The 224,186-nt window shown below is 38.5% G+C and overlaps 1 protein-coding gene and 1 long non-coding RNA gene across 3 annotated transcripts; one reads left to right on the plus strand and one right to left on the minus strand.

Annotated features, from left to right (window-relative positions):
* The first annotated feature begins 14,180 nt into the window (after window positions 1-14,180).
* Window positions 14,181-186,350, plus strand: SPEF2 (sperm flagellar 2). Its single transcript, XM_047731556.1, is given in 37 exon segments — window positions 14,181-14,304; window positions 32,248-32,350; window positions 37,970-38,222; window positions 41,540-41,707; window positions 44,099-44,239; window positions 45,757-45,821; window positions 50,634-50,820; window positions 59,165-59,353; window positions 65,824-66,011; window positions 68,998-69,166; window positions 89,667-89,886; window positions 91,371-91,525; window positions 93,270-93,345; window positions 94,669-94,730; window positions 98,389-98,492; window positions 99,835-100,091; window positions 104,101-104,209; window positions 105,278-105,435; window positions 108,624-108,764; window positions 112,986-113,036; window positions 117,571-117,719; window positions 122,436-122,563; window positions 122,714-122,852; window positions 126,787-126,924; window positions 129,290-129,441; window positions 133,870-134,050; window positions 140,948-141,095; window positions 143,184-143,312; window positions 144,374-144,512; window positions 147,186-147,415; window positions 159,521-159,627; window positions 160,332-160,514; window positions 166,691-166,783; window positions 173,401-173,580; window positions 179,702-179,938; window positions 180,133-180,255; window positions 186,079-186,350. Coding segments are annotated over 37 exon segments (5,400 nt in total). The 5' UTR covers window positions 14,181-14,246; the 3' UTR covers window positions 186,169-186,350.
* Window positions 76,241-83,595, minus strand: LOC125100970 (uncharacterized). Of its 2 annotated transcripts, XR_007127715.1 has the most exons (4): window positions 83,442-83,595; window positions 80,958-81,085; window positions 80,237-80,379; window positions 76,241-76,491 (listed from the first exon to the last, which is right to left on the minus strand). It is a non-coding gene; the product is annotated as an uncharacterized LOC125100970 (long non-coding RNA). The 2 variants fall into 2 exon arrangements; XR_007127716.1 differs by lacking the exon at window positions 80,237-80,379.
* Window positions 186,351-224,186: the final 37,836 nt, after the last annotated feature.

Here is a 224,186-nt window from a genome sequence, read left to right on the forward strand (position 1 = left end):
TATTGAGAAAAACAAACCAAACAAACAAAACTAAAAGTTCCCTAAAATCCACCATTAATATTTTGGTATTTCTTTACTTATTTTTTTAAATTAATATCCAGTTTTTAAAAATTCAAATTTTTTTTACTTATATTAGTTGAATTTTTACTTTATATCTCATTCACATTCCATATTAAATATTTTCCTATGACTTTTTGGGGGTATTTATAATGCTTCTTTATGCAGGTATTTCATAATTTGTTCAATAAACTTATTTTTTTGAAGTTGCTTCTATTTTTCACTATCTTGTGACACCATAATAAACATTTGTAAATGCTCATTTTTGCACATGCTCTCCATTTTTTCCTAATTAAAAACTTTTGTTTACTAGTTCAAATAGTGAGCATGTTTCTAATGTCCTCTTGTACATTAATGTCAATGTGGAATTGTCTTTCTGAAATGCACAAAACTCAATTCCCTCCAGCTCACTCCCTACCTTACTCTCTGCCAATTTACCATTTGATAAACTGGCAAAGTTACTGTGAAAAATCCACTCTCATGCACCGTTAATGGGAAAGTATATCAGGGTAATATTCCTGGAAAAAAATTTTTAACTGAGTATAAAGAGCCTTGAGAGTGTCCTATCCTTTGACCTATTTCTGAGAATTTAACCTAGAGCAACAACTCAAAATGTGAACAACTGTACACAAGACTTCATCCATTTATATTTTCAATACCAAGATCTTGTAAACATGCTAATTGTCTAAAAATGTAAAGAAAGTATGTAGATTATGGCATATGTATTCAAATTATTAGGCAAGGACTGGAAATATGTGTACGGAGAATATAAAATGTGCAAACAGAAATCCTGGGTGGAAGGAAATATACCCAGATCATTAAGGAGTAGTAACCTGTGTGGTAAAGTTCACATTGCACAACTCAAGGAATGGCTGTTCACATGCTCGCTACAAGCTAAGCGTCTCCCACTACCCCCAACCCCCACCCCAAGCTGTGTAATAATACTGGTGAGATTATTGAAATTTTCATTCTCCTTGACTAGAAAGCACATGTTCCCTTCTGGCTTGCTAATGTGAAGGCTACCCCAAAGGGAATTTTCATGAGGAAGACACAAGAAAACTAATAGCCAAACGAGAGATGTGTCTTGAATGCCCAAAATTAAACAGATGACTATGTGTACTGGAAATGTTCTGTCTGCTTCTGGGAAACAAAATCTGGAATCAGAGTAACAGAGAGACACTGTGGGATAGCTTCCCTGTTTGTTAACATTAACGATAATTAATACTGTAAAATAAAGGAACAAGTTTAATGGTCACCGAGGGAAATCTTAACCTCTATTTAAGATCAAATTTCCACCTGTTAGTGGAAAACCTAGTTTGATCAATTCAGGGTAAGTGGATTTTGTCTCAGTTGTGTCTGACATGAATTCAGTGAAATCAGGGCCTCCTTTGATCCCTCCTGCCCCTTTTCTCCCTGGGAGACCCCTAAGCTCCAGCCCTGCATTGTCCTACCATCCCTGGGGAGACATTTCTGGTGCCAGACCATTGGGATCCATCCCTGCCGGCTTCCTCCACTGGGTCTCAATGCACTTGCAGGCATAGCTGCTGCCCTCACCAGTTTCCAGGCTGAGTAAAGATCTACCTTGTCAGGCAATGCCAAAAACAGTGACTGTCATACAATAAACACCCTGTAAATACTTGTTAAATAAATGAATTAGCACCATTTTGGCAAGGAAGTAGGTGATAAGATAGTTAAGATATAGGAAGGAATGGGAAAGAGGTTCACTCTCTCAGACTTTAACTTCTAAAAGAATAATTAATCAAATATATTGGCTCACTATGTGCAGAGCACTGTGGGAAGCTTCAAATGCATAATCCAGATTGATTTCTAAATGAGCTGTGATCTGGGATCACCAGGCTGTTCCATCCTGCCTGTTTGAAATGGGCTGATTGACACGGAAAGCAGAAGACTTACTATGTTCTCAGAAATCTCTTTTTTCAAAGCATCCTTTAAAAAAAAAATTAACTTTCTCCTCAGGTTTATGTATGCATTAGTAAGCTCTCTATAAACGTTTCCTTTTGAAAGAATCAAGGGGAATGTCTATAACCTTTATAATTCCAGAGACTGCCTGAAAATTTATCTATACAAAATACTTCAGAAGCTCTGCACCTCAGATGTCACATGAAAAGTACAAGTAATAAAGCTTGAAATCAGGCAGTTCCAGTTAATCTCTCAACAAGCTAATACGTTTATTTAACTTTTTCCCATTGTTCTTAAAGAGGAACAGGAGAAAGCAAAGGCACTCGCTATCATGGCACCAGTGTTCCTTTATATAATACCACAGAGAAGAGATATGGTTGGAATTTTCGAAAGGCTATGCTCTCTTACTTTGCTTCCAGAAGAAGAGCACCCATTACAATCATTATCTGTACAATTTTAGCATGACTAGCAAGTTAATCATTCCTCAAAAGTTTACCCCTGAAATTCTAAAGTTATATAGTAAATTTATTATTATTATTATTATTTTATATAGTAAATTTAAAGGTGGTGACTTGATCTCCTATTTGGATGGAAAAGACAATTGGGCACTTAGCATTTAATCATTCCTCCTCCCTCAACTACCTAAAGCTTCACAGAAACAAAGGAATTTCCACTGCAACTCTGAAGTTTAGCTATTGTAACATACTTAATTATAGATTGAATTGTTTCTGACTTGAAAATATTAAACCTATTATTTACTTCAGAATGCACAGTGGTTAAAAATCCTTGTTTAAAATGGATTATACAACCATATGTGCCATAATGTGGATTACACATTTAACATGCACAAGGCCTTGTTTTTGAACAAGATTCATAAACAAATAGTACATTTGATTAATATCTAACTATTATAAAGTACTTAACAAGGGTGCTTTCAAAAGCATTTGGATTCCTTAATGATATTGGAACAGATTGACAGAAATGCCATAGTAAGTAAAATTTCCTTTTTTGCAAATCTAATTAAATTTTCCCTGGGGGGAAAATGTGGTGTGACTTTTTTTTTTTTTTTAATTCTCCACCTTCCTTGAATCTCATATTTCAATTTTAAATACTTTAAAAAATTTTTTTAATTAACATGTAATGTATTATTTAAATACTTTTTTAAGTGCATTAGGGCAGCATTTGGAAAGGAGCCAGCTATGTAAAGTGGCTACACAGTATGTGTGTGGTTTGAATCTACTCCCATCAAGCGATGGTGGTAATTTTTGAGAGCCAAGGGAGTAGATGCTGGGGTTCAGAGGGTTGTGCCTCCAGATCTGAGAAGTCGGCTTTAATGGATAAAGCCTCTGTCAAACCTTCAAGACTTTCAGTCTCCATGAAACAGTTCTCCTGAGGGTTTATCTTGTCCAACCTCCATTGCCCTGCCAGTTTAAAGTCTCTTCTTCTCATTGAGCTTTGATGACTTGATGTAGGGTCTGTTTATGGACTCATTCTAACCACAAAGTCTGGTGTCTGTCTGTTTTTCCTACTCCACTGTAGACACGGGAGAGAATGATCGTGAAAAAGGCAAATAATCTCTTCACGTTACTAGGAAAATAATTTGAAATTTACAGTACCCCCCAGAAGGGTCTCTGACAACATTTTGGGGATTGCTATTTTATAGAGAACAGATAAAGTGAAGAACAGTGGTTTCTCTGGTCCTGTTCCTAGCTATTAGTCATCCTTTTAGAATGTGCTAGAAGGGAAAGATCAAGAGAAAGCGAAGAAAGACTTCCTTGTACTGTGGGAAAAAATGCACCATGACCTTTTTCTCTGAACTCTGAAAAAGAAAGAAGTTTTCTATTTCATTTCTACTTGTAGGAGAAATGAAAGTGCCTGCTTTTATTTTCTTGCAGACCAGAATTTCCTTGAGTAAACGAACATGAGATTGGTTTAACAAGCTAGGAACATTTAGCAGCAGCTCACAACCTCTGTAACATGCCTTAGAAGAGAGTCACAAAATTTCCCAAGAAAAAGGATTCTCAAGAGAGAAAAAGGTTTTGGTTTTCCTGATGGGAATTCAGTCACAAATTAACTGTGACCACCCTGAAAGGAAATAACAGTAGCAAGAGGGTCAACCTTGCCATAAGTTTTGTACTACTAATACTAATCCTACTACTAATAATATTAGTTATGCACAGTTTAGACTTTCATCCTTTCTAGATTCCCATAGAGGTAGTAGTGGTCCATACTGTAAGAAAAGTCTACAAGTGGAATTTTATATAAGGCAAATTGTTGCCTCTACCAGGGTCCTGGAAAAATAGAATCCCAGAGACATAGGACGGGGCATGACTTTTCATCCAGACTTCTCATTTTGCATATTGAGTAATCAAGTTCCAGGGGGTTATGTGACTCATCACAAGTAACACAATATCTAGTCGTTCAAAGAAAAAGAAAAAGGACTAGAAGACAGATCTCCAGACCCTTAGTAGATGGAATGTTTTTATTACATCCCTGCACTTAATTAAATGTAATAATAGCTCACAGTTACAGATCCTTTACTTGATGCCATGTATTGTTCTAATTTGGTCTGCTCCATTTTGAAAAAATAATTAATTTTGATTCTAACACACTATTTTCTTTTTTGTTTGTTAAAACTCTGCTGTTCTTTTTCTAATTTCTTGAGAGAAGAACTTAGCTTACTGATTTTCAAATTTCTTATTTACTGACATGTTCAGTTAAGGCAATACATTTTCTGATTTACATTGTTTTAGTTATATCCCACAAATTTTTATATGTAGTACTCTAATTGTTGCTCAGTTCCAAATATTTTATAATTTCTCCTGTGATTTTGTCTCTGATGCATTGATTATATAGCAGTACGCACGTGTGTGTGTGTGTGTGTGTGTGTGTGTGTGCACATACTCACCTAGGATTAATTTTCAAGAACAGGTTTTATGGGGAAAGGGCTCATTTGTTTTGTTTGTGTTTTTAATTTGTTTTTTTCTCACCTAAAGTCTGTATTTTACATCAGAGTTTACTTTTGGTGTTTTATATTCTATGGGTTTGATAAATGTGTAATGATCTATATCCTCCATTATAGTGTCACCAGAGTATTTTCACTACCCCTCAATCCTCCATGCTTCACCTATTCATCCTTCCCTACCCTATAATGCCTGGCAACCACTGATCTTTTTACTGTCTCTTTGCTAGCACTTAGTGTTGTCCATATTTTGGATTTTGGATGTGTAATCGTACCTCATTGTTTTAAACTACAATTCCCTAATGACATATTTAATATGGACTGAATGTGCATAACCTTACTAACTAGCCTCTATTTACCATTAGTTTCCTGCATATTTGTCTTCTTCAATTTGTCACACCTGGAAACTCCAAGTCCCTTTCTTCTACTTTGTCACTTCCCTTTATATTTATCCTCCTCTGTCAAAATGATTTAAAAGCCTCCAAGCTGGGGCACCTGGGTGGCTCATTCAGTTAAGTGGCCGACTTTTGATTTTGGCTCAGGTCATGATCCTAGGGTCCAGGAACAGAAACCCCACATGGGGCTCTGTGTTCAGTGGGGAGTCTCACTGAGGATTCTTTCTCTCCCTCTCTCTCTTCTGCAGCCCCCCCCAATCCTGCTTATGATTTTGAGCCCTCTCACATAAATAAATAAATAAATAAATAAATAAATAAATAAATAAATAAATGAATGAATTTTTAAAGCCTCCAAGCCTAGCAGTTTCTTTGCAGGATTTCTCTTCCCTCTGTAAATTCCTCTGTGCTATATTAAACTTATAACATCAAATACATTTGTATGCTTCTTCTCTTGTTAATCTGCCCACTGTCCATTTATTTCTCAGAACCACTGAGAACCCAAGAAAATAGAGGAGAATTTTCCTTCCCCACATGGTTTCCCTCAAAAACATTACATTTCAATATAGGTGATTGTAATGTTGGGCAATAGCACAACTGACAAGATTGTGGTAGAGACTCAAGTCCCACTGCTAAGAGCTCTCAAGTATCTATGAGGTGCTGAAACACAAATTCTCCATTACTTTCTAGATCTTTCTATTATCAAGCACAACACTGTCTGCCCTGACTCTCCCCACCTGTGCTGAGTGAGGAGATGTTACAATTTCTATCTTCTCTGCCTTTTCTTGAGATTTGTATTGCTTTTGGTATGATGACCAGTTAGTTCTCTGTTTATCTCCAATAACTTCCTTATAACAATCTTCATGAGACCAAAACATTCTTAAGTAGAATCTTGAAGTCAGTAAAACCTAATGAATTCACAAAGGGATACAGTTGAAAAAGAGCTTTGAAGTCATCCAGACCAACACAGTCCTCATACAGAAAAGGGAACTGAGGTATAGCAAAATGAGGTCAGCAGTAATAAGGACGGTAACATCTTTTGGAACAATGGCCAGGTGAGCAAATATGAACTCTGGGATTAGAGACCAAGTCTATTTTTGTGCAGTTACTGAACTTTTTTTTAATACTCATTAATCCAATCATCTGCATGATCACATTTAACCTGTATCTCTTCAGGATCTGCTTTTCTAGGGAGTCTGTGTCCATCTAGCTTTCAAATGCCTTAACCCTTCATCCAGATTGTACCAAAACCTTCAACGTATTTGGGAGCATGTTATTTCTGCTCTCCTATTCCCCTTGAGCTCAAAAAAGTTGTTCATTTTTCTCTTTTTTCATAGTGTTTCTATCTTCTGTACACTCATTACCAAATGACTCTCAGCCATAAATCTAGGTACTTACTAGTCAATCAAATCATAATTTGGGGGACAATAAAGTAAAGGGAAATTCAGTCACTTGGCATTTTCTATTGATGATGATTATTGACCCATGTTTTAACCAAAGGAAATATCCCATATTAAATTTGCATCTATGGTCTTTTCCCCCACTCGCTCTTTCTGTAATATAAGTAAGGCACCTAAGAAAAACACCAAGTCAACACCACATTGTAATTAGGTGATGTTTTAAAAAATGAACAATTTTCGGGGCGCCAGGGTGGCTCAGTGGGTTAAGCCGCTGCCTTCGGCTCAGGTCATGATCCCAGGTCCTGGGTTCAAGCCCCACATCGGGCTTACTGCTCAGCGGGGAGCCTGCTTCCTCCTCTCTCTCTGCCTGCCTCTCTGCTTACTTGTGATATCTCTCTGTCAAATAAATAAATAAAATCTTTAAAAAAAATGAACAATTTTTTTCTCCACCTGGTTCTTGATTGTTACCTCTCTAGCCATATTTGTTACTCTGTATATGTGGCTATCATGGAGAAAGAGGTATATAATATCACTCATTATTAAGGTTTTTTGTCCATTCCCTTTCAAAAAGTTCTTTGGTTTCCTTTCCACTCCATACCCAATGGAGTCATTCATGGTAATTCAAAATATGTATCAATTCTGCAAGTCCTAATATTATCTTGTTCAGAATTTCTTTGAGTTTTCCCTTATGCAACACCTCTTATCCTCAGATGTCATCCTAAAGGTCATGCTTAACTTTATGTAAATTTTGGAAGAAATAAAAATTTATCCATCTTCTCCCACCTTCCCTTCATTAGTCTGCCTTCCCTTTCCAGAATAGTTATTCATTTTGCTCTGTTCAGCTCATCTATAAGTTCCTGCATTCCATTCCTGCTGATCTCTTTCAAGATATAATAGATGGTTATGGTTTAGAATAAGATGCAAGATGTGATCCATTAAATTTTCAATGGTCTTTCTGTTAATAGAGGACTCCTGCCTTCCAAAAAACTTCATGTTAATAAAGACCTCACAATTTCCAAAAGAAGACTTCTAAAAACAGCTTTCGGAGTTAAATGATATACACTGGGTTCATATTTTAAGGAGTTCCTTATGTAATTGTGACTTATTCTGATTATAAACAACAGTGCTTCCAAATGATCAGACATTTTCAAACTGTAATAGAAGCCCAGTAATCTCCTCTCTTTCCATTTTTTGTGCAATTTTTATACACACACATGTAAATGCATATATATATATATATATACACCTATGTAGTTTTGTATATGCATACATGTATATCAGAGAATGTAGTATATAAATTGATATATAAATATGGCATAAGTATATAAATATAGACCTTTCTTTGTATATAGTTTTCTGATACAGAATATTTCCATTATTTGACTGACAAATTATTTAAATTCATATCCAATAGACTTGTCCTCATGAAACTTTTGTCAAAATAAAAATTCCATTTTGACTGATAAAATAAAGGTACTTGCAAAGCAGTAGAGCTTATTATAATTATTGGTCATCACATCATCACTCTTTTAGTATACATGATAATCATTAATTTCCAGGTAGCTGTTAAACCTGCCTTGTCTTTGGAAATGCCCTAAGTAATTTCAATACGGATTTTTGGTGAGCTTGGCAGGAATTCCATATAGAAATAGATCTACCTGGTAGATATGAAATTAGTAGTACTTGAACACTGAGTTCCACTTTCCAAGAACAAATTAGGCAGAAGAAACCAAATTTCTTAAAAAGTATATGTGCACGTCTATTATATATTTCTTTTTTTTTCTATTATATATTTCATCACAGTTTACCTTTGTCACATTTGAGTGGTTTAGAATAAGTAAAATTTTGAAGGCCTATTATAAGTGAGGTGATATACAGTAGGTAAAACTAAGTAAAGATAAACCATGAGAGACTCTTAGTCATAGGAAAGAAACAGAGTTCCTGGAGGGGAAGTGGGTGGGGCATGGGGTAACTGGGTGATGGACGTTAAGGAGGGTATGTGATGGAATGAGCACTGGGTATTATATAAGACTGGTGAATCATAGGCCTGGCCCTCTGAAACCAATAATATATTATATGTTAACTAATTGAATTTAAATTACAAAATGTTTAAATTTCAAAACAAAAAGAAAGAAAAAGAATAAAAGAAACTGAAGTTGACTTTGTACTCATTGAAGTGTCTGGATCTCTTTTTGGTACAGTTTGATCCAATCTTCTCAAACTTTTTTTTTTTTTAATATTTATTTATTTTTGAGAGAGAAAGAGTGAGCACCCCCAAGTAAGGGGGGTCAGAGGCAGAGGGAGAAGCAGACTCCCCACTGCACAGGAAGGCAGATAGCAGGGCTAGATCCCAGGACCCATGGATCATGACCTGAGCAAAAGGCAGACTTAACTGACTGAGCCAACCAGGTGCCCCACTCTTCTCAAAATTAAAGAATCTGATAATTTAATCATGTGCTTAGATCAGATATATTAAAATGTGGTATGGGAATTGGTATTAGTCAGAGAAAAGAGCAAATATGAGCCTTCCTTTAGATTTGACTTCCTGATAATAATCAAAACTAACATGATTTAAAGCATCCAGGATCCAGTTACAACCTTGAGAATTCAACCATCTCCCAAGGGTCACTTAATCTGAAGGAATTTTTTTTTTTTCTTCTAGGGGATTTGACTTACTAAGAGCAATTCTCCCTATACTGTGTAATGCTAGGGTGAAACCTGTGCATGTGGATTCCAAAGATTCTGTAGAAGAAGACCTTCAAATTCTATTAAAGTTTGTAATCTCCATGGAGGTCTTAAAAATATTTTCTGTCAAATATGACTCTTTATTCTTTCAGAGGTCATAAAAAGATAGGTAATACCCTAAAAAAATGACTTAGGCTGAAAAAAAGACATTCATAGATACTTTACCCTCTACACACACACACACACACACACACACACACACACACACCCCTTCCAGCTTTCTGACATTCCAGTGTGGAAGGGTCGCAAATAACATGGAAACAGGATTCATACTCAAGTGCGCCTGCCTAGGTGTCAGGGTCTGGGACAGAGCTTAGCAAAATAGTTCAACCTATAAGGGACATTCACAGGTCTATTTAGATACTGTGGGCTTTTCATAAACCCTATTCTTCAGTTTAAAATACTATTCTTCATTCTCAAATTTTATGCTTCCTATTTCTTTCACCATAAAATGTTCTTTCTTATATGAAATGATGGCTGGAGAAGATGCAGTATTTGTGTTTATATTCTTCCTTGAAAAAAAAACAAAACAAAACAAAAAAGAAAATTGGCAACCTCACACCGGCTATCAAATTTGCTTTTGGAAAATTACAACCTGGTAGAATGCGAAAGTCTGGAAATCAGTACCCAGCATGAAGTGCACACACTCCCTTCAATTGTTGCTAAACGATGGGGAATTATCATTGTGGGTTTATAAGCCATTCCATAGACAATTTTATGTTATTACTCTGGCCAGAGAGACTCCCTCTCTACCTTCTCTACAAAAATAAGCAAACAATCAAGCAAACAAGAGGGAATGGAACCACAGTATAATTATATCTTATTTCATAGAGTACTTAAATGGTTGAAATTTTACAAAAATAACAAATTTTTTGTCTCTCCCATGTTCTCTATAAAATCAGTGATTTTCCTTGATATAAAAATATGACATAATTATATAAACTTTTTTAGTTATCCTGGAAAATGGTTATAAAATACTAATTTTCAGGTAATATGTTTGAAAATGTACCAATAAAAATTTTACAATGGGAACAGGTAAGCTCAAAAATCAATGAAAGCTTAGCTGAATAGAACGTAATGCATCATGATGACAATACAGATTTGCAGTAAGAAGAAAAATAAAAAGTAACTTTCTTCATAGGATTGTTGAAGGATCCAAAGAGCCAATTTAATTTTCCACAGTATCTCAGCTCCAGTGGTACCACTGCATAGTCAAATAATCAGCTTTCAATGCCTGCTTCCCTTCAAAGTGGGCAGTGCACTTATACTTTGGGTTTTGTTTTTTAAATACCAATTATGCTAATTTGGTTGATACAGTACTTTTTAAGTTTTCTATATCCTTCATGAATATCTTACCTACTTTATCAGCTGAAATAAAGATACTGAGAATGACGTATTAAAATCTCCAATTAAAATTTTAGGTACTTTGAATTTTAATTTTACATAATTTTAATGTTTCTTAATTCTGCCAGTTTTAGGTTCTGTTATTGGGCATATGAAAAATAAACTTAAGATAGTAAAGTAGGACTTGGCTTCTCTGAAAACTTCAGGATGGGAAAATAAGAAATTAAAGCAGAACATAAAGCCAGGGGAAATAAATGTGGCTCAGAGAAGTTTAGCTTTTTTCCAAAGCTGAAGAGCTAGTCAGAACAATACCAGATACCTGGACCCTGGGGTGTCTGATTCTAAAGCTTGTATTTTATTGGTATATTCCAATTATGAAAAATGTTACAATTGTTTTCTGAGAGAATAAGTACACAGTACACAGTACACACTACACGGCATCACTTTTCAAACCAACCAGTGGGCTCAAAACAACTCTTTATAATCTGCCCTTGACTATACAGAGGAGAAATAAAGATTTATAATTAAATGACAGGTAATGCTTTAAAAATAATTTTTATTTAATTTTAAGATTGCTGTGATGCTTACAATTGGATGCAGGAGACAAATATTCTAAAAACTTTAATTAAAAAACAGTGGGGAAGCCATCTCAGGAACAGATGGGAAACCGTTCATGTCTTTAACTATTCCCTCCCCCAACCAATTGCATGTGGGGACAAACATATTATTTACCATATTAACACAAAATACCAACAAGAGAGGTGATAGAAATTTTGCCCTGAGCTTTAATTCCAATGGAAAGGAAAAGATTAAATGTTAAACTTGTACTAATAACCATAGTAGCAATTTCAAGAAAAAAAAAGAATAGTAAAAGGCAAACATTTAAATGAGAGTACAACTTTTCACTAATATTTTAACGTCAGAATGTTTTCAAGTTGGATGTTTTAGGCACTGAGGAAAATATGCTCTTTTTGTGAAACGAAGAATTTCACCTTTTGCTTTGTAAGTGTCTTTATGTATCTAACTCCTGTGCATAAACTTGTTTTCACAAATATCAAAGGGGCAGTTTGTGTTGTGTGGTTCTGGGTTCCACAGACAAACACTATAAGTAACCCTTTGAAGGAAACAAACAACTGAACAGTTCCTACGGACAGGCACAGAGATATTTTGCTCTGATATGGAGATAATTCCCTGTCTGTAGATGGCGTACGGGCTCAGGTATTCTCTTCTGGTGCCGCTGTGGAGTTTGATAAACCATCAAAAGCAATTTTCTCAGCAATCCAGAAGACATTGTTTTCTATCTTTTGGGTCCCACGGACTGAAATTAAACCTTGGAACCTCTTACTAAATGTAGTATTAGTCATCAGTTTAAATGGGACACCCGGGTTGCCCACTCGGTTAAGTGTCTGACTTTTGATTTTAGCTCAGGTCATGGTCTCAGCGTCGTGAGATCGAGCTCTGTTGTTGAGCTCCACGCTGGGCATGGGGTCCGCTTGAGATTCTCTCTTTGTCTCTGCCCGTACTGATACCCTCCCCCTTGTATGTGCTCTCTCTTAAATAAATAAATTTACTACCAAGATGACATAAAACACAAGTGCCTCAGCAGTGATTTCTAGGCACATATGCACCATTAGAAATCTTTTCAGGGATGACATGTTTCCAATGGATAAAGCTTTATTAGATATATTCCCCTTGCTGTAGAGGCTTTTAGAATCATTTGATCTTCCAAATTTGGACAACTCTAAGGTGAGACATATCAAGTGTATCAGGCCCCAGTTTTGTTAGTAATAAATCACCCTCAGAATTTCCATTGTTTCATTGCAGCCATGTCTGCTGTGTTGGGTGTGAGGAAACTCATGGGATGGGAGAATTTAAAGTTAAGTGAAGTGAAATGGTACCCAACTTTTAGCCAATCAGGACATATGGAGCAATTTCAGATTAATCTTAAGAGACATTTATTCTAGTAGGATGTCACTGTTATTGTAAATATAGTTTAAAAGAATCATAATTTGATGTATCCAGGTCTTTGAGGGGAAATTCTTTGTATTTGTGACATACATAAACACACTGTTCCATATTATTTATCATACACAAGTATACATAATACAAATGCATATAATTTTTCCTATAACTCCACCTAACCTTTAAGAAATTGGTAATGGTGAGGGAAATTGGAAGGGGAGGTGAACCATGAGAGACTATGGACTCTGAAAAACGATCTGAGAATTTTGAAGGGGTGAGGGTTGGGAGGTTGGGGGCACCAGGTGGTGGGTATTGTAGAGGGCACGGATTGCATGGAGCACTGGGTGTGGTGCAAAAATAATGAATACTGTTATGCTGAAAAAATAAAAATAATAAAAAAAAAGAAATTGGTAATGGAAAATTTTTCTGACACTTGTTAAAGACAGTAAGGAAGACTTTATTCAAGGGAGCATCGCAAGGGGGGTTGTACACCAGGGGAGTGAGTTGGGGCTCCATTCTGAACACAACAAGGAAAAGTGTAATTTATAGCCAAGGAGCAGGGCTGGGGCCAGTGGATAGAAAATTTCTAAGGCGAAACATCAAGGTCAAGGGGATTTTGGCTAAACTAACTTGAAGAATCCTTACTGAAGGCAGGCCAGGGGAGCGGATATCAAGGGTGAGGGATGTACAATTTGATCGATATGGAAAGGGCTGGGGTTTTTCTTAAGCAGACCCAGCAGAGCAGGATTCTTGCTAAAACTGGACTAGGGGGCTAAGGACACAGCTCAAATTTGAGCCTCCAGGAGAAGATTCAAAGGAGCCTGACTCGGGTTTGCTCAAGGTGAGAATGTTTGCCAAATACGCTGTAAAATAATTACCTGGAAGGAAAAAATGACCAGCAAATAAGCTCATTACATATTCACCTCTCAAAACACCGCAAAGATAGGGATCCCCCTAACTGTTAGTGCCGCCACCACTAACAACAAAAATGATCATATGTTTTCTAGGTGTCAGGCCCTATACCGGGTCCGGGACTAGGTGTTCTCGCCAGGGTAGACACACAATACAGCATTTGGAACTGGCAATTTGTAAATCAGTGACAAGACAGCTGTCATTAGAGACGATTTTCTGTAGATTTCCTTAAAAGACAAAGGGGAAGAAAAAGAATTGCCCTTCAAGCAAGACTCCTGCTTTTCTAGGCGCCTCTTCCAGGTGCTTCCCTCCACCACCACCACCGCGGAGTCCCGGCGCCTGCGTTCCGTCCCGGCTCACCCGCCGGCAGGGGGCAGGCCACGGTTCTCCGTCCTCCGCGACGGGACACTGGCGTCGCTCTTGCCCCAGGCTCAGGCCTGGATACGCTTCCTTAGCAACGGGTTGCCTTTGGCAACAGGAGGACGCGGGGCCCTCGGCTGGCTTTCCCGCGCGTTCTTACACCGGCTTACGGTAGAAGGCGCAGGCCGAACCATGTCCGAGATTCTGTGCCAGTGGCTCAACCAGGAGGTGAAGGTGTCCCAGACCGTGAGTGAGTGACACAGCCCGGGGAGAGCGGGCTAGGGACGAGCAGGGCGCAGAGCTCCGGAGCGCGGCGTGCGGATGGAAGGTGGCAGAAGGCGCGAGCCCCTGTGCAGTTCAGACGCCTGCGGGGCCAGGCAGCGCCCCAGGCCCGTCCGGTGGCCCCAGTCACCTCAGCTTCTCCCATCCCCATCCTGCCGCTCCCGAGTTACCCATCATCACGGTGGGCCCAACTCCGCAGTCTGTCTCATCTGCTGTGCGGTTCTAAGCAATCAGAGGGTTTAGGGAGAGAAGAATTTGCCGGATTCCATAATCTAGCCCTGACATTATTCCCTTCACATCCTTAGAAGCAGGGTAGGCTGGCAAGCCAATGAAATAGGAGGCCTTAAAGCCAGCTAGGCCACTACTAGATGTGTGTGCCCCTGGACAAGTGACAACACCCTCTCTGAGCGTGTTTCCTCCAACTAGAAAATAGATCCGATCACACTCTCCGTTCCTACCGACCTCGCGGGAGTGGGGTGTGTGTGTGTGTAACGGGTTAATGCAGAATACGTTAACATTTCCCAATTGTAACAGTCTTAGCTCAAAATTTACACACATTAGCTATTTCCGACCACTCTTCACTCTTGGCCCAAGCCTTATTCACTAATGTGATTTTATCCCAGCCATGAAGTTGGCGTCCAAAGTTTCCAACTCCCACAACCACAGAGGCAATTGTACATGCTGGCAATTTCTATGGCAGCCGAGTAATTCCAGCAGAGCCCTCTCCTCCAGCTCAGCTCTTTTCTGTTGTTTCTTAAGCACTTCGTTTTCCAGCTGGTATGTTTTTTGCTCAAGGCAAGAGGTTTTCAGCCCAAATCATTTCAGTCTGTTTTCACAGAAACACCCTTGCATAATGCCAAGTTGCTACCAGAGGGGCAATAGTGCCAACCGGACCTTAGGTCAACCGTGGAATTTGCTAGACCAGTAGTGTTTCTGAAGCGGCAAACTATTTCTTATCAGCATTAGGCTCCTTAATGTTGGAGGACCTCCAGTTGCATTTCCTGAGGTATAAACCCTAGCTTTTTCTTTGCCAAACCATACCCCACACACTCCCTGGGAACTGCAATATATTTTTTCACAGGATTCTAGAATCATCCCATTTTGTCACTGTTTCTCACCTAAAATATGATGCTGATCACAGCACAATGTTTAGCACTTTTTAAAATTCCCTTTTTACCATAGGAGCCAAAGTGCAATATAATTCCCTTAAGTTACACTCCTCCAAAGGAAAGCAGTTCTAGATTGCTGAGTTTAATATGGTTCATTTACTTGGTTAGTAAAAACCACACCTTTTGTTCAAGTCCCCAAGACTCTATTGCATATTGAAACACTTTTGAGAAAAGTAAATAAAATTAATAGGAAACATAACAACAGTAGTATGCCACTGTAATTGTATTAGTTGTAATTATGATTGTAATCCATTTTTGGGATTTTGGTTTTGAGAGGAAGAGGAAGCATTACTTCTTTCTGTGGAAATTATTGGACTGGAGACATTTTAAGTAAGAATTTTAACAACATAAACTATGAATGAAAAAATCCTAATGTCTGCTTCTCTGAAGTTGTTAGCAGATATGGCTGCATATTCTGCATCCCATTCATTAGGAATATGTATTTCTTGACCCCAAATGCTAACTAGAGTCAAAAGAGACAGTCCCTGATGTAACCAGATTCTGTATTGTAAAAGGCTTTCAGATTATAGGAAACACTCACATGCGTTTGGAAACGAATAAGATAGAATTTGTGCACCTGAGGAAGCACACTGCTAGTTGATTCTGGTCATTGGATAAGACATTTTATGGTGTACAGTGAAAAGCTCAGAATTGTTTAGAGAAACTATCATGAAAGAACTATATGTGGCAACAGCCTCTGGAGAAAGTAATATAACAATTTTCTCTATAAGAGTTGTGTTAAGAGTGAGGATTTGCAAACCAGACTGCCTGGGTTGAAATCACTTATCCACCACTCGCTTGCTGGTGACCTTGGGCAATTTATTTACCTCAATTTCATGATACTCAAAATACAAGTCATAATAATAGCTCATCAAGTTGTGTCAAGCTTAAATGAGATAATAAATGTAAAGCATTTAGAATGATGCTTGGGACATAATAAACGCTAAATCTCCCTTTTTAGAAGCTATCATATTACAATCAAAACACCAGAATGTCGGGACATTTGAACAAGGATGTTTATTGCTACATGAATTGTAGGGACAAAATAAAAAAATGCAAAACAATCTGAATATCCTTCAATAGAAGCATACTTGGATAAATGATGCTGTATTCATGCTATGGACTGTTACGCAATTATTAGAAAGGATGAGTTAGGGCTATAACTTTTGACCTGTAAGATATTCATGTATTTCTGTCAAGTAAAAAATAAAAGTTTTAGCTTATCGTGATGAGCATAATCCCATTTTTGTACCAATTAGGAAATATAGATACACAGATACACAGACACACAGACACACAGACACACACATATACAGACACACATCTATCTGTTTACATTAGCACAGAGAAATATATAGAGAGTCATATACTAGACTATTGATATATACATGAGTCTTCATATTGTCTGTTTTTGTAAGCATAGAGAAAAGGATGGAAGGATATAAACTAGTGTATTGATAGCAGTTACCTCTGGGAAAGATGATTGCTGGCTTTTCTTTATATATTGGCATTACTTGGCTTGTTGCTTGTATTGCCCTCATATTTTGGGAGGAAAATTCAACATAGCATTATGTTGAAAATCAAAAAAAGACCAAACTTCACATGATCGATTAGAAGAAAAAGATGTTTGCCATCTTTTAATTGAAATTAGTAAGCATCTTCTAATATAGTATTAGGGAGGATTACATAAGAATTGTTTTCTTAAATGAATTTTGTAGATAAAAAATAACAAAAAATAATAAATAAAAAATATTATTAGACACTTAAGCACTTATACCAGACCCTATGCTAAGCCCTTTACATAGGTTTTTGTTTGTTTGTTTGTTTGTTTGTTTTGGTATTCTAAAGGCCCTGAGAGGTGCACTCCTTGCTGTGTGAAGATGGGTGAGGGAGCTGAGATGCTTGATTTTCTGTTCAGGGTCACAAGCCTAGTGGATCCTAGAGCTAGAATCTGAAGGTAGATCTTTGACTTGTGCTCTTAGGCACTGTATTGCATATTGCAATTTACAGTAAGGGAATATATTTTTTAAAACCTCAATTCTCTCAAGTGTGTTCATTTGAGCTCCTTTCTAAGGATTACTGTTCAGTTTGGAGTTATAAGAAGTACACAGATTCAACTACCCAGGCATGTTGTAACTACACACGGTATAACCTAATTCCTAGATGGCTAAATGGCAAAGGTGGATTTATTAGTGTTTAGAAGCGGTTCAGTCTATATGTTGCTTCCTAGGATGGAGAAAACAATGAGAATGCCAAGTGACTGCATTTACATAATCTTGACAAGGCTGGATAAATGGTTCAGTCATTGACAAGGCAACTAACGCTGATTGATTTCTGCATTATTCTGAAGGGTAGAAGTCAATTTGAATAAAGCATACTGTATTGAATTTCCTGTTGCCTGGACTACCCGGAGTATCAGCAGTAAAGAAAATAAATTCCAATGATCCTCAATTGAGGATCGTCTCACTCCACTTAATGAGGTTTCTGGGAGTCACCAGGGACTTGATTACTCTCAGCCTATGAAGATTCAAAGCTTTGTTACCAAAGCTAAGGATCTCCAGTGAGTTTAATTCAACTAGATGTCTTGGAATACAAAAATTTGCTCAACACAAAATTACATCTGAAATCCAAGCAGTTGTTTTCAAGCAGTTGTTTCTATAATGAAAAGACAAGTAACAAAGAGTAATGTTACTAAAAGATTTGCTGCAAAATTCTTTAGGAACTCTCAATTATTTTCAATAATAAACACTGCCTCTCTTTTTCAAAACTCTTATGAATTCACTGTATGAAGAAACTAGCAATGGCATGTCATAAATGAACATTCTCCATAAATGAGGAGAAATATTTGAATTCTATGTACTGTACAGATCAAATCTTTTGTAAACATGAGTATATACAAGACGGTCCATATTATCTTGGATTCTAAGTGTGGTTATACTGAAAATTGTAAATGCCTTATTATGTATGTTTTAATTGTTTCAATACTCTTAAACATTGTTATCAATAGTAGCAGAGGTGTAATAAAGAGAAAATTGGATTTGGGACAATTAAGTTTTTCTAACTATCAATTTTGTAGCATCTGAGATATAAATAATTATCTTTAGGTCCCAATTTTATTCCCCGAGAAGTAAGCATAATAGTGGTTCTAGTTCTAGTTATGGAATGAATGAGTCATGGGAATGAAGGGTACAGCATAGGGAAAATGGTCAATGGTAGTTAACAGTGTTGTGTGGTGACAGATGGTAACTACACTTGGGGTGAGTACAGGATAAGGTAGAGAGTTGTCAGATCATTATGTTGTGGACCTGAAATTAATGTAACATTGTGTGTCAACTGTACTTCAATTGAAAAATGGAAAAAAATTGTCTATATTTGGAAGTATATCAAGTGGGGCTGGAAATGGAATACACCTACCACAGTGCCTAACATCTATACTCGATCTAGATACTCAATGAATATTATTTCAACTTTTCTTTTGTCTCTTACTTTAAGATAATGCCTACTGTCATGCCTGTCCTATAATAGATATTTAGCAACTAATTGTTCATTACATGAGAGTGTACCAGTGAGGCAAAAGTAAAGTATTATTTTAGACTGAACCTTAGGGATTTGTTCATCTTGAGAAGGTCACCCCGGGTACTTTGATCCTCATCTTTGCGATTTCAGAGGCTCTGTTTTATAACTTAAAACAATTTTTTAAGGAATTGTTTCATATTAGCTGAGATTACATCTTGATTTTAGAAATCAGGGTACCCATTTATTCTGAGGGAAAAAAGGCAAAATAACTTATACTGGCAATTGTACATGATGCATCATTTTGATGGGCTGATATGCTCAGAAGAAGATCAAATTTATAACTCTGATTTCTCACTGATATTGAGAAACTAGATGTAACCAAAAGAACCTTCAAATCAACTAATATTTCATATATTTTATTTCTGTGCTCTAGAGATATTTTATCTATGTAGCTGTGATAGGTCCAATTAGATCAGAGTCAGATTCCCTTCTCTTCCTCCTCTTCCATGAGTGCATGGGTAAACCATATTGCTCGATGATATTTTCCAGTGCTGCTACTAATACAAAAATTTCTAAAGTTACAATATGTGTGCATTCTTCTTTTCTTATAGCAAATCTCTATTCTTAATAAGGTTAATTAATATATCCCAAGATTATTGTCTATCTGATGTGGAAAAATTTAAATGGGTAAATTGTGAGCTTTAGGAAATAATCTATACTCCTTTTTAATTTTGTTTTATAAGTGGGTTTCCATTGGTGGCTAATTTTATCCTTTTATATTAAATCTTAGTAGTTTTTTAGAGAGTCAATTTCTATTTGTACCAAATTTTAGGGACATTCTTTATTCGAGCCCCCTTGTGCACTAATTATACTTTGTTGATTAGGTCTTATGTCCAGACCTTTCAAAAGCATCAAATTTTATTTTGAGAAACACAACAGAGATGTTAAAGTATCCTATTGAATATTTGTTTGTAAATAATATTTTATGATGTGTTGTGGTGACCTTTTATTGGCCTGTGACCTTACCATATCCTAGACTCGTAACTTTAGATAGGGAAAAGAATCTTAGACATATAATTTTTCTTTGGCACATGAGGTAATTAAGTCAGATGTGTTTAGGTATGTGTTTAGGGTTTTATAGCTAGGTAGTGGCAAGTTACCAGTAGATTCTGGGTCTGCTCACTTTTACTTCATTCCTTATTTAACCTGGTGTCATTAAACCACACATTTTCCTCCCTCAGAGTCCTTAGGAAATACACTGTTTCTCATAATACAACAGATTTTGGTATTTTCTGGCCAGCTCAACAGCATTTTCCTTGATGAAAATTTGGCTTCCATTGCCTAGAAACTGAGACACCAGATCTGATACTTGAAGGCTATTGTGTAAATCAATGTCAAATTTTTAAGATATGAAGTCCCAAAAAATGAATGCCACCCAATGTTTTAACCATCAAAGAAAATTAGAATGATACAGAGATTTTGTTTCAGATAGTACATCTTAAGAATTATGATAATGTCTTCTAAGGAGAGGGTTGATCAGCCTATTGTTACACTGGAGGAAAATAAATTGTCAGTGTCCTCCAGCCAGAGACTACAGGACAACATATATTGAACAGAATTGGGTTTATTGACTCGTGACCAACAAGAGAAAACCTATATCATGGGAAGTTGTGGGTCATTCAGTAAAGAGGGTGTTAGAAAGGACTTTAAATATCTGGGTTTGGGGCGCCTGGGAGGCTCAGTGGGTTAAAGCCTCGGCCTTCAGCTCAGGTCATGATCTCTGGGTCCTGGGATCGAGCCCCGCATGGGGCTCTCTGCTCAGCGGGGAGCCTGCTTCCCTTCCTCTCTCTCTCTGCCTGCCTCTCTGCCTACTTGTGATCTCTGTCAAATAAATAAATAAAATATTAAAAAAATATCTGGGTTTGTGTTAGGTATTTTTTGAGGAGGGTTCAAGGAAGCAGCACTTTCCTCTGAATTGGACCATGCCCAGAAGCATAGGTAACTCTATGGGTATCTTAATAGGTCTTATCTAGGAATTGGAGAGAATAAAGTAAGACAAAGCCATGATTAGTAAAAAAGCAGCAAACACTCATAACTGGCCACAGTAGGGGCATTTTTGGTCATTTTTGTGTTTGGGACAATACTGTTTTGGTCTGAATACAGATATGATTACAAAGGAATTTTGTTTTTGTCTTGATCTATCAGGGTCACAGCATGGCCTTGTCTGGGGTTGGTATGCTGTGAAATTGATTATATTCAGCATTAGAATGCCAAGGCCTAGTTGTGAGGGCCAGGCCAACTCCTAGGAAACACCAAGGCCTGTTGGGGCCAGGTCAATGCCAAGCTATCAGCAGCTGCTTTTCTCTCTCTCAAATGGAAGTAAATTTGTTTGGCTTTTCAAATGTGGTTGATAATGCAGACTAGATTTCTGCTTTTCTAGTAAAGGAAGAGTGAAGACTGCGAAGCATAGAATGTATAGGTCTATAGGCCCTTATTTACAATTCCAAAATTTAAGAATCTCTTTACTCATTTGGTGGCAAAACTTAACCAGAAATGCTGTCATGCTATGTTTAGTCTTCATTTCTCCCACTGAAATGTTTTGCTGTAGGAATCAACTGTGTTTGATTACACATGCTTCTGGTGGGAATGATATACCTTATCAGGACATAAGGGAGGGGCCTATGTATGACTTTAAAGACAATATCAAATATTTGCCCTCTGAGTATTGAGTTACTTTTTAAATAAGGATGCTTGTACTACAGTCACTGAGCTTAGGGATTGAGTAATTAATATGACATGTTATCTTAAATTGGAAAACACTGATAATAACAATAAAAATGCTAGGAATTATGCTAAGCATTTACATGCAATATCTCCTTAAATTCTCAAACCAACACTTAGGAGGTAGAACGCATCACTTTCTCTCTTTCAAAGACAAGAAACTGAGACTTTTGTAATTGCACCAAATCCAGCAGCTTGTAAATGAACAAGGAGTCAAACCCAGAGAATCTTTCTCCAAAACCTTTGCTTTCCTCCTTACCATTTTGGAATACAAAAGGCTCATCCCCTTTATGAGCTTTCTCCAGCTGGCTCAGGGTCATTTTGGTGGGAAGCACATGGGCCATTTCATTTGTTGTATCCTGCCTCATATAGAGCTTCCAGAAAGGCCCACGTCAAAGATTGCGGCAAAAGAAGACCATCGTGATAGGGATCAGGCGTTCAGTGGGGAAAATTGGAGGCAGGGTTGAGTTGTTGCTGAATGACCTGGTCCTAGATATAAATGACTTCAGAGCTCAGTATAAAGAATATCACTGAGCTCCCACGGTTTGTTTATTTCTCAGATTATTCATTGATCTTGTCCTAGAGTCAAACCTGACTCCTCTTCCCCAGGAAATTCCAGTGGTTAGTGCAAATAACTTACAGAGGTGGCCATTGCAGAATTAGTCATGGTAGCCAGGAACATTTACTGGGAAGAAAAATATAACAAACCAAAGGGCAAAAATAAACTTTCCTTTGCTTTTTTCTTTTTCTCCTTGTTGTTTCTTTCCCATACCCCTCCCCTTTTCTCTTTTTCTTCCCCCCTCTCTCTCTGGCTTCCTTTCTGTCTACTCATACTTTTTAATCTGTATATTCCTAGGTAATATATGTTCTCTTCATCAACTTCTTTCCTGTCTTATTTCCAGCAGGTAGTCATCTTTTCCTCTTCTTTTATTTTTTTTTCTACGTTTTCCCATTTGTTCTCATTCTTCATTCACCATTCTCCTTTCTGCTTATGTAGCACCTGGTAATTCTGAAGTGACCTATGCATACAGAAGTTGCTGTGCTTGTTTATTTGTAGGAAACTATTCTTTTATATATTTTTTTATTTTTTTATAAACATATAATGTATTTTTAGCCCCAGGGGTACAAGTCTGTGAATTGCCAGGTTTACACACTTCACAGCACTCACCATAGCACACCCACCCCTCAATGTCCATAACCCCACCACCTTCTCCAGACTCCACTCCCCCCAGCAACCCTCAGTTTGTTCTGTGAGATTAAGAGTCTCTTATGGTTAGTCTCCCTCCCGATCCCATCTTGTTTCATTTATTCTTTTCATACCCCCCAAACCCCCACGTTGTATCTCCACCTCCTCATATCAGGAAGATCATATGATAGTTGTATTTCTCCAACTGACTTATTTCACTAAGCATAATACCCTCTTGTTCCATCCAGGTCGTGGCAAATGGCAATATTTCATTTCTTTTGATGAATGCATAGTATTCCACTGTATGTATGTATGTATGTGTGTGTGTGTGTGTGTGTGTATCTCACATCTTCTTTATCCATTCATCTGTTGATGGACATCTAGATTCTTTCCATAGTTAGGCTATTGTGGACCTTGCTGCTATAAACATTCGGGTGCACGTGCCCCTTCAGATCACAACATTTGTATCTTTAGGGTAAATACCCAGTAGTGCAATTGCTGGGTCATAGGGTAGCTCTATTTTCAACTTTTTGAGGAACCCCCATGCTGTTTTCCAGAGTGGTTGCACCGGCTTGCATTGCTATCAACAGTGTAGGAGGGTTCCCCTTTCTCTGCCTCCTTTCCAGCATCTGTCATTTCCTGACTTGTTAATTTTAGCCATTCTGACTGGTGTGAGAATGTGGTTTGGATTTGTATTTACCTGATGACAGATGTGGAGCATTTTTTCATGTCTGTTGGCCATCTGGATGTCTTCTTTGCAGAAATGTCTGTGCATATCCTCTGCCCATTTCTTCATTGGATTATTTGTTCTTTGGGCGTTGAGTTTGCTAAGCTCTTTATAGATTTTGGATACTAGCCCTTTATCTGATATGTCATTTGCAAATATCTTCTCCCATTCTGTCAGTTGTCTTTTGGTTTTGTTCACTGTTTCCTTTGCTGTGCAAGAGCTTTTGATCTTAAAGAAATCCCAATAGTTCATTTTTGCCCTTGCTTCTCTTGCCTTTGGCGATGTTCCTAGAATGAAGTTGCTGCGGCTGAGGTTGAAGAGGTTGCTACGTGTGTTCTCCTCAAGGATTTTGATGGATTCCTTTCTCACATTGAGGTCCTTCATCCATTTTGAGTCTATTTTCGTGTGTGGTGTAAGGAAATGGTCCAATTTCATTTTTTTTTGCATGTGGCTGTCCAATTTTCCCAACACCATTTGTTGAAGAGACTGTCTTTTTTCCATTGGACATTCTTTCCTGCTTTGTCAAAAATTAGTTGACCATAGGGTTGAGAGTCTATTTCTGGGCTATCTATTCTGTTCCATTGATCTGTGTGTCTGTTTTTATGCCAGTACCATACTGTCTTGATGATGACAGCTTTGTAATAAGGCTTGAAGTCTGGAATTGTGATGCCACTAACTTTGGCTTTCTTTTTCAATATTCCTTTGGCTATTCAAAATCTTTTCTGGTTCCATATAAATTTTAGGATTATTTGTTCCATTTCTTTGAAAAAATGGATGGGATTTTGATAGGGATTGCATTAAATGTGTAGATTGCTTTAGGTAGCATAGAAATTTTCACAATATTTGTTCTTCCAATCCAGGAGCATGGAACATTTTTCCATTTCTTTGTGTCTTCCTCAGTTTCTTTCATGAGTACTTTATAATTTTCTGAGTATAGTTTCTTTGCCCCTTTGGTTAGGTTTATTCCTAAGTATCTTATGGTTTTGGGTGCAATTGTAAATGGGATGGACTCCTTAATTTCTCTTTCTTCTGTCTTGTTGTTGGTGTATAGAAATGCAACTGATTTCCGTGCATTGATTTTATATCCTGACACTTAACTGAATTCCTGTACAAGTTCTAGCAGTTTCGAGTGGAGTCTTTTGGGTTTTCCACATATAGTATCATATCATCTGCAAAGAGTGATAGTTTGACTTCTTCTTTGCCGATTTGGATGCCTTTAATTTCTTTTTGTTGTCTGCTTGCTGAGGCTAGGACTTCTAGTACTATGTTGAATAGCAGTGGTGATAATGGACATCCCTGCCCTGTTCCTGACCTTAGCGGAAAAGCTTTCAGTTTTCCTCCATTGAGAATGATATTTGCGGTGGGTTTGTCATAGATGGCTTTGATAATATTGAGGTATGTGCCTTCTATCCCTACACTTTGAAGAGTTTTGATCAGGAAGGAATGCTGTACTTTGTCGAATGCTTTTTCAGCATCTACTGAGAATATCATATGGTTCTTGTTCTTTCTTTTATTAATGTATTGTATCACATTGATTGATTTGTGGATGTTGAACCAACCTTGCAGCCCTGGAATAAATCCCACTTGGTCATGGTGAATAATCCTTTCAATGTACTGTTGGATCCTATTGGCTAGTATTTTGGTGAGAATTTTCACATCTGTGTTCATCGAGGATATTGGTCTGTAATTCTCTTTTTTGATGGGATCCTTGTCTGGTTTTGGGATCAAGGTGATACTGGCCTCATAAAATGAGTTTGGAAGTTTTCCTTCCATTTCTATTTTTTGGAACAGTTTCAGGAGAATAGGAATTAATTCTTCTTTAAATGTTTGGTAGAATTCCCCTGGGAAGCCATCTGGCCCTGGGCTTTTGTTTGGAGATTTTTGATGACTGTTTCAATCTCCTTCCTGGTTATGGGTCTGTTCAGGTTTTCTATTTCTTCCTGGTTCAGTTGTGGTAGTTTATATGTCTCTAGGAATGCATCCTTTCTTCCAGATTGTCAAATTTGTTGGCATAGAGTTGCTCATAGTATGGTCTTAAAATTGTTTGTATTTCTTTGGTGTTGGTTGTGATCTCTCCTCTTTCATTCATGATTTTATTTATTTGGGTCCTTTCTCTTTTCTTTTTGAGAAGTCTGGCCAGGGGTTTATCAATCTTATTAATTCTTTCAAAGAACCAGCTCCTAGTTTCATTGATTTGTTCTATTGCTTTTTTGGTTTCTATTTCATTGATTTCTGCTCTGATCTTTATTATTTCTCTTCTCCTGCTGGGTTTAGGCTTTCTCTGTTGTTCTTTCTCCAGCTCCTTTAGGTGTAAAGTTAGGTTGTGTATTTGAGACCTTTCTTATTTCTTGAGAAAGGCTTGTATCGCTATGTATTTTCCTCTCAGGATTGCCTTTGCTGTGTCCCACAGATTTTGAACTGTTTTGTTTTCATTATCATTTGTTCCCATGAATTTTTTTCAATTCTTCTTTAATTTCCTGGTTGACCCATTCATTCTTTAGAAGGATGCTGTTTAGTCTCCATGTATTTGGGTTCTTTCCAAATTTCCTCTTGTGATTGAGTTCTAGCTTCAGAGCACTGTGGTCTGAAAATGTGCAGGGAATGATCCCAATCTTTTGATACCACTTGAGACCTGATTTATGACCCAGGATGTGATCTATTCTGGAGAATGTTCCATGTGCACTAGAGAAGAATGTGTATTCTGTTGCTTTGGGATGAAATGTTCTGAATATATCTGTGTTGTCCATCTGGTCCAGTGTGTCATTTAAGTCCTTTATTTCCCTGTTGATCTTTTGCTTGGATGATCTGTCCATTTCAGTGAGGGGAGTGTTAACGTCCCCTATTATTATTGTATTATTGTTGATATGTTTCTTTGATTTTGTTATTAATTGGTTTATATAGTTGGCTGCTCCCATATTAGGGATATAGATATTTAAAATTGTTAGGTCTTCTTGTTGGACAGATCCTTTGAGTATGATATAGTGTCCTTCCTCATCTCTTATTATAGTCTTTGACTTAAAATCTAATTGATGGGATATAAGGATTGCCACCCCAGCTTTCTTCTGGTGTCCATTAGCATGGTACATTGTTTTTCACCCCCTCACTTTAAATCTGGAGGTGTCTTTGGCTCTAAAATGAGTTTCTTATCGGCAGCATATTGATGTTTTTTTTTTTTTTTTTTTTTTTTTTTTATCCATTCTGATACCCTGTGTCTTGATTGGGGCATGTAGCCCATTTACATTCAGGGTAACTATTTAGAGATACAAATTTAGTGCCATTGTATTGCCTGTATGGTGACTGTTACTGTATATTATCTCTGTTCCTTCCTGATCTACTACTTTTAGGCTCTCTCTTTTGCTTAGAGGACCCCTTTCAATATTTCCTGTAGAGCTGGTTTGGTGTTTGCAAATTCCTTCAGTTTTTGTTTGTCTTGGAAGCTTTTTATCTCTCCTTCTATTTTCAGTGATATCCTAGCTTGTTATAGTATTCTTGGCTGCATGTTTTTCTCATTTAGTGCTCTGACTATATCATGCCAGTTCTTTCTGGCCTGCCAGGTCTCTGTGGATAAGTCTGCTGCCAATCTAATATTTTTACCATTGTATATTACGGACTTCTTTTCCTGAGCTGTTTTCAGGATTTTATCTTTGTCGCTGAGAGTTGTAAATTTTACTGTTAGGTGACGGTGTGTGGACCTATTCTTATTGATTTTGAGGGGGGTTCTCTGTGCCTCCTGGATTTTGATGCTTGTTCCCTTTGCCATATTGGGGAAATTCTCTACAATAATTCTCTCCAATATACCTTCTGCTCCCCTCTCTCTTTCTTCTTCTTCTGGAATTCCAATTATTCTAATGTTGTTTCATCTTATGGTGTCACTTATCTCTCGAATTCTCCCCTTGTGGTCCAGTATTTGTTTGTCTCTCTTTTGCTCAGCTTCTTTATTCTCTGTCATTTGGTCTTCTATATCACTAATACTTTCTTCTGCCTTATTTATCCTAGCAGTAAGAGCCACCATTTTTTATTGCACCTCATTAATAGCTTTTTTTATTTCAACTTGTTTAGATTTTAGTTCTTTTATTTCTCCAGAAAGGGCTTTATTCTCTCTGGAGAGGGTTTCTCTAATATCTTCCATGCCTTTTTCGAGCCCGGTTAGAACCTTGAGAATCGACATTCTGAACTCTATATCTGACATATTACCAATGTCCATATTGATAAGGTCCCTAGCCTTTGGTACTGCCTCTTGTTCTTTTTTTGTGGTGAGTTTTTCCGCCTTGTCATTTTGTCCAGGTAAGAATATATGAAGGAGCAAATAAAATACCAAAAGGGTGGCAAAGACCCCAGGAAAATGCACTTTAACCAAATCAGAAAAGACCCCAAATTGTGGGGGGGGGGGGGGGGAGAAAGGGGTTAAAAAGAAGTTCAGAAAAAAAAATTAGAAAAAGAAAACAAACAAACAAACAACAACAACAATAAAATACACACACACACACACACACACATATATATATATATATTAGACTGGTGGCTAGAAAAGGGTCACCCACTTAATTTTGGCAGTATTTTGGTCTCCTAGAAGAAACTACCTCCCAAAATTTTAAAGAATGAAAAACATATATAATGATAAACACAATGAATGGATGGAATATGCCTATAAAGATGAAAAAAAAATTTTAATTTCTAAAAAAGGAGTTGATAAAGTAAGTTGTTCAGCAAAATAAAGAAAAAGAAAGTGGAGAGAATTTGCTCAGGCTGGAGACTAGAACAAGCCCAGAGCTAGATTTAGGGTATATTTTGATCTATTAGAAGAAGTTGTACCCCACATTTTTTAGAAGAAAAAACCCTATGTGTATACAAAAAATAAAGTTAGTTACAATGAAGGATAAAGTATGACTATAATAATGAAGGTGCAAAAAAGATTATTTTTTTTATGAAAGATATTGTTAAGATAAACTAATTAAAAAACGTTAAAAGAGGAAAGGGTAAAAGTTAAAAAATTTAGCAGATGAAAGAAAATAAAATTAAAAAAATTAATTAACTGCAAGACTAAAGAATCATGGGAAGAAAGCCATGAATTCCATGCTTTGCTTTCTCCTCGTCTGGAATTCCACTGTTCTCCTTGGTAAGTGAACTTGGTCTTGGCTGGATTTCTTGTTGATCTTCTGGGAGAGGGGCCTGTTGTAGTGATTCTCAAGTGTCTTTACCCAAGGCGGAATTGCACCACCCTTACCAGGGGACGGGCTAAGTAATCCGCTCAGGTTCCACTTTCAGGAGCTTTTGTTCCCTGAACACTTTCCGTAGAGTTCCGGAGGACGGGAATCAAAATGGCGGCCTCCTAATCTCTGGCCTGGAGGACCCAAGAGCTCAGGGCCCCACTCCTCAGTCTGCCCTCAGAGAAAAGTGCTCAATCACTCCCGTCTCCCTGGCCGCCAGCTGTGCTCTGAGCTCACCCAGCCTGTGACCACGCATCTCTGTCTCTAGCACACAGCTCCACCTGGAGTCTCAGAACCCCTTAGATCCCTGAGCTCATCCGGGGCAGTCTCCCCAGATATTGTGGGGACCACACTCACAGAGCAGTGGCGTGTGTCACGGGTTTCAGTTCAAGGTAACCCCAAGATGTGAGCTCACTCCTCAGCTCTGTCTCTAGCCAGATTCCCCACTCTAATACCTGCGAGCTCTGCAACACTCAGATACCCCCAATCCCTCTGTGACCCTGTGGGAACTGGGGCCACACTGACCCCGCGTGGGCTTCATCCCAGTTTAGCTTCTGGAGCGGTGTCCCTCAGTGAAACAGACTTTTTTTTTTTAAATATTTTATTTATTTATTTGACAGACAGAGATCACAAGTAGGCAGAAAGGCAGCAGAGAGAGAGGAGGAAGCAGGCTCCCTGCTGAGCAGAGAGCCCGACGCGGGGCTCAACCTGGGGGGGGTTCTGGGACCTTGACCTGAGCTGAAGGCAGAGGCTCTAACCCACTGAGCCACCCAGGCACCCCAACAGACTTTTAAAAGTCCTGATTTTGTGCTCCATTGTTCCGCCGCTTGCCAGGAGCTGGCCCCTCCCACTGCGGTCTATCTTCTCGTCACTTTGGATTCACTTCTTTGCTGGTCCTACCTTTCAGAAAGTGGTCGATTTTCTGTTTCTAGAATTGTTGCTCTTCTTCTCTTCGATCTCCTGTTGGATTTGTAGGTGTTCGGAATGGTTTTATAAGCTATCTAGCTGATCTCCTGCTACCTGATTTCATCTCAGCCTGTTACTTCTCTGCCATCTTGACTCCTCCCCCTCTGTAGGAAACTATTTGACAATGAGATAATAACTGTTTGCTGTTCTTTGACCTTTATAGCCACAAATGCCTCTATTTTACTCATACCAGAATTGCCTTATTAATACATCATGCATTTCAAAGGAAGTGGATTATTATTTTATTTTTCTTTGACCTTTGTGTAGCAAACCATTTACTAAAGGCCCTTTGCCTACTACATGGAGGGTGACAGAATGGGATACTGATATTCCCTTGTTATTCATGGGCTAGACTTCAGGCATTCAAAGGAAGAGCAGACATAGTGCAAAATCCAGAGGGAGGGGGAGGAGGAGTGGACTACATGAAGGTGGCAGACCAACAGCTTCTGAATGCAAAGCAATAGTCTTTAGACTGTGAATAGATACCCATAGTCTGACAATACCCATAGTATGTCAAATGGCTCCTCAGAAAGCTGAGAGGAAAATAAAGGTGGTCTAGAGAAGAGGAAATGGGGAAAAAAACAACCCAGAAAGAAGGAAGCAGTGACAGAAGAAGTACAAGATACAGTGGAGAGCAGCCCAGGTGTCACAGTAAGGACAGTAAAGGCCACCAACACCAGGACAGCACCGGTGGCCAATAGTGTCTGGTCTTTGAGGAAAAGAGGAAGCAACAATGACTCAGGAGGAGGAGCTAGCACACCTCTGCCCTTTGGACATGGAAGGAGCCATTTGGATTTCAGTGGCTTCAGATACTACTACTATCTGATGTCAAGAAACACAGTCAGTAGATTCTGATGCTGAATGGTTCTGGAGTTCATCCTAAGTAGATAGAGTTAATGGTGTAGTTGACATCCTTTTTAATTATTTTATTATGTATTGATTCAACCTGAGAATTGCAGTATTATTAGGAGTATAAAATATTTTGAGAACAAATATTAGGAGAGCTTTGGGCAAAATTGTGGGCTGGTATCAGATATGCAAGAATATTCTTATGAGAATATGTGGAATGCCAAGTAAGGCCTCTGGGCAGTGACCTTGTGGAGTGACTCACCAACACCACTGCCCACCACCCCCCACTGCAGGCAACCACACACCAAGTACCATCTCTACAGATCATAAAGAGACGTTATTTCTTCATAATCAATTAGCCACTTTATTACTGGTAAAATAGATAAAAGTGGATAATCTGGTATAAAAGAGCTTGCAATACCTCAGTGATATATAGTGTTTGGACAGCTATTGCCTAAAGGACCCTGACAGAAACATGTTGAAGGTTTTGGGAGGTTTTAGAATCATTTGAGAGATGATAGCTTTGTCCTATGATAGCATAATTTATTTTTTGTATCAACTTTGCATATAATCCTTGAATAATAAATAACCCAATATCCATCGCTTTTTAAGAAAAATGCAAGTGACCCACCACTAAGGACATTTTTTAAAAAGCAAATTTTATTAACACATTTTTTTCTGCACCTACCATTATGTGCTTGTTCTGTAGCAGGTATGGTACCAAGCAATTCTCATACATTACCTCTAATCTTTAAAATGGCTCCTCAGGAGAGTTAAAGATATGGTTATCTCTGTTGTAGAGATGAAGAGACAGGAACTCAGGGAGGTTACGCAGCTTGCCAGAGGTCGCACAGCTAGTAAGGGGCAGAGTCACGATTCCAACGCAGATGTCCCTGGCTCCAAACTGTTTTCCTCTGGGTTATCTCTGTCATTGCTCGAGACAACTAGATCAGAGTAACCCCTGGAACTACCAAGGGAAAGCCTGATTATGTTCAGTAATTTTTTTTTGTTTGTTTGTTTGAGAGGGTGCAGATAGATGGTTTTTGTAAAATTTCTGTTGTAAAAATGTTAAAATTTAGTCTTAAAGTATACTAAAGTTAGATTGCACCTTATTTGGCTAGAATATGCTATCAACATCCCTAGATTGTACTGATAACTAACATATTAGAGCATATTTTGTAAAATAAATTGAAGGCTTGACTTTAGATCTCAGGTTGTTTAGGATTTTATTGGTTGTATTTTGTTTAATTTGGTCAAAAGTTGTGTTTCTTTCAAAATTTCATATATCTTCAAGTATCGATTTATATATTTAAGAATCTTTAGAACATATTATCTGTTAAACTTCAGTCTTTTTATTTGATTATTAAAAGATGTTTCTAGAAGTATTTTCATGGCATTTTGAGTTCAAGTTAAGTTATGGAGTTTCACTCTATGCATATATAATGAAAATAATTGTGCTTTATATAGAACGCTATAATTTACTTCTTTATCTTTATGTTTCAAAATTTAGGTCCCAAGTCATTTGCAAAGGCTTTTTCCAATGGTTATCTAATTGGAGAAATTCTGTACAAGTTTGAACTTCAGGGTGATTTTTCGGAATTTTCAGAAAGCAGGTTTGTGAGATAAATTCTTTCCTAAAAAGGGTCAATTCCTTTGGCATTTGAATGGGTTTAGCTTCCAAAGTTAAGGGATAGTGAGCTACAATTTTGTTAATTGGTTCTTCTTTCTTTTAAGAGAAATGAAGCAACTTACAGTATCCTGGCAAAAAACAAAACATAACAAGACAAAACCCTGTAATATTTTTGGTTTGTAGCAACTATGTTGAGATCTAATTCACAGATGGTGATTTACCAGTTTAAAGCATATAATTCAGTGGTTTTAAGCATATTTACATATTTAGTGTATTCACAACCATGACCACTAACCACCTGGCCCCTGGTACCCACTTATCTATTTTCTGTCTCTAAGGATTTGCCTACTTTATGCATTTCACATTAGTGGGATCATATAATATGTGTATTTTGTGATTGGCTCCTTCCACTTAGGATACTGTTTTTAAGGTTTATCCATGTTGTAGCTTGTATCAGTACTTCTTAATTCCTATTTATTTGATGAATAATTTCAATTGGATATATCACATTTCATTTATTAATTCATTAATTGGTGGATACGAGTCATCAGTTATTCTGAACAACGCTGTTATGACCATTGCGTTTTCACATGGAAATGTTTTCATTCCTCTTGGGTGTGAAATTCACCTAGGAGTGAAATAGTTGGGTTACATGATCTATGTTTACAATTTTGTAAACCGAATTGCTTTGCAAAGTGCCTGTTATCATTTACAGTTACGCTAGTAACATATGAAGGTTTCGGTTTTTCCACATGTTCATCAATGCTTGTTAGGGTCTTTTTGATTATAGTTGTCTAGTCAGTATTAAGCAGTATCTCTTTGTGATTTTGATTTGCATTTCCCTAATGAGTAATGATGGTGAGCCTCTTTTCATGTGCTTATCAGTCATTTGTTTTGCTTCACTGGTGAAATGTTATACAACCCTTGCCTATTTTCTTTTAAATTTTACTTTTTATTTTTTTAAATATTTTATTTATTTGAGAGAGAGAGAATGAGATAGATTGAGAGCACAAGTAGGCAGAGAGAGAGTGAGCGGGAAAAGTGGGCTCTCTGCTGAGTAGGGAGCCGGATGTGGGACTTGATCCCAGGACCCAGGGATCATGACCTGAGCTGAAGGCAGTCGCTTAACCAACGGAACCACCCAGGCGCCCTTAAATTTTACTTTTTAAAGCAGTTTCAGAGTGATAGAAAAATTGAGAAGAAGGGACAGAGATTCCCTATTAACTCCCTCCTCTGACACATTCATAGCGTCCTTAGTATCCACTCCCCAACCAGAGGGTGAATTTGTTACTGCTGATGAACCTATAATGATACGTGTTCACTCAAAGTAAATAGTTTACTTTTGGGTTCATTCTTGGGGTTGTACATTCTATGGGTTTGGACAAATGTAGAATGACTTGTATCTACCATTATAGTATCCATACGTAGTATTTGCGTTGCCCTAAATCCTCTATGCTCTATCAGTCATTCTCCCTTACCTCAACCCTGGCAACTACTGATTTTTTTTTTTTTTACTATCTTTATAGTTTTGTCTCTTACAGAATGTCACATGGTTGGAACTTATGGCTTCTTTCACTTAGAAATATGCATTTAAATTTCCTCCATATCTTCTCATGGCTTGGTAGCTCATTTCTTTTTAGCACTGAATCGTTTTTCATTGTCTGGATGGGCCACAGTTGATTATCCATTCACCTGCTGAAGGACATCTTGGTTGCTTCCAAGTTTTAGCAATCATAAGTAAAGCTGCTGTAAACATCCATGTGCGGGTTTTATGTGGACATAAAATTTCATCTCCTTTGGGTAAATAAACAGGGGCACAATTACTGGATCAGATGGTAAAAGTATGTTTAGTTTTGGAGGAAACCAATGAACTGTTTCCCAAAGTGGCTATACCCTTTAGCATTCCTCCCAGCAATGAATGAATGAGAGTTCATGTGACTTCACATCCTCACCAACATTTTAGCGTTGTCAGTGTTTTGGATTCTGGCCATTCTGATAGGAGTATAGTGATAGCTCACTGTTGTTTTAAATTACAGTTCTTGAAAGTTGTGGAGTATGTTTCTGTGTGTGTATTCCCTGTGGTTCAAGCATTGTCCCAGCTGCACACAATTATGTTTCTCATTGAAAAAATGAATGATTTTAGAAAGTATACCTGTTTAGAAGACTTAAAAGCACCATTCTGACCAGATGATGTATGTAGTATTTCAGGTAGACTAAACTGATGTCAGTAGGGCCATAGAGGCCCTTTGTGTTAAATGGAAAAAGGGGCCTCATCTGGCTGGACACAACTGTGAAGACACAGGTCTCAGTGAACAGAGAGGCCTTTGTGCTAAGGAGAGGAACCCCTTTTTGTATGAAATAGCCTCACATCAGGGACAAGACATGACAAGCTGAGCACAAGGTAGATTCACACCATTGCCCCACCTTTGGACAGGGGTGTGCCCTGAATAGCATCATGTGTAACAGCCCTGCTTTTCACCCACTGCAAAGAACTAACTTTATGCCACTGAGAATTACTGTATTCCTTAATGTGAGAAGAGGGACCTACTTGTTCTGACAAACAAATTCCATCCATCTTGAATTCTTGGAACAACATACTATTTTTCCCAGGGCACATGGTTTTCTAAAGAAGGATCAGTATATGCATGGATATGACTTTTGTAAAAGTGTACTTTGTGGGGAAAAGGATCCTATTTAGGAATAGGATCCTATTTAGGAATAGGATATTCCTATATATTCCTATATAGGATCCTATATAGGAAAAGGATCCTATTTAGGAATAGGAAAAACCTATTTTTTAGGCAGATATGTAACGCTAGGGCTCATGATATGGGGATTTTGTCAAATATTTTTAGTTTTTTTAGTTTAAAATATAAGTGTTGCTTGTAACTGAAACTATTTGCCTTAGAGATTAATAGGATAAAATAATAAAAAGTAAAGGAGCATGGATATTACTGGGGGAACAGCTTCTACTTACCTTGTAAGATGTGTTCCCTCATCAGGTGACAAGGAGGAGAGAAGATAGATAATTTCTGGGCAAATAAGAACTATAAGTATCAGATACTTAAGACAATTTAAAAAATCCTAAGAATGGGAGCACCTACCTGACTCAGTCAGTTATGCATCTGACTCTTGATTTTGGCTCAGCTTTTGGTCTTATGGTTATGGGATACAGCACTACATTCTCCATTCTTACTGGGTGCTGGGCTCGGTTCTGATAACATCTGGAAATGGATAGTGTTTGCTTTTGGATTTTCCCCCCAGAATTTTGATGCCCCTCATCTCTGTAGCCCTAGATTATGACCCAGGACAAAGCTCTGATGAGTGCCTCTCTGGCCATCTGTCCAAATATGTGTGGTGGACAAGACATGGGACTTTGAGGATAGGGAGGGCGTGGAAGAGTAACTGTGATGGCAGAGTGAGACTGGGTGTCAGGGATCTGTCCAGGGAAGGCAAGCACAAGTCATGGATCTCACTGGCCTTTTAGAGTCATACTTTTCAAACATGGTCTGCTTCACCTGCCTCGTTTTAGGCAGGTGTGTGTTACGTCAAACTTTAAGGTTACTTGAGGAGGAAAAAACTGCAAACCTGGACATAAGAAGACCTAAAAAAATGTTTACTCTTGTTGTGAGATTTCCTGTAGCATTCATTATTTCTTCTCATGACCTCTGTGACTTGCTTCTTTTTTATTAATTTAAAATATTTTATTCAAAGCTTATTGATATAGTTTAATATGCCAGGTACACATTACCAAATATTTCTGTTAAAACAATAATAGTAAACAGAGGAAATAGGACAGTAAATGACACCATATACCTGGAAGAGGAATTTAAGTTGTTGCATCACTGTTTTTGTTGACATTGGCCTTCCCATGATATTGACTCCTCATTTATATTTAGAAATCATTCATAGAGTCCCTCAGGCCCACCTCCTTTTGCACCATGGGTTTTTTAATTTTCAGTGAATGGGCACTTTTAGGCTACATTTTAGGAGGTTCACAAACATCTGAAAAGGCATACACATTTCGTGTCTGTGCCCGAGTATGTGTTTTCTTTCCTGTGGAATAGGTGCCATGGCTCTCATCAGATTATCAGTGATATCTGTAATATAAAACAAAAAACAAAAACAGTAACCTCTGGAGAAACAGGATACTAGCAACAGTATATAAATTTTAAGTGTGAAGCAATCTCTATAAACTTCTAAAAACTTAACTGAGGACATGAAGATCATTGTATCATCCCCAAATAATTTTATAGTCCAAAATGAAGTTACTGAATGACTAACCCTATTATCAGGAATTCTACCCAATATGTGCCCAACCCCTCTTTTCTAAGGTATCGTTTTTTTTTTGTTGTTGTTTTGGTTTTTTTTTTGGAGGGGGAAGGGTAGGACTTTCACTTATATATGAGTATATTCAGTATATTTTTTTCCATGAAAGAATGTGACTGAATGTTAGGAAGTTAAAGTAAGGAGGACATAGGCCAGTGGTTAAAATTGGTATTTGCTTCTAGTTGGAACATGGAAAGGCACAGGAATTGAAAATGCCCCCAATATTATCCTTCTGTCACTGGATTCACGGCTTATTAACAGCCCTAGATTATTTGAGACCTGTATTCTAACACTGACCTCAATTTACCACTTCTTGTTTGCTCATCTGTTTTCCCTGCTGTGAACCCCGCAAGGGCAGGGACTGCACCCTATTCATCTTTGTAAGTTTAATAAACGTATTTAAAGTTCATAGGTGACTCAGCATTAACTTAAAATTAGAAAGTCTTTACTGATTAAAGTAGTAATATAATTTTTTTCATACCAACACCTCATCTTTATTTTTTTATATTTTTTTACATTATTTTTTTTAATTTATTTTCAGCGTAACAGTATTCATTGTTTTTGTACCACACCCAGTGCTCCATGCAATCCGTGCCCTCTCCAATACCCACCACCTGGTTCCCCCAACCTCCCACCCCCCACCCCTTCAAAACCCTCAGATTGTTTTTCAGAGTCCATAGTCTCTCATGGTTCACCTCCCCTTCCAATTTCCCTCAACTCCCTTCTCCTCTCCATCTCCCCTTGTCCTCCATGCTATTTGAGTGAAGATGATATAATTAGTGTGATTGCATAGCTAATATTATTTAGTGAAAGATTTCTGATGGCGCGTAGGAGGATCACTGTTAAAGTCATCAGTGAAACATTTAGGGCTATTTTCAGACTCCTGTAATAATGTCATTTAACAATATGGAAATTTAAATTACAGTTTTTCCCTCTGAGTAAAATATTTTTCAAAACCATAGTTGTTTTTCCGTGTAGAAGAAAGCACTTAGTTATCTGTTTTTGTTTTGACCTCTTGTAAAAATTCTAGCATGCATTTAAGCAGAAAAACGTACAAAATCAGCTTTAGATATATCATTCCAGAGAAATAAATGGGAGGAATTCAGGGAAGTAGAATATCTCAATGTAGTTACATGATTGAGTGGTTTTAGAGAGGAGTGGTATATTGAAAAGAATATGCAATAATTCATATTAGATCATGATGATGCCTCTGATATTTGTTGTCTCTAATTCAGTGCCAGTGTCTAATTGTGGAAACTGTTTTAATGCCTAGAGTTTCAAATGCCAAACTTAATAATTTTTCTCGCTTGGAGCCAACGCTTCACCTTCTGGGTGTGCAGTTTGATCAGAACGTGGCCCACAATATCATCACGGAAAAGCCTGGGGCGGCAACCAAACTTTTGTATCAGTTGTACATTGTTCTTCAGAAAAAGAAGAAAAGTGGGCTGACTAGAGTGGAAATACAATCCATACAACCCCCGACAAACGTCAGACAGCAAAGTATGAAAAGTGAGGCTTTTCGAGACGTAAGTGCACAAAGAAACATAAACGTATCACAATGTAAGACTCGGGAAAGTAAAATGACAATAACATTGGCTGCTCAAAGAAGCACCATTGGGTAGCTATGTCCCTTATGTATGTTCTTGGTCATACTTGGATTTTGATTTATATTAATGTTTTCAATTCATTTATCCATTTTTGATGCCTCCCTCCATCCTATCCACATTACCAACAGTTTATCAAATTCTGTATGTTCCTAATTTGCAGTGTTTTTATGCCTTGCTCCTCTCTTTCCATTTCTGGCCCTGTCTGCTCAGACCCCTGCGTGAACACTGCAGCAACATGTCTAACACATCTCCTGGTCTTCTAGCCTTCCACCAGAGGTCAATCAATGGCTAGATGAATCTTTGCTAAATTCCAGTTGCACTGGGCCCTTTTGCTCAGAAGCCTGCCATTTTACTGGACTGACATTCAAAATCTTTCACTAAATGGTCTCAATCTGTCTTTCTCTGTTTCTTCATAGTCTTCAGCATAAAGTCTTTGTTTTTTCTTTCTTTTTTTTAGAGGATTTTATTTATTTTTTTTTGTCAGAGAGAGAGAGCACAGAAGCGGAGGCAGAAGCAGGCTCCCCGCTGAGCAAGGAGCCCGATCTGGGACTCCATCCCAGGACACTGGGATCATGACCTGAGCTGAAGGCAAACACTTAACCAACTGAGCCACCCAGGCATCCTGAGTCTTAGTTTTTTCTTCACTGATCCCCCACCTGTCCTTAAATAGCTCTTGTACATTTCTGCTTTTCTCTCCCTTTCACCTAAGCTCACACTTTTCATCTCGCTCCTTCCCACAAACTCTTCTCCATCCACTGCTGTGCAGCCTTCCCAACACACATGGATTCTTCCTGTGGAACTCCTAGGGCATGGGTAGTTTCCACTCTCCGGTGATAGCCTCCTGCTGCTCATACTCTGGCTAACTTTCATGATTAATCTGTCATACGGCCTCACAAGATTTTTAGTCCCTCAAATTCAAGGAATATGCCTGATAGAATGCTTTCAACACTGCAAATATTCATTGTGTTTTGATTAGTTGATACAACTTTTTAGTTGACAATTCTCTCCAGTTCCCGTTGCTGTTTCCTGACGGCAAATGAAGTACATTAACTTTCCCAGGCCTCTAGGATAATGGGGAGTGTTGCACTGACCCAATGCATTAAATAGAAATGGAAATAATTAAATGTTTAAATTGAACTTCTGAAGACATAGTGACATAATAGATGTGAGGGCCATCTCCACTTTTATATTTGTCTATTCTTAGCAGACAATCTTATGAGCCCAGTGGCAGAAGGAGCTCAGCACCCAAGAAAGCTGGAAATTAGATTAAGGTTACAACCAAAGAACTTGGTCTTGCCTTCTGCCCCCTTCACTTGCAAAGCTGAGTAACTTTGGGCCAATCCCTGGAATACTCTTAACCTCCATTTTCCCAGCAGCTGAAATAAGATTGAGTATCTCTACCTGCCTCAGAGTTAGGCTTTTTTTTTTTTAATATGTATATAATTTTAAGGAAACAATATATGAGAAAATTCTTTGTGAAGTGTAACACAGTCAACAGGAACAAAAGCTGTAAGAGTTGTGTAGTTGAGGCCAACAAGAAACCATTGTGTTTAATGTTGGCCATGGTGACCTCCCAGAGTCAATCATTCATTCGTTGAACAATATTAATTGGGCTCCTATTTTATGTCAGGCAATTGCACTACAATCAACACAAGAAAAGTCCCCACCCATTTAGAGCTTCCATTCTTGGGAGAGAAAAATATTTCAGTGGAGTAGTGTGGAATGTTGAGAGTTGAAGAGTAAATTGAGATGAGGCAGATGGGAGCATAGACTGTTCATTCAAGGAATGTGGAGGTGAAAGAGAAGAGAAGCGAACAGTGGCTGCAGGAGAGAAGCGCACGAGCAGTGTGCCGTTATTTGTTTCCTTTATGGGCATAGAAAGTGGGACAGCTGGCCAGTTGAGAAAAAGAACCAGGGGCAGGAGATGACTGGTGTAGGAGCCAAGGTCCTCTGGGAAAGAAAGGAGGATGCAGCTGATGGTCCAGGTGGAGGAGGAGGTATCTTAAGAAAGAACTAGACATGCCTTTTTCTCTGAAAGCAGGTAGAAGAAAATGCAGGTGTCTTACATAATTATAGTAATGACTAAAATTTATTGATTGTGCAGAGCAAGATGCAAAGCCTGGTTCCAGGTATATATATATATATATATATATATATATATATATATATATATATTATGTCCTCTGATCTTCACAATAGCCTTATAAGATACCTATCTTTTATTATTCCCACTTTACAGATGATGAAACTAAGGAGCAGAGGAGTTAAGTAACTTGCTCAACTTAATGCAGCAAATAAGTGATAAAGTTGCAACAAAGCTAGGCAGAGTGACTCTAGAGCCACACACTTAACCGTGGGCTATGTTATATCTCAGAGGGTATTTCCTGGGTAAGGGAGGGATAATAAAGATATAAGATAAGATATAGACATATGTTGAAGTAGAGAAGTAGGATGTTCAGGGACTTTACACTTTTGTTGCCTCTGTGGAGATGGAGGCCAGGCCATTTTTAATAATGAAAAAAAGCAGGAAGGTGAGTAAGGGCTTAAAGTCAGCTGAAAGGTCCTTAAGAGATCTTCTGAGTAAGTGCCCATATCTGCTTAGGTGGCTTTAGAAGACAAGGACCAAAAATGGTTTGAGCAACAGTTCCATTTGAAAAAAACTTTAATAAGTCTTCAGCTTTTAAGGAGATTACTTTTGGTTATAAAAGTTTTACTTAATTCCATTAGCCCTATTACTCTGTTCCCCATTTTATAATCATCTTTGAGGTTCATTTTCTTACAATCTTAGACTCTCATTTCCAATGGCCTGGAAGTTTTAATGTTTCTTCACTTTTTACTAGGAAGTAGCTTAAGTTATGGAGAGAATCTGGCTCTCATATTATCTCTTATATGTTGAATTGGTTTTATGAAATTATTTTTATGAAAATGTACTTCTCTAAGAATTCAAATGCCATTCATTAAAAATTAAACTCAGAAAAAAATAAAAATTAAACCCAGAGCAAAAAATATAGAAATATATTTGAAACTATTTTATAAGAAAGAATTCAAACATGTTTTTATTGTTTTCATGTAAATTAAAGATCTGAGTGACTAGTATGGGGCTTGAATTTATTTTAACCATCAACAAGAGTAATTCATAGAAATTTTATTTTGAAGACAAATTTTATGTGTGCTTTTAATGACTATACTTTTTATTTTCTAATAATGAAATCCTTTGAACTGCTTTCTCCATTTAGGGACTTAGAAACCTGTATCAGGTTTCAGATTTCAATCTGATGTGGGTTACACACAGGTTTCAAGAAAAATATAAATGAATGAAAGAAGATCTTGTCCACATGCATTTTGAGAAACTTGAAAAATTTCAAAAGCTCAAGGAAGAACAAAGACCTTTTAATATTGAAAAGGTTTTATAGTATGATTTTTCCAGAAATTCATTAAAGCATAGAGACTGTTTGGAATTTATGCCTATAGTACACATTGCATAAGCATTAATGTAGCATAAGTTGTGTGTTACTTTGACTCATGCTCCACCCTGCTCTCACCTTTCTCTACCTTACTCTCCCCTTTGTTCCATTCCCACTCCTGCCCTCACCTCTCCTTGTGACCAGGAACTAGAACTGCCATTCTCTGGAGTGGCAGGACAACTTGATCTTTTTTTAGGTTGTCCGGTAGAAATTAATGCTTCACATGGGTCAGCGGTAGGGGTTTGCAACTAACCACTCCAGTGAAGGCTTATGATGGTTGCCCCCACTAAGGGATGTAGAGTGGGCATTCCCCCTCTGAGTTCCCTCTTTTGCAATCCCTTGATCTTTCTGTCCTGCCTCATTTCTCTCGTCCTTGTAGTTTGAGGTGATATCCTTCTTTCTTTCTTTTCCAAACCCCTTAAACATCTATTGCCTTCTTTCTGGTACTTCTTGCTTTAACTAACTCCCCACTGCTTCTCAAATTTCTCTGAAAACCTTTAATGATCTCCTATGCCTTTAAGTACATGAGAACATGATGGTGTGAGGAATCATTAAAGATTTTCAAGAGAATTTCAGGTGACTATGTATATGGAATGTGTAAACTATGGGCAAAATAATTATAGTTCTTCTCCTTGCACTACAAATCACTTTTTAAATTCATATATTTAAAATGATAAGAAATGGACACATCCTGAATATAGTCAGCCCCCTGTGGAGAGGGGAGGGAAAGATGAGAGACAAATTCTGGAGGATCTTATGATCTCATTACTTGCCAGAGAGTAGATAAAGCACTGTGCTTCCCCTCTTGCATTGCATGGCAAGGCAACAAGGCACTCCTAAAGCAGTGTTTAAGTAAAGACCAAGTGCTGGGACTCTTAATTTTTAAGGAACCAGCCCATCTGACTTTGATGTGCTAAGTGTAATGCAGAAAGAGTCCAAAGAAAGTTGGGAAAAAGGAAATATGAAACCATTAAATATTAAATAAATTATGTTAAAAATGATAGGAAGCAGGGGAACCTGGGTGTCTTAGTCAAACATCTGACTCTTGATTTCAGCTCAGGTCATGATCTCAGAGTCATGAGCTCAAGCCCCACAGTGGGTTCCGTGCTGGGCCTGCAGTCTACTTAACATTCTCTCCCTCTCTCTCTGTTCCTCTTTCCTTCTCCCCAGCCACCAGCTTTTGTTCTCTCTCTCACATATAACAAAAAAAAAAAAAAAAAAAAAAAAAAAAAAATTGCAGGGAGCAAATAGGGAGAGCCTATGTCTTCCTGGTTTTCTTGAGAAGGAAAGATCAACATATTACAACAATATGAAAAGTTATATTTTGGAAAGTAAAATGAAGAAAAATTTTAAGTTATTTATAATTTTTCACTTTTTAGTGGTTAAAGTTTCTTTGGATATAGGAAAAAACGATCTTATTAACTCTAATATAATACTTAGTAGTAAAATCATGATTAGTTTTACATGTTACTTCATAAATCATCTAATCTTTAAAATATTTTGTCTGATTTTCACGATTTCTTTTTTTGCTTTCATTTATGCTTGTGTTCTACTTAAAATAAATACTCCCAGGTAGAGAAGAGATGATCTAATAATGGTATCACATAATTCAGTATTTAATTCAGTATTTGAAGTAGCCTCTGAGTTCATTTTTTAGCTGTGACTGAGTTTGGGGGAAGTTTGTCATATCTCCTGGATTCCCCAGAAGACCTCCTAAAGACCATCTCCCAGATGGAATTTTCTCTTCAAGTCATCTTTAGAGACAGAATTTTCTCTTTACATTATTGGGTAGGTCAGAAGGTAGAATTGGGAAAGAATGATATTCTTCTTTGTATCTGAGGCACCTTTATTATTCTTTCAGTGCCATCACCTAGAATGAAGATGCACACATCTGATAGGCATAATCTGAGGATTCCAAAATCATGTATGTGTGTGTTTTTTAAAGATGTATTTATTTATTTATTTGACACAAAGAGAGAGAGAGAGCACAAGCTGGGGAGCAGCTGGCAGGCAGATAGGGAGAAGCAGGCTCCCCACTGAGCAGAGTGCCCCACGTGGGGCTCGATCCCAAGATCCTGGGATCATGACCAGAGCTGAAGACAGATGCTTAACAGACTGAGCCACCCAGGTGCCCCCCCCAATTGTGTTTTAATATCATACTTTTCTAAATGAGTCATATTGATACCTGCTTTCTAACATTACATGTTTGTGACACCCACTCCATTGGTAAATTGCTGAGTTCTGAGAAATGTATATATGTGTACCTGTGAGTGTGTAACATAGCCTATTTTTCTGATGAGTGGAATAACTAAACATCTATGGGATATTTAGCAACGCTTGAACAGAAGACGACAAAATGAAATAATGGCCAAAATCCAAGCAGCTATCATACAGATTCCTAAACCTGCATCAAATCGTACTTTGAGAGCACTTGAGGCCCAAAAAATGATGAAAAAGAAAAAAGAGGCAGAGGTAAGTGATAATCCTTTAATTGGGTGTTGTGTTAATCTTAATGAAAGAAAGATCTTTCTCTAAAACATAGAGATTGCCCCCAACTTCTTAGTTCCTTTTCAAATTATTGGTGGCATTGTTCCTTCTCATTCAAAACCCCTTCACTGTGTGCATATCTAATCCATATTATACTGTTATTTGCTCAGAATGAGAGAATGTAGCTGTAGGTCAGGGATAAGAAACTCATGTTAAATGACAGTACCAATCTGGACTCCTGTGTTGAGGATTCTGTGGTCACTACAAAAATATTCTAGAATGGTACTGCTGTGATGGGTCACAATCACCATGGGTACAGAGGTGTCAATCAAGGTACACATACCGTACATATGCCATTCCTACTATATGTTTTACTCAGTTCCTTCTCACCATGCTGCACTATTTTTCTATGAGTACCAGAAATGTTAAGTGGTTTGCTTGCTATCAGTATGTGTAAATTTAAGATACCTACGCTAGTGGTATTTTATTAGACCATACCAGCTGTCAGTCATTCCAGTAGGATACCATCTGCTTCTATTTCATAGTGGAGCAATACTACATTTTGATACTAATTCCTGCAGCCTACATTGCATACTGCTCCAGTCTTTATTTGATGATATTCTCTCCTGGGACCTAAGGAAAAGAATAACAGCTACCATTTATTGAGGATTTGCTATATGTCAGCCTGTGGGTTGGCAAATTTACATTATCTTTCATTTGTAAATAACTCTCTAAGTAGGGTATTACTCCCGCAATTTCTAAATAAGGAAACTGAGACTCAGAAAGCTGCCATGTTTCACTCTAGTACTGAGGATAGTAAAGCAGAGATTGCAGGTCTCTCTGATATCTAAATCCAATACATTTTATGTTAATCCACATTTCTTTATTTGTTAATATTTAAAAAATATCTTGTACTTGTATTCTAAAGAAAATTACTCATAGAGGTTTTTTTTCAGATCCAAATTTTAGAAAAGTATTTAATTCTTATATTTCTCTCAGATGGTTAAAGTTTATTAATAAGGATTTACAGTAGATGAAGGATGAGCTAAACTAATATTCAGAGAGCAAATTAATAGTATAAATAAGGTTGCACAAGAAATGTTTAAGACATGCAAGATAATAATTTTTGAAGAAGTATTTATATCCCCCCCAAAATGCTTATTCTTCTTTAAAAGAATTACAAACAAAAATTCATGGCCTGAGACTCTTTGATAATTTCCATTCTCATTAAATGGCCTTTGTTGCACTCTCAGAGCTAGAACTGTGAGTGGAATGATTCAGAGAAGGCAGCTTTCACACTCTTTTAGGTATATTTAGCCTAATCTAAAAATAATGAACCAGAATTATAAAAGTATTCATTAATGCAGCTTTTTATACCTTACCTCCTAATTAGCCTGAAATAGTAGTGAATACAACCTTGGAAATTTGTAAAGTGAATACAGTAAATGAAGATTTTCAGTGGCTTTTAGAGATGGAAAACTGATAACGAATTTTCTTTAAAGGATGTGGCTAATGAGATTAAGAAGTTTGAAGCCTTAATAAAAAAGGATCTCCAGGCCAAAGAAAGGTGAGATGTGAATTCCTTTAACAATCACAGAACTGCTTTCTGTTCTACCTGTAGCGTTTAAATACTCAAAAATAGTTTATGGGGAATAGCTGCTCCAAAAATCTTTTTACCTTGTAGAAGCTTCATTAAGAGAGTACGTGAAGGGCGCCTGGGTGGCTCAGTGGGTTAAGCCGCTGCCTTCGGCTCAGGTTATTATCTCAGAGTCCTGGGATCGAGTCCCGCATCGGGCTCTCTGCTCAGCAGGGAGCCTGCTTCCTCCTGTCTCTCTGCCTGCCTCTCTGCGTGCTTGTGATCTCTGTCAAATAAATAAATAAAATCTTTAAAAAAAAAAAAAAAGAGTACGTGAAAAAAAAAAAAAGAGAGAGTACGTGAAAGAAAGTAAATGAGCTAAAATTCAGGTTGATTGATCATGAGCAACTTTTGTAAAGACCAGGAGAACTATTATGAGTTGGGAAGTGATTTTATTATGCTATGCTTACTGTCCTAAGTTAACACAATTTTTGAGCATTTATAAAAATTGTTTCAAGTTACCACTAATTTAACCTTGTCATAAAGTCTTTATTAGATGCTCATTGGTTTCTTTCATGTTGCATGCTCAGCATTTAGCATAGGGACCAGCAATAAAAAAAAACTGTAGAATGAGTGCAACTGTCACTGAAATGGTCAGCTCCGTGAGTTTATTTCAAAAAATGCCTGGTTAATGGGCTTCATTTGCCTAAAGATAAAGATCCTCTCCCTTTTCTTTCCTATTAGGGGTCACTGACTCAGAGAAGATAATTGAGTAGGGTCTGCATATGTGGGAGCAACTTGAATTCTTCCACATTTTTAAATGGGAACTTTCCAAATTCTGCTCACTTACATTTTATGGAATGTGAACTAATTTCTGTTAAAGTAGAAAAGCTGACACAAATTATATAAATCAGTTCCATATTAATATTTCTGAGGGAAAGAAACAGAGTCAAATGAGGAGAAATAAGAAAAAGAAGAAGTGGTGAGGAAATCAGGTGTGGAAGGAAAATAAAGGAAAGTGAAGAATACATACATTATATTTTCTTCTACCCTCTGCAAAAACTTTTGATGCCCTATTCTGATTCCCACTGCTATTTACCAGTGCTGCCCCGAGGCTAAAGAAAACACAATCCAAGCCTACCCACCTAGTAGCCACTACCCAAACCCCACTATCCTCATCCCCGCCTGGGCCAGGAAACCACCGGATTTCTTCCAACTCTTCTTCCACTCATCTCACCTGCCATGCACTCTGGAGTAATAAGTAGATGGTATCTACCAGAGCAACCATCTTAAAATATTGAAATACTTTTGTTACTTTAGGTGAATAGTATTCTCTCTTGCTCTGTGGCCTATCCCTTTCCTGGGACCCCTCAATTTCCATGCAATTTAGCAACCAGCATTAACACCAAACATAGCAGTGGCCTGTAATTCCTGCACCAGCACTCATTTTGACTGATTAGTATCTTTGCCATGTCAGTTGTTAAATTTGGTTTGTGTTTTTTTTTTACTTTTTTTTGTTTTTGTTTTTGTTTTGTTTTGTTTTTTAATTTATTTGACAGAGAGAGAGATCACAAGTAGGCAGAGAGTCAGGCAGAGAGAGGGAGAAGCAGGCTCCCCACCAAGCAGAGAGCCTAATGCGGGGCTCGATACCAGGACCCTAAAGCCGAAGTCATTACCTGAAGCCGAAGTCACGATCTGAGCAGAAGGCAAGGTTTAACCCACTGAGCCACCCAGGTGCCCTCAGTTGTTAAATATTTTAAAGATCATCCTGTGCAATACAGCTCAAACTTCACCCTGCTTATGGCTATTGGCTTTGCCAACCCATCTTGAACCTAAGTCTCTCTATCAATTAGCTTTAGAAACCCCAAACAAGAGCAGGTTAAATTAAATAGAGGTTTACTTCTCTCCTGTAATAGAAACCAGATTGTAAGCAGCTCAGGGAATCTGTTGGAGCTCCAAACTCACCAAGGACTGAGGCTTTCCTTTAGCTCCCCTGTTCTGTTGTGGTTTTTGTACCTTCATTCATATTCACAGTACGAGATGGCTCCTGGGGCTCTGTCCATTTGGCCCATGTTTGAGATATAAGGAAGGAAGATAGGGGAAAAGTAGTTATCTAAAATAGCTGAAATAGCTCCTTTTAAGAACCTTCCCACAAGTCCCAGGTTACATTTGTGTTTACATTTTATTGGCCAGAATTTGGTCACATGGCCACACTTAGCAGAATGGGAGGCTGGGAAATGTAGGCTTGGGCTGGGTACACTGTTTTCCTGAATAAACCTGGGGCTCTGTTTTGTGGAAAAGGGGAAGGAAATGGCAGTGTCTATCACAGATCCTTTCTCTGCAGAAGCCTCCACTTGGTTTTGCCAGAGATTTAGCACTGGAGGGCCATGAACTATAGACATCCTCACTTCAATTCTTAGGGCAGTAGGGTAGGGCCTAGGGCAGCCAGACTCCCTGGACCAGTCACCAGGGATTGTGAAGCTTCACCTGGGACTCCAAATCCCTCTCCGAATACTGCACAAAAAGCATTTTCTCTGATAGCCCCAGATAAAGAATGTTGGGAAGCACTGGTCTAAAGCAAACTTTTGAGGAAAATGAAAGTTATGGTATAGTAAGGGCCTTTGTTAAGTCCTTTATCAATCACTGCATTCATTCTGAATTTTTAGCTTAGAATCTAGAATTTAGAATTTAGCTTAGAATCAAGCATCTTCTGGGCTCTTTCAAAAACTTCACACTATTTGATTCCAGAAAGCACAAAAATCTCATAAGTCGACCATAAAGAACAATTTCTGCCCCTGCCCCTTTCACAGGCTGCTCCTGAAACAGTTCCTCAGGGATGTCACCACAAAGTACATCTTTCTTCTTTTGTGGAAGAAGGAAACATTGTCTCAGTGAGAGCAATGCAAGAGCTCCCATGGCTGCTTTTCCCCCACATGTTCTTTGTCTTTATTTTCTAACACAAATAATAAATAAATGCTAGCTGCTACTTTTTTTTTTAAGCTGAGGTTGTTGCCTGCTATAATTTGATACTTGAATCCACAGATTTACTTTAGACCCTTCCTAGCAATTATTTTTTAAATATATACAAATTTGGTCAAAGTTTCAATTACTAGTAATTCAAACACACCCAAATATTAACTCTGTGGAGGCCTGACAAACAGATATAGAGAAAACGTAATTATTGCCCTCAAGAAACCCATATCTAGGAAAACGAATATTTATTCAAGTAAATACCATGTAGCTTTCTTCAGACCTTAATTGGAGTGAGACAGCAGATGGATGGGTGGAGCACAGACTGATAAATAAAGGAGTAACAACATGTTAAGTATATTAAACCACGTTAAGTATATTAAACCATGTACAATCCAAAGTTAATTATTTTAAACAGCACATTTGAGGGATGCCTGGGTGGCATTAGTGGGTTAAGCGCCTGCCTTAGGCTCAGGTCATGACCCCCGGGGTCCTGGGATCGAGCCCCACATCAGGCTTCCGGCTTAGTGGAGAGCTGGCTTCTTCCTCTCCCTCTGCCTGCCACTCTGCCTACTTGTGCTCGCTCGCTCTCTCTCTCTCTCTGTCAAATAAATTAAAAAAAATCTTTAAAAAACTTTTGAGAAAAAACATAGTAAGAATTTTAAAGGATGATCTAAAAAGTTAGGCCACATAATTTTCTTAAGTACTTAATTGTACTAATTCTTCTTTTTCTTTTTTTTTAATTGTACTAATTCTTAATAAATAGAGTTAAATTCTGTATTTGATCTTACTGAGGCTTTGGTAGCTACACAGTTTCTGCTCAAAGACTCTTAGTGACAAAATACAGCTAAATGTTGAGCCCCAGTTGATAAAATAAACAATTTCTCTGTGTGAATTTTTTTAAAGAATTACTCTGTATCATACTTCGTAACATATCATTTGAAGTTGAGCAGACATCAGCTATTTGTCAGAACTATGAGGCACCAGGACAGAGAGGAGTATAATAGGATACTTTTCTCATGAGCTCAGAGTTCATCTAGGAGCAGCAAATGTACAAAAAATGAACTGTAATACAATATGATCTATAGACATGCAATTGTTACTTCATTAAATATGAATTAACTGTGCTTTATAAGAATACTTAGATCTGTACTGAAATTAAGGACAATTTAGTTCCTTTATACCATATTAATGTGCCCTTGGCTTTTGAATAAGGTAGTAAGTTGTATTTTATACTAAATACATTAAGAACTTGTAACATGAAAAAATATTTATAATATTAAAACATTATTTATTGGCAGGTAACAAGATATATCTTTTACCATTGTACTATTGTATCCTGTTTATTTTGTAAGGAGGTATGCAGATAAGAATTGATTATTTGATCCTTATATACATAAAAATGTATCTTTTACTTCTAAAGGTAACTTTTGAATGAACCTGTAAGTTCTCGTATTAAGCCACCATTGTCCCATTAAATTGAGCATATTTGCTTTCTGTTGGTAACACCACCAGGTTCTTCCTGATTCTTTAATTTTGGACATGAGGTAGGACAGGAACCAAAGCAGGTCTTCTTACTTGGGTCTTCAGGACTTGGGCAAGAGGCTAGGTCAGTCTTGTGTTTACCAGTGTGGTATGATGAGCAAGTCATTTTTTAGTTGCCAAGCTCCCAATAAGAGCCGGGCCACTGGTCTAAGCACTCAGAAAGTTACTGGAATTTCATAGAGCATGCAAGGGAGCCTTTTCCTGAGGTCTTCCTCCATAGTCAGTCAAAAGTAGGGGCATGTAACTGCATTGTTTTTTTAAAATCTAAATAATAACTATTATCCTTAGTGCCTCCAAGACTTCTGCAGATACAGCAGGCCAGACAACTACTGATTTGTTAAACACTTATTCGGATGATGACTATATTAAAAAAATCCAAAAGCGCCTTGAGGAAGATGCTTTTGCAAGAGAGCAAAGGGAGAAAAGACGGCGGAGACTGTTAATGGACCAGTTAATAGCCCACGAAGCACAAGAGGTAAAATATATAGATATAGCTTGAATAATAGTGCTGGAAAGTTTGCAAAATTTAGTATTTTAAACACATACACGCACACACATATATATATGTATCTTCATTATTTATTATCTGTTACTCTGAATCAAATGTCAACAGAACATATTCACATCACCATGGCAAATACACTCAGAAAAAGAAATCTACATAAAAGATTTACTAAGTAATCTAAAATCTGGTGATGGTTATATAGCATTGTAGCTGTACTTAATGCCACTGAATTGGACCCTTAAAAATGGTGGAGATGGTAAATTTTATGTCATGTATATTTTCCCTCAATAAAAAAAAAGTACTGGCCAAAAAGGAACCTAAAATCTATGTCAAGTATGTGTATCCATTGTTGCTTTTGGAGGTAAGAGGAAACTTTTCTCCAGTTCTTTTGAGATATAATTGACAAATAAAAAAATGTATATATTTAATGTGTATGATGTGATGTTTTGATATATGTATACTTTGTGAAATGACTGCCATATGGAATTAACTGACACATCCATCACCTCACATAGTTAATTTTTTGTGTGTTTGGTGAGAACACTTAAGATCTACTTTTGTAAGTTCAACTTTTTTTGATTGTCATATAAGTGGGATTATGCAGTATTTATATTTTTACATTTGACTTATGTCACTTAGCATAATGGCTTTCAGGTTCATCCATGTTGTCACAAATGGCAGAATTTCCTTCTTTTTTAAGGCTGAAATAATATGCCATTGTGTATATACTCCACATCTTCTTTATCCATTTCTCAATCAAAGGACACTGAGGTTTCTCCATATCTTGGCTATTGTGAATAGTGCTGCATTGAATAGGGGGATGCAGACATCTCTCTCAGATACTGATTTCATTTCCTTTGAGTATATACCCAGGAAGTGGGATTGCTGGGTCATATGGTAATTCTATTCATAATTGTTTTGAGGAACTGCCATATTGTTTTCCTTAGAGGCTGTGCCAGTTTACATGTCCAGTGACAGTTTTTTAGAGTTCCCTTTTCTCCACATCTTTGCCAACCCATGTTATTTCTTGTGGGTTTCTTTCTTTCTTTCTTTCTTTTTAATGTGATAATCATTCTAACAGATGTGAAGTGCTATCTTATTATGGTTTTGATTTGGATTTCCCTGCTAATTAGTGATGTTGAGCACCTTTTTCATATGCTTATTGGCCATTTGTTTGCCTTCTTTTGAGAAGTGTCTGTTCAGGTCCTTTGCCCCCCCCCCCTTTTTTTTTTAATTGGGTTATTTGGTTTTTTGCTATTACATTGTTTGAATTCCTTTTATACCTTGGATATTAACCAAATGTACATTTGCAAATATTTTCTCCCATTCTGTAGGTTGCCCCTTCACTCTATTGGTGGTCTCCTTTACTGTATAGAAGCTTTTAGTTAGATGTAATCTTACTTATATATGTTTGTTTTTGTTGCCTGTACTGTGGGGGTCATATTAAAAAGAAAAAAATCATTGCTTAGACTAATGTTAAGAAATTTTTCCCCCTGTTCTTTCTTCTAGTAGTTTTATAGTTTCAGGGTTATGTGTAAGTCTAATCCATTTAGAGTTGATTTTTGTATACAGTGTGAAATTAGCATACATTTTCATTTTTCTGCATGTGAACATCCAATTTTTCCAGCACCACTTGAAGAGACTGTTCTTTCCCCATTATGTTGCCTTGGCACTCTTGTTGAAGATCAGTTGACTGTTCAAGCATGTATTTATTTCTGGGCTCTCTCTTTTATTCCATTAGTCTATATGTCTGTTTTTATGCAGTACCATACAGTTTTGAATACATAAGTCAGGAATACCTACAGTTCTGTTCTTCTTGCTTAAGACTGCTTTGGCTATTCATAGTTTTTTGTGGTTTCATATGAATTTTAGTATTTTTTTTTTATTTCTGTGAAAAATGCTATTGAAAATTTGATAGTGATTTTACTAAATCTGTAGGTTACTTTAGATATTTTGGACATTTTAGCATTATTAATTCTTCTAATCCATGAACATGGGATGTCTTTCCATCTATTTATGTATTCTTCAATTACTTTTATCAGTGTTTTAGTTTTTAGTACGCAGATCTTCCACCTCCATAGTTGAATTTATTCCTAAATATTTTATTATTTTTGATGCTATTGTGAGTGGGATTGTTTTCTCAATTTTTTTTCAGATTATTCATTGTATATAGGAACACATTTTTATACATGTGAGTTTTGTATATTGATTTTGTATCCTGCAACTTTACTGAAATTGTTTTTCAGTTTGAACAGATTTTTTGTGTTGCTGTTGTTGGAATCTTCAGAATTTTCTGTAAAAAAAAATCATATTATATGCAAACGGAGACAGTTTTACTTCTTCCTTTCTGATCTGGATGCCTTTTATTCTTTTTATTGTTAATGGTGCTGGCTAAGACTTCCAATACTATGTTGAAAAGAAATGGTGAGAATAAGTACATTTGTCTTATTCCAGATCTTGAAGGAATGCTGACAAGCTGATAGCTTTTAGCATCATACTATCGAGTATGATGTTAGCTGTGGGCTTGTCATACATGGCCTTCATTATATTGAATTACATTCCTTCTCTACCTAATTTGTTCAGTTTTGATCTTGAAAAGATACTGATTTTTTTTTCAGATGCTTTTTCTGCATCAATTGAGATTATCAAAAAGGGAGTTTTTTCATGAAAACAACATGGAGAAGTTGTTAGTCCTCTCAATTTGTTTATTGGTTTACTCTAGTGGTTCTCAGTGTGATTCCTGGACTGGCAGCATCAGAATCACCTGGAAATTTTCAGTAATGTAAATAATTAGACCTCATCTCAGACCTACTGAATCAAGCTCAAATCACAGCTCTGGGGTGGAGCCTGTACTATAAGACCCTCTAGGTAATTTGATGCAGCTATAGTTTGAGAATCCCCGATCAACTATCACATTGAACACATGTTCACTGAGCCTCTTCTATGCTCTGGGTACTGTTCTAGCTAGACCTAGGATACCATACTGAACAAGAATATTGAGAAATATGTTCTCACAGAGCTTGCTGTTTGGGAGAGGATCTATAAACAAGAAACGAGATTAGAGTGTGAAGGGGCAGTGAAAGTGATGGGAGGGACAGGTGACATAGCCCTCACTTGGTCCAGAGACAGTTTCTAGAGGATGATAAATAGAAACATGAAGACGCTAAGTTTAGTTGTGGGTAGTTGTGGTGGGATGTGAGTGGGGGTTAGTTTCCAGTAGAGGCTAGAATGGTGGAAATTAAAGTGTGTATCCAGAGAGAATATCATATGGAATGGCTCAGCACTGAGAGCTAAGGTTCTTAGTGAACTGAAGTCATTTGGCAGGCATCCTCAGAGACCAAATCATGATGAACCTTGGCAGCTGTATAGAGGGAAATAGGAGCTTTTATCCTAAGTGCAAAGGGGAAAAGGAGTTACAAGGTCAGATTTGACTTTAGAAAGATCACTCTTTGACTTTAGTTGTGAGAATAGATTACAGCAAGTGAAAACAGGTTGCAGCTGGATTCTTATTAGTTAGAAATTATTCCAGTTTAAATTTAGGGTGGTGGCAACGGGGATGGAGAGAAGTGGCTTCAGGAGCTATTTTAGTAATAAAATCAATAGGTATTAATGGTTCCTTAGACAGTGAGGCAGTGAAAAATTGGGACGAGAGGCCAGCTTGGGCAGTTAGGTGGATGGAGGTGGCATTTACTGCAATATGGAAGATGATGTGGAGGAACAGACCTGAGAAGGTGATTTAAAATGTGAACGTAAACAGGACAAATTTGCATGTCTAAAATATGAAAGACTGGCATAAAACTTCACATAAGTATGAAGAAGTGAAACTGTTTCTCCGTGGATTCACTTCTTTCTTAGAGGAAAACTTAAAAAACAAACAAACAAAACCCCTTTCATCTCTGTGCTAAAAAGTTCTTATTTCAGATACATGTATAAATTTGCTCAGGCATATATCCTCCCTTTTACTTAATAGTCTCTCTTTTAACTGGAAGAATTACAGATTATGGAAATTGGATGATTAAAAAGTAGATTGTGAAATAACTTCCTATTTCAAGTTTCCTTAACTAACAATGGAATTTTTAACACACTTCCATTTGTGTTACAAAACACTTGTGCATGGGCTGCTCGGGTTTTTTTCTTTTTTTTTTTTTTTCTTTTTTTTTTTGCTTATAATCTAGACCTGATATTTACCTGGAAAATGGGGTGAATGATTCTTTCTGACTTTCCTCACTTTGTACCAGGATGCTATTAGCATTGGTTTTTCAAGGCTCTGGCCAGAGATTTGTTCAGGGACCAGCAACCTAACAGACATTAAAGTGAGTTAATGCTCTGGCTATTTCCAGCAAGGGAACTATTTCTTTTCAGTGTTTGGGTAAACTGCTGTTCCTCCAACCAGCCTGGGGTATGCAGCAAGGGACCTCCACTTCCACCGCCTCCTTTCTATCAAGTGTAGTGTCCCCCCTCCCTGCACAGCTGATACAAGTGCCTGGGCCACAGTGGTGGACTGTGAAATCTCCACTTGCAACATGGCCTATTTTCCTATCCATCCTTCTCTCTTCCCAAATGTTATTTGTCAGGGCTGGGATTTCTTCTGCTTCTCTCAAGTACCTGCAGCTTTTTGAGAACATGACATGGATCTGATGTCAGCCCTAGATGCTTTTACTCTGGTTTCATTTGTACTGAGCTACCAAGAATGCCTCTAAATATCTTCTCTAGCTTCCAGGTTGTTGTAGTTTCCCTCTGGGGTTTGTATGCTCTGTTTTAGTTGGGCTTGTGAAGAGAGAGCCAGAGACCTGTGCTCAAGTTGTTCTCTTGCCTCATGATTCATAAAGAAATGGATTACATGAATGAAATGATGAGATTTAGGGTTAGAACAATCACTTTAAGTTTTTTGGGAGGATTTTGGAGAAGGGTGGGGGGAAGGATAGTAGAGGAGAGGCTGATATTGTTCAAGGTAGGGGCGGTGCCCATTGGTATGGAATGGAGTAAAGGGTGCCTTAAAAACATACACAGGAGGTAAAATAGACTAATTCTTCAAGAACTGGATATTGGGAATGATAAGAGAGGAATAAACTTTGGATGGCACTAACATTTTAGGTCAGAAGTCATAGCTTTATAGGGTCATCAACTGAGATGGGGAAATTCTGAGGGAGTTGGTGAGTTTAGTTTAGGTCTTGATGGTTTGAAGTACCTCATATGCATTTAAAGTGGAGATATTCAAACTGTCAACCCAATTTAGCTCCCAGCTGGTTCTATGGTCATTTAGCTAGCATCTTGGTTGGCTCTTGGGATCCACTCCAACTTAATTATCTCTACCTTCCCAAACCTATTCCTTGTTATTTTCTTAGAAACTGTGTTTGAACATCAGACCCCTCCCCTATGTCTTAACCCAACATCCTTAAATATTTAGCTTCCAGGTCTTTCCTGCAGGACTCCATTCCTCCCCAAGAGCTGCTCAGGCATCTTTGTCGTTCTGAGCGTGGCATAGAGTAGGGTAGGCTCCTGGCTCCAGGTCATGCGAAAAGGAGAGGGCCTGGCATCCAGATTGAGGGTATTTTGGGTTGCATATCTTTCTAAATCTTCTCCAAATATAATTAAAGGAGAAAATTTTTGATTTTATTCATTGCAGATATAGAATATTTCATCTAAGATAGGGATTAAGCATAAATCTGTTTAGGCTGCACCGAGCACCTAACCATAGCTTGTATCTTTCTATGAGAAAATGTGTTCCACATCCCTGTGAAATTTTGGGAAAAAGTCTATTTCTAAAATATGAAATACTTGTACAATGGAACAAAAAAATAAATCTTTTCCACTCAACTTTTGGGTGCAGGTCTTAATACAGTTGATGGTTCTTCATACTAAGGCTTTACATCCATAGCATTGACTCAGCATTCAACAGTGATTTCCTTTGCTTTTTACCTTTCTAACTATAATATGTGGTCAGTAATCAAAACAGTTCTGACCAATCCAGTTTGTTCTTTATAAGGGTCAGAATGACTAGAACTCATCTGGACAACTAAATTGCCTTGCCATATAAACAACCAAATTATAGAATATGCTCTATATTAATTATAGAATTCACTTGGAATAATAAATCAAACCTATATTATTAAAAAAATATGGTTGTGACTGTGCTTTATATATCCAAAACCACCCCCAAAATGTGGTAGGCAGTTTGGGCTGGGCTCAGCTATGCTGTTCTTTTGCTGGTCTCAGCAGCCTCTCTCATGTGTCTTTGGTCAGCTGGTGTGTTGGCTGGAGATTCTTCAGGTCCATCTGGGAAAACTGGTGCCTCACTCTACCTTGTCTCTCATTTTCTTGCAGACCAGAAAATGTGGCAGCAGTGGTGGGGTGGGAATGCAAGAGAATTAAGAAAACCAAATCCCATGTGTGTGGGATTTTTTTGTTGGTTCTTTGTTTTTTGTTTTATGCTAATGTCCCATTGGTCAGTTTAATCAAATGGTTACCCCATACCCCATATTTAAGGAGTGGAGCAATAGATTATAATATATATATATATATATATATATATATATATATTTCTTTTCAGCGTAACAGTATTCATTGTTTTTGCACCACACCCAGGGCTCCATGCAATCCGTGCCCTCTCTAATACCCACCACCTGGTTCCCCCAACCTCCCACCTCCCACCCCTTCAAAACCCTCAGATTGTTTTTCAGAGTCCATAGTCTCTCATGGTTCACCTCCCCTTCCAATTTCCCTCAACTCCCTTCTCCTCTCCATCTCCCCTGTCCTCCATGCTATTTGTTATGCTCCACAAATAAGTGAAACCATATGATAATTGACTCTCTCTGCTTGACTTATTTCACTCAGCATACTCTCTTCCAGTCCCGTCCATGTCGCCACAAAAGTTGGGTATTCATCCTTTCTGGTGGAGGCATTATACTCCATAGTGTATATGGACCACATCTTCCTTATCCATTCGTCTGTTGAAGGGCATCTTGGTTCTTTCCACAGTTTGGCTTTTTGATAAGAATAGTTGCAGGATATAATTGCAAGGATATGGATGAAGAAAACTGAAGAATTTGTGGCCATTTTTGCATTCTGCCTTAGCTCCACTACTGGATCTTGAAAGGAAACAAATGGTTAACATTAAAGATTCCAGAAATTTATAATTAGATTACCCATATGTTTCAAAGTTGTTCATGATTTTATTTTGTATTTTATATATGTTACTAAAAATTCATGCTTATTTTCAGTTGAAATTTCATTTAATCTACATTTTTACATAATTCCCGGGTTCAAGTTTTGGAATTTACAATAGAGTGTTATTATTATTTGCATCCAGATTCTGAAAATATATAGGGTATTTCTCCCATAATCTCACAGTGGCAGAGATCATTTGAAACAATGTCATTAATAATGCTAGATTTTCTTCCTAAACAGTTGGATTGTTGAATGTTAAATGGACAACTCCAATGTTTAAGTATTCTTTTACATCTCTCGCCTTGAGAATTTTAATTACCTCCTCCTTCCACATGATGTCTCTGTTTAGACAGAATGAGAGCTTGAAGGTGCTTTGGAGATCATCTTCCACCTAAACCCCTCATTTCACCTGTCAAGAAGTAGGCCCTGAAAATCCAAATTACTTGTTCAAAGCAACACAGCCAATTAATGGTATGACTGGGGCTGCAATGGCTTCTGATTCCCAATTTAATGCTTTATTCCACTGCTCATGTACTGACTACCCTTCTGCTCTCTTAAAATAGATAAGAGAGCCAGGAGAATGCATCTAGTTTCTCTTTCAGATTACATCCAGTCAGATTTTCTGAGACAAGCCGTAGGTCATGGTCTCTTAGACTCTCCTCCAGTCTTCCCATTCCATCAAATTGCAGCTTTTCCTCACACAGGTAGTGAGATGTCTACACTGGCAACTAACCATATCTGCCATCTTCAGCCCAAGTCTGCATTTACTTTTACAACCAGTATTTATTTCAGGAATTTCAAATTTCTGAAAACATGCTTGTAAGTTGAGAATCATATCCTTTGTTTATAAAACCTTGAAAACAGTTACCTAATTTATTTTTCATTGGATTTTAAACAAAGTAACAATTCACTTAAAGTAATTGTGACTTGCAAAATCATAGTGTTTCCAGATACCAAAATGGTACAACCTTTGTTGGAAATCTTCATTTTTATAACTTGATTTTTGCCATGTTCAAATTTAAATCATAGGACAGATGCCAAGGAATACTCTGCTTTGTGCACATTATTTATACATAGCCTTCTTAACCCAGTGGGAAATTTGGACATGGCCTTGACAAATAATTGGCTCCCCCAATTGTGTTTTCAGGAGGCATATCGGGAGGAGCAGCTGATTAATAGACTGATGCGGCAGTCCCAGCAGGAACGCAGGATCGCTGTGCAGCTCATGCATGTTCGACATGAAAAGGAAGTTTTATGGCAAAACAGAATTTTCCGAGAAAAACAGTATGAGGAAAGACGACTTAAAGATTTCCAGGATGTTCTTGATCGAGAAGCGGTAAACGATAACTCCCTTAAAAATCTAAGCTTACTTTTGATCCTTTCTACCAAGTCATGGTAAACAAAACTGCATTTAGTTGCCAGTCACTTAAGAAGAATTAATTTTTATATGATCTACCTCTTATCTCCCTATTTTTATCTTTGTGTAAGTAAAATCACAGCACGTAGGGCTTCTACATGTCACACTCTCCCCCTTTAGTCTTGCTTCCACCAATATTTGATGTTCACGACCAATCTTTATGTCCACATAAAGTCATTTTGGTTGCCTGGAACTCGTTCTCCAGTAGATTCCTCAAGAAGGGCTCAGGGAACAATATTCCGTGTATGTTGTATTGGATATTGTGTAGTGTATTCTGATAACAGGATAGGCCTTTTATACCTGATGGTCAGTTTTGCTCTATATAAAATCCCTAGTCCACATTTTCTTTCCTTGAATATCTTAAATACACTATTCCATTTTCTTCAAGTCAAAGTGTTATTGCCTATAATATGATAATCTAATTTTCAGTTTCTTGTATGATTACTCCATTTTTGTAGATCTACTTTATTTTCCTTTAAATCTGCTAAGTTTACTAGGATTGTATTGGTCTTGGTTATTCTGGGTGAACATTCTCAGGTGGTGAGAGCACTTTTAAGCTGCCTCTTTTCTATAAGATACTGTTAGTCTTTAATAAATGATTCCTTGCTTTGTGATAAATTAGGATTTTTATCAGGTCCACAGTGCTTCAGTCCTTCCTCCAAACCCTTATCCAGGGTACTCTGGTTGATTGTATTTGAGAATGGTACATACGTAGGTATGCTCTTGGCCACTGTGGTATTAATCCATCTAGGTCCTTATAATTCTGAAAATCAAAATATCTAATCTTTTGATTATTTAATACATTAATATTTTCCTTATCTTTATGTATATATGGGTTCTAGTTATCAAAATAGATCTATTTTATCAATGGATTATGTAGATTTCTTCTTGCCTATTTCCTATTGGAGGTATTTCAAACATATTCAATCTGTTGGTCCAGATTTGATTGAAGAAATAGAAAACTCGTGTGAGTGGCATTTTAAATAGCCTGTCTTCAGCGCCATAAAATAGTCACAAAACTAGGCTGAATGGAAGAGAACACCTCATAAAAAATAGGAAGGGAATGCTTTATGTATCAGATTCATGGTTTATACTATGATAGTCCATGAAAAGAAATATAGCTTTTGCCAAAATTATACAATTTTTAGAAATATCATTTAAGAGTAAAGAAAATGGTGCTCTTGCCTTTTGTAGAATAGACATTGCTGAAATGTTAGGGGTAGAGGTAAAGAACTATACCTCCATTACTCCATGAATTTGAGCTGCATGATCGCTGATTTCAGGTGTCCTCTTAAAGAGCTGAATTATCTGGATAATTGTTTTATCCCTCTATTTTGACAAGAGTGAACTTGAATAGATTGAATGGTATTTGCTTACTTTAGAAATGATGTGTTTAGCTAATCTTTCTAAGTGCCTATTGAAAAATATGTCTGCTTCAAGCCCAGTTAATGAAGTGCATAGTATCAAAGCATTTATAGCAGGACTGGGCTTACTGTGATAACCTGCATTTTTCTTTAACTAAGCCTGAACGGACATCAGAGGATTAGAACACTCAGGCCTGCTAGAGCCTCAGAGAACAGAACCGTGAGGTTCTGTAGCATCTGTGAAAATTATATCCCTTCCTCTCACAATGATTACCTTTCCTTGAAGCTGAGGTATCTGCTTCCCTGACACTCTTCTTTGTGAGGTGGCTTGATTTCATGGGTTCTCTCTGCAAACATTGAATTTATCACCTCCTACATCAACAGTGGCTGGTGTACAAGTAGGAGCCAAAGAAATAAATACTGAATTGAAGTTTCCAAAGGAACACTGTTACCTTTTCTTCCTAGTCTCATGCACTAAATAAACAAAATATATTTAGTTCCCCACAGCAGATCGTTCTACTGCTTTCCTTTTGTGGAGAAGAGACTTTTTTTTTTAATTGTTTTTTTACTTGCTACTGTTCTTATAGTTTTTGTTATTGTTTGTGGTAAGAGAAGGGAGAGAATTCTAGAAGTATTTTTAAACCTCTTAAAATTTAAAGAAATATGTTAGGTGGGGTGCCTGGGTGGCTTAGTCAGTTAAGCATCCAACTTTTGATTTTGGCTCAGGTCATGATCTTGGGGTCTTGGGGTCAAGTCCTGCATTGGGCTCCAGCCTCAGTGGAGACTCTGTTAGGGATTCTCACCCTCTGCCCCTCCCCCCGCTCTCACTCTTTCTCTCAAATAAATAAATAAATCTTTTTAAGAAACTAAAAAATAAAAAGTCTGCTAATGATAGAGGCTATTAGTAATATGTCATATTATTAGTCCACTATCACGTGATCCCTTTCTGTTGAGTTCTGCTATGGAAATGCTCTCCTGGTTTTCTTCCTTCTTCATTGGCTGCCTCTTCTTGGCCTTCTTTGTTGGCTCATTCTCCTCTAATATCAAAACATTTAATGCCAGGGCTCCTTAAAGCTTAGTCCTAGGCCTGTTTCTTTGCTCCTCTGTGCTATTTCTTTTTTTTTTTTTAAGATTTTATTTATTTATTTGACAGACAGAGATCACAAGTAGGCAGAGAGGCAGGCAGAGAGAGAGAGGAAGGGAAGCAGGTTCCCTGCTGAGCAGAGAGCCCGATGCGGGGCTCGATCTCAGGACCCTGGGATCATGACCTGAGCCGAAGGCAGCGGCTTTAACCCACTGAGCCACCCAGGCGCCCCATCCTCTGTGCTATTTCCTCAGACAACCTCTTAATGCACAACCAGGGTATGTAATTGCTGTGATAGGCGACTCATACATTTATACATTGTCCTCTGCAGTGAAGACCCACGTACTCAACTGCTTTCCTGACATCACTACTCTTATATCTCAGTGACACCTTAAATTCAACATGTTAAAGCCAAATTTATGACCCTTCTTACTAAACTGCTCTTTTTCAAGTTTCTGTATTTCCGTAAATGGCAACATTATTTATTCGGTTACACGAGTGTAAAACATCAGTATCCACTCGAATCCTGTTCCACCCTTTCTTCCATATCAAAAACATCACTGTCTTGTCCATTTCACATACTAAATATTTCTTCATTGTCCATTTTTCCCCATGTCTACACTACCAACCCAGTCTCTGCTACTATTACTACTATGACTATGACTGCGACTACAGCTACTACTACAGTGGTCTCCTTTGTCCATTTTGAGTGGCTGTGAATTAGCAACTGCAGTTGGGATATAACATTCTTTATATTCTCTAAATCAGCCTAAGCTTGAAGTCCAGCAAACCTCTCCCCATAGAGATGCACAGATGCATGGTGCCCCAGGTCACAGGCCAAGTCACCAGGGAAACACTGCAATCATCAGGCCCAGGCCCAGCCTGCTGTCCTTGAGACCCGAGTTGCCCCAGACCACACACATTGCCTCCAGTGGCACATGTTTTCGCAGAGGGTGTTCCAGCTTTCATGGGTCCCTCACATGTTCCCTTCTGAGGCTCTCTGCTCCCCAGGAAGTGCCAAGAAGTAGGTGCACATCTCTTCCTCTTTCTCTTTGCTCTCAGAATCTTCCCTCCTTTCCACTCCCTTGGAGTGACCGAGATTGATTTGCCTTTGAGGAGAGTCCTTTAAAGTGAGGAGGAGTTTCCAATAGCTTCTGCTTTTCTGTCTTGCTGAAATTTCCTGAAGCAGGAGGTTAAAAGGACCTGTTAGAAAAGAAGGAAGGGGAAATTAGAGATAACTTATACTAATTTCCTGCCCTACTATCATCTCCTACAAATCATCTTCCATTGTGCAGGCAGAGGAACCTTCTCGACTCTCAGATTTGACCATTGGCCTCATACTCAAAAACCCACCCATGGCTTCTCTTCGATCAGATCCCTGCTCACACCTTGCTCCTGTCTGTCTCCTGGACTCTGGCCATACTGGTCTGCTCTCAGATCCTTGAACAAGTCATTTCTTCTGCTATCCCCTTCTTCCCTCATACCTTTCCCCAGCTACTGCTCATCTTTCAGAACTCTGTGCACAGGCCACTTCTTATCTAAGCCAGGACTCCTGTGAGGGCCCATACTCCTGTGAGGCTCCATACTCCATCACCCTTCCTGATGACACTGTACAAGTGCACAGTCATTGTGAGGCTTCTTCACTGCCCCTCCCACTGCACATAAGCTCGTGAGGAAAGGGATCATGTTTGCTTCTGCTCACTATTGTTTCCCCAGGGCTGAGGCCAATGTCTAGTACATTTCAAGCAAGGCCAGGGTGGGGAAAGGGGGTGGGGGGCAGTAGTGCAGAAAGAGAGAGAGAGAGAGAACTTTGTGTTGTCCATCATCAGTTTTTGTCTGTTTTGGTATTGTATTTAGATTAAATCTCTTTACCTCATCCTTTAAGATAATTGAGCATCTATTCTATATTGTTTCTGATTTCGAATTTCTATTCTACCTATTAGTAGTAATAGTACCTAATTATAATAATGTCTAACATTTTTTTAGCATTTATTGTGAGTCCAGCATTGAGTTGTGTTTATCACATGTACATATAATTCTTGCAACAGCCGTCGGAAGTGGACACTACCCTTGTCTACATTTTGCACATAAGGGAAACAAGACTTAGAAAGCTCACCTTCACACAGACTGTCAGTGGTGTAGACAGGAGCACAGCTGGCTCTAGCAGACTCCAGAGTCTGGGCCCATAACAATTGAGATTGACTACCTCCTACAGACTTCCTTTTTCCTTTTCCTTCTTTCTTTTTTTAGGGCTTCAACCCAATTTGCTGCAGTGCGACAGGAAATGGTGGTGGGTTTAGTACAGGGAGGTGGGGTTGGGTAAAGGTAGAAAACTAGTAGCTAAAAAGTAGGAAGAAAGGCATGGAGGGAGGAAAGAAGACAGCACCAAGGTGAAAGCTGCTGCCTTCTGGTGAGGATCATTACACTGGTCCCTGTAAGGCTTGGGTCCCTTCCCACCCGAAACATTTCCACATGATTTACAGTCACTCTGAGTCGAGCAACCTCACACCCCATTTCCTGTCACCACACAAGTTCTCATCTGGCTACTCCTGCTCTTTTAGATTCCTCTTCATCAGACCTCTTCACAGGTGATGAACATACCATAGAGCTTCCTACTGAAATGGTGTGCTTTCCCCAGGAAGACGGGGCCTATAGAACAACACAACAATAACAAATTCTGGTGATTCCTGAACTTGCCAAATGGACAGGACTGACCTTGGGGGTCACCCAGCCTGACCACTTTCCCAATAAAAAGAAAACAAACTAAATATAAAACACTAACAAAAACAAATGAACCTTCCATTTGGTTCAGTGAACAAAGGCCATCGTCCATTGTCAGGCATTTAGTCATGTGTGAGTAGTATCACAAGAAATATTTGCCCAATGGGATGGTTTGGTAAGCTTTTCTGTGTTTGCCAAGTCTTCTTAATACCCCATTTCATGCTGAGGACATGGGGGCTGAGGGGGGCTGGGACTAGGAGCTTAGGACTTGACTTCTGTATACAGGCTGGGGCTTGACTGATGGCAGCTCCCCCAAGGCCCAAGTTCACCTCCATTTTACACTCATTGGGTTAAGTTACTGGAAGCAAGTCTGGTTTCTGGAGCATGTTAGCCCAGGATAGAATTTCTCAAGGAGCTGGGATAGCTATTTGAAAAACAACATTTAGTCATGCTTTGACCTTTGCACTTGACCTTTGCTCTTCGTGTGAAGAAAGGGTTTCTCTAAACAAAATAATAGTGCAAACGAAGCAGAGGGTCATAACAAACTGTATTTCATTACTTTCTGCAGAAATAAGTGTTCTATATGAGTGAATTTTACCAATTTATTAAGGCTATAGGAGCAGAATGGGGGTTTTTTGTTGTTGTTATTGTCTAAATACATTAAACATTTGTGGTGCATGTGTGATATTCTCATGCCAGTAATATCAGAGATTTTCCAAAATATTTTCTAAGGATGAATCAGTATCCTAGAACTTTCTCACTAAAAGATGGGGGGCATTGGCCAGGCAGAGCAGATATATCAGGTTAGGGCTCCTAAAATGGTTTGGAAGGGGCAAGCTGTGCTAAAGTCTGACACAGACTTGTCTGTTTCTCTGTGATCCCTGCCTCTATTTGCAACCCATGAACTCAAGTCTTCTTTTTAAACACTTAAGATCCAATATATCATTAGTCTTCATTGGGCTTTCCACAGTTATACCACTGTTCTCTGTATTCTATTTTGCTGATAAGATATGCTAAAGGTGGAATATTTCCATTATCGTCTTTGCCATCATACTCAGTAGTTAATAAGGAGAAAGTGCTCTTTCGTGATTAAGTTTTTCTTGGTGTAAAAAGATGTTTCATTCTATTTAGAGATTTTTTTTGCCTATTGAAATGATAATTTTTTTTCAGGTGAATCATCGCAAATTACATTGACTTAAAAATGTCTTTGCCTTTCTTAGGCTTTGGCCAGACAAGCCAAGATTGATTTTGAGGAACAAGCCATCAGAGAGAGGGAAATTCATGAACAGATTGCTGTGGAAAGAGCTCAGGCTCGTTACAGAAAGCATTACACAATATGTGCAGTAATTTTGGATCAAATACTTGATTTGTCTACTAAGGTGGCAGACTACCGGATGTTGACAAATAAGTAAGTGTTGTTTGTTATAATCATTACAGTAGAGACATCACAGGAAATGAGAGAGGATAAGACTGTAATGTAGACATTCAGTTGATAAGAGAGACAATAATTTTTCTTAAAAAAATACTAAGAAGTGGGGTCCAGGATGCCTGGATTACTGACTTAACTCATCCCATAATGAGCCTAATTTCAGGTGTATTTGTATATCTTTTAATAATTAAATTTTGTGTCTAGATTATAATTAAGATGACTATGATAATTTATTTGAAATACTTGGAACATCCTAAAAGCTTGGAATTTTTTGAAGATTATTTTATTGGTCATTAAGTCTATTTATTTTTATTGCAATTTGTTTCTAAAAGAAATTAATATACTTAGAGGGAAATAGTCAACAAAACAAAATATATTAATACTATGACAGAATAAGAACAAAGGAAAATCCAAATTAAAGTAGAAAGTTAAGAACAAGGGATAAACTGGAACATGGTTATATTGGCAGCAGTAGTTGCTGCAACTGAGCTACAAATTTTATCTGAGCTTCCTGGTAGCCAAAGTAAAAAGGGAAATACAACCTGTCATGTGTTTTCCATTTTCCATTCCGGTTCTTTACAAAATACATATCTCTTCTTGGCACTCATATAAGTTCACTTATATGGTACCCTCACCTAAGACACAATGAGTAGTGTAGTCAATCTAGTGGAGAATGTCCTCAGCAACATCTTTTAAGCAGATGTATCATCTGTCTTCATAGACTTACTTCTTGTGATATTCTTTGCTGAAAGCTAAAGGGGAATGACATCACAGTAGATCTCAGTGAAAGGGATTCCACAAGGGCAAAGATAAGGTGACCCAGTTAAATGTGTATACATCTCAAATTACTTAGACTAAGATCTTCTAGAGAACCCACTATTGCCCACAGTGGCTGCACCAGTTTATATTCCCACCAACAGTACACAAGGGCTCCCTTTTCTCCACATCCTTTTTACTTCTTGTCTTTTTGATACCAGCCATTCTGACAGGTGTGAGGTGATATTTCATGGTGGTTTTGATCTGTATTTTCCTGATGATTAATGATGTTGAGCATCTTTTCATGTACCTGTTGGACATCTTTATGTCTGCTTTGGTAAAATGTCTATTCAGATCCTCTGCCCATTTTTAAAATTGGATTGTGTGCTTTTTTTGCTATTGAGTTATGTAAATTCTTTATGTATTTTGGATATTATTAGTATGTGATTTACAAATATTTGGAAATATTTTCCCCCATTCAATAGATTGCCTTTTCTTTTTATTGATTGTTTCCTTTGCCTTGCAGAATCTTTTAAGTTGGATGTAGTCCTACTTGTTTATTTTTGCTTTTGGTATCAAATCCAAAAAAGTCAAAAAATGTCAAAGAGTTTACTGCCTATGTTTTCTTCTAGGAGTTTTATGGTTTCAGGTTTTACATTCTTTAATTCATTTTGAGTTATTTTTTGTATATTGTGTAATATATGTGTCTTTTAATTGCAATTGAACAAAACAATGACATATTTTATTATTCTACACTACCAACAGTCAAGATAAACTCATGTTACTTCATTGAACAAGATATTATCAGTATTTTTTTTTTCTAAAGCACAGGTAAATTTTTGGTTTCAGCCAATTCAGAAGAACTGACTTTTTAGACTGCTTCTTAAAATTATTAATATTCAGATAATAGGATATTAAGTAACTGTAAGATTAAGTTTTGGGCAATATATGTTATTAATCACTTGCATCACCATAGAAACCAATGCCATTTTAATAATTCTGATTTTATATTATTTCTATGGCTGAGCTTATCAGTTTCTAAACTTTTATATCTCTACAAAGTAACCCTTAGCAACTGTAAATATTTTATTAATGGAAACATAAGGTGATTATATTTGAAGTTGTACATTTAATTGAAATACTACTTTTTCATATTGTGGCAAAACATACATAATGCAAAATTTACCCTTTTAATCATTTTAGAAACACACTTCAGTGGCATAAGTACATTCACATTATTGTGCAACTGTCACCACCATCTATCTCCAGAACTTTTTTATTACTCCAAACTTAAGTTTGTACTGTACACTTAAGTGCTATACACATTAAATAACTCTCCAGCCCCTGATAAACCTCTGTTCTACTTTTGATCTCTGTGAGTTTGTCTACTCTGGGTATCTAATATAAATGAAGTCATATTTGATTTGTTGTTTTAGTGTCTGGCTTATTTCATTTAACCTAACCTCTTCAAGTTTCATCCATGTGGCATGTATCAGAATGAAACGAATGAAATACTACTTGTTTTGTTGTAATTTCAAGCTCTAGTCTATTTCTAGAGAAATACATCAGAATTATGTCAGACTCTTTCCTTCCTTTGCATTTTGTTCTTCTTGAAACTGTCTTCCTATCAGGCTGTCCTGATTACCTCTTAAGCCTTCATCAGATTTAAATAGAAATAGTTACTGAAAAATAATTTTAAAGGTCATCAAATATACAATGACAATATAACCACCATACATTTGACTTTTCTATTAGACATTATTGCAAATATGGAAACCAACTTTCATCCTAAAAGGGCTTTGGAAAATACTCAGTCTGTTCATTTTGCACAGGAAGACAGTGATATTACAACATTTAAAGAATTTCCTAAGATTGCACAGCCATTTAATGTCATGGCTGGGAATTGTTTTAGAAAAACCCAAGTTTTAGGATAGCACCCATTATTTTCAGGCATATGTTCTGTTAGTGCACAGTCAATATGAAAGTTTGAAGAATCGGTGGCTTGAGGTAACATGGATTCATTCAAACCTACTAAGTTTGAGACGTTCTCTAGCCATTAGCAATATACAGTAATAGTAAGTGGAATCCCCAGTCTCAAACAGCAGACAGTAGGGAATGAATTTAATAATGTAAAAGCCAAGGTTTAAGATATATATTGGACTAAACATTGATTCTTCTCTACTTTTCTTTTAAATCTTTTTTGCTATAGTATGATTCCATATAAGTTGATGCATGATTGGAAGGAACTGTTTTTTAATGGAAAGCCCATATATGAGCAAGCTTCTATTAAGCATCTACCAGCTAAGCCCTCTGCAGAACAACTTACAGAACTGGAGAAGAGGGACTTACTCGATAACAATGATTATGAAGAATATAAGGTACTTAATAAGGTGGCATAATGAGAGAGAATGCAACATAACGTGTGGTGTTTCTCTAACATTAATTTTGTGATGTTGTGTCATTTCATCCTTATTAATAAAAATGACCATTTTATATTTGCCTTTTCCCTTGACTTAATTTGTATTTATATATTAATTTTTAAATGCCTAGCCTATTCATAATCTGTTATCTTACTCCTATAATACTCGGAGAGTGGTCTGAAAAAAAATAAAACATAGTACATTGTGAGGGCTGATAGATTATAGAATTTTTAAAATATTTTAACTTATTTATCAGCATTTTCTTTGTATGAGCTGTATACCTTCACTACAAAAACCCTTGCATAAAGGTATTTCTTTAGTAATTTATTTAAATTGTATATAGTTTTTAGGGGCATATGAAAGAAGAGAAGTTCTGGATTTAGGAGTACCATGGATTCAAACAAAGCTTTATTCAGATTTGAAAAAGTAATGGGTGTCACTTGCGCTTAAAGAGCTGCTTAAAAGACTTTGGGTCAGGCCCACCAAGGTGAGACCTTGGGAAACCTGGGAGAGACTTAGTTTCCCAATTTATGAAATGGGTATATTAATATACCTATTTTATTTTGTTGTTATAAAACTTATTTAAGATAATATGTGTTAAATATTTAGTCAAGTGCACTGCATGTTGGATACAAATAATATATATAAATTTCTTTCCTCATCACCCTGCTCTCCCCATTGCATTTCATTGCACCTTTAGGAAGAAAGATATAAAATTAAGAGCTCTCAGATGGAATTTCTAGGTAAATATGCATCAATGAAATGAAGAATGAGGCCCACTATTATATCACTGAATGAGTTTTAGAAGCGTAATAAGTGCAACATGAAAAAAAAAGAGAGAAGGAAGAATAATTTGACCAAATCATTTGCTGATATTTAGCAAATACACAGTAAATGTTTGTTGAAAGGATGCAAGAATAAAATGAATGAATGACAATGAATAGGGCAAAGTGTGAAATAGCACTAATTTGTTAATATTTTAAAAAGGTAGATTTATAGGGGTGCCTGGGTGGCTCAGTTGGTTAAACATCTGACTTCTGATCTCAGCTCTGGTCTTGATCTTGGAATTGTGGGATCGAGCCCCATGCTGGGCTGCATGCTGGGCATGGAGCCTACTTAAATTAAAAGATTAAAAAAGATAATTATTATTATATAACAATATAATAATCTATAATTATCTATAATACAATAATCTATAATAATATCTGTGCTCTTGTGGCTCAAGTAACTTTTCCAGAAGCTTCTACATCTGAATTCACCTATCTGCTGTCATTGCTTAGCCAGGGACACATTTATAATAAAATGATGACGTGAGCTAATGAGAAATTAAATGTACATCATTGTAATTGGATGTATCTATATTTATTTCATTAAAATAATTTTTATTTAAGAATTAGCTAGAACTTTATAGTATATACATGCATATTTATTTAGTATGGTTGTGGAATATAGTAGATCTAGTGTGTTAACCTAAAATATCCCTTTGCATAATAAATGCTCTGATATTAAAATATGTGAAGGTATTTTTTCCTGTTGTAAGTTAAAAGTCATTTTATTTGACAGATTTTGCTAATTTATAGAATATTTATTTCTAAGTTTTTTCTTAAACAGCTCTATCTCCTCTATTCTTATTGCTTTCATAAATCAGGAGACCTGGTAGTCTGCAGCTTAGCAAAGATTTGCCTTTCTAATTTTTTTCTTGTTTGGGAAATCATTACCACAGAACATGCTTGTCTTACCCACATCCTGAAGCAGCTGGTATGTTTCTTTTGCAGGAAATTATAAACTTTTGTTAGGAGTATGTGAACGTCTAGCAATATACTTTATTTTGTTTATAGTTTTTGCTGTTTTCCTAGAAATGAAAATTACCCTAGGATTTCTGATATATGTTTATATGTTCTGTTCCTTTCAACTACATGATGGAAAATAGATGATGCACAGGTGTTAGGATATTACTATAAACTATCCTCTTATCACTCCCTGTTCTTAGAGCTTTTTTCTCCTCAGAAACTTTTCACATGTTCCTGCAGGTAAAAAATAAATGTTTCAACTTGTAAACTATATCATCTGGCATAAATAATCTTTCTTAGGAGGAAGAGGGGCAACCATCAGCAGCTTAGCTAAAGGAAACCGTTGTCCATATTTATCATTGCTAAATTTACTCAGGATTTTTAATCCTTCAAGTAAATGCACAATTTAGAAATTAGAGTTTAAACTCTTCTAAGAGTTACATAAACTCTTAGAAAAGTTTACATTCTTAGCATACTTAGCATACTGTATCTATTGATACGTCCAGATCCAGCATCCTGAAAGAATGGATACATCCGGGCTTCAGGCCCACACTTTTAAAGGTCTGTCAGCATAAGCTAGGATGCTTAAAATTTTTGAATATTACAACTAGAAATAGACATAAAAACAAATTTTCACTCATGTACACATCATTTATAGAGACTAAAATTTGAACCTCATTGCTTAACATCATTTCCTAAATCATCACATTCTATAAGCTGGATACACATGAGAGAGGTCTAGTTCAAGAGCAGTATGGCCAGGAACATCATCTATCTGTCCAAGAAGGAAGCCTCATGGAGCAGCCTCTAGTTACAGGATAACCATGAACTACTCATCCAAGAGTGGGGAACAGTCCTGAAAACCCAGTGGCCTATGGGCAGCAGGCTAAGCCAGGAGCCCAACTACTTAAGAGCCAAAGCTGTTCCAGCACAGCTCCCACCCAGCAGCCAGTGGTTCTTGACTGTGCAGTGGACTCCTCCTAGTAAATCCCAAACTTTCCCACATGCAAGTCCTTTTTATGACTCTTACTGGCAAATTACCCAGAATCCCACAGTATTTGATTTTTATAGAAACTGCTTATTAGCAGTTACCTACTGAATGAGTGGGAGTTACCAAAATTTGGTCTTCATAAACTAAAGTTTGGCCATGCTTTCTTGAAGACACAGATTTTTCTAAGTCTCTGCCACAAAGCACTTGGCAATTTATGGAGATCTGCTGTGCATGCCCATGAACAAGTTGTTACCATTTTGGAAGAAGGATCATCTATGTTGTTGCAAGCTGTTCATGGTTTTTAATTGCTGTGATTTTTGTTTTTAACGAAAACCTGGTGTTTAAATTCATGATCAGTTGAGGTTGCTGTGGTTGTTGGATTACCCTATAGTGTGTGTTGTAATGCACATTTTTTTATTTAATTTCTTTTCCGTGTAACAGAATTCATTGTTTATGCACCACACCCAGTGCTCCATGCAACATGTGCCCTCCATAATACCTACCACCTGGCTCCCCAACCTCCCACCCCCCGCCCCTTCAAAACCCTCAGATTGTTTTTCAGAGTCCATAGCCTCTCATGGTTCATCTCCCCTTCTAATTTCCCTCAACTCCCTCTCTCCATCTCCCCATGTCCTCGTGTTATTTCTTATGCTCCACAAATAAGTGAAATCATATGATAATTGACTCTCTCTGCTTGACTTATTTCACTCAGCGTAATCTCCTCCTGTTCTGTCCATGTTGATACAAAAGTTGGGTATTTATCCTTTCTGATGGAGGCATAAGACTTCATAGTGTATAAGGACCACATCTTCCTTATCCATTGCATCCATTGAAGGGCATCTTGGTTCTTTCCACAATTTGGTGACCGTGGCCATGCTGCTATGAACATTGGGATACAGATGGCCCTTCTTTTCACTACATCTGTATCTTTGGGGTAAATACCCAGTAGTGCAATTGCAGGGTCATAGGAAATCTCCATTTTTAATTTCTTAAAGAATCTCCACACTGTACTCCAAATTGGCTGCACCAACTTGCATTCCCACCAAAAGTGTAAGAGGGTTCCCCTTTCTCCACATCCTCTTCAACATATGCTGTTTCCTGTCTTGCTAATTTTGGCCATTCTAACTGGTATAAGGTGGTATCTCAATGTGGTTTTAATTTGAATCTCCCTGATGGCTAGTGATGATGAACATTTTTTCATGTGTCTAGTAGCCATTTGTATGTCTTCATTGGAGAAGTGTCTGTTCATGTCTTCTGCCCATTTTTTGACATGATTATCCATTTTGTGTGTGTTGAGTTTGAGAATTTCTTTATAGATCCTGGATATCAGCCTTTTGTCTGTACTGTCATTTGCAAATATCTTCTCCCATTCCGTGGGTTGCCTCTTTGTTTTCTTGACTGTTTCCTTTGCTGTGCAGAAGCTTTTGATCTTGATGAAGTCCCAAAAGTTCATTTTCACTTTTGTTTCCTTTGCCTTTGGAGACATATCTTGAAAGAAGTTGCTGTGGCTGATATAGAAGAGGTTACTGTCTATGTTCTCCTCTAGGATTCTGAGGGATTCCTGTCTCGCGTTAAGGTCTTTTATCCATTTCGAGTTTATCTTTGTGTACAGTATAAGAGAATGGTCGAGTTTCATTCTTCTACGTATAGCTGTCCAGTTTCCCCAGCACCATTTATTGAAGAGACTATCTTTATTCCACTGTATATTTTTTCTTGCTTTGTTGAAGATTATTTGACCATAGAGCTGAGGGTCCATATCTGGGCTCTCTACTCTGTTCCACTGGTCTATGTGTCTGTTTTTATGCCAGTACCTTGCTGTCTTGGTGACCACAGCTTTGTAGTAAAGCTTGAAATCAGGCAACATGATGCCGCCAGTTTTGTTTTTCTTTTTCAACATTTCCTTAGCAATTCAGGGTCTCTTCTGGTTCCATACAAATTTTAGGATTATTTGCTCTATCTCTTTGAAAAAAACCGGTGGAATTTTTATCGGAATGGCATTAAAAGTATAGATTGCTCTAGGCAGTATAGACATTTTAACAATGTTAATTCTTCTGATCCAGGAGCATGGAATGGTCTTCCATCTTTTTGTGTCTTCTTCAATTTCTTTCATGAGTGTTCCGTAGTTCCTCAAGTACAGATCCTTTACCTGTTTGGTTAGGTTTATTCCCAGGTATCTTATGGTTCTTGGTGCTATAGTAAATGGAATCGATTCTCTAATTTCCCTTTCTGTGTTTTCATTGTTAGTGTATAAGAAAGCAACTGATTTCTGTACATTAACTTTGTATCCTGCCACATTACTGAATTGCTGTATGAGTTCTACTAGTTTAGGGGTGGAGTCTTTTGGGTTTTCCATATAAAGTATCATGTCATCTGCAAAGAGAGAGAGTTTGACTTCTTCATTGCCAGTTTGGATACCTTTTATTTCTCTTTGTTATCTGATTGCTGTGGCTAGGACTTCTAACACTATGTTGAACAAGAGTGGTGAGAGTGGGCATCCTTGTATTCCTGATCTCAACGGGAAGGCTGTGAGCTTTTTCCCATTGAGGATGATATTTGCTGTGGGTTTTTCATAGATAGATTTGATGAAGTTCAGGAATGTTCCCTCTATCCCTATACTTTGAAGCGTTTTAATCAGGAACAGATGCTGGATTTTGTCAAATGCTTTTTCTTCAATTGAGAGAACCATGTGGTTCTTCTCTCTTCTCTTATTGATTTGTTCTATCACATTGATTGATTTGCAAATGTTGAACCATGCTTGCAACCCAGGGTGAATCCCACCTGGTCATGGTGGATAATCTTTTTATTTATTTTTTATTTTTTTAAAGATTTTATTTATTATTTATTTGACAGACAGAGATCACAAGTAGGCAGAGAGGCAGGCAGAGAGAGAGTGGGAAGCAGGCCTCCCGCTGAACAGAGAGCCCGATGTGGGGCTTGATCCCAGGACCCTGGTATCATGACCCGAGCTGAAGGCAGAGGCCTTAACCCACTAAGCCACCCAGGCACCCCTGGATAATCTTTTTAATATGCTGTTGGATGCACATTTTTAATCAATAGCGCTTTTGTCTTATGATTTTCCACTAACTAGACTTTAAAGATGCATTTTTTTATGTTATGGTTTAACTCTAATATTCCTGTCACTACAGAAGATGTATACATACCCATCCCCAAATAAGTTTATACAATGGCTTATTACCAGGTCTTTCCCCCTCCCCCTCCACGGAGAATAGGAATGTGAAACTAAATGGGCCATGAGATTGTTTCTTTCCTACATAAATCTCATCTGATTGGTTTGACCCTAAGCTCCAGATTCTATCTTGTTCTTACTCTTTAACTCCAGGCTTTATTTTGATCCAGTGGCTTTCTAGACTCAAATTCTGACCATAGACTCTCCAGCTTAGCTCTTGCCTTGTTCCCTGGTGTTCCCTGGTTTCCCAGTGAATGACCCAGTTTTCACAGTGTATTATTAATCAGTTCCCTTATGGACAGAATATTAACTTGAAGCCTGTATCACTCAAGTGACATCACTGGGTAACTGATCCAAATACACTGATTAATTTTAGTAGATGAGTGTGAATAGATCATTTTTTTTTGTTGTTATTTGACAGAGAGAGATCACAAGTGGGCAGAGAGGCAAGCAGAGAGAGAGAGAGGAGGAAGCAGGCTCCCTGCAGAGCAGAGAGCCCGATGTGGGACTCGATCCCAGGACCCTGAGATCATGACCTGAGCTGAAGGCAGAGGCTTAACCACTGAGCCACCCAGGTGCCCCTGAATAGATCATTATTTTTACTTATTTAAGAGATATGTGTTGTATTAGCTCAGGCTGCCATAAGAAAATACTGTAGACTGAGTGGCTGAAACAACAGGAAATTTTATTTCTCACAGTTCCAGAAAGTCCAAGTTCAGGATAATAGCTGATTCAGTTCCTTGATAAGGACTCTCTTCCTGACTTGCTGATGGCTACCTCACTGTGTCCTTACATGGACAGAGAGAGAGAGAACTCTGGTCTGTCTTCTTCTTAAGAGGATCCTAATCCCATCATGGGGGTCCCATCCTCATAAACCTTTCTAAACCTAAGTACCACCCCAAAGCTCTGCCTCCAAATACCATCACGGTGGGGTTAAGGCCTCAACATATGAATTTTGGAGGGACAACTTGTTTATTCAGGACACATGTTTACTCGGGACACATAAAATGTCTCAAAGTACATATTTGCCAGTCAAGTATAGGAAACTTATTTTCACATGAAATTGTTTTATTGCATTTTATCCCCTGCTGAGAAAGAAGTCTTAACACCTTGTCTTTTGACAATGAAGATATGTTTGTATCTTTTGTTTCCAGACATGCAGGAATGTAGCTGCCTTTTAAGTAGGTAGAGTAAGCAGTTGCTTTCATATTCTTAGTTGAGATGTTCTGTTAGGCATTCTACTTTTAAACTTCTGCCTGCCATTGTACCTGATACCCCACATTATCACTCTTTTGGATTAAGACTTCAGAGGTATCTGTTAAAATACAAGCACTTCCCAAGATAAGTAGTGAGAATCATGATCAACATCCAAATAGTTAGAAAAGAAGTTTGATATTGAAAGGAATGTTCTCACTATCATTCTAGTTTAGTTTATATGTCATACATTTCATAGCTTCAGTGTCTTCTCCCTTTTGCTTAGAGTTTTGCCTCCAACCCCCTAAATTTCTCCCATAATACTAGGGCTACCTGGTTGGATTTTTCAGACTGAGCTTCATTACGTGGCTGTGTCTTGGTGGAGTCACCAGTATGCCCTAGAGTAGTGTGATTCATGTAATCATCCATAGTGATAACTTACAGAACAGAACATCAATGTATTGGTTTTCAAAGAGAGACATAGTTGCCCTTGGCCTGTGGTTGCCAAGAAACAAGGTTGTCTTCTAACTGCTGTGGATCAAAGGTTTCAGAGCGCTGGAGTACGTTTGACAGAAGTCTGGGACTTCTGTCCATGGGGTGAGGGGATGGAAGGAGACCTTAGGTCATGGAAAGGGTATTTCACTTTAAATGACTAGAATAAGTGACAACCTAACCTCATTAGAGAACCATGGTAGGAATAGTTGAATTAAGGTATCAAGTCCAAGGCATTAGACCAGAATTAAGAAATGGCTTAAAGGGCACCTGGGTGGCTCAATGGGTTAAAGCCTCTGCCTTCGGCTCAGGTCATGATCTCAGGGTCCTGGGATTGAGCCCCGCATTGGGCTCTCTGCTCAGCAGGGAGCCTGCTTCCCCCCCTCTCTCTCCCTGCCTCTCTACTTGTGATCTCTCTCTCTCTGTTAAATAAATAAATAAATAATAAAAAAGAAATGGTTTACAAGGCCAAAGATTGGTACCCAGATAGAATGAGGGGTGAGAAGGATATAACAAAGGAAAAAGAGTTTGGGATGGCTGAGATGAATAAAAGTAGAGTGAATGTCCACCACCCATTTTTATTTTCTCATGATGACATAGATTAGGGAGAAGCCAGTCCTCTTTTAGGATCCTCTCATCTGGGGTCAGGCAAGACAAAGGTTGGTTCAGGCCTTCCTGGGCTTTCTAACACTGATTTTCTGGTTCATCCTCTACCTACTTTGCCAACTAGAGGAGCCAGATTCTATGCATCTAGTCCAGCTTATCTTCAGTTAGTTACTCAGATTGCCCACCTAATATTTTAGAAGAGGTTTTAAAGATCTGAACTCTAGAACTGTTCTTGTCAGCTACACATGTCATATCAGAACACATGGGGTTGTTAATCTCAAGAAAATTGAATGGATCTAAGAAAGTCTGAATTTTGGTGTGGGGCAGATGTCTTGGGCTGAAAACTAGAAACCTTCTCCCCTGGAAGACCCTCCCATTGCACTCCTCCTACCCAATGCCCAGGGTGTCTCAGTCATATTCTTTGGTACACTGGATTTACCATAGTCTTTTATACAATGGGTAGTCACCTCTAAGCTTTTTTTTTTTGGGGGGGGGTGGTCCATACCTCTTTAAGATATCAATCTTAGCAGTTAAGTCATGAAAATAGAATGCAGTAGCCATTGCTATGAGAGAGGGTATTCTGTGTGGAAAAATTCTCCATGAATTTTTCAGTGACAAGCTAGATAGACCAAATCATAGTGTCTACACACTTTGTGATATTAGAGAAATTCCAGCCAAATGTGTCCCTGGCTAAGCAATCACAGCAGATAGGTGAATTCAGATGTAAAAGCTTCTGGAGAAGTTACTTGAGCCACAAGAGCACAGAGATTATTATAGATTATTGTATTATAGATAATTACAGATTATTATATTATTATATTATCTTGAGGCAGACTACCACCTCCCTAATGAAGAGAACATGGTTTGAGGGACTAAGGAATGAAATTTACTATTTTTTATAAGGACAGCTACCACCACCAGAATTGTTTGGCAGCCTTGGCATAGACAGGGCTCTGATATAAAGTCCAGTATATATCCGAGGGCATTTGGGGCCAGGAGAAATGCAAGACTTAGAGTCTCAATTTTTTCTAGCTCCAAGCAATTGTGCTTTGAAAAACACTGGGCTAGACACACAGCTGCTGTAATTCCTGGTGTGTCACGTTTAATGCCTTGGAAGGGCCTTGGTGGCTTTCCAGAGCAGTGAATGGAGCCAGGAGTAGGAACCTGCCATTTTGGGGTAAATAAGCTAATCTCTCACTGATCCCTCTCTGTGAGTCACTGTGAATATGTCTGAAATAAGAATACTAAGTAAGTAGAAGCCCTTGCCTATTGTTTACATCCAATTTGTCACTGAATTTCAACAGCACTGAAATGTAAGTTTTTAGGACAGAGGATCTCTCAGAATGACTTAGTGTCAGTTACCCCTACTAATCAAACCTACAAGACAAAGTATCAGCTCCATGATTCTCGCTGCCTAATGCATAAGTAATCAGTTGCTCAAAGTTTTAGGAAAAGAAGACTGCCACTGTTTGCAAGTTCTGAGCATTCTGAATTTCCAGATCTGAGCATTCTGAATTACCAGCTAGAGTAAGTGGATTGCAGAATGAGGTACCGGACTCCCCCATGTGTGGGCCTATAAGCTTTGACAGTGTTCAGCACCACATGCTAGGTAATTGATCATGACCAACTTGAATTTCCCTCTAAAAACAAGTACAAGGTAGATGGACTCTGTTATCCTAGGTCTTCTTTTGTGCAAAGCTAGAATTAAGCACATCTGTTCATGGTACACTATATCAAAAACTAATGATGTACTGTAGGGCGACTAACATAACATAATAAAAAAAATAAAATAAACACATCTGTTTTCATAATAATAGATCAGGACAGCCTGGGGAAGGCTACTGCTGGGACAGAAATGATCAGACTTCTGAGTAAAAGACATAATTTGATTAAGACCAGTTCTTCAGATTGGCTGATGAATTGGAGTTAACCATGAGATTGATTGATAGACAGGCATTGATGACTCAGTTCTGCCTCTGGAAGTAGAGTTAACCTCTTCCTTTCCCTCATTACCATGAGCCACATTTGTACTTCCTGGTGGTAGATAATGGTGTGGCCCAGTCTGCACAGAGGGGTGTGGGGGCATACCTTCTCTCTGGAAGTGCACCTCCCTGACCAATGTTAGTATGAGGTGTACATCCCCACCTCCCTGGCTTCTCTGGAACCTGAAGGCCAGACTGTTTGGCCAGAAGGTATGGTCAGGAAGCTGATAATACTCAGACCTGACTGGAGGTCAGATGACTCAGAAAAGCTGCCAAGCTCACTCAGCGGGGCCAGTTCATCTTTTCAACTCGTTCTGAGACCTTTAATCTGGGCCCCTGCACAGAGCCCATTCCATAACAGCTCCTGGACGAGAGGCCAGAATTCAGTTACACATCAGCCAGCTGCTATGTCTTCTCTTCCTCCTTAACAAAGGCAGTATAAGGCAGTATCGATCCTTTCCATTGGACCCTGGCTATCAAACAAGCACCACACAGTGGTCTAGAAACCGGGTGGCCAGGTTATATGAACTGAACTCCCCACCAGATAAGGCAGCCAGCTACCCGCTCTGTTTCTCCTGAGAATTCTGGCTGGTTGTCAGGAATTTTTAAATCTAATTTACAGATTTCAGCAGTTCCTTCAGATTCCCTCAGGATTTCGGGGTGGTTGGAAGATAGAAAGCTTAAGAAAGGGAGACAACACAGCCTCTGAAAGCTACCAAGTTTTTCCCTATTTATGTCTGTGGAGTATGTCTTTTTTCTGAGTGACAGATTTCTCAAGCACTGTACCTGGAATATGGCCACGTGACTTTCCATGTTGCCGCTGTCATAAATGTCCTTCCATAATATCGAATGCTCTCTGGTAGGAGACAGGACAGATCCAGAACAGAGGTCAGCCAGGAGAGCTAGTGCCCGGGATTGAGTTCTTAGAGCTGGAACCAAGATGGTCAGGAAAATTTACCTGAAGTCACTGAAAACAGGAAGAGGCAGGGGTGGGCTTAAGTCAAGGCCTTTGAATACTCCAATGATCAAAGCTCAGATTGGGTGAGAACCAGACTAGAAAATGAAAACAAAGGCGGCAGGCTGGAAGTGAGGCAGAACAGGAACAGAACAGAACTCACTCACATTAAAGTCCTGGAAACAAAGTAAGGAAGCCCTAGGCAATTGCCACAAAGAGAGCTGGAATGCCTGCAGCTTATTTTTTTATTATCTGCCAGTCAGAGGTACACGGTTGGGTCAACCTAGTTTAACAAACCCAAGAAAAATAGGCAGTTAAAAATATGAAATTAATGAGGTCACAAACAGCTTGCCATAGAGCGGCTCTTACCTACCCATTCACACAGGCTGCTCTTTCCTTCGCCAGGACACTGAGAAATCTCTGGCCTTGCTTCTTACAAAGTCCCTAAGTTAAAAGTTATTTAAATTTACTGCATTTTCACTGCGATGCTGTGTGCTGCCATTAAAAAAATAATAATAATAAAAACAAAAACAAAACAAAAAACCAGAATACCTGGATTTAATGGAGAGTTTCCCTCAAAATCATCCTGCACAGCCATGACTTCCAGGATTAGCTCATTTCATACATGGTATGTGGATTCTTAATAATTTCTGTGAGGATGATGTTTTCTGATCTTGTTCCTGGATTTGCAATTGGGTTGTATCTAAGTCATCTTTGTACTTAATCAAAATTACTAAAATATAATATCCATGTATTAACTCATTTATTCAGTTCACATAAGCCCGTGCTACTGATTGCTTGATTGATTCATTAATTCAGTCAATAAGTATTGACTGTCTACTTCGTGCCCGCACTAAGTACTAGAGATATGAAGTTGATTAAAATAGAGATCCTTTCCTCCTGGTGCTCACAGTTTAGTGGAGATGAGAAAAAACAAAACAAAACAAAACAAAACAAAAACCAATATTCCAGAGCATGATGTTAAGTGTGGATAAACACAGGTGGTTATGGGGACACTGGAAGAGGTGAGTTACCGCTGAGTTGTAAGGTATGAACAAAATTGTATTTCAGGTATCAAAGACTGTCATCACTTCCTCACTTCTTATAGAGTGGTGTGCAAGAGAAAGCCAGCCATAGGAGATCCAAGACTAAGGCAGCTTGAAGATCTGTATGATGGAGTGCATTGGTTGTGCATTGGCTGTACTCTGAAAGGTTCATAGCCCCCTTTTGTGGAGTTATTACCTGTGTTGTTTCTTAAAGACACTTTATTAGAAGCTTCCATCTTAAGTCCTTTGGCCATGCTGTACCAAGACAATTTGTTCATTGTTGGTTTTATTATATAGATTAAAAAATTGCCTTTCAGGAACACCCAGGCAGATGTCAAAAACACTGTAACTGTTGTGTTCCCTAAGAACTTCTTTCTCTTTCTAAGGAGAAAAGGCATTTGTCTTGTCTTGTTTTTGTTTTTGTTTTTGTTTTGAAGACATCTGTAATTGAATTGTAAGAAATGTAGAGCCTACCAAACTGGGAATATCTGGGACACATTAGGCTGTACAGATGTTGGTAAATTCTAACAATCTATGAGACCAAATTCTGGACTATGTGCGCTTTGAGACTAGCACTGCCACTCTACAAAAGCCACATTAGGATGCACTACTAACCATCACTGGCATAATCCAGTGTTTTGTTTGTTGGTTGGATGTTGTGTTAGATAGAGGCACTCAGATTTTATGGACTGAATAATATCTCCCAAGGCCCAGATTCTGTTTATCCAAGTTGATCAAAGTGAACCATGCCTGCCCCTTCTTTAAAAGAGTAGATGAGGAAACTCTTCCTAATTTGGATCTTTGGAAGAGGCAAGAAATGAGAAAGAGGTACATCTGCTTGAGTCCAAAGGTAATCATGTACACAGAAGTAAACAATGTATTGAGAAAACTGTGTACCTCCACCAGCATCATCATCAAACCACTTGAACTGAACACATGACTGATCTCAGGGTTTTCCCTGAAGTGTGCACATCAGCCTATATCCAAGCACACTGTTCCCAAGCAGATGCTGTGTGTAAATGCTCATGTTGCTTTTAGCCATGGTTAATAACGAGGGATGAAGGATAGTGACACATCAAAGCATAGAAAACAAAAAGGATATGACAGATTGAAAACCAGAATCAGAAGTCTGTGTAATCATGAGGTACCTAAAATATGATATAGAGAACCATGTGAGTGTGAGTGGGGATCCAGGCTGTAAATCAGTGGGTAAGATCCATGTAATTTATGAAGATAGCAAGAATAGGTAGATCCTATGTTCCCAGAAATTCAGAATTCAGTTTCCAAAAAGGTCAATGTAAATCAATTAATGAGAACAGTGCTGGTAAATATGTAGTGACTTCCAACCAAGGGCAGAGGCTGTTTACACTGTTTTAAATTCATGGTCCCTGTGTGTCGGTAGACAAGAATTCACAGGGAGAGGTGGACCTCTAGGTGTTGGTGGATCTTGAGTTTTGTATCTTCTCAAGTATGCATACTGATGGTATTTATGCAGGGACAATAAAATTATTACTACTTAAAGAAATAAAGAAAAATAATTATTATATATATATATGACAATTTCCACTAATCAAGTGCTAGTATCAGGGAGCACATCTACACAGAAAAAGTAACTCGTTAAATCAATAGTTTGAACCAAGTGATACTTACTTAGGACTGTCCACGCTAGGCATCAGAGTCTTGAAACTAATAGTAAGATATCTATTTATAACAGTACCTGAAGGAATAAGAATGGTACATTTTGTTATATGATATTTTCTCTAATAAAATTTTATTATATAATTAACATAATTAGATATAATCAACCATGTAAAATAGGGATCTGGTAAAAAAAGAAAAATCTAGTTCCTCTTCACTAATGGCTCTCTTTAGCTCATTGTATTTAAACTAGTAACTTCATTCTGGTCTGAATTTTCCTTTTGTCAGTTCTTCTGACCTCTTTTTCCCTGCCATGTTTTTATTCCAACCTGAGATGATTACTTTGACTTACCCTTTATCTTGGTCTTCATTTAGAAATTTTATCAACTGTATTTTTAAGATGGTTCTACAAAATGTGTTCCACCAAATCCTTGATCTCCTTATCTCCACAGGTTAGCCTAAGTGTTCAGAGAAAATGTTCCTAACCTAAGCATTCAAAGAAAATGTTCTCTGCATGGTCAACATTCTATCCCATTGTGTTGGCCACATTCTACCACTAATTCAGTGATGGAACAGGGCTTTATTCTGATCCCTTTGTGAGGATGAATGCCTCTTGGATTGGGGTACAAGCTGAATGTGGTTTCTCCCGTTGGTAACCCTCCTATGTGACACAGTTATGTGCCTCCAACAGCAGCCTGAGAACTTCATAGTTAAGCATTTAAAGTGCACAGTCACATAGGCTACACACACAAGGATTTCATTCAATTTTACAGCAGCCCCGTGAAATAGATACTATTATTACAAAGAGGAGACATTGACAAAAGTACAAAACAAATAAGTAGCAGAACTATTATGGGAACCCTGGTCATTTGATTTCAGTCCCAGAATGGTTCCTTTAGAAGAGATTAAATGACTATACTGCACAAAATCATTAGAACATTGGAAGCTTTCCAGTTAAAACTGGACTTGGACTTCATACCTTTTGTTATTTTTATTTTTTGGTGTCTTTTTTTTTAAATTATGATCAGGTGGCCAGCATATAGTACATCATAAGTTTTGATGAAGTGTTAAAGCCTTTTCTTTTTTAAGAATAATTTCTCTGGTTTGTTTTTTTAATTTGATTCATTTCTGATTGGCCACATTACATAAAATAATTATCACTTGTCTAATTTAGAAGTATAAGTGATTCCATGAAAGTGGAAGCAAGGAATATATTCTAATTCAGTGATTATGGAAAGCAATTTAGTATTTAGGTAATTTTGAACAATGCACATAATTATTGTGCACAGAATTATTAGAAAAACCAAAGACATTAAACTAAAACAAAATAAATTTTACAAAGAAAAGATAATTTGACCAGAAGTAATAATCAGATACAGTTATATTTATTTAGTAATTAATTCCACCAATTTTAAAGGAAAACCTATTATGAATACTTTGGGGTGTTTTTATTTATTTGTTTCAAAAAGCATTTCTTTACCTCAGAATGTTGTCATATCTGAAATTCTGTCACCAAACCAGGTAAATCTTCTATAGCACTTATCAAATCTGTCAGTTTATATTCTGAGTGAACATTTTTTTGTCAGACAATTGATAGATATTGAAAGAATACTGATAAAAATTTAAATGCAACAATATAGGCATGTATTTATTAATATATGACAGAGCATATATAAAACATGTATACATTTATATATGACCTGGCATATATGAATATTTATGCTATGTCACATAGAATATATATTAATGTAAATATACAAATGTAAAGATTTATATCCTGACTTGTAGTCAGAACAAAGATACTACTTTCCTCCTCCTCCTCCAAAAAAATAATGACATAAGGCAATTCAGATTAGCAGAACTTGAAAAATTGACTTGTGTTTTGTGAAGAAATATAGTGAACTTTGTCTTTTGTTTTTGTTCTCTCTTTGGTTTTCATGACAGCACTATGTTGTTGAGGGAGCTCATTTTCTCCCCCAGTGGATATTTCTCATGTTTTTCCGTCCCAGTTATTTGGACTAAGAAGACAAAGTTAAAGGGGTTGGGGACAAGTTGACTGGGGGCAAGTGATAAAATTTTTTTTTAAAGTGCTAATGAAATGGATCAACTTTGGGGTGCCTGGGTGGCTCAGTGGATTAAGGCTTCTGCCTTCAGCTCAGGTCATGGTCCCAGGGTCCGGGATCGAGCCCCACGTTGGGCTCTCTGCTCAGCAGGGAGTCTGCTTCCCCCCCCCACCGCCTGCCTCTCTGTCTACTTGTAATCTATGTCAAATAAATAAATAAAATCCTTTAAAAAAATTGGATCATCTTTAATAAGAATTGGAGGAGACTTAAACACAATTTTTTTAAAAAGCTGATAAGCTGATATATCTTGAATTCATAATGTTCTGGACCACTGACACAACACATTAGAGTGTTTTGAAATTTGAATAGTTAGATAAATAAGTTGTATGTACTAATTCTAAATAATCTTTTTTTAGGTTCAATTAGCCAACATTTAGTACACCATTAGTTTCAGATGTAGAGTTCAGTATAATTTCAAATAATCTTAAAATATATCATAAATGATAAGAATTTCTACTCTTTGTAGATTGTGGATGGAATTTATGAAATTGTTACCTACTTATGTTACTAAATTTTATATATATATCAAAGATAATTTGTTAAGATCGTTTAAGTGACTTCAGAAAAAATAGTATCTTACCGAAGTTTTCAGTAATTTGTATCTAAACTAAACCCTGATTCTTATCTGTTTTTATGTCTTTAATTTTTTAAAAGTTTTAAATTATTATTACAGTGATGTTATAGCAACTTTGAACACTTTAGAAAATACAATAAATGTGTTAAATTACTCTCCCACCAGTATTGAATGAGAAGTATGACTAATTTTTTTGTGTTAGACAAAATATGATGCATCATTGTTTTATTTGGGTATCTTTATTTCTGTGAATTTTAACATTGCTTCAAAAACTCATTGACCATTTTATTCTATTTTGGGTACTGACTGTTCATATTCTTTGTGCCTTTTTTTTCTATTGGGATATTTTTCTTTTTTATCTGATTACTTGCGGCTTTTTATAAACTAAGACTCTTAACCCTTTGTCAAAGGTATATATGTTCATATTCCTTTTGTTCTATATGTTTAAATTGTGTGTAGGTATGTTTATGTGGGGGGAATGTGTAGAATATTTTATTTTCATATAACCAAATTTATCAGCCTTTTTCTGGTTTCTATGCTTAAAAATACCATCCTGGAACATATAAATGTTAATCCAGATTTTGGTGCCTTCATGATTTATTGGTTCCAGAATCTATTTTCATAAAAAATATAAGGATATACAACTTTATTTTTTTAATATGTGGCCATAAGTTATTCCAGTGCCAGTTATGAAATAATCTACTTCTCTGTTACTTTGAAATATAATCTTATTATGTACTGAATTCCTACTATACTTAGCTCTGTTTATAAAATTTATATTTTTGTGCATTGAACAAACATTTCTTTTGAAACTCATTTTTTTCATTACTGTATCTTTTTTTAAGTTAAATTCCATTCGCCAACACATAGTACATCATTAATTTCAGATGTAGAGTTCAGTAATTCATCAGTTGCATATAACACCCAGTGCTTATCATATCACGTGCCCTCCTTAATGCCTGTCACCCAGTAATTCCACCCACCTCCCCTCTCACAACCCTCAGTTTGTTTCCTATAGTTGAGAATCTCTCATGGTTTATCTCCCTCTCTGGTTTCATCCCGTTCAATTTTCCCTCCCTTCCCCTGTGATCCTCTGCACTATTTCTTATATTCCACATATGAGTGAAACCATATGATAATTATCTTTCTCTGATTGACTTATTTCACTTAGCATAATATACTCTAGTTCCATCCATATGGTTGCAAATGGCAAGATTTCATTTTTTTTTTGTTGGCTGAGTAATATTCTAGTGTGTGTGTGTGTGTGTGTGTGCAAAATATGTACTGTATATGACTGATATATCATTTGAAAATATCTCCTCCTCTACTCTATGGTCAACTAATCTTCAACAAAGCTGGAAATAATACCCAATGGAAAAAAGACAGTCTCTTCAATAAATGGTGTTGGGAAAATTGGACAGCCACATGCAGAAGAATGAAACTGGACCATTTTCTTACACCATACACAAAAATAAACTCAAAATGGATTAAAGACCTACATGTGAGACAGGAATCCATCAAAATCCTAGAGGAGAACACAGGCAGCAGCCTCTTTGACCTCAGCCTCAGCAACTTCTTATTAGACAAGTTTCCAAAGGCAAGGGAAACAAGCAAAAATGAACTATGGGGACTTCCTCAAGATCAAAAGCTTTTGCACAGCAAAGGAAACAATTGACAAAACCAAAAGACAACCTACAGAATGGGAGAAGATATTTGCAAATGACATATCAGATAAGGGCTAGTATCCAAAATCTATAAAGAACTTATCAGAATCAACACCTAAAAACCAAATAATCCAGTCAAGAAATGTGCAGAAGACATGAGCAGACATTTCTGCAAAGAAGACATAGAAATGACCAACAAACATATGAAAAAATGCTCCACATCACTTGGCATCAGAGAAATACAAATCAAAACCACAATATCCTATGGTTTCACTTATTTGTAGAGCATAACAAATAGCATGGAGGACATGGGGAGTTAGGAGAAGGGAGTTGGGGGAAATTGGAAGGGGAGGTGAACAATGAGAGACTATGGACTCTGAGAGACAATCTGAAGGGTTTGAAGAGGTGGGGGGTGTGAGGTTGGGGGAACCAGGTGGTGGGTATTAGGGAGGGCATGGACTGCATGGAGCACTGGGTGTGGTACAAAAACAGTGAATACTGTTATGCTGAAAATAAATTTAAAAAATGATAAAAAAAAATAAAAAATAAATTAAAAAAAACACACAATAAGATACCACTTCACACCAGTCAGAATGGCTAAAATTAACAAGTCAGGAAACAAAAAATGTTGACAAGGATGCAGGGAAAGGGGAACCCTCTTACACTGTTGGTGGGAATGCAAGCTGATACAGCCACTCTGGAAAACAGTATGGAGGGTCCTCAAGAAGTTAGAAATGGAGCTCCCAGCAATTGTGCTACTGGTATTCACCCAAAGAATACAAATGTAGTGATCTGAAGGGGCACATGCACCCCAATGTTTATAGTAGCAATGTCCACAATAGCCAAACTGTGGAAAGAGCCCAGATGTACATCAACAGATGAATGGATAAAGAAGATACGGTACATATATAAAATGGGATATTACTCAGCCATCAGAAAATTGAAATCTTGCCATTTGCAACAACATGGGTGGAACTAGAGGGTATTATGCTAAGTGAAATAAGTCAATCAGAGAATGACAATTGTTATATGGTTTCACTCATATATGGAAATTAAGAAACAAAACAGGATCATATGGGAGGGGGGGGAAGATGAATCAGAGAAGGAGACAAACTATGAGAGACTCTAAACTATAGGAAACAAACTGGGTGTTATGTGCAACAGATGAATTACTGAACTCTATCTCTGAAATTAATGATGCACTATATGTTAATTAACTGAATTTAAATATAATAGAATTTTTTTAAAAAATTTAAGTATCCTTAAAATCTCTTGTTTCTTTCATTGTGTGTTACAAAATGGATACTTGCTATTCTTCACTTTTGTTCAGAACTAGTAGCAATTTCTTTATCATGATTAGTCTGGACAAGTTCTAGAAATATATCAATAAAAAGTAACTTTGCTCTCTAAACATTTCCATTTTTATGAGTTCCTTCTTCATTTATTTATTTAAAATTATTTGTTCCTATTTTAATTTTTAGTTTGTTTCCCTTATTTTTTATTTTAGATCAGGCATTTTATGGGACTATGAGTTTTCCTCTGAGTACAGTTAGATCCCATCCCATATTTTTAATAAATCTATTTTTTAGTGTTCCATTGCACATTTTTATTTTTAATTTCTTCTTGAATCCAAGAACTATTTTACAAGAATGCTTTTAATTTTTAAGGATTTATATTTCTCATCTCTTTCTAAAATTGATTTCTAGTTTTATTGCAAAGAGCATGATTTGTAGTTTTTGGAAACCTGTAATTATTTGATCATTTCAGCAAGAAACCGGAAGAAACTGTGAGTCAAACATAATAGAGTTAGAGGGCATCATATCAGGCATGAATACTTTCTTTTATCTTTCTTATATTAAAATATCTTAAAATAAGTTTAGTATTTGCATAAGAAGGCAGATAAAGGACTATTCTCTTTTATCTGTTTACTGAGAGTAGCTTCAATTTAAGTGTCTTATGCTCAACCTGAGTTACAATATGTCTCAAATAACTCAATATGCTTACTTTCATAAACTGTTGAGGATTTTTGAGTTTTTTCTTTTTCACTTTTCCATACAAAGCTTTTTTTGCATATTATTTATGTTATTTCTATTTATGTAACATAATTACAATATTACTTTTGTTTGCTATAATTTGAATTTATTTTAAATATTAAAATTTTTATGTCTAAATTCCACTTTTAAGAATATTGTTTTTTTTTTATTGTTATTTTGCAGAACATGATTGGAGAGTGGGCCTTACCAGAAGAAATGGTTGATAATATACCACCCTCCAACAATAACATATTGGGTCATGTGATTCACAGATTAGTTGAAAAATCTCATCCTCCTCAAGTCAAATCAACAGTACCAGAATTACCTTCATTTGCTATTAAAGGGTGCTTACTGGGGAAAACATTTAGTGGAAAAACCACTGCTCTAAAGGCTCTACAAAAAGGTAGAATTTCTTTTTTTTTTCACTTATTGGTTTCTATTTGCATTGACTGTAGCTTCAAATGTCTATGTATGTAGACAATATACATAAGAACCTGCTGATATATTGGAAACTCCATCATCAAAAATTTTGTCCAAGACAGACACTTTTAGGATTGTAGAGTCATAAACTAGTGCTGTCCCAAGCAAACCTGGGTATATGGATATGTTATATATTGGTGTGAATAGTATTAAGAAATAATAAGTTAGAAACTTTTCCTTATAGATTTTATTTACCTACCAATGAAGGGGGAAATTAATAATTTATAACAAATATAAAAGAAATCTACTTCAAATTATAAGTGTATTAATTCTTCACATTCATTGAGTTCTGTCTTTTTAATGAAGCTGTGGCTTTTTCTTTTGAAGCTCATTCAGTTAGAAGGCCAGGTTTCCATCTGTTTAATTACTTTTTACTCAGTTATACTTATTTTTTACTGTTTTCACTGGAAAACTCATAATTTGCAGAGACTATTAAGACCATCTTAAACTATTTCAAGGCAGACAAGAATAGATCATTCTTGAGATATTAAAAGGACCTCCTTGAAAAGCAGCTTGACAAAGACACAATGAGATACCAGTTCACACCCACTAAGATGGGTATAATTAAAAAACAAAAGGAAAATAGCAAGTGTTGGTGAGAAAATGCTGATTGGAACCCTCCTCATACATTGCTTGTGGGAATGTAAAACGGTGTTGCCACCATGGAAAGCAATTTGGTGGTTCCTCAGTAAATTAAAAAAAAGAATTACCATATGGCCCCAACAATTCCACTATGGGATATATACCTTCAAAGGTGTGAAAACAGGTGTTCAAAATAAATCTTGTGCAGGAATATTCATAGCAGCACTATTAATAAGAGCCAAAAGATGGGGGGGGGGTAATCCAAATGCCTGTCACCTGATGAATGGATAATAAGAGTGGTATTAATCTATGCAGTGAGATATTACTCAGTCATTAAAAAGGAGTGAGGTACTGCTATGAGCTGCAATGTGGATGAACCTTGAAAACATGATGCTGAAAGAAATGAGACATGAAAGGTTATATATTTTATGTTTCCATTTATATGAAATGTCCAGAATAAGCAAATCCATAGAGACAGATGACAACTTAGTGGTTGCAGGGACAGGGATAGAGAGATAAGGAGTAACTGCTTAATGGGTACAGGGCTTTCTCTTTGAGTGATGAAAATTTTTTAGAACAAGATAATGGTGATGGTTGGACAACATGGATGACCTAAATACCACTGAGTTGTATGACTTACGGTGGTTAAAATGGTTAGATTCACGTTTTATGAATTTTACCACAATAAAAAAGAAGTGGCTTGATCCAAAAGACAGTTGTAGGAGACCCAAGAGATGGCGTTATTGGATGAAGACAGCACAGAAGGATAGTTATGTCAATTTCCTAAATGAAAAGATATTAATAAAATTGCCTTTTGCACTTTAGACTTTCCTATTCAGATACTTTCTATCGACACTCTTGTCCAAGAAGCTATCAAAGCATTTCATGACAAGGAAAAAATTAGTGAGGCTCTGCCAACTGAGAAAGAAGCTGAAGAAAAGACTTTACCAGTTCTGCAAGAGAAGAGCAAAGAAATCCAGGCAAGTGTGAATTTAGTTTTCTTTTCTGCTCCTCATATTTTAGAGATTTGAAGCTGGATGGAATCTAAGAGATCTTCTAGACCTAAGGTTGGCGAAGTTTTCTGTAAAGGCCCAGAGAGAAACTACTTTAGATTTTATGGATCAAGAGACAAAATCAAGGTTATTATGTGGGTATTTATATAATGAGAGAAAATTTCTCCCTGACACCCCCATAATACACCCCAGTTTGCCCGATGGGTCATGCAGGGTGGTTGGCCCACTTCATGCCCCATTACCATCAGCTGGAGACTGTCTCCTGAAGAAAGAGCCACAGGCTGGTAGGACTAATAAGGGGATGAAGGAGCTGAATTGCAAGGGATTGGAGGAGGGTGGGGTATGAGTGCTAGAAGAGGGCAGTTCACCAAGTCATCAGCTCCTGGAGTGATATTTCATCACTGAGCCCCTGGCAGTGGCCAACAGCAGAGTATCCATTGCATAGTTAAAGACCAGTGCCAGCTTTGGGCGGTAGCTGAGGCAGATACTGGAGCAGAGCAGAGAAGGGGCAGAGGGGGATGCCAGGCTTGGTCCCCTGGCTCACAGTGCTTTTCCACAGAGGGATGTCCAGGGACCATATAAAGAATAGTTGGCTGGCTGAATTCAATCTGCAAGTAGATCTCAATTGGAGGGATGGTGGAGAAGGGGGAGGTCTTCCTTGTGGTTTATCTGTATCACATTCCCATCAATATCGCATCTTGCTACATTGCATGAAGATTCTAAGGCAGAAAAATATGAAAATGTGGCTCCATCTTCAGACTCAAAATGTGGTCCAGCACCCTCAATTTAAAGGGGAGACAGTGGAGGGCCTAAGTATGAACTGGTTTACTTGTGGTCAGAAGGCTTGTTGATGAGTGCTGTGAGTGGAAACCCAGATTCTAAATCCAGTATTCTTTTCCCTCGCCATATGTTGTCTCTGCAATTGAACAAATTAGCAGAGAATTTAATCCGCATCATTTCCATGGGCTATGAGATAAATGCCATTTAACTACGAATTATGAAAATAACTGGCAGAAGGGGCGCCTGGGTGGCTCAGTCACTCAGTCGGTTAAGCATCTGCCTTCCTCTCAGGTCATGATCCCAGGGTCCTGGGATAGAGCCCTGCATCAGGCTCCCTGCTCAGCGGAAAGCCTGCTTCTCCCTCTCCCTCTGCTGCTCCCCCTGCTTGTGTGTGCTCTCTATTTCTATCTCTCCCCTTTTCAAATAAATAAATGAAAATATAAAAAAAAAAAAATTGGGAGAAGTGTGGACTGCCTCTTATTCTGTATTTTAATCAATTGGATGATAAACAATGTACATGGGTTTTCTTTTTTCCCTTGTAGCTATGACTGACACTGCTAAGACTATTCTTTCTAAAATGGTTTTCCATAAATGTTACCTCTTTCTCAGGTTTCACTATATTTTCAAAACAGCAGTTGCTGTATTTTATATAGAATTGAAGGTCATTTGAAAGAGTACACCATAGGTTACTATGTCTGTAAGAATAGTACTCAAAATTTATTTATTTATTTTTTAGTCATCAAATTTTAATTGTTTTCAGAAATCATTCAGTTCTTCTTAACACCAATATTATAGAAAGATAGTATAAACCTTACTTATAGAAATAAAATATTAAATATTATTAAAATGTAACAATGTTACAATTTCTCTCTCTCTCTCTCTCTGTGTGTGTGTGTGTGTGTGTGTGTGTGTGTGTGTTTTCTCCCCAAAGGATCTACAGAATATATCTTCACCTTATCCAGTTTCAGAAAACACATTGCCAGAAATGGAAGATAAAACTATACTTAGTAAGTGAAATACCAAAACAAATCATCCATTATTTACATTAGGTAGGCAGACAGATAAATAATAAGTGCACACGTTATGTGAGCACAAAATTGCTTTCAGGGAAAGAAAGGGGAGTTTTGCATAGCTGTCTACCTGGTCATTTAACAGACAGGGCAAGATACACACATAAGCCCCTAACCTTTGTCTACAACTACAGGTAAGAGAAGAGTATTATGATGGACTCTTTCTATACCCTTTCAAGTAGTTGCTCTGTTTTGTTGTGCTTATGAGAACAGTCAGGAGAAATCTTCCCTCTTCCTGGCTTTGCAGGGAGACAGAATTATATTGTTTCTTCTCGCCTGTGCAGATCTAGGTGAGTGGCACTGCTCAGGATTCCTGCAAGCTGCTGCTGCTCTGTTCCCTGTGTTGAGGGAGGCTGCAAGGTCTGTTCTCTTGCACCCACCTGAAGAGTGGTTCCCTAGATAAAGTTAAGTTTATTTCCAACCTTGGGCAGGGCATATAAATAGAATCATTCCTCCAAACCTAATGAAAAGTTATCTCACTTAGGATCTGGGTTCTAGTCTTTTAGATGCTTTTTAGAAACATTTAAGGAAACAATGTTAAGTCTTAAATTTCTTTTCTTGACATATTTAACAATTTCCTCATTTTCTAGTGTGAATTTTAGATCCCCCTGAGCCAAAGTGATTATCATCATCACCCCTGAATGGTGTGGTGAGCATTCTGGTCTAGAGAGGCTGTGGTTTCCATCTTTTAAAAGGGCATGATCTGTCCCTTATTTCAGTTATGTGTATCATACAAGGTAATTTGAATTGACTTTAAAACCATTCTAAGTATTATATGACATATTTTGTTACAAAAGCCCAATTAATTATAAACGGACTCTGAAAACATTTTTTTTCTATAGATTTTAACTAAAAACCCTTCTGACTTCTAGAATTTTCTATGTTTACACATGTTTATTACCTAGAAATTGATAATTTAGGAAAATAAAAATTAATGAATTAACATTTTAACAAATTTTCTTGAGAAACTTGGCTGGTTTTCTGAAAAGAAAATTTAAACTGTATTTAAGTACTTCTAATGGTATTATTACGGGTGAGCCATAATGGAAGGCAGGAAGTAAAAAACTCCAAGCCACATAATGGCAGAATTTTAATGTCTTGAAAGGAAGGTGAAGCCATGCTGTGATGATCTTTCCTCTGAGCATCTCAGGCGTGGCTGGATCCAATAACCCGTCTGTCCAAAACCATAGATGATCAAATACTAAGATGGTTGTTGGAAATAAATACTGGAGTTTGTTCTTGCCACTTTTTTGTTGCTAGGTACTGAGACAAATAAAACTACAAAAGTTGAAGAAGTCAAATCAAGTGATAGTTTCTCTGAAGTAAGTACGATATTCTAATTTTGGCTACTAGTATATTGAAATATGTCGTGATTCATAGTTTTTTGCTATGTCTTCAAATGGAACGAAATAGCAATGTGCTCCTCTTTCATTTAAAGTAAATATGATGGTAAAATATTAGCTAAATCTAATTTACTTAATTTTCTTTATATTCTTTATCTCTAAAGTGGTGGAAATTGGGCGCCTGGGTGGCTCTGTGGGTTAAGCCGCTGCCTTCGGCTCAGGTCGTGATCTCGGAGTCCTGGGATCGAGTCCCGCATCGGGCTCTCTGTTCAGCAGGGAGCCTGCTTCCTCCTGTCTCTCTGCCTGCCTCTCTGCCTGCTTGTGATCTCTCTCTGTCAAATAAATAAATAAAATCTTTAAAAAAAAAAAAAAAAAGGGGGCGCCTGGGTGGCTCAGTGGGTTGGGCCGCTGCCTTCGGCTCAGGTCGTGATCTCAGGGTCCTGGAATCGAGTCCCGCATCGGTTTCTCTGCTCGGCAGGGATCCTGCTTCCCTCTCTCTCTCTCTCTGCCTGCCTCTCCATCTACTTGTGATCTCTCTCTGTCAAATAAATAAATAAAAATCTTTAAAAAAAAATAAAAATAAAGTGGTGGAAATTGCTATTCAGTTTTGCCAGGTAAGAAGGTATATGTGTGCTTTTTAAAAAAATTTAGTCTTGGGGCGCCTGGGTGGCTCAGTCGTTAAGTGTCTGCCTTCGGCTCGGGTCATGATCCCAGAGTCCTGGGATCAAGCCCCACATCAGGCTCCCTGCTCAGCGGGAGGCCTGCTTCTCCCTCTGCCTGCTGCTCCCCACTACTTGTGCGTGCTCTCTCTCTCTTTCTCACTATCAAACAAATAAAATCTTAAAAAAAAAAGTTAGTCTTATGTCAAGTTTATATTTATGTATTTTTCTTTACCACTTAATTTATTACTTTTATTTCCTTTCCTACTCTCTTTACCTTTAAATAATTTTTTCCAGAATTTCTTCTTAGACTTAGTGCTGACTCTACAGAATTTTGTAGTAATCTCTGGAAGAAATATTTATAATTCACTGACTATTACTTCTAATGGAAACTAATATTTCCTTGTATATTGTTGCTTTTCTGTATATGGAGACATCTTTTAGTCATCAAATAGAATGTCCTGATTAATCAAGTGAGATTTTATCTGCTTTATTTTTATTACATTTAATTACCTTTATTATGCATTTCACTTTGAGAAACAATTTTATTGTTTTTATTTTGTTTTTTTAGAGGAGAGCCAGGGCAGAAGGAGAGGGAGAGGGAGAATCTTTTTTTTTTTTCCAACTAATATCTTTTAAAATTTTTTAATTTAATTTCAATTTAATTAACGTATAGTGTATTATTAGTTTCAGAGGTAGAATTTAGTGATTCATCAGGTGCATACAACACCCAGTGCTCATTACTTCAAGTGCTCTCCTTTTTTTCTAAAAAAGATTTTATTTATTTATTTGTCAGAGAAAGAGAGAGAGTACACGCAGGTGGAGAGGCAGGCAGAGGGAGAAGCAAACTCCCTGCTGAGCAAGGAGCCGATGCAGAACTCAATCCCAGGATCCTGGGATCATGACCTGAGTCGAAGGCAGATGCTTAACTGGTTGAGTCACCCAGGTGTCCCATTAAGTGCCCTCCTTAATGCCCATTACCCAGTTACCCCATCCCCCCATCGGCCGCCCCTCCAGTAACCCTCAGTTTGTTTCCTATAGTTAAGAATCTCTTACAGTTTGCTTCCCTCTCTGTTTTCATCTATTTTATTTTTCCTTCCCTTCCCATATATTCATCTATTTTGTTTTTTAAATTTCACATATGAGTGAAATCATTTGGTATTTTTCTTTCTCTGACGTATTTCACTTAGCTTAATATCCTCTGCATACCACATCTTCTTTATCCATTCATCTGTCAATGGACATCTGGGTTCTTTCCATATCTTGGGTATTGTGGACATTAAGTGCATGTGCCCCTTTGAATCACTATATTTGTATCCTTTGGATAAATACCTAGTAGTGCAATTGCTGGGTCGTAAGGTAGGTCTATTTTTTAATTTTTTGAGGAACTTCCAAACTGTTTTCCAGAGTGGCTGCTCCAGTTTGCTTTCCTACCAGCAGCATTCCCACCAAGAGCATTCCTGTTGGGAGAGAAGGAATCTTAGCAGAGACCTCAACTTGGAGCTCAATCTCATGACCCAGAGATCATGACCCGAGCTAAAATCAAGAGTTGGACGCTTATTTGACTGAGCCATACAGGCACCCCTAGAAAACAATTTTAGATTTCAAATATTTTAGATTTCAGGACTACTTAAAGATAGAAAAATTTGGGAAGGATATACCAAACTATAAATATGATAGCCATTGGGGAGGGAAATGGGCTTAGAGAAAGTGATAAAGGGGAATTTATAATTTAACTCCATATATTTACAAATACAATTAATACAAATTAGCAGAAGGATTAGGCATATTTTTTATAAATGCCTTTATTGAGTTACAAATCCTCCAAATTCCATATTCAATTCAAAAGGGCTCACTTTTTTGTGTGTGCACTATTATAATTATCTGGAATATATCAGTGAACAGAAATGACAGGGTTCCTGGACCTTAAGGAATTTACACTCTAATAGAAAGAGACAGATAACAAACCATAAGTGCAGTAAATGAATCATATGATGCATTAGATGGTAACGAACCAGGAGGAAAGAAAATGTAGAGTGCAGTAAGGGGTAAGAAGCACAGGCCAAGGCCAGGGAGGTGGGGAAAAAGGGAAGATTACTGTATTAAGTGAAGTAGGCCTCCTTGAGAAAGTGAGGTTTAACAAAATTGAAAGAAGTTTGAGAGAAGCTGCCACATATGTCTGTGGCAGCGTTTCAGGCAGTGAAATAGCTGGGTGGCAGCCATGAGGCAGGAAGATGCCTGGCCAGTGAGGTGGATAATAGTATGGCATGAATGAGGTAGAGAGATGAGCAGGAAGGGAAAAGATCAGGTCAGCCTTATAGGCATGGTTAGGACATTTGAAGTAAACAGGGAAACATTACAGGGTTTTGAGTAGAGGCCTAATATCATTTGGCTTACAAAATACTCACTAGTGGGTGATTTAAGAATAAGCTCCAGGGAATTTCCTGTTGATAGAGCAGCTCTATTGGACCAGCCCTTCTACAGATAACATTATAAATGCTGGACAAGATAGAAAAGCAAATTATTTGAAGGCCAAAAGAAAATCATAAAAAGCAAAGAAGCAGACAGACAAGCAGCATAAACCAGCAGAAATTGCATGAAATTGGATCATTCAATGAAGGGAACTTCCCCGGGCAAGAGCTATGCAGGTACAGGTTATCCCAGAGACATGCCACATCTGCGTAGCATAGAACACAAGCAGAAATTTTCCATAGTTTCAATTGAAGGCATTAGAAAATGAAGGTTGGGGATGTCAGAGCAGCTGAAACATGAGAGGAAGATCTTGGAAAGGAGGGAATCACAACAAAGGAGCCTCAAAATCTACGTACACATTTCCCCTAATGCTTGGCTGACTCCAGAATTGTGCCAGACCATCAGTGTCTTCACCAGGGAGCATGCCCATTTAACTTTTTCCCCCAAGTATCAGATTCTGACTTTTAAATTAGCTGTACTCTACCATTCATTGTTTATTTTCACAGCTGACTGTGCGTGCTCGGCTTGGTGCAAAATCAGAAAAGTTGCTGAAGAAAGGAAAGAGCATTTCTGACATGTTGCTAGTTAACATCTTGGTAAATGCTATTAAGTATGTATTTTTTAATCTACTAATATATTATTTATCAGATAGAAGTAGAAAAAGAATAATGTATAAAAATCTTTTTTTATTTTTAAGATATGTTTTGTGATTTACATGCTTATATTTCACTTCCCCCACTTGACCAGTCTTGACTTCTCTCAGGCAGATGTGAATACAGGTCAGGTTCTATTCCTTGCAGGGAATTCAAGGAGAAGTTAGATACTTGGAAAAGCCAAGGGACACATTTTAGAGCAGAAGGACCCTAACTGTCTGGTCACAGGCCAGTGCCCTTCCTTGTTTAACTTTTCAGGAGGAGGAAGTGAACCCAGGGATCCAAAGACTGGTCAGTGTGGGATAGGAAGGCAATGAGAGAAGAGAGGTTGCCCTAGAGAGAAGGAGATTATATTGTTTACTATGTGAGTTCTAACAGAAAAAGAAATGAAGTCATAACTTTTAATGCAAAAATCAGAATCTCAGTTTTACATAATTAGGGATTTAGAAGAGCAGAGTTGAAGTTTCTTCCCTTTTCATACCCTTTTTCAACTTAGAGACCTAAAATAATAATTCTTGGAGCTCTTATTCTCTATGGAGGATGCTGCCCTGAAAGCAAAAACCCAAAAAATACTCCTCACGCTCCAGCAACTTATTATCTAATTGAGATAAGGAAGACTTATTTGAATATTTCTCATTCAAGAAATACAGTAATTATTAATTGTAGAGCAAAGTGAATGAGAGCCAGGGGAGTTCAGATTAGGCATTTCTGGCTCCATGCTGGTTTGTGGGGAGTAAGAGGAACTCTCCAGATTGGCAATGTGATTATCCACGGTGTGCTAAGCTTGATGCTGGGTTTTTAAAATGAATCATTTCAGTTTATCTTTTTTTTTTCATTTCAGTTTATCCTTATAAATATCCTTATCACACTGCCCTGTGAGGTATGTTGTCCCACTATGTGTAGATGAGAAACAGGTTTAAAGGAGGAACTGCCTATGAACACAGGCTAGAAAATGCAACACATTCTCCTACAGTGAGATCAGTTTGTTTGAAGTATATGGTTCAAGAATGGGAGAGATAAGACACTATAGAGAAGAAAGTTGTGGCCAGTTAGTTCTAAATACCATTTTATGGCCTCTGGAATAGATTTGGAGGGAGCAGGGACCTACAGAAAGATTTTAAGCAAAGGAGTGATTAGGGTACATTAATAGGCCTAATTTTAGCAACAAAGTAATAATATTTGTGTGGAAGGAGGTTACCGTGGAGTTAAAGGAAAGGTAAAGGCAAAATTTGTTGTATTGTTACTTCCAAAGTGTTTGTATCTATCAAAATGTTAATGCCATGTCCATTTTCCATTTAGGGAGATACCTGTGGATCAAGGATGGGTCTTAGATGGTTTTCCAATGACGTTAAACCAAGCAAAGCTTCTGGAGGAAGCTCTCACGGGCTGCAACAGAGAGGTCCTAGAACTGGAGGAAAAGAAAGCACAGATATCCACATTGGCTATTGACCCTACAGCCTCCAAAGAAGTGCCTTCTCCCCCTTCTGCACTTGATTTTGTCATGTTATTAGATATTTCAGATAATTCCTCACTGGATCGCATGAATGACACAATGAGTAAGCTGAACACTTTTTCCTTTCTTTCAATCTTCTTTTTTATATTTCAAAGCTCTTTGTTCATTCCTTCTTTGACTGAATCAGTGAATACTCCCACTTACAATTATAAGTGGTAATAAAGAATCCATTTCAGATTTCCACAGAATTATCTAGCAGAGCACATTTCCTCTTGCTTTAACTAGTGGCGTTCAGCACTGCAGAGAACTAGCAGAGAATTCTATGCTGACTGCATGCATCTCACTGAACCCTTCCCTCAACCTGGCAGCTCCCCAGGCACAGGGACACCCTTTTTGAGATTTGCATGCATGGAGGAGCTTCTTGTGGCTGTCTAGTAGACCTTGGTGGGTCACCCTAATGAAGGTCATAAAACATATCTGTTCTGCAAGCAAGGGTCTGGTAACCTCCTTCCTTGAGATTATGTGTGAAGTCAGAGGAAGAAGTATCAGTTGACTGGAGTCCTCACATGGTGGAGTTGAATAGTCTTTCCAACACTCACAGTTTATTTAACTACTTTTTGGCATTGAAATGAAAGTATTACTTTATTCCACAAATTAAATACTTATGGGAAAAGCACTTCTTGAGCTTTGTCTTTCCAAGTTATGAGATGTTTGACCTTGGAAAAGTTACTTTGTGATTCTAAAACTAAGTTTCACAATCTATATAATAAAATGCCTCGTTGTATTGTTAGAGATATATTTTTTAAAGATTTTATTTATTTATTTGTCATAGAGAGAGAAGCGAGAGTGAGCACAGGCAGACAGAGTGGCAGCCAGAGGCAGAGGGAGAAGCAGGCTCCCCACCAAGCAAGGAGCCCGATGTCGGACTCGATCCCAGGACGCCGGGATCATGACCTGAGCCGAAGGCAGCTGCTTAACCAACTGAGCCACTCAGGCGTCCCATATTGTTAGAGATATTAAAGGAAAACTTTCTTTACCCAAAACACTTCTGACACCAAATGTGTGGGTTTCCTACACAACCCAATTCTCCAGTTCTTGGAGAGACCAACTGGGTATTCTACAGTTTAATTCCATTCTGGCACTAACTACTGGGAGTTAGGGCAGACTCTATAGGTTAAGGCCTCTGCCCCACAAGGCTGCCCCCAACTTTACATGCAATTTCAAGTAGTAGATTCCCCAGGTTACCCACACTTCTGTCTAACTTGGCTACAAATTGCCAGTTTCCATGACTCTTCCTCAGGTTTGAATTTTCTTTAATGGCTCATAAAACTCTTAGCACTCTTACTGTTACTGATTTATTATAAAGGATATCATAAAGGATTCAAATGAACAGCCATATGAAGAGGAATACAGTGCAAGGTCTGGAAGACTCTCAAGCTCAGGAGATTTGGTCCCCATGGAGTTCGGGTTACACTATCCTCCTGGCATGTGGATGTGTTCACTATAGCAGAAGCTCTCTAAAGCCCTTGGTTTAGAGCTTTTGTGGAGGCTCTAAAAAGCATGATTGATTAAATCATTGGCCACTGGTGATTAACTCAGCCCCCAGCCAGGGAAAATTATATCTCATAAACCAAGAAAGGACAGAATTTCAAAATCAAGTCATACTATTCCCATCCCAGAATAGTAAAGGCTGGGGTCCTAAGGCTCAGGCTGGGGTGTGGGAGCCCATTCTCTAGGTTTGGGTACAACAAGCTGTGGAGAAGCCTGAAGAACGGTGTCACAAGGAAGCACTCTACAGCCAAAACCCAGTGGGATCAAAGGCTGAACATCAGGCTAGTCAAGGCTGGGCAGAGAGGAAGGGACCAGACTCAAAGACAATAGGCCAGAAACCAGGGAGACGCATGGAGAGAGAACAGGCAGTCTAGGAGCACAAGGCTGTGTCAGAATGGGAGACAAATTGGATGTCTGGGTTTTTAGCCAGTGCCTTAGTCCTTTGGCCAGCCTGAGAGGGAGCAGCAGTGTTCATAATATAGAGAGAGGTATAGAGAGGTTTTGGGCGTAGGCTCTGTATGGGTAACTTCTCTGACTAACACTAACTGAGAAGAAATGGGAGAGGTTTCCAGGGCTGATAATGTTTATTCATTGAACTGGATGCTCTCTTCAGTTTGTGAGGTCATTGAGCTATATATTCATATATTCATTCTTTTCAGAGGGTATAGTTCAACAAACAGTTTAAACATTAAAAAGAAGTCCAGAAAAAAAAAAAAAAAGTCCAGAGCCTAGAGTCAGATTGACTGGAATCAAATCCCTTCTTTGTCATTTATGAGCTGTGCAATTTGAGGCCCATTACAGAATCATAATGTTGCTTTTCAAGTTATGTTGTGAAAATAAGATAATATGTGTAAAAGTATTTAAGAATTGTGTGCTAAATTTTACTTATAAATACAACAGAGAAATCAAGTAAGATAAGGACTGAAACATGTCCATTGACCTTGATGTTTTGGTGACTAGAACAAGAGCTATTTCAGTGGAGTAGGGGACCAGGAAGGATGGTCTTAGGTGGACTGAGGCATGAATGGGAGGTGAGGAGGTGGAGAGCATGAGTGAAGATAACTCTCAAGAAGCTTATCTCAGATTACCTATCTATCTGTCTAGTTATCTGTTTATCTACCTATATATCTATCTCTTATCTATCTATCTACTATCTATCTATTTACTCAGCTGATTTTTGAGCCAAGGAATTAGTCAGGTTACAAGTCATGAAATGGCATATTTTCCTTCAAAGATGCCTACCAGTACAAGTGTAGACTTGGAAAGAGAGATAAATATCAGCTAAGGCTGGTGTAGCTGATGGACACAAGTTGAAATTGTCAGATGAAGAAGAGAAGGTGAAGTGTTCAACCATGTAACTCGGGCTTGCTAGAAAATAAAAAGCCAAAATAATGCTGGTAAATTTAGAAGAAAGGATGTAGAAACTTGAGTGATGTTCAAAGAGTCATCAGCTACATGGGAGAGCAAGAAAGACAAATAGTAGGACTGTAGGTCATTAAGATTGCAGAGATGGAGCCATTCAAAGTGATCACAAAATTCAGGATGTGGACATGGTCTTGGAGAGAGAGTGCCACAAGTGGAGAGAAAGGGAAGGGACCAGTGCCAGGGTGGAGTTGGGGAGAGAGGCAAGCTGACTGAAGTGCTGAAGTCCATGACAAATATGAGATAGTGACCATGAGATGTTGCAGGATAGCACCTCCTGAGAAGAGCTCCCACAGCCTTCTACTACCACCCATCACGGACCTCACTTATCTTTGGGTTTTATAAATAACTTAAAAGCATTATTCTGTATTGCAAATCACTTCATCTTTTTCAATCCTAAATGTAAATGGAGACAAACTGATCTCTGTATCCTGTGAGGGTCCTCCATTTTCCTGAACACGATTAGATCACCCTTCAGGGTTCCCTTGCATTGATTGAATTCCTTTTAATCTAGTTCAAGGCCCTCTTCCTTCTTTATGATTTTCCATTTATTCTAAGTTCATGAGTTTTCTGGACTTTGTACCATTCAATCCTGAATAGGATTCAATCAGAGCTGTTGAAGATGTTTTTGTTTTTGTTTTTGGTCTCTTGTGGTCGGTTTCTTTAGGTCTACCTCATAAGGAAATAGCACAGAGTCTAGAAAGAAAGGTAATTTGCTTTATTGGAATGTAATATACTATTAACAAATAATTTTTACATATGTTTGACTTTATGGCTGCCCTGTTATTTCATTCTTAGTCTTTATACCATAGTGTTGATTTTCTCATTATTTCCTAGTTTGTTATTCATCATGACACACCACTTTTCATTCTCACCTCTTCAGAGTCAGTTCTGAGATCCTATGCATTGAAACTACAGCTCCTCTTTAATGTAGTATAGCATGTCATTTTCTTCAGTTGCCAAGGAAAATTTGAATCTGATTCCGAAACTATATGCTTTCAACATGTTGCTAATATTTAGTGAATATTAGAACAATGGCAGGATCATATCAATTGGTTGTCTGGCATCAGTAAATTTTAGCAGTGCTATTGCAACTTTGGTTTAGCAAATTATCTAATTAAATAATTTTTATATCATAGCTGAAGGATTTTCAAGTGAAACGTCTCATGGAGACATCACTCAACATGTCACTCCTGAAAACCAAGCTATGGATGAGGACCAGAATTTAAGAGACCAGATTCAGCATAGGTTAGTCTAAAACTCACTGTCCTGCTTCTTACTTCTTGCCCTTTGAACAGACTGACCATCAGTCACTTTGGAATCATCAGATCTTGGGAGGAAAAAAGATGTATTTTCTAGCATTCAGCCTTTTACAAGTAAAACAAAGCTAAAAAGTTTTGATGTTGAGTGAAAAATTTATGTGCTAGCTTCTGTATTCAGAGCACAAATCATCATGGACTGGGAAGGGAAGAATTAAATCAGGTGACACTTCCCTTTATGGTTCATTACATGGGATCCTAATTTAGCCCTCATTCAGCAAATGCCAGTGAAGGTCATGATATTTCAAAGAGCTAGGCATCCGGCCGGAGTATAGTTTAAAACAACTTCCATTGCTAAAATGATATTATACAAAAAAAAAAAAAAAAAAAATTCCCCCCAAAATAAAAACACCCTTCTCTTGGTTGTGCACAGTTTATTCATTGGAAGAGAAAACTTAGACAATTTTATGAAACCTGGAGAAGTCTAAAAATAGGAGGTGGGCCAGAGACAAGTAATTACCTATATTAATTAGCTAACTAACTACAGTTAAGTTTATCTATCCATAAGGAAGATAAGACAGTTTCAGGAATCATCCCAAGATTATTTTTGAGTCAAGCAAGTAAGGCTGAGCTATTCACATTTACTCAAAGATTTCTTTGATTTCTGTCTGTAAGAGAAAAACAGATGACCTCAGGCTTTAGCTCAGGCTGTAGCTACCATGAGAAGTGTGCTCAGAGTTAATTCTACAGTGAGTGCAGGCGATCTTCCTGTAGATTTCCACTTAGTGAACCAAACTTACACTGAAGGTTTCCTAAAATGGTGGCCTTTTCAAATCTTCTTTTACCCTCACACATCTCCAAAAAATATGGCTTGATGGTATTAAATAATTTCTTCTTCAAAATAAATAATAATTCATTGCCTGTATATTTTTTAGACTTCCTTTTTCAGTTTAACTACATTGGCAGCTCATATTTTCATTATGCATGCCAAGTTAATTATACCTAATGTTACTCAAATATTTTAATTGGTATATGTTATTATACAATATTTTTGCAGGATTATAGGCTTCTTGGACAACTGGCCATTATTGGAGCAATGGTTTACAGAGCCAGAAAATATTTTGATAAAAATCAATGCTGAAGTAGATAAAGAGTCTTTATGTCACAAAGTAAAAGAAATGTTTACGACTGAAATAACAAAAAAAGAGAATAAAGGTAATAACATTTCTTTATAATTTTGAACTTATGTAACTAAAATGTGTGGTTTTAATGAGTTTAGGAAAAAATGAACATGCGATTGCCAAGTTCTCTATTTTATTTGGGTTATACTACCTACAAGTATCTTCTCCTCCTGAATTTAGCTCTCTGCTGCAGAGATTTCTAAATAAGATATTTTTCTGTACTTTAATTTAATCAAAATGAAAACTGAAAGTATTTTTCATGAGGAAAAACAATAGATTAAGGATGTTATAGAAAAGAGTGAAGATTTCAGTATTAAACTTAGGAGTTAACCCTCCTTTGGGATGAAATCCTAGATAGTTTATTTCCCCCAAATCTTGATGTGGCATGAGTTCATTGATTATTAACTACTTATTTTATGAGCCTTCTTCTGGAATACATCTCATCACATTAAACCATCCTGACCTCTTTCCTTCTTCATTCAACCAATAACAATTGCCCACTAGCTTTTCATAGTATTATTGATATTTATTATTGAAACGGATCTTAGGCTAATACACTGCTAAGGCCAGATTTCAGTGGAGAAATTTACCTTTGCAAAATGATATGAAAAATAAATCTTTCCTTTTATTTATCAGTCACTGCTAATTGTATTGACAACTGCAGCTTCTTGGCATAATAAAAAAGTCAAAGTTAGTAACACCACAAGGATTCTAAAACTGCCTTGATAGCCTGCTGTCTCCTATCACTATATTCCTGGCCTAACCACTATAACGTATCAATTAACTGACCCCAAAATAGCACATAGGTGTAAGCCATAAATACCATGAGGTTCTAGGAGCATATGCTTAGGAAGACAAGCTCCCATGTCCAGATGTCTCCTCCCAATAACCACCCATGTGAAGCTCTCAGACAAAACAAATACCAATCCATATATTATTTAAGCAGCTTAATGTGTTATTTGACAGAAATTAGGCTGGAGGCTAGAGGAAACCACCCACAGTGATCCTAGAGTCTTGGTCGGAAGGCAAAAGCACCACAATTCTAAGCTGTAGCTTCAAACATCTACAGGTTAGAATCAGATTGTTGTTGCCATTTGTCAGACTCACTTCAACATCTTCCTGAAGATTTTACATTCTAATCACTGACTACATTAAAAACTGCCACTTATTTAAGATTTACATTCCTATGGGTTAATCATTTTAACAAATATTTTATCATCAAAACCATTGACCTAGCCCAATACTCTGAATTAAATGTCCTGATTAAGTTAAGAAAATTAAAAAAAATAAAAAATAAAAGGATGTGGTATTTCTGTATACATTGAGGTAAAACATGACCCTTGGGGACGCCTGGGTGGCTCAGTTGGTTAAGCGGCTGCCTTCGGCTCAGGTCATGATCCCGGCATCCTGGGATCGAGTCCCACATCAGGCTCCTTGCTCGGCAGGAAGCCTGCTTCTCCCTCTGCCTCTGCCTACCACTCTACCTGTGCTTGCTTTCTCCCTCTCTCTCTCTCTGACAAAAAAAAAAAAAAAAAAAAAAAAATGACCCTGTATACTTTTAAGTAGGGAAAAGCTGGTTATATATAAAATAGTCCTGGTTTTGTTTTTAAAATGTATGTTTTTAAAAAGTATGTCTCTGTACTAAATATATATGCATAGGAAAGAATCTGGCGGTCCAGATGGTACTTATGGTGGAGGAAGACTGGGACAGAGACACTACAGGCAATTTCCCTTTCCGCTTATTTGTCTAAATTGTTTTGGACTTTTGCAAACAATATTTCTGTATTACTTTTATAATCAGAAAAAAAAAACACCTTACTTTCCACTTTGAAAAACATCTAATAGAATAAAGCCTCCTTGCTTGCTGAATTGAAAGGAATAATCTAAGGGCAAAGGGAATAGGTATTAAAAAAGTAGCCACACAGGAGTGAGGGTATACATTGCCTGTGGTGCAGTCAGTGACGTTGTGGCCATGTCCAGCGAGGAGGGCTGGGAAGGCTGGGGAGGCCAGGGCAGCCAGGGAAGTCGCGACAGGAAGGGTGAACCTGAATGGTGAGAGGCAAAGGGCCAAACCAGCAAGAAGAGCCTAGAAAAGCACGAACCAGCCGCGTTCTGCTCCTTCAGGTCCTCAGGCTGACCGGCTCCTCTATCCTACTCAGCCCTCCATTTAAAACTTCAGAAGCTGCCCCCGAGCACTGCTGATCTTTATTCCTTTCTGTTTATTTTCTCCATAGCACTTACCACCACCCCCTCTATAAATGAACTTACTCAGCATGTTTATGGTTTACCAACCACCACTAAAATGTAAGCTTCAGAGGGCACCAATTTTTCTCTTCTGTTTCACTGACCTATCTCTGGCGACCAGAATTGGGCCTATTCTTGTTTTTACTACTTATCAGCTGTAAGTGGTAGGAGTCTTACCTCATTGTTAGGACCCTTCCTTTCCTTCAGAAACAGTTCAAGTCCAATCCATAGTTGCTGCTTGAGTTAAAGAATTGCTAAGAAGACTTGAGTACTGGGGCGCCTGGGTGGCTCAGTGGGTTAAGCCTCTGCCTTCGGCTCAGGTCATGATCCCAGGGTCCTGGGGTCGAGCCCCGCATCGGGCTCTCTGCTCCACAGGGAGCCTGCTTCTCCTTCTCTCTCTGCCTGCCTCTCTGCCTACTTGTGATCTCTGTCAAATAAATAGATAAAATTAAAAAAAAAAAAAAAGAAGACTTGAGTACTAAGCATGCTTCTATGTACTTTGCATGCTTTTACCCCCCTGAAGTCTGGAAGGCACAGATCTTTCCCCTTCTGTTTCCCTCCCACCCCCAAGGCTTCTGTCAATTTTTTTCACCTTCTCTTCATGCATTCTTCACCTTGGTTTTCCACTGTTAATTTTGAAGTAATCCTTTATTTTCCTATTCCACTACCTTAGCTACAGCTAGCTTGTCACTTTTACACTTGGCATCCATGTCAACAAGACTTTCTACCAGCTACACACACGTGCACACATCGTAGTCATCATCATCGTCATCGCTGAAGAAGACAATATTTCTAACCAGGGAAGTCTTCAAATCCTAGCTTTAAGGACTGGATGATTTAAGGGAGAGCCTTAAAACTGGTATGGGCAGTTAAATCAGTATGGGCAATTTTATATTAATTTAGGCTTATCTTGGTTCAAGTAAAATAATAGGTGTCTAGAGTCTCTAATAAGGGTCCAATCTTATTATCTATTTGAAGTTAAAAAGAAATTAGAAGAAAAGGAAGCTGAGAAAAAAGAAGAAGTTCCGCTGGCTGAGCCTCCCCCTCCTCCTCCTGAGCCAGAAAAAGAGAAGGAAACCCCTTCAAAAACTCCTCCTGCGAAAGGAAAACCACCATCAGGTGATTGACAGAATAATTTATAATCCTGTTTGCCAGTTTCTTATCTTCACTTAGAAAAGAATTCTAAATTGCACTTACTTAGATTCAGACTTAGAGCAACCTCAATTGTATGAAACCACGTTACGTGCTCAGATGGAAGTGGAAAAGTCCTTAGTAGCTAAGAGCGTGGAGGGAACATGGAGTCCTCATACCCAGTTCTTCTGATTCAAATAAGGCCACAGATTAGAATAGGAAGGGCACAGAGAATAACCAGAAGGAACTTAGAGCAGCTCAAAAGGACAGACATCTGTCTGTGGAACAGTAGACTGATGCTTTTGTAGAGCGAGAACATGTTCAGAAAATGAGAGGTAGTAAAACCGGTTGTTCACAAGAATAAAGGAACAAATCAACAGCCTTCATCAGGGTCTAGAATTCATATGTAACTTCATTATCTGTGTGAGTACACGTGATAATAAAAGGATAGAAATGAGCACCTGGAATCTCAGGGAAATGTATATGGTTGTAATTTATAGTATATACACTTAAAGAGTTTGTGTAGGGAGTACTTTTTAGCTTAAGTTCTTTCTACACCCTTAACCACGAAGGACCATTAACTTAAGGGGTAGACAATAAACGTAATGACCAAAGTGAAGGGCTCATTTGTTGCAGTGCCCAATACTGGTAGCATGTTAGTATCAATCTGGTGCTATGTATAGGAAGCAAATATGGTTCTCGTGTCTGGTTTTAGCTTTGTAAGTAGCTGGCTGTGCATTACCACAAGTCTACCCAGGAATCTTTGATCTTGTGTCAGCATTGTATTTTCAAATTCCAGAATCTTTGTGCTTCATGGACATTTGAGATGGATGTGAATTTTTAATTGAATTTATTTATATTAAACATTTAAATTTGAAGACTTAAGTAACATATATCATGTTCTATTAAAGACCATTGTATTCCAATAAAATGGGGTTTGACTAAAGGCAAAACACGCAAATTCTAAAGAAATGTTTTTTTATCATATGAACAATAAAAGCACAAAACCATGAATTAAATATATATGCCCTTTTCCCACTACCTCATTAGGAATTAAAAAAAAAAATTCAGAGGTCTGGAGGAAAAATAGAAATCTTTAAAATGCTGTTTAGAATTGGGGAGAACAGTTTTCACAGTGACTCGAGTAAGCCTAGACTCATCCAAAATAGTCTTTTAAACTCTGACCTTGCTGTCCTACCATGACCTCCCTCCCCCTCTGTCTGGTGGCAATCTGGGGGAGCTGTGTACCTGAGCCATTCCCCAAAACCAATCTCTCACGTTCCTGGTTATAACACAGTTCAGTCTTTAAGTTTCTGAAGTTTGTTTGTGATTTTAAATTTGTATTCTTGAGCGTCTGGGTGGCTCAGTCGCTTAAGTATCTGCCTTCGGTTCAGGTCATGATTCTAGGGCCCTGGGATCAAGTCCCACATCAGGGTCCCTGCTCAGTGGGGAGCCTGCTTCTCCCTCCCCCACCACCCCTGCATGTTCTCTCTCTCTCTCTCTCTCTGTCAAATAAATAAATAAAATCTTTAAAAAATAATAATAAAAAATAAAATTGTATTCTTGAATACTGTGCATGGAAGGAATAATAAAGCTATTGTTGCTTGAAAGAGTGCTTGCATCTGTCTCTTTTTTTCACTGAGGAGAGGCCTAGTACCTGATCTTTAAAAACTTATCCACGTGTTAATCTCCAGGGGCCTAATTACTACCTTCCAACAATAACGCCCTAAGGGAAAGAGAGCTCAGTGTGTGGGCATCAAGGGGGCAATAGAGGGAGGCAATGAAATGGGCGGCTGCCCTGACAGCTCAGGGAAGCTTACTGAAGCAATTTTAGGAAAGTTCCTGGCAGGTTCGTTTATTTTTATATAAATAATTAACAATTTTTTTTCAAATTAAACGTTTTCAGAAATGAAAGCCTAAGGCTTCTGAACATGTCCAGCTCAAACACCCAACTACAATCTTTAGAAGTTGAAATGAAAAGAGGAATTATTTACCAAATTATTTTTTAAAAAATCGGGGTGGAAACAGAGTAAAGAAGGAGGCATAGGGCCCTGAGTCCAAACAGTCATTTTGTCCCTGTATGATTCTGCACTGTATGTAGTTCTACATTTTATACCAAATGTACTTGGGATTAAATTTGAAGGAGTTCACAGTTGCGTCCCATTAAAGGGTCTATTATCAAATCCACTATCAAACTTCAGAATTTAACTTAAAACTAGAGTTGTCAGTGTAACAGAATATAGTAGTATTATAGCCATGCTGCTATTTAAAAATAATTTTTGAGATTTCACATCTATTTTAGAACTGATTAAAAAGAAAAAAAAAAAAAACAGAGTAGAATTAGACTTGCCCTAAATAGGACTTGCCCACAATACTTTATAAATTCAGTGTCCTTTATAAATTCAGGTATCTCTGTTTGTAATTTCTTTTCTCTGTTGCCTTGTTTAGAGCTAGTTTAGAGCTAAATAGTTGGTTATCCAAAGTATTGTTATTAAAGGAAGTAGGAATTTATCTAAACTTTATTGTTATTATTAATAAGCTTATTTCTAAAAAAGCAACTAGTTCAAATGTTTGGTTTTTGTTTGTTTACTTATTTTTGAATTTGGTGGTTGCTATTTGGATACTTAAAATCTTTTCATAGAGGCTAACCAAGTTTCAAGGTTAATCTTTTTCTATGTCTTATTTCTATGGAGTCTTGGTTGTTGGTTCTGAGAAGTTTAGACATAACATGCATTATATATTAACACATTCTTATAATTATCACTTCTAAATATAAATAATAGGTCAGACAGGTTATCTCCATCATAGGTATTTATTTATTTATTTATTTGACAGAGAGAGAGAGAAAGAGAGAGAAAAAACAAGTAGGGGGAGTTGCAGGGGAGAGAGAGAAGCAGGCCCTCCACCAAGCACAAAGCCTGACATGGGGCTTGATCCCAGAACCCTGGGATCATGACCTGAGCTGAAAGCAGCTGCTTAACCGTCTGAGCCACCCAGGCACCCCATCATAGACATTTTAAATTGCCCCATATGTCCATCTTTCTTTTTTTTTTTTTCATTTTATTTTATTTTATTTCTTTTCAGTGTTCCAGAATTCATTGTTTATGCACTACACCCAGTGCTCCATGCAATACATGCCCTCCTTAATACCCACCACTTGTCTCACCCAAACCGCCACCCCCCTCCCCTCCAAAACCCTCAGTTTGCTTCTCAGAGTCCACAGTCTCTCATGGTTTGTATCCCCCTCCAATTTCCCCCAACTCACTTCTCTTCTCCATCTCCCAATGTCCTCTGTGTTATTCCTTATGCTCCACAAGTGAAACCATATGAAAATTGACTCTCTCTGCTTGACTTATTTCACTCAGCATAATCCTTTCCAGTCCCATCCATGTTGATACAAAAGTTGGGTATTCCTCCTTTCTGATGGAGGCATAATACTCCATTATATATATGGACCATATCTTCTTCTTTCCAATGAAGAATAAACTGTAGCCCAGGGCAAAGAGAAGATAATGATTGAACTTGTTTAGTGAATAATGTGGGATGTAGGGTATTTTTTCAAGGAACTAATTTATTATTTGAATGCCTTATTGACCTTTAGATGATCAGTTTCCCATTTTCCCCCTTTCAGTATAGTTTTGTACTAGAGTCCAAGGAATCCAAGATAACCAGATCCAAACCATCCTCTACATTGCAAGCTATGGTCAATGCAAAATGGAAATGTAGAAATCACAAGGCATGAGGTCAGGAAAAGTTCAAGGATGCACCATCTCAAAACAGTGTGGTTATTCAGCTCTTCTTCAAGGTGTTTTGGCATCATTCCTATTACAGATTTAGTTGTCTAATTGTGTAAGGATCATTTAGTTGAAATAAATCAAAATCAAGCAATATGCATCAAATGAACTCATAACTAACTTTTAAAACTCTGCAGCTATGTTGCATTGAAGAATTTATAATCAAATCCATTGTCAAATACTGATACTAAAATTAGGACCAAACTTCTCAGTGTGACAAATTGAATAGCACTATCAGGGCTGTTATTCAAGAGTTTTAATCCAGTATGTCTTCAGGTTAATTTTAGCTCACAGTAAAGACGTCACGAATACAACTGTTTATCTGTGAGAAATAACATTTGATCGCGTACAAGCAATGTAACCCAGGCTATTAAAGAAAATTTTCAATAATGTTTATGTCTTGAATTTTGTTTAGAGTCCTTGCATGGTAAGCAAGAATCTCTTCAGGAAGGAAAAGGGAAGAAAGGTGAGACTTCACTCAAAAGAAAAGGTACTCAGATAAAGATAGATGTGGTTCAATGTAATTCTGCATTTCATAACTTCCTCAGGGAAGGGAGCCAGATTTGTTAGTTGTATCCGCTGAATACTTCTCTTAGGCATTTGTAAACCATAAGCCCTTGCCAAAGAATATAACCTCTGTCATTCTGTAGCCTGGATTTTAGCAAAGGTCCTGCCAAAAAAAATGATGCTTGTGGGGAATAATTTAGAGATATCTAGTATATAGAATATCCACTCATCATAGAGATTATAGGTGTTATTCTTGGGCTAAGCTATGGCATCAGAAAACTATATACTGACCCATATTTTCTCAAGCTCTCATCAAATTGCCTTCACTGATATGCCCTTTGGTATAAGGTCCTCAACTCCCTTCACAGTGTAACATACCAGTGGAGGTGAAACTTTCATTATACCAATAATAAGCTCATATATCATTTTCTGAGGGTATAGTATGCCCACTATATCATTTAATGGCCTCTATGTGAAATCCTAGGTGAGAAATTTCATTCAGAATCAAGGGACAGGAAACCTTTTCTTCTTCTGAGTGGTTAGATAATTAACATGTCTAAATTATAATATTTCCTTTTCTATTTTGGCTGTCCGGAAGTTCAGAACCACCTAGTGCCCGTATCTGTGCAAGGGTACCTCGATCTCAATATCTGCTTTCTAATACCTCTCCCGGTTTTGACCTTCTACTTTGAGTTGTACTTGTCCTCGCCCTAATTTCATTTAATTTTTCTGTATTTTATTTTAAGTGTTTTTGTGAAATAAAGGGGATATAATTTTTAAGTAATTGAGAGTTGGCAGAAGAAAATCCTAGGTTCTTAAATGCAGATTAGTTAGATTTATGTTGAAGCTGCTATAACAACCAGTTAAAATTGAAATGCAATTATAAATGTATACAGTTGGCTTTCTCAGGGTACATTCAAATGGGGTTGTCATGAGTGTGTACCTTTGTTTATCTTTTAATTGCAAATTGCCAAATGTAGTTGCAACCCAAGAGTGTGCAGTTTCACAAAATGATGGGCTGATAAGGATCTTTATTTTGCCAGTTAAAAAAAAAATAGCCATGATTCCAAAAGAGAATCTCATCCTTCTCTGATTCTATAACATGATATATAATTAGAGCCACCTGATGAGTTAACACTGAGCTATAAATTTTAACTACAATGTTAAGGGCTATAATTTATGCTCAGCTCTACCCATTTACAATTAGGAGAATAATTTTCATATTTACATTATTTATTCCTTGCTTTTTCATTGTGGTCAACAAAAGCAAATGAAGGATCATCATAGAATCTTCAAAAATACAAATTAAAAAAACAAATTAAATATACTGTGCACATTAGTTATCAAATCAAGTTAAACATAATAATGCACATGCTTTAAGAACATCCTTAGTTAAAAGAATACACATTCCAAACAAACCGTAAGCAAGTACAAGTTCAACCAGTAAAATTTATATACTGGAGCCACGCAGTTAGCTCAATTTAAGTAACTAAGAATTTTCCAACATTTTTTGCTTTTATTTTACTGAATTTCTATTGTGTTTAATAATATTTGAATAAGTGAATTTGCATTCATAATTTAGAAGTCTTTCTATTACATAGAAATGCTGGTTTCCAGGATCTGTCACACGTTTCCTCTTTAAAAGGAAGTTACAATGTTAATTCTTAGTATTTGAAACTAACATCATTGGAGGTGAACACTACTGACTGATTTATCTGTTTATCTCACAGGTCATTTGATACCATTATATTGAAATCATCTCTTCTGGTTTAAGGAGCTGTCTCCTTTCTTTTCTTCAAACTTATCTTTATTTCCTGTTGTTGACATCTTTAACTCAGTCCTATTCTTCTCTGCATCATTCTCTACCCTTCTTCTCCCAAAATCTTGACACTGAAATGCCATTTGCCAAGTGTATTCTTGTGTTCTTAAAGCCTGTCTTACTCTCCAACCCATTTGCCATTGTCCCAGGTTACTGCTTCATAAAACACAACTTATCAACCCCAAGACCTTACCTACCAGTTATTAATTAGGGACTGAATGAAGCAAGTTTTCCATAATCAACTAATTGCAGAAAATACTGAATTATGCCAAGCTAAAAAGTTTTTAATGCAGGATTAAAAAAATATATCAATTTGCATCTCTAAGGAAGTGGGAGATACAATATTACATTATAGAATTCTCTCTTAGGAGAGTATCCCCTGGGGCTAGAATTTTATGGACAAAACACTGAGGGAAAACGTTGTCTTTAGTTCCACTGGCCTGCCCATGTGTTGGCATTGGCATCGTTCCAGGGCTTGCCTTCTGACTTAACTTATAGTAATAGAGGCTACAAGACCACCTAGCAATAAAAAAATGTCAGTGTTATAAACACCAGTAGTATTTAACTGAAAGGGCATGGAAAAACATAAAAGGCCAATGAAATTGAAATACCTGACTGCATCCACCAGAGCAGTGGCTCTTTAAGTGTGGCCCCTGAAACATCTCATCACCGGGGGACTCAACTAAAAACACAAATGCTTGGCCCCGCCCCAGACCCACTGAATCTAATACTCCTGTAGGGCCCAGCAATTTGTGTTTTAATAAGCCCTCTAGGGAAGTCTGATGATGGCTAAAATTGGAGAACTATTAAACTGGAGCCCAAGGATTAATCCTCTACTGTAGCCATTGGAATATCAGAAACATTCCATTATTTAGAACGTATTATTTATATGTCCCCTCCCCCCAAAAATGTTTAAGTTGGATTCCAATTTAGAAAAAAACACATATACGAACTATTTCTATCTCAACATTGAATGGCTACACTGAGAACTAAACAGTCTAGCTTTCAAGTGAAAGCTAGTCTCTCCTTAGAAACTGAAGCTTCCATGTGGTCAGGTGAGTGGTACTGAGAAGGAAACACCCCCTGTTACATTTCAGATGCTGGCAGATTATGCTCAAATCCCTATGGCATAGATACATTTTTATTCATTCAAATTTTGTTTTTCCCCTTAGCATTTTCATTATTAAAAAATAGATTAAAAATGGAATCAAAGCACAATGGTCCAAAAAAGACTACTTGGCTCACTCAGTTTTCACTGAATGATCATGATATTTAAGAAAAGAAGAAAGAAGAAACTCATTCCAGTCTCATATTTACAATTGCAAAGTTCTTCCTCTTAGGAATTCTTCTTAGAGAATTTCATCTTAAAGCAGACACAGTGTTATCACTTTTATTTCACCAGATTCAGGTCAAATAATGGAAAATCATCCTATTGAAATATATATCAAATAATGAACATTGTTGGTTATTGCCTGAACAAAGATTTTCTTAAAATTTTTTAAATTTAAAAAGATTGGGAACAACTTCAGACCTGCAGATAATGGATACTATTTAAATGTATAAGTAGAAGTCACCTAAACGCTCCATAAGACATAATTGACAATTTCTCCTCTACTTATAATCTATACATTTTTAACTAACATAAAAATGTAAGGTACATTTACTTTTCTAAATAGCGCTATCATTTAATAATACTCATTAAGTAAATATAACTATAATTATACTGAAGATAAGTGTAACTTAAACAGAATGAATTTCTAAACCATAATAACCTTGATCATTTAAGGAAATATTAGGCTTTCTGAGTTCAGCTGCTTTGCTCAATCACAGAATCTGTCAGACCCTAAGAGTGCCACGCCACCCAACTGATCTAGACTCCCTTCTTGACGCTCTCAGGGGAAGTGAAGCGTATGCCCTTTCTGGATTTTGAATTGAACATTAATTAGCATTATTTCTTTTCCTCCTCTTTCTCCTCCTCTACCTCCTCTTCCTCCCTCCTCTCTCTTCCTCTTCCCTCCCCTTCTCTCTCTCTTGTGCCTTAATTCAGCCAGGCTTACGGCACAGCAGGTACCTTCATCTATACTCCCTGAGTGTAGCAAGAAATATAGTTTCCCACTCAGAAACCCTGTATCTCATTCAGGAATGTTGGAATATTCAGGAGCTACAGTACTCTGTCTCCTTCCCCACATCCTTCACTGACTCTGGCTGACTTACCATAACCTCCTTCCTCCCTGCTCCTCCCCTGAGCTTCAACACAAAAACAACAAACAAACGAAAAACACCAAGAGCACCACTCATAGAATACTTACTCTCTTTCTCACTCGTGATGGAGAATTTAATTTACTAGTATTTGCAGCAGTAAATGAAATGCACTTTACAGTGTAAACTTTGTTCATTATGGAAGCAAGGACAGAGAAAAAATAAAATACCAAGTTGCTCTTCATAGCCAACTGGACAAAGGACCTGAGTGGCTTACAAAACAAACAAACAACCTGTTCCTGATATTGTTGGTTAATTTGGAGACTTTAGAGAATGGGGTTTTTGATTTGGTAAGGCTCTCCAAAATTGCTTAATGAATTTCCTGAAGTCCACACTAATCCTAGATTTATTCATCTACCAGAATCTGGTTCCATTCATCTACTTGTAATGGAATGATCTAATATGCATATTTAAGGTTCTCCTAAAGGAAAATCACCAGGAGGGAAAGGATCAGTAAAGAAATCACCTGCTGATTCTACAGACGTGTCACCTGTTCCCGTAGTGCCACCAACACCTAAGCCAGGATCCGAAGAATGGGTCTACGTGGATGAACCGATTCCTGAGGTATGGCAGTTTAGATTGAAGCTTGTAGAAGCTAGCCTTTCTCTTGTTTGTAGTAACATTCACACCATTATTTGAACCATCCAGAAGGCCTTTTATAGCTGGTGATATGTATACTCATCAAAAAGCCGAGGTGAGGGCACGTGTGGTGATGAGCATTGGGTGTTATATACAACTAATGAATTGTTGAACACTACATCAAAACTTGGTGATGGACTATATGCTGGCTAACTGAACATAATAATAATAATAATAATAAAAGCTGAGGTGAATTTTTGAGACTACTCATTGAATCCCATTGTATCTTCTCCCTACTCCTTCGAGTTTCTGAGTCATGCTTTGAACAGCTATTAAGTGCTGAAAGCAGGAGAACAAATGGGTTCTGTAAGGACCAATTTTCTCCCCAAGGACAAGCAGAGATGCAGTTTCCTGGAAGAATGACTTCCTCAGAACACATATCCAGCAAATTATAGCCCTCCATCCATGTTCTCATGCCCACATTATAATGCTTTCAAATGAAGTTTAACCTCTGACTTTTCACAAATAGAAGAAACTTTTTGAAGCTAACTAAACTAATAAAAGAACAAGTCACTGTCTGGCCTGAGAACTTTAAATAGATACGCCAGAATAAGGCAAAGAGATGCCCCAGGTGAGCCTGGAAAATCCCTTCAGTTCTTTGTTCTCTGACAACCACAAAGCCCAGTCTCCACACAGGCAAAGTTGGTTGTTTCAATAGAAAAATTGTCTTTTAAAAAAAATCACCAAGAATGGTCTTTCCTTTCCCACTTTTTTCAAAGACAAATTGCTCTATAAAAATGCAGCCCCTTTTTTCTTCGCTGCAATCCTCAGTGAATTCCTACTCTCATGAACTCTGAGCACTGACTGCCTGGGCCAGGCATTTGAGACCCAATCATGAATTTCAGTGGTTGTGCTGTTGCTATTATTATTGATCTTTCCTAGGGAAATGTCTTATCTCCCCAATTAGATTATAAACTCTTTGAGAGAGGGAAGGAACATGTGGGATAATTGATTATATTCAATACAGAATCAAGCACAACATAGATTCTTGATGGAGCTCTAATGATTTCATTAATTTACATTGATAAGGAAGTTAGAACAGAAAATATTTGAAAATGAGAACATTAACTGATATAATTGTAGATGTGTATAATACCACTCAGCCAAACAGAAGCTACTTATTGAAATAAAAACATTAAAAAACTTGTCATAGAATCAGGATACAAATGGTTGTTGGGAAGGAGATAAAATTAAAATTATAATATTTGGCAGGGTTGGGGAGTGAGAGACAAAAACATTGAAATCTAATCCTTCACTTCAAACCTTGAAGCTCATGAGAGAAATAAATTCATACAGGACAAGAAGGAAATAGAGGACAGAGTGAAAAAATAAACATTAACATTGAGATTTGGCAGATCTTCTAGCAGTCATAATTCTGGCAAAAAACAGATGATAATTTAAGGAGAGTTGAATAAAGTATCAAAAATAAGGAACATATAAGGATTCGATTATTACCCCAAACAAGGGATGGCTGGGAGCCATATGGCTTGTAGGCCTGAGAAGATGGGGAAAGGGAGCAGATGCTTGGGGGACCTCTGTGTGGAGAAGGCCATCTGGCAGGAGCTGAGGCCTTCAGCAGAAGGATGTAGCCACACACAGTGATGCAGCAGAAGACAGTGGGAAAGAGAGAACCAGACCTCTTGTTCTTCCTGCTTTCCCATCCCTTGCCTAGAAGATGGAGGGCAAGGTTGTTTCTGGAAGTATAAGATCATACAAGTTAGCCATCCAGGGCACTGAGCAGCCCAAAGAATGAAGAACAGGAACTCGTTCTGAAGGGACAATGGGAAGATATGCCGCACAGACTTCTACTTCTAATAACCTAAGTGAAACCATGTGGAGAATGTATTTTGCTACAACTAGAAGTAGTCTAGAGCATTGAAACAAGGCAGCCACACAATCCACTCTAGTCATTTTTCCAACCTTAGCTTCTCACACTTTGGCAGGTAAGCTACAGAGCTTACTTGTCAAAGAAGAAGAAAAAAGACAGATGCCCAGTTAAATTTGAATTTCAGATTATCAATGAATTTAAGTGGGCCTCCTATACTTTATCTGGTAACCCTAGTTCCAGGCCTTCCAAGGACCCTCATGTCTATCTCCCTCAGTACGGATGTGGATGGAGAGAGAGGAAGGGTGGGAGGAGAAGAAGGGAAGAGGGGAAAAGGTAGATTGAGAGAGAGAGAGAGAGGTTGAGAGATTGAGAGAGATTGCTTTCAGATCTGGCTCTCCTAGGTGGAGGCAGCAGCCAGGTTCCAGGAGAGCCTGGGCCCTACCCCCTTTGTCAGCCATAGGAGGGGTGCAAAGAGAACGGAGAAGGCAGTCAGAGTGAGAAGTCTTTGCTTTTCAGCTTCTGGAGTTTTGAAGCATATTTACTTTGGCTACTGATTTCCTATTATACTCAGTCTTAGCCAGTGAAAAGAAGCCCACTTAATTGGAAAGTATAGATCTGAACATCTAGTCACATCACAAAAGTTCAGATGCCCAGGCCCAGAAAAAATTACGTCATAGAGACTGAAAGAACCTATACATATGAAATTATCAATAACTCATAGAAATCACGGAGGATATGGGAGATTCCAAAAGACCAGGTATAGGTAAATGCCTAAATGTTTAATAAAAAGCTGATGGGATTTAGTATCATACAAATACTCCAGAAATTAAGCCCTCACAAAATTTGAGAGAAAATATTGAAAGTCTGACTTCTGAGCATGTATAAACTACAAAAATGACCACCCAGAGTCCATACAGGTTCACTAAGTCCTGCTGAACTGGCCCATTCCTTTTCCTTGACAGAAAAATTGAATAGATGGATCAGGAAAGTACCATAAACTTTTTATATCTTGAGTTCAAAATAGTATTTGACAATTTCTCATGAAGTTCTTAAACAAATGAGATCTGTGAGCCGGGTGTTACTTCACTTAGGTCAATTGCTAATTGGTAACTCTCCATGCACAGAGTGTGAATTAATGGATTCAAGTCAACTAGGAGGGAGATGTTGTAGTGGGGCTTATTTAAAATGATCTTTAACACCATCCAGGGTATGATGAAAAAGTAGAAACCAGAGGCATGAGCAAGGGGGATAAAAAAGGTGTTAATGTCAGAGGAGCATTAAAGGAACCATAGATGTTTAAGTTAGATAAATGCATTCTTCAAATGTGTCTGGGCATTAAATCATAAACTTTTAGAACTAGATGGAGCCAGGAAGTCTCCTAAAAATTTAACTGATGATAAAATTGGATTCAGGTGAGTCTACGTAGTAAAACTTGAGGGCCTGTTACATGCAAATGCTGTACTAGATGCTGAGACTAACAAAACAAGCAAGTTTCATCCTGAATCCCAGCCTACATCTCCCCACTGTCTTCAAATATCTGAGAGGCTATCATAGGGAATACTGTATGAATGTAGTCTGCCCTTCTCCAAAGGGCACAACTAGGGCTGGGGAGTGGGACATATAGAAAGGCAAAGTGCTGCTCAACATAAGGGAGACTTTTCTAGTAACATAGTTATGTGACACTGGAGGGCCTACCCTGAAATGTATCAGTGAGATCCATGGAGGGATCATTTATCTCCACTATTCGGCATTTCTCAATTTGAAAGGAGATTAACCAAATAATCTCTCAGATCCCCATGTATAATTCCCCGAGTAAATAAATGCATAGCCAATAAGGGAATATTTAGTACAGAGAATTTATATTGAATATAACATGTATCTTCAATTTTATTTCATTTTGATTATTTCTTAGTTTTGGTTATTTATTTGTATCACCAAAGGTAACACAGACTTTCCAATTTTCATGGTACACACAGCAAAGATAAAACCACTTGGGCAAATTCAAAGAAATGACTCATTACCACCCTGACATGAACCCTAGACATTGCCCATGATAGGCAGTTTTCCAACCTAGGCAAAATATGACATCTATTTATTCATTCAATAAATATTTCTTGAGCACCCATTATGTCCCAGACACTGTGGTGATTATAGGAAAAATGGTAGAGTGGTGACTAAAACAACCATTGTTCTCATTGTTTTTGTTTTTTTTTTAAGATTTTATTTATTCATTTGACAGAGATCACAAGTGGGCAGAGAGGCAGGCAGAGAGAGAGGAAGGGAAGCAGGCTCCCTGCTGAGCAGAGAGCCTGACACAGGGCTGGATCCCAGGACCCTGAGATCATGACCTGAGCCAAAGGCAGAGGCTTTAACCCACTGAGCCATCCAGGCACCTCTCTCATTGTCTTATAAGACTGATATTCTAGGGGCAAATGTGGACAAATGAACAAGCAGTTGCCATTAATGTCATCCCTGCTATAATAGGAGAAAGTACAGGGGTTGAGATAGAACTCTGGAATGTCAGAGGATGACCTTCAAGACGTTTTGGATCAGGGAAGAATTTCTGGAAGAAATTTATCTGAACTGAGACAGGAAGAAGTATTTGGAATAGAAATTAGCAAGGGGAGGAATGAGAAGGAGGGGCAAGAAGTTTCACAGAGAATGCTTTAGAAGTTGCATCTGCATCTTGTTTTTCTTGCTTTATTGCTTGTTGCTTGATATTGCTTATCTTGTTCTGTATTGCTCTTTCGACTCAGTTCGTTGGAAGAATTGTCACTTTGAAATGATTAATTTTATGCTTTACCATTTAACAGGAAATACCTTCCTTTTTAGCACCTTACTGGGAACTAATAGAAAATTCCTATATAAACTCCATCAAAACGGTACTCAGGCATCTGAGAGAAGAACAGCATTCTGTGATTTCTTACTTATATGAAATTAGGTAAGTAAAGTTACTTATATGAAATACTTATAAAATGTTACTTATATGAAATATTGTCAGAAATATATGAAATTAGGTAAGTAAAATCAGAATTTTGTAGTCTACAGGCATGTCATGTGAGCTCCATCTCATTCTCTTACTGTCTTACAGAACAAATTTCCAGCATTTTCTACGGCGTCCAGATCACAAACAAGATTTTGTATCTCAATGGCAGACTGATTTCAACGCTCTCCCTGATGACCTGTGGGATGATGAGGAAACAAAGTCTGAACTACACCAGAGAGTAAATGTAAGGAAACCTGCGACCTGCTGCACCAGGATCTTCACATACGTGAATATTGTACTGCAGAACCTAACTCATTCCCTTCTTTTTCTGTGAAGTGTGGGGGTGAGGAGGGAAATGGTTTGAACACTTACCTCCCAACTTTCAAGAGCAATGGCTCTTCTAAACTTGAGTTCAGAATGAAAACATGGTGGACAACACTTCCAGAAAGAGGACCCAAATCCAGCAAAGCAAAAGCATTCTTGGCATCTGTTTTGTAGCTTCCTAACCCCTTTGTTCGGCATTGTAACTACCTCTATGCCTGGCATTAAGCGCATGCCTTGAGTGCGGTCATAAGGATGGATGATGTCAGGGAGAAGAGGAATGAGGGAACTTCATGGAAAACCTAAAGGGCAGCCAATATTGAATAGATCCTTTGAGGGAAGGTACATTGAATAGATGAGAAATACATCTTTGTATCTCCAGCAGGCACCATGCCTAGCACTTAATAGACAGATTTTCGTAAGTTCATAAATGGAATCTATTATGCTGATGTCTTAGAAGAGGACTTCTGATGTCCAGGAAGCCTGATTTCAATTAAGAAATTAAAAAAATTAAACTTTTAAAAATATCAATTCAAACAATAAAGTAGAGAAGCTTCTAATAAGAATAGTCAAGGAAAGAAAAAAAAACTTTAGAGATTCGGATAGATCCCATAGTTTTTGACTTTATAGTTACAATAATAATTGTTATAACTATAAATTATATAAATATATATATTATAAATTATAATTAACTACCAAATAGTGTCTAATTGCTTTATTGATATTCTCACTGGCCACATAATTATTTTTTAAATGTTTTGTTTCATTTCCAAGTGACAAATGTTGTTATTGCTTAAAACTTTGTCCCTTGCTTCTAATTCTGTTGCATTGTGGTCTGAGAATTAGTTAGAGGTTTTATTTTAATTTAATTTAGTGATTTTAATAATATTTTAAATTTATCTAAATTTTTAAGTTGCCTGAAACATGAAAATATTTTGTTTATATTCCATGGATGCTAGAAAATAGCATATAATCTCTATGTAGAAAGTTCAATAAGTTTTGGCCAAATCAACCTTGTTAATGTCATTAGAATGCTTTTTAGCAGTGGATTCTCCGCAGAAGTATATTATAGAGAAACTTAAGAAGTTTTAAAAAGTAAACCTGCCTTTCCTTCAGGCCCTATGTCCAAATTTAGGTTTAGGGTGGGCCCCACATATCACTTTCATTTTTTAAAATGTCATGAGTAATTCTGATTGAAAAAAATTACCCTTTGGGTATATTTTTATATCTACATAATCTTGCAAAAACTATGGAAGTAAGTTAAAAATCCCTATGATGTTTACATTTCTATCCATTTGCCTTGCTTTATAGACTTCTTTACAGATTTTAATGTAGCAACACTAATAGCTAACCTGAACTTGGTAGAGGAGGAACAGCTGGCACTGTTTTCTTGCATCCTCAGGACAACCCTCTGAGATGGAAACTAGTCATATTCCCATTTTATGGATGACAAGATATGGTGAAATAAGTGTCAGAGCTGGGATCTGACCCCACACTGCCAGGGTCCCCAGCCCATGCCCTGAAGAGTTCGTTAAACTGTTTCTCTGATGCAGCATTATTTGGCATGTGAAGAAACATGACACGCTACCTCTTCATGGCCTCCTGTACTCTTTACAGTATAAAATAACCATCTTTGCACCAAAGTACTTCTTTTGTATTGAATTCTACTGTATCTAATATCAATACTGTGTACTTGCCTTATTTCTTATTTGTATTTGTCTTGAATAAGTTTTGACTTTGACCTTTTTGTGTCATTTTGTTTTATGTGAGACTTTAGTAAGCACCACATAAATTGAACTTTGGCTTTTGACCCAACAGAAAACCTTTAAAACTTTTTAGAAGTGTTCATTTTCCATGATTTTTGTCTGCACAACCTTCACAATTAATAGCCATGAGTTTTTCTTTAATACAACCCACTCTGATTATTCAGGAATACACAATAATTCCCTAATTCTTGCCAAATGAAATGTGAAAACCAGCTATGCCTCTGGGTAAGCCCAGACCCTCGGTATGCTTGGTCAATGTCTTTGTTCTTGGCTTATTTCATTCCAATTCTGAGAAGTGAATGTAGAGGTTCTGCTATTGCACTATCCCCACTCTGCCATCGGAAATCTGAACCACAGAAATGTTAATACTTGCCAAGGCCTCACAGTGAGGCAGGAACAAAAAGAAAACTCTTTTAGCTCTCAAAGATGTACAGACTCTTGGTAAGCACAAGCCAATATGCATTGAAAGTCTGCCAGAGCATTTGTGGAAACACCATGGAGATAACAAGATCAGCTCTAAAATAATGGTGTTTTGTGCTGATACTTAGCATAGGGCTATAAGAATGGCTGTGATATTTTCATTTTATGTGCAGTTCCCTGAAGGTAACAAATCAAAATGCCAAGAGTTCTATTAATACAATATCACAGAACTAAAACCCACTGTGGGCACTGGAATGAAACTGCTTGCATTCAGATGCCTGGCTCCACCACATGGAAACCATAGCCAAGTGGCTTAACCTGTCTGGGCATCAGTTTTCTCACCAGAACGTACTTCCTGGTTATTGTAGCAATCAGCAAGGTAATCCATGTAAAGCACTTAGCACAATGCCCAACGCATAATAATGTTCAATACTTTATTATTGTGGAAACTGTCACATTTTGAATGACTGTATATATTTCATTAATGGGATATTTTATTAAACAGATGCTTTATTGCATGGATAATATGATATCCTTATAAGATTATAGTAGTTTTTATTAACCAAGGAATTATTGTATGCTAATTAGTATGCTGAGTGCTTTATATACATAAGCTAATTTATTCCATATAGCATATCTAAAAGGTAAGTTATAAAGAGACTGAGACCTGAAATAATGGTGTAGATTACTCAAGAGCACAGGCTCATATCCTGGATCCACCACCTACACGTTGTGTGCTTTTAGGAAGACAACCTCTCTGTGACTCTTCTGCGAAATGAACATTATAATATAGTGCCTCAGGTTGTTGCCAGGCATTAAATGAGTTGACATAAGGACAATGACTTATGTTCTGACACACTGATGCATGTAGAAAGACCTCAGTTCATGGTAGCTATTGTCAGTTTTGTTATACATGTGGCAGACCTGGGATCTTTAAAGATTCTTCCTACTGCTGGCTCTTTGGTACAAACCTAATATTTGGACAATCCTATCAAGCTCAGACAGTATTTCTTGGTGAATGAGATGTTCCATTCATGTTTATTGAACAAACTTATACCCTTGGATTAAATACAGCTGCATATTTCTTCACCAACACTACACCATTTCCCAAAAAATTCCCTAAAAGGACTTTTTTATTTATGTATTTATTTTGAGAGAGAGAAAGAGAGTGTGAGTACATGGGGGAGGGAGAGGGAGAGAAAGAGAGCGAGCAGGGGGGAGGGGCAGAGAGAGAGAGAGAATCTTAAGCAGCCAGAGCCTGTTGAGGGGTTTGATCTCATGACTCTGAGATCATGACCTGAGCTGAAATCAAGTCCAATGTTTAAATGACTCAACCACCCAGAAGCCCCAGGACTTTTTCAACTAAACAAATTTTCTGAGAAGGGATTAGACTGCTACATAAAACATAGCCATCCATAAATAAAGTGAGCTGCAGTGGACTTGTGCTGGACATGAGCATATGATATGGTGAGCTGGTCTAATAAAGTAAGGCCTGGCATAGAGTGGAAGCAAAATAAATATTTGTTGAATGAAGGAATAAAATGCATGAGTGCATTAAGTCTAATTTTCTTTGGAGACATTTTTAAGACAGGTAAAGTATTCTAGTTTTATTACACTGCGACAATTTGAGCCATGATGTAAAGCATAACAGTGAGGTTTCTTTCTGCTCAGGATTTACGAGACCGCCTGTGGGACATCTGTGATGCCCGGAAGGAAGAGGCCGAGCAGGAGCGTCAGGATATCATTAACGAGAGCTGGTTGCAGGACTCCATCATAATAAAGATGAACCATTTCTTCTCACTAATGCAGGTAAGAGCAGCCCATCAACAGCCCAGACTCTTGCCTCCATAGCAACGTCCTGTCCCTCCCTTTACAACTCCTTTGGGAGAGTGAGGGGCCCCTTCAGGCTCCTTTGACTCACAGCACTCTGCCTGGCCTGAGCTCCAATATGCTGAGGAAGTTAGCTGAAATAAATCATTTTGGCCCGGGGCCAAACAAGCACTAGAACTGGGAGCATCCGGGTGCCTGGGTGGCTCAGTCGGTTAAACGTCCTTCTCTTGACCTCAGCTCAGATCTTGATTTCTGGATTGTGAATTCAAGCCCCATGAAGCTGGGCATGCTACTTTTAAAAAAGCAAAAAAAAAAAAAAAAACAACCAACCAAACAACAACAACAACAACAAAACTGGCAGCATCCCAAGCAACCACCAACCAGCTTTGTGTCCAGGTGTCTTAGAACTATGGAGGGGCAGGAGAGATGCTGTCTATACTGGTTGTTACTCTGTCAGCCTCTCACAGTGGACACCCAAAGTGGCCAGCAGAAGCTCAGGAAAGCAGCTCTGCCACAAAGCATGGGATAGATTAACATCAGCAGGCATTTGATTCCAGAAAAAAAGTTTATGTCAGGATTGAAAAAAAATAAAAAAAATAAAAAAACATTCACCAGAACAATCTCATTAACTTATATTTGTAGCCTATTAAATAAAAATTACAGTTGGTGAGATAAGACTTATTAGCCAACAGATAATAATAGTCAAGACTATTGTCAACAGTAGCAAAGAAAGCACAGACCAGGTCTGGCTACCCAGCATTGCCAGGAAAAAGAACTAGAGTTTGACAGCCGGGGTGTAGTGAGCATCAGAAGCCATCTGTGCTTGTTGATTGGCTTTGCCTGAAGGAAAAAAAAAAAAAGAAATTCTCTGTCTTCACCTAGTTTTACCACTGAGAGCAAGGTACTCTCAAGGAGCAAGTTAGGCACCTCCCCTTCCAGAGGAACTGGCAGATAGGTGATGATGCTTACTTTTCAAAAGGATGGTGCCCAGATACTTAGGAAAGACGGTTTTGAGTTCTAAAACTGGCAAGAAGCATTTAAAAATATTTACATCTCAGGGGCGCCTGATGATCCTGGGATCCTGGGATCAAGCCCCCTGTTGCTGGGCTCCCTGCTTAGGGGGAGTTTGCTTCTCCCTGTCCTTCTGCCCTCCCCAACCATGCTCTCTTTCTCATAAAAAAAAAATTTAGGAAAAAAAAATTTAGATTTACATCTAAATGGACAGAGCCAGGATTTATAATGACAAATTTTCTAAAGTAAATTAGAAAAGGGCAGTCAGGACCCCAGAGTTAGGAAGAAGACTATCCAAAGTTTAGCCAAGCTGAGGGGAATAGTAAGCTTGTGTTAGTCAAGCTGTGTTACGTGAGTATTTTTTCCGAAGAGCATAGCAGTGAGGGTGGAGAATGGAAGAGGGTATATTTTTCATCTTCAACCAATTGACTTACATGAGGAGATACTTCAGGAGAGCGGGATGTTTAGCTGACAATCTGAGCTAGCACACAGTTGGTGTTCAATAAAGGCTTGCTCAGCCAATGACAATTAATGCTGATACTTTCAACTTTCAGAGGGACTAGCCCATGGTATAGGGGCAGGTTGGACCACAGGAGGCCAGAAAGGTCATCAGAAAGCTGAGACCCAGGAGCAACCTCACTGACTACCAGCTCTGGGATCCAGGTGTGGGTTGTACAAAGGATTAAAGTGAGCCTGCCAAGCAGCACTAAGCCACACTGGGTAGCATTTCTAGGGCACTGGATTGGGCAAGGAGAGATTGTCTGTTGGGACAGATGTGTCAGAAGCTTCTGGTGGGAATAACTGAAATCCAGTAGTAAAGGCAAAGGGAAGGAAATTTTTGTGAAAGAGAATTTTTGTGAATCATTCCTTATTAGTCCAAGCAGTACATGCCTCTTTGGGGAATAGTAGAACTCTCACATCTCAGCAACACCTAGATGGAAGGTTCTTGTCCTGGAAGTGAATCCACATCTAAAATCAATGAGGAGGAAAGAAGAGAAAGGACGGGACAGCAAATAAGAGCTGCTCTTTGCTAATTCCTTACTCCTTCCTCCATATATGCCAGACACTGCTCAAAGGACTTTCACATAGGCTATATTAAACCTTCACAACAACCGCATGTGGTGACTTCTGTTATAATCCTCCAGCATTGTTCAAATAGTTGAAGGCCCACTACATGGAACAACAAAGGACCTCATTCTGCACGGATTAATAATTTCTGGAAAATTCATTTCAACTGAAATATTTAATATAGTGCTTACAGAATTTATATAGGAAATATGTAAAGGTCAGCTTGTTCCTTCTTGGTTACTAACATTCATATTTGCTATTAAAGGCAGAACTGAACCGTTTCCAAGATACAAAAAGACTCCTTCAAGATTATTACAGGGGAATGGAAGGCAAAATCCCAATCGACGACATTAAAAGATTTACTCGAGTCCCATTGGTCCAACTAGATAATAGAGAAATTTTGGAAACCCAACTTAGGTAAGGCAGACCATTGTGTTGTACTATAATTAGTTTGGGCATAAAACTTTATGATTTTAAGTTGAATACCACTAGTAAAAACCTGAATCTGCAAATCCAAAATGCAAAAAAACTCCAAAATGAAAACTTTTCTAACTTAAGATGATTAATATGCACTATTATCCAAATTATAGTGACTATTTACTCACTTTGCTGCTGAGGTATACTGTGTTTTATTATGAACTACTTCCAAAAGATTCTGCTGGGGATATTAGGGAATATAGAGAGTATATAAATTTTGAATTCTGAAAAACTTTTGGCTCAAGAGTTTTCAGCAAGGAATCATGAATCTCTACCATTTTTATGAAAGGTCCCAAGCACTTTTGTATGTGTATGTGCATGTGTGTGTGTCATGTAAATGAAAGTGGAAGGGGTTGTGAGTCTTCTTTTATAGGTAAGTAAACTGAGAAATAGTAAATGTTCAGTCATATGTGATTATAACTTTATGAGGTAAAAGACTTGTCAGTAGTTTTACATCAAATTCCCACCAGAGTAAGAAAATAATTATATTTTCAATCAAACAGTTCCATCCAATACAAACATTTGTAAATAATTGCTTTTATAGACCCAGTGGGTGAGGACAGGAGAAGGGCAAGATCCCAAACCCAGAGAAACTATGAACAGATAGAAAAATATCTTTAAGAAATGGGTGGGGGGGGGGTGCCTGGGTGGCTCAGTCATTAAGGATTTGCCTTTGGCTAGGGTCATGATCCCAGAATCCTGGGATTGAGCCCCGTATTGGACTCCCTGCTCAGCGGGAAGCTTGCTTCTCCCTCTCCCACTCCCCTGCCCACCCCGACTTGTGTTCCCTCTCTCCCCATCTCTATCTCTGTCAAAAAAAAAAAAATCTTTAAAAAACATAAAAAAGAAGAAGTAGGGAGTTGGAGTGGTGGTAATCCCAACTCTAAAACATTAAGAGAGCAAAAAGTAAGAATAAAATAACAAAAGGAAAACTCAAAATCCTTAAAATTATATGAGTTAATTAAAAATAAATTAATAAAGTAGCATTAAGAGTTAAAATAATATTTTCTCATGACCAATAAGGAGGTCATGAGAAAAATAAATGTGAAGAGAGAAAAAAAAGAGGTTAGATTTAGAAAATAATATAAAAGCTGAACATTAAGTTTAAATCTCCAAAGATATGTGATATGTACTGGAGATTGAAAGCAGTATATGTACTTTATTGTACAAGTGTGCTCAAGTCAATGCAGGTAGCACAAGTGGCACAAAACATGCATATATTGTGATTATGTTTTGAAGACAGATAGATCTGGTTTCAATCCTGGATGTTATTTACTAATTGTATGAGAATAAATTAGAACAATTTATTCTGGAAGGAAAGTCACCCCACCTCTCTTAAGCCTTGGTTTTCTTATTTATAAAGTATCTATAAAGTAGGGTGATTGTGAAGATTACAGAAAACGAAATCCTTAAAGCACTGGGTATCATGTCTGGGGATCAGAAGATGAGACCTAGTCTCAGTAACACTCAATAACTGATGACTATTATTAATGCATATTATGACAATAGCATATGTCATATTATGAAGTATTTTTTATTCTTATAATTTTTATATTTTTAGTAGTTTTTAATTTAAATTCAATTAATTAACATATAATGTATTACTTGTTTCAGAGGTAGAGGTCAGTGATTCATCAGTCTTATATAATACCCAGTGGTCATTACATCACGTGCCCTCCATAATGTCTATCACCCAGTTACCCCATCCCTCCACCCCTCTCCCCTCCAGCAACCCTCAGTTTGTTTCCTATGATTAAAACTCTCTTATGGTTTGTCTGCCTCTCTGATTTCATCTTGTTTTAATTTTTCGTCTCTTCCACTATGATCCTTTGTTTTGTTTCTTAAATTCCAGAGTATTATAGTTGTGAGTATTGCATGTTCTTGCTTTGCTTTATTCTCCCTATACCAAAAAGGATTTGAGATGACCTGAACACAATAAGATTATACATGAGATCTGAGACCCACTTTTTCTCACTCTAGATTTCCTCCACCATGTCCCCATCATGTCCATATGTAAGCAAGAAAACACAAGAAGGAAAGTACCGTCTTCTTGATACAAATATGAGAGAAATGTTTAACTCAGCAAGCTACTGGAAAAGGACTTCAAAATTGAAAACAATAAAAAATTCCAAAGGCAATATGAACCATCAGAGCCATTAAAAGAGGCCAAGTTCCAATGTCTACAGTAGCAGTGCATTCTGTTCTTAGCACAAAATAGCAAGTCAGGCATATTGGGGAAGCTATTAAAGTTGGTTAACAGAATGAAACAGGGAAAAGAACATCCAGTTCTTATTTTCTGCAAAACAACTGCGTACCAATGTCAACCTCAAATCACTGCTATGAGTATCTACTGAAACTCTCAATCAGTGTATCAACCAATCAACTAACCAACCATAGTTTCTTTAAAATGTGTAAGGGAAACAAGCATACTATTAAGCATTTCCATATCACTGTCTACTTTATTTCTATAAAAACAGCAACAGCAGCAGCATAATAGTAACAAATAACTGGTTAATAATTGCCAGTGACTAAAAATAAGCAATGATAATAATAGTAGCAATTGTATATTTCTATTATTTGAGGAAAGGAGCTTCAGGAAGTCAAGTGTCATGCCCCAATTCATGTATACTTATTGTGGCAGATCTAGCTAGACCAGATTTTTTTCCAGTAAATGAGCCCAAATTTTATTTCTAAATGATATGCCTCCAAAGTAAAGTGTTGGGAAATGCATGTTATACTGTATTAAACATTTAGAGATGATCATACAAACTTTACCTTGTTACACACATGAATCTCAGTGTCTCAGTGACTGACATTTGACATTACTTGATTATTAAAATGTAAATTTTCCTTGTGGGTAGATATGTACTGCATAGAAGAACCTCAGCACCTCAGGCCTCTGTAGGCACAGTACATTGTCAGAATGCCAAGTACTATAAGAATCAAAGAGCCAAGTTCAAGAAACCACATCTAGCGTTCAAAACAAGACCAAGCTACTTGTTTGCTGGAATTCACAATCAGCTTTCTGGATCACCACTCTGTTCCCCAGCAGCTTGAGTCTGCCAGACCAAATACTTGATCACTATCATGGCTCCTGACTCTCCTCAAGTTTCAGGGAAGTCATGCTTGGTGCCCAGCCCATGCCTGGTGGGGGGACAATTTACACTTTGGATCACTGAGGATTGTAATAAGCATTCTGCCTTGGGGATCTCTTCCTGCTTCTCTTAGCATTTGAGATTGGGAGTCCTTCAGGGATAGAATGTTTCAGGGGTAGCTCTAAAATTTCTACATAGGGGCAGCAATATGGCTGAAAGAAGGGAGAGGGAGAGCTCACCTCTGAGTTCCCACAGCACTTTAAAAAGCAAATAGAAAGCTTCATCATCATTACTCTTAAGTGGGGAGGGCTGTTGGATTTTTTCCCCCACCCACCACCAAAACCTTGTGACCTCCACGAATCCTTCCCCCTTACAATCCTCACATCTGTCATATCCTGCTTTATCACTGTCCATTTCAGGAAGCCAAATAATGCTAGTCATCTTAAAGGAATGGTGCCCAGTTTTATTTGATTTGCTTTTATGTGATTGATTTGTTCCTTGTCAGAAGTTGATGCCCCGGACACATTTCAAAATTGCATATCTTCAATTGTTGTTGTTGTTGTTGTTGTTGTTGTTGTTGTTGTTGTTGCAACTGTTGTTTCATTTCCCTCCCCATTATCAATGAGAATTAAACCTAAAAATTATGTTTTGTTAATATTTTCTTCTAGTTTACTCTTGTTAATAAGACTATAAAAATTTGAATACAGGGACACCTGGGTGGCTCAGTGGGTTAAGCCTCTGCCTTCAGCTCAGGTCCTGGTCTCAAGGTCGTGGTCTCAAGGTCCTGGGATCGAGCCTCACATCAGGCTCTCTGCTCAGCAGGGAGCCTGCTTCTCTCTCTCTCTCTCTCTCAATCTCTCTCTGCCAGCTTGTGATCTCTGTCTGTCAAATGAATACATAAAATCTTTTAAAAAAAAATGTGAATACAGTCTTTTTTTTTTTAAGAGAAAGTATGGGGGGGGAGAGAGAATCTTAATCAAAGCAGGCCCCACTCCCAACATGAAGCCCTACATGGGCCTCAATCTCACAACCCTAAGATCATGATCTGAGTCAAAATAAAAAATCAGTCATTTAACTGACTGGGCCTCCCAGGTATCCCCTGAATACAGTCTTTTATAGTCTTTTCTTCACTTGAAGAGTTCTTCCAGGACAACTATGAAAGTATAGGTAAAAGCAAGGTAACAAAATTCCCAAAGTAACATGTCAAAAAATAAAATTCTGGTAAATGAAATATTTGTATTTCCTTTTTATTTGTTGGTTTTTCTTTTCAAAGAATTCCTCTAATTTCTCGAATATCCATATCTCCGGATTCAACTACATCCAAACCAAAAACAAAGGCCATACTGAAGGGCAAGATCGATTACTCACTGGAAAATGTTGAGGCAAACTTTGAGGCAGATGAGAAATTGTTAATGGACACCTGGCAGCAGGCTTCTTTAGCAATATCTCACATGGTAAGCTGTGCTCATTATTACATTTCCACTAAGCACTAACTTTGGTCTATGCTATGAATAGAAAATTTACACAATGTTGTATAAAGCTATACCTTCAGGAACTTTTTTGTCTTGTTTTATTTACTGAAAGAAACAAGAAATAAAACAATTCAGTCAGCAAATATATGAGCTCAAGAATGGAGGAAATCATCAGATTATTTTTTGTGCTGGGCCAAGGTTCCAAGTGCAGAGACCAAAAGGTTCCTTTGGGAAAAGTCAATGACATGGGTCAAGTATAATGCAGTAAGGGAGGGATGGGGTTGTGGCTTAGTGGAAATCACACTCCTAAAGAGGTATGTGCTACATCTCCCAGACCAAATACCATTTAAGAATGAGGCCCAGTATGGCCAGACTTTACAATTTTCCAGGAAAAGCCAGAAATTCAGATTTGTATGTGAAACCTACTGATTTTAGCATGTTAGAAATTAAATCAAATTTATAAAACTTTACAGAGCTAAGAAAAACACACATCTGGCCTTAGATCTCTAGTTTACATAAGCTACCTATGGGGTAAGTATTATCCTCATTACCAAGGAAAACGAGGATCCAGAAAGGTAAAAAATTTTGCCAAGTTCACTTAGCAGGTCATGTATCAACAAGGAGATTTGACCTAGGACTATATGAATTCAAAGTTCATGTCCTTTTCAGCTTCATTGGGAAACCAAGGGACAGCAATATTCCCTGTGTTTAAGGAGCCCATACCAAATCAAAAGAGAAGGGAAGAGCATACAGATAACTGTAATGTAAGGAGAAGCTTCCCCCTGTACAGAAGGTGCACATAAGGTTTAGCTTGGAGGACCACTGTTCCCTCACCCTCCAGTCCTAAGTGCCCAAGGTGGTTCTGTTTTCATTCTGTGCCAGGTGTTCTTTGAGTTTCCCCAAAACATCCCATCCAAACAGGAAGCAGTGTCAACCTTCCAAAAAACTTTGTGGAAGAGATGGAAGAGGTGGAAGAGGAGCTTACCTCAGGGTCTCAAAGGGAGGAGGTGACACTTCTGACTGGGTGTTTTCCAAGTCCCTTTCTGGCCACTCTACCTCCATGGTTCTTTTCTCTAGTTCATCCCACAACAGCCTTAGTGTTCTGTCCTCCCTTTCTGTTCTTCTTCTCTTCCCTTTTTTCTTCCTTCTTTCATTTCTCCCTCTCAAAAGTGATCGTAGTTGCCTTTCATTGTCTTGCTTCTTCTATAAAAAATTTTAGTGGGATTTTGACACAACTAAGAAAAGTGCATGAAGTAGAACTGCAGGGCTTTCTGTACACACCTAAAGTTACTAGTGGAACCAGCACATGGGGGAAATGGGAAAGGTCCACACCTACCCAGTCCTTGCCCCTTCCCAGTCCTAATCCCCTGGATTCCTACAACGTGGACCCTCCACTTGCCTTTTGACTAACCGTTCCCTTGATATTCATAAGTTTTAAGTTTATTATACCTCTAAACAGTATACTTTAGCTTTGCTTGTTTTTGAATTTCAAATATATGGACTCATATCTTTTGTCTCTTTGTGTTTTCTTTTGCTCAACATTATGTATGAGATTAATTCAATGTTGTTGAGTGGAGCTGTAGTCCGTTCCTTTTTGTTGTTATACATTGTTTCATTATATAAATTTATCACAGTTTATTGAACTAGTCTGCTACTAATACACATTTGGGCTTCCAGTTTGTGCCATTATGGATATCCTTGCTATGAACATTCTTGTACTTGTCCACTGATGCACATATGCACACACAACCTTTGGATATATGGCTAAGAGTGGTTGCTGTCTTCAATGTCAGTAGATGATACTATACATGATACTTCAGTTTGTATAAGTAATACCAGATTTTTCCCATTCACTGCAGTATTATCTTTGTCATAAATTAAGTGACCACATATCATAAATTAGTTCTGTTGCATTACTCTATTTTTCCATCCTTGTACCAAAACCACATAATATCATACCATTTGTTATCCAGATGAGCAAATCTTCCCACCTTGTCAGCTGTCCAGTGCATTTTGGCTTTTCTTGGCTCTTTGCCTCTCCATATAAATTTTCAAGTCAGCTTGTCAAAATTTACAAAAGTGTTGGCTATAGATTATTTCGATGTTATTTATCAGATTATGGAAGTTTCTTTACATTTCTAGCTTAGTGTGAGGGTTTTTCATAAATATATTAACAAATAATTTTCATGCATCTATTGAGATTGCCAAATGATTTTTTTTCTGTTTTCTATCAATAGTGAAATGTCGTATTGGTCAATTTTCTAATATTAAACTTACATCACATCCCTGGAATAAGCCCAACATTATAATGAAACATCATACTTGTTACATATTGCTGGATTTGTTTTCCTAATAATTTACTTAGGGTTTTTGAATCTGTTTATAAGTGAGAAAATCCTATAATTTGTCTTTCTCATACTGTCCTTGTCAACTTTTAACATTCATGTAATACTAGCCTCATAAATCAAACTTTAGAAGAGTTTGAGGAAGTTGGAATTATTCCCTCTTAAAGTGTTCAGTAGCCTTATCCAAGAGGCCATCTGGGCCTGGTGAACTAATACTTTTCTTACTAGGAGGTAATCTTCCTTATCTATAATGGTTTTTTAGAAATTATGCTTTTAAATATTGTTTACACATTATATCTTTGTTCACTGTCTTATTTTATCCTTTCTGTATCTTTTCCTGTTTGCTCTTTCACTCCTACTTACTTTTAGAAGTAGTGCATTATATTATGTTCTTTTACTGGTTACCATAGGTTGCACCATAAATTGTTAACTTATCAAATTCTAAATATTATTTAGTCAGTAATTCATGGTGTTATCTCTAGAGTAACCATTAAGTGAATTAGTGTGTATGACTTCCAAACTAATATAAAGAAAAATGAATAAATTTAAAATATTAAGTCCAAAATAAGAAAAGAAAGGAGGACAGAAAAAGATTTAGGACAAACAAATAGAAAACACCTAGTAAGACGATAGATGTAGACCCTGAATGTATCGATAGCTACTTTATAAGGCAAAATGATCCAGTTAAAGGAAAGAGATTGATTTATTTTGTTTAAAAAAGTATGTGATGCTTATAAGAACACAGAAATCATCTTCTGTTATTGACCAGAGAGGAAATGAGGTAGTATGATGACTTCCAGTAGCCACCGTGGAATCCTAAACCCTTGACCCAGAGGCTCAGAGCTCCCCATCATGCTGGTACCAACTCATGAAACCTTCTCATAAAGTAACTAAATACTGGTTCCCACATATTTCATCAGCATTAACAATTTTCATGCCTTGGCCAATGTCATCTTTCTCTCCTAAAATATGTTCTTCCTTCCTTCTATTTGATTAAACTATATGCTTTCTGGAAGTCTTCAGAGCTAGTTCCTGCTTTGATTCCTGAGTTGTTGGTTGCTGTTTGAAGCCCTGTCTTCTCTGATCATGTGCTCTTCCAATCCCTGTAGCAGTATTATCTTCCCAAACATCCAGCTCTTCCTATCTAGGAAGGTTCTAGGTGATTGTAATGTTTATCTCACTATTTTCCTAAAATAGTGATTGTAATATTTATCTCACTATTTTCCTAAACACTGAACACTGGATTCTAAGACTTTTTATACACCCTACACCTGGCAACATGCCCACATCTAATATGATACTAAGCCCTCAGCACAGTCTGACATTGGACTGCTGCTGTACCAAAGATGCTGAAGTTACTACTGATGATGATGCCAATGACCATGGTGATGAGTTTGATTACAACTACCAAGGACCAGAGAATGGGAAACCAGAGCTAGGAGTTTGAGGGGGGAAAAAAAGGAATTATTATTCTTATGAGCTACATAAAGTAATTTACAAGTCTTACAAATCCTATTAGAATTTCCTAGGGGAGATGACATTGTAGAATATTACATTATTGGAAAGAGCAGCACACAGCACAAAGAGCACTGGCTATCACTCTGAGTTTAGTTGTATGATTTTGTGGAAATAACCTCTTCTAGTCTTCAATTCCTTATCTGTACATGGGAGATATTCCACATACCTTTCCTCTCATGAATGGTTGGAAGATCCAATGAAATAATGTATGCTGTCTTGGAAATTGTAAATATAATAGATCATGACATTAAAAATTTATTAACAATTGTACTATTTTCCTTGTGGACTTTAAAAACCACATAGAGGGTTGCCTGGGTGGCTGTCTGTTAAGCGTCTGCCTTGGGCTCAGATCATGATCTCAGGGTCCTGGGATCAAGCCCCACATTGGGCTCCCTGCTCAGCAGGGAGCCTGCATCTCCCTCTCCCCACTGTTTGTTCTCTCTCCGTCTTCCCCAAATAAATAAATAAAATCTTTAAAAAAAATAAAATAAAAACCACATAGAAACAAGGGAAAAAAGTTTAGTTAGTACTAATCTAATTAGTATTCCTAATAATTATATTTGAATCCTGCTTTTATGTCTCTAACAGACATTTATGACCTTGATATCACATGACCTTAAAGGGAATTTTAAGTTTCCAGTGAGACAGACATGCCTGGGCAAATGACTGTAGGATAAACAGTGCCAGCAGGGATGAGAGCAACTGAAAGGAGAAAGTTTTAACGGGGGCCTTTTCCTACACAGCAGTCCCACCAACAGCTACTCGTTTAGTGTGCAATGTTAATTTTTAGAAAAACTTTCTTCTAATTAACAGGTATGCAATGATTTCAAAGAAATAAGTCATAGTTAACGCCCACAATGTCAAGACATTATTTCTAGAGTTTCTTTAGACTTACAGGTAGATTGCTGAATGTATTGTCAATTATGTTAAATTTTGAAAGAGGCTCAGAGGTCTTTGAGGGAAGTGGACCCAAAAAATGCAGATGATGATAATTATCATCACCACCACCACCACCACAAAGTTGTTTATAAAGGAGAAAAATCCAATTTTAAAGGGAATTGCTAACTTACTAAGTGCTTTGCAAAAACAGATTGAAAACTGAATTGCTTGCAATTTGGGGGGAGATTAACAAGTCTGCTTTCAGCTTTACCAAGAATTTTAAAGCACAGCAGATATTATGAAATCCATTTTTATGACTTAAGGGCATCTGATTAAAACCACATACGTACACTCACACAAAACTGGCTTGTTCTCTGAAATCTTTCTCTATTTCTCCAAAGTTCCACTGATCTTAAAGAAGCTGTGGGTAAGTTCCGTGGAATAAGATAATTTAAAAAGAAATTCCATCTATTAATAATCATTTCCTGGGCATTCCCTATGAGCATAGCAGGTGCTAAAAGCTGCTTGAAGCCCATTTGGAGGTTGGAACAACATTTAACATTCATAGAACAGTTGGGGACAGCTACATGCTGAGCCCAGGGGTATGAAGTGTGCAGGAACTAGGGGCACTTGCCCCTAGTTCCACTTGCCCCTAGTTCCTGCACACTTGGCTGGTGTATCTCGCCAGGGGAGAGGAGAGCTTATGACTTATTCATCTTTTTTTTTTTAAGATTTTATTTATTTATTTGACAGAGAGAGATCACAGGCAGGCAGAGAGAGAGGAGGAAGCAGGCTCCCTGCCGAGCAGAGAGCCCGATGTGGGGGCTCGATCCCAGGACCCTGAGATCATGACCTGAGCCGAAGGCAGCGGCTTAACCCACTGAGCCACCCAGGCGCCCCCTTATTCATCTTTCTACTCACCTCCATTCAACTTCCTTTTTTCTCCTCTGAGCCCCTCACCTATTCCTCCCCAGAAATAACACCAGGCTTGGACACAGTAGGCACTTTAGTAAATGAATTCTCATGATCTCTCCATTTCTTTACCAGTTGGTTTATTGAGATTTAAGGTTTTCAAACATATGTTTCTCCTCCCTCCTCCAGGTTTGGCAGGTTTTCTTTCTCCCTTTTGGGAATCTTTTCTCAGCTCTCATTTCTGGGGGCTACACCTTCAACTGCTCTTCACCTCTCCAGGGGCAGCTGGGCTTATTTCAAAAGGTCTGGCCTTTGAAATGCAGGCCCCAGTTGCACCAGCCTCAAGACAATTTTTCTCTGCTTCCTGAAGCACAGAACTCTGGAGGAGGCATGGAGGGGTAGGAACTGCACCGCACCCTACTCCTTCTTCAGCTACAATGAGGAGGCCCCAAAACTCATCTCTCACACCAGGACACTCCACTCACGCGAGTGAAAGGAGTGGGTAGCTGAGATGGCAGGAAGCTGCAAGTGCCCTGAGTAGAGGAAGCTGACAGGTCATCCTCATGAGCCCTGCACCTTCTGGGATGATGTCTAGTGTTAGAGGAGAATGGAAGCCCAGAACGCAAGTGTCGATGAGCCCAAATAATACAGGGCATGCAATCCCAAAACTTGGTTGGGGAGCAGGAGAAATTCTGACCCATTTTATGTATAAAGCACAGTTATAGGTAAAATATGTGGACAGATGCAATTCTGCAGTATTTAAAGTTTCATGGAGGGGCACTATTAGGAAAAACTGTCTTTAAAACTCTGTGGAGCAGTGTTTAATGATGATGATGATGATGATGATGATGTGAGAAACACTGGTATGGGGGAATGCCCTGGAAGAATGGTGAATGTTAAATCCACAGAGTCTGAGATTAAAAAGAAAGCTTTTCAAAAGCATCGTTGTGGAGTGTGGCGGTGGCAATGAAGAAACATAAGGTTGAACTGCAGGCAGGGCTTGAGAAAGTGAGCAATATACACACACGAAGAAAGCCACTTCTTGGAGCCTGGGCCAGATTTCCATGTCAGTAAAACACTGAAGTGTGTCTTCTGTAAAGACTGAGTACATGGCATGGTTGTTTACAAGAGAATGAGGCTTTAGCTCAACTGGGCTATGACTAAATCTACATGGCTCTCATATTTAAGTGTTGCATTCATTGAAATCTTGCTTGTATCCAACCAGGTGGCTGCTGAAATTCATCAGAGGCTCATGGAAGAAGAAAAGGAAAACCTGCCAGCAGACACAAAAGAAAAATCTCCTCAGATGGGTACAAATAAAAAAGTCAAAAAGGAACCACCCAAGAAGAAAAAGGCAGACAAACAAGCAAAAGGTAGTCAAGGCTTTGGCATCCGAAAGTGCAGATGCTTAAACTGTCCTGGGTAGAACACAAACGTCTAAGCAGGCACGTTAAGCTACTGTTGGTTTGGTTTGGTTCTGAGACCCAGACTCCTGTGGTGTTAGCTGGCTAATCATACTGGGTTCTAACCAGTCTCACCTAACTTGTTTATCCAAATAGCCGAGCATATCCAAGGTAAAATAACCCTTAAGGACAGTTTGGAACATGCTAGAAGAACTCCAGATGGCACTGTGTAATCTGAAAAGTGGACACAAAAGGGGCTGTAGTAACTGAGAAGAGGTTGGGTGAAAAGTGATTATATGTATGTAAGTTTCAGGTTGAATTCAGGTTTCTGGTTTAATTCAAGCAAGTTCCTCTCTTCTGGAGGCCCCCTGCCTAGCTCTGCCTCAGAGGCCTGAGGAGAAAGCAAAGGCAAGAGAAAACTCAGGCTGAGACAGACCTCCTGTCAGCCTTGGGGATTAACTCTGGCACAAACATTATGCCCCCTCTGAATGTCTTCACTTGCACATATTTAAGGTGAGTTGAGGCAAGAGAGGAAGAGACAGAAGCACGGGGGCAGAAGTCACTTCACTAGGCAGTTGCTCACAAGACACTTGTTAGGCACCCCACTAGAAGAGAAGCATGCCACGATGGGGGCTAAGGAAATGATGGTGAACTTCAAGGACGAAAACAAAACACAGTCCCTACCCTGATGGGAACTCAGTCTAGCCCCAGAGACAGACAGTTGATCCATCATCGTTCTTTAGTGGAAGAGGTGCAGGCGATCTTGAGCGCAAGGTCACCTCAGTCCTTCTGAAGAGTGGGGAAACACTTCCCAGCGGGAGTACATTTAAACAGCCCTGAGGAGGAGTAAGAGGAGGAGTTGAGGATGTGGGCATGCCTGGGGGTGAGGGGTGGCACTTGAAGCCAAGAGAAGAAGAGCACCACAAGGAAAAACACACCACTTAGTCCATCTCAGATGGTAAAATTGAAAAACATAAGCAGGATTTGGAGGACATGCTTCAATGTACTTTTAATGGATAAATGGTTGAGTCTAGTCCCTTAATTTTACAGATGATAAAACAAAATTGAGATTAAGCTCCCTTTCACCTGTAATTCATACATCTACTGTTGCAACTACAACAAAATTTTTTAAAAAGATTTTATTTCTTTGACAGAGAGACAGAGAAAGATCACAAGCAGGCAGAGAGGAAGTCAGAGATTGAGGAGGAAGCATGTTCCCCGCTGAGCAGAGAGCCCAAAGTGGGGCTCGATCCCAGGATACTGAGATTATGACCCAAGTTGAAGGCAGAGGCCCAACCCACTGAGCCACCCGGGCGCCCTGCAACGACATTTTATTACAATTTCTTTATTTACAGTTATGTCTTCTTCACATGACTTGAACCCCTTGTGGTCAAACCTTCAAGACAGATTTATTGCACTAAGTAGAACTACATAAAGGGAGCCTGCAGCTAGAATCACACTGCCATTTCTCAAGGGTAGATTGTCAGATAAATGCTGACAAATTCTTATTTTCTAATTCTCTTATATAATCATGGAAATACTTCCAGTTAAGTACTACTGAAAAGATTGTTAAGTAGATTACAGATTCTTGACTGTGAGCCACATTTCAGCCATCTTGTGGATGTTGTCAGCTGGTCTTTTCTTCACTAGGATCTGGTACGCACTTGGCTAACACTAGTACCTCTGACGGAATAGTACTTCCGCAGCTGGCTAATGGCCTCCATGCTGTGTTGCAGTTTGCTGACTTCCATCGCCAAACTCTGCACTGCACCTTCCTTGGAGTCTCTAACTGTGTCTGTGCTCCCTGCACACCTCATTTTCCCATGATGCTACACAAAAGGGGCATTTTCACATGTGTCTAGCCTAGATAACACCTGGAGAATTCTCAAGGAAAGATCCATACTTCCCACTCACAGTCAGGACTAGGGTTGGTCCTTTCCAAATCCCAAGAGGTTTGCGGTAGACCCGCACATGTCGCTTGGTCCCCATTTTGTCCAAGGAGCTGTCCGTCCTCTTGCATGCTGGCTCGCTCCTCCCCAAGTTCCACTGTGCTTTCAGGCAAATCACCACCGATGGCAGAAGTCACACCTGTGACGGTGACAGCAGAGGAGATTGCCCAAATGGAAAAGAGAAAAGAACTGATGCTCAAAATCAAGGAAGAACACCTCGCTGCCCTGCAATTTGAAGGTAGCATTTGGAAAGAACGGAGATGATTCTTTTCAGTGGAAAACAGACCAGTAGGAAAATAGCTTTTGAATGGCTCAAGTTGTGTTGGGGGAACACAGAACAAAGGGATTGAAAAGTACAGCATTTCATTGGTTGTTTTCAAGGACCACATGAGGGCTAGATTCAGCCGTCCTATAACTGTCTGCTGAGATCTCAGAAAGAGAAAATTTGGGAGGGGGCTAGGAGAACACCAGCAATAATTAACACTCTCAGAGAACAGACACAAAAAGAATATGTCAGAGTCTGTGTGGTTTTACAGGGGTGGTTTTCTATGTGAAGAATAGTTGAGGCCTCTCATTAGGGAAATAAATCCCAACTGAAGGCTAACAGGCCCCGAAAGTGAGTTCTTGGTAACAGAGGCCCTAGAAGAGCCAGTCTGGGATCCATAATGTTCAAGAGCTTCCTCTTCTATAGGTAGCAGTGATTTTATAAGATATATCCTCCTGGCCCTTCCACTTGTCTTAGAATGCAACTGAAAATGGACTTTGAAAAAAATCAGGAAAATGAGCAAATGAGGCCAGTGGCAGTGGATGAAGCAGTGAAGAAACATGGGAAATCTATTTCAGAACTAAAATCCACAAACCTTAGTGTGTGCCATGGGCAGCAACAGGCCCTGGAATACAGAGAATTTACCCTAGTTTGACCAGTGCTAAGAAAATACAATGGTGTTGCCATCCTGAGGTTCTTTAAGTAGGGAAATATCCAGAGACTTTGTATCTTCCCCCTTTTGAAATTCAGAGATTATCTATTTGTTCTTTCCCACTCCAACTTATCAAAGAACATAATGCTAAAAAGTGTAATAAATGTAAAGCTCAGTTTATAATAGTTTTGGCTTAAATAAATTGTCAAATGACCCTACCATGCATTACCCATTTTTTTCTCAGCGACATAGATTAGTTATTACCTATACTCATATATTAAATGTGCACCTACATCTTCACAAACTGAAGCATGATTGGTTTAAAATTGAATTCAGCTGATGAGAAAATGCATGTATATATAATCCTTCATTTTCTTTCTAGAGATAGCCACACAGTTCCGGCTTGAACTGATAAAGACCAAAGCATTGGCTTTCCTTGAAGATTTAGTAACAAAGGTGGTCGATGTATATAAACTCTTGGAAAAGTGGCTTGGTGAGAGGTACTTGAATGAAATGGCCAGGTAATGTACCCCATGGCTTTTCCAAAGCGTATTTTTTTTTTTTAATTCCTGGAGGTCAAAGTTAGCAGGTTTTTAGGCATTTACAACTGTAAATTACATTTGCAAATAGAAATTTTGACCTTTTAGGGAATCACGTATACATTTGTATTGGTTCTTCTCAAACACTAAGTCATGTGTCAAACTGTCCTGTTGCAATGTCCAGTTTTACACATAATTTCTGAGTTTGGTTTTTAGGCTGCTTGATGAGGACCATAGTTTACAAGGTATGTTATAGGTAATTTTAAAATATTTTTTTTTTAGAAGTACTTACTTAGAAGTACTTACTTAGAAGTAGTTACTTAGAAGTAATATTGTGTTTCATATCTTTCTAATGCTAGACTTATTTTTAGTCAGGGCTGATTAATGGGAGACTAACAAGTCCAAAACAACTGCAATGTTTTATTAGTGAGGCTGACTCCCTTGTAAGGGTAATACCCAGTTCCACTTTACTCTTCGGTTCCAAAGGTTTTTCAGAATTCTCATCTCTAGTGAGGGACAGAGAGTCTCATTCTCTTAATAAGAAGCTCAGCAAAGCAGAAACAGCCCTCAAGTGAGAGTCAGGCAACATGATGTTCCAAGAGATGGGGATTCCCTCATTGTCCACAGACGAGCACCATACCTAATAGCTCGGGGCCCCATGGCTTCATTTATAAAAGGATACTCAGCATCCAGGCTATTTCAGAGGTTTCTATTAGATCTAGATTCTGGGAACACTACAGTTTGGAATAAATATTGGCTGGAAATTTAGAATTTGCTACCTACATAGAATACAAATGGCAAGCATTCTCAGAAACAACTATTGTCTGGAAGATAGTTGTGGTTTGTTTTCTATAATCCTTGTCTCATAATGAAAGTTCTGTTGTAAAATCTTCATCCTTGTTTTTTTAATATCTGTTGTGCTGTATAATAACTAACACACACACACACACACACACACACACCCCTCAACCTGGTAACCTTACTGCAGTAAGCTTAAAATAATTTTACTACTGGGTAGCCAAGTCTGTTACTCGTTAGCGTCACAGAGCAGTGATGTTCACTTCTGTTCTCTGCCTGCCACTTACAAATGAAAAATATATTTTCTTGATTCATAGCATTAACAACTCCCAGCCACGTGACCCTCAAGAGTAAATGCTTATTTTTTTTATCAGAGGTACTCCAATTTCTCAGATTTATATTCTGTGTATATATCTGACCCCTGAATGTGACCACAGGAAGTTAAAACCAGGACTGTTCAGCCATGCTTTCTGCTTTGGTTATTGTACAAATTCTCTGGTGATAAAGGGAAAATATAGAGAAAGCTACCAGATCCCTCAGAACTCCAAATCTTGCTTTCCATTCCCTTGGCATTTTTAAATCTCTTCCGTTCCTGGTAACCTCCACTAGGTGGAGCACACCCATTTTGAGATCCTGGTTGTGTCTCAGTCTTGGTCGGCCACTGCCTTCCTCACTCAAGGGAGCAAAACTTAGTTGCTATCCATTGCCTTTCTCCTACACACCCCAGCGCACACACACCACGAGGCATAAATGAATTAGATAATACGCACTATGTGGGCACTTGCTAGTATAGCATGCTGGAGTTGAATTCTAGGGTTGTCTTTTCAAAGAAAGCAACTAATACTATTTTTTAAAATTTTCAGTCTATAATATATGTTGGTGTTCCTGGGTTACATAAAAGTAGATTAAAAATGGATTTTTCCATCATGTCCTAACTTTATTGTAAACTAGAAACACAGTCCTTCCTGTAATACAGTAATATCATATTTATTCGTGTATAAAACTTCTCTGGCTTTTGAAATGGCCCTTTAATTAGGGCCGTAACCATAATTCCCAGTGTAGGTTAAATCCATGCTCTGTGTGATTTCATATTAATAATTATAAGGTATGGAGTTACGCGTTACTGGCTTCATGCAAAGATAAGGAAATTCAGGGAGCTTAAATAAGTTCCCAAGGACCTATGGCTGTGGAGTGTTCTGGAATGAGAGCTCAGCTTCCAGGGTTCTTTCCACTGCACCTATTATTGCTTATACTACATGATTTAACTAGGAATTACTGTTTGTAAAAATAGAAAGCAATTTAAATGTGTTTATATTATGAGAGTCCATTCTGACTTTGTGTTTTAAATAACATCAAACTCATCCAGTCAAAGTTAGAGAAAAGTCACTCTTCCAGAAATCCATTATCAAATTTGATTAACTTAATAAGTTTTCCTGATTCCAAATAAGTGTGTCAATCTAACAGTTGTATTTTACAGACTCTTCTGCCATATAACTTTATTCTGGTGCATACTTAGAATGAAATATATCTCTTGACACAATCTTACTTACACAGTAAAATATGTTCTATTACTAATAAAACCATATTTGATGAAGTCCCTTTTTGTTCAGCTTTGTATACATACATGACCATGAGCTTTATAGTGAGCATATATCTTATTTCCAATCTACACTTATTTAATTATACTCTGTCTTTTCACAAAGTGGGTTTGAAGAGAATTGGAATTTGTAAACATGCAGATTGAATTGTCTACTTTAGCTATACAATGTGTAGACTCTTTGTATATGACTAGTAAGCAAACACTGTTAATCCAGTAGTATTTAGTGGGGATAACCCTTTGCATTTTTCCATTTTCAGTGTGGAAAAATTAACTGAGGTGGCTCGCTATCACATTGAAACATCTAAAAAAATTCAGAATGAACTTTATTTAAGCCAAGAAGATTTCTTCATTAATGGCGATATGAAAGTCTTTCCAGACCCTCCTCCCCCAGTGCGCCCCCCACCTGTGGAAAAGGAAGAAAATGGCACCCTGACCATCGAACAGCTTGATAGTCTTCGAGATCAGTTCTTAGATATCGCACCTAAAGGTAGGAAAAATAATTATCATGAAAAAGCACAAAAAAGTTTAGGACTCATCAGGGTAGCAGTCACCTGCTCACAAGTAAAATCAGCCCCCTGGGTTGCATGTCACCAAAACGAGCCCTCACTCTGCTCCAGTTTCTCACACATCTGCTTCATACAACATAGATCTGAGGGAAACAAACAGGAGGAAACGTGACTGATCCTTTGGCAGTGTGGTGGTCTTCATTCCTGGTAATTCTCCTCTTCAGCCCATCCCTGCCCCTGGCCAAAAAGTTGGTAAACTTGGGTCTGGCTCTGGCAGTTGAGAGAGACAGCATTTGGACATATGTCCAGTCTAGGGTTTGGACTGAGACGATGAGTTTGTGTTTCTGTCTCCCCTACTAGTCTGTGGAGGAAGACCAGGGAGTAGAGAATTTCCCCTTTCCCTCAATGCTTCACGACTAAGAATAGAACCAGGGAACCTGTCAACAAAATATTTGCTTAACTGATGAAGGTGTTCGCATGCATGTGCACATAATATTTTATGTTATACATGAATTCTTTATTTCCTTCACATGTTATCATTATGACTCTGTAACATGTGCAAGTGCTTTCTTTAAAAATTCATTCTCTGGGGCGCCTGGGTGGCTCAGTGGGTTAAGCCGCTGCCTTCGGCTCAGGTCATGATCTCAGGGTCCTGGGATCGAGCCCTGCATCGGGCTCTCTGCTCAACGGGGAGCCTGCTTCCTCCTCTCTCTCTGCCTGCCTCTCTGCCTGCTTGTGATCTCTCTCTGTCAAATAAATAAATAAAATCTTTGGAAAAAAAAATTCATTCTCTTTCTACTTCCAGATATTCTTCAATGAATTCCATCAATTGATAGCACAAGTAATTCAGACAGATCATATAGAACTATCATCTCATCTCCATTTTATTGGTCTGGACACTGAGTCACAGAGCAGTTTTTACATATAGTCATATGTCATTTAGGCCTCTTTGGATTCAAAGCTCTTGCCCCTTCTCACTGAACTAAGTCACCTCTCATAATCAGGTTTATTTTATCTCCCAACATCCATGTATTGGAAAATCATTACTTTTCCCTAGAGAATAGCCAACTGACTTTAATATAGCACAAACACGATTCCACTTTCATGGTGAATATACTCATTTGTTTTTTTTTAAAGTCAAGTATTTCTATAAATCTCCATTGAATCTCATTAGTCAAAAGGGTATTCCTTAATTCTAAATCAGAACATCTCCTGGCTAAGCCCAGCAGATGAAACAAGGTGTAACCATGGGCCCCTGGAGGACCCCCTTCCCTGGCACACATCAGCTCGTCTAACCAGCATGAGCGGACTCCACCTCTAGTACATAAAGGCACACATGACAACTGTTGATGGATACCAACTCCAGTTGGTGGTATTTGGGCAGGAAGGAAATGCAGCCATCAGCAGGTATCAAGAAATGGCAGTTTTATAAAGCCAGCTCATGAAATCCCTCCCATCCGACAGGCAGATTCTATTCTCTTCCCCACTGTGTTGGGTTCACAAGGCCCTCTTATTACATATTTCCTTCTCAAGAGTTGCTTTTGCTCTTCATTATATCTACACTAATTTTTATGTTTAAAACAAAAAGATACATATATAAAGATTCTGAATATGAAATACGCTTTGATTTAATCCTACACTAGGGTGAGGAGAAGGAAATCATCCAATTAGCAGGTCAAAACTAAAAGCATTTGGGGGCATTTGAGTAGGTGGAAGTGGATTTTGAAAATTATCAACCACTCATAATCCCTTTTAAAAGGGACCTTGGTATTCATGATGACAACCATAATACATTCTTGGATCCAACCTCAAAACCAGAGCCTCCATTTCAACTAAAAGTTTAAAAACAACAAATAGCAGCTGTAAGTTGGCAGACACATGTCTTAGAAGATTAACTCTACAAACCCTTGGGACTAAAGCATGTCAACTGATACATTTGTCTGTTATCTGAATATGGTATAATGAATGCAACAGCTTACAAAGTATGGTGGAAAGAGGAAGGAAAGGGGGGAAGAAAGGAGGGAGATAGTTATATATTTTTTAAAAAGTAGATGCAATAGGAAAACCACTTGCCCAAGGGACTTAGAGTGTAATTTGAAAAGGCAAGCAAGGAAGAAGAAAATATAAACTTCTATTTAATTTCTTTCTGGAAGAGCATATGAACTTTATAAAAGTGCTCAGGAATGCAGAGCAAAAGAGGATCAGTGCACAATGAGGTCAGTCAGGGGTCAGGGAAGGTTTGATGGGATGCTACCTTGGAGGAAGGAACTGGAAGAAGAGGAATTGATTGCAGGGATACAGGGGATATTTCAAGTCGGAGGAACCACCCCGGGCCAGCATGCAGATTAGAGACATGGGTGTGGATGTTCTGGGAAATGTCAGGAGGCTGCTTTGCTTCCCCAACCCTAAGAACCTCAGGCAAACAGACGAGGAGGCCTTCTATGAGGAACCACCACCATCCACCCAAGCTGGAGAATTATCCCAGATTCAAGAATAACCATTGTAATTACTGCAAGGTTTACAAGGCTATACAATACTGTGAGATTGGGGGTCTTAAGGGTTCAAAATGACTTAAGGGCTATGAGCAATCAGTTTAAATTCTTCATTATTAGCTCAGTTATGCTATATGAACACATGCACACATGCACACACACACACATATTCATTGCTTTTTAAGTACGTGTAAAACCTTAGCACAGTATCAGGTAGTCTATCAATAAAAAGAATGTTCATTGTTCTTATTCTTGCTAATGTTGTAAAAGGAAGGCAAAATAATTATCATTCCATTTTATCACTCCCAGAGTCACAGTTCTGTGATGTTTTCTTTGAAGTCAGGCTGCAAATGCTGACATTGCCCCTCTCCAAGGAAGTCCAATAATCACCACCCACCCTTTCTCCCTGACTCCCTTAGCTCCCAAGACATCCTCTGACTTTAGTCTTTCTTCCTCACTCTTTCTTCCTGTTGTCCATTGCCTTAAATGATACACAGCCATCCATCTTTTAAATGAACTCTTTTATCATATTCCTTCTGAGAAATGGAAAATAATCTTTTATGGCATCTTCCACTGTATTTACCTCAGAACTGTATAATTTGAAAAGACAAGCTCAGTTGAAGTAATCAGTTTTGAAAGTATGGAGCAACTGGCTGAATGTGGCACATTTCTAAATGTGTGATCCTACAGAACATCTTCCTTGAACTTGAAAATTGCTGTTATTTTTAAGAATGTATTTTTGTATATTAAGAAATATGAGCATTTCCATGAACTATTTCATATATGCCAGTGTAACCTATGGTATCTAAGAGGCAACTCTCATGCTTACTAAAATATGGTGAAATATGATGAACAGATGTGTTTTTCTCTAGGAAAAAGCATACATGTTCACACATAGTCATTATATTACTAGGCCCGCAGGAAGAGGATTTTAGCAAATTTATAAATAATGGTCATATCATGAAGTTCCACTTTGGTAACTTTTAATTATGCTACATAAATAAAATTATTTATGGATATAAATATATATACACATATGCCAGAAAAGAAAAATAACCTTATGCATGATAATCGTACAAGATCATGTGAAATGCAATGAAACCATTTATCACGCTAGCATTTTTCTTCCCACCCAGCAAAGAGCCACACTTGAGAGTCTTAGGAGCAGCTTAAGTTAGAGACAGCCAGTGAATCGGCAAGACATTCTTTCACTGACTGTCCCAGGAATCATTCCCACGACAGTACTCCCAGCACAAAGGGAGATTTAGTGAACATCTTCTGAATTCTAATAGCCAGTACTGGCATGGGGTCTGGCTCCATATGTCAGGCCCCATGCTAGCCTTTCCATGTTGATTCACTTCTTTTTTTTTTTTTTTTAAAGATTTTATTTATTTATTTGACAGAGAGAGATCACAAGTAGACGGAGAGGTAGGCAGAGAGAGAGAGAGAGGGAAGCAGGCTCCCTGCTGAGCAGAGAGCCCGATGCGGGACTCGATCCCAGGACCCTGGGATCATGACCTGAGCCGAAGGCAGCGGCTTAACCCACTGAGCCACCCAGGCGCCCTGTTGATTCACTTCTTACCCATGGCTGGCTGAGTAAGAAAACCCAGCCATGGGTAAGAAGAATCAGACAGCTCTTTTCAAATCCACCTTTTGTCAAATGATTGTAGTATGTTCTGGGGCAAGTTAATTAGCCTCTCTCAGTCTCAATTTTCTCATCTGGACAATGGGGTATATCAATAGAGTTGCTATGAGCTTTAAAATAATTTATGTAAAGTGTTTAGGAAGTGTCCGGCACATAGAATGTGCAATGTAAGTGTAATATAAGCCATTATAATTTAATTATATAGTTAGAGTAATATCATATTATTATATAATATGTAAAATTATACAATAGTGATTCAAACTATTCCAATTATTACTCAAAATGTTAGCTCAGTATCCTGAAGGTACACATGGCGCAACAGGCATCTATAGCATTACCCTAGAATATTTCCAGAAAAAAAAAAATTACACCACCTGATAGAATTAAACCATAAGGTATGTGTCCCCCCAAGGGAACATAAACATCCCAAACAAAAACAGTCATTTTGTGTAGCGCATTGAGCTCTGGGTAGGAACATCTTGTCTCTAAACATCAAGTGCCAAGCACATCAGGAAGGCAGTCTTTCTCCATTGGAAGCAATTTGGAGTCTGTTGAAACTAGAACACTTTAGCAATGTTCCTCAGTCCCCACTTAAACCAAAAGAACTCCTTTTCTTTGTAAACCCATCAGTATTTCATGTAATGTCTGTAGAGATTTGGTTCATGGCTATTTTGGCTTCTGCTGAGAGGCTATCCGGGGAGAACACAGTCCAGCAAATTCCGCCTCCTCACTCCTTCTTCAAGAGAGGCAACATTTAGTTGCTCGAGGGTATGAAATTGTTCTAAAAACTCACAAGGGGCTCCACCTCTGAACCTCTTCCAGAAACCCTTAGGATCAGTGATTGGTCTCAGAGACAGAAGTTACAAACAGAACTCTTGTCTGTGGTGGCTAAGCTAGATTATTTGGCTACATGGTTTTTACAAGAATTCAGAGGAGGAGGTAGTTACTACTGCCTATGTGGGTCAGCATAGGGGTTAACCCAGTAGAGAATTTTCAACAGAACCTTCCAGGAAGAAGAGCTGGGGTAAGCAGGCAAAGGGGAACTAGAGTAGACATGGAGATTTTGAAGTTGCATGACATATTTCTTCAAGGAACAGCAAACAGACAGCTGGGGCAGGAGGCAGGAGGTGAGGACCACATAGAACTTGTGGTCAGATTGTGAAGTCTCAAAGTGGTTTACAAAGGACATGCAGGAAAGGATTATCAAAGGCCTTTAGTGCCAGATGATGTGGTGAGTGGATTACAAGGAGGCAGAGACTAAGAGCTCAGGAGATGCTGCTCTGTATCTCTAGAGCCTCTGCCAACTGAGAGACGGGATTAAGGGCATGGGGTTTGGGGGGAATCATTGGAAATTCTGTGGAACTTTCTAAGCTAGTATCTCTGAGAAAACTGTAGAAATAGGATACTATATATTTGCAGGGAGGTAAGCCCCATGTTGTAATCTGAAACCTGTTTAAATTAGTCTGACTTTACACAAATCAAAAAATTCAGAAATATTTCTTAGAAAAGGTATGCTAGAGAAGGATTGATTTATTAATAGGAATATGTCTCCAGGTGGTAAACTCTAGGGATTACTGCAAAAAAGGAGTAAGGCCCCTGAATGTCCTGTGGTTCTCTCAGTGGGTGAACTCCTTCCGCTTCAGAGATTCAGATCACGGAAATGCAGTAGTAAATCTAGAAGCCTCTTGGACCTGTTAAAACTGTCTGTGGGTAGAGTTTCGGCTGCTTCTTCAGGAGGAAACACATTCTAATGAAGCCAGAGAATTTACATTAGGCAAATGAAAGTACGTGCTCAGAATTCAAGATAATACCTTCTGGAAAATCTGTTCATAAAGCTAAAAACATAAAAGCTAGCTAAATCTGTAGTGAAAGTTAAAGTCCTTCCCTTCAGTAACAAGAGACTTCTTTTTCGTATATTCATTCCTGTGTTTACCAGCATTGACATGTGACCAGCAGGCAACAGTCTGGTGCCAAAGGCCTAGAGTGGGAGCCTGAGGACCCAATAGGTAGGGACCAAAATGAAGGCAGGAGGTACTAGTCACGAGAAGGCCCACTTTAAGCAAAAACAGTGGTATTTAGGATTTGGGGAGAAAAAACAAAATGGGGCTCTGTTTTAACAGTAACAACTGCAAAGAAAAAAATTATTAAAAAGCAAAATAGAAGCTAGATGAAAATTGGGTAAGAAAAGCAGCAGCAGATTGACTAATGTTGAAGGTTTCCAGGTAAAAGACATTAAAAGATAGAAGATCATGGAAATCAGTTGGGAATGTTGGTTTTCTTAAACATCTGCCAAGTGCTTAGCACTCACTTAGGCATTATTCAGTATACGATCACACAAACATATATTCCACTTTTTCATTAAACTGTAAAATAGGACAATATCATCTAATGATCACTAGGGTCACAGAAGTTGAAGGAGGGAGGTAAATATGTGGTCCAGGCTGCCTGCCTTCAGAGAAAAACTGCATTTTAGGATGTTCCTTTGTATAATTTTAATTTTTCTGTCTTTCTCTCCAGATGAATATACATATTCCACGCTCTGACAAGTAGGTTTCAGAAATTAGATCTTTGGGGGAAAGAAAACGATGAGGCATGAGGCACTGCTCCTTGAAACCATCTAGGATGGGTCTCAAAGCCTGAAGCCCTTTCTGTAAAGGAACAGGTTGGCGCTGGTCCTGCCAGAAAAGGAGGGCCTGTGGTGGGAAGGAAGAGATGGCTAAGGCGAATCTTGTAGACATGCTGCTGTGCATGTCCTGTTACTCTTTCTTCTCACCACAGGAAGCAAATGTCAGCAAAAAGCAATGTCCCTCTTTTATGCACAGAGAACCAGATTCTAGAGTGAAGAAGAACATAGCCCCCTTTGTCCTTATGAGAAACCTGTAGTAGTGAAGTAGCTAACCATGGTGGCTATGGAGTCGGACTGGCTGCTAGTGATCCTCAACTCTATCACTTATGAGCACCATGACACCAGGCAAATTAATTGACCTCTCTGTGCCCTAGGGTTTTTTTTAATCCATAAAATGACAGGTAATTAATCTACTTTCTTAACTATAAAATGGGGATGATGGATTATGAGGATCTAAGGGTATAAGACACTTGAAGCACTCACCAGAATGTCTGATGTACTATTTGTAAGCACTCACTGTATTTTTTTCTAGAAATAATGAGCAAGTGTGGGGCACAGAGATTAAGCAAAACAGGGTATATGTTGGTGATTACTGAAAATAACAATATGGAGTTATTTTAAAGGCAGGGATCCTCCAGATGATGTGAACCAAGTCCCTAGAAAGCAGAAAAGGCTGCAGAAGCTTGACCATTACCTACCAAGGAAGAATGATCAATTTTTGAAAATCTGGCTAAAAAAATATCCTTGGCTTATATATGATGAGATACTAAATCTTATGTTCTGTGGCCTGTGCCGTAAGCATGGAGTGAAGTCAAGGGGAAATCAAGTGAGTTTTTCCTATGGCACTGACAACTTTAGGACAGAATTTCTCAATGCACATCATCTCAGTGAGGCTCATGCCAAAGCTTCACTAATGGAAGCAACAAGTGTTTCTCCAGTGAACCGTGCCACCACAGAGCTCATGGTGACAACCATGAGCAAAGTCACCCTCGGGAGAGTAGAGAACTTGTTCAGATCATGCCACGCTATCGCCAAGACGGGACGTCCCCTCAAAGACTTCATCTGGATGTGCAAGTTGGATGATATGAAGGGGGTTGATATCGGCCCGGTATTCAGAACTAACAAATCAGCAAGAACCTTTACATATTTTATCGCTGAAGTGGAACGGAGAAATCTAAGAGAGAAACTAGAACAAAGTAAATTCTTCTCTGTCCTCAGTGATGGAATCACAGACAGTTCAACTGAGGAAACTGAACTCGTCTATGTGCAGTTTGCACGTGCAGGAAAAGTGCATTGCCAAATTGTTGGGGTACAGACAGTAGAAAAGAAGGATCCTTTGGCAATAAGAAATGCCATTGAGAAAACTCTAGAGAGAAATCTTCAACTTAAGTTATCGAACCAAGATTGGGCAAAGAAATTGGTTGGTTTTGGAAGTGATGGCGCCTCTGACTCAGAGGGAGAAAACAATGGGGTGGCCCTGCTTTTGAGAGAAATCCAGCCATGTGCGCTGACTGTGTACTGCTTTGCACATCATCTCGAACTATCTTACGAGGCAGTGTTCCAGAGAATTCCCCTATACAATGATGTCAGAAACCTTCTTCACAGCATTTACCACTTCTACCACAGTTCCCCTCTTCTCAGGAATTCTCTGATGACTGCTTTCAAAAGCCTTCACCTTCGACCTGTGATGCCTTCTCAAGTAGGGGGCAGGAGGTGGCTTCAAGAATTACAGGCAGCCCTCCAAAACTTTCTCAAGGGATATCCTGCAATAGTCCAGCAACTGCATTTGGTAAGTAATTTTGACATACCATACTATTTTAGTTTTCCAGAGTGACAGGGAATATTTTTATGGAGCAATCTAAAATAATTTTAATAGAGATAAACCAGTATTTTATTCCCAATCTATGTTACAGGCAGATGAAGACAGAAGTGACACCAGTCATCAGAAAGCCAAGGAACTCCTACAGTTCCTTCTCCAAGCAGACATTGTTAAATTCATCCATTTCTTAGTGGATGTCATTAATATACTTGGCATTTTTTCCCGTGTAAATCAGAACAGAAATTCTTCCATTGCTGACATATTTGCCACATTAGAGTCAACACTGGAAATGCTCAGAATATATCAAACAAGGTGAGGAATTGGGGAATGATCTGGGGTCTATCAAATGTAGACAGTATGACTGGGGACATTATTTGCCAGGTGCCTTTTCACTTAATTGTTTATTTGGGTAATTTTTTTTTTTCCCTCCCCAGACCAGGACCAAAAGAACGTTTGGTAGATTCAGTCACACACTTTCATGGTAACTGCCTGGGAGGAAAGGGAGACATTTCTGATGTAAGAAGCACAGTCTTAACACATCTTATCAAGAGGCTGCAAGGCTGCTTCAGAGATGCCAGCCAGGATGTGGTGAAAGCTACCATGATTGGGAGCTTTAAACTGTGGCCTGCAAAGATAAATCGAGGTACTCTATATGCACTAATTTCAAACCTATTGTTCTTTGACCATCTGTAGGTTTCTTTCATATCTGTGACTTTTTCTCTTGTATATCGATGGCAGAATTTGGAGAAAAAGAGGTATCCATCCTGATTGCCCATTATGAACCAGTACTGGAAGCTGCCAATGTGGAAATTGATGAAGTGGACACTGAATGGAGCATGTTGAAATTAGAGATATATGCTAGGTAAGCATAGTTGACATTTATAAATATTTTAATGAAACTTGGGAGTCTCAGTCTTTTATATTTTTCGTTCTTCCCCCCTACCCAGATTTCAGAACATCCGCAAGTTGACCTGGGATTATGTGAATTCAGTTTACTTACACAAGTATCCAAATATCCTGACATTAGTGGACCTAGTGCTGACCCTCCCTGCAAGTTCCGCAGAGGCAGTACGTGGCTTTAGTCAGATGAAACTCGCCAAGACACAAATGAATGCCAAGATCAAGGCTGAAAGTATGACGGATCTCCTGATAATCCAGTTAAATTCTCCAGACATTAATAACTTTGACCCAAGGAAAGCTATCCATTTATGGAATACAAGAGCACCATCTTCCACTGGTGACACAAGACCTAATTCTGCCTGTTCATCAAACTCAGAAAGCCATTATGAAAGTGATTAGTATTCTGATAATGTTGACTTTGTTATTGATCAAAGTAAAAACAAATTCTTTTTAATCTGAAATTTAGAAGTAAAATAATAACCAGTCTTCATATCAAACACAGAAGGCATTTGACATCTTTCCAGACAAAGAAAAAATTTCCTGTACCTTTCTTTAAAAAAAAAAAAAATTATTTATTTATTTGAGAGAGAGAGGGTATGCACATGAGGGAGCAAACAGTGGGGAGAGCGAGGAGAGAGAGAATCCTGACACAGACTCCCCACTGAGTGTGGAGCCCACCCAATGTGGGTCTCTATCCCACAACCCTGGATCATGACCTATGCTGAAATCAAGAATCAGCCACACTGACTGAGACACCCAGGCAATCCTTCCTGTACCTTTCCAAGTCTACTTCTACATCCATGCATTCTTTCACGTTTTTTTAGATGGAAGTGATACTTCTAAGCAATGGTGTTATTTTGATGTCATCTTTTGCAGAGTTTTGCTAAGGGTGACCAGACTATGATTATGGTCTGAGTTCCCTTTGGCCTGGCATACAATTAACATCTTTCCTGTGTAATTCTAAATGACAGCTACGTTAGATAACTACCTTACTGCCAAACTGAAAAAGAGACTGGGGGGGAGGGGCGGTCCATGAATAAAATTTCTAAGTTTCTCTGTTTATGTTATCACATTTTATGTGAAAGTCATATCACTATGTATCTTGGCCATGTAGGTGACAAGGTCAAATATTAAAAAGTTTTCACATTTCATGTTAAGGTCATCAGATAAACAATTGCTATGTAAGCTGGAAGCATTATCTTACAACACTTTGCTTGCACCATAGCTATTAAAGACAATGGAAATATATTGAACCTCTACAGAATTTTTAAATACTTAGAGCCTCTTCATGGTTTCATAAAATGGATTTTATTTATGGCTTCATCTTGAGGAACGTGAGTGATTATTTCTAACTTGTCTAAAAGCTAATGTGGTTTTTACTGAAAATAAAGCTCATCTCACTGAACATTCTACCCCCTGGGAAAGTGTTTCTCATCTCTATAAAATTGGATACTCAGGTTCAATCAAAAAGGATAGAGAATTTATTTCTGAATGACCTGTTGGATGGCCAGTCATATCAAAGGAAGAAAGATTCTGCTCTTGCCACCCAAAAAATTAACTTCCAAATCTCAAAATTGTATATTTGGTTTGAACTGCTAACATTTTAAAAGGATTCATGCGTTTTCTTAAAGGTTAGAAGAAATGTTAAGATTCATGTTGGACTTTTATAATTGTTAAAAATTCAGATGTAAAAAGAAAAATTTGAGATGCTACGTCTGTGGTTCTATTTCTACTCTTTTTATTTCTAAACAAAGTAGAATAGCTCTATACTCTGGACCTGAAAGACCTGAATACGTGTAAGGAGTCTCTCCTGACTCTAGAAGGTACTTCTGTCAGAGGGGTTAGACAGACATTTTTTTAAGCTGCTTCATTTATTTTGTTTTTCTATTTCTTTTTTAATGCATGCACATGCAATTTGAAATGAGAGACAGACAAAAACAGACTTCTCTTTTGGACAGGGTAAAAGAGATTAATGTATAAGAATAAAGCATTTAAAAGGTTGGTGACCTTTTATGAAATACTTTGGAATGTTGAGCCAGTTAGATTAAATTAAATTATCACTTCCAGTACAGTAATTTAACAATTCAAGTCTCCCTGCATTTACAAAAACAAACAAACAAAAAAATCTCTTCTGAACCAAACGTAAAATGAGGATACATGTGTTACTTGATTACAGTGGTGATTTGTATGCATTTGAAACCCCTGTATCCCATACTCACCAAAATATTTTACTATTGTGCTCTACTGCAAATAGGAAAAATTACAGTGTTTTTTCTTTAATTCTACTAATTCTACTCTGAGCAAAAAGTCAAAGGAAGATTCCAAATTAAAGTGTAAGTTCTCAGTATTTTTCCCAGTCTGAAATGATTTATTACTCAGCCAAAAAAGACATTCTGACTTCACTGAGACACAATAGTGAGAGTGCCTCAGGAAACTGATTATTATTCTTATGTTTTCAAATGTCTTCTGTTCTTTAAAGGTTACAGTTTTAAATAATATGAATAAAGAGATTATACAAATATCTATTTTTGTTCTGTTTTAGCAAAAGAAACAAAATCCCTGTCACATAACATAATTGGAAAAATATTTTTCATTATATTCTAGGCATAATAGGACATAAAGCATTTGCTGACATCCTGCTGGATCTGGTAACCCTGAACCTTGGAACAAACAACTTACCTAGTAGTTGGATGCACCTCACTCAACCTGAAGTAAGCCTCCATTTTGTTTGGGTGTCAAGACTCTGAGAATTCTTCTGATTTGATTAAGTCAATAGTTTTAAATCATCAGTACTTGCAGTGTCTGACATTCAGGGGGCAATCAATAAACCTGAATGAAGAACAAATGAGCCTGAATGTAAGATATGCCATGCATGTGTTCAACATTGGAAGAATGCATGATGACACTGACAGTCTATGAAACATTATAGAGCCGGGAAGGCTCAGCCTGTGAGTTTGTATCTCTTACTTCTAGAGAGAGTGATCATGACTAGTAACAGTAGATGATTCTGGTGGTTCTTGCTTTTCAACATAATCTGTTCTTTAAGAGTGTACCAGAAAACAAAATGGTTGTAGTATTTCTCTACAGGTTGTAGAGCCCTTGCACAGCCCCTTCTAGAATCTTCATCCTCCCTCTGTTGAAAAGTTAGAGTCATGGAGTCACATGTGTAAATTTGTTGTGTAAAACAGTAAGCAAAAACTCAAATGCCAAGGAAGCAAAAAGTGAACAGTGTCTAGGTTCTGTCTAGTATGGATTGGTTGGTAGAACCTGAGGAAACAAGCCTGAGAACTGACTCTCTTCACCAATATAAACTCCTCCTTCCTTCCTCTAAATGTCTCACAAAGAAATAGGAACTGAGAGAGTTTCACGGTAGAGTCATACAAACATTCCAATAGCATTTCCTGTTTTCTTCTAGTTGCAGGAGTTAACATCTTCATTAATAGTAAACTCAGAGTTTGTGGACTGGCGGAAATTCCTATTAGTAATCTCAATGCCCTGGATCATCCCCATGGAAGAAGAGCTCCTCGAGACCCTGCAGAGGTTCAAAGCCGTGGATGAAGAGCAGTTGGGCACCATCACTTTCGAGCAGTATATGCAGGTTGCTGCCAGGGTCTGGTGGTACTACTACTACTAGAGTACTTTTTGACCTAAAAGATGTATTACTCACTGATGTCACATTGCCAGGTTTGGGCCAATGTTCTGCTTCTTGGCTGTCCCTCTCTGGGCACTCAGAGGCAGTGCAGACACTGTCCAAGTCCCAGGTGGAAGTCTAGCTTCCATCCCCAGGGAGATGGTCTGGAAAAAGTCAGAGCTGCTAGGAGAACTAAGTTCTGCAAGAAGTCACATCAACTTCATTGTTCTTCTCCTAACTCCTATACAGCGGTCCTTAACCTTGGCTATAAATTAGAATCACTTGCAGAGCTTTAATACATCTAATGCCCAATACCCAATGCTCTGAGAGTAGTAACAACAGTACTACCCAGGGAAATGAACATAGGGAAAAGGGAAGGGCTTTTTTCCCCCCCATTTGGTCATGAGCATGGTGAATGATGAGAGAGTTTTTAACAAGTTGAGTTTGAAATGTCTGTGAGAAATGCAGACAGAAGCATCTACTCTGATATAGCAGATGCAGAACAGATTGTAAGCCACTATCATGTAGGTAGTGATTAAATATAAGAATGGACAAGATACCTGAAGAAAGTGTAGAAAGTCATGAAAAACTTAGTAACATGATACCTGGCCATTGGTCTGGGCAGGTAGGCTATATAACAGGTGATCTTTTCCAGAACCATTTTGGTAGAGTACAGAATCCAGATTGCAGGAGATTGATTAAATGAATAGGTCTCTAGGAAGTGAAGATAAAAGTCAATTCATTTTTTAGAAGTTTTAGCAAGGAAGGAGAATGAAACCCCATAACTAAGAGGGACTGAATTACTTATTTTGTCTCTACTAATTGAAATCATTTTATTGCTCATCATTTCACATGGCCGATAAATGCAAAAGATGAAAGTGATTATAAGATTTTAATTTTGAAATAGGGTAATACTCTTTAGGTGCCTGTATCATGTGTATATTTCAAATTGAAAGAGCACATGCCTTCCTGCTTCTCTTTCTCCTGGCTTCTCTTTTTGTCCTTAATTAATGGATGGTATACCTATAGACAGCCCCGATGTTCCTATGCTTGTGCTGTTGAGCAAGAGGAATTAATACTTGAATATGAGGAGGTTCCTCCAAGACTGGTCAAGATAGGTGCTTGGCTGATTGGGCTTTGATATATTTGTTTCCCAAGTAGAAGAATTTATAGATACTACTATCACTGACCTCAACTTAAAACTTATGAAAATGATTTTGTCTGAAAATAAAAACAGCAGAGCAAAATTTACTCTGTTTTCATCATTGCCTTCAGATTTTAATAAGTGAGCACTTGTGAAATCACCAACCTTCACTACAGTATGTGCCAATTACCACAGGATATCAATTTAAACATCCTTTTGTACAAACATGAGATGAACAAAGGATATTGGCAATTTTTACCAAAATGCTGAGCCAAAGCCATAAAGCTCCTTTACCCAAAGTATAAATTTCTCAGAGAAAGTTGGCTGCTACATTTAAAAGGAAGAAGTACTTATTTGAACACCTCCTGTGTTTGGGGAGCAGTCGATTTCCCAGCTCAGCACTCTCTCCCACCCACCCAGTTCCCAGTCTACAGGAGCCCCAGGATAGGAAGGCCATTTGGAAAAGCCCACTTGGTCATCCCACATGACTTTCAGAGATTTCCAATACTTGTCAACTCTTTCTTTCTCTCTCTCTCTCTCTCTCTCACACACACACACACACACACACACACACTCCAAAACCAAAACCAAACCAAAACAAAACAAAAGTTATGTATCAAAAGTCAAACCACTTTTAGAGCAAAATTTTATGAGATTTGTAAAAATGCTACATTAGAACAGTAATATAGCATAACACGCATTGCTGAAATGGAGTTCTCTGGGAGAGGAGAGCTCTCTACACTGCTTTTTATTTTGTTTGTCTTTTTCTTTTCTTTTGACTAATTGCAAGTTCACCACAACAGCCACTTAAGAGTGTGCTGATTTCCCCAACTTCTAAACTGGAATGAGATAGCTGGTGAATTCAGCTGAGCTATGTACCTGGGTTGAGCTGTGAGAACATAAAACCTGTTTACCCTTGACCCTCAGCCCTCCTGCAGCTGTCACACGCTTGCCTCCATGGTGTGAGGAGACTGAGCCACTCCTTATAGAATTCTATGATAGTGAACTCTCAGCTCACCTTCTGTCAGTGAGAATGCATGTGATTACAGGCTTAATGAGTCAGATGTTCTGGGATCCAAACAACACAGCACTCATTCTTTAAAGAAAAGTAAAGCAAAACAAAAGAAAACAAAACAAAAAAAAACTTTAGCCATGATGTGGGAAACAAAGGCAGAAGAAAAATTATTAAATTTCCTTACTACTTAAGCCCATTGGCAAGTCCTTGAAATAGGCAGAGTGACATTCCTCTGGGGACTCAACTGTCTCGATGTTGACACTTTGCTGAGGGCAAAAGGCAACATTAGCCCAACCCGCAGGACCCTGTAAGTCTACTTTAATGTATAAAAATTCCTTTGGAAACTTCCTTTATCTCTTCTCCCAAGATACATGTTGGCAATCATCCCCCCAAGTATATAACCCACTCATATACATCTAAAGGGTCTCATGACTGAGTTTTTACTAAACAAATAGTAATAAATGATCTTTCCTAACAATAGCTAGCCCTCACAAGATCCTGAAAACCTTGTTTCCAAAACATGTAGGAGGCTTACACTATCCCTAACCCCCTCCCAACTTGAAAGTATATGATGGGACACTTCTTATGACCCCGGTACAGCACTTTCTGCCCTGGGGTCCTGTCCCTGTGCTTTAATAAAACTACCTTTTTGCACCAAAGATGTTTCAAGAATTCTTTCTTGGCCTTCAGCCTCAAACCCTAACATCTTTCCTATGTCAGGCCAAGTTTTAGCAACAGACCATTAGGGACATTTCCATCTTTTAAGGAAAAATTGCCTAATAATCCAGTGAGGCATGATATGGCCAACAGAACTTTTATCAACTTAAACCCTACTATCTAGGTTCATATGTAATATTTCACATTGCTAAAATTTTCACAGATGACTTTTTAAAAATCATAGCTAGTTTCCAAGTCCGTTTATTTTTTTTCCTTTCTAATGTGGCCTTCTTGTGTGAAAAATACACAATGTTCTCATTTATGCGATATCTTATGTTTTTAGTAAACTAAAATGAATGAATCCTTGGTTTTAAGGATCAGGGAAATTTCCTGTGTATTGAAACAATTAAACATGGAATTGAGAGTTATTTGAAAAATGGAAGGAGGAATTGGTCTCCAATCTCTATTTCTTTTTTCCCTTCTAGCTTCTTTTATTATTTCCCCCTTTGTTCCCAGTTTTTAGCAATTTGATTATTGTGTTCCTTGAGGTGGTTTTCTTCATGTTTCTTTTGCTTGGTTCACTGAGCTCTCGAACCTCCATGGGTTTTGTAGTTCTTGTCAGATTGGAAAATTTTCAGCATTTTTTCCCCCTATTTTTTCTGCACACCTACTCCATCTCAAAATCCAATCACATGCTTATTGTCCCACGGGTCACTGAGGCTTGGTCCATTTTTTTTTTCCAGTCTTTTCTCTGTGCTTTACTTTGTATTCATCTCTATTCCTATGTCTTCAAGTTCACTAGTCATTTCCTCTGCCAGCTGAATCTGTTATTAATACCATGAAGTGTTTTCATTTCAGATATTAAATTTTTTGTCTCTAATAGTTCAAGTCGATTCTTTTTTATATATTTCATTTCTCTCTTCATTATGAGCATGTTTTTTTCCTCTATCTCCTTGAATATATGAAGTATACTTAGAATAGCTGAAGGAACATCCTTCTCTGTTCATTCTATCATCTGTGTAATTTTTAAGTTTGGTGTTATTGATTGGTGTTTCTTCTAACTATGGGTCATATGTTATGGCTTTTTTTTTGTATGCCTAGTAACTTAATATTGGATGCCAGATATTGTGAATCTTATATTGTTGGGTGCCCAATTTTATATACCTTTAAACATTGTTGGGCCTGAAGTGGCGTTGCTTGGAATCACTTCTATCCTTTTGAGGTTACAATAAAATTTATAAGTGTGGGTCCAGAGTGGCCTTTAGGAGAGGGCTAATCTGGTCCCACTGCTAAAGCAATTATCTCTGAGGGCTCTCTCCAGTGCCTGTGTTTGAGGAGATCCTTTCACTCTGCTTGGTGGTAACATGTGTGGAATCTTCCTCTCAGTCCCATGTGAGGCTCAGGAATTTTCAGCTTACTCCTCTCCTGTGGTTCTTTCTCCAGCTTCTGGTACCTTCCACAGACACACATCCACAGATTGGCAAGTCAAGATTTATGGAGATCCCTCTGTGAATCCCTAGAACTTGCTCTCCCACTCAAAACATCTCTAGTATTCTGCCCTGAAAATTCTAGCCAGCTTGGCCTGTCTTAACAACAGATTTTGGCCACAGAAAGACAACGAGTCTCTATTTGGATGCCTTTCCTGGCACTGCAGTCTGGGAACTCCCTCCAGCCTGAAATATTAGTAGGACTCCTTGGTTGCTTCCCTTAGTTCAAGAATTATCCTGTGTTGCCTATCATTTAATGTCTGGAAAATCAACTTGCAGATATGTTGTTTATTTTTCTTGTTGTTTAAGGCAGGAGAGTAATCCTGAACTTTGGTGCTCCATCATATCCTTTACTTATGTTCCTCATCTCTGTTCTCTCATAAGTGGTACTTACCTCCTGCAGATTAGCTATTGGGCAAGGGTCTCCTCCTGATGAATGCAAAAGCACGTTCAAAGCCTGAGCCCATGCTGGACCTTTGGCTTCTTCTGAGTCTTCTCTTTCGTAGGGTTCTACATGGCCAGCATCTCCTTTATCCCAAATAAAAAGAAACCCCAGTTCTCACCTTTGAGAGCTTCATCCCTTTACAAGTTACTCAAAGCCATTCCAGCATTCTCTCAGAGCATGGGTGATCCTTGGAAGGAAAGAAAGCATAGAGCATAGGCCACAGTCAGGTTAGGCAAGCTAGTGGCTTTTGACAATAGACAGTCATGAGAGTAGGTTGTCACTCTGGAAGATGGTAAGAGATCTAGACCTGGAAACAAAATGCGTATGTATATGAAGTACTTACCACATACAAAAATTAAGGTTGGAATGACATATTCTTTAAACCCAAGGCATTTATACCTGATATTCAACAGCTTACATGAATGGCAACATCTAAAGAAATGGACTAAATACCTATTGTGTGGTATAAACAAGTTAAATTAGAGTTCAGAAGCAAGATCAAGGAGGGCATCTCTAAGGAGTTGTGATCAGAACAAAGCCTAGAGAGATGTCCAGGTTTACATGAGTGTACAGGAAGTCGCATCTGATAGGAGGGATGATGTGAACAGAAGAGCAAGGGTAGGAAATGGTTCCAGGCAGAGAATATAACAAATTGAAGTTTTGAGGAGATTGATGTGGTTTCATGGTACAGGCTGAAATAAATAAGAAGGAGACTGGAAACAAAAATGACCCATAACTTACTGGGATGGCCTGTGACAGAAGAAAGAGCCTCTACCCCAAGTTGGCAGGAGTAGAGATGAAAGAAAGGAAGAGAAGGGAGAGATATTGCCAAATAGGAATCAGAAGATTCAGTAATTGGTATCACATATGGGCTGAGAAAAAGGGATGTCATTAAAAAGTAGGCCATTGAACTACTGAGTCAGTCACTCACTCGCTCAACAAAGATTCTTCTAACAATGTGCTCCAGCATCTCACTGGGCTCTGAGAATAGATAGCCACATGTGGAATGCGAGCTAGTGGTATGAGTGAAGACACCTCCAAAATGTTGTCATGCATGCAAAAATCTAGGACAGTGACTTCCAAACTTCATCACATGTTCTGACAGCTAAAATACAGCTAGCATCCCCAATATGTGAATTTTCATTTGTAAATTATACATGTGTACTACTGCACTAATACATTTTTATATTATCAAATTTTTAAGAATAAAAATTATATAAGAATGATATCAAATATGTGTAAATGGAAGTTCTAGGATTTTCTCCTGCATCCCCATGGTCTTTGAACCCTATTTTGGAGACCTCTGCTCTAGACAGTTGAACAAAATGGGTTCAATCCCTGTGGCTTTTAAAGGAATGATACTTTAATTATTTTTATTTTTATTTTTTTGTATAGGCTGGTCTGTGGTTTACTAGAGATGAAGATACAAAAATTCCAGAAAATCCTCTTGAACCCCTGCCATTCAACAGGCAAGAACACCTTATAGAGGTAATTACTGAGATCCTTTAAAAAATTTACTATTACAACACTGGTAATTTCTTTGTCTTTTTCTTCCACTTACATAATTTGTTTTGTATTCCATTCCTTCAACCCCCATTCCTTTGCTGTATCCCCAGAATATAGATTTTAATATTCATAAAGTTGCATCACAGGAAAGTTCTGGGGGGAGGAGACAGGGATCAAAATCTTAGACAGAGTTCCACTGTTTAACTCCCTGTGTGATCTTGAACATTTCCATAACCCCTTGGGTCTCACTTTCCTCATTTGTCAAAGTAAGCTGTTGCTTGACACATTTGTCTCTGAAGGTCCTTCCAATTCTAAAAGCTTAGGATAAGACCTGTCATTTTACCAATATAGTAATCCCACTTTGGGGTCCCCAAGACCCCAAATGTATGCTTGAAATTGTGGGTAATACCAAACCTTATATATACTGTTTTTATAAGTGAAACTTACAAATTAGGCACAGTAAGAGATTAGCAGTTATAGCTAACAATAAAATAAAACAACTGTAACATTATTCTGTAATGAAAGTTATATGACTATGGTCTTTCTTTCTCAAAATTTCTTATTGTGCCGTATTCACCCTCTTCTTGTGATGACGTGAGATGATCAAATGCCTGTGAAGAGATGAAATGAGGTGAATGACATAGGCGTTGTGATGCAGTGTTAGGCTACTAGTGACCCTCTGATGATTTATCAGAAGGAGGATCATCTGTTTCCGGACTGAGGTGGACCACAGTGGACCGTGGGTAACTGCAACCACAGAAAGTAAAACCACAGCTAATGGGGACTACTGTGTATGTTTTTGTCCATTTCTCTTTGATTTTGATTAACTTGAACAACATACCAAGGGTTACATAAGCATTGCCCATGACCCATCAGATTACTATTATCAATATTATTATTGCCAATAATGGTATTATTAGCCTCTATCCCTAAGCCCACAACAGAAAGCAGGACTAAGGTAAAGTACTCTGGCTTCAGTGTAAATGTTTAAAACATAAAAATATACGTAACTCAACCAAATTCAGCAGGATATGAGAGACATTGCATGGTGGATTTAAGCAGCACAGCAAACTAGGTGTGTCGATGGTCCAATTTCAGCCAGCCTTTAGTTTAAAAGTGCAGTATAAAATTGAACAAGACCCCAGTTATACCCTAAAAGTGAGCAGTTCCCTTCAATTGGGTGCAGAGTATCAGAGCACCTATCCCATGATAACAGGAGAGCAGGTAAGAAAAAGGGGTCAAGGAGTCACCAGAGTCCAAGACCTGAGACTGGCAGGCGTGGGGACAATTTTTTGTCTTGGTCATGGTGGGAGTTTTCACTGTGAAACTGGAGGTCCTAGACCAACCCTGTAAAGCCTTTGGAAGGCCATTCTCTATATGACTTTGTAAACAAATCTGCCAGCAATAAACAGGTTCTTCTGTGAATAAACTGGCAGTCTGAATATGTCAACTCAAAGCACTTTCCTTTTCAGCCAGAAGTTTTAGCAATGTCATTCAAGGGCAGAACCCTTTGGTTGTTCACCCAGCAGCTAATATCAGCAGCCAGACGGTGCCCTGAGACGGTCCCCTGACAACTGCTAGGAAAGGACCATTGGTGCCAAGGAGGGGAGTGGCTGCCTCCTACTGGTGCCCAGACTGCTGGAAAATGACTTGCAGGAACAGAACGAAAGTTGGCAACAGAGGCAGGAACATGAAGCCTGAGAAAGAAGTGGAACAAAGAATGGCTGGTGTGTGTATGTGTGCGCCTCCGGAGGACAGAAAGGAGTGGTGTTTTCCACTCCTTACTGCCTCAGACACGGGATGCTCAGAATTACATAAGTCTCAGTGCTCTTAAACTGGGATTCAAAACACAGATTCCAATGCTTGCAAGTTTCAAGGTCTTGAGGAAGTTACCTAACCTCTCTGTCAATCCCTCTCTGGCAAAGTTGTTGTGTCAAGTGAGTGGTATGTAATAAACCCTATGTAAGTGTTAGCTAAACAGAAGCTAGCCATGGTAACTATAGTTGGTTGAAGAATGGTTAATGGTTAACATGCTAAAGAAAGGTGTGAAAAAAAGAAAAAACAACAAAATGAATTTACCTCTTTGGTTGTAATTAGAGAAGGAAAGACCAAATTGGCAGGGGAGGGTGGGAGGGTGAGCAATGTCCCATGGAGAGGGAATTCTGAGGGTCAGGAGCCCTGGGCTCTGTCCCCAGTTCTGTCATGACTCACTGTAGGAGGCTGAGCAGGTCCCTTCACTCCAAGGGACTTTGTACCTTCTTAAGAAGAGGGTTTGAACTATAGTCTCAGGTCCCACCCAATTCCCCAACTATGTCACTTGTGCTCTCTGTGACCCAGGGCCCACCTCTGAGCCACACTGTCAGGGGCCCCTGAAGACAGACCGTTAGCACTCCACAGGCTTGAATGACCCCAGAGTCACAGACACTGGATGGAAGGACCCATTGCATCCAAGAAAGGAACCCTGAGACATGTTTATTTTGCAATCACAGTGTTGTCCCCTGACATTGACAGCATACTTCATGATGACTAACAAGTCACAGGTCATGTCCTGGCTTTCCAGCTTCCCATACACTCAATACCAAGAACAACTATTCCACTATTTTAAAATCCTCAGAAATTTCCTGAGAAAAAGCAATTTAATTTTTGCCATATTCAAATTCACAGGTGTTGTCTAATCTCTCCACAGCTTCTGTTCTTATGGAATCCTTCTATTACTTTGGGCTGGTAATATTTGTTGAGGCCAACTTTGAAATACTAGCTGTTTATTAACTGATCCCAAATGACTATTTCCATCTTAAACCTCCCTTGCAAACCTCATACACAATTGCCCATTTGATATCTCCATGAATATTCTAGTAGATATTTCAAACTCTCCATGTCCAAAGCTGGATACCTGAACTCCCAGCCCTGCCACCCCAGGATTCCCATCTTCACCCAAAGCCCCCTCCCTCTCAGTCAGTGACAACTCTGACCTTCTAGTTGCCAAAGTCCTACAACTCACCCCCAAATCTTCTCTTTCAAACCCCACATCTGATCCCTCAGGAAAATCTGGTAGTTCTATCTTCAAAATATACTGAGGATCAGACCAATTCTTCTAAGCCCCATGGCCACCACTGGAATAAGCCACAGTCAACCTCACCCGAATGCCTGCAACTGCTCATGATGGGTCTCCTTGTTCCTCCCTTGTCTTGGTTTAGATTACAGGTGGATCATAACAGCCTACTCAAACCCTCCCATAACTCTGCATGTTACTCAAAGGAAAAGCCCAAATCCTTAAGTAGCCAACCTGGCCTTGACCCTTGTTCCTCTCTCCCTCATCTCCTGGTGTTCTTCCCTGGCCCATCTGCTTCAGCCACACTGGCCTTACAGAGTAACCGTGTGAGGTGCACCCCACCTTAGGACATTGACCTCAGCAATTCCTTCTGCCTGTAATCCTCTTACCCGCAGGTACTCCTTAACACCCTCCAATCTTTGTTGAATTTTTACCTTCTCAACTGTGAAATCTCCCTCCCTCCCCACTCTTCACTCCCAATTCCTCCTTTCATGACCTACTTTCTGTGTGTGTTTCCATAATCCTGCCTAATTTACCTAACTTATTTTATGTATTCTTTATTGTCTGGCTTCCCTTCTAGAAAGTAAGCTTTTCAAGAGAAGACATCTTTATCTCTTTCTTAGTGAATGCACTTTCAGCACCTAGAATAGTCCATGTCTAATACATCATAGGTGTTCAATAAGTACTTGCCAATGCTTATTCTTTAGCTCACAGTTTCTATGAATCAGAAGTCCAGACATGGCTTAGATGGGTCCTCCGCTTGGGGTCTCACAAGGCTGAAATCAAGACATCAGTTGCAATTGAAATCTCATCTGAGGCCAATCCCAATATTGATTTCAAGTCTGGCTTCCAAGATGAGTTATTGGCAGGATTCAGAGCCATGCAGTTACAAGGGTTGAGACCTTCCAGCTGTGATAGGCTGTCCGTTATTCCCTACCACATGGCCCTCTCCAAACTGGACATTTTGATTCTTCATGCCTAGAAGGAAAACATCTCTCTGGCTTTAACTGTCTCCCTTAAGGCCTGGGTCCTTTTTAGATGGTTTGCCTGCTTAGGTCAGGCCCAATGGCAGGCTTTGTTTTGATTAACTCAAAATCAACTGATAAGGGACCTTAATTACATCAGCAAAAATCTATGTAAGGTGACCTACTCATGAGAATGACTTTCCCATCACAGTCACAAGCCCTACCCACACATAAGGAGAGGAGATTATACAAGATATACATGTCAGGGGGTGGGAACCTTTGAATACTACAATATTGTAAATGATCTTAGGAACACAGTAAGTCTTATGTTTTATGAATGTTCTATCCATTGACTTAAAATCAAACCTGTATAATTACAGAAAGAGTGCAAATATCAGCTTATTTCATTCTTGCACATCTTTTTTTGAGATAGAATATTTAGCTGATTTTTTTAAGGGAAATAATGATGTATTCCTCCTGCATAGCACTTATAGGAGCAATTCAGTGGAAATCATAATGAAGTTCAACAACTCCTGTGAAAGAAATGGAAGATAGGCCCTCAGGGACCCTGTGGTGATTATCTGTCAGTCTCCCTTCTACTCCTAGTCCTGCTGGCAATCTCTGAAGTAATGAGAGGCAAGAGGAGATGAAGAACACAAAATCCTGAAGGAACCCACCAGCTGGATCATGAGAAAAATCAAAGGATGCCTTACTGTTGAAGAGTGTTTTTAAGCATCTCAATACAGCTCTCTGCCTGGCTTACAACAGACTTACAACTCCATTAACTTTGATAAAAGTGACTGAATGAATGAATTTGCAGATTCCATCGACCCCTAAGACTCTTTCTTGCTTTGTAGCATAACAGATTCCATGCAGTTTCTTATCAAAGTGATTTTTATTTAAATTTTATTGGATTTGTCAAGTATCAGAAACTTATTCTTCCAACTATGTAATTAAATTTATTCATAGTTGTAAGGATCATGAGTAATAGAGAATAGCTTGATATCTATGGATATAAGCATTTGAACATTTGCTTCTCAAAGTAGAGGCCAGGACCAGCAGCCTTAGAATCATCTAAGAACTTGCTGAATGTACAGAATCTTACACCATTCCAGAACCATCTACTTAATCAAAATCTAAGTTTAAAAAAAAAGATTCTCTGGGTCATTAAATGTACATGTTTGAGAAGTACTCATGAAGGAAGCCAGTCTCCTCTTCAAGCAAGGCCATGGGGCTGGTTAGATACTTAAGTGTGACCTGTGAGTTCCAGGGTTTGAGCTGCTTTGTCGGGCCCCAAGGGATATTGAATTCCCACACACTAACTTCTCTTACTGCTAGATACACAGGACACTGCATATAGAGCTGACTTCAGCTCAATCTTCTAGTGTCAGAGAGATTACAAAAAAAAAAGTATATTCAGTGATTAGCACACTCTCTCCTCCAGTATGAATCCAAGATGGAAAAAGTCACATGACTGTTAAGAATTTAAGTATGGAGTTCAGAGAAGTGTTGGCAAGTTGAAAGATTTTAATGGCTAGACTCCACTCACCGCAGGGAGATCTACTAGAAGTGTATTTAGGAATCAGAGCCCAGTTTGTCAGAGTGGTGATAAGGATACACAGATACGTCCTTGCTCTGTGGCTCCATTTACCTGCTTAAAAGGTAGTCCCACTTTGGAAAACAGTGTGAAGATTCCTTAAGAAATTAAAAATAGAGCTTCCTTATGACCATGCAATTGCACTACTGGGTATTTACCCCAAAGATACAGATGTAGTGAAAAGAAGGGCCATCTGTACCCCAACATTCATAGCAGCAATGGCCATGATCACCAAACTGTGGAAAGAACCAAGATGCCCTTCAAAGGACGAATGGATAAGGAAGATGTGGTCCATATACACTATGGAGTATTATGCCTCCATCAGAAAGATGAATACCCAACTTTTCTATCAACATGGATGGGACTGGAAGAGATTATGCTGAGTGAAATAAGTCAAACAGAGGGAGTCAATTATCATATGGTTTCAGTTATTTGTGGAGCATAAGAAATAACACGGAGGACATGGAGAGGAGAAGGGAGTTGAGGGAAATTGGAGGGGGAGATGAACCATGAGACACTATGGACTCTGAAAAACAATCTGAGGGTTTTGAAGGGACAGGGGGTGGGAAGTTGGGTGAGCCTGGTGGTGGGTATTATGGAGGGCACATTTTGCATGGAGCACTGGGTGTGGTGCATAAACAACGAATTCCGGCACACTGAAAAGAAATTTTAAAAATTAAAGATTAAAAAAATATATAAAATGTAGTCCCACCACCTTTATTAGTATATTTTTTCCAAATATGTTGATACCATTGATTAGCATACAATTTTCTTTAACATTAGAATTTTGAGCCTCACTCTTCTGTATTTTAACTTAGCACACTCTTGATTTAATACCATTCATTACATATTATGTTTACTGATTCAATCCTCAGAAAGTGGCCTTATTCTAAAGTTCCTGAAAGGATCCTTCATTGCCTGTCCATCTACTGTTTACCCAATTTAAGCCTTTTAATCTTTGATTGAAATTCTTTTTGTGTGACAGTTTTTTTTTAGGCTATTTGCTGACCATGAGAAGGATCCACCTCAACTTGACTACACACAGATGCTGCTTTATTTTGCTTGTCATCCAGATGCTGTGGAAGGGGTCTACAGGGCTCTCAGTGTGGCCATCGGGACTCATGTCTTCCAACCAACCAAAACTCCTCCTGTTATTGTAGAAAAGGTAATTGTGTTTCAGAAATGGACTAGCATTGGACTCTGGAGGGGATTGCCAGGAGATCCTAAACTTCTAACAACAGAAACTCTGTTTGTTTCATCTCTGTATTTTTCTGGGTATCTAACACAATACTTTACACACAGTAGGTCTTCAATAAAGCTTTACTCAATTGGATTAAGAACTAGAGACCCAGTATCAAAAAAAAAAAAAAAACCTTTGTAGTAAAATCAAAATTTGCTCAGTTTCTTGGTGGAATCCAAGTTTGTTCCATAAAAGACAGCCTTTATTTTACATGAAGTGCTGATCCTTATAAATGAAAAAGAAGTGGGTATCAATCCAATCTATCTGTCATCCTATGTGGAAATTCTACGTGAAACAAGTAGACATCTCAGACATCCCACATATATGTGACACTTGATAGTGTTTCAGGCCAAAACTCAGCCACCTGAAATCCATAGGTACCTTGCATCTCCTGCAGCCAAGGACGAAGCAGCTTAATAGGTAATAAAACCTCATACTCCATTTTGAGATTTCTAAAGGACTGGCATTCCCTAGCTTTTTGGGATGAAAAAGCCTCAGAACAGGGGGCTAACTAATGTACTAATTAGGTGCCAATTTGCATGAATTTTAGTATTCCCCGGACCTTTTTGGGGACAGAGCTGTGGTGCTCATAATGGAGCACTTTGTGTCCGTCCTTCTTTTACGGACACGGAGGAGAGAGAGGCGCTGCCCAGCCCAAATCTGCAGATGTCCTAGCCACACTTGTTTGTCTTTCATACATGTTTGTGAAAACAGAGTATGCTGGATTCACTTTAAAAAAGAAAAAAGTGCGGGAAGTTTCTGTGACAGCTTTCACATAAACGGGGAAACAGACACAATTAGATGTAACCCTGAGTTTTGGCCCTGAACAAACAGATGAGAGATAGCTTTCCCTCCTATTAGGGCCAGAGTGAGGCCAGACAGGTGCCCAGTAAGCTGACCCCTCAGGCCTTTTTCACCTGATGTGCTGTAGAGGCTATTTCAACACTTACACAGTGACAGAAAGTACATCAAGAGTGTTTGTTTCACTCAAGAATACTGTCTCCTTAGACAGTATTGGAAGGCCAGTTTCAGTTTTCCCAAATAAATAGGAGTTAGATTTGAACTGCCTTTTTTGGGACTGCATTTGCTACTTCCCCAGGGGTGTTCCTATCTCCCCTTATAGGTTGGGCCTCCCTGAGCTAACTGCAACATTGATCATGGCCTGCCAGGAGGTCTCAGTCAAATGTCTGTCCTCCAGGAGAGCTTCCCTGACCTTCCTGCCATATATTTCTGAACATTCTGTATTTCTTTCATGGTCTCTTCACAATAACTATTTCTTCAGGTCAGCTTCTTTTCTAGACTTCAGGCATCCTGGGATCAGGGAGGTGTCGTCTGTCTTATTCTGAACCTGCCACAACCCTGAACCTGAATTACTGGCACTAACTCAGCAAAAATTTCATTGAGTAAGTCAGTTAATTAATAATTGGGTTTGTAAATCATGCCCTCTGCATAGCCCTGTGATCCGCAAAGGATACAGAAGAAGCCAGATTTGCTCCCCTGAAGGGACTTTGTCTAATTGCCCCCATCTGTGCAGAAAAGAATGGGAGAACAATGTCCCAAACATGGAAGGAACACAGTATAAATAACAGATTAACAAAGTCTTACTGATCAAAAGCAGTGTTTTTCCCACCTCCTTATTTTTGTTTTTGCTATTGCTTCCCCTGGAATACCCTTCATCTCACCCTGAAGGGTCCAAGGCCTTCCCGGTATCCAAGGTCTTTTTCAACTACGATATGAATCATGAAGCTTCCCTGACACTCAAGAGCAACACTGAACATTCTCAAGTGGACCCCCTTATATTCAGATCCTCCCTGACATGGCTGAGTACCACTGCATCATGCATGTGTTTATTCAATAAATATTTATCCAGATTTTCTGTGTACGAGAAACCACACTAGACCTGGGGATAAAATAAGTAACATATAGAATACATCATATGGAAATAAATGCTACAGAAAAAGAAAGAATTTAGGGAAAAATACAGAAGTTGGGGTGGGTTGCAATGCTGTGAAGAGCTGCAAGGTAATTGCAATTCAAAGTAAAGACAGCAGTGGATACCAAGCCCTAATTCCAAAGACCAGCCATTGTCATTGGAGGGAAGTGAGCTGGAGGAGAGTAGTAAGAACAAAAGGTGAAAGGGAAATGGCTGTGAGGCCACTGTAGGGACTTGACTTTGACTCTGCCAAGAGATGAGATGAGAAGTTATTGGAACATGGCCACCTGACTTAAGATGTATGGAGATCTCTCTGGCTGCAGTGCTGAGAGCAGACTGGAGGGGGGCAACGGAAGGAAATAAGAAGAACTAGTAATTCAGGCAGCAGTTTGTCTGTCTGTTGAATCCTACTGCTAAGTTATTTCTACCTTGAGTCGGGGACAACATGTTAGCTGCTGCATAGCAAGTGTTCTATCAATGTTTGTAAACATGGCAGAAAAGAAGGGAGGAAGAGAGAGAGGAGAGGAACGGAATCCTGTTTGCAAGATAGAGAGGCGGAAAGCAGACATTCCCAGCAGAGGCAATAGTAGGATCAAGGAGGCTGCAGTGAGCTGGGAAGTCCAGGAAAAAGGAAGCATGTGCTAGAATTGTTGCTATAGCAACAGACAGCTGCCTGAGTATCAGCCAGGCCAGCTAGCACAGGAAGCCTCTGCCTCTCCTCTGTCCCTAAACCACTCATTCACAGAAGCTAGTGCCCCCCCTGGAAAGCAAGTCCCTGGAGAGCTGTTCTCCAGAGTTCTTCTAAAGCCCAGGGACACTGCACAGGAACTGCTCCATAACCACTGCACCACACAGATGGAACTGGCCTGAGAGGCAGAGGACAAAGAGCACACCTGTGACACACCACACACAGAGGCCTGTTCCTGTCTAGGGGTAAACTGTGGGAGCTTGAGCTTTTGAAATACAGAATCCACCCACCTCCCTCATTCTTGCTCACCCCTTGTTCTTACTATCCGACCTCCAATTATGCTACTCTGTTACTGTGCCCTTTCCAGCTGTGTTCTAGTTTCCTGGACAACCTCTTCCCAGGAAGCCAGATTGAGCCTGCTCAGAAATAACACCTCCAACGGATCCACATTCACTCCCAAGACATTAAATCAAATCTCTGCTTTTGCTTTCCGCATAAACAACTGGAAATCTCCCAACAGTTCATTCTTTTTTACTCCATTTCTATGACTCATGCTGTTATATTCAATGTGGCACAAACCTGTTCAAATCCATGGCTTCTTGAGTAATTTAAAAGAAGTTCAAGAGCAAAGCATTCGTAAGTATGCACTAGTCCTGATGAAGCTCTAAGCTGACATTTGGAAAGTGGTTCATTCTGGCCTGCGTGGTATGGGGTTATGATGTAGGAATTCAGTAAATTGTAGGCGTGAAACTGCCACATTTTGAAGATCTTGCTAAAGCATCTTGGCAGAGCATTTGAGATGCTGGGGTTTGAAACATATACATTTTCATTCCTTCTTATTCTTTTGACACTTTGCCCATATTAGTCCCAAGGACTGACCTTCTGTTTTACCTCTGAGAGCTGGGACTGAACTGATTGAATGATAGCAATGCATGGCCAGACATCATTCTGGGGACACATTTTTTGGGAGATCTTGAGCCTTCAAGAGGTAGCTGAGTGTGACATCGTGTTTGCTAGCACCACAATCTGTCCTGCTGCTCAGATGCTAATGTGACTTGGAAAGAGTTTTGATTCCACTAGTAACTGCTCATTCAGAAGCACTGGCTTTTCTTCAAACTGGCATCGCTGATTTTGTTCATACACCCACATTCAAAATTGTGATCTTTCAGAGATGTCTGTCAGAGAGAGCCTCTTCTCTCTCACCCTCTACAGTCTCACCAGGATGCTGATCTGGCACCTTGGGTCCCCATCTCAGCTTCCGCTCACTCCCTGCCCTCTCACTGAACCACTAAGTCTATTCTTTCTCAACCCTATGGAGAGAGAAAAAAAAAATAGCAAAAACATGCACTGATATTTGTAAGGATTCTTCATTAAAATTTCGAAGGTTTAAATGGTTGCCTTTTGGCCACAATTCATTTGTCCCATGATGATTATACTGGACCTCTGAAAAGTTGGTCCCTCTCTAATTATGGAAATAGTGCAGAAGGACAAGGCTCTTTCTCTGTTTAGCTTAGGAATCACCTGCTCATCTAATCCGACAAGTCATTTGCTCACCCACAGGTTCTGTCTTTATCATGTCCACTCAGCATTTATACTGCAGTCTCAGTAGAAGTCCATTCATCCTGCACCACTCAGCAAGATGTTTGATATCTTGGCTGTGTTCATTTCATGATACGAAATGTTTTCTTGCCCTGGAAAACTATTGATAGGTAGCCAGTGTGATGGTCCCCAAGCTTCCTAGGGGGATACAAAAATGCCAGTTTCACATTTCTGCAATGTAACATTTCAATTGTTTAAAATAAAGGATTTGAATAGATAGGTAGAGATATTTCTACTTAATTCCAAAATCTTCACCTAATAAAGCATTCTCTCTCTTTCTCTCTCTCTCTCTTTCTATCTCAGATTAGATTAAATTCCCAATTTACCAAAGGATATAGAAACCCAACCTACCCAGAGCTAAAGCATATGCAACCTGTCTTCATTACACTGCTCACAGCCCCTACCAATCTCCTAAAGGGACTGACAACTATCAGATGCTTAATTTACTGCTGTATTATAATCCTTTTTATTAAACCAGGGACTTTTATGACTACGTGGAAAGAATTTGCATTTGCATGATTAATTAACTTGCACTTAATGCTTCTACTGAAGTGAATATTTATAGATATTGGGTCCCTCCTTTTATTTAAAGCTTACATTTAGCTTTTTTCTCATTTCTTGAGATAAAGGATAATCAATATTCAGGTGTTTTCTGACATCTGACCCATCAACATTCTAAAATCGCCCATTTTTCTATGGCAAATGATCAAATATCAATTATATCATCAGGAAACACACTCACCTAGACATATTTATTACAGTAAATACAACAAATACAAATCTGTAGAGTATTTGGAAAGTACAAAAATAAGTAAAAAATCACCTGTTCCACTACACAGAGGTAACCATTGTTAACTCTTTACTGTGTCTTACTTTTTTTCACTAATAAGCATAGATATATAAGAAAATGAGGATCCTAGTGTATTTATTATTTTCGTTTGTTTTCTTTTTGCACTTATTCTGTGAGTGTTTTCGCATGTCACTAGGTAGTCTTCTAAACCACAATTTTTATGGCAGTATAGTATTCCACGACAGAAATATACTATAATTTTTGTCACCATCCCACATTTTTGGAATTGCAGATTTTCTGTGTTTACTGTAAGTAATACTGAACAAACATGCATATATAAAAGTTTTTGTGCACATTTCTTTAGAGTCAATTCCTAGACCTGTAATTACAGGGTCAATAGGTAGGACTATTTTTCAGGCTTTTAATAAATATAAAATTATGCCAGAAACAATGTACTGTTTCCCATACTCACAGGGCCAGTAACTGACTTCATGGCTCTTGGACATGTTTCAAGGAGCTGCCATAACAATCCCACTGGACTTTCCACATTCAATTTGTATTCTCTATTGCCTTCCAATGTTTAGTTGGATTTAACCTCCAGTATAAAAACAAACATTTCTGAAGCCCTTAGAATCTATCAAGCTTAAGTAATTACCTTGCCATAACCTTTCCACTATAGTCAATTTCCTTTAGAGCAAATCCTTTAAAAATTGACATTCATATACAGAAGTCTGATACCAGTTCTGCTAATTCACTCGAGTTTCCATTTATGGAGGAAGCTGAGGCGTCTGGCATGTATGGAGGTAAGACACACCCCACATAAGGCATCTGTAATCTACAGACAGAATTGGTCTAGAATCTTGACATGCTCTCCAGTGCAGCTAGCACATTCTCTTCTATACTTTGTTTGGCTAGGTTGTGGGAGACACCATCATTTCATTGCGCGAAACGTATGTTGCAACATTGGTGTGTGCTAAATGTCTGCATTACTGGAAAGACCAGTTCAACTTCATATTCTCTTCATTTAATCATGCAGACCTCCTCCTTGACTGATACGAGTCCAGTTGAGGAATATCCTGAACTTGAGGGAAATTTTGTGAGTGAGGAAGGGGAACTAAGAGAAGATGGGGAGAGAAAGGAAGAAAACCCTGAGAACACGAACACCGAAAAGATTTCCATGGAAAGACTACTCAAAGTGTTCCAAGGAGGAAAAGAAGTACAGGATCCTAACCGATTTGCCAGCCACCTACAGATAGAGAATGCTTATTCAGAGGTTGGTTAGATTCTTTCATAAAAGGGGCAACCTGTCCATAAGAAAAGTCACCCTCAAGTTTTAACATGGTTTCATGGAAGTGCTCTCAAATGTATTATGGTATAGAAATTGTGGAAAATTCCTTTATTAAGTAAAATAAGTTTTTAACATCTGCAGGACTGTAAAGTTAACTTCGTTTTTTTTCTTCTTTAAAGAACTTCGTTAAAGTATTTCAAGACCTAGGTGCCAAGAATCTGGAACCAGTTGAAGTTGCTGTTCTTTTGAAGCATCCTTTTATTGAAGATCTGATTTCAAATTATTCAGACTACAAAATCCCAGTGAGTATTAGCCAAAGGTGTCTTAATTCAGTTGATCTCAGGATCAGGACGTGGTGGGACATCTCCAGAGTGGACTACAGAAACTGGAGGAAAGCTGGAGCTGGCCATACCAGGATCAGGAAAAGCTAAGCTGGTAACAGCATCAGCTCAGACAGGCCAGCCCGTGATACACAGAGGACAGCAAGTTCAGGGAGAGTAGAGGTAGCTAGCAGTACTATCGATGATACTGCCAGCATTATCAAACTGCCTCATGAGGCATGGGGCTACTTTGGACCTAAGACAGAAGGCTGGAGTTGATGAGATTAAAGCTGGGTAAATGGCAATGTTCATGTTCCAGATCATTCCAGCCATCTAATGACTGGCCTATGACTGAAGGGTATGGAGAACAGAATCCCTCTTTGCCAAAGAGAACTAAGGAGACCATGATCTTCAACCAAGTGCCGACAGAGTCACTGCACTCTCATCAGGATCCACATTGTCTGTGTTGTGCATATGGTGACAGTGCACACAAAAGACTGGATGCCAGTTCCATCAGCAAAATATGATGCAAGATGGAGAAACTGAGTACAAAACCCAGCGAGACTGGACCACCTCAGAAGGAGGGAAAGAGGAAAAGAAGAGCTGTACTCCAGCGCTCATAGTAACCCAGCCATTCTGTACCATACATGCTGAATCTGCACCCACTGTGGCCATGCCTGGTCTCCAACAGCAAGGGCTAAGGCAGGCAGAGGTGGACTCCCTTTCACAGTGGGGCAAGCTTACAGTGGCTAACTGGCTTCAACTCCCTTCCATACCAGTTCAGTCATATGAAACCTCCTTATCGGGCTCCGGCTAGGTGTTTATTAGACCATACAGGGTTTGCTGAGTTTAAGATAAAAGCACTTTCACTTTGATCAAACGAAGGTGATCTAAGAGGCATTACTCCTGACTTCTCAGTGATAACCTTATATGCCCAGAAATGAGACTATTCCAACTTGAATATCTATAGACCTAAATTGGTTTGTTCTAAATTGCTGATCTTTTTACATAGAAATTGTATTATCTATGTTGGTAATTATTGAAATCAATTTTAACAAACTAGCAGACTCTTATCCGGGAGGCAAGTGTGATTGGAGCATTCTGGAACACAGGCTCAGGAATCAGAAAGTCGTGGGACTGAATCTCAGGTATACTATTTACTAGATACCTGACTTTAAATTTCTATTTGTCCCAGCTTTCTTATCTGTTAAATGGGAATAACAGCCATTCCTGTTCAATGGACTGCTGTGGATTCCTGTTCAATGGAATTAAATGAGATCATGCAGAAGGATGCACTTGGAAAATACTTCAGAAATGTTGGCTGTCACAGTAACTCTTCACTACTGAGCACTTATTACTGAGGCTAGTAATGTAAGTTTCCATGGGAGACAAAAATGTGTACAAAACTCAGTTTCTCAAACAAATTCCACTTTTGTTTGCAAGAGAATTTTTATACGCAAGAATTACCAGCGAATGATATAAAGTATGCCACCCAAGCACAACATTCTAAGAATTAAAAAACAGGACATTTTTTGTTCCAGAAGCTGAATCTTCAAAGATGGCCAGGACTGTTAAAAATGGAGGGAAAGGAGAGGACATGAACGTGAATTTGCTGTTTGGGTGGAGAGAGGATAGCATCACAGGAAAAAGGAGAGGCCTGTGCAAGGCCGTGAACGCAGGACTGCATTGGAAGACAGGGAGCCTGTAGGGATTCTGAGCAGGGGCGTGATGTGACATCATCTTCATCCTGCAGTGTTTGTCTCTTCACAGTATCATATCATTATATCTCTACCTTTAATAGGGCTCTTTAAAAAAGAAAAAGCTGTGTCTCTTTATATAAATAGGCCAAAATAGTTGGAAACAGGGTTAGCATTCCACAAGCATTTACTGTTTGCCTCAAAACTAGTACATTACATGTCCCTTTCCAGTTTCTTATATCGCATATTTTTTACTAATAAAGATTAGCCTTCTTCCCCACTTAGGAGGAGGAGGGCATAGGTCAGTGTGATCCTAGAATTAATGGAAACAGAAGACACCAGAACTAGACAATAAAGTGGAGAGGATGGTGAGAGAAGATGGGGAGAGTGGCCAGTTGTGGGGATCTCCCCCACTTTTGCTTTCCTCCGGGCCAGCATCATTCTGTATAAGGTAGGTTCCAGAGCTATATGTTGGAATTTATCTTATACTAATTACCAAGAATGAGTAAGAACATAAAATGATGCCACAATTATTTCCTCCCCTAATGGGAGGAAAACTTACAAAGTCAGGCGATTTGGGAACATATTTATTCTGGCCAGACTAAATATGACTAACTTGCAGAGAAGATTCTAGTCAGCATTTTCCTGAGAAAAGAAAACAGCCAGTGGCTGACTGGCTTCAAGAGGCAGCCCCTTGAAAAGGTATTCTGACTCCAAGGGTAAGCTGGAGTCCCTGGGGCTCTTTTCACTTATGCATTTCCTTCATTTCAGAAGGAACCTGATCAACTTGCAGTACACCTCACTACTGACATTTTGGACAGTGTTGTCTCTCTGCACAGGACTGTCTCCAGCATGGCAGGATTCTGGTCCACCACCCACTCTACCTCAGGGGCACTTGGACACACTGACTACCAACACCATCTCTGCACATCTCCCAAATCTCCCTGGTGTGCAGCATCCCTTTGGCTGGAGCCGGCCAGCATGGGGTGCAGACCTCCAGTGAGTCAGTTTCCCAGGACCAGGATCTCCTGATGCTCTAACAGCAGAAAGAGAATTAGCCTGTCTGTCAGCAGTCGGTCTGTCCATTCACTCCTTCATTACCAGAGTGTTTCTGTAGAGTCAGAGGCTTCAGGTCCCTCCCTCCTTGTCCCCACCTCTCCTCCCTGGTCCCCCACCTCAAATCTGTGAGAGGACAGGGGACTCTAGAAATGGGAATCAGAGAGTTGAGACTAACCTAAAAAGCCTAAGTCCTGATATTCTAAAATAAAAGAGCTTCCCTTTCCAGTAAGAAGTTCTATTCTCATTTTCACTGAGCAAAAAAAAAAAAAGAAAGAAAGAAAAGAAAGATTAAAAATAAAGGAAAAGAAAAAAAATCTCTGAAGACTCAGTTTCTGTCAAAGCCATCCTGTCACCATTTCTGCTCCAAATATCCATGTGCAAGTAAATAGATCACATTTTAAAATGAACTTTAACCACAGTGATGTTATTTGAAGATCTTTCAAGATAAGTAGAGCAAAAGCTAGAATGTGGTTTTTCAGGTTAAAATGTTGTTTGCTGTTATAAACAGTGGGAAGTGAAGGTTGTTGCCTGATAGCTGTGTTTACAAGGTTTGTGTTTGGAAGCAGCAATGTTTTAAAATATATATTTGAAAAAACTGAGTATTTGGAATGATTTTGCTATGTTTTATTTTTGCTCCTATTGGGAGGTGGCCTGGCTTTGTGGGTGAGAGAGTGGGCCCAGGGGCCACACTGATGGGTTTCATACCAACAAACTGTGTGACCTTGGACAAGTGACCTCATGGTGCCTTGGTTCCCCCATCTGTAAAATAGTGTTACCATACCCCCATAGGGCTCATGCATGGATTAGATGACTTAGTACAAATAAGCGCTTAGCTCAGTGCTTGACAGGTAGAAAGCACCTGATAATAAATGTTAGACATTATGATTATTATTACTCTTATTACTAGTACCGATTTGCTGGTAGTTACAGTGTCCAGAGCTATATGAAATTATATGTGGAGAAATAAATAACCTGGCATTCCTGAATTCAGTGTCTGCTCTTCTAAAAGAAAGAGAAGGCTTTCACTGTGCAGTGCCAAAATGACAAAGAGTCCAGATGGGTGTCCCAGATATCCCTACATGGCCACTACCCGTGGGGAAAATTCAGATTCAGATTGTGTTGGAATTCACAGTCATTCATTTAAAGTCATTTATTTAACTTCTATTTTCATATATCTGATACAAAGAAGTCACTTCAAGTAATGTTCCTAAATTATTAAGGAAATGCTTTGGTTAAATAAATGTGACAAGATCAATGAGGGTACTGTAACTGAGTTGTTAGTAAAATCAATTAATTTCCCATGATGAGTATATTTACAAATGTAAGTGGACAAATGATTTTCTATACCAACCTAATAATGTTGACTCAATGTAAATTATTTTTAGCAAACCTTTAAATCAAGCATATATCCTTGAAATTAAGGTTTCCATTCAATAGGAGATAATAATAAATCTTTTAGTATTAAAATCCAAATACCACAGGACAATTTCTTATAAGCAAATGAGTTGGGACCCCATTAATTACATGAGGACAAAATACAAATTATTAAGGATGAGTTGAAGGATTGTTCATCCCACTGTACCTTCAGGGTATCTGACTTTAAAATATTCTCCAACCTTCTCCTTTATCTTCATAAAAAACTATGATGGCTGCTTCGGTGGTTTGTGTTTTCAAAGCACCCATTTCAAACATTTCCAGACTCTCATGGCTTTTCTCCATTAACTGCTACTGAAAATTTTGGCCTCTGACCTCAATGGCAAACTTACCCAGGGCTGGCTTAAACATCTGGAGCTTATGGTTTTTTTTTTTTTTTTAATTTATTTATTTGAGAGACAGAGAGAGAGCATGAGAGGGGAAGTCAGAGGGAGAAGCAGACTCCCCATGGAGCTGGGAGCCCGATGTGGGACTCCATCCGAGGACTCCAGGATCATGACCTGAGCCGAAGGCAGTTGCTTAACCAACTGAGCCACCCAGGCGCCCCTGGAGCTTATGGTTTTGTCCATTCTGCAGAGTATCAGATGATCCCAGGTCAGCTCACTCCTTCATCCCCAAGAGATCATTCCGTAGTCAGCATTAGTTGTCCTAAGTACACTCACTATTCAAAGGAGACGTGTTATTAACAACTATGGCAGGTAGGACCAGAAAGGTCAATGGTGAGCAGCTGTTCTTTTTCACTTAGTTCATTCAGGTTTGACCTCTGGCTGCAGGAAATCTGTATTTTCAAAGAACAAGATCTCACAAGAAAATGATTCACTATGATTCTTGGTAGTGACTGATAATAAGCAGTGTGTGTCACTCGGCAGGGGTCAGCTCAGATAGTGAACTAACTTATGTCTTCTTGCACAAAGTGACCTCAGTCAGTTTGAAACCTTTGGAACTCAGCTCTGAAGAAAAGAAACTTACATTATTAAAACATTTCCCTAAATTTGTTGGGGGGGGAGAAATTGCATATATATAATTCTACATTTTCCATGTGTGTTTGTACCCCTTCTACAATTTGCTGATGTTTTAAATTTATGTTTTCAGTGTCTGTGATGTAAAATGTAAAATGCTGGTATTTTAAATGGATGAAAAACAGATCTTCTATTCCTAATATTGTTTTTTTAAAAATGGAGAAATGAGACAATCTCCCCTCCAAATAATCTGCTGGTCTAAAATTCTACAAATCTGTTCACATGACAAATCTTGGCATTAGAATTTTTCTTTAATAGAATATGAATACAGTTGTTCATTTATTACTAGGGAAGTAACACTTTGGCTTGTTCATTATGTGCCAAATTCTGTGTAACTGCTTCTTACAAATGTTATTTAATTTAATAAGACAATTCTATTCATTATTAGATTAGAAAACAGAGGCTCCAAGGTCTTTGATATCTTTCCAAGGGTATAGCCAGTAAGTTGCTGGGTGACATTTTAACTAAATAGGGCACCATTTTCTTAAAGAAAAAAAAAAACAATTTACTGTTTCACCATTCCCATATATTAGGTGATCATTAATCCTAAATCACTTATTAATATTTGTTACTTCTCTTTGTTTCTCCTCCCTTAGGATATTAAAACAATTCTCCAAAGGAGTGAGCATGTACAAGGAAGTGATGGAGAGCGATCTCCTTCGAGACTTACAGAGGAAAAGAAATGAAGACAAGAGTGTGATTTTTATAATTTGACAATGAATAATCCAAACATCAATGTAAACAAGGTGTTGGTCATATATGTTGTCATTGTAAGTATAGAAATGACTCCTACCAGATTATGAGCAGCAATGAAAAGGGGGCCTTCCTTAACTCAGAGAATATTCTATAATAAACCTTAATTACAGAGCAAAAACTCAAAGTAAGAAGGAATGCATTTTGAAGTGATTCTGAAAATAGACAGCATTGGACAATATGTTCGAAAATAAACACACACATGAGTCATGAAAATTCCCTATGAGATGTGGGGAAACAATAGGCAAATATGGTGAAATTCCCCCCAAACTCCACATCAGGGAACTACTGATAAGTACATTTTGTCATTCTTGCTCCATGTGCAGTAGAATGTCAAGGTCCATCACACCAGCCAAATGAAGAGAAGGCTGCATCATCACCTGCTGGTACAGCCACTTATCTATTCCTAATTCTTTGCTAATAGAATACAATGTTTCCCATATAAATGGATATATTTGCACAATTATATCTTTTATTTGTATAGATTAGTGACTCAAATTCAGGGATACTTATTTCAAGAGAATGTTTTCTTTTTAAGTGAGTGATAATGCATTCTCAGTGGTGGATCTTCTGTGAAACTCCTGCTTGGTCTCCATCCTCTCCCCAGCGGCTCCTTCTGAGGCTCTCTGGTGGCTGGATTCTCCTCTCTTTTACTCAATCTCCAAATGTTGGAGGGCTTCAGAACTCAACCTCCTTCTGCATGTATAGTCAGTCCCTGGATGACTCATCCATTGCCATTACTTTGTGGGTATTAATAGAGGCCAACACTGAAATTTCTATTCCCATATCCCCTGGAATCCAAACTTCACTCACACTATCCATTTGATTATCATACTGATGGCTTATAGTCATCACAAACTCAACCTGTCCAAGCCAAGAGGGGGAACCTTTTATGATACAAGTGAGGTCATGTCACCCCTCTGCTCCAACCCTCTATCAGCATCCCATCTCATGCAGCATCCAACCCAAGTTCTCACCTTGAGCTTACCCCTTGCTACCTCTCCGATCTCATCTCCTGCTGTTTTGCCCCTTGCCCACCCTACTTATGACAGATCACCTTGTTGAACCTAGAACATACCTGCACATTTCTGTCTCAGGTCCTTTGCAGGTACTTTTTTCTCTGCCTGGAATGATTTTCCCCCAAATACCTGCATGACTTGTCCCCTCACTTCCTTTAAGGAGCCTGTTTATATGATACTTTGTTAGGAAGGTCTTCCCTTAACACATAACAAAACAGAGCCCAACACAACACAATTTTTTTTTCCTATTGTATTTATCAACATCTGACAAACTACATGTTTACTCTTTTGTTTGCCCATTGTTCCAATAGGTTGTAAGGTCCATGTAGTCAGAGATTCTCTTGTATTTTCTTTATTACTCTGCTCCAGAACCTAAGACTAAAATCATAACCAGCTTTAGGTTCTATTGATACTTTTGTGCAAAATGTGTGGAAATATCACTTTAAATTGATCACTAAAACAACAAGCAATCCAAAGACAATTTCTATTGTTAGTAACAATTATTTTTCTTTCTGGTGAGTGACACATTTCCTTAATTTGCCTCTTATGGGCTCCATTGTCAGAACCCTTGTCTTCAAAATGATGGAGGATTGTGACCTAGAGGCATAGAGATGGAGAAGAAATTTTGCCAGAGATTTCAAAATCCAACTTAGCTGATTTGCATGCAATTCTAGTTATTACGAGATAATTCTAGTTATTCCAGAGAAGGGAGGAAGGGAATATCTGAAAATTGAGTTCAAATAATTAAAATATCATGATGAGGACACAGGCAATAAACCAATCCACATTTCATCAAGGACTGAATAAGACAAGGCAACATTACTTTGTAATAGAAAAACAATTAAAAGCAGAGCTAATGGTATCCCTTGCTCTCATAATATTCTTGCACAACATTGTTAAATAAGGACATTGCAGAATCTCTCTCCTGAGGCCCATTGACTCATCTAAGCAGTAGGAAAGCAACCACCACATGAAAGGTCTTGCTGGTGGGTATTTGCTACCATGCCACAATTTCTTAATCATCATCAGGACTAAGTAGATGTTGTGACTGGGCATTACCCAGAGCTGTAGAAGGAGCTCTCCTACACAGGTCCTGGGGCAGGCAAAGTGTGGAACTTCACGCTGAAACTGGAGGCTGCATGGGATTCTCTCAAACAAAGGAATAATGTGCTAGAACTCGTCTACTTGAGAGCCTTTCAAGTCTTATAATTGCAGGAAATGCCTAACCATTTTCAAATCATTCTGATGCTGCTTTTGCACTAAATATTGCTATGTCTTCCAGCTATTGCCTTTGTGAGATGGAATTCTCTTATCTTGGTGGCTCTCTTCTGGATATCACTGTGGCCTTTATAGGATTGTTCATAATATTTTTGGGGAAAAAGCCAACAAATATGGACTATGTGCAAGGACAAGTGAGTCCAGACCCAGTAGAGGGACACAAAAGATTCATCACATGAATTATTTATTATCTCCCTTCCTCAATGGACTGTTAGCTACAAGAACTGCTACCCCTGTCTATCTTACTGATCTCTGTGATATAAAACATCCACAAAGACATTCAAAAAGGGATATAAGATCCAGGCCAACTATAGTTACGGTTGACACAGTGTTGGAAGAGAATTGAATTAAATTCTATTCAATAAGAGAAAGAAGACCCAATAATAAGGTTAAGGGACTAATAATAGCTGCTAGTTTTGAAGGTTTACAATGAGGCAGGCACTCCACAGAGAGCTTTATAAGCATCATCTCTGTTAGTGCTCACAACACTGTGAGGTAGGTACTCTTAGGATTGCCATTTACATAGAATGAAAATTACATTCAGAGAGATGATTAACTTACCCCAAGTCACACAGCTGGTAAATAATAGACTAGGCACTTGATATTAACAACAAAAGCCACCCTCTTACGTGGTTTGCTCAACTTATGTACAAATAACCAATCACACAAGCACAGGATGGAGGAAGTATGGCCTAGCTGTGCTTAAAAATAAAAACAAAGGGTTTTGTTCAAAGCAATTTGACTAATTAGTTGTGTGATGTGGCCCCTAAGGAATTGAATGTCCTCAGAGCATTAATGGTTGTAAGGGAGATGCTGATTTTCCTCTGATCCGCCATGGTCAGGCCTCAGCTGCAATTCTGTGTGCCATTCATGGTCACACACTTTAATATATAGAGAGCCTATATATGCAGAGGAAATGATTTTTTTTTTTTATTCAGAAGTGAGGAAATTCAAACACCTTAGAAGCTTCCAACTTAAGGAACAGAGGAGTACTCTCTGTGGTCCCCAGGGATAAGACAACACTAGTAAATGTTGCAACATGACAGATGACAGCGGCTGCTAGCTCCTGTTGCTAGAAGAATTCTGACAGAGGCGGAGTACCAGGTGGCAGAAGAGTCGGTTGCCATGACAGGAGTACAGAACTTTACCCCTTGTCCTACTCCTACTGCAATTCTCTCTCTATTGAATCATCCTCTCAGCTCTGCTACCTCAACTTCCATCTCCTCAAAGGGCCTTTTCAGCTTGGTCTTCATTATGTATGGATCACGCCTTTCCTTAGAGCACTTTGACTATGTTTATCCCACTGTTTTAGCACCCCCTATTTCCTTGCACTAGAAGCCCTATCCATAGAGTGCAATGCTATACCTGTGTCACTAAGCTGTTATCCTCCCTCAGCCGGCTGAAGGCTCCTTAAGGGAGGATTACAATGGGAATAGATGGGCTACGGACATTGGATGTGGCATTTGGCAGGATGCCCCACGCATCTCTGAGGTTCTCTGAGAAGAGCTCCATCTTCTTACTTCTGATTCTCCACCCAGCCCCTGGCCCCCAACCCTCCTCCCCTCTAAATGTCAGCACCTGCTGTTCTCCTGGTCTTTGACACTCAGAAGTTGAGCTGAGTCCTTGCCTCCCAGTTGTCTCTCCCTCTTCACACTGGAGTCTTACTGCTCCATATAAATGCCTCTCACACCTGTCTTCCCCTTTAAGTTCCCACAGTCCCCAGGCTATTTCAACAGCCCTCAAAATCTTTCTTCTAGGCTCTTGAATAGCTCTCAGTTGACCCCCTACTTTCTTTATCTTCTTCATCTTCCCTTTTCTACCCCAATACAACCTCTCCACTGTTCCCAAAATAATCTTCCTGAAACTGCTTAAGCATGTCACACTTTTGCTTTAAAAAAAGTTCCCTCTGATCCCTTGCTGTCAAAGAAATTCCACATCTCTTAGAATATTATTTATAATCTGACTTTTTCTATACTCATCATCTTTTTCTCACACTAACCTTCATACAGCTTCACTCAACATAACATCTAATTACTAGATAATAAATACAGAATGAAGTAATGAATGAAGAGGGATGTCTCCTTTTACCAGAAATTCTAAAAGGTGAGAACATCTTTTAGAGTAAAAAATCGTCCTGTAAACTTTTTCACCCTTTACATTAGATCTGTTGAGAGAACCGATTTCATCTTTTTAGGATTATTTGTGTGTGTGAGAGAGAATGTGTATGGAGGTGGTAAGAGGGCCCTTTCCTCCTCCTTAGATGGTTCCCTGCAGCTCTGGAAAAGACAGACTGAGAGACATCAGGATACATCTCCTGGAGGCTGACTGACTCATGGAATCTAAGGAGAAGCAAGAATTTTATTGTAATAAGCTTCTTTGAGGATCTGGAGCCTAGTCTAACCCTGAGCAGGTTGGCCCAACAGATCCCATTGTCTGGGTTCATCTAAGCCCCTCCCCCACGCCTTACCCATCTTATCTAAACAAAGGGCCCTCACTGCGCCCCGACACTCTTTGCAACTTAGTCTGTCTCCTCTCTTATTTTACTGGCATATTTGACTTAATAATGAATTTATGTTGCCTGTTGGAGTAGCTCCTCCAGCCTCCAATGGTTCTCACGTTTTCCGACACGGACTTAGGAGGGCATCCTCTGCTACTACTAGAGGCATCACCAAAGATTCTGTTGTTCTAGGGATAAACAAATCAATGAGCACATCCACTCTCAGATTCTTAGCATAAGAACAGAGTGAAATGTTGTTTTTAAGCCTATGTCAAAACAAATCTGGAAAGAGGTGCCACTAAAGACTCGTGGCTGCAGTTTAAAGCCCCCAAAGGGCCACCCTGGCCTCAAAGCAGCGCCTTGAGAGCTTGAGCTCCAAGCAAATGCTGTTGTGTCTTTGCTCACTTCACGCTAACCACAAGGAGACAGCGACACTGAGCACTGTCTGAAACAGCCTCACCTTGCTGTGCCCCCACAAACCAGGCTGAAACCACAACATCCTTCTCGCACGCGGCAGACCTCACTATGCGCTCGAAAGCTGAGGGCTTACTCCTCTCCCAGTAGTTTCACTGTTTAAGCCCATCTCAGGGTGTAGTCCCTGTAAATCAAGGAGAGCCTTTGCCACCAGGCTCCTTGCAAGGGTGTCTACAGGAAGAGTGCATTGGAAGTCATCACTTAGCTTTCTCGTGCTACAAGAGATGGTAAACCATTATAATTTTTTCCTGAATTTAGCTGCCCTTCTCAAAGTTTACCCCTCCTGTCAGTAGGATTGTTTGGAAAGTTCTTGTATAATATTAAGGTGCCACTTGTAAAACTAGGCTGCTGTTATTTCTTGCAGAGAGCAATTTCCTCCATGCTGATAACCCTGTTTCTAAACACTGTATTTTCCTAAGGTAGCAAGCAGGTAGTAATAAATACTTTTTGGGTACTTGACATATGCCAGCCACTATTCTAAGCACTTTCTAAGAATTAACTCATTTAATTCTCATCTAGAGACAGCTCATAAGGTAGGTATATTGCTATTCTCATTACTGAGGTGTGAAAGGTTAAGGACCTCACCTAACCAGCGTGGCTGCTAAGGGTCAGGATTCCTACCAGGGATGGAAAAGATCTACCTCCAGATTTTTACCCTTAATTCTCCATGGTGTGTCCAGTAGAGCCATCATAAAGCAGAGCCATGTATTTAAGTCCCCCAGAGCTCCCCTCAGGTAAGGATTGGTGCCTTGAACCTTCTGCCCCTTGAGCATTGCCTCCCTACTGACAATTTTTCCATCAGGGGTCTTGGTTGGTGGAAGATGACTCCACTGACTTATATACCTGACTTTTTGTGGCCTCCTGGTTTGCCTTGCCCGTGTTGCTAATTTCACAGTTCTTCCTCCCCCACATCCAAATTTTCACAAGTCTGATCACAACATCTCTCTATCTGACCCTTGACCTAATGCATGTGGTCTACTCATTCTCTAGCCCCCTTGCTCGCTGGGAAGGGTCTAAACCCTTTCTCTTGACAAATACTTTAGACAGAGGAACAGTGAGACAGATGAGCCTCCAAAATACTCTTCCCCTGCTAAGCCCTCTCCTACAGAGGCATCGTGATAAATCAAGGTTTTTCTGTCAGTCATAGCTTAATTTAATGGACAAATGAAGGAGCATGTGCTCTAACTGAACTTCTACAGTTTCCTTGACTACATGATGCTGAGACAGTTTGACCTAAGAATACAGGCTGTAAACACAATGCTAGACAGTCGGACTTGACAGACATTTGAAAAATGTGGTAGCAGGTCAGATTTCTTAAAAACTTGGCTTCTCAGTCTGTCTTTAATTTTCACACTTTTAAAAGGGAATAAGGTAGATTTCACTTTTAATTCTGCTATAAGAGAACAGAGCACAAGTACCACAACAAACACAATTAACCATAGTCGGTGGCAGAGAGGCACAGGGCATGCATGGTGGGGGAGGACGGACGGTTACACACTAACTGGTTGCTACCAGTTGTTACCCCTCAGTACTGTGGAAAGCCTGAAATTCTGATCCGTATGCAAAATTTCTTCAGGTGGAAATATTGACAACTCCTTCAGGTATTTTTTTTAAAGAGTTTATTTATTTATTTGACAGAAAGAGATCAAAAGTAGGTAGAGAGGCAGGCAGAAGAGAAATGAGGAAGCAGGCTCCCTACTGAGCAGAGAGCCCGATGCGGGGCTCGATCCCAGGACCTTGGGATCACTACCTGAGCCGAAGGCAGAGGCTTTAACCCACTGACCCACCCAGGTGCCCCTCTTTCAGGTATTTTAAAACATTTTGTGAGCCAGCTCTGTGTAAACCAAATGATTATATTTGTGGGCCTTTTATGTGGCCCCGTTGCCTATCCACTTTCCTTTGTCAGTTTTCCCAAAGTGGGCCATTCCAAGCAAGTCAGAGAGTGGTTGTGGCAGCAAGAGTAGAGGCCACCAAACCCAACACTTCACAGTTTAAACCATGTGTACAGAGCCATAACTAGCTCATAGAGCGCCCTTGTGTAACTCTCCATGAGGCACCTTCTGGGAAACATCCCTTCCTCCAGACTCAGTACATGGCAGGACACAGCAGATCAGGGAATATAATTCAGTCCCCATTCTTCTCTCAACTGGTTGCATTTTTGCAGTGCACAAACTGCCCAATCTTCTATAGGAATTTGGTGTGGCTTCATTCAGCATATCTGGAGAGTCAAACCATGTGAATGAAAAAAAAAAATATGAAGAAGGAAGACTGTGACTGAGGTTCTTCCACTGTCATGCAATTCCTGGGATTCCAAGTAGTTGAGCCACCAACCAGGAGACCAGGGGTGCACAGCTCAACCAAGACCAGGGTACAACTCCCTCTACAACCTGTTGTCTTATTGCCTGCATCTCCCACCCATTCTAGACATGGATGGGTAGAAGAGAGATAGTCCACACATGCATAGGATGAGGCTAATCCTTGAAGAAGCCTGGAAGTGGTAGCCTAGAACAGGTCTAAGAATAAGCACACAAACACAACGCAGAACCTGCTAATGCATTTGCCCACACTTCTCTTGCATTAGGTGGTTGTCTAGCAATGCAAATTCAACGTAACTCTCAATTTTACCTGCAAGGCTAAGTTGAAATGTAAAAGTCAGCACAACTTCCTGTAGTCATCCCACCCCCTATGACTAAGAACAAGGCAAGGCCACTGAAGTGGTGATGACTAGCAGCACATGTATCAGTTGTGATCAAACTATTGTTCTGGAAACCACAGCTGGTGGATCTATTTCCAAACTGGCTGTGGACTCACTTTATAAGGTTCTCCCTTCTCACAGAAATTCCCAGATACAGAAGAACATGATAAGAAGATGCATTCCCTATGTCCATCCTGTCCCCTTTTATTGTTACCATCACATCCCCCTTACTCTTTGGGGAAATAATAATTATGAAAATAAATATATCTTTGCAAAACCTCATTTCTGATTCTAAAGGAGCTCTGGGTGAAGGCATCTCTCTTGTTCTCCTCCCATCCTCTGGTTACCATCTCTCTCTCCACACCCACCCACAAGCACTGAACAACCTCACAGCTGAGGTGCACATGGGCAGCAATTCTGAGCATCATGGGACCTGTGAATAGAGAACAAACTCCTCTACTTCAACTTTCTTGTGAGGCAATGTGTGTTGCTCTTTCCTGCACAGAATACAGCTTCCCGCACTCGAGGCAGCAAATGCTAAAAGAGCTGTTTCACTAAAACCCTGGGACACAGAACTTCTTAAAGAGAATGACACTAAAAGAAGAAGTTCTTTCCTCTCGCCTAGAATACTATGCGGCATCAGTCCCTAGGACTCCAGTGTCCCAGATGCAGCTGGAGACAGATGCCTCTTAGAAGAAAGATACTCTGCAGAGGAAAAAGGTTCCTGGCAGAAGTGGTGATAGCCAGAGGAAAGAGACAAAGCTGGTGAAAAGTAAGAAAGGGCAGATTTTTTGCTGGGAAGCCTCATTTGTTTGTGGGCACATATAAGAACCATCTCAGTCTTCCTAAAGATTCTTCCAAATACTTGGGCAACATTTTTCAGGAGGCTGGTCCTGAGAGAGTGGGTAGGTTCAGGGGCCAGAGAAGTTTAAATTATTGTTCTTAATGTAAAGTCATTTCGACCCACAAGGTAGTGACACCTAGAGAAAACAGTTTAAAAGATTTGTGTATTTTAACCTTCAGAGCCTGTGTAGAATTTCCATACATTTTAAATCTTGCCTGTGTGAAATGTTTCCTAAGAGTCAGTTGTATATACAAGATTTCCAGGAATCATCAGGGTGGTGGGGATGTTCCATGTTCAACCTTAGGAAGTAGAGTTGCCTACCGTTCTTCAACCTCTGTCCTCTTGGTGTCAGCAGATCCAGTGTAGACCCTGAAACCTTGATTTCCATATCTCCTTGTCCGCTCTCTGATTTGCAAGATACCTGAGAACTCTAGTATCTCAAGAAGTTGAATCAGTTGTAGCATTTATAATGCAGTGTTCTGGTATTGGGAAATCAGATATTATTGCAAGCTTAACCCTAGGATGAGGATCGCAGTTCAAACTAGGGGGATTTACAGGAAAAGTATGAAGGTACCTCATGTCAATGACTCACTCTGCCTGCTCTGTCAAATTCTGTCTTGGCAGATAAACCCTCAGTGACATAATTACATTCTCATATCCTTAAAAAGCAAGCCATGTGGCTTGGAGAAATTTCCTTTCTCACTTCTCACTTTCTCACTTCTTAAACTGGAATACACTAGCATGACAAAAGCAGCAGGAGTGTGTGCGGAGCTGCCATCTCCCTAGAGATGTGAGGTGCAAAGTAATTGCTGTATTTGCAAGAAGTTGCTCTTCAAGTTTGTCCAAATAGATAATACAGGCACATAGAGAAGTTCAAAGGTTACACAAATAATATATGGCGAAAAGTAAGTTTCCACCCAGTCTGGTCTGCTAGTCCCACAGGGCTACACCCAAGAGTTAACTACCATTATTAATTTCTTAATTATCCTTCCAGAGGAGATATTTGTAAATATACCCCTTCTTAATTATCCTTCCAGAGGAGATATTTGTAATATACCCCCTTCCAATTTAACACAAGTTGCAAATGATTTGAAACTGTGATTTTCAGATGGTAAAGTAAATATGACTCATCTGGGGAACATTATTTAGATGAGAATTCTGATTCAGTAAATCTTGACTAGGACTAAGATGCTGCATTTCTAACAAACTCTCAGGTGATGATGCCAAGGCTGCTGGTCCATCATTGGTCACACACTAAATAGCAAGTATTTAGAACCTTGTATTTACTCTAATACGAACTAATGAGGTAAAAATGTGAATTAAAACATACTTTTTTAGGAAAGCAATCTTACAACGCTTACTAAAATTAAAAATATTTGAAGTCTCCAACCCAGCAACCATATTCTAGCCCAGAGGAAAACATTATCATTTTATATATATTATATATATATATATATATAAAACATGTATGATATTATATATATACATATATATATATATAATATTCATTGCCATGGAAATACATGGGGAAAAACCCATTTATAGGGAATGATTGAGTTAACTGTGATATATCCATATCACAAAAATTGTGCAGTCATCTAAAAACAAAAAGACAGAGAGAAAGACTTCAGAAAGTAACTAGTTGATTTAAAGAAATTTCCATAAGGTATTATAAACCCAGATTCAGTGAAGTATGTATTAAATGATCCTCCTATTTTTGCCAAATAAAAGACAAAAACTAAAGGTCTATGTATGTGTTTGCTTATATATGTATGTAATATACATGTTTATATAATGTATTTACATATGTGTGTTGTGTGTATATACACTGATGTATATATGTTACATATGCTTCTATGAGCAGATAAAAAGATAAGAAGATACACACTAAGTTATCAACCTGGATTTAGGGGGAAGGAGGTGATTGTGGGTGAAAGGGATAAATGAAAAAGAAAATGAGAGGAAAATTGTATTAAAATAACATGTATAAATTATCATGTATGGACCTATGTATGGCATTGAGAACAAAATATACGTACATCTGAAAATAAAATGTGAGACTTCAGTGTTCTCAGAACATTGTTCGTCTCTCTAAACTTTCTTAAAAAGACTTTAGTATGAATATTTGAAAGTCTTCACTTAGCTCTTTGGTGCCCATATGGTACCTCCTCATTTGGTTGCTTTCAGCAGAAAAACAGAAAGAAAAAAAAAATGACAGTGAAGATTGATGTATCAATAATGGCCAGGGAAGGCATAATTTGGGATTCCCAAAATCAATTGCCCATAAGGATAGCCACCATAACTGTGATTAAATCTCCTTGAGGTCTTCATTGAGAATTATCAACAATTTCTTTTCACATAGCTCAGAAACTGACACCTATTTGTAAGAGCATTCTCTTCAAAGCTTGTTTTCCCCCAAAGAAATAAACACCAAATTAGCAGTATCTAGCCCACATCATGGTGCAGAATGTGGGGCAGATTACCAAAGCATGTGAGACGCACATAATTTGAAGGGTTTTTTTTATCCACAGAGTAAAGAAACATTATTTTTTCCTCCCCTCTGCTTACCCACATCTGAGCATAATCAGACACCTAAAATACATGTATGGCAAATCAGCTAAAAAAATATGGCCATACTTGCATTTTGTTTTGAAGATTTTCAGATAATATCTGAAAGATTGTTTCAAAGCCACAGTTCTGGTATTATGGTCCAGGGCAATGCTTTAACCATTTCAGAAGTAGATCAGAATATAGGTTTTTAACTCTTTCCCCTTGTAAAATACAGGATGGATTTTAATTTCACTTCAGTGGCAAAACTATTAGACCTACACATATGTAATCTAATATGTTCAGTTTCTATCACCCAAAATGTTTATTTTTATGGTAAGTTGAAATGTACTGAGATATCTAGTCATACACACTTCATAAATATCTGCTATCTGCTTCCTTCCTTTCTAAGAAGTTTCCTTCCTAAAGGAAAGTTCTAGCCATGGAATGGACAAAGACAATCTTACTTGTATCATCTTTCTTCTTCACCTATATTCACTTTTTTAGAATAGTGTTGACAGTTAACATACTGTTTACTTATGGTTTGTTAAGATGAGTATGCAAAAGTTTTATTCTAAGGGCTTCAGATGCCAACCAGGTATAAACATTTAGCCTTCCTTGGTGAATAACTCTGTGTCCCTATCACCTCCATCTGTGGGAATGAAATGCCATCCACCCAGTAGACAAGGAGTCCCCAAGACTGTATGAATAAAATGGTGGAGTCCATCAGCAAAGCAATTAGGAGAACCAGAGCCTTTGATCCCCTATAATTTCCCATTCAAGCCAAATACTGAACTGCCACTGGGGAATAAGTGTCCAGGCCCCCCCTCCCTGACAAGGCATTAACCTCTATGGGTTAAGAAGGCACCATGGAGACAGTCCCACTTGGTCTCCTCCCCCACACCTTAAGAATATGGAATTCAATTGGAAATTCAGGGCTCTATATTTGTTATTGGTTCCTGGAAATGTAGCCAACCAGTACTGCAGAAGTATACAGAGTGACCCATGGACTGGGAGGGACACCCTCTGGTGAGACATAAGACTTGGCACGCAAGATATTTAGGGTTAAGATGGTGTAAGAAGGAGTAAGGTGACCCTAAGCTTGCCTCATCCCTCAAACACAGCTAGATAAACATCAAATCATTCTGAACACCCAAGAAATCCATCATTAAGTCTTATAGAACAAAGCTGCATGTCTACAAACAGGGGGAAAAAATGACCTGTGGAAGGTAGAAACTGTAAAGAGTTGATTTTTGGGAGATAGGAGTCATGGGTGTTGCAGAGGAAAGGGAGCCCTGATCACAGAGAGAGTAGGGAGAGAGAATGAGAGAAAGAAAGAGTGTGGGGGCGGTGGTGAAAACACATACAGATGACTGCACAAGAAACTGTTTCCCAAAACCATTGGCTGGGGAAAAAAGAGAGGGTTTCAATACCACCACATTTTTGTAAATAGCAGAGCACAGAGTCTGAAGTTTCAGAGGTCAGTGCCAGAGCCAGAGTTGTGTCTGGGGAACCTTGATGGGGAAGCAGTGTGGAGCCTCAGGAGCAGGCAACACAATCTAAGGATCCTCTGGGTTGGTCAGGGAGAAGTATCTCCCCTCTTTGGGGTGCAATTTGGTAGAGGATAGATGGTCTTTCCATGGGCAAAAGACTCTGTGGGAGCCCTTAAACTTCCACATTCCCTAGCATAGGAACAAAGACTCTCACCGAGAGCAGCAAACCCTGGTGCTGGCTATGTGTTGCAATTTCCCATAAACTCTGAACCACTGCACAGTTGCACAACTATTTTCTGGAACAAGCCAACACTGGCCACAGCACAGTGAGACCTTCCCCAAGGGGATCAGCACAGGTCCATACCATGAGGTTCTCTGAAGTGTGGGGTATCAAAACCCAGCCATACCTGAGATAAAGCACAAGAGTTCTGTGTCACCTGGCAGGTGGACATCTCATATAAGGACAGGGTGAAGGTGGGGATCTGGAAGCTGGGGATACAGGAGGAGTGATTTTTGCATGTCTGTGAAGGCTTCATGAAGAGTGGCAGGAATGAAGTTCCCATTCTGGAGATGAGAGAGTAGGACAAGTCTTTTCACCCCTTGCCCACCAGCACTGATCCACCTCAATAAACTAACCTGTGCCACCAAGTGGGGAATGGAGCTGCTACACCAAGCCCCACACTCTGTGTGCTGCAGGCACATTTCCACTAGGGCAAGTTCACCTGAGAATCGAAGCAGCAGACCTCTCTCCCAGAAGACTGGTACAAATCCCTTACACACACCAAGTCTACTGATCATGGAGTGGTACAAAGCTTCAGCTCTAGGGGAAATAGGATCTAGCTTCCTTTGGGGTTTTTTTTGTTGTTGTTGTTGTTGTTATTTTTGTTTTTGTATATAAAAAGGGCACTTTTTTGTCTTTTTTTTTTTAATTTTGATCCTCTTTTTTCTTTTTTTTATCAAGCTTCTTTTAACAAGCAGACCAAAAACACATCAAGGATCTAGCTTCCTTTATCCATCTATTTTTTCCTTTAATTTTTTAATTTTAATGTTACTTTGCTTTATTTAATTAATTTATTTATTTATTTATTTGGTCTCCAAAATGACAAGATAGAGATATTCACCCCAAAAGAAAGAACAGGAAGAGATGCTGGCCAAGGATTTTATCAATATAGATATAAGTAAGATTTAAAACATCAATTATAAGGATACTAGCTATGTTTGGGGTGGGGAGGAAGCATAGACGATACTAAAAAATCCCTTACTGCAGAGATGAAAGAGCTAAAATATAGTGAAGTCGAAATTAAAAATGCTCCAAACAAGATGCAAACCTGAATGGATTTCATTACAACAAGGATGGATGAAGCAGAAAAATGAATCAGTGATACAGAAGATAAAATTATAGAAAATAATGAAGCTGAAAAGAAGAGGGGAAACAAAGGTAATAGATCATGAAGGTAGATTTAGGGAACTCTGTGGCTTATTAAGATGGAGTAACATTTGTATCATAGGAGTCCCAGAAAATAATGAGAGAGAAAAAGGTGCAGAAGGTTTTTTCAAAAAATTATAGCTGAAAACTTCCCTAGTCTGGGGAAGGACACAGACATCAGAATCCAGGAATTACAGAAAATTCCCATTAAATTCAATGAAGCCAGCCATCACTAAGTCATATCACAGTCAAATTCATTAAATCCACAGACAAGGAAAGAACCCTGAGAGTAACAAGAGGAAAAAAAAAAAAGTCTTTAACCTACAAGGGAAGAGAGATTAGTTTTGCAGCAGATCTGTCCACAGAAAATTGACAGGCCAGAAGAAAGTGGTAAGATACATTCAACATGCTTAATGGGAAAAATATGAAAACAAGAATACTTTATCCAACAAAGCTATTGTTCAGAATAGAAGGAGAGATAGTTTCCCAGACAAACAAAAACTAAAGGAATTTGTGACCACTAAACCAGCTCTGCAAGAAATAGTATGGGGTCTCTCTGAGTGGGAAAGAAAGATTAAAAACAACAAAGAAAGGAACAGAGAACATCACCAGAAACACCAACTTTACAGGTAACACAATGTCACTGAATTCGTATTTTTCAGTAATCACTCTGAATGTAAATGGACTAAATGCTCTAATTAAAAGACATAGGGTATCCAAATGGAAAAGAAAAAAAAATAGGATCCATTTATATGCTGCTCAAGAGACTCATTTTATTTTTATTAATTTTATTCTTTTTAAACATATAATATATTTTTATCCACAGGAGTACAGGTCTGTGAATCGCCAGGTTTACAGATTTCACAGCACTCACCATAGCACATACCCTCCCCAATGTCCATAACCCCACCCCCCCTCTCCCAACCCCCCTCCCCACATCAACCCTCAGTTTGTTTTGTGAAATTAAGAGTCACTTATGGTTTGTCTCCCTCCCAATCCCATCTTGTTTCATTTACACTTCTCCTACCCCCTTAACCCCCCATGTTGCATCTCCTCTCCCTCATATCAGGGAGATCATATGATAGTTGTCTTTCTCCGATTGACTTATTTCGTTAAGCATGATACCCTCTAGTTCCATCCACGTCATTGCAAATGGCAAGATTTCATTTCTTTTGATGGCTGCATAGTATTCCATCATGTATATATACCACATCTTCTTTATCCATTCATCTGTTGATGGACATCTAGGTTCTTTCCATAGTTTGGCTATTGTAGACATTGCTGCTATAAACATTCAGGTGCACGTGCCCCTTCGGATCACTACGTTTGTATCTTTAGGATAAATACCCAGTAGTGCAATTGCTGGGTCATAGGGTCGTTCTATTTTCAACATTTTGAGGAACCTCCATGCTGTTTTCCAGAGTGGTTGCACCAGCTTGCATTCCCACCAACAGTGTAGGAGGATTCCCCTTTCTCCGCATCCTCGCCAGCATCTGTCATTTCCTGACTTGTTAATTTTAGCCATTCTGACTGGTGTGAGGTGATATCTCATTGTGGTTTTGATTTGTATTTCCCTGATGCCGAGTGATATGGAGCACTTTTTCATGTGCCTGTTGGCCATCTGGATGTCTTCTTTGCAGAAATGTCTGTTCATGTCCTCTGCCCATTTCTTGATTGGATTATTTGTTCTTTGGGTGCTGAGTTTGCTAAGTTCTTTATAGATTTTGGACACTAGCCCTTTATCTGATATGTCATTTGCAAATATCTTCTCCCATTCTGTCAGTTGTCTTTTGGTTTTGTTCACTGTTTCCTTTGTTGTGCAAAAGCTTTTGATCTTGATAAAATCCCAATAGTTCATTTTAGCCCTTGCTTCTCTTGCCTTGGGCGATGTTCCTAGGATGAAGTTGCTGCGGCTGAGGTTGAAGAGGTTGCTACGTGTGTTCTCCTCAAGGATTTTGATGGATTCCTTTCTCACATTGAGGTCCTTCATCCATTTTGAGTCTATCTTTGTGTGTGGTGTAAGAAAATGATCCAATTTCATTTTTCTGCATGTGGCTGTCCAATTTTCCCAACACCATTTATTGAAGAGGCTGTCTTTTTTCCATTGGACATTCTTCCTGCTTTGTCGAAGATTAGTTGACCATAGAGTTGAGAGTCTATTTCTGGGCTCTCTATTCTATTCCATTGATCTATGTGTCTATTTTTGTGCCAGTACCATGCTGTCTTGATGATGACAGCTTTGTAATAAAGCTTGAAGTCCTGGATTGTGATGCCACCGACTTTGGCTTTCTTTTTCAATATTCCTTTGGCTATTCGAGGTCTTTTCTGGTTCCATATAAATTTTAGGATTATTTGTTCCATTTCTTTGAAAAAAATGGATGGTACTTTGATAAGAATTGCATTAAATGTGTAGATTGCTTTAGGTAGCATAGACATTTTCACAATATTTATTTTTCCAATCCAGGAACATGGAATATTTTTCCATTTCTTTGTGTCTTCCTCAATTTCTTTCATGAGTCCTTTATAGTTTTCTGAGTATAGATTCTTAGTCTCTTTGGTTAGGTTTATTCCTAGGTATCTTATAGTTTTGGGTGCAATTGTAAATGGGATTGACTCCTTAATTTCTCTTTCTTCTGTCTTGTTGTTGGTGTATAGAAAGGCAACTGATTTCCGTGCATTGATTTTATATCCTGACAATTTACTGAATTCCTGTACAAGTTCAAGCCATTTTGGAGTGGAGTCATTTGGGTTTTCCACATATAGTATCATATCATCTGCAAAGAGTGATAGTTTGACTACTTCTTTGCTGATATGGATGCCTTTAATTTTCTTTTGTTGTCTGATTGCTGAGGCTAGGACTTCTAGTACTATGTTGAATAGCAGTGGTGATAAGGGACATCCCTGCCGTGTTCCTGACCTTAGCAGAAAAGCTTTCAGTTTTTCTCCATTGAGAATGATATTTGCGGTGGGTTTTTCATAGATGGCTTTGATAATATTGAGCTATGTGCGCTCTATCCCTACACTTTGAAGAGTTTTGATCAGGAAGGGATGCTGTACTTTATCAAATGCTTTTTCAGCATCTATGGAGAGTATCATATGGTTCTTGTTCTTTCTTTTATTAATGTGTTGTATCACATTGATTGACTTGTGGATGTTGAGCCAACCTTGCAGCCCTGGAATAAATCCCACTTGGTCGTGGTGAATAATCCTTTTAATGTACTGTTGAATCCTATTGGCTAGTATTTTGGTGAGATTTTCGCATCTGTTTTCATCAAGGATATTGGTATGTAGTTCTCCTTTTTGATGGGATCCTTGTCTGGATTTGGGATCAAGGTACTACTGGCCTCATAAAATGAGTTTGGAAGTTTTCCTTCCATTTCTATTTTTTGGAACAGTTTCAGGAGAATAGGAATTAATTCTTCTTTAAGTGTTTGGTAGAATTCCCCTGGGAAGCCGTTTGGCCCTGGGCTTTTGTTTGTTTGGAGATTTTTTTTAATTTTATTTTTTATAAACATATATTTTTATCCCCAGGGGTACAGGTCTGCAAATCGCCAGGTTTACACACTTCACAGCACTCACCATAGCACATACCCTCCCCAATATCCATAACCCCAACCCCCCTCCCAACCCCCCTCCCCCCATCAACCCTCAGTTTGTTTTGTGAGATTAAGAGTCACTTATGGTTTGTCTCCCTCCCAATCCCATCTTGTTACATTTATTCTTCTCCTACCCCCTTAACCCCCCATGTTGCATCTCCTCTCCCTCATATCAGGGAGATCATATGATAGTTGGCCAACAGACACATGAAAAAGTGCTCCATATCACTCGGCATCATGGAAATACAAATCAAAACCACAATGAGATATCACCTCACACCAGTCAGAATGGCTAAAATTAACAAGTCAGGAAATGACAGATGCTGGCGAGGATGCGGAGAAAGGGGAACCCTCCTACACTGTTGGTGGGAATGCAAGCTGGTGCAACCACTCTGGAAAACAGCATGGAGGTTCCTCAAAATGTTGAAAATAGAACGACCCTATGACCCAGAAATTGCACTACTGGGTATTTACCCTAAAGATACAAACATAGTGATCCGAAGGGGCACGTGCACCCGAATGTTTATAGCAGCAATGTCTACGATAGCCAAACTATGTTTGGAGATTTTTGATGACTGTTTCAATCTCTTTACTGGTTATGGGTCTGTTCAGGCTTTCTATTTCTTCCTGGTTCAGTTGTGGTAGTTTATATGTCTCTAAGAATGCATCCATTTCTTCCAGATTGTCAAATTTGTTGGCGTAGAGTTGCTCATAGTATGTTCTTATAATTGTCTGTATTTCTTTGGTGTTAGTTGGGATCTCTCCTCTTTCATTCATGATTTTATTTATTTGGGTCCTTTCTCTTTTCTTTTCGATAAGTCTGGCCAGGGGTTTATCAATCTTATTAATTCTTTCAAAGAACCAGCTCCTAGTTTCGTTGATTTGTTCTATTGTTTTTTGGTTTCTATTTCATTGATTTCTGCTCTGATCTTTATGATTTCTCTTCTTCTGCTGGGTTTAGGGTTTCTTTCTTTTCTTTCTCCAGCTCCTTTAGGTGTAGGGTTAGGTTGTGTACCTGAGACCTTTCTTGTTTCTTGAGAAAGGCTTGTACGCTATATATTTTCCTCTCAGGACTGCCTTTGTTGTGTCCCACAGATTTTGAACCGTTGTGTTTTCATTATCATTTGTTTCCATGAATTTTTTCAGTTCTTCTTTAATTTCCTGGTTGACACATTCATTCTTTAGAAGGATGCTGTTTAGTCTCCATGTATTTGGGTTCTTTCCAAATTTCCTCTTGTGACTGAGTTCTAGCTTCAGAGCGTTGTGGTCTGAAAATATGCAGGGAATGATCCCAATTTTTTGATACCGGTTGAGACCTGATTTAGGACCGAGGATGTGATCTATTCTGGAGAATGTTCCATGTGCACTAGAGTAGAATGTGTATTCTGTTGCTTTGAGATGAAATGTTCTGAATATATCTGTGATGTCCATCTGGTCCAGTGTGTCATTTAAGGCCTTGATTTCCTTGTTGATCTTTTGCTGGATGATCTGTCCATTTCAGTGAGGGGAGTGTTAAAGTCCCCTACTATTATTGTATTATTGTTGATGTATTTCTTTGATTTTGTTATTAATTGGTTTATATAGTTGGCTGCTCCCACATTAGGGGTATAGATATTTAAAATTGTTAGATCTTCTTGTTGGACAGATCCTTTGAGTATGATATAGTGTCCTTCCTCATCTCTTATTATAGTCTTTGGTTTAAAATCTAATTGATCTGATATAAAGATTGCCACTCCTGCTTTCTTCTGATGTCCATTAGCATGGTACATTGTTTTCCACCCCCTCACTTTAAATCTGGATGTGTCTTCGGGTTTAAAATGAGTTTCTTGTAGGCAACATATAGATGGGTTTTGTTTTTTTATCCATTCTGATACCCTGTGTCTTTTGATTGGGGCATTTAGCCCCTTAACATTCAGGGTAACTATTGAGAGATATGAATTTAGTGCCATTCATTGTCTTGCCTGTAAGGGACTGTTATTGTATATTGTCTCTGTTCCTTTCTGATCTACTACTTTTAGGGTCTCTCTTTGCTTAGAGGACCCCTTTCAATATTTCCTGTAGAGCTGGTTTGGTGTTTGCAAATTCTTTTAGTTTTTGTTTGTCCTGGAAGCTTTTTATCTCTCTTTCTATTTTCAATGATAGCCTAGCTGGATATAGTATTCGTGGCTGCATGTTTTTCTCGTTTAGTGCTCTGAATATATCATGCCAGCTCTTTCTGGCCTGTCAGGTCTCTGTGGATAAGTCTACTGCCAATCTAATAATTTTACCATGGTATGTTACAGACTTCTTTTCCCGGGCTGCTTTCAGGATTTTCTCTTTGTCACTAAGACTTGTAAATTTTACTATTAGGTGATGGGGTGTGGACCTATTCTTATTGATTTTGAGGGGGGTTCTCTGAACCTCCTGGATTTTGATGCTTGTTCCCTTTGCCATATTGGGGAAATTCTCTCCAATAATTCTCTCCAATATACCTTCTGCTCCCCTCTCTTTCTTCTTCTTCTGGAATCCCAATTATTCTAATGTTGTTTCATCTTATGGTGTCACTTATCTCTCGAATTCTCCCCTCGTGGTCCAGTAGCTGTTTGTCCCTCTTTTGCTCAGTTTCTTTATTCTCTGTCATTTGGTCTTCTATATCGCTAATTCTTTCTTCTGCCTCATTTATCCTAGCAGTGAGAGCCTCCATTTTTGATTGCACCTCATTATTAGCTTTTTTGATTTCTACTTGGTTAGATTTTAGTTCTTTTATTTCTCCAGAAAGGGCTTTTATATCTCCCAAGAGGGTTTCTCTAATATCTTCCATGCCTTTTTTGAGCCCGGCTAGAACCTTGAGAATTGTCATTCTGAACTCTAGATCTGACATATTATCAATGTCTGTATTGATTAGGTCCCTAGCCTTTGGTACTGCCTCTTTTTCTTTTTTTTGTGGTGAATTTTTCTGCCTTGTCATTTTGTCCAGATAAGAGTATATGAAGGAGCAAGTAAAATACTAAAAGGGTGGCAACAACCCCAGGAATATATGCTTTAACCAAATCAGAAGAGATCCCAAATCGTGACGGGGATAAAGGGGATAAAAAGAGGTTCAGAAAGAAAAAAAAAATGAAACAATTAAAAGAAGAAAACGAATAAAGAAAAAATATAAAAAAGATAAATATATATACATATTAGATAAACTTTCAGAAAGTGGTTGATTTTCTGTTTCTAGAATTGCTGTTCTTCTTCTCTTCGATATCCCGTTGGATTTGTAGGTGTTTGCAATCTTTAGATAAGCTATCTAGCTGATCTCCCGCTACCTGAAGTAGTCTCAGCCTGCTACTTCTCCGCCATCTTGACTCCTCCCTTGAGACTCATTTTTTTAATTTGCATATTTTTAAATTTTTTTTTATTTTCAGCATAACAGTATTCCTTGTTTTTGCAGCACACCCAGTGCTCCATGCAGCCTGTGCCCTCTCTAATACCACCACCTGGTTCCCCCAACCTCCCACCCCCGCTGCTTCAAACCCCTCAGATTGTTTTTCAGAGTCCATAGTCTCTCATGGTTCACCTCCCCTTCCAATTTCCCCCAACTCCCTTCTCCTCTCTAACTCCCCTTGTCGTCCATGATATTTGTTATGCTCCACAAATAAGTGAAACCATGTGATAATTGACTCTCTCTGCTTACTTATTTCACTTAGCATAATCTCTTCCAGTCCTGTCCATGTTGCTACAAAAGTTGGGTATTCATCCTTTCTGATGGAGGCATAAGACTCCATAGTGTATATGGACCACATCTTCCTTATCCATTCATCCGTTGAAGGACATCTTGGTTCTTTCCACAGTTTGGCGACCATGGTCATTGCTGCTATAAACATTGGGGTACAGATGGCCCTTCTTTTCACTACATCTGTATCTTTGGGGTAAATACCCAGTAGTGCCATTACAGGGTCATAGGGAAGCTCTATTTTTAATTTCTTGAGGAATCTTCACACTGTTCTCCAAAGTGGCTGCACCAACTTGCATTCCCACCAACAGTGTAAGAGGGTTCCCCTTTCTCCACATCCCCTCCAACACATGTTGTTTCCTGTCTTGCTAATTTTGGCCATTCTAAGTGGTGTAAGTTGGTATCTCAATGTGGTATTAATTTGAATCTCCCTGATGGCTAGTGATGATGAAGTCCTAGCAACAGCAATCAGACAACAAAGAGAAATAAAAGGTATCCAAATTGGCAATGAAGAAGTCAAACTCTCTCTCTTCACAGATGACGTGATTCTTTATATGGAAAACCCAAAAGACTCCACCCCCAAACTACTAGAACTCATACAGCACTTCAGTAACGTGGCAGGATACAAAGTCAATGTACAGAAATCAGTGGCTTTCTTATACACTAACAATGAAAATACAGAAAGGGAAATTAGAGAATTGATTCCATTTACTATAGCACCAAGAACCATAAGATACGTGGGAATAAACCTAACCAAAGAGGTAAAAGATCTGTACTCGAGGAACTACAGAACACTCATGAAAGAAATTGAAGAAGACACAAAAAGATGGAAAACCATTCCATGCTCTTGGATTGGAAGAATAAACATTGTTAAAATGTCTATACTGCCTAGAGCAATCTATACTTTTAATGCTATTCCAATCAAAATTCCACTGGTATTTTTCAAAGAGCTCAAGCAAATAATCCAGAAATTTGTATGGAACCAGAAGAGACCCCGAATTGCTAAGGAAATGTTGAAAATCAAAAATAAAACTGGGGGCATCACATTACCTGATTTCAAGCTTTACTACAAAGCTGTGGTCACCAAGACAGCATGGTACTGGCATAAAAACAGACACATAGACCAGTGGAACAGAGTAGAGAGCCCAGATATGGACCTTCAGCTCTATGGTCAAATAATCTTCGACAAAACAGCAAAACATATACAGTGGAAAAAAGACAGTCTCTTCAATAAATGGTGCTGGGGAAACTGGACAGCTATATGTAGAAGAATGAAACTCGACCATTCTCTTACACCGTACAAAAAAATAAACTCAAAATGGATAAAAGACCTCAACGTGAGACAGGAATCCATCAGAATCCTAGAGAAGAACATAGGCAGTAATCTCTTCGATATCAGCCACAGCAACTTCTTTCAAGATATGTCTCCAAAGGCAAAGGAAAAAAAAACTAAAATAAACTTTTGGGACTTCATCAAAATCAAAAGCTTCTGCACAGCAAAGGAAACAGTCAAGAAAACAAAGAGGCAACCCACGGAATGGGAGAAGATATTTGCAAATGACAGTACGGACAAAAGGTTGATATCCAGGATCTATAAAGAACTCCTCAAACTCAACACACACAAAACAGATAATCATATCAAAAAATGGGCAGAAGATATGAACAGACACTTCTCCAATGAAGACATACAAATGGATATCAGACACAAGAGACTCATTTTTTATTTTATTTAGTTATTAGACAGAAATCACAAGTAGGCATAGAGACAGGCAGAGAGAGGAGGAAGGAGACACCCCACAGAGCAGAGAGCCTGATGTGGATCTTGATCCCAGGACCCTGGGATCATGATCTGAGCCGAAGGCAGAGGTTTTAACCCACTTAGCCACCCAGGCACCCAAGAAACTCATTTTAGACCTAAAAACACCTCCAGATCAAAAGTGATGAGATGGAGGAGCACTTGGGTGGCTGTCGGCTATGCATCTGACTTTGGCTCAGGTCGTGATCTCCAGGTTCTGGGACTGAACCCCACATCAGGCTCCCTGCTCAGTGGGGAGTCTGCTTCTCCTTCTCCCTCTTTCTCTTTCTCCCTCTGCCCTTCCCCACACTCCCACTCTTTCTCTTTCAGATAAATAAATGAGATCTTAACAAAAAAAGGAAGGAAGGAAGGAAGGAAGGAAGGGAAATAAAGAAAAAGAAATAGAGAGGAAGTAAGAAAGAAAGAAAGAAAGATATGGAGAGTAAGTGAGGGGCTAGAGAACAATCTACCTTGTTAATGGACATTAAGAGAAAGCCAGAATAACCATACTTATATCAAGCAAACCAGATTTTAAGAAAAAGATTGTAACAAGAGATGAAGAAGAGCACTATATTCATTACTAAGGGGATTTAATCCATCAAGAAGTTCTAACAATTGTCAATATTTGTGCCCCCAATTTGGAGTACCCAAATATATAAATCAATTAATAACAAACATAAAGAAATTCATGATAATAATACAATAATAGTGGGAGACTTTAACACCCCACTTACAGCAATGATCAGATCATCTAAGCAGAATCAACATGGAAACAATGGCTTTGAATGACACACTGGACCAGATGGACTTAACAGATATATTTGAACATTTCATCCTTAAGTAGGAGAATACATATTTTTTCTTTTTGAGTGCACCTGGAACATTCTCTAGAATAGTTCATATACTGGGTCACAAATCAGCCCTCAACAAGTTGTAAAAGATTGAGCTCATGCCATGCATATTTTTAGACCACAATGCTATAAGACTGAGAGTCAACCATAAGAAAAAAGTTGGAAAAACCACAAATATATGGAGGTTAAGGACATCTTACTAAAAAGAATGAATGAGTTAACCAGGAAATTAAAGAAGAAATTAAAAGTACAAGAACATAAATGCAAATGAAAACATAGTAGTGTAATACCTTTGGGACGCAGCAAAGGCAATCCTAAGAGTGAAGTATATTGCAATACAGGCCTAACTCAAGAAGCAAGAAAAGTCTCAAATATACAACCTAACCTTACATCTAAAGGATACAAAAAAAGAACAGCAAATAAAACCTAAAACCAATAGAAGAGGTAAAATAATAAATATTAGAAATAAACATAGAAACAACAGCAACAACAACAAAAAAAGTAAAACAAATCAACAAAACTAAGAGCTGATTCTTTGAAAGAATTAATAGAATTGATAACCCCCTAACCAGGCTTATCAGAAAAAAAAGAAAGAAAAAGGACCCAAATAGATAAAATCATAAACAAAAGGAGAGAGATCAGGGGCCCCTGGGTGGCTCAGTGGGTTAAAGCCTCTGCTTTTGGCTCAGGTCATGATCCCAGGGTCCTGGGATCGAGCCCCACATTGGGCTCTCTGCTCAGCAGGGAGCCTGCTTTCCTTCCTCTCTCTCTGCCTGCCTCTCTGCCTACCTGTGATCTCTGTCAAATAAATTAAAAAAAAAAAAGGGAGAGAGATCACAACATAGTGATCAAGTGGGATTTATTCCTGGGATGCAGGCCTGGGTTGATATTCACAAATCATCCAATGTGTTATACCACTTAATAAAAGAACAGATAAGAACCATATGATCCCCTCAATAGATGCAGAAAAAGCATTTGACAAAATAGAGCATCCATTCTTGATAAAAAGCCCTCAACAAAGTAGGAATAGATGGAACAGACATCAACATCAAAAAGGCCATATATGAAAGACCCACAGCTCATATCATTCTCAAATGGGAAAAACTGAATGCCTTTCCTCTATGGTCAGGAACAAGTCAAGGATGTCCATTCTCATCATTACTATTTAACATAGTACTGGAAACCTTAGCCTCAACAATCAGACAACAAAAAGAAATAAAAGACATACAACTTGGCAAAGAAGAAGTCAAACTTTCACTATACGTGGATGACATGATACTCTATGTAGAAAACCCAAAACACTCCACCAAAAAATTGCTAGAACTAATATATGAACTCAGCAAAGTCACAGGATATAAAAATCAATGTACAGAAATCTGTTGCTTTTCTATATACAAATAATGAAAAAGCAGAATAAGAAATCTAGGAATCGAACCCATCTGCAATTACACCAAAACCCATAAGGTATATAGGAATATACCTAACCAAAGAGGTAACAGATTTATAAAACTATAGAACACTTACAAAAGAAAGTGAAGAGGACACAAAGAAATGGAAAAGCATCCATGCTTATGGATTGGATGAACAAACATTGTTAAAATGTCTATACTCCCCAAGCAATTTACACATTTAATGCAATCCCTATCAAAATACTATCAGCATTTTTCACAGAGCTAGAACAAACAATCTTAAAATTTGTATGGATCTACAAAAGACCCCGAATAGCCAAAACAATCCTGAAAAAGAAAAACAAAACTGGAAGCATCATGATTCCAGATTTTAAGCTATATTACAAAGCTGTAGTCATCAAGATAGTATGGTACTGGTGCAAAAACTGACACACAGTTTAATGGAACAGAGTAGAAAACCCAGAAATAGACCCACAACTATATGGGTAACTGATTTTCAACAAAGCTGAAAAGTATATCTGATGGAAAAAAGACTGTCTCTTCAACAAAGGATGTTGGGTAAACTGGACAGCAAACATGCAGAAGAATGAAACTGAACCACTTTCTTATACTATACACAAAAATAAACTCAAAATGGATGAATGGTAATGTGAGATAAATGTGAGAGAAGAAGCCATCAAAATCCTAGAGGAGAACACAGGAAGAAACCTCTTTGACCTCAGTGGTAGCAACTTCTTATTAGATACCATACCAGAGGCAAGGGAAATAAAAGCAAAAATGAATTATTGGAACTTTAACAAGATAAAAATCTTCTGCACAGTGAAGGAAACAAACAATAAAACTAAAAGGCAGCTTATGCAATGGGAGAAGATATTTGCAAATGACATATCTGATAAAGGGTTAGTATCCAAAATCTATGAAGAACTTATCAAACTCAACACCCAAAAAACAAATATTCCAGTTAAGAAATGGGCAGAAGACATGAATAGTCACTTTCTCAAAGAATAGCAGACATATGAAAAGGTGTTCAACATCACTCATCACCAGGGAAATATAAACCAAAACCATGATGAGCTACCACCTCACACCTGTCGGAAAGGCAAAAATTAACAGTTTTTGGAGAGGATATGGAGAAAGTGGAACATTCTTGCACTGTTGGTGGGTATGCAAACTGGTGCAGCCACTCTGGAGAACAGGATGGAAGTTCCTTAAAAAAGTTAAAAATAGAGCTACTCTAAAACCCAGAAATTGCACTACTAGGTACTTACCCAAAGGAGACAAAAGTACATATTCAAAGGGGTACATGAACCCAGATGTTTATAGCAGCATTATCAACAATGGCCAAACTAAAGAGCCCAAATTTCCATTGACTGATGAATGGGTAAAGAAGAACATTTACAAGGGAAATCTTAGCTTTTTCTGTTTTTGTTTAACTATGTGTTGCCTTAAGAAGTGTTTTATTTATCAATAGCACCTAGTTAAACATCCTTCCGTGTTACCTAATTTGCTACACTCCTAAAGTATTTGATGCCGCAGTAATGATATTTTGCTTTCAAGACAATTTTTAAGAGATAGCTGTTGTCTATCTGTTTCCATCCTGGCCTAAAGCCTGAGTGGCTAGTCTTGAAATTCTACCCAATTCCACTGAATGGATTGCAACTCATATTTCATTGCTTTGGAAATAAGTCTCTGTAACCCCAATTTTCTTCTTCCTTTTTTTTAAATGATACATAGATGTGTACTGTGACATCTGAACTTACACAAGTAGAATTGTACTTGGCAGGACACTTACCTGACCTACTTTGATGAGAATGTGTTGCACAATTGTAAATCACTTACTGACACTGGCTGACCTATTTCCAATTATATAAGCTTCTGTGAAACACTTACTGAGAAGGAACATGAATTAAAATCACTATTGAATTGTCTCTTCAATCAGATTGGAGAAAATTACAGAAAATACAAAACAAAATCCTATTCTACTCTGCTGTTCTGAGAGCAACATATTTTTCTGTGTTCTCTTTAATCCTTGAGTGTTCTTAATTTATTAAGAATCATCCTTAAGAACCAAACTGCTCCTTTAGTCAATTCTTACCTTCTTTTAAGTGATCAGTTTAATTCACCTTACTAGAATAATGACTCATATCTGAATAAAATTTTTTAAATCTTTGAAATAAAAAGCTGTTTACAGGACTAGATAAAATTACCTGGCAAATTTTTCTTTTTTTTTTTTTCCTTTTTTTATTCTTTCTTTCTTTTTTTTTTGGAGTATCAGGTAAGATATCTGGATACCACATTTTCGATACTGAATACTGCTGCACAGAAAATATTCTTTACTGAAGACACATGTAAATGCAACTTAAAATGGCACTAGATGAGCTCTTGGTGGGCCTAGCATTTGTAAGTTCCAGAATTATCCAGAAGAGAAAACATCTATCCGTTCATTTTTATTATATAATTACCAAAGTGTTAATTACATGTATTTTGGGTGTTCCCTTATTGGGGAAAATGTTTTTAACACCTATAAACCACAAGCAGAGTGTCAGATTAAACAAAACCCTTTGTTCCCACAATTTGTTCAAAAACAATTTCTATCTGTAAGCAAAATTTGATATCAACATAGCTCTGTCCTAAAACGCTGACTGAGACCGTAAGTTGGCTAACAGCTTAGAAGTTAACAGGTTGATAGATATATAAGAGTTTAGGATGAACTGGGCTTCAGAAACCAAGCAGAAAATGGGTTGGGGGGGGATGTCCTTTTAATTTCAATTCAAAATAGGTTCAAGATTTTTATTGTGTTTCTATTGTCTGGGGAAAAAAATCAAATCCTACTCATGGCGCACAATTACTGCTAAATGACTAAAACACAAAAATAAATCAACTTCTGATGCATCACAAAAATAAAAGCCAGTGTGTCAAGCTAGAACTATTGCCTAAACAATGTAAACAGGAAAACCTAATCTCTCTAAAATTTCCTACCTGAACACTTTTTTTTTGTTGTTCAGCAAGCATGCTGGTAAATCACTGAAAACATCAACATGCTTGCCTGCAATTGTTAAGATATTGCTTAACATAACAACTCATCGCAGCATAACAGGGACAGAAATAGCTGTAGCCAACCAGAATGAGACCAGTTGTTTGTTATCTGCAAGAAAAAGAGGAGAGGGACCAAAGAGAGAGAAAGACTGTAAAAAACATATTTAAGACTACAGCTCACTTTCGGGATGCCAGGATGGCTCAGTCGGTTAACTGGCCAACTATTGATTTCGGCTCAGGTCATGATCACAGGGTCATAGTATTCAGCCCTGCCTCCAGCCTTGTGTGGGGCTCTGTGCTCAGCGAAGGGCCTACTTGAGTTCTTCTCTCATCCTCTCCCTCTGCCCCTTGTTCCACTCTTTCTTTCTCAAATAAATAAATAAATCTTTTTTAAAAAATACTACAGTTTACTTTCATTAAGAATTGATTTTAATTAAACAAGAGCAGGAAATCACGGAGAGACACTGTAGAATCCTTTTAGATAGCTAAAGGGTTGGGAGATGGTGCAGGAATAAAAACATGGAGGATTTGAGATTTGCATGTATTTTAGTAATGTTCTCCATGTATGTGAAGGCTTTCCTGAAAACCCATGAGTAGCAATTCTTTTTTTTTTAAGACTTTATTTATTTATTTGAGAGAGAGAGAGAGATCACAAGTAAGCAGAGAGGCAGGCAGAGAGAGAGGGGGAAGCAGGATCCCAACTGAGCAGAGAGCCTGATGTGGGGCTCGACCCCAGGACCCCGAGACCATGGCCTGAGCTGAAGGCAGAGGCTTAACCCACTGAGACACCCAGGTGCCCATGAACAGTAATTCTTGATGTCTACAGACCTTAGCAGAAGAATATGAGCTTAGGGACTCCAAAGTGGTTCATTTGGTTAAGTGCCCAACTCCTGGTTTCAGTTCAAGTCCTGATCTCATGGCTGGTGAGATCAAGCTCTACGTCAGCCTCCATGCTCACTGGAAGTCTGCATGGATATTCTCTTCCTATGCCCCTTCTCAATCTCTCTCTCTCTCTCTAAAATAAATAAATAAATAAAATTTTAAAAAAGAAAATGAGCTTTAAACTACTATATGAATTAACTTAATTTTCAAACTTCCCTTATTCAGCAAACTTAGAGAGGTACAGATCACATCAAAGAGAAATTATAGGATGGTGGAATGAACCCAGCTGTGCAAGCCAGTCCTCTGAATCTGTTTTCAATTTTTAAAATGCACATAATAATGTTTTTGCAAAGATATGAGCCTTAAGGCATTTAGCAGGAACCCAGCAAATAACAGGTATTCAGCAAATGGTGACTATTACTACTGGCTGGGCCCTCAAGTCTGCTTTTTCTGTTGTCTTCTGCACCAAAAGTTAATTCTGCTACTTGGCTTCTGCTGTTCGGATCACATGCAAACCTGGACTCTTTCTATTAAATCCCCAGTGTCAGGTAATTTAAAATGAAAGCAGGCCAATTAATCTTTGGAGGTCAGTCACACAATACACTGAGCCTTTCCCCTTGCAGCATCCTGTTCTATTGCTGCATAGATGCAGCCCTTGAGTGTTACCTCCCCAGTTAACCTACTCTTAGGAGGTTAGGAGGAGGAGACAGATAGGGAAGAAGAAACAAAGCTACCCACTCCCTAGAATGATTTTAAAAACTCACCTTACTGATGGAAGGAGTTGTAAAATAAGCAGTCTTCACCACAGTTTTTATTTATTTTAATGCTTTATGACAGATAAATATTTCCTACATTAATCTTTCCTTCTTACTTCACATGAGTTTTTATATGCTCCTCACTTGGCAAAAATAACAATAATGATAATAAATGTTTTTCGTGGTCAGTTTTCTTGTACATAGATATAGGTTGTGTTTCTCCACCTCCCCCCTTTGTGTTCTCATTGATTTTGGCTCACTGTGGTATAGGGTATAGCACTTTTTTCCCTTTTTGGTCAAAAAGATGATATTTCATCACTGTGTTATACATTCCCAAATGACTTGAAAAATGGGATCCAAAAGTATACTTTACAGTATTTAAAGTTATTGTTATTTTGAAATTTTTAATTTCATCACTTGGAAAATTAAATTTTAAAGTTTAGTCCAGATAATAATGGAAAAGGCTATTAGAAGTATATACTAAATATTAACCACCTACTCCAAGGACTTCATCAACACAAATCATCTCATTTCTTCAAATGTTAGTCATAAGGCATCACTTTCAGTCTTTCTCTGGTTAACACTGAAAAAAAGAAACCACCCCTTTCCCTCAACTTTCTAGGTAGATGTTCTACAATTACAAGAAATGTTTGTTTATGAAGCAACTGAGGGAATGAATGATGCAAAGTAAGAATCTTTTATGAATGCCAGCAAATAATTAGGAATTGATACATTCATAATTGGGAGTGGGGGGAGGGCAGAAGGAATTCTGAGTATTGGGGGTGGGGGGAGGGCAGAAGGAATTCTGAGTACTTTATCAAAAGAAAAGTCTGAAAGTTCTGAATGGTGAGTGGGAAAAAACCCAGGTAGGAAAGAAAAACACAGCTCATAGTAAGAAAGCTACCAGTGAAAATCAGTCCCCTGAAGGGCTGCATTGCAATGAAAGAAGGGCAAGTCTGAAGAGGCTTGAAATTAGCATTATCTCCAGAAAGAGCCAAGTGAGTAAATGCATATTTATGGGGCTCACTGCCCTTCGTCATTGTTGTCATCATCATCACCGCTATCATCATCACTAATACATGCTGAACATCTTGTTTTATCTCATTTGATTATGACAACAACCTTATTTAATAGGAAACCCAAACTTTGAGATGTTGAATAACCTTTCCAGGGGTCACGCTGTTATTTTAAGAATGCAGGTCTATATGATTCCAACCCCATTGTATTAACTGTTACACCAATATTCCTCAAAGAATACAATTTAAAGATGATATACCTTGGAAGGAGCCAAACTCTGAACATATAACCACCATTCATTCAGCCACACATTAATCTTGTCCAATCTCTCAGACCTAGAAAGAACATTTCATGTCCTATTAGTTGAATGTGCTTTCCACCACACTTGTAGCTACCACGAAATAAAATGCAGTTTCAAAGAAGGAGATTTCTGTGCCCTGTACATATCTGTGAGCTTATCACATAATGTAAAATAAGAGCTTTTCAATCAGTCTCATTGGAATTCCACTAACAACATACAATTCTTTAAATCACATCATCTGAACTATGATTCATCTTTTCTTGTATTTGTACTATCATTCTAGCTAATCATACTATAATACTAAAATATGACTCTTTTGTTAGTAATACTTTCCCTAATCAGATATGAGGCTGTAAGGGATAGACTCACAAAGTATTAACCTCCCCTCTTCTCTTCTCTCCATGATTTTCTTAAAAGTATATACTTTGATAAATTAGATATTTGAAGGGGCACCTGGGTGGCTTAGTGGGTTAAAGCCTCTGCCTTCGGCTTGGGTCATGATCCTGGGGTCCTGGGATTGGGCCCCGGGTTGGGCTCTCTGCTCGGCAGGGAGCCTGCTTCCTCCTCTCTCTCTGCCTGCCTCTCTGCCTACTTGTGATCTCTGTCTGTCAAATACAAAAATAAAACCTTAAAAAAAATTAGATATTTGAAGAGATCAACAAAATTTATAAAAACCTTTAACTAGACTAAGAAATTTAGGAATTCAAGAATTCAGGAATTCAGACTAAGAATTCAGGAATGAAAAAGGAGACATCACTATATATCCTACAATAATAAAGATGATTATAAGGGAATACTATAAACAATGGTATGACAACAAATTATATAATTGAGGTGATAAACAAATTCTGAGGAAGACACAAACTATCAAAACTGACTCAAGAAGAAATAGAAAATCTGAATAACCCTAAATAAATAAAGAGATTGAATTAGTAATTTTAAAACTTCCCACAAAGAAAAGGCCTATGTGGCTTCACTGATAAATCCTATCAAATATTTAGAGAAGATCTAATGCTAATCATTCACAGATTCTTTCAAAATATAAAAAACCTTGTGAGAAATCCTAATTTATTCTAAGATGCCAGTATTACCCTATATCAAAACAAACAAAGACTTCACAAGATCAATGTCCTGTATGAATGTAGATGTAAAAATCCTCAACTAGCCAAATTGAATCCAGTAACATAACAAAGTTCATGACCAAGGAATATAAGATCCATTTAACATCTGGAAATTAATACAAGTCATTAATCCTATTGGTAAAACAAAAGAAAAAGCCACATAATCACCTCAATAGATGCAAAAAGCATTTGACAAAATACAACACCTTTTCATGATTAAAATACTCAACAAAGTAGGCATAGGAAGGAAATTCCTCAATCTGATAAGAGGCAACTAAAAAAACCCATAGCTGATACCAGGTTCAATGATGAGTGGCTAAATGCTTTCCCCCTACAATCAGAAACAAAACAAGAGTGTCTACTCACACCAGTTCTGCTTAGCATTGTACTGGAAACTCTAACCAGGGGATGTAGTCAAGTAAAAGAATTAAACACATTCCAAATCAGAAAGAAAGAAAAGGAAAACTACCCCTCTTCAAAAATGACATGATTTGTGTATAGAAATTGCTAATCAATCCACAAGGGGGAAAAAAACTATTAGAATAAGTGAGTTGAGAAAGATTACAGGATATAAGATTCCTATTCTAAAAATAATTGCATTATTATACCAGAGCAAATAATATGAAAAGGAAATTAAGGATACAAGACCATTTACAGGAGCATCAAAGGGATTAAAATACCTAGGAATAAATGAAAAAAAAAAAGAATATGAGACATGAAAACTAAAATCCACAAAACATTTTGAAGAAATTAGTGAAAACTTTAGAAATGGAAAAATACCCTATTTTAATGAATTGGAAGACTTAATATTGTTTATATATCAATACTCCCAAAACTAATTTTCAGATTTCATGTAACCCTATCAAATTTCAGCTGCCTTATATGCAGAAATTGACAACCTAATCCTAAAATTCACAGAAATGCAAGACTCCCCAAATAGCCAAAACGTTCTTGAGGAAAAGGACAAAGTTAGAGGACTTCATACTTCCTGACAATAAAGCTTAACCTGGGTGGCTCAGTTGGTTAAGCATCTGACTCTTGATTTCAGCTCAGGTCATGATCTCAGGGACTTGGGATTGAGCCCTGCATCAGGTTCAGTGCCCAGGAGAGAGTCTCTCTCTCTCTCTCTCTTGATTAAATAAATAAATAAATAAATCTTTTAAAAAAGAACTGATCTATAAAGCTATAGTAATAAAGGCAGTGTAGTACTGTACTACCATGTACTGGAATACCATTTCTATTCTACTCTCCAGTGACCTAGAGGTTTACGGAAACCTGTGGGATGGCCACTTCCAAGCATGCTGTTGAGAAGTGAAGCACAGGTCCCTTCTATTCTTGCATCCCCCAAACCTATCTTGGGACCTTCTCCCTTACCTTGGATTTATATGCTAGTGCAGAGAGGTGTCAGGATGCTGGACTCCACATCATGAATGCTCACCAGAACACAATTCTCTCTTTTCTACTCTCTTGATTTCCCTCCCCTTCCCCATTTAGAAGCTCTTTATCTAGTTATGAGAGAAAGAGAGAGACATGGGTAGGAGTGGTTGTATGTATTGGACAGGCTTCAGATGAGATAGGGAAAGAAGAACATATCTTGCCTGAAAAACAATTGTTCTAAATTTCCCCTACCTTTTAGAGAGTGGCTTTGAAATTGAAAGCCAGAAATTTGAAGTCTGTTTTCCAGTATCATAATTTTCACTTGTGGCAAGAGACCTCCTGGGGAGGGTTTTTGGGTAAAAGCTAACGGAGTCAGATGGTTTAACACTGTCATCTGCCACATTTTTTACCCTCTTGATGAAAGCAGATGGTAGAAAAAGCTTGCCTGCACTAAATACCTATATGACAGGCACTGAAGCATGTACTTCAACCATAGAGTGACCTCAGAATTAAATCTTATTCCCCCATTTTGCTGATGACAGACACTTGCTGAAGTTGAATTGCAACCCCAGTATGATTTCAAGTCCATGTCCTATTCACTAGAATCTAGAGATTTTTACTTTTTAAGTGGTAGATTTCATTTATTTTCCAAACAAAATCCTACACATAAAACTATATTATTAAACAGATTTTAAGCAGGAGGAAGGTTACTATTCTCTTGGTTCAGAGTGTTTTCTCATTGGTTCATTCAGCCCCTCCCTCAAGTATAGTCTGTCTATGGTGGGACTAAGAAAAGAGAGGGATTTTCTTTTCCCTATTTCTAGCCCCATCTGAATGGCCATTCTCCTCCAGCACTTAGCAATTATATGAGACTTTGTTGGGGGGAAAGCCAGATCATATTAGAGCATTGTCTTCATTGGGAAGTTGGAGGGGAAACTGATCACTGTGGTGAAATGAAGTCCTCACAATTTCTTGTGGGAAGGATGGCTGGCAGAGCTCTGTATTATGGCATTGTGTACAGTCCCCAAGAGTGGAAAGAAGTGGCTCTGACTCACCTTGCAAGAAGATCCCAGGTGCTGGCATATGGTTTGCAGCTATGGACCCCATTCCTTCCCACCTGAACTCTCCCAGGTGCTCCCTCTCAGCCTGGGAACATGCCCTCTTTTCCCACCCCATCTCTCCATTCTCCTTTCCCTCAGTGTGGATACTCATCTAGTCTGGGGGATGGAAAGAATGGTATTTGAGAGGGCAGAGGAGTTGAGAATCTTCTCCTTTGTGACTCTATTTATGCCACTCTTCTCCTTTACTACCTCCAAGTCTCAGACTTCTGAATTCAAAAGCCAGGAAGAGACTCTCTACTTAAATGTTTTCAATGGGCAACTTTCCTCCCTGAGTGAAGAGTTCAGAATATCTGTCTCTTATATGAGGAGTGGGGGACGGGAAGAACCAAAGCGGGAAGGAAAACCCATGGGTAGGAGCAGGAAGGAGGCAGTGGTTAATATTTCCCAAACATCACCACACTGGAGATAGACCCACAACATGCTGCCTCAGCTTCCCCCTCTTTTCTTCCTGCATCCTCTGGTGGCCCATAAGGCCTTTATGAGAGACACTGTGAAAATATGGGTATAAAACACTGCCCAGAATGACCTAAGATTTTACTTAAAATAGGATTTTGCCTTTCTGAAAGACATTGTAAAGTAACCAGTGCAGGCAAAATTCAGCTTCTCATAATAAACTGGAAAAAAGTTGAGTCCTTTCAGTGACAACACAAATATGAGATGTACACTGGTACACAGTCTATAGTTCCCTGCCTGTCCCTGCCACCTTTATCATTCTGTATTTACCCAAAATAAATCCCCTCCTTTTTGCTTCTAGTAATGGAAAAGAGTTTAGTTAAGAAACCACACGACTTGGTCTGAAGTTAGGGAATAGAGTATGCTGTTTGTAGAGAGGAAGAGAGTTGCTTTAGAAAGGGTGCATGCAGAGCCTAGACAGAAGAAAATGGTGAGGAGCCTCCCTAGCAAGGTCAACCCCCTTCCAGGGAATGGGGGTAGAATAAGAAAGGATAGCCTTACCTGCTCCAGAGTAAGGAGGTAGAGGCCAGCACAAATATTCAATGTCATACTATCAGACATACCTCACCTCACCTGCCAAGATTGACATGAGAGAAATAGCCAGGAAACTCAAATCAAGAGTTTCAGACACAGCTGCCTCAGTCTCTAATTGTCCACGGTTCCCCTGAGAACAGCTCACCTACTTTGTCATGGTGTCCACCTCCCCAGGTCAATGTATTGGATTTTGTTTTGTGTCACTGTCCCTTCTAAGGTTCTAATAAGAGAAAAACCTTTGATCCCCATACATGGCTTAGAGTTTCAAGAGATGCATGGAGTACCCAAATTTGGAGCCCTTAGCTTTAGAGTTTTAATTTTCTTTAAAGCTCCTTGGGATCAGAGACCTGAGATCAGAAAAAAATGGCCCTGGTTTAAATATTAAGTCTTACTTCCCCATTGGGCAAGTGCAAGTTCTGTCCTGCTGGATCTAGGTCCATTCACCTGATAAGTCATTTTGCATTCTTTAATCCCAAGATCAAATGCCTCCTCTCTGGTCCTGCAGGTGGAATTGGCTACCACTGCCTGTGTTCTTCATGATGTGTACTTTGGCATAACTACTGAGTCTACAACCCTTGTAGAGGCTCCTTGTTGGCCCCAACATTCATTCTCCCCTTCTTCCTTTTACTAATAGATTCTCCAGTTTTAGTTTGAAACATAGCTACTGCTTTTCAGTCTACATTTTCCTTTCTCCCTTGCTGCTAAAAGTGGCTGTGGTGACTACTTCTAGCCAATAAGACAAGAATAGAAGTGATAGACACCATTTTCATCATGCTCTTAAAAAGGAAACTGACTCCTCTTCACTTTCTTGTTGTATCTGCTTCTCAAAGTCTGGAATAAGATCATGGTACAGGTCAGCTGACCTTAAAGACACAGATAAGAGCAACATCCTAGGAAATGAAAGAGTGGGCTGGGCACCTAATTGAATGAACCCAAGGAACTGCCTCACTGCTGTGGGTCACCTTCTGAGAGAGCAATAAAGCTTCATCTTCCTTAGAACCACTCTATTTCCAAGTTCCATCATTTCTGCCAAATAGCCCAACTAATACATACAAAAAGAAATGAAAGTCCTATATATAATTCCAAAGTCTCCTGAGACTAATAAATAAAAGCACAAAAGTTTACACATCCATAAGCAAAAGTAGGTAGGACTTCCCTATTTTCTTGGAAAGCATCTGGAAATAACAGTTGTGTCTTAAAAATTCAGCGTAGTCTCATGTAATCTGCCAACAGACAGACCCCTTGCTCCTTCTTTTCCAGGAACATCTGCCAATTCTATGTGGCAACTCCATGAACAATATCACTCAGGGTCACTTTGCTTATGTTGATATTTAGCTTAGGAAATTATCAGACACCAGTGCTATTCTTGAGGACTTAATTTGCACAGGTTCTGGGTTCTAAGAGGGCAGGGAAGCATAAGAAGTAGGATTGAAGGCTGGCTCTTACCAGTTTTTCCAGTTGTCTGGATTTGGATACTGGTGCGGCAATCAGCACCGCAGTTCTCTGGAAAGTGTTCTGCAGGCATAACCTTTCCTGCATAGAGCTTCCCTGCAAGGACATCTCTGCAGAAAGAGTCACAGGCCAGGGCTCAGGATGGTGTCACTTAATCCAGACTTTTCTCCAAAACACTACAAGGCACTGACCCTAGAGTTGTGAGCAGGAGCCTTCTTGGAACTGTCTGTTGGTAAGGGCCTGAAGGGAGAAACAGACCCACACCTTGCCCTGGCTGCCCC

The sequence above is a fragment of the Lutra lutra genome, chromosome 5 (genome assembly GCF_902655055.1).
Source record: "Lutra lutra chromosome 5, mLutLut1.2, whole genome shotgun sequence".
NCBI lineage: Eukaryota > Metazoa > Chordata > Mammalia > Carnivora > Mustelidae > Lutra > Lutra lutra.